General features: G+C 39.1%; 5 protein-coding genes, 1 long non-coding RNA gene and 1 pseudogene across 41 annotated transcripts; 3 read left to right on the forward strand and 4 right to left on the reverse strand.

Moving 5' to 3' along the window:
- Positions 1-9103: 9103 nt before the first annotated feature.
- LARP1B (La ribonucleoprotein 1B) lies at positions 9104-112445 on the reverse strand. 14 transcript variants are annotated; one of them, XM_036240568.1, is made up of 19 exons: positions 112344-112445; positions 102075-102133; positions 101339-101398; positions 98687-98861; positions 94031-94171; positions 90386-90529; positions 89979-90144; positions 88003-88147; positions 80726-80900; positions 75825-75997; positions 68051-68416; positions 32932-33055; positions 22790-22959; positions 22224-22330; positions 17607-17797; positions 16475-16619; positions 11523-11632; positions 10726-10853; positions 9104-9625 (listed from the first exon to the last, which is right to left on the reverse strand). In XM_036240568.1, the coding sequence occupies exons 3-19, from the start codon at positions 101378-101380 to the stop codon at positions 9380-9382; spliced, it is 2748 nt and encodes a 915-aa protein (XP_036096461.1). In that variant the 5' UTR covers positions 101381-101398; positions 102075-102133; positions 112344-112445; the 3' UTR covers positions 9104-9379. The 14 variants fall into 14 exon arrangements, 12 of the variants coding, with proteins under 12 accessions (XP_036096461.1, XP_036096465.1, XP_036096463.1 ...); XM_036240572.1 differs by having other exon boundaries at positions 9107-9625; positions 17607-17767; XM_036240570.1 differs by lacking the exon at positions 112344-112445 and having other exon boundaries at positions 9107-9625; positions 17607-17764.
- Positions 43120-43249, forward strand: LOC118616685 (annotated as a pseudogene).
- Positions 112446-122401: 9956 nt separating the features above from the next.
- On the forward strand, positions 122402-136414 carry LOC118615197. 2 transcript variants are annotated; one of them, XR_004956400.1, is made up of 3 exons: positions 122402-122597; positions 123488-123594; positions 136162-136414. It is a non-coding gene; the product is annotated as an uncharacterized LOC118615197 (long non-coding RNA). The 2 variants fall into 2 exon arrangements; XR_004956401.1 differs by having other exon boundaries at positions 122414-122497.
- Positions 132510-198671, reverse strand: ABHD18 (abhydrolase domain containing 18). 16 transcript variants are annotated; one of them, XM_036239858.1, is made up of 14 exons: positions 198524-198671; positions 197691-197773; positions 195018-195251; positions 156834-156942; positions 155858-155942; positions 152358-152458; positions 150119-150197; positions 147978-147995; positions 143832-143975; positions 141609-141698; positions 140873-140974; positions 137415-137793; positions 136818-136980; positions 132510-132698 (listed from the first exon to the last, which is right to left on the reverse strand). In XM_036239858.1, exons 4-14 carry the CDS (start codon positions 156923-156925, stop codon positions 132647-132649), a joined length of 1305 nt encoding a protein of 434 aa, XP_036095751.1. In that variant the 5' UTR covers positions 156926-156942; positions 195018-195251; positions 197691-197773; positions 198524-198671; the 3' UTR covers positions 132510-132646. The 16 variants fall into 16 exon arrangements, with proteins under 16 accessions (XP_036095751.1, XP_036095755.1, XP_036095752.1 ...); XM_036239859.1 differs by lacking the exons at positions 195018-195251; positions 197691-197773; positions 198524-198671 and adding exons at positions 149935-150019; positions 153579-153660 and having other exon boundaries at positions 132512-132698; positions 143832-143970; positions 147978-148005; positions 156834-156865; XM_036239856.1 differs by lacking the exons at positions 195018-195251; positions 197691-197773; positions 198524-198671 and adding exons at positions 149935-150019; positions 171581-171881 and having other exon boundaries at positions 132513-132698; positions 143832-143970; positions 147978-148005.
- MFSD8 (major facilitator superfamily domain containing 8) lies at positions 172021-196182 on the forward strand. Of its 3 annotated transcripts, XM_036239852.1 has the most exons (12): positions 172023-172119; positions 174207-174298; positions 175962-176005; positions 179929-180169; positions 180932-181045; positions 183782-183926; positions 184836-184891; positions 186419-186527; positions 190269-190403; positions 193990-194093; positions 194180-194427; positions 195778-196178. In XM_036239852.1, the coding sequence occupies exons 1-12, from the start codon at positions 172055-172057 to the stop codon at positions 195991-195993; spliced, it is 1569 nt and encodes a 522-aa protein (XP_036095745.1). In that variant the 5' UTR covers positions 172023-172054; the 3' UTR covers positions 195994-196178. The 3 variants fall into 3 exon arrangements, with proteins under 3 accessions (XP_036095746.1, XP_036095745.1, XP_036095747.1); XM_036239853.1 differs by lacking the exon at positions 180932-181045 and having other exon boundaries at positions 172021-172119; positions 195778-196182; XM_036239854.1 differs by lacking the exons at positions 172023-172119; positions 175962-176005 and having other exon boundaries at positions 174213-174298; positions 195778-196174.
- A 4678-nt stretch (positions 198672-203349) lies between the features above and the next one.
- On the reverse strand, positions 203350-221144 carry PLK4 (polo like kinase 4). 2 transcript variants are annotated; one of them, XM_036241573.1, is made up of 16 exons: positions 220946-221144; positions 220231-220326; positions 219222-219275; positions 218984-219098; positions 215522-216545; positions 214503-214603; positions 211985-212346; positions 211080-211184; positions 210598-210700; positions 209291-209440; positions 208301-208434; positions 208123-208214; positions 207849-207978; positions 206908-207048; positions 204968-205074; positions 203350-203488 (listed from the first exon to the last, which is right to left on the reverse strand). In XM_036241573.1, the coding sequence occupies exons 1-16, from the start codon at positions 220973-220975 to the stop codon at positions 203386-203388; spliced, it is 2847 nt and encodes a 948-aa protein (XP_036097466.1). In that variant the 5' UTR covers positions 220976-221144; the 3' UTR covers positions 203350-203385. The 2 variants fall into 2 exon arrangements, with proteins under 2 accessions (XP_036097466.1, XP_036097465.1); XM_036241572.1 differs by having other exon boundaries at positions 219180-219275.
- Positions 221145-239558: 18414 nt separating this feature from the next.
- Positions 239559-285631, reverse strand: HSPA4L (heat shock protein family A (Hsp70) member 4 like). 4 transcript variants are annotated; one of them, XM_036240530.1, is made up of 20 exons: positions 285303-285590; positions 279588-279645; positions 276958-277098; positions 274413-274535; positions 270119-270218; positions 269662-269795; positions 267447-267691; positions 267245-267321; positions 265947-266098; positions 265160-265266; positions 261886-262019; positions 258388-258587; positions 254827-254922; positions 252007-252144; positions 248733-248858; positions 248122-248229; positions 245209-245328; positions 243475-243636; positions 240808-240883; positions 239559-239807 (listed from the first exon to the last, which is right to left on the reverse strand). In XM_036240530.1, exons 1-20 carry the CDS (start codon positions 285407-285409, stop codon positions 239803-239805), a joined length of 2409 nt encoding a protein of 802 aa, XP_036096423.1. In that variant the 5' UTR covers positions 285410-285590; the 3' UTR covers positions 239559-239802. The 4 variants fall into 4 exon arrangements, with proteins under 4 accessions (XP_036096423.1, XP_036096422.1, XP_036096421.1 ...); XM_036240529.1 differs by having other exon boundaries at positions 239559-240024; XM_036240528.1 differs by having other exon boundaries at positions 239559-240883; positions 285303-285631.
- Positions 285632-288358: the final 2727 nt, after the last annotated feature.

Genomic DNA, 288358 nt, shown 5'->3' on the forward strand with positions numbered 1-288358 from the left:
TTCATTTAACATATCTTAGAGACTTTTCCTTGAAGAACATCCCATTATTCCATACCAACGGTTAAGTTGCCACACTTCATAGAATCCTATTTTATGGCCCTACTATCACAATCATTCTCTTACAGATGGACAGTCAAGTTGTTCCTAATCTTAGGCTATTAAAAATGCATTCATGACTGCATTTTTAATATGTGTGCAAAGATGTACATACTAGTAAAGACTATACTTGTAGGGGTAAATTCCTGGAAATGAAATTGCTAGGTTGAATGGTAAATGCACTTAAAATTTTGAAAGCTATTTCTAAATTTTCAATCACAGAACTTTTGTGCCAACTTATACTCCCAAGAGCAAAGGCCCACACTTCTCAAAATACGGTTCTCTTTTTACTTTCTGCGATCCCTTCCTAAATGCGAGACCTCTAGTAGTGAATCTGAACTTTAAGGTAGATAATGAAGTGATTAAAAGGCTGGGTGACCACGCACTGTTGTAACTGCGTTTGCTTCGCTACCAGGCGTGAACGCTGCAATTGCAGAGCCTCCCCGGCTTCTGCTCCGGGCCGACACCCCTCGTCTGCTGGCTCGGCAGGTCCACACCGTGGTCAGAGGTATCAAATGTGGTAAAGAAATTGCCATTTTTGTTGTTGTTAATCCTCACCAGAGGACTTTTTTCCAGATTTTCAGATAGAGGGAAAGGGAGGGAGGGAGGGGGAGAGAGAGAGAAACATCAGTAGGAGAGAGACGCATCAGCTGGTTGCCTCCCTCAAGAGCCGGACCAGGGCTGGGGCTCGAACCTGCAACCCAAGTACGTGCCTTTGACCAGGAATCAAACCTGCGACCCTTTGGTCCGAGGGCCCATGCTCTAACAGCTGAGCCAAACTGGCCAGGGCGGAGTTGCCAGTCGTAATGTCTTGAATTCTCTTAGATTTAAAAGAATTATAAAGGAAACAAATACACGTGGCAGCTGACCTAGTTAACTCTCTGGTATCAATGTGAGAGAGAAACATCGATGGGTTGCCTCCCATACGCGCCCCAACCTGGGACCAAAGCCACAACCTGGGTATGTCCTGACTGAGAATTGAACCCTTGACCTTTCGGTGCACAGGACGACGCTCCAACCAACCAAGCCACCTGGGCAAGGTCAGTTCTTAAGAGTTTTAATAGCAAAAACAGATTAGTGCCAGACGGTAAGTAATTAACATGTATTTTCATTTAAACACCGGAGTAGAGTAAGGACCCACAGGTGAACTTACTTTGCCCAGGGAGAGCAAGTTCACTCGAACCACATTCGCATGTAGAGCTACTTCAACGTCTGCACCTTCCTCCCTCCCACCAGTCTTCAAACTGTTTTGCTTGAAAAACCCCTAAAATGATTTTCATCCTTTTGTAGCCCTCATATATATGTATTTTTAATCCTCACCCAAGGATATTTTTCTATTTATCTTCAGATAGAGTGGGGGGGAGAGAGAGGGAGAGAAAGGGAGAGACAAACACTGATGTTAGAGGGACATATTGGCTGGTTGCCTCCCGCAGGACCCTGACCAGGGCCCGGGACAAACCGACACCGAGGTACGTGCCCTTGGCCGGAATCGAACCTGTGACCCATTGGTCCATGGGCCAACGCTCTACCGCTGAGCCAAACCGGCCAGGGCATGTATCCCTCATATTTTACGTTGACATTTAAAATGTTCATTTTAATAATTGCAAAGGTTATAATTTCCAGCAAATGATAAACACTGACACTTATAAATAAAATGATAAATATTAACATCCCTTTTTGAGCTCAGTAAAACCAATTATAATATTTAAATCCATATCTTAAAATGTATGAGCAAGCTCTTCTTTAACATTTAGAAAACTTATACCTTTCCCCTTTCTCCTGGACTCGTATTTCCGTTCCATTTTCTCCAGGTTTTTATCCTAATACTTTTTTAATGTTTCAAAGTCTTACTATCACCAGATATGTATCTGCAACAAAAATAAGTATATAACTTAAATTTTTATTTTCCTCTGACCATAAGTGGTTCTAATTGATAAAATGTTTCCCTCTGGATTGAGTTATTATAATTATTAAAATACGTAATTAAGACAACATATATACACACACTTTGATGATTATTAAATGCAGGTAGTAAATTTTATCTTCTTTTTGTTAATCCTCACCCAAAGATATTTTTCCATTGGTTTTTAGAAAGAACGGAAGGGAGAGAGAGAGACAGCGATGTGAGCGAGACACTTCTATTGGCTGCCTCCCACACGACTGGCCCAGGGATGTGCCCTTGACTGGAGGGGCACTTGTGACCCCCCCTGGCCTACAGGCTGATGCTCTAACCGTGGAGCCAAACCAGCCAGGGCCAGGCAGTAAATTCTTTTATTAGTTAAGGTAATACTTGCTACTATAACAAATAAACCTCAAATTCTGGTAGCTTAACACAATAAAAGACTATTTCCTGATAATCATAGAGTCCCAAAAGGAGCTTGGTGGTGATTCAGGGCCACAGGGTCCTCCCATCTTGGGGCTCTGCTGTCTTCCCATGTGGCTTCCACAGGAGCAGGGATGTGGCAGGTGGCAGGTCTGGAAGCAGTGTCCCTTACTTCCTCTGCCTTCCAGGACCCAGAGCAGCTGCCCTGGTGCACCTAGCGCAGCAGAGGTGGGTACGCACTGCCGCTGTGTGCACCGGGGAAGGGCTTTGGTTGGATGAACAGCCCGAGAATCTCCTCCACAAGTTTATTGGAGAAGCATGTCTTAAGAATCATGAATCTTTTAAAAGAAATCTAATAGAAGACCATTTTAGTTTCTGCTAAAAACATCTGTCTGGCAGCTATGTAAAAAAATAAGATCTCATAAATAGGAAAGAGAAAATAGAAAAATTTAAATATTCTATCAGATGAAATGAGACTCAGTGATTGTAATATATCTTTTTCTATGATTTAAGAAAAACATGTGCTAACTTTCTCATTGACTGCCAGCCAAAAATACCCAATGCCTTACCCTTAATAGAAATATTTATAAGGAAGAGCAATTCAGCAAGTCTTACAAGTTTACGAGAGCTCACGAATCATTAAAGAAGGTTTCACCTTTATGCAGAGTAACATTTGGGATGGGTAAGGACAATGCCTTTCTTTTACGAAGTGGGGAAAAGACTTTTAGGAACTCAAGCATATTAAGACAAATCAGCCTTAGGAAACAATCCTTATGGAAGTTGAGAATATGGAGATGAATTCCTTTAAAATGGCCCATGCCTACATGAACTCCGAAAGTATTTGTGTACTCTGGCATACCTCCAGCTTGAGGACCACTGCGCTGCACCGTAGTGACTCCACTACCCAAAGGAGTTTCCTAAAGTGTGTTTCTGACACTCGTGAGATATTTTGTTGCCTCCCTTGGTCCTTAGACTATAAACTGTTTTGTGCAAAAGGAAGAATGTGGCAGTGAGGAGTCACGGGAGTGCCCCTGAGTCAGAGAGGCCACAGGTCATGGAAAGGCAGATCGTCATGTCCTGCTTGAGAACTGGGTATTTATGATGTGGCAAAAGCAACAGACTGTGGTGACGCTGGCAAAACATGATGAACAAAACTGTTAACTGAATAAACAAAAGGAAAGACTCAAAGTGGGACAGTACGACAGTTCATCGTGTTAAGTGCTTTGCATAAGAGGTTTAGAACACTACAAGGTAAGTGCACTTTACAGACGAAGGAATGTAACTCAGTGAGGGGAGCCAGGATTCAGTTCATGTTTCTAACAAGTTAAGTTTGGGATCTTAAATCCTGGTAGGAATCTGATAAAAGCTAAGGATTATCTCCCCCAAAGAACCCACAAATATATAAAATTCTACATACTAAATTTTGGGGTCTCACAGACCCTTCTCCTCTTCAAAGTCCTTAAAAGTCAGCCTTACCTTAGATTGTGCTCAAGGGCATTTACCTGGAAAGCAGAAAAGTTTAACACTAAACATCACAGTACCGTAATTATGTTCATGTTGTAATGAAGATCTAATAATGCACCTTAAATAAGAATCCTGAGAAAGGGATTCAACTTTGTAGACCTGGAATATTAAAAAAACAAAATAAAAACAACAAACAGCACATTCTGCCTTTTTATACTGAAGCAAATATGTATAGAATATTGGTAGAAACCATTCTATTTAACCAAACCTCTTAACTGGCCTAGTTAAAAACAGACTCATTGTAAAGAATATAAAGCCAGAGATTCTTCCTGTTAATTAACCATGTGGCATATTTCCTTCAAGCTTTTTTTAAAGACCAGAATATCATTAGTTCTGAATAATACTATAGTATCTTCAGTTGACAACAATAACCCTAAAGTAATACAATATTTCTAAGCATGTTATGAATAAAATGTTCAGTTTAGTTTTCATTTTACCTTTACCCAAATGTGGGAAAACATTTATTTGTAAGACTAACATCTAGTATTACGTGTCTCATTTCAGGCAGGATCTATGCACTAACTTGCTATGTGATTTACCTACACAGCTTACGTTAGCCAGACATTTAATCAGATGTAGCTTACAATTTTCGTGTGTTTACATCCTGAAACATTCATCACAAATAATGTTAATGAATCATTTCAAATTCTTAAGTGAAAGGAAAAACAAAAACAAAAAAACCCAAAGCAATAGTATTTTTATCTTTAACCATACACAAATCTTAATGTTGTTGCTGTATTTATTTACTAATAACTAAGCACCATTTGGCATTGCTCTAACAAGGAAATAAGGACTTGTTAGGAATGCAAGAGTAATTGGTATAATTATGTACCACCACAAGATGGAGACAGAGGTCTCTAAAACACACACACACACACACACACACACACACACACTCTTCTGTCAAAATACTACATATCTGACTTATTCCATTCTGCCATCTAGTGGCAATATAATTAGGCATTATTCTATTGCAGAGATTTTCAACCTTTTTCATTTTGGCACACATAAATTACTAAAATTCCTGCAGCAACTAAAAGAATATTTTTTCTCCCATTCTGACAAAAAATAGGTATAATTATTTTTTTAAAATCCTCACCCAAGGATATTTCTCCATTGATTTTTTTTTTTTTTTAGAGTGGAAGGGAGGGAGGAGGGAAAGAGTGGGAGGGAGAGAGAGAGAGAAAGAGAAAGATCTATGAGAGAGACACATCAATCGGCTGCTTACTGCACGACCCCAACCGGGGATTAAACCCGCAACCAAGGTACGTGTTCTTGACCAGAATCGAACCTGCAACAATTTGGTCCGCGTGCCAATGCTCTAAGCGCTGAGCCAAACCAACCAGGGCAAAATAGGTGTAATTTCGATCCACTCATACCAGATGGCTATCAATAAAAAATAAAGAAGAAAAGTATGTCCTGGCTGGGTAGCTCAGTTGGTTAGAACATTGTCCCGATATGTTAAGGTTGTGGGTTCAATCTCCCAACAGGGCGCATACAAGAATCAACCAATGAATGCATAAATAAGTGAAACAACAAATCGATGTTTCTCTCTTGAAAAATCGTTTTTTTAATTAAAAATTCTTGCAGCACACTGGTTGAAAATTGTTGCTCTATTCAGTCTTCCTACGCAATAAGAAAATAAAGATAAGCAGTAAACAAGAGTTAAGAAATTAGCTGAAAGCCAAAATTAGGTACAGAAAGAAAAGTGGTAAATCATTTAGTATAATGGCGAGAAGCTAAGAGAACGTCAGAGTGGAATACCAAACTGGCAAAACCATAAATCTCTCTTTTCCCAGCGTCCAGTAAGAAGCTCGGTCCTTCCAAGCAGTTCAAGGCCACCCTGGGGGGAGGCCCTCAGCTCATCGGGGGACTGGCAGGGGACTGGCAGGGGACTGGCAGGGGACTGGCAGGAGCCTGGCCCGCCGGCCGCACTCGCCCACACCTGGCCTCCATCTGGGAGCTGCCGGCATGTACTCGGCCCCCATCCTGCAGGGCTGGAGGGTGAGATCCACGCCCTCACCGAAGCGGCTGGGGTAAGAGCCAACCCAGGAGCCTGTCCCGAAGGGCTGGTGGCCCCGCCCAGCAGCAGGTGTTCCAGCAGGAGGCCCTGCCCCACCCCCGACGGCTGCCCCAGCTGAGGAGAGAGCAGAAGCGAGGAAAGAAGAATCGGAGGAGTGGGATGAAGACATGGGCTTTGGTCTTTCTGATAAAACCTCTTTTGTAACACTTTCAATAAAAAGCTGAACTCTGCAAGAAAAATAAATAAAAAATAAAAACCTAATTTTAAAACAAATCTCTCTTCCTTAATTCCTCTTAGTATAAAGAATTCCAGCCCCGCCAGTGTGACTCAGCAGACGGAGCATCGTCCCATGGACTGAAAGGTCCTGGTTTGATTCCGGATCAGGGCACATGCCCAGGTCGCAGGCTCGATCCCCGGGGGGTGTACAGGAGGCAGCCGATTGATGTTTTTCTCCCACATGGATGTTTCGATCTCTCCCTAAAAAATCAATTTTAACTTATTAAAAAAAAAAAGGCCCTGGCCAGTTTGGCTCAGCAGTTAGAGCGTTGGCCTGTGGTCCAGAGAGACCCGGGTTCAGTTCCCGCTAAGGGCATGTACCTTGGTTGCAGTTTGTCCCCGGCCCTGGTTGGTCGTGCGGGTGGCAGCCACTCGATGTGTCCCTTTCACATCGATGTTTCCCTCTCTCTCTCTTCCTCTCTCTCCCTCCCACTCTGTCGGTACAAAAAAAAATGGGAAAAAAAAAAGAATTCCAAAGATGGTTCAACTATTCCTTCAAAAGAAAAGTTATTTGGATTTAAACATGTTCACATTGCTTTTTATATTTAATAAAATAAAAAACTGCAAAATTGTAAGGAAGGAAGCATCTAAGGTTTCTAGGGACTTACATAAATTTTGGGTACGACTCTTTAGATTTACAGCCAATAATGTTTTCTTTTTATTGAATAACAATGCTTTTATTTGCCTGATTTTTTACATTTGGGACTTCTGTAAGGGTTATACTTTTAAAAAATTTTTACCCCAAAAATGTACATACCAAGTCAAATATACACAAACAAAATTAGAAAGCAAAGGGTTAATATTCCTGATAAGTAAGACAAATAATCAATAATAAATATTATCAGTCAATAGTATCCTGATGAAAATGATGAGATTAATAATGACATTAAAATAATATTTCTTGCGGCTAAGTCTATCAAAGAGAAAGATTTATAATAAGCAGTGTTGGTGAGGATGTAGGAAAAGGAAAAAAATGGTGAAAGTATAAAGTGTGCCACCATCTTAGAGCATGTTAAATGAGAACCCATGCTCACTCAGAATGTCAGCTTCAAGGAATTCATGCTAGGCAATAACTCCAAGTTTACACACAAAGATTCATCTGAGGGGATGCTATTAAATTGCTAATTATAAGAGCCCAAGCCTGGCCACAAGCTACAGTTCAACAACAGACGATAACTGAATTAACTACGGTGCATCCATATGCTGGACTACTATGTAAATACTAAGAGTCACGGCGCAGAAATATGCATGGCACGAGCAAAGGCTCACCTCTGTCATGTGAGAAAGCAGGCTATTATGCCATACGTGTAGCTTGACAGCAATTTTGCTTTTTTCTGTATTTTCTTCTTTGTGCGTTTCTAAATTCCCCAATGGAGAGCCATTAATTTTATGATATGATATTAATAATATGATAAAATTACTAATTTATTACATATCACAAAACTCTTGATTACTGTATTTTCATATAAAATATACAATTTTCCAATTATATTTGTACTGCGAATTTAGGTGAGTACAAAGTCCTGGGTTATATGTATGTGTTCAACACAAAAGGGATACTGAGAAAAAAATTTTAGATAATTTCAAGAGATGACTTAAAGGTAATAAGCATGATTTTCAAATTTCTCACTGAAAAGCCAAAAGTACATATCCACTAAAGAAAACATTAAAAAAAGTAGTTTCTTAATCTATTAGTTGTTTTGCAATATCTATCCAAAATCTCTTTTTAAGTAAAATTTATTTTTTTAATATTTGAATTTGACCATTTATTAAAATTAAAACATCAAAATGACCCCCCAAATATTTATTAATATAAAACTGAAAATTATCATTTATGTATGGAAAAAAGTCTAATGAAAATCTCTTATCGAATAGCCCATGTATCCAAACAAGGTTACATGTATTTCAATGGCACCATTCTATAAGAACAAGACGCCAAAAAGAAAATAATAAATTAATTTAGTATATTAAACCAGCAGCTACTGCCAATACAAGAAAATATATGTGCTAAATAAAAATGGATATGTTTATAACTGAAATTTTATTCATAAAATATAAGGGTTTTCTATTAGCATATTTGAATATTAGAGTTTTTCAACTATATTCTAAACAAAAATAATTAAAAATCAATTCAAATAACTTAGAATAAGTGCTTTATTTTTTAATTCCCACAAAAACTGAAACTATCATTTACATCAGTTGCAATAGCAATAAAAATTAGAAATCAATTTTCTGTAACTCTTGAAAACACGAGCATAAAACAAAACTAAAAGAAACAAAAAGGAAAAATTAAGTACGAAGGTAACCTGTTTGGGACATTCCCACCTGCAGATCTACACACAGCAGGTGCATTCCAAACGGTGCAAGGTTTCATTAATTCGGGACAATATTCCAGGCCCAGTTTTCACTACTTTTCAATCACTCTTGTAGGTTTATATAGAGTCGCAAAAAGTAAATCACTCCTAATATGTAACCAACTAATGCCAATTCACAGCACTCCACACCAACGCAACAGTAACTATGGAAATTGTGAGGTTAAACTCGCAGGGGAAAAAGCAAAATCTAGCATCCGAAGTGCATATGCTTTAATATAGCTGCAGTATAGTTCTACTGTTGTTTAAAAAAAAGGGGGGGGGGGTCCTTTAAACTATACATCTAAAAGTAAATGTATCATTTCATATTCTTTTTCTGAATTAAAAAAATATATACGTCATCTTTTGTTTTTGATAAGTTCAAATATGAATTGATAGTGGGGTAACTGAATTCTTTAAGAAAGCTCTATAGAAGAGATGAATACAACATACTATATCTTCTTTAAGAAGTATGAGCTGAAATGTTAGGCATTCCTTGTGTTGTTTTTTAATATATTTCAGGAATGCTGTTCTTGTAAACAATGGCTTTGAAAAAGAACTTCTGAGACCTATTCATTACTAGAGGATCTCTGTAATAGATCACCAAAACTATCCTTGTTCACGAAGTCGGGGAAAACGTTTTCAGAAGTGATCTTGCTCTGAAAAAAAATTGCTACCACTTTTCTTCCTTTTTCTTTTTTCTGATTATCACAAACATCAGAAGGTTTTCCCAAATGAATATCGATGTAAATGTTGATTTCAAGGGCAAACAGCTTCCATGAGCGTCTACTTCTCAGACGTGTCACCGTCTGTGGAGACAGAGGCAGCGCTCGGGGGGTGCGAACTGCCACTGGGCTCCTGCGACACGTTCCTTCGGGGAGAGTTTCCTGGAGCCTGAAGCTGACTGGCAGGTGCAGGAGTAGCAGCATTGAGTGACTTTGTGGAGGAATTAGATGGAAGTCTATGGCGATTACTCTCTGAACCAGAAGTAGACGAATGTCTTTTTCTTCCAAATTCCTCACTAATAGGGGGCTGCAAATTATGAAAGAAAACACAGCGACGATTATACTATTTTTTCTCCCATTAAAATCTAAGGCCAGACTTTTTCCAACAAAGAGGAAACTGTTTGGCACTTCAGCAGATTTTATTAGTGTAACAAAGACTTAACAGCAATCTAAGGTATTAAACATTAATGTCTTCCCCAGCTAAATCCACCTGCTAGTATTTTTTCATTCTTTTCACTCACATGTTTATTAAGCTTCTCTCCTGATTTAGGGCTTGTACTACATAGTAGGGCATAAGCATACGCTGGGTTCCTTGCTTCAAGAAAATGTTTCACAGAGGCTATTTTCTGTCTTTATTCAATTTCTGTTCATTTCAAAGCATCTATAACTCTAGCCCCCTCCTCAGCTCTAACCTCCTATCCTGGGCTTGCTTAAATGGTAATGTTTAAAAACAGATAAATAGCCCTGGCCGGTTTGGCTCAGCAGTTAACAGCATCGGCCTGTGGTCCAGAGAGACCCGGGTTCGGTTCCCGCTAAGGGCACGTGCCTCGGTTGCAGTTTGTCCCCGACCCTGGTCGGTTGTGCGGGTGGCAGCCACTCGATGTGTCCCTTTCACATCGATGTTTCTCTCTCTCTCTGTTCCTCTCTCTCCCTCCCACTCTACCTGAACAAAAGGTGGGAGAATGTCCGTGGAAGAATGTCCTCGGGTGAGGATGATAAAAAAAAAAAAAAGGCCAAAATTCACGTCCCATCAGCATATGTCATGAAAACTGTAAGAGTGTATGAAAGTCCTCGAGCTGCTGGTGAAAACAGCACCACAGCCACATAAACGTCACTGAGTCTGCGGCATGTCGAACGACAGAGGCAGGTCGAAACTGCAGCGCCCTGCCTACCGCACTGTGGTCGGTGAGACGCTAGCATTTGGGAAGTGTGGGTGAAAGAGTATATGGGAATTCTCTGTGCTATGTTTGCACCTGTCTTAAAGTTTGATTTCAAAACTGGAAAGTTACATTTTCAAAATAAAAGTTAAAAAAACAAATAAAAGAACAATTAAAGTTGAGGAAGTCACTGATAACTCAAAATATAAGGATAATGAAAAGAATACAGAGGAAAGTACTTGAAACTTACATCAACGCGGAAGTCTTCTAACCTCTTAAAGCTACAGAGGTATTCCTGAAGTTTTGGGTCAACAGCCTGTGTCTTAACTTGAGAATATTTTAGATAAGCCCAAAACTTTTCTAATCCATACAGCTGACCTAGTAACAACAACAACAAAAAAAATAGACACAATAAATCACATAAAAAATTTTTTAAATGATTCATATCAAACATAATCCTACTAGCAATAAACCATTTATCTTCAATATATACATTATCTAGATCTTGAGAATTAGACATTTTAATGAATAAAGGCAGCTAACATTTACTTGCTATGTAACAACTATTATTTCAGTGGTTTATTATATATTAAACTAATTTGAAGCATATATACAACCCGGGAACAGAGTTGCTTTTGAATATATTACTGATGAGAAAATTGAAACTGACAAGGTTAGGTAACGGGCCCAAGGTCACACAGTTACTAAGTGGTGGGAATGGATTCAGACCTCGCCCAGAGCCTGTGCTGACCCCCTGTGGGCTCCACCACCCCAGGCACACCCACTGATGCTGCACAGAATGTTCATGTGAGAGAACATCAGTGAGTCATCATGTTGGTAAAGTCAATCATAACAAAATACAACCCCGCAGAGAAAACATTTGGGAGTAGTTATTTTCCACCACCTCGCAGGGAAGGTCTCCTTCATCAAACACCGCAACAGTGGCCTGAAGGTCTTTAAGAAAAAAGCGATGAATTCCCTATTTACTGACAGGCTCGGGTTTACAATTAACAAAAGGAATAAGATTTTGTTGTTGTTGTTGTTTACCAGATTCGTAGTCTTTTTTGGTTTCTTCTTGGAAATCCTTAAAAATTTCTTGTCTGAATTTTTTTTCCAGTCCATAACTATAAAACCTGAACAGACATTCTAATCCATACCTATGGAAAAGAAATAAAATGTTTATAATTAAGTTTTTGCTATGACAATGCCAACATCTCATGTTTAACAGCATTGATGTAAGCAAACATGGCATAAATAATCCCAAACAAAAAAAAGATGTTTAAATGTATGTATGTTTAAAAATACATGTTTACAGCTGTCTCCCCTTCAACAACAAAGATACATTTTTTTAAAAATACATGTCTAAATGTTTAGAACGCAGATGTTTAGTTGAAGCCGTGATCTGTCATCTTTATTTGGCTTTGCTATTTTTGTTGACTCAGCCATAGCACCTCCCGAGGTACACTGGGAACCCACAGAATGTGAGGGAGCCCTTGGACAACCAGAAGAGAACTTCTTTGGACAAAGGATCTCTCCCCAGTATTGCTGAAGAACTAGTCGAAAGATTTAATGACAAATTAGGAATGTTTTAGATTGTTCCCAAACCAAGGTTTACAATGGCATGTTTGTGCATAGTATTAAATACCCTTGAACATAATCTTTACTCTAGAGAGATAAAGACCATACTTTTTGTGCTCCAGACCCGAGGTGTGGTTGACTCATTCCACTACAAAGGGACAAACATAATTAAATGGCTCTTAAGAGATCCTCTCTGCTTTAGTGATAAAGTACATTTCACAAAACACATTTTGCTGAAAGAACTGTAATCACTACATAAATCAGAAAATAAATTCCTTTGTTCCCTCCTAAAACTACCCAGAGGATCTGAGACAAATCGTGGACAGTGGATCAGCAAACTACGTGGACTCAACCTCCCACTAATAGTGATGAGCCGAATCCAGGAGAACAGACAAGGTCAACAGCACAGCTCACTTAACTAAAATACGTCACAAAAGATTCCTCGGCTGTAAAACCCTTGTCATTCCAGGTGCCTCAGTGCAGCAGAGGTGATACTGTCTTCATCACAGTACTGGGAACAGAACATCACCTGGCTGTTACTCACCGGAAGAAGGGTGTGTGTGTCTTTTGTAACCAGTTTACTTACAAGGTAAAGAATGACAGCCGGTCCGTGCGTGTGTGCGTGTGTGCGTGTGTGTGTTGTAACTGGCTTATTTACAAAACAGCGACAGTCCAGAAGAACAGCAATCTGCCAAGAGAAAGGCAGGACCACCAACTACACACCCACACACAAACCAGAGCCCTGTGCTCTGACAGCCAGAAGTGATGCTATTCTTTGAGTTCGTTTATGACCGAAGGCTACGGGAACTAAGGACTAAAGGAACAGCAGCTCAGAGGGACAAATCTGCCTTGACCGTCCTCTTATGGGATGTTACATTGATACCAGTGGCTCTCAACCTTGGCTACATAGAAGAATCATCTGGGAGCTTTTAACACATACTGATGCCCAGGCTCTGCTGCAAACCCATGAAATCAGAATCTTTGGTGAAGCCAAGGCCCCTTTCTTTCTTTCTCTCTGAAAAGCAGAACTGAGAACTTTTGGTTTTTATCAAAGTAAAATTTTAGAGGAATGTTAGAATCCTTAGATTATTGGCAAAGGCCAATATACTAAAACAACATTTGACTTTTACTCTTATTTCTTAGCAAATGAATCCCAAAGACCGAAAGTATGACATTAACACAATCCAAATGTGTGGCATGACTGCTGGAGTAAAGAGCAGGGATGGCCCTGGCCAGTTTGGCTCAGCGGTTAGAGCGTCGGCCTGCGGTCCAGAGAGACCCGGGTTCGGTTCCCGCTAAGGGCACGTACCTCGGTTGCAGTTTGTCCCCGGCCCTGTTTGGGTTGTGCGGAAGGCAGCCACTCGATGTGTCCCTTTCACGTCGATGTTTCTCTCTCTCTGTCTTCCTCTTTCTCCCTCCCGCTCTGTCTGAACAAAAAATGAAAAAATGTCCCCAGGTGAGGATTGAAAAATAAAGAGAGCAGGGGCAAATGACCGGCCTCTTAGTTGTCATTGACTCACTTGCCCAGCCTCATTGCTTAAAGGCTATGAACCAGAAGGAACTACAGTTGAATTCTAGTCTTATAACTACATCCCTGTAAATAGGGTAATAATATCCTACCTTTCAAGAGTAGTTGAGATACTACCTGTAAAACACTTACGACCCCAGCTGAAGATATGTAATAAATGTTATTTCTCTCCCTCCTTGAAACCATCGTAATGCTACTTTTTGTTAATGAATATACAGTGATACCTCGGTTCTCGAACATAATTCGTTCCAGGAGGACGGTCGAGAACCGAAGCAATGAAACCAATAGGAAAGCGTGACTCCACAAAGCGTGACTCTCTCTCTGCACTCACACTGATGACGCGAGCAAGGCGCGCTGGGCCGAATGAACGCCATTCGGTTCAACTCGGCTCATCTCGGAAGTTCGAGTTCCAAATATTTGTTCGGATTCCGAGACAAAAGTTTCTCGAATCTCCATTTGGTCGAAAACCGAGGCGTTCGAGAACCGAGGTATCACTGTATTTAGTAATGACCTTCTTCCTAACAATAACCACGCGTTGAGCACTTGCTATGTATCAGGTAATACGTTAAGCCCTTTACATGTCATTTTGTTTAATCTTCTCAATAACCTTATGAGGGTACCTACTATAATTTCCCCCAATTTATAAAGAACCTAAAGCTTAGGGGGATTATAATTTGCCATAGTCACAGTAAATGAATGGGCCAGGTCTCATCTCAAAGCCTTCCCGTGCTGTGCTACACTTCCTAAGAAACAGCCAACCAGTCTAGTCATGAACACTGAAGAAACAGACCCAAAATTATAAAACAGTGTTAAAAACTATTACAGACATACACAGAAGAACAGAGAAGAGGGACTCCCAACCTAGACTTTGGTAGGAACTTAATCAGGAAAATATTAGAAAGTATTACAAATTGTTTGCTTAAACAGCAAAACATACTGAAATTATTGATAACAATGGCTTTCAAACTTTTCAGAGTTCAATAGTAAGAAAAATATTTTAATTTGTGATCAACTTAATACAACACTCACATACATTATGTGTGTACATAAAAGCACATGTCAGTTTTCCAGACTATTCTTAAATGTCTACGTATATATGAATTGTGAAACAATTTATCCTTACTATGTTCAGTGCAATTTTACTATATTTTTTACTGTATTTTTTTAAGCAAGTCAGAACCACTAAATTGATCTTGCAACTCTCCCTTGGGTTACAGACCACAGGGTGAATGAGAACCTCGCGATCAGAAATGGCAGACTTTGCCTTTGGTGTCAACTCTGGTAAACTGGCTAACAGTAGCTGTTGAAGTTGTGATCAGACTACAAGTCTGAATTCAAGAATGATATTGAAACTGCTGGGATTGATTAGAGAGGTCAGCAGTGTACCGAGGAGGGGAGAATAAGAGGTACACATACCATGTATCTGTCCTTCTTTATCAAGATATAGATTCTAGATGCAAATTAAATGGGCTTTATTTTTTACCAGTCAGTGCAAATGTAATTTTTTCCTCTTAAAGATCACAATATCTGATTAATAATATATTCTTTTTAAAAATTTATATGAGAAATCCACTTTTGGAACTTGAAGGATAAATTTAGAAAATACTGAGAAGAAAATTATCTTTTTTCCTCTTTGTCACTTCTTTCTCCCTATACCAAGGAATACATAGCTTGTAGGGGTCCACTTCGTGTTCCTTCTCCCTCTATTGGTCTGGTCTCCACAGTCCTATGGGCACCCTCAAAATCCCCCCTGGACACTTCTCAGAAAAGCAAGGTCTAACCTGGACAAAGAGAAAGAGTTAGCAAAGTGGAGGGAGGAAGGGGAACAAGCAGAGGTAAGAATATGTACAGACGTCTGGACGCTAGAGGGCTCGGCCGCCAGAGAACACGCAGCCCAGTACCAGTGCTGCCCGGAGGACTAGCAGTGGGAAGAAACAAGGCTGGACGGGTAAGTCTGGACACATCAGGAGAGGCCTTACTTTCTCTTGGCTCAAGCGTGTATTAATCTGGAGATGTATAAGCACATGCAAGGAAGTCTGTAATGGGGGGGCAAGAGAGAGGGAAGTCAGTCCAATTTCATTTGGCCTTTACGCCAGTCCCTGAAACGGTCCCAAAGGATCCTACCTCCTGGCAGTCACAACCTGTACAAGCCTTCTGCACTGCCCGCGGGCGGGCCTATGACCATCGCAATGTGGCAGGGGTGCGGGTACAGCCGCCTCCAAGTACAGGTTCTGAAGACACCGAAGCCTCCCTCCCCTCGAAGTTCATCCTCTGGTGCAGCTCCAGCTCTGAGTGCGGTCAGGCTGTGGGAGGCCCTGAGGCACGCAGAGGCCCGTGTGCTCAGGAACCAAAGCCTCCTGCCCAGAGCCATGGGAAGGAGCTGGAGGAGAGGCCTCCGGCCTGAGTCAAGTCTTTAGACCAGTGGTCCTCAGCCTTCCTATTGCCTGACCCTTCAATACAGTTCCTCAAGGTGTGGGGACCCCCAACCATAAAATTATTTTCGTTGCTACTTCACAACTGTCATTTTGCTACTGTTATGTCTTAGGCGACCCCTGTGAAAGGGTCGTTCGATCCCCAAAGGAGTCGCGACCCACAGGTTGGGAACCGCTGCTTTAGACACTGTAGCGCCAGCCAACACCTCGACCGCAATGTCATGCGGGGTCTGAGCAAGAACAGCCGGGCTGCGCTGCTCCTGGGCCTGAGCCACAGGAACTGGACTGTGTTTGTTGTTCTAAGCCTCTGAGTTGGGGGGCTGGTATGCAGCTATAGAAAACCAGGACAGCCCTCCCTCCGGTTATGTGATGATCCCGTCACAGTTCAAAACAGGGCTACTTCTCAATACTAGTTCTTATTTTTTAAAAACTCTCTCTCCAAGGGTAAAAAAATATTTGACCTGTAGTTTTCTTTTGCATCTTCCCAAGCAAGTTGTTTAAATTCCTCGTACATCTTTTTATTGAAGTGGTCTCTGAGGAAAAAGGACCAGAAGCGAAAGAGGGTATTCATTTCTTGGGACCGGCCAACTCCCAAGCGCTTTCTGTCTGGAAAAAGTTAAAATAATAAAACATTTTAAAATTAAAATGTTAAAAGTCAAAACAAGCAGATGTTTTACATAACTTAAAATAAAGAAAGCTGCAACATATTAATCCTCAAAACGTATTCGGGTTTCTTCTAAACAAGTTTAAGCATTTGTCAGTAGTAACAAAAATATAGTAAACTTTCTTTCTTCATGTGTCTAAACTGCAAAATTCATGAATAAGAATATATAAACACATTTACTTAAGTTAATTATTAGCATAACAAATAAAATAATATCTTGATATTAAATGGCACAATTTGAACTTTTTAGAATTACAGAGGAACCTCGTTTCCCAAACTTAATTCATTCTGGAAGTCTGTTCAAAACCCAGGTCATTTTTTCCCATTAGTAATAATGTCAATTGAATTAATCTGTTCCAGACCCCCAAATGATTTCCTATTTTAACCTTTCTTATATGTAGTACATAACTTATATCTAATAATATATCTAATAAATATCTTATATCTATATATATAATAGATAACATATATAAGATAATAATATATATAATATATCTATACATATCTAATAATATATCTTATATCTAACGTACTTTTTAATCTATAAACACTTTAAAACCAAAAAGAATATGAAATGTAAATGAAAATTTTAAAATGAAATAAAAAATTTAATAATAATAAGCAGCAACAAAAGCAAAAAAAAAAAAAACCACGACAATATTCACAGCACAATTTCCTGAGACGCCAACAACATGAGGTTTAGCTGTAAACTGACTCTAACTCTCCCACTCTCTCCTGTCGCCTGAGAGGCTTGACTGATCCTACAGGTGACTGATCCTACAGGTGTCAGCGTGACTATCTTGATATTAAATGTCGCAATCTGAATTTTTCAATACTCGTTGAGAAGTGAACTGTTTGAGACGGGAGACGTTTGAGAACCGAGATTTGACTATTTTAATTTTAAATAGAGCTGTGAAAAAGCATCTTACCACTCAGGCATCTTCGATGATACTTGTGGTACACTTGGTGGGTGAAGCCATTTTCCTTCAGAAGTTCGTGAGAAGGGTGCTGAAACTTCGGGAACGAATGAGGAGTCCATCCGTAACTTCCCACCAGCTGTGCGCCTTCCGAAGGTGAAGTATTTGAACTGCTGAGTGAGGAGGGGCAGAAAGCCTTCAAACTAAAATATCAAGAACCCAGTGTTTAAACCAATTTTCACTATTTGTTTATTACTGGGAATGCGAGCAATGGAAAAGACGTTAGTCCCCAAAACTCTCCTAAATTAATGACATATAGATCTACATGTGAATTGCCATTTGTGTACAGAAGTTTATTAACAAATGGTCATAAGCCCGGCCGGTGCGCTCAGTGGTTGAGCGTCGACCCATGCACCAACAGGTTGCTGGTTCGATTCCCGTTAGGGCTCATGCCCAGGTGGTGGGCCAAATCCCCAGTGGGTGGACATGCAGGAGGTCAATTGATGTTCTCTCTCATCAATGTTTCTATCTTCCTCTCCCTTCCTTTCTCTCTAAAATCAATTTTAAAAAATTTTGTTTAAATGGTCATAAATTCCCTTAAACAGTAACTAGTGCCCTGGCCAGTGTGGCTCAGATGGTTGCGTGTCTTCCCAGTTTGATTCTCAGTCAGGGCAATGCCTGGTATACAGACTCGATCCCTAGTAGAGGGTGTGCAGGAGGCAGCCAATTGATGTTTCTCTCTCATCAATGTTTCTCTCTCTCTCTCTCCCTTCCTCTCTCTAAAATCAATAAAAACATACTTTAAAAATTAATAATAAAAATAAAACAATAACAAGAAGCAGATGACTGAATAATCAGCTTATTCCTCTTCTAAACCCATTATTAGTTTAGTTTGGGTAAGTTAAATTTTCTTTTTATTATGGTACTGGAAAATTTTTCAATTTTCTTGAGTAATAATAGGTTAATAATATAAATTGAGTAAGTAGAAATAAGGAATAAATCTGGTACAAAGGCAATAATTTCATTATCACAAAGACATACCTGCAATTTTGTAAATTAATTCTACTTCTAAAATATCTCCTACATCTGTCTCATCCTCTCCTCTTGCATTCTATTACTCAAATTTAGGCTTTCCGACTCTTCGGTGGAACTAACTGGTCGTGTTTCTAGCTCCCTCCTCTATCTTGTCACCAAAGTGATCTTCCTAAGACACTTCTCTAGGTCGGTGGTTTTCAATGTGTGGTCTGTAGACGCTTAAAGGGGTTCCCAGGAACCTTTCAGAAAGTCTGTGAGGTCAAAACTACTTTCACAGCAATACTAAAAGAGTATTTTCTCTTTTTACCATGTTAACATTAGTACTGATACTACTAAAGCAATGGTGTACACAATTGCTGCTGCAAATTGAGACAGTAGCACCAAACTTTGCTTACTGGAGACAGTATTATTTACTTCTATGCACTTGCAATTAAAATTAAAAATGCCAGTTTCAGTTTAGGATGTTCTTGATGAAGAAAAAACCATTTACTTCATGAAATCTCAACCCTTGAGTATATATGCCTTATTGTGTGTGACAAAATGGGGCAGAAGCTTTAGTTTTGCAAAATGACAAACTTCTGGAGATGTTTCACAACAGTGTGAGTATACTTAACATTACTGAACGGTATACTTAAAAATAGTTAGGACAGTAACTTTTATGTGGGTTTTTTTTTTTTTATCACAACTAGAGAAATATGGGATGCAAGGAAGCATCAAGCACTTTTGCAGCACATCAAAGTCAATGGCTGTTGTTAAGGACTAGATAAATGCCTGTTGACTTCCTTGCTCCCGATGTGATGGTATTGAGAATTAAGTCATGAGGCGAGAGCTCTCCTGGTGGGATTAGTGCCCTTGGAAGAGGCAGGAGAGAGGCTGCCTCCTCTCTTGCTACTCTCCACCATGTAAACAGACAAGAAGATCTGCAAACTGTAGGTAGGCCCTCACCAGACACGTCTGCACCGTGTCGATCAGAGGCAGTCAGCAGTCAGAACCCAGCACTCCAGTACCTGGAGGACAAGGGCCTCGCTGCCCGTCCTGGCTCCAGCCAGCCACACTGTAAGTAAACGTGGGTAGCCGTCTTCCCAGTGTGTCACAGAGCTGGGAGTGGAAGACGGGCAGCTGCTACCACACCAAACACTGATGTTGACCAACATTAACCACAGTTTACCAGACCAGCTTTGCCCTGGAAACTTTAAATGTTAAAATAGACTCTGGAGTTCCAAAATGGTCAATGCAGAGTTTCTGCCAGTACAATTGCTGTCTAAGTGGACAGATTCCTGGTCCTTCTCTCTCTTCTATCTTTCCTGACGTTACTCTCTTTTGTGTTTTTTTTTTTTTAATTGATTCTTTAGAGAGAGAGGAAGGAAGGGAGAGAAACACTGATGTACAGAGATAAATCGATTGGCTGCCTACTGAACACCCCCTACTGGGGATCGAGCCCACAACCAGGCATTCAGTTTTACTTTTTAGTTCAGTAAATTATTTAACTCCAAAAAAGAAAGTTCTTTGAGATCCTCAATCATTTTTAAAAGTATGAAAAAGTCCTTAAACCAAAAGTTTGAAAATCATTTAACTAAATCATATCATTTTGCTGCTCAAAATCCATTACCTACAGAATGAGCCCAATTTTCGCAGCAGGATATTCAAAAGGGCCTGATCAAAGCCTGACATAATTTTTACAAGAATCAATTCCCATAAAATTCCACTATGGTATTCTCCTATCTTATTCTCCAAGTACATATAACTTATGTGCCTTGTGCTACACCACCATATATTTTTATATTCTGGTAACTTTGCTATTTTCTCCCTTATAGATCCTCTACCTCTCGTTTCCCACCTTAGTCTGTTAAAATTTTACTCATCCGTCAATATCAATATTACTGTCTATGCTCAGTGAAGTTTCTCATGACATCCCCGTTGGGATGAACCTTCTTGCCTTTCTCATAATAACTGGTTTGAAGATATATACACGATAATCATATCTCAATCAGAAATATCTCTCAAACTAGGCAGTAATCTCATTAAAGGCTTAACATACATCTCTTATGTCTTAATAAACCATTCCACAAGACACAAAATTTTCATATAGTAGGTATTCAAAAAATTTTGTGGAAGGATGAATAAAAGTTTAACCTGCCTATGATTGAACAGTGGTGCACTTAATCTCCAAATTGCAGGAAAAAAACCTTTTTCCTTAATGGTTAATTAATATTTTACATGTAAATTTCCAAAGCTAACATCACTTTCTAACCAAGCAAAATCAGTAAAAATTTAGGAGACTCTTGGTAAAGGATAAGCCTGCTTTGAAATGTCTCTTTAAGATGAGCAGCCATGTAAACCAAATAAACCAGGGAAAAATTAGACTTAAGTTGTATAAACCACTTCTATACTCAACAGCATTTTGTTCCCACAGGCTCATGACTGCCTTGACATGGGGAAGGTAGTTTATTCACCTGGTCATTTACTGAGTACGACCTATGCCAGGCACTGAGGTTCTGCCATCCATGAATTTACTGTCTGAAGAAGACATCTACAAAAATTTAAACAATGCCCATAAAACACTTAGCACAGTGCCCCGGGCATTACTGAAAAAATGTAGTAAGTGTTAGGCAGTATTAAATAATTTTACTACAATGACTATACCATTACTTACACTTATCACAAAGAGCCAGAAAGAAAGAACTTTCGAAAAAGGGGGCAGTGAGCCCTGGCTGGTGTGGCTCAGTTGGTTGAGTATCATCCCACGCACCGAGAGGTCACTGGTTTGATTCCCAGTCAGGGCACATGCGCTCGATCCCCAGTAGGGGGCGTGCAGGAGGCAGCCAATCGATGTTTCTCTCTTCCTTTCCCTCTCTCTAAAATCAATAAAAACTATCTTGGGGGGGGGGGGCAGTGGGAGACAAGGGAAAGCAGAGATAAAGAATTCCTGCAGTACAATGGAAGGCAAAGTCATCTTCTGAGAAGTATGAGGTACAGGTAGGCCCAGGAGCCCCTTCTCTGAGGAAGTCAATTAGAGTTTAGTGAAAAAACTATAGATGACACAGATATCAAAAATAAATAATTCCGCCCTGGCTTGTTTGGCTTAGTGGTTAGAGCATCGGCCTGTGATCGAGAGAGACCCGGGTTCAGTTCCCGCTAAGGGCATGTACCTCGGTTGCAGTTTGTCCCCGGCCCTGGTTGGTCGTGTATGTGGCAGCCATTCGATGTGTCCCTTTCACATCGATGTTTCTCTCTCTCTCTCTCCCCCTCCCACTCTATCTGAACAAAAAATGGAAAAGTGTCCTTGGGTGAGGTTAAAAAAAATAATAAAAATCCTTTGATGGGCTTATCAGCATACTGGATAGGTCAGAGCTGAGGAAAGAATTAGGAAACTTGAATACAGGTCAATCAAAATGATCAGAAAGAGACTACAAAAAAAGATCAGATCAGATCATCCAAGAGCATTTATTTCAACTTCTTTGGTTTCTTTTTTAGTATTTTCATTGTTCTATAATTTGTTAACATTAATTTTTAAATATTTCTAAATGTATAATTAGTAACTGTTTTCAACAGACTTAAAATCCAGCACAAAGCAATGTTCGACGAGCACAGTACCTGACAGAGGATGTTCTTGGCCCATGATCTCTGGAATCCATTACCCAACCAACATGACACTCCAGGGGCGGATTTGTACTATGTCTTGTTTTCCTCTTTCGTGGACTCTAAAGAAAAGTCAAACATTGCAATTACTTTCACTAGTGTGAACTTTACAAGTAAATGAAAACCCTCTGACTGTGAACCAACTCAAACATTTCCATACTGTGGAGGGCACATTATGAAATCATATGAAGTCACAAAACTCAAGCTATCACACACAAGTCACAAAACTTAACAAACAAGGCCCCGGACTAGGCTTCAACCCAAAATGAAAGGCAATACAACTTTGCCTATAACTCTTTATTACACCTTCTGATCATCTTTTATTACACTAACCCAACCGTAAAGAAGTTACTCCTTAACCCGAGAAAACATCGCTATGGTAAAATACCTTTTTTAAATTTTTAAACAGATTCTTACAATCTAAAATATACCTTTTTAAACGTGATAGAAACTAAGAAGTCTCGTTTTGTAATGTTCAAGGATATCGAATGCAGGCTTATATTCCTGGTTGTTTTGTGTACCTTTATATCAATGGCTTTTGGTTCTTTGACCACAGGATAAAATCTTGGTGTTTTGTTTGGATCTTGTAACCTGGGTGTTCGAGGTGTTCTGGGTGTCCTTGCAGGATAAAGTCTAGGAGATTCTGGAACTGCCGCTGGCAGCGAACATGCCATTGCTGCCGAAGATATTTCTGAAACAATAAGCAGCTTCTGAGCTAATTTATCAGTCAAATCAGCAAAATAAAAAAAGTATTTGAATGCTAGGAAAATATTTCACTTTGAGAAAAAGGATAAGTCTACAATTCTCTACTCTCAGAGAATTTCTTCATTAGAAACATTTCAAGAATATAAGAATAAAAAAAATGAAAATAAAAAACACTTGTCTACACATTACCTAGGTTTTCAAAATTTTAATTTTGCTATGTGTTGTTGTTGTTTTAATTAAAGAAAAATAGCCTGGAGCCCACTTTCTAACCTTCCCTAATCACATTTTTTTGTTTTTCCTCTTCAGAGAACCAGAGTCTTAAATTTTAGATTTTTATCTATTATTATACATATAATATTATTTTGCATAATTAACTTTATAAACTGACATCATACTATAGGTATCATTTTGAAAGCTTTTTCAGTTAATATTTTGTTTGTGAACTGAATATTCAAGTTCTGTTTGTATAGCTTTGATCATTCATATTACTGCAGAATACTATGCTGTTATACAAATAAATCAAAATGTATCCATTTTCCTGAAAATCCGCATTTATGTTATTTCCAATTTTTTGGTATAATCGACAGTTTTGCAGTGAAGACCGTTGAACATGTCTCCTGGTACAGGTGTGAGCATTTCTCCAGTGTTTACATCTGAAATGGAAATGCCGAGTCCAAGGGCATGTGCGTCTGCCCACTTCCTGAACACTGAGCGCAAGCTGCTTTGAACAGTGGCTGCACCACTTTATAATCCCACCAGCAGTAGGTCAAGGTCCCAGCAATTTCACATCCTGGTCTAGGCTGGGTTTTGTTCAGACTTTTTAACTAATTTTCCATCTCATGAGACTTAAATTGTATTTGTATTTCTTTGGTTACTAGTGAAATGGAGCACATTTTCATATGTATAGTCATCACTCAGATTTCCCCTTTCATGAGCTTTCCATTCAAATCCTTTGACTATTTTCTCCATTGGTTTCACTAATTCGTTTGTGAAAATCCTACGGTCATAATTAAGCAGCACGTGAATCAAGCAGTAGTATCAAAAATGTAAGCTCCAGCCCTGGCCTGTGTGGCTTATTCCCGTCCCCACTCTGTCACCTCGTCTCCCTGTCTTGCCATCTCCCCTCCCAATCCACTTTCCGTACTGTTACCAGGATGACTGTTCTGAGAAGCAAACTAGGCCGGTTTGTATTTATACCTAAAATCTTTCAGTGTGTCCATTTGCCTCTGGTGTATGTCTAGGCTCTTTATCAAGAAATACAAGACAGCCCTGATTTTGCCACTTCTGCATTTTATCCATTTATTGGTTGATGTATTCAATGTTACTGTCTCACGTATCATTCCATCAGATGCCCAGGCCAAGCCCCAGGCTTCCCGAAAGCAAGGGCCTCAGTCACAGTAGTACATTAGTGCCAACAACAGCTCCTAGGAGAAAGCGTATGCCCCCCCCAAAGCCTGATCAGCTTACCTGAACTATGTTCACGCTGTTTTCCTTGCACCAACTAAAATAATCTGAAGGATACAAATATAACCCTAAACTGAAATACATGTAAAATCCAATGCCTTTGTAAAAGATCTAAGAGCAACACAATCCAGAAACAGTAAGGTTCTAGCAACCAGACTATGGTCTCTAAATTCCATTCCCCACAGACTTGGTCTGCTAAAAGAAATGAAGTCTGGAGCCAAGTATAACATGAGCCTGGGAAATCTTGATTCAGCCAGCAGTGAGGTTAATAAAGAAAATACTAGCTTAGGTCATGAGGACACCAGAGAAAACTTTAGGGTACCTCCCTAGTAAAATGAAGTGACCTGACCACTAAAAATAATGACTGAAATGAATTAAACATATAAAATAAGCACCAACTCATTATTCTGAAAATTGATAAATTGAAGAAAAAGAAAGAAACATGTATTTACCCTTCCTTTCCTGTAAAAATTGAGTATCAGGATAACCCCCCAAAAAAGATAAAAGAATATTCTTTAAAGAACTGAAGGTAAGAAATAGAGAAGGAATGATTTTTTCAAACAAGTACTGTAAGTCTGCATTTAATGTCATGGATAGGTTCTGTGACTTGAATCAAAATGACATGTAACAAAACCAATTTTACCACAAGTTCATTGATACAAACAAGAGTTAAGTTCCTTTGGCATCTCATCAACATTGTAACAAAATGATGGTGAATGAAATGACATCATTCAGGGACCTGCTGTGTTGTGACTTTAAGGAAACAGAAGATCTAGGGAATATTCATCATGACTGCATAAAGCCACTTGGTAAAATGGTGAGGGGAAATTCAACACCAAAGACATGATCCATGAAAGAAATAATTGATAAGCTGAACTTCATTAAAATTTAAAATGCCTGCTCTGCAAATAACACTGTTAAGAGAATGAGAAGCAAGCCACAGATTAAAATATTTGCAGAAGATTCAGCTGATAAAGGACTGCTATCCTAAATAGACAAAGAATTCTTAAAACTCAACAACAAACATCACAATTTTAAAAAATGAGCCAAAGATCTGAACAGGTATCTTTTTTTTTTTTTTTTTTTAATCCTCTCCCAAGGAAATTTTTCCATTTTTGTTCAGATAGAGTGTGAGGGAGACAGAGAGACAAAGAGAAACATCGACATGAAAGAGACATATTGAGTGGCTGCCTCCCACACGACCCCACCAGAGCCGGGAAGAATCGCAACCGAGCTATGTGCCCTTGACCAGAATCGAACCTGCGACTCATTGGTCTGCGGGCCGACGCTCTAACCGCTGAGCCAAACCTGCCAGGGCATGGAGCATCTTTTTATTTGCTTATTTGCCATCTGTATATATCTTCTTTAAGATACCTGTTCAACCCTGGCCGGTTTGGCTCAGCGGTTAGAGCGTCGGCCCGTGAACCAGAGAGACCCGGGTTCAGTTCCCGCTAGAGGCATGTACCTCGGTTGCGGTTTGTCCCTGGCTCCAGTTGGGGTCATGTGGGTGGCAACCACTTGATGTGTCTCTCTCACATCAATGTTTCTCTCTCTCTTTCCCTCCCGCTCTATAAAAAAAATAAAACAGAAAATAAAAAAAGATGCTCCACATCATATGTCATCAGAGAAGTGTAAATTAATACAAGATACCATAACACACCTGTTAGAATGGCCAAAACCCAGAACACTGATACCACCAAATGCTGCTGAGGATCTGGAGCAATAGCAACTCCCTCTCATCATTGGTGGTGGGAATGCAAGCCAGGAAGGATGGCAGTTTGGCTATTTCTCATAAAACTACACATACTTTTACTGTACTATCGAGTAATCCCCCTCCTTAGTACTTATCCAAAGGAACTAAAAAATTAGGTCCACACAAAAACCTGCACATGGATGTTTATGGCGGTTCTATTCATAATTGCCCAAACTTGGAAGCAACCAAGATGTCCTTCAGTAGGTAACAGATAAATAAATTTTGGTACATCCAGATAGTGGAATATCATGCGGTGCTAAAAAGAAATGAGCTATCAAGCCGTGAAAAGACATGGGGGAACCTTGAATGCACATTACTAAGTGTAAGAATCCAACGTGAAAGGCTACATACCGTACGATCCAAGCATGCAAGACTCTAGAAATGAAGAACTATGGAGACAGTAAGGAGATCAGTGATTGCCAGGGGTGGGGGCGGGGAGGGAAGAGATGAACAGACAAAACAGAGAGAATTTTTAGGGTAGTGAAACTATTTTGCGTGCTAGTATGGTAGATACATGTCATTATATACCTATCAAAACCCTAAAGATATACAACACCAAGAATGAAACCTATGTAAACTATAGACTGAGTGGTTTTCAGAGCAGTGAAAACACTATGTATAATACTACAGTAATGGATACATGTCACTGTAAATTTGTCCAAACCCACAGAATGAACACCACCAAGACTAACCGGTAATGCAAATGGTGGACTTTGGGTGACTGGGCTGTGTCAATGCTGCTTGCTGTGGGGAAGCAGCCTCCTTCAACAGATGGGCGATGCTGTGCAAGCTGGGGGCTGGGAGTACATGGGAAATCTCTGTGCCTTCCTCCTTAATTTTGCTGTGAGCCTAAAACGGAACTAAAACCAAAAGTTGAAGGGAAACTTTATGATGAATGGATCAGGCTGATAACATCCAAACCTAATGATCAGATCCATCAAAACACCAGTAAAAGTGAGCCCGAAAGACATTATATGATGCAATAAGAAGTAAATAACTCCTCCTAGAGAAATAGTCTAGCCACCAGCAAAATATCCTGAATATACTAAATTCTCTATATCTCTATATCTAAATACCAGTTCACAAGAAACAGAGGAAATAAACATATTAAATGATATGAAGGTACAATCAAGGAAATCATAAGAAATCCTATGACAAATTATCCAGTTTCTTTGACAAATCATTGGCACAGAAAAATAAAAGAAGAATGATTATAGATTATGAGTGACTTAATGGTCCTGCCCATCAAATGCAATGTATGAACATTGTTTAGTCCTGATTCAAACAGCCAATTTGAGAAAGATATATTTCACACGATCAGGAACAACCAAACTAACTGGGCAGTAGAAAATGTTAAGGAATTGATGCTACTTTTATGTGAAAAATGGTATAAAAAATTTATATATAACAGTTTGCAATATACAATGAATATTTATAAAAGGAATGGTATGATGCTTGAGGTTCAATATGAAATACCAGAAACAGACAGGGAACAAGGCACAGATGAGAAAATAATATCAACCTGTTAACACTGGTTGAAATTAGGTGAGATAGGTACACAGGGTTCATCACACAGTTCTCCCTACTTTAATTTATATCTCATGTTTTCCTATTGAAGAGTTAAGGTTTATTTCAGTTTTACATTTATTTTTGTACCAGGTTTAATCCAGTATGAATTTTACCCATGGATGGAGTACTTTTGTTATCTCAAAATAAATATTTTACAGTATTTTTACAGCATATCATATACCAATTTATAATAATTTGACATATTATCAGAAAGTAGTTAAGACAATACAGGTACAAAAATATTTATAGTAGATACAATTTTACTACTATAAATATAAATAATTAAGGAACAAGAATGTATTAAAGTTATTTTTTAATCAACTCCAAGCCTCAAATGACATAAATATCGAGAAAGTGTAACTTCTTTTTTTGTTTGTTAATCCTTACCAAGGACATTTTTCCATTGATTTTTAGATAGAGTGGAAGGGAGGGAGGGAGGGAAGGAGGGAGGAAGAGAGAGAGAGCGAGAGAAACATCAATGTGAGACAGACACATCAATTGGTTGCCTCCCACACCACCCTGACCAGGGCCAGGGATCGAACTGCAACCGAGGTAAATGTCCTTGACCAGAATCGAACCCACAACTTTGGTCTGCAGGCTGATGCTCTAACCACTGAGCAACCAGCAGGGGCTATTGTAACTTCTTTTAAATTAAAATCACGGGCCATCTCCTGTACATAAATGTTCACAACAGCATTCTTCATAACAGCCAAAACTGGAGAAAATCTACTAGATAAACAAAATGTGTCTGTCCATACTACAGACTTAGCAACACAAAGAAGCAAAGTGCTGATAGAAGCCACAGCATGGATTAACCTCAAAAATATTACATTAATTGAAAGAAGCCAGATACCATTCCATTTCCACTGATACACAATTTCTAGGCTGTACCAATACAGACAGGCAGAAAACAAGTCGCCGGTTTCTTCAGACGGAAGCTGAGGCTGACTGAAAAGGATCACGAGGGAACTGGTTAGCATGCCGGACTTGTCCTAAAACTGAGCTGTGGTGCTGGTGTACAACTACACCAATTTACAGAAATGCAAACGATACGCTTCGTGTGGGTTAATTTTGTCGTACGTAAAATGATGCCTCGAAAAAGCTGTAAAAACACAAAAGAGTAGGCCATCTGCTCTTCAGGGAACCTCAACTGTGATCATTTGCCACACAGTTTCTGCTAAAAGTTTATCAGAAAAGACTGATATTTCAGAGGATTAGGCTAAAGCACTGACTTCCCAAGTGTATACCCAAGCAGTGGTATCAGTATGACCTGGGACCTTGTTAGAAATGCATATTCTTTGGTCCCACCTCAACTTATTAAAATAGAAACTCTGGCCCTGGCCGGTTTGGCTCAGCGGTTAGAGTGTCGACCTGTGGCCCAGAGAGACCTGGGTTCAGTTCCCGCTAAGGGCACGTACCTCGCTTGCAGTTTGTCCCCGGCCCTGGTTGGTCGTGTGGGTGGCAGCTATCAATGTGTCCCTTTCACATCGATGTTTCACTCTCTCTTTCCCTCCCACTCTATCTGAACAAAAAATGGAAAAATATCCTCAGGTGAGGATAAAAAATAAAAAATTTAGAGAAAAAATAAAAAATAAAATAGAAACTCTGGGTACAGAGCCCTTTAATTGTTTGAATAAGCTTTACAGGTGACTCTGATAACTTGCTAAAGTTTAAGAACTAGCGGACTAAGGGGTGTGCTGAGTATTCTACTGAAGATTTTCCAGTATTTATTGCTACCAAATCAAATCATTGCACAACTGCATACCTGGACAATATGAAGTTTGCCCACAGACCTCATTGTCTTTATAGACAGGAATTACCTTTATAAAAACAGAACATAATATTATGCTGTGTTCACTGAAGGCTGTTAATAAAAAATACTATATGACAACCAGCACTTAATCCTTTTCTTTAATAAACAAAATGCCACTGAAGCAGGACTCAGCAAATTTTTCTGTAAATGCCAAATATTAATATTTTTTGCTTTTTTGGTCATAAAGTCTAGGAGAAGAGAAAGAGTTGAGAGATTAAAAAAAAAAAAATTCTGAAGATACATTAGCCCAGACACATCACACTCTGACTCCTAAAAATTTAAGATGAGTGAAAATTCTTGAAAGTAGCCTGGCTGGTGTGGCTCAGTGGTTGAGCATAGACCCATGTACCAAGAGGTCACCAGTTTGATTCCCGGTCAGGGCACATGCCCACGTTGTGGGCCACATCCCCAGTAGGGGGGCATGCAGGAGGCAGCCAATTGATGTTCTCTCTCATCGATGTTCCTCTCTCTCCTTCCCTCCCATTCTAGCTGATGATAAATGGAAACATATTCTAGGGTAAGGATTAAAAAAAAAAACAAAAAAAACACCTCAACAGAGGAAGAAAAACTAACATAAATCATAGCATAATTATTCTTAAAAAATTGTGGAAATACTTCGGACACAAGGAAATGATACCAGATAACAATTTAGAACTTCACTAAACAGAGTGAGAACAAAAGAAATGGTAGGACATTTTCCAATCACCTGGAAATTAAACACATTCCTAAATAATCCATGGATAAAAGAGGAAGTTTCCAGAGAAAAGAGATTATTTTGAAAGAAAGGAAAATTAAAATATAACATATCAAAATTTGTGAAATGCTTACCTATACGAAACTGCATATATTTTAAAGTGTGCAGTTTGATAAGTTTTGACATAGGTGTGAACCTCCAAAACCATCATCGTAGTTCTGACAATGACAACTGTCACACTCTATCCACCTCATTTTCTATTGTAATCTCCTTGCCCCTCCCCCCCTCCAGGTGACCACTGATTTACCTCCCCTCACCATACCTTGCTTTGCAATTTCTTGAGTTTGTATGATTGAAATTCTGATTTCCTTTGTTTCATAATTGCCTAATTGAGATTCATCAATGATATTATATATTGATATTATATAGCAGCTCATTTTCCCCAGAGTAATATTCTTATTTTTTTATATACCATTTTTAGTTTATCCATTTTAAGGGCACTGAGGTTATTTCTAGGTTTTGACTACTAAAGTAAAGCAAACAAAAAACAAACAAACAAAAACCAAAGTTTATAAAATGCAGTTAAAGCAGAGCTTAAAGGAAAATATGTATGATTAAATGCCTATAAGAGAAAAAGTCTCAAATCAATCGTTTAAACTTCCCTCTTAAAAAAAGGTATCAGCCCTGGTCGGTGTGGCTCAGTCAGGGGAGTGTCATGCGGTGCACTGAGAGGTTGTCAGTTTGATTCCTGGTCAAGGTGCAGGCCAGGGCTGCTGGCCTGATCCCTGGGAGGGGGCGTGCAGGAGGCAGCTGACTGACGTCTCTCTCTCACATCGAAGTTTCTCTCCCTCTCCCTTCCTCTCTCCCTAAAATCAATAAAAACTTTTTAAAAAGTTTTTCTAAATAAGCTATCAGAAAAACATACACATATTTAATAATTTAACAAAAACCTTTCTAAACTGATGGATCAAAGAAAAAATTTTTAAAAATTAATTAGAGGGTATTTGGAATTGAATGAAAATGAAAACCTATCAAAATTTGTATGATGCACCTAAAACAATGCTTAAAATTTTTAATTGCTTATAATAGAAAAGAAGTTCTCAAATCAATTATCTAAGCTTCTGTCTTAGTAAACTAAAAAAAGAGTAACAAAATAAACCCAAACCAAGAAAGAAATATTAGCCCAGCTGGTGTGGCTCAGTGGTTGAGCATCAGCCCATGCACCAAGAGGTCGCCGGTTTGATTCCTGGTCAGGGCATATGATCAGATCGTAGGCACAATCCCACAGTGGGGGGTATGCAGGAGGCGGCCAACCAATGTTCTCTCTCATCGATGTTTCCATCTCTTTCTCCCTCTCCCTTCCTCTCTCTCTAAAACCAATAAAGGAAAATAAATAAAGTTTAAAAAAGTGAAATATTAAAAGAGCTGAAAAAATAATACAACTGGGAAAAATAAAGTATGGATCAAGAAAAATAAAAGCTTCCTTTAAAAATATATGTCAAATGCTATAGAAGCCTCAGTACGGTCAAGCCTTTGGAGCAAAATAATACTTACAGGACATTCAGGACCAGAAAACAAGTTGGATGAACCCATGAGGATGCAATCGGTAAATCCAGAATGTGAAAAATTCTACAGGGTAAACAGTCCCTTTTCTTCAATAAATTGCAAGGAAAAACAACAGTATGAACTTATAGGCTGAAAGAGCCATATCATCCTATTGCATTGTTGGAACTTATATGGATACTGATCATTTTTTTTAAAAAACATGATGAATGAGGAAATTAGTAAACTCTTTGGTATTAAGAAATCACTGTTAATTGTAGATGTGATAATGGTATTGTGTTACTTATGTTAAAGGGGACAGTCTTTATTGTTGTAAAGACATATACAGAAATACTAAGAAATGAAAAGGTATGAATAATATGATTGCGAGTTTGCTTCAGAAGAATCAAGTTCGAGGTCAAGAGAATGAGTGGAGTCAAGATGAAGCGACACTGGCGATGGGCTGATAAAGTAGCAATGAGTACATGGGGTTTCCTTATATAATGTGCTCTATTTCTGTACATGTTTGAAGTTTTCCAAATTAAAAGTTCTCCTTTAACCTGACTTCAGAAAAGACTATAACAAAATCACCTGCACTTGCCTGAACAGCAGGTTAATTTTATGATTATTCCAAATGTATTTACATTTTCAAACAATGCTAACACTTTAAAACAAAAGAATGAACTAGTGGTGTATTTTTAAAAATCAGCGAAAATTTTTCTTCATTTCGAGAAGAGAAACATTCCCACAATCTCAAAATCAAGAGAGACACATAAAGAAACAACTGATTCTGCCTACCTGAAAAAAGCAAGCATCCGGTTTGAGCATGATCTGGTGTTACAGCAGATGACTCCTCGGTCACCTCTGTCACTACCTGCCTATTCACCAAGAGTCAGGTGGGATTCAAACTGTCCATTTACCACATGGCTGTCTTACCAATTCTACAACCTGTATTTTATAGGTCTCTAGAATGTTTAGGAGTTCACCAAAAAATAAATAAAAAGTTGAATTTCAAAACTCTAGCCTTTTACCAGATACCTACATGTTTTCAAGCAAACTTAAAAAACAATTTAGAACTGCTTTAACAGTATTCAGACACTTACACGGAAGCAGATTTACATACCTGGCCTGGACTGTGAAGGTGCTACAGGAACTTCTTGGTTTGGCTCAAAAGGAAGTTCAGGTGTTAGGTTTTCAAACTGCTCTTTACTAATGAGATTTAGCTTCTTAAAGTTCTCAGCTTCTTGCTGAAGTAGAATGGAGGAATCTAATTACTAAACTGGCTAACAGCATAACCAACAGACAATAATTGATACCAACTTTGAAAAATGAGTTTTAAAATAGGGATTAATTGCAACAGAATTCAAAGGATGTTCTAATACAGAATCTAGCAATCTACTTAATAACAATTAATATTCAGAGTCTAAAGAGGCATAGAAAACCCTGAAATATAATGACTATTTTATAATTCGAATACATGATAAGAGCATACATTCTAGTCATTAATCATTTGCTGAGAATTTACACACAAGATAAGTGGGGTATTACAGAGATTACTAAGGCAATCTAATATGTGTTCTATACCCTTAAGAAATTTACAAGACAGATAGAAAGAAGTAAATTCACACATAAAAACTAGTATTAGGCAGTACATGAAAAATGGTACTGAGATCAGGGAGGTATCCCAGCAGGGATGGGACACAAGCAGCTCTTGAAGAGTGAGAATTTAGAGAAGGAGAAAAGCATTCAAATTAGGTGACATGAACAAAGATGAGAAGCTTGGACCAAACAATCATTTATTAGAAAGTAGTCCAGTGAATGACAACATTCATGTAAAACGTGGCAAAAGGCCTGACAACTTGGAGAGAGCCGCTAGACCTTTAGTACCAGGCCAAGAAGTTTTCACTTTATTTTCTACCAATGGGAAACATGCAATAAAAGATAAATCGAGCCCAGCCGGTGTGGCTCAGTGGACTGAGTGTCATTCCATGGACTGAGAGGTCCCGGTTTCGGGCTCAGTCCCCAGTGGGGTTTGTGCAGGAGGCAGCTAATCGATGTGACTCTCTCACATCGATGTTTCTGTCTCTCTCTCTCCCTTCCTCTTTCTCTAAAAATTCGATTAAAAAAAAACCCAACAACATAATAATGTAGTCCCACTTGTTTAAAAAAAAAAAAAAGGAATAAATAAATCTAGATGGCCTGTTCAGTTCGGAACAGGTTAAGAGCAAAGAGGCCCAGCAGGTCTGAGTAGTTGGCTCTACGGAAGAATCCCTGCCCCGGAAGCTTCCCCTTTCTAACTGCATACTGCCGCGGGTCACGTAGATGCTCCCTGCCCTGACCTACAGGTGTAGAGAGCAGCGATTTTCAACTGGTATGTCACAAGAATTTTTAAAACATGCAATACCTATTTAGTCAAGGACACTGATCTCTTTTCGCTTAGACTGTGAAATACAAAAAGCACCCTGGCCAGTTTGGCTCAGGGGTTAGAGCGTCAGCCTGCAGTCCAGAGAGACCTGGGTTCGGTTCCCGCTAAGGGCACGCACCTCGGTTGCAGTTTGTCCCCGGTCCCAGTTGGCGTCGTGTGGGTACCAACCACTCAATGTGTCCCTTTCATGTCAACGTTTCTCTCTCTCTCTCTTCCTCCCACTCTATCTGAACAAAAAATGAAAAAATGTTCTCACCAAGGATAAAAAAGAAAAAGAAAAGTGACAACAGCTGCCCTGGCTAGTGTGGCTCAGTTGGTTGGGCATAGTCCCCGTTCACTGAAGGGTCGCCAGTCCGATTCCTGGTCAGGGCACGTGCCCGGGTTGTGGGCTCAATCCCCTGTGGGGGCCTGTAGGAGGCAGCCAATCAATGTTCCGCTCTCGCATCAATGTTTATCTCTCTCTTTAAAAACCAATTTAAAACTATATTTTTAAAAATGACTACAGCCAGCCCTGGCCAGTTTGGCTCAGCGGTTAGAGCGTCGGCCTGCGGTCCGGAGAGACCCGGGTTCGGTTCCCGCTAAGGGCACGTACTTCGGTTGCAGTTTGTCCCCGGCCCTGGTCGGTCGTGCGGGTGGCAGCCACTCGATGTTTCTCACTCTCTCTCCCTTCCTCTCTCTCCCTCCCACTCTATCTGTACAAAAAATGGAAAAATATCCTCGGGTGAGGATTAAAAAAAAAAAAAAATGACTACAGCCAGCACAGCATCAGCCATCCCATGTGAATGAATAAAACTTATACTACCTCGTCTGTCAGACCAGCAAATGTATCTTCTTCAGTGCGCCCTGCAAGTGTAGCCGTGGGCTCGTGTGCCGGAGGACAGGGTGAAAACCCGGCGGCACTTGAGCGAGGCGGGGCCCTCCACGCGGGGCCCCCCACGCGTGTCCTAAGCCGCAGGACTGAAATAAAGAGGGGCCGCCTGCACTCCACTGCTGCGGGTCAGTGTCCCCCAAAACCCCATGTCCCATCCACACCACTCAGGGTCATGGGTCTCTGACCCTTCACAGAGCAACAACCAAAGAGGGTTTCAGCAAGTAAAAAGAGTAACAAAAGGAATTGTCAGATGAATCAAAGTAATTACCATCATTACAAAACAGTTGTGGCACCTGCTCTTGACAGCTAACCAAACAGTCTTCTCCTTCAGACTGGAGTGGTTGCGTGTCCTCTGTAGCTCCCACTGTCCACTGGACCCTGTCAGCCTTGACACGGGGAGCGATCTTCTCTTCATGAAAATGCCCTCAAAGATTCTTCCCCTCTTCCCCGGTTACCAAAATTGCTTTCCCAAAAGTATTCGGTAAGATCTTCAAGCTAATTCAGAGTCTTTGACTCCTCACTGTCCCTTAATCTTGCTACAGAGCTCATAGTAACAACTTCCACCTCAGTAACATTTATTTTGTGTTTATCATATGCCAGAGGTGTTCCCTGATGGGAACACAAACGGTATGTTTCTGTTTTGTTTTCAATGCTTAAAGCTTATTAGGATATAACACACACATACATACAAATACATACACACACCAGAGAAGGGCATACACCCTAAGTAGGCATCTCAATGAGCAGTCGAAAGTGAACAGACCTAGCGCCCTAGAAGTACACTTCACCCCTTTCCATCACTACCCACCCTCTCTCCCTAAAGAGAAGCAGTATGTTGACTTTAATACTATGCCTTCATTTTGCTTGTTTTTGAAATTTATGAAAATGGAATCATAATTCATGGCTTCTTCTATGTAAAAGTATCTTCATGAGGTTATCTATAGTTTGCAGCTCTATGGAACAGGTCCACAAACTACAGTCGAGAAAGTTGGCTTAAACGGACATAAGTGAAATGCTGCATCCAATATCTGCAGAATGCACCCTTTACTTTCATTTCATACCATACACAAAAATCAACTCTAGATGTATTGTAGTTCTCTCTGTGAAAAGGAAAATAATAAAACTTCTAGAAGATACTATCCCCATGATCTTTAAGTAGGAAAGATTATTAAACAAGAAAAACACAATGAAGGAAATGATTGATAAAAATGTACTACATTAAAAACAGAAACATTTTTTCACCAAGAGACACAAGAGATCGAAAAGGCAAGTTATACAGTGGAGGATCTTACAAATCCTTCTGTAGAGAAAGAAACTATAAAAATGAGCAGTAGAACTGAATAGTCACTTTCCAAAGAAGCTATCCGAATAAAATACATTACAGGTTTTCAGCGTTATTAGTAATCAGAGAGAAAAAAATTAAAACCACAATGAGATAACACATCTACTAGAGTGGATACAAATTAAAAATTTTGGATTTTTTACTGCAATAATTATAGTCATAGGAAATTAGAAAAACAGTACAGAGTACAGAGAGGTCTAGTGTACCTTTCACTCAGTTCCCTCCAAAGGCTATGCCTTACACAACTAAAGCACAACACTGAAACCAGTAAATTGACATTTCTTATCACAAATGTGTCTATATAGTTCTGTCATTTTATCCCATGTATAGATTCAGTAAATGATACTTTTATCAGAATATAAGTACACCTGTATTATACATTATAGAAACTACATAGATCACATTCTAATAGCTAACTGTAATACTAACTTTGAAGGAGATATTTTAGAAACTAATTTGTTTTTCATTTGACTTATAAATAGCTTTGATATTGAATTCCTGGTCACTGTTCAATCCACTTTCTTTGAAACACAGGATTTTCATCAGCCACTGTTCTTAGAAATAACCATAAGACTCTAACATTTGATTATCCACTCACTTATAGCAGCAGAACCTACACCTCTTTTTTCTCCATTTCCCCCTTCAACAATCAAGCCAACTGGCTACCTTCCTTAGCTAGACTACCTATTTCCTGTTTTGATTTTGTAGGTTTCCAAATATTTACTAAAAAAAAAAAACAAGATAAAGTTTTTGCATGCATCAAGGAGTAAAAAAACAATTGTTTAATTCTCATCCATGGATATGTTCATTGATTTTAGAGATAGGAAAAACTAGAGAGACAGAGACAGAGACAGAGACAGAGACAGATCATTTGGCTGCCTTTCCTACATGCCCCAACCAGGGAATGAACCCACAACCTAGGTATGTGACCTCACTGGGAATCGAACCCAAGATCTTTTTTTTTTTTATCCTCACCCGAGGATACTTTTCCATTTTTTGTACAGATAGAGTGGGAGGGAGAGAGAGGAAGGGAGAGAGAGAGAGAAACATCGACGTGAAGGGACACAATGAGTGGCTGCCACCTGCACGACCAACCAGGGCCGGGGACAAACTGCAACCGAAGTACGTGCCCTTAGCAGGAACCGAACCCGGGTGTCTCCGGACCACAGGCCGACGCTCTAACCGCTGAGCCAAACTGGCCAGGGCGAACCCAAGATCTTTTGATGTATGGGGGTAAGGAGTAAAAATTGTAATAGAAGTTAAAAGGTAAAAGAAAGAAACCTCTGCCACAGAAACTAAGCAAAAACAATCGGACGGAAAAGGGCTGGAAAGGAGCCAGTTTTCAGGGCTGACTGGCACATACCTTAAACCCACTGACAGGAGAGGTTCCTAGTCCTAGCTCAACAGACGGGGGCATGAGGGACGTTGGGCCAGAAACCCCCACGACAGCAGAAACTCTATATTTTCCTTAACACTGTACAAAAGTGCCTATCACTGTGCTTGGTACTTTACAGGTACTCAAACATGTTAAATAATGAATGAATGAATGAATGAATGAATGAACAGGATAGGAACTGAAGTCAAAAGGAGTATATTCCACCCTGGCTAGTGTGGCTCAGCGGTCAGAGCACCCACCTGCAGACCAAAGAGTTGTGGGGTCAAGGGCACACACCTGGGTTGCTAGCTCGGTCCTTAGCCCTGGTCAGGGTGCGTGCGAGACACAACCAATTGATGTGTCTCTCTCACATCGATGTTTCTCTGTCTCTCCCTCCCCCCACCCCTTCCACTCTCTAAAAATCAATGGGAAAAAACATCCTCAGGTGAGAGGATTAACAACAAAGAAGAAGAATGTACTCCAATGGGAGTTATTTTTTATGTTCTTAATTTTGGGGGCAGGAGTATTTAGCAGTATAGTGGGACCTAGATTTAATGTTTTGCTATCTGCAATATAGAATATTCATAATTTAGGGTTTAGTTCAAGCCCGACCCTTCTTTTAAGATGCCTCCCTTGATTATGCCAACCTGAAACTCTCAAAATTCTTCTTTCATCAGCTCTTTTTAAGTAATTTTGTTTTAGTGTAAACTACCTTGTATAAAAACATGTACAGTAGAAAACTTAATATAGTGAACACAACGTATTAACCCATCTAGGTTAACAGAAACTCTCAAAATTCTTCTTTCATTCAGCTCTTTTTAAGTAATTTTGTTTTAGTGTAAACTACCTTGTATAAAAACGTGTACAGTATAAAACTTAATATAGTGAACACAACCTATTAACCCATCTAGGTTAACAGAATACTGCAAATACCTTAGAAGCTCCTTGTTTACACCTGTCCATTCTCCTCCTTCTCCCCAGAGGTACCATTATACTGATGTCAGTGAAGATCTTTTCCTAACGCTTACATCATAAAATTATGAAGTCTGACTATACTGACTCTTTGTGAAGGATGGTGCAAAAGGTACTCACTCACTCAGTGGCAACAGGTAGGCCACTGTTAGTGGTAAATCAAGTTGTGTGTGTGTGCACACATACACATGTAGAAATGGAACCTAGGATGCACAGATGACCGGATTTAATAAGTAATATTAAACTGTTCTAAACGATGACTGTATCAATGTAAGCAGTGGGATCTGTGGAGCACAGCACTGTGAGGCCTTGGCTGGAGGCTGAGCCACATACACAGAGGACCAGACTCCCTGAGACATATCCAACAGTGGCTGCTATGGGGCTGAGCTGAAGAAATATACTAAAATCCCAACAGTGTTGCAAGGTGGTGAGCATACAGAACCAGAATACAACAGAAATCCCATCAACCATTCACTGACACCCAGCTACGACTTAAAAATTAGGCCATGCTATAGAATAAGGCTCTTACACCATAATAAGACCTATTCTATATTCCCAGCAGAGCTCAACACAGAACCTGACAAAACGTTGAGCGGGACTGACTTTGAAAGTTAAGCTCTGTCAAGTTAAAGAGGCTTTCCCCAGATTTGTCCAAACAAAGACTAAAACCAAGCACATACAATTCCAAATTGGCCAGCCAACAGAATAAAAAGTAGGCATTCAAGCCCGACTGGTGTGGCTCAGTGGATTGAGCATCGTCCCATGACTGAGAGGTCCCAGTTCAATTCCCAGTCAGGGCACGTGCCTGGGTTTTGAGCCTGATGCCCAGTAGGGGGCGTGCAGGAGATAGCCGATTGATGTTTCTCTCTCACATCTATGTTTCTATCTCTCTCTCCTTTTCCCTTTCTAAAATATTAATAAAAACATACTTTAGAAAAAGTAGACATTCTTGCTCTCTATCACATAAGGACAAGTCAGAAAACAGCTGTCTGAAGTTAGGAAGAGGTCATGTCCCACTAGGAAATAAATCTGCGAGTACCTTGATCTCGGACTTATCAGCCTCCAGAAATGTGAGAAGTAAATATCACTTTTCTAAGAACCCCTCAAGAGTAAACATTCTTCAGAGGAAGATAACAACCTATAATCTCTATAGTATAATAGCTACAATGTCCAATAAAATTTTAATTATTAGATGTGAAAACGAGAAAATACATCCCACAGTCAAGAAAAAAGGCAATAGCCCTGGCCGGTTTGGCTCAGCGGTTAGAGCGTCCGCCTGCGGTCCGGAGAGACCCGGGTTCGGTTCCCGCTAAGGGCATGTGCCTTGGTTGCAGTTTGTCCCCGGACCTGGTTGGTCGTGCGGGTGGCAGCCACTCGATGTGTCCCTTTCACATCGATGTTTCCCTCTCTGTCTCTCTCTTCCGTTCTCTCCCTCCTACTCTATCTGTGCAAAAAATGGAAAAATGTCCTCGGGTGAGGATTAAAAAAAAAAAAGAAAAAAGGCAATCAATAGAAACTATCTTTCAGATGTTTCAAATGTTGAAATTTAAACAAAAGGACTTTAAAATTGTTATATACATATTTATGTTTGACACGCTAAAAGGAAATATGGTCTTAATGAGTGAACAGAGAGGGAATCTCAGCAGAAAAAAGTAATCTACAGAAATTGTAGAACTAAAAATTTTATATTTGAATGAGCTTAAAAGTAAAGATGGTGAACAAAAGTTAGTAAAATTGATGACAGATCTTTAGACATAATCCAATCTATGGAAGAGAGAGAAAAAAAGATGTAAGATAACAGAAAACAACCTCAGGGGTCTGTGAAACTATGTAATGGTATAACTGAAGTCCTAAAATTTAAAAAAAAAAAAGTAAGAAAGAACTAAAAATTTCCCAATTTTGAAGAAAATCATCAAATTATTGGTCCACGGATTTCAGTTAACTATAAAATGGATAAATTCAAAGAAAATCACACTGAGACACAACATAGCTAAATTGCTGAAAATCAATGGTAAAGTGGAAAACCTGAAAGTGGTGTGGAGGGAGGGGACACATTACATACGAGGGAATAACAGTATAAATAACGGCTGACTTCTCATTAGAAACAGTAAAGGCCAGAATACAATGGAACATCATCTGTAAAATGCCAAAAGGAAAAAACGTTAATCCAGGTTCCCTATCTCGTGGAGATATTTAAAAATCAGAGTGAAATAAAAACATTATCGGGTAAACCAGGGCTGAGATGACTTGTTGTCAGCAGACCTGCAGTACAAGAAATCCTCAACAATGCTCTCCAGGGTGACAGGGAAATTATATCAGAAGGAAACTTAAGTTACAGATAAAGGAAAAAAGGTACATATACTAGACTGTTATTTTTTTTCTTTTCACAATTTCCTCAGAAAACAACTATTAGTTTAAAGCAAAATAATAACATTTATGATAGGATTTATAATATATGTAAAGGGATATGGAATTTACAAAAGTAATGGAATTATATTTTTGTAATTAAAAATTACATATGTAAGCAACAGATATTAAATACCAAGTGAGATGTGAAAAGTAATAGGTAGTACAATAATGGTTCTCAATAAATTTTGAAAAGGTAAAGAGGCATACCATTAGCCACAGAGTAACCATGAAAAAAAAATGTTTAAAGAGGCATAAATAAAAAGTCAAAGGAAGAAATGAAATGGAATATTAGAAAATGTTTGAATAACCCAAAGGTCATCAAAACATTAAAACTTAAGATCCAATTATACAATGTCTTAAAGTAACCCTCCTTTAAAATAAAGGCACCAGTAGACTGAAAGTAAAAAGATGAAAGAAAGCTGGAAAGTTGACTTTAAGACAGCATTATAAAAGATAAAGAGGTACATTTCATGATATGAGTCAATTCATCAAGAATACATAACTAGCCCGGCCGGTGTGGCTCAGTGGTTGAGTGTCGACCCATACACCAAGAGGTCGCCAGTTCAATTCCCAGTCAGGACACATGCCTAGGTTGTGGGCCAGTGGGAAGCATGCAGGAGGTAGCCAGTCGATGTTCTCTCTCATCAATGTTTCTCTCTCTCTTTCCCTCTACCCTCCCCTCTCTCTAAAATCAATAAAGAAAAAAACAAAAAAACACATAACTGTGTGTGTGTGTGTGTGTGTATGTTTATTGCATCTCATAACAGATGCATCTAATATATATATGCATCTAAGAACTGCAGTTTCATGGAGCAAAACTGACAGCTCTAAAAGAAGAAATACATTTCAACCACAATTAAAGATTTTTATCATTGCCTGGCCAGTGTGGCTCAGTGGACTGAGCATTGTCCCATGGACTGAGAGGTCCCAGATTGATTCCCAGTTGGGGCATATGCCAAGGTTGCAGGCTCAATCCCCAGTAGGGGGCGTGCAGGAAGCAGCCAATTGATGTCTCTCTCACATCGATGTTTCTCTCTCTCCTTTCTCTCTCTCTAAAAAAAAATCAATAAAAACACCTTTTTCTGATCCCACCAACACCCTGACTCCGTTCTGTCTCCCCTTCTCTCTGGTTCTCTGATCCTCTAGCTCTGTGTCTCTGTTGCCTTCTCTCTGGGCCTCTGTCCACAAAAAAAACAAAACAGAACAAATCAATAAAAACATATTTTAAGCCCTGGCTGGTTTGGCTCAGCAGTAAGAGAGTCGGCCCGCGGACCAGAGAGATCCAGGTTCGGTTCCCACTAAGGGCATGTACCTCGTTTGCAGTTTGTGCTTGGACCCGGTTAGGGTCGTGTAGGTGGCAACCAGTTGATGTATCTCTTTCACATTGATGTTTCTCTCTCTTCCCTCCTCTCTCTCTCTCTCACTCTATTTGACGATAAATGCAAAAATGTCCTTGGGTGAGGATAAAAGAAAAAAAAAACATATTTAAAAAAAGATTAATCTGGACTGACATTTGCAGAACATTACACCCAGCAAATGCAGATTACAAATTATTTCCAAGTGTACATAAAATCTTCCTCTACAATACACCACAGGCTGGGCCATAAAGCAAGTTTCTTCTTTTCTGTTTATGAAGAGATCCGTAACTAAATTCAAAGTCCAATAATGGTAGTTGCCTATTGTCTAGATGTTCTGGTCTGCCTCCATCCATCCACTTTACTGCCACCACCATCACCATGATGAATTACCTGGAGACTGCAGCTGCAACAATCATGTTCACTAACACATCCCCAGCTCCCAGCATCGTCTGGCACACAGCAGGCACGCAAATATACACTAATAAAGGAATCTCTGGCAAGCAGTTAGTTGATTATGTATCTACCGTACTTAAGTGTGTGTGTTCAAGTAAGGAGCCATGCATGGGTTTGGATTCATGGCAGGCCCGGCCCCCGGGCCTCTCATGCTGCCCCGTCCACAGCACACCAGGCCCTGAGCCGCTGCCGCGCCTCTGCCCCAGGCTGCAAGCACTGAGGTGGGCTACACAGTGCAAGAAACGAAAAAAGAAAATAAGGGACTGACTCACACAAAAGACTGTGGCTGGAATTTAAATAGTGAGGTAAGACCTGAAATCCGGTGTCCTGATTCACTCGTTAGTTCAGCAAGAAGTAGAATCAAAACCATTTGTAGCCCTGGCCAGTTTGGCTCGGCGGTTAGAGCGTCGGCCTGCGGTCCAGAGAGACCCGGGTTCGGTTCCCGCTAAGGGCGCATACCTCGGTTGCAGTTTGTCCCCGGCCCTGGTTGGTCGTGCGGGTGGCAGCCACTCGATGTGTCCCTTTCACGTCGATGTTTCTCTCTCTTTCTCCCCCTCCCACTCTATCTGAACAAAAAACGAAAAAATGTCCTCGGGTGAGGATAAAAAAATCCATTTGTAAAGACAGAGTGACGTGAAAGGAATCTGGGGGAGTCCTTCAGAGTAAGGCATAAGGAGAAAGAATGAAAAGTTTTGCATTTTAAAACACAAAAGGACTAATGATGGAAATGTCTGACCCTGTGGCACCAGGAAGGAATTCCATAGGCTGAAACTACTGCATTTTTTAAATTCCTGGGCTCCCCTCCATTTGTATCATTCATTTTTCCTGGTTCTGCGTAACCACATGGCCTTTGCTCTTCATCACACATGCCCAGTATTTAAGTGTTCGAAAGGCTTTTCCTACCCTGTGAGATAGAGAAGACAAAACGATCTCCACCTGAGGTTCAGAGAAGTTCCTCTTTGGTCCTGAATTACACTTAGTAGACTTGCACACAAATTGACTCCTGGTCAGGAATAGGCCTCAGCTTTGCCAAAAGGGTTCTTCTCTGGTGAGAACAGCTCAAGTGGTGGGGTCGGGGGAAATTCAGGGGACTCTCCTCTTGCCAAGTCAGTAGGATGCCACTGTCCCTGTCTGCTACGTGATGATGTACCATCTCCTGGTGCGTTTGTACACTATTTTCAGCTACACACCAAAGACTTCACCAAGATTTAAGTTCCTCTCACCATCTGCACCAAATACAGACAAGGACCCACCTGCATTTGGAGGGGGAATGCAGCAGGGGACGGTGGCATGGTCAGCAAGGTCAGAGTTGAGTGACAGTCATCAGGTCTCCCAAGGCTCAAAGGCCCCCACAAACTCCAAAACACAGTCTGGGCCGAAGAGAGCTCACCTCCAGTGCAGCCTCGTAACAATGTGCCCGCAGGTGGCCGGGACCATCCAGCAACCGGAAACGTCCTCTCATACGACACAAAGCCAGTAAGTCCTAGAACTCTGGAATCTGACACTTTGGACCACAGGTGATAACTTCACATAATACTCCCAGAAGTACTGGCCAAAAGCTGCACACTGCACAAGAGCAAATAAATGTCGAGTCTAAAGACGAGATGAGCGGACTGACCCATGTGATTCAGAAGCACCCGAGTTGAAGGGTTTGCTTCCTGAAATGCTGGGGAAGAAAAGCAGGAGTATATTTGGGTTTCCACACGAGCAACTTGGACAGAGGGGTACAATGACTAAGGAACCAGTTTTAATGGTTTCTCTCCTTGCTCTGCAGATTCAAACTGCAATTTCTACTTAGGGGAGGTATCAGGAGAGATCTGGCAACTCCGGAGCCGCAGGAGCGTAGAGGCCAGCCAGCAATATGAGTGCCAAGATGCAGAGGCCCACCACCTCTGGATGAAAGTCCTATCTGTATACCCTCTATTAAGAAAGCCTTCAACACGCCCTGGCTGGTTTGGCTCAGCGGTGGTGTCAATGAGTCTCAGGTTTGATTACGGTCAAGGGCAGGTACCTCGGTTGCAATTCGTCCCTGGCCCTGGTCCGGGTCTTGCGTGAGGCAACCAGTCAGTGTGCCCCTCTCACGTGGATGTTTCTCTCTCCCTTCCTCTCCCTCCCACTCTATCCGAAGATAAATAGAAAAGTATTAACAGGTAAGGATTTACAAAATTAAGCCTTCAACGCTGTTCAAGTTTACAATACCACCCCAAGCAGACCACTGGACAGGAAGACAAATAACTGGATGCAAAAAAATAAAGACAGGCTCACCCGGCTGGTGTGGCTCAGTGGCTGAACATCAACCCCTGCACCAAGAGGTCACCGGTTCAATTCCCAGTCAGGGCACATGCCCAGGTTGTGAGCCCAGTCCCCAGTGGGGACGTGCAGGAGGCGGCCAATCGATGTTCTTTCATCGATGTTTCTCTCTCCCTCTCCCTTCCTCTCTCTCATATCAATAAAGAAAAATAAATAAAATAAAGGCAGGCTCAACCTACCCTGACTTTAACCCAAGGAGCAACAACCCTGCAGCTGCAAGAAGTCAGCCAGCTCTGACTTGCTTATTCTTCTCCCACACATCTCCATTCATGCTGTTTTTAGTATTATTATAAAATATGTCATACAGCAGAATATATTAAACATACATGGACAACAACTACTAGAAACACAACACCATAAGCATATTAGAACCCCTGTGGATCCAACTCCTTCCCCACCAAAACAACCCCAAACCTGACTTGTGATAATTATTCCTGGCTTTTCTTTATATTACCTTCTATAGATGTATACATTTCTGAAAAATACATTGTTTGATTTGACATTTTCTTGAGCTTTATGGAATCACCCTCTGTATGTAACCTTATTTAACTTCTTGGACTCAGCATTGTTTTCTAGATTCACTAATAAAGATGTGTATAGCTGTCATTCATTTTAACTACTACACAATATTACATTGTTTACTATACTACAACATATCCAGTCAACTGCTGAATGACATTTTGGCTATTTCCAATTTGTGAATTAGTGAACAATTCTGTTACATTGTTATATATTATTCCTGATAAACACTTTTAAGTTGCTCTAAGGCAACACAAATATACACATAATGAAAAACACAATTTTAAATTTTCCAGTAGCTACACTAAAAAGTCTTAAAATGGTGAAATTTTAATACTTCATTCAACCAAATATATTATTTCCATATAGAATAATTATAAAAATCATTGAGATATTTTATACTTTTTTTTCTTACTAAATCTTCATAATCCAACAATGCACAAGAGAGTACACCTCATTTGGGACTAGCCACATTTTAGGACACAATAACCACATGTGGCTAACGGATACCAGATTTGAACAATGCAGCTCGCAAGCATATTCCTGAGCGGAGAGGGCGAGCACAGGGTATGGTTTTACATTTTTTTATTCCCACACAGATTAATAAAGTTCTTGTACCAAATACCCCCAAAAACTTCTGTCTGATGTTTTAACCTTGCTAATGTGGGTTTTATAAAGTATTTCACTGAAACTTTAATTTACTGCCCAGCCGGTGTGGCTCAGTGGACTGAGCATCGTCCCATAGACTAAGAGGTCCCAGTTTGATTCCCGGTCAGGACACATGACCTGGTTGCTGGCTGGATCCCCAGTAGGGGGCGAGCAGGAGGCAGCAGATCAACATTTCTCTCTCACATCGATGTTTCCATCTCTCTCTCTTCCTCTCTCTCTAAAACAATCAATAAACACATATTGGAAAAAGAAGAAACTTAAATTTACATCTTCTTGATTAATGTAACAATGTTAAACACATTTCTATAATTTCAATAAATTGAATTTCTGCTTATGTAAAATGTTTGTTCGTGCCCGACTCTCTTATTGATTTGTGCTTCTTTATACACATACTGGTTTTTACAATACCTATCCAATCATGAATGGGAACCATTCGTGATTGTGAACTATATATGCACCTTTTAACGTTTAATAAAAAATTCTTTGCAGTGAATTTATCTTGTGCTTTTTATGTCCACTTAAGAAAACAACTCTCGCAACTCGAAGATCATAAAGATCTTTAACTGTTACCCTTAACAGCTTTATGTTTTTGGAATATATCTGAATGACTCTGCAAGGTAGAGGTCATATTCTCTTTTCCCCACACAACTTTTCCAGCACAGTGTATTAAAAATCAGATCTTCTCTTCCTGGCCAGTTTGGCTCAGCAGTTAAGAGCATCGGCCCGCGGAACAAAGAGTCACAGGTTCGATTATGGTCAAGGGCATGCACCTTGGTTGTAGTTGGTCCTGGCCCTGGTAGGAGTCAAGAAGGAGGCAACCGGTCAATGTCTCTCTCTCACATTTATGTTTCCCTCTCTCTCTCTCTCTTTCCCCACCCCCCTCCCCAACTCTATCTGAAGATATATAAAAAAATGTCCTCGGGTGAGGATTAAAAAAGAAAATCAGATTTTCTCTTTGATTGGCAACCCCACCTTGTCATTTACCAAGTATGCACATATGCATACAGCTGTTACTAGATGTTTTGTCCCCTTCCTATGGTCTTTAATAGGCTAAAACAAGTTGTCACGACTTTAGGACTGTGATGAGTTTCTTGTCCCTTATATGTCCATATAAACTTTAAAAATCATTATCAAACTCCTAAAAAAAAAAACCTGTTGTAATCCTTATCGGAATCTGACTTTTCAATCAATTTGGGGATAATGATCCTCTTTACCACATAAATTTTGAAAATTTTCTCCCTATTTATGCCTTCACTAACACCGTTTAATTATTAGAATACTCTCTTTAAAAGTCTGCTACATTCCAAAATAGACACAGACTCAGACAGAGAGCAGGCTGATAGCTGTGGGGGGAGGTGGGGGGAGAGGAGGGATTGAGCAAAAAGAAAAAAAGAGAAAAAAACTCATGGATATGGACAACAGAGTAGTGATTGCTGGGGGAAGGAAGGGGGGCATAGAGAGATAAATGGTTGACGGATGAAGACTTGACTTGGGGTGGTGAACAGATGTACAGGGTACAGATGATGTGATGTAGAACTGTGCACTTCAAACCTGCATAATTTTGTTAGCCAGTGTCACCACAATAAATTCAATAAAAAGTAAAAAAATAAGTCTGCTATATCCTTTGAAGTGCTCCACAAATATGAACATATCCCACCCTGATTGGTGTGGCTCAGTGGTCAGAGCATTGGTCCTTTCAGAGAACAGTCGTGGGTTGGATTCCCGCTCAAAGGCACATTCCTGGGTTGCAGGTGTGATCTCCAGCCCCTGTTGGGGCGCATGCGGGAGGCAATCAATCGATGTATCTCTCTCACATTGGTGTTTCTCTCTCTTCCCCTCCCTCCTTTCCACTCTCTCTAAGAATCAATGGAAAACATATCTTCAGGTAAGGATTAACAAAAAATAAATATGTCCACATCCTAATCCCTGTAATTGTGATTTTGTTAAACACATGGCATAAAAAACTTTGCAGATGTAAATATGATTTTTAATAAGTGACCTTAAGGTAGGGATCTTACTGTGGATTATGCACAGAACTTGCTCCAACCACAGGTATTAAGAGATGAAGCAGAAGAAAATGTCAGCCAGACGCCAAGCAGGCTCTTCCACTAGCTGTTGCAGACTAAAAGACTGCAGTCGGCCCTGGACAGCTTGGCTCAGCAGTTAGAGCGCTGGCCCTCAGAACAAAGAGTTGCAGGTTCAATTCTGGTCAAGGGCACATATCTTGGTTGCGGTTTGGTCCCTGGCCCTGGTCCGGGTCGTGCAGGAGGCAACCAATCCATGTGTCTCTATCACATCAATGTTTCTCTCTCCCTCTCTCTCCCCACCTCCCACTCTATCTCAAGATAAATGGAAAATATCCTCAGGTGAGGATTTTAAAAACAAACAAAAACAAAACAATAAAACTACTAAAAATAAAAGACTGCAATTAGACAAAGAATACAGGTGGCCTACAGGAGCTGAGAGGCTGCAGACGAAAGTAAAGAAAACGAGGGATGAAAGATGGCGGCAGGCAGGACCGGAGGGAGGGTGAGTGTGTGAGAGTGTGACTGGTCGTGAAGGCGGACGACCAAACCCGAGCAGTGCAGAGCTGTGGAGCAGAAGGTTCCCGTGATGTGGACAGGAGCAGCGGCTACCACGGTGAGCGGCCCTTCAGGGCGCTTCTCCCTGCGCCATGGGGAGGGCCCAGCATTTTGGAAGATCCCAGGACTTTCCTGGGAAGAGACAATGGGAGCGGCCAGGGCCTAGCAACCTGAGCCACCAGTGCACCTGGCACCATCGGACCAGTGGAAACTCAGTGTCAACACAGACCGGTGCACAGTAGTGGAGCTCCCAAGGGGCTGGTCCTGGAAGCTGCGGACAGCCTGGAGCCCAGCACCATCCCCCATAGTTGCAGCCCGATCAGAGTGGAGATATACCCCCAGTAACAGAGGCTGGGGAGCAGACATCCATCCCCAGGCAACAGAAGCACAGACCAGCAGCTGAGACCCATCCGCAAAAACTACAGCAAAAGCTGAGCAGGAGGTGAGCCCTAAGGGGCACCAGCACTCCCCAGCCACCAGAGGTGGGACCTGGGGCTCCACAGAGTCCTTTGCGGTCTGGCAACTCACAAGTGCAGTGGGAAGCTAGAGCCCAAGAGAGACTGGTGCAATCCAGCTGCCCACCCGCAAGAACTGCAGGGTACAAGGGCACCAGAGAGGCCTGTGCGACTCAGCAGGGACTGTATGATCTAGTTACCCACAGGACCTGTGGGGTGCTGAAGCACCAGAGAGGCCTGTGCAACCCAGCAGGGACTGTGCCATCCAATTACCCATGGGACCTGCGGGGTGCTGAAGCACCAGAGAGGACTGTGTGACCCAGCAGGGACTGTGCAATCTAGTTGCCCACGAAGCCTACAGGGTGCTGAAGCACCAGAGAGGCCCGTGCGACTCAGCAGCCCATAACATAGGCAGAGAGCCGGGTCCCCAAAGGGAATGTGTGATCCATGTACCCGCGGGACCTGCAGGGTGCGGGGGCACCAGAAAGGCCTGTGCAACCGCGTTGTGTACAAGATAGGCATAGAGGATGTGAAAATGGAGGCGGAGTGAATAGAAGCTACACAGATGACCTCCCAGGACCAAATGGGAATTACAACTAAAATAAAGACAAATCTTCAGGAAAAAAAACAACAGAAAAGCAGCAGGACAGGAACATATAACCAGGGACACTGGTAGGATATGTGGAGGCTCAAGAGGGTGGTGGGCTAGGAGCCCACAAACAGCAGCAGCCTTAGCTGTGAGCAGTGCCCTTGGGAAATAAAGACCAAGCCCGCTCCACAGCTCAGAGAGCCAGGACAGAGCACTAAAATAGCCACAGCCACTCACCTGGGGGCTCCGGCAGAGGGAGGGCAGACTGGGCTGGAACTCTGTGGGGACACTCGGGATTTGGAGGGCACTCAGAGTTTTTGCTGAGTTGTAGCCACAAAGAATGGTGGCCAGTGTGCTCCTTCCCAGAGCTGTGGGGAAAAGCAGCAGCCGCCCCCACCTAGAAGATTCAGCCTTTCCCAGGTGAGGCAAAGAAATGCAAATTGAGGCTCATTAACAACAGCATCTATCCCACCCTCTGGAAATCCTCTTATGCAGAACACCAGGATTACATTCCAAGGCACTGAGTAACTGAGACTACTAGCTTCCAGAAAAAGCTAGAGGATAACTGAACTTTTCCTGGGCTTGCAAATCTACCCAGGAAAGTAACACTTGACAGTGGACCCACCAAGGCACATCCAAACCCAGTAGAGGGAGCCACAAACAGCAGAATACCAACACCCACAGGGAAAATTTGGCAGGCTCCAAAACCCACTGAGATAGCCAAAATGGTGAAACAAAGAAACAAATCCCAAATGAAAGAACAAGAGAACTCTATTAAAGATGAGATCAATGAAGTGCAGTTAAGCAAATTATGAGGTAGACTTCAGAGCCATGATCTTGAGGAAGCTCAACAGCATGTGGAAGGACATCAGCACCATGAGTAAAGATAAACAAACATTGAAAACCAACTAAGTGGAAATGAAGAATAGCAGAAATAAAGAACACATTGGAAGGAATAACCAGAAGAGTAGAGGAAGCTGAGGACCGGATCAGTGAATTAGAAGACAGGGTAGAAAAAACTCAACCAACCAGAAAACCAAAAGGAAAAAACAATTAGAAGACAGCTTAAGAGAACTGTGGGACAACTTGAAACGTAGTAACATTCGCATTATAGGAGTCCCCAAAGAGGAAGAAAATGAGCAAAGATTAGAGAATATATTTGAAAAAATAGTGAAAGAAAACTTTCCTAACTTGGTGAAGGAAGAAGGCATTCAAGTTCTAGAAGCACAGAGAGCCCCAAGTAAGAAGAACCCAAACAGGCCCACACCAAGACACATAGTAATTAAAATGCCAAAAATTAAAGACAGAGAGAATCCTAAAGGCAGCAAGAGATAAGAAACAGGTTACCTACAAAGGAACCCCCATAAGGCTCTCAGCTCACTTCTCATCAGAAACACTATAGGCCAGAAGGGAATGGCATGAAGTAATCAAGGTCATGAAAAACAAGGATCTGAATCCAAGACTACTCTCCCCAGCAAGGCTATCATTCAAAATAGAAGGTCAAATAAAGAGCTTCCCAGACAAAAAAAGGCTAAGGGAATATATTAGCACCAAACCAGCCCTGAAAGATATGCTAAAAGGACTGCTGTAATTAAAAGAAGAAATAGGGCCCTGGCCGGTTTGGCTCAGTGGTTAGAGCGTCGGCCTGCGGTCCTGAGAGACCCGGGTTCGGTTCCCGCTAAGGGCATGTACTTCGGTTGCAGTTTGTCCCCGGCCCCGGTCGGTTGTGCGGGTGGCAGCCACTCGATGTGTTCCTTTCACATCGACGTTTCTCTCTCTCTCTCTGTTCCTCTCTTTCCCTCCCAATCTACCTGAACAAAAAATGGAAAAATGTCCTCGGGTGAGGATAAAAAAAAAAAAAAAATTTTTTAAATAAAATATGTAAAAAAAAAAAAAAGAAAGAAATAGGAAGAAAAATATAACAACACTAATCAAAAATGGCAATAAATAACTACATATCAATTATCACCTTAAATGTGAATGATTTGAATGCTCCGATAAAAAGACACAGAGGAGCTGACTGGATAAGAAAGCATGACTCACATATATGTTGTTTGCAAGAGACCCACCTCACAACAAAAGACTCACATAGGTTGAAAGTGAAGGGATGGAAAAAAATCTTTCAAGCAAACAGAAAGGGAAAAAAAGCTGGGGTAGCAATATTCATATCTGATAAAGTAGATTTCAAAATGAAGACCATAACTAGAGACAAGGAAGGCCACTACATAATATTGAAAGGATCTATCCAACAGGAAGATATAACCTTGGTAAACATATAGGCACCCAATATGGGAGTACCAACATATATTAAAAATCTTCTGGAGGACTTCAAAGAAGAAATCAACAGCAATATAATCATAGCAGGGGACTTCCACATCCCACTGACATCACTGGATAGATCATCTAGACAAAAAAATTAACAATAAAACACAGACTAAATGAAGTGCTAGATCAAATGGATTTAATAGATATCTACAGAGAATAACACCCCAAAACTGCAGAACTCACATTCTTCTCAAGTGCACATGGGACATTCTCAAAGATAGACCACATGTTAGGGCACAAACTAAGTCTCTACAAGTTCAAGAAGATTGAAATCATATCAAGCACCTTCTCAGATTACAATGCCATGAAATTAGAAATCAATTGCAACAAGAACATGCAAAGACTTTTGAACACATAGAGGCTAAATAGCATGTTATTAAACAATGAATGGGTTACCATGGAGATCAAGGAAGAGATTAAAAACTTCATGGAGCCCTGGCCGGTTTGGCTCAGCGGTTGGAGCGTCGGCCTGCGGTACTGAGAGACCCGGGTTCGGTTCCCGCTAAGGGCACGTACCTCGGTTGCAGTTTGTCCCCGGCCCTGGTCGGTTGTGCGGGTGGCAGCCACTCGATGTGTCCCTTTCACATCGATGTTTCTCTCTCTCTCTCTTCCTCTCTCTCCCTCCCGCTCTGTCTGAACAAAAAATGCAAAAATGTCCTCGGGTGAGGAAAAGAAAAAAAACTTCATGGAAACCAATGAAAATGAACACACAACAACACAAAATCTATGGGATGCAGCAAAAGCAGTTCTGAGAGGGAAGTTCATAGCACTACAGGCCTACCTCAAGAAACAAGAAAAATTTCTACTAGACTATATAACCTCACAACTTAAAGAACTAGAAAGCAAACAAAAAGAAAACTCCAGAGCAAGTAGAGGGAAGGAAATAGTAAAGATCAGAGCAGAAATAAATGACATGGAGACCAAAAAAACAATTCAAAGGATCAATGAAACAAAGAACTGGTTCTTTGAAAAGATAAACAAGATTTATGGACCCTTAGCTAGACTCACCAAGAAACAAAGAGAGAGAACCCAAATACACAGAATCAGAAATGAAAGGGGAGAAATAATGACTGACACCACAGAAAGACAAAGGATTGTTAACAAATATTATGAACAATTATACAGCAACGAATTTGACAATCTAAGTGAAATGGACAAACTTCTAGAAACACATAGTCTCCCAAAACTGAACCGGGAAGAGAGAGAAAACTTGAACAGAGCAATAACAACAAAAGAAATTGAAGATGTAATGAAGACCCCCACAGCACACAAAAGCCCTGGCCCATCAGCTTCAAGGGAAATTTTACCGAACATTCAAAGAAGAACTAATACCTATTCTCCTCAAACTATTTCAAAAAATTCAAGAAGAAGGACGACTTCCAAACTCGTTTTATGAGGCCAGCATAATTCTAATTCTAAAACCAGAAAAAGACACTACAAAGAAAGAAAACTACAGACCAATATCCCTGATGAACATAGATGCCAAAATCCTGAACAAAATACTAGCAAATCGGATCCGGCAATATTTCAAAAAAATTATTCACCATGACCAAGTGGGATTCATCCCAGGAATGCAAGGCTGGTACAATATTCACAAATCAATAAATGTGATACACCACATAAAAAAAATGAAAGATAAAAATCATATGATCATATCAATAGACTCTGAAAAAGCATTCAACAAAATCCAGCACCCATTTCTGATAAAAACACTCAGCAATCTGGGAATAGAGGGATCATATCTGAAAGGCCATATATGAAAGACCTACAGCCAACATCATACTCAATGGGAAAAAATTAATAGCATTGCCCTTAAGCACAGGAACAAGACAGGGATGCCCACTGTCACCACTCTTATTTAACATAGTACTAGAAGTCTTACCCAAAGCATTTAGACAGGAATAAAAAATAAAGGGAATCTAAATTGGAAAGGATAAAGTGAAAATATCATTAGTCACAGATGACATGATACTATATGTAGAAAACTCCAAAGACTCCATCAAAAATTTACTAGACTTAATAAATGAATTTGGCAAAGTAGCAGGATACAAAATTAACATCAGAAAATCGATGGCATTCTTATACACCAACGATGAACTCACAGAAACTAAAAAAAAACTCCATTTACCATCCTGGCAAAAAAAGTAAGATACCTAGGAATAAACTTAACCAAAGAAGTAAAGGACCTATTCACAGAAAACTACAGGTCATTGAAAAAAGAAATAGAGGAAGATATAAAAAAGTGGAGGTACATACCTTGTTCATGGATTGAAAGAATTAAAATCATTAAAATGTCCATACTACCCAAAGCAATCTATAGATTCAATGCAATCCCCATCAAAATACCAAAGACATACTTCACAGAACTAGAACAAATACTTCAAAAGTTCATATGGAACCAAAAAAGACCTCAAATAGCCACAGCAATCTTGAAAAAGAAGAACAAAGTTGGAGAGATCACAATACCGAATATCAGGTTATACTACAAAGCCACTGTAATCAAAACAGCCTGGTACTGGCACAAGAACAGGCAGATAGACCAATGGAACAGAACAGAGAACCCAGAAATGGACCCAAGACAATATGCTCAATTAATATTTGACAAAGGTGGCAAGAGCATACAGTGGAGTAAAGACAGCCTCTTTAATAAATGGTGTTGGGAAAATTGGACAGCTACATGCAAAAAAAAAAAATATATATATATATATATATGAAACTAGACCATCAACTTACACCATACACAATAAACTCAAAATGGATAAAAGACTTAAATGTGACTCATGAATCCATAAAAATCCTAGAAGAAAATGTAGGCAACAAAATTTCAGACATCATACGCAGCAGAATTTTCACTGATACATCACCTAAGGCAATAGAAACAAAGGAGAAAATGAACACATGGGACTACATCAAACTAAAAAGCTTCTGCACAGCAAAAGATACAATCATCAAAATGAAAAGGCACCCCACTCTATGGGAGAGCATCATTGCCAATGATACATCAGATAAGGGGTTCATTTCCAATATATATAGAGAGTGCTCATACAGCTCAACAAAAGGAAGACAAAGAACCCAATTATAAAATGGGCAGAGGAACTAAATAGACACCTCTACAAACAGGACATACAAATGGCTGAGACATATGAAGAAATGCTCAACATCACTAATCATCAGAGAGATGCAAATTAAAACAACAATGAGGTATCACCTCACACCTGTCAGAATGCCTACCATCAACAAATCATCAAACAACAAGTGTTGGCGAGGGTGTGGAGAAAAGGGGACTCTAATACACTGCTGGTGGGAATGCAGTCTGCTGCAAACACGATGGAAAACAATATGGTGTTACCTCAAAAAATTAAAAACTGAACTGCCATTTGACGCAGTGATCCCACTTCTAGGAATATACCCTAAGAAGCCTGAAACACCAATCAGAAAGAATATATGTACCCCCATGTTCATAGCAGCACTACTTACAATAGCTAAGATCTGGAAACAGCCCAAGTGTCCATCAGTAGACGAATGGATAAAAAAGCAGTGGTACATATACACAATGGAGTACTATGCAGCTGTAAGAAAGATCTGTTATCCTTTAAGACGACATGGAGGGACCTGGAAAGTATCATCCTAAGCAAAACAAGACAAGAAGAGAAAGACAAGTATCATATGCTCTCACTTATTTGTGGAATATAATGAACATAACAGTCTGAGGAATGGGGTAGTCCCAGAGACGTGGAAGTGGGAAAGGACAGACAATCCCTAGAAGAGGGGGTGGTGGGAGAAAGATAAACCACAGAACTTATATGCATGTATGCATGAACAATGGACATAGACAACAAAGCTGGGGACAGGGCAGGGAGAGAGGAGAAGGGGGGAATCAGTGGGGGAAAAAGGAGAAACATCTGTAACAAAATTAATTAAAAAGAAAATGAGGGACATCAACTATACCCATAACCACAAAGACCTGAATTCTGCAAACAACATGAATGAACTTGGAAGTGATTCTCACATAAAACCTAGAGATAACAGCCCAGGCAGGAATACCTGATTTCAATCTTGTAAACCTGGAGTAGAAAAATCAGCTGAGCTTTCCTGGACTACAAGTCTACAAAATTTAATAATAAATCCATGTTGTTTTAAGCTGCCAAATTTGTGGCAATTTCTTACGGTAGCCATAAAAAATACATAAAATTTTAAAGATTGTTTCATACTATTAGAAAATAAAAACTTAAAAGTTTTATTTTCAACTAAATGCTTCTATGAAGTTCTCTGGATTTAAAAAAATTACCTAGAAAACTTACAAAGCCCTTACTAATTCTAATCACTCATCCTTTGACATATCGTAAGTTTTTACTTCTTGCTTTCTGGCTCCTATGCTTTTGTGTAACTGGTCTAACAAAGATGTCCAATATATTTGATGTGATGGTGAGCATCATTCTTATTCTGATTACAGATCAGTTTCAACATTTCACTATTTAGAATGTCTTGTTTGCTTTGTATGGGATTTTGTAGAAGCCCTTTATGAGGCTAAACATATTCTCTTGTATTCCTATATTGGTAAAAATCTCATGCATGCATGTTGAGTTTATCAAATGCATTTTCTGCATTTATTAAAGTGATCATGCCCCCTCCAGTGTGGCTGAGTTGGTTGGAGCATCATCCTGGTCAGGGCATTATGCAGGTTGCAGGTTTGATCCCTGGTTGGGACATATATTGATGCAACAGACTGATTTTTCTCTCTTCCCCCACTCCCTTGCTCTCTAAATCAATTAAAAAGAAAAACAAACAAACATATCCTCAGGCGAGGATTAAAAGCTGGGCAAAGGACTCTCTCTCTTCATGTTCATGATAATTACATTGACTGATGTTTCTACTGTACAAATTGTACTATTGAAATAAAACCTGGTTGCCTATTTTTTAGTAAAACAGTGCTGATCTGGTTTGCTATTATTTCACAGTATTTATACCTAAGATTACCTATAACGCTTGATTCTCATTTATAGTCTCATGAACTGCTCATTCATGTATTCACTTATTAGTATTCAGGTTTATATTTTTCCCACAACTCTTTTTATTCAAATTTAGTTTTGAGAGAGGAGGAGAAAGGGAGAGATAGAAACATCCATGTGAGAAAGCAGCACAGATTGGCTGCCTCCTACATGCCCCCTACTGGGGATTGAGCCCCAAACCCGGGCATGTGCCCTGACCAGGAATTGAAGGGAACCTCTCAGTCCATGGGACAATGCTGGGCTCTTCTCATAACTCACCACTCATTCAACAAACATATTTGAGTCTTTACTCTTCATTGGAAATATTTGTGCATGGCTGGAATTATTCTAATTTTTACAAGGAATTGATAATAAAGCCAAGTTATCTTCAAGTTCAAAGATTTAAAAGACAGTTCAGGGCAAATTTGTCTTCATTTTTTGTTATATATTTTTTGTCTAGAAAATTTTCCTATCTAAATGTTCAAATTATTGGTCTAAAATATCTTTTTAAATTTCATGATCAGTAATTATATCCTATTTTCATAAGCTATATGTTTACTTTATTTGTCCTAAATTTTAGGAGTTTCAAAGAATTCTCACCTTGGCCGGGTAGCTCAGTTGTTAGAGTGCCCTTCCACTATGTCAAGGTTGTGGGTTCCATCCCCAATCAGGGCACAGACAAGAATCAACCAATGAATGTATAAGTAAGTGGAACAACAAGTCAATGTTCCTCTCTCTCAAATTATTCAATAAAGATTTTATAAAAAGAATAACGTGTTAGTATGATTAGTACTCTATTTTGTTAGATCTAATTAAATTCTGCTTTTTATTATTTCCTTTCAAATACTTTTCCTTGATTGATTGTAGAAAGAAGAGGGAGGGAGATAGAACATCGATGAGAGATAACATTGTTTGGCCGCCTCCTGCATGCCCCCCACTGGGAACTGGACCCACAACCTGGGCATGTGCCTTGACTGGGAATCGAACTGGTGACCTCCTGGTGCATGGGTCGACGCTCAACCACTGACACACACCAGCCAGGCTCCTTTCAAATACTTTTATGGTAGGTTATTTGTCTACTTCTAACTTCTTGAGAAGTCTCTAACTTCTAGCTTCTTGAAAGCTGTAACAGATTCTATTATTGTTCATAGCCTGCATTCCCTAGATTATGGGATTATGCATGTCCACCCACTGTAATTACCTTTCATGCCTTTTGAAAATATACATTCCAGCCCACTGGCATATCCATGTGATTTCCTTTAGCCAATGAAATGTGATCAAATGTACCTTATATTTAAGCAGCCCCTCTGAATAGTTCTACACTTTAGCTCAGACTCTTATGCATCTCCTCTGCTATGTGAATGAACGAACAAGTGTTGTATGAAACCCCAAAGTGAGAAGACACTGAGAACAGAAACACGCACGCACACACACACTGCAGCAACAGCTGAACCCCTAGCCACTGTCAACCAATGTGAGAGACGTTTATTTTAAGCTTTTCAGGTTAAGGGAACATTTTTTATACAACAAGTGTAATACTGAGGACGGACTTATAAGTCCAAGCATTCTTTTTCATTGTTGAAAGTACTGTATTACAGATGTCCCTCTTTTATCTGTTCTTCCAAGCATCTTTCCTAATCTATTTATACTGAAGCCTCTCTCATTGGGTGCACCTCTTAAATTCAGTTACATTCCATTTTGATTTTCTGATCTCCACAAGGATTTTTTTATTTGGTAAATTATTTAACATATATCTTTGTTTTAAAACACACAGGGTTTTATTTTGCTTTTTAACTTTATTTGCACTGTTGACACTGTTACAGATGTCCTCTATCTTCTCCCCTTTGGTCCACCTCCAGCCAGCTGCTCCCCTCTGCCCCCCACTCCCTGGCCATCACCACACTGCCTTTTTAAAAAATTAAACTTAATTCCACTAATAAAGTATTTTATATGTAATATCAGTGCTTTGAAATTTACTTTATGAACCACTGTAGGTCAAAGTACTAGAGATATGCTCAAAAAGAACATGTACTCTGCTGTTGTTAGAGCCAATTTTCAATTATAAATATTTTATTGTTTACTTAGGAGCTAAATTAAATCATTCATTGTGACTTGATTTTTTCTATCAATTTTTGCTTCATATATTTCAATATTTGATATTACATACTTGAAATCTTAAGTTACACTTTTTCTGATGGATTTCTCCACTTTTAATCATTACAAAAGGACACTAGCACTACTAGTGCTGTCTTGAAGTCTGCTTTGTAAGTCTGCTATTAACATGTAACAGTGACTTTCTTGGTTACTTATTTGGTAAGTGGCTCAGTGTTTTTATAATTTTTACTTTTAATTGGGTAAAAAAGTGGCTCAGTGTTTTAATAATTTTTACTTTTTTTTTTTTTTTTTTTATCCTCACCCGAGGATATTTTTCCATTTTTTGTACAGATAGAGTGGGAGGGAGAGAGAGAGAGAGAAACATTGATGTGAAGGGACACATCGAGTGGCTGCCACCCGCACGACCAACCAGGGCCGGGGACAAACTGCAACCGAAGTACGTGCCCTTAGCGGGAACCGAACCCGGGTCTCTCCGGACCGCAGGCCGACGCTCTAACCGCTGAGCCAAACTGGCCAGGGCTAATTTTTACTTTTAATTGGGTAAAAACACACAATGTAAAATTTACCATCGTAACCATCTTTATGCATAGTTCTACAACGTTCAAGTTCACTGTTGTGCACCAGATATCCACAAGCTTTTCATTCAGCAAAACAAACTCTATGCCTATTAAACAACACTCATTTCCCCCTTACCATCAACCATTGTTTTCATGAATGACTACTTTAGTACCTCATGTAAGTGGATTCATACCATGACTTTGTGACTTACTTCATTTAGCATGTCCTCAGACAACAGATGTGTGTGGCATGTGAGATTTCTTTTTTAAGGCTGAATAATATTCCACTGTATGTACACATTTTATTTATCCATTCAACTGACAATGAACACTGGGGTTTTTTCCCACTTTTGGGCTGTTGCAAATAATATGCGCATGGGTTCACAAATAGCTCTTTAGTTTTCTGAGGAACTGCCACCTTGTTTTCCTTAGGCGGTATACCATTGTATGTCCCTAACAATGCACAAGGTATCAGTTTCTCTACATCCTCCTCAACACTGCTATTAGGAGGGTTTTGTATTATATTTTATTTTATTTATTTATTTTTTTATCCTCACCCGAGGACATTTTTCCACTTTTTGTTCAGGTAGAGTGGGAGGGAGAGAGAGGAACAGAGAGAGAGAGAGAAACATCGATGTGAAAGGGACACATCGAGTGGTTGCCACCCGCACAACCGACCAGGGCCGGGGACAAACTGCAACCGAGGTACATGCCCTTAGCGGGAACCGAACCCTGGTCTCTCGGGACCGCAGGCCAACGCTCTAACCGCTGAGCCAAACCGGCCAGGGCTTGTATTATATTTTAAAAGCAGTCATCCTAATGAGTGGGAGGTAATATGTCACTGTGACTTTGACTTACGTTTCTCTGAGTAGCGATGTTGACCATATTTTCATGTGCTTACTGGCCATGTATATGTCATCTTTGGAGAAATGTCTACTTGAGTCCTTTGCCCAGTTTTTTAAATGGTTATTTTGTTGAGTTGTTGGATTTCTCTATACACGCAAGAATATTAACCCCTTATCAGAGGATATGCAAATATTTTCTCCTATTCTGTAGGCTGCCATTTCATTCTGTTGATGGTGGCTGTTTTCGATTTTCGTGAGTTCTAATTTGTCCATTTTTGTTTTATTATATGTGATTTGGTGTCCTATCCTAGAAATCATTGCTAAATCCAATGTCTCAAAGCTTCATTCCTGTTTTCTTCTAGTAGTTTTATAGCTTTAGTTCTTAGGTTTAAACCTTTTTAAAAAAAAAAAAAAAATGCGGTCCAACTTCATTCTTTTACCTGTGGATAACCAGTTTCCCCAACATCATTTGTTGAGAAACTTGTCCTTTCCCACTAAGTGGTCTTGGTACTTATGTTGAAAATCATTTGACCATAAATAAATCAACTCAAGGGTTTATTTCCGGGTTCTCTATTCTACTCCCTACCCAGGAACAAACCCTGGTGTATGGGATAACACTCCAACCACCTGGCCAGGGCAGTGGCCCATTTTTAATCAAGTTGTTTTGATACTGCTGAGTTTTAAGGATTCTTTGTATATTTTGGATAATAATCTTACCAGATGTGTCTTTCTGCCATTCTGAGGCTTGTCTTCTCATTCCTGAGTGTCATTCACAGAACAGTTTTTAGTTTAATGAAACCAAGCATCAATTTCTTCTTTCATGGACTGCGTTTCCGATGTATCTAAAAAGTCATTGCCCAACCCAAGATCATCTAGATTTTCTCCGTTATCTTCTAAGAATTTTATAGTTTTGTGTTTTACATTTAGGTTTGTGATCCATGTTGAGTTACTTTTTGTAAAAAAAATATAAGGTTTGTGTTTAATTTTTTTCCCATAGGGATGTCCACTTTTTCCATTACCTTGCTGAAAATACTATTATTTTCTCCTTTGTATTGCTTTTGCTCCTTTGCCAAAGATCAGTTTACTATATTCCAGGCCCTCTATTTTGTTCCATTAACCTATTTGTCTATTCTTTCAACAATACTACACTGTCTTGATCACCATAGCTGTATAGTGACTCTTGAAGTTGGGTGGGTATTATTGGTCCTCTCACTGTCCTCCTTCAATACTGAATACGTTAGGTTGGGTCTTGTGCCTCTCCACATAAATTTTACAATCACCTGATCGATATTCACAAAATTAATTCCTGGGATCTTGATTGGGACTGCATTAAATCTATACACCAAGTTGGAGAGAACTGAAATATGGAGCATTCCTAAATGAAACAGTTCTCATTTAGTTCTCCTTTGAATTTACTTAATCAGATTTATAACATTCCTTGCATAAACTTTATACATATTTTCCTTAGACTTACACTTCAGTATTTCATTTTGGCGGGTGGTCATGTAAATGATACTGTGCTTTTATTGTCCTTTCATTGTCTTTGTGTTGTTCTTTAAAGTACAAAATTTAAAAGTTTTGATTATTCAACTTATGTATTTTTTCCTTTGTTGCGTATGTTATTGTTGTCATACAAGAAACCACTGCCAAATATGAAGTCATGAAGATTTTCTTCTGTTTTCAAGCAGAGTTCTATAGTTTTTGTTCTTATATTTAGGTGTTAATTTATTTTGAGTTAATTTTTGTACATGGTAAATTAGGGTGGCATCTAACTTATTCCTTTGTATATGGATATGTACTCGTCCAAAGATACTTTATCCCTACTGAATGGTTTAGGCACTTTTGCTAAAAGTCAGATGACCACAGAACAGACACGTGGATTTATTTCTAGACCCTCAATTCTTTTCCATTGATATGTATGTCTATACTTATAATAGTACTAGTATAAGTAAGCACTGTGTATAAATACTTCAACTTTGTTCTTTTTCAAGATAGTTTTGGCTATTCTGAGTCACTTCTTGAATTTCCAAATGAATTTCAGATCACCTTGTAATTTCTGCAACAATGCCAATTAGGATATTGACAGATTACACCGAATCTGTAGATTGGTTTTGGTTACTACTTTATGGTATGTATTTTTCCAATCTTTTCCTTTCAAAGTTTTTGCCCCCCCACCCTTTTAATGTGGCATATGTAAATAATATAACTTGGCTGTATTTACATACACTTTTTTTTTTTTTTTTTTTAATCCTCACCCGAGGATATTTTTTCCATTTTTTTGTACAGCTAGAGTGGGAGGGAGAGAGAGGAAGGGAGAGAGAGAGAGAAACATCGACGTGAAGGGACACATCGAGTGGCTGCCACCCGTACGACCAACCAGGGCCGGGGACAAACTGCAACCGAAGCACGTGCCCTTAGCGGGAACCGAACCCGGGTCTCTCCGGACCGCAGGCCAACGCTCTAACCGCTGAGCCAAACTGGCCAGGGCTGTATTTACATACACTTTGACAATATCTATTTTCTCCTACTTAAACATTTGAGTTTAAGCCGACCACATTATTTTTGTACTGAAGGCCCCCTTTCCCTTTATTGTCTTGTTCCATTTTCCTTTTCTCCTGGTGTCAAGGTTGTTCCCTCTAATTTTATTTTATTATTTTTTTAATCCTCACCCGAGGACATTTTTTCCATTAATTTTTACAGAGAGTGGGAGGGAGGGAGGGAGGGAGGGAGACACGGCGATTGGTTGCCTTCTGCATGACCCTGACTAAGGCCAGGGACTGAACCTGCAACCCAGGTATGGCCCTTGACCAGAATCAAACCTGTGATGCTTCGGTCCATGGGGTGACACTAACTGCTGAGCCAAACTGGCCAGCGCTTACCTTTCACTTTTTAAAGCTAAAAAGCTTTAAGTAAAAATCCACTAGATGTTAAATTATACAATTTGATTTAAATTGTAGCAAATAATAGCAAAGACTGTCCAGAATATCATTCCAGGCCCTTTCATATATTCTGTCTGCCACTCTGTGCGGGTTTCTGAACAGTTTCTTGTAAACTGTTTTGTGAGCTGCTCACTTCCCTTATAAAATAATTTGAGTAAATTCTTTGAAGTCTAGAATAAAGGTGAATGTCTTCAAAGGAACTACATTTGCTCCTGACAGGTTTCTGGGATACTGCAAGGCCAGAATCACTTTAAATTTACAACTAGTGGTTTCTTTAGTCACCCAGATAGTGTGAATTTGGTTTGCACGATTATAACTTCTAAGCCAATTTTTTTCATCTGTATTCGACTCGGCACAACTATGAAAATATTCTTTTTAGTCCCCAGAGGAATAGGTGACAGAGCAAGTTCTCCCTCACTGAGGTTATCTTTCTTTTGGGTACCAATTTAATGGGGAAAGGACTGATGTTTAATCCCCAGCTGTGGTTAGGTCCTATGTTTATGTCTTTTACCCCTATTTTAAGTGGCTTTTGCACAGCTGATCTCAAACTGCTCAAATTCCAAAACAGCTTCTAAGGCAAAACTGATTTTTGTGGTTGTTGTTGTTAATCCTTACCCAAGGATATTTTTTCCATTGATTTTGAGACAAAGTATGAGGGAGGGAAGGATGGATTGGGAGGGAGGGGGAGAGAGAGCAACATTGATGTGAGAGAGACATGTCGATCAGCTGCCTCCCACACCCCCTGACCAGGGCTGGGGATTGCACCCAAAACCCTTTGGTGCATGGGCTAATGCTCCAACCACTGATCCACACCAGCCAGGGTCAAAACTGGCTTTAATATTCCAGTTCTCTATGGTCTATGGTTTTATTCTGATAATAACATACCTTGCAGATCGTCAATAATTTTAAGAAGATGCTTTCTCATTTATTAACAGGCCATTTTAGTTGTCTTTAGCAGTAAGGACATGACAGAAACAGAAAACCTAAACTCATCCTTTGGTGCAGTTCAATACAGCCTCTGGACTAAGCAAAAGTTTTTTTGCAAAGTAAGAAATGATTGATTATCAAACTATTCTATCAAGTTGGCATTCTTTTCATTTATAATTCAATCAGTCCGTTACCTGACACATCTGATTATCTGTTTTTTTCTTTATTAATTAAAAAAAATTTTTTTTTTCCCTTTATTGATTTCAGAGAGAAAGAAAGGGAGAGGGAGAGATAGAAACATCGATGAGAGAGAATATCGACTGGCCGCCTCCTGGATGCCCCCCACTGGGGATTTGGCCCAAAACCTGGGCATGTGCCCTGACCCGGAAATGAACCGGCGATCTCTTGGTGCATGGGTTGATGCTCAACCACTGAGCCACACTGGCCGGGCTTTATTTATTGATTTTGAAGAGAGAGGAAGGAAGAGGGAGAGAAACAGAAACATCGATTGGCTGCCTCCTTCAAGTTCCCCGCTGGGGATCAGGCCCACAACCTGGGCATATGCCCTGACTGGGAACTGAACCAGCAACCTCTTGGTGCAGGGGTTGACGCTCAACCACTGAACCACACCAGCCGGGCATAAAGCTCTGAGTTTTGAATTAACTCATTACATGGCCTTTAATTATTATTATCTTCACTTTAAAGCAAATAATCACCTACAAATAGCCTGTGCTTCTCGTGGTGGCTTAAAAGTTCATTATTTGGAACTCTGAAAATATTTTCCCACAGAACCAAAATTACATGCAGTGGTTAAATTCCTTGGGTTAGTTCATGATGTTCAACCCATAATTCACTTATCCATTTTAACAAATATTATTTGAGCATTACTTTGTGCCAGGAGCCATTCTAGCGCTGGAGATACAGTAGTGTGCAAAACAAGACAACTCCCTCCCTATCCTCACAGATCTTACATCCATGTCATCGAAACAGAAGTGTAATATACAGAATGGTAGATGGTGACGAACAAGGCAGGGTAGAGGGATAAGGGATGGAGGAAGTGCAATTTTAACCTATTATTGGTTGAATTTATTTCTATCTCTTTCCGCTCCAAAAAGGATTTAAGTTAGATATTACTTGTACAACCTAAGTATCACAGATAAGGTAACAGTGATAGCACAAGGAAAGACTTTCAACCAAAATACTTGACAAAACAAACTTCCTCTCCCACTGCAGACCACAGGAAACAGCTCCGGCTCCAGGTTACTGATGAGCTACCACACCCTGAGGCTGGGTCTCCAGAAAACCAGTGGCGAGAGAAGAGGGTGAAAAGACTGATGGAAATTCCAGGAAGAAAAGAAATGAAGAAAAGGGCCCTGGCCAGTTTGGCTCAGCAGTTAGAGCATCAGCCCACGGACTGAAGAGTCCCGGGTTCGGTTCCCGCTAAGGGCGTGTACCTCGGTTGCAGTTTGTCCCCGGCCCCAGTTGGGGTTGTGTGGGTGGCAGCCACTCGATGTGCCTCTCTCACATTGATGTTTCTCTCTCTCTCCCTCCCAGTCTCCCTCCCGCTCTATCTAAAGATAAATGCAAAAAAATGTCCTCGAGTGAGGATTTAAAAAAAAAAAAAAGAAATGAAAAGGATAGCGCACTTCCTGCTGACGACATGAACCTCCACAGATAGCCGGTCCCTCTATTCAACCACTGCTGGCTGGCTTTTCTTTCTACAGCTCTATTTCTGAACAAGATCGCTTTCCTATTTGGCATATTATAGTTAAATAACTTTCCCCTCAATACTCTATCCTCAAAACAAATAATTAACTTTGGGGAGTTTTCTGACCAATTTAATGGCAGAAAAGACCCCCCCCACACACACACACTTTTCTTGTTAACCCTCACCTGATGATATTTTCCCACTAATTTTCAGATAAGAGTGGAAGGAAGGGGAGGTGGGGAGAGAGAGAAACATCAATGTAAGAGAGATACATCGATTGGTTGCCTTCTGCACAACCAGGGATCGAACCTGCAACTCAGGTACATGCCCTTGACTGGGGAATTGAACCAGAGACCCTTGGGTCTGACGCTCTAATGACTGAGCCAAAGCGGCCAGGGCCAGAAAAGACCTTTTAATCCTACCTGTCCCACTGAAATTCACGACAGAACAATGCAGACAGCCAGACGACGACCCTGGCGCTCTCATACCTTACCTGACAACTCGGATAGGTACCTAACAACTCGGACAGGTACCTGACAACTCGGACAGGTGCCTGACAGCTCGGATAGGTGCCTGACAGCTCGGATAGGTGCCTGACAGCTCGGATAGGTACCTGACAGCTCGGATAGGTACCTAACAACTTGGATAGGTACCGGGGTATGGGCTGAAAAGCAAGAAGATAAAAAATAAAAGGAACAAGGTTTCAAATGGCACCCCAGCACCCTAGTAATGATTGGACAAGGTGAGACAATCAGCCAGTTTAATCTTCTACATTGTCCACAACCAGTTCCACTACCACAGGGCTTGCACCACAGCGTAAGGTCGAAGGAGGCGACGACAGTAACCCTGAGCCACTCACATGGCTGTGGGGACTAAAGCCAGGTAAGCAATGAGCACTTAAACTAGGCCTGGCCACAACTTCAGTTTTTATTCCTTTTTTAATTTTTTTTTTTATCCTCACCCGAGGACATTTTTCCATTTCTTGTTCAGGTAGAGTGGGAGGGAGAGAGAGGAAGAGAGAGAGAGAGAAACATCGATGTGAAAGGGACACATCGAGTGGCTGCCACCTGCACGACCAACCAGGGCTGGGGACAAACTGCAACCGAGATACGTGCCCTTAGCGGGAACCGAACCCAGGTCTCTCGGGACCGCAGGCCGACGCTCTAATCGCCGAGCCAAACCAGCCAGGGCCAGTTTTTATTCCTTTTTAAGAGAAAGGGCCTTATTATTTTCACCTGAAAAAAGCAAGGATTTTAGTCAGAGTGTTAATATTATCTTTGTAATTGAAGTATTTATTTCACTGTCATTATAATAAAATGAAATTATTTCTCAATTTGTGACTATCAGATATATTTCTGAGATATTTTCAAGTTAAATACAATTTATTTATATTTAAAATTTTATAAAATAAAGCCCTGTAAAATAAAATAAGAAGTTTAGGAAAATATAAGCAACAACACACAGTCAAGCCATAGTATCGGCAGAAAGATGCTGGCCAGAGACAATTACCTTTATGGCTGTGTGTGTGTTTTCGTCTTCTTCCATCCACAGATCCTGTTCATAGTAATATAAGCCATCATTGATGACTTTAGCAAGTTCAGATGTAATTTGTGCCTGAGACATGTGGTTGCCTGTTCTATCTCCTCCAGGATGTTTTCTCATGTAAGGTGGTGTCTGAGTTACAATCAAAATCTTGTTTAAATCCTGGTCATCAATTTCATAGTCTGAATCATTATCAGACCAATTAGTAAATGTATTTTTTCGTCCTTCTATTTGTTCCATCTCTTCATCAAATAAAAAATCAAGTTCTTCTTGTTCTTGTTCATCTGGAGGATATAGTTGATTCGATGCCTCTTCAGGTAGAGATGCTGACTCCTAAAGGAAGAAATTGCCTTTTCTATAAAAACTTTTCTATCACTTTTAAGATGTCACATAACAATGTTACAAGTAATACCAAGCTTGTGTGCTCAGTGACTAGTTTAATAGCCAAATTGTAAAAAGAAAATCAGTCGGTATTATTCTGAAACAATCAATGTGAAGTACTTGATAAGCACTAAAGAAAAAAAGAGTTGAATAAAAGAATTTTATTTTAGAATTAAAATGGTCCTTATGCTACCAATTTTAAGATGAGCCATTATTTTTAAAAGAAATGTTTAAATGTGGAGATTTTAAACATGGAGAAAAAAATGTAGCTCTTGGAACAAAACATCGTACACATTTCTGACAAGCCCAGGACATTGTCCTCCTCCCTAGTGTTCTAGGTTTGCCAAGACAACTATAAAAATTAATCAGGACTTTAGAAAATCTTGTTTGGAAAAGCTTTGTTAGGCTGTTAAAATGCCCCAAAGGAAAAATAAAACAAACCCTTTGAACATTCAAGTATGCCACATTTAACTACCATTGCTAATTAAAAAGTTATCTTTGATCAAGATTTCTCAAATTAAGCACTGCTGACACGTTGGGCTTGGTAATTGCGTGTGTGTGTGTGTGTATATAAAGAAGCGTCCTGTGCACAGCAGGGTTTAGCAGCTTCTCTGGCCTCCACTCACAAGATGCAGTAGCATCTCTCCGAGTTGTAACCACCAAAAGTCTCCAGATAGTTGCCAAATACTCCTTCGTAAGGAAAAATATCAACATCTCCCAGTTTGTCAAGAGGAAAACTGGGAGATGCATACTTCCTTTCTTCATGCTTTGATCGTAGGTGTGAAAAGCCCTGTTCATAACCTTCAATATGATACCCTTCTTGATCCTTTTCCACATCTATGCCCAATTATTTTTAGTGAGATTTTCCTTACAGAGCTTATTTTCAATATTTGAATCATCTGAGTGACACTGTTTACAAGTTTATTTTTAGTGAACTTTTTACTTAAGCTAATTGTACATTCATATACAGTTATGAGAAACAGATCTCATGTATTCTTTAACCAGTTTCCCTCAATCTTGCAAAACTATAGTACAGTATCGCAAACAAGATACACACTGACATAATTCATCAATCTTACTCAGATTCCCCCAGTGTTACTTGTACTCTTTGGGTTTGTGGTTTAGATCAGAGCAATTTTTATCACTTTTGAGTATTTGTGCATCCAATCACCAAAAATACAGCAGCTCTACCACAGAGATCTCTCCTATTGTTTCCTAACCACACCCATCTCTCTCCCACCAAGAAATCAATTCTCCTTCCCTTTCCTATTGTACAAAACCAAAACATATATAAAACCTGATATTTATCTTTATTTCATTTTTGTTACAGATGTTTCTCCATTTTTACCCCATTGATACCCTCCTCCTGATACCTTCCACCCCATGCCCAGCTTTGTTGTCCATGTCCATTGGTTATGCGTACATGCATATAAGTTCTGTGGTTTATCTCTCCCCCCTCCCCACCACCCCCTCTTCTGAGGGTTGTCAGTCTTTACCCTACATCCATGTCTCTGAGTCTACCCTATTCATCAGACTGTTATGATCATTATATTTCACAACTGAGATCATGTGGTATTTATCTTTTTCTTCTTGACTTGTTTTGCTTAGGTTAATACTTTCCAGGTCCCTCCATGTCATCTTAAAGGATAAGAGATCTTTCTTTCTTACAGCTGCATAGTACTCCATTGTGTATATGTACCACTGCTTTTTTATCCATTCGTCTACTGATGGACACTTGGGCTGTTTCCAGATCTTAGCTATTGTAAATAGTGCTGCTATGAACATGGGGATACATATATTCTTTCTGATTGGTGTTTCAGGCTTCTTAGGGTGTATTCCTAGAAGTGGGATCACTGGGTTGAATGGTATTTCAATTTAAAATTTTTTGAGGTAACACCATATTGTTTTCCATAGTGGCTGTAGCAGTCTGCATTCCCACCAACAATGTACTAGAGTCCCCTTTTCTCCACACCCTCGCCAACACTTGTTGTTTGATGATTTGTTGATGGCGGCCATTCTGACAGGTGTGAGGTGATACCTCATAGTCATTTTAATTTGCATCTCTCTGATGATTAGATGTTGAGCATTTCTTCAAGTCTCTTGGCCATTTGTATGCCCTGTTTGAAGATGTGACTATTTAGTTCCTCTGCCCTTTTTTTTTTTTTTTTAAATCCTCACCCGAGGACATTTTTCCGTTTTTTTCCAGATAGAGTGGGAAGGAGAGAGAGGGAGAGAGAGAGAGAGAGAAAACATCGACATGAAAGGGACACATCAAGTGGCTGCCACCCGCACGACCAACCAGGGCCAGGGACAAACTGCAAGCAAGGTACACGCCCTTAGCGGGAACTGAACCTCGGTCTCTCTGGACCGCAGGCCGATGCTCTAACCGCTATGCAAACTGGCAGGGCCCTCTGCCCATTTTTTAATTGGGTTCTTTGTCTTCCTTTTGATGAGTTGTATGAGTACTCTATATATTTTGGAAATTAATCCCTTATCTGATGTATCATTGGCAATTATGCTCTCCCATACAGTGAGCTGCCTTTCCATTTTGGTGGTTGTTTCTTTTGCTGTCCAGCTTTTGAGCTTGATGTAGGCTCATGTGTTCATTTTCTCCTTTGTTTCTGTTGCCTTAGGTGATGTTTTAGTGAAAATTCTGCTGTGTATGATGTCTGAAATTTTGTTGCCTACATTTTCTTCCAGGATTTTTATGGATTCACAGGTCACATTTAAGTCTTTTATCCATTTTGAGTTTATTCTTGTGTATGGTGTAAGTTGATGGTCTAGTTTCTTTTCTTTTTTTTTTTGCATGTAGCTGTCCAATTTTCCCAACACCATTTATTAAAGAGGCTGTCTTTACTCCATTGTATACTATTGCCTCCTCTGTCAAATATTAATAGAGCATAATGTCTTGGGTCCATTTCTGGGTTCTCTGTTCTGTTCCATTGGTCTATATGCCTGTTCTTGTGCCAGTACCAGGCTGTTTTGATTACAGTGGCTTTGTAGTATAACCTGAAATCTGGTAATGTGATCCCTCTAACTTTGTTCTTCTTTTTCAAGATTGCTGTGGCTATTCAAGGTCATTTTTGGTTCCATATGAACTTTTGAAGTATTTTTTTCTAGATATGTGAAATATGTCATTGGTATTTTGATGGGGATTGCATTGAATCTATAGATTGCTTTGGGTAGTATGGACATTTTAATGATGTTAATTCTTCTAATCCATGAACAAGGTACGTGCTTCCACTTTTTTATATCTTCCTCTATTTTTTTTTTCCAATGACCTATAGTTTTCTGTGAATAGGTCCTTTATTTCTTTGGTTTAGTTTATACCTAGGTATCTTAATTTTTTTGCCGCGATGGTAAATGGGATTTTTTCAGTTTCTCTTTCTGTGATTTCATCATTGGTGTATAAGAATGCCATCGATTTCTTGACATTAATTTTGTATCCTGCTACTTTGCCAAATTCACTTATTAATTCTAGATTTGTGATGGAATCTTTAAAGTTTCCTATGTATAATATCATGTCATCTGCAAATAATTGCAGTTTCACTTCCTCCTTTCCAATTTAGATTCCTTTAATTTTTTTGTTTTTCATGTCTGATTGCTGTGGCTAAGAGTTCCAGTACTATGTTAAATAAGAGTGGCGAAATTGGGCATCCCTGTCTTGTTCCTGTTCTTAAGGGAATTACTTTCAGTTTCTGCTCAATGAGTATGTTGTCTGTAGGTCTTTCATAAATGGCCTTTATTTTGTTGGGATATGATGCCTCTATTCACACATTGCTGAGCATTTTTATCAGAAATAGATGCTGGATTTTGTCGAATGCTTTTTCCGCATCTATTGATATGATCATATGGCTTTCATTCTTCATTTTATTTATGTGGTGTATCACATTGATTTGTGAATATTATAAAAGCCTTGCATCCCTGGGATGAATCCCACTTGGTCATGGTGAATAATTTTTTTGATGTATCGCTGGATCCAATTTGCTAGTATTTTGTTCAAGATTTTGGCGTCTATGTTCATCAGGGATATTGACCTGTAATTTTCTTTCATTGTAGTCTCTTTTTTCTGGTATTAGATTTAGAATAATGCTAAAACTACCCCGTGAAGCCATCCGGGCCTGGGCTTTTGTTTGCTGGGAGAGTCTTGATTACTTCTTCAATTTCCTTAGTTGTTATTGGTCTGTTCAAGTTTTCTATCTCTTCTTGGTCTTGTTTTGGAAGACTATATGTTTCTAGAAATGTGTCCATTTTGCTTAGATTGTCGAATTTGTTGCCATATAATTGTTCATAGTTGTTAACGATCTTTTGTTATTTCCATGGTGTCAGTTGTTATTTCTCCTCTTTCATTTCTGATTTTGTGTATTTGGGTTCTTTCTCAAGGAAATAATAAAGATCAGAGCAGAAATAAATGACATGGAGACCAAAAAAAAAAAAAAACAACAATTCAAAGAATGAAACAGAGCTGTTTTTTCGAAAAGATAAACAAGATTGATGGACCCTTAGCTAGACTCCATGTGTTCAAATGTCTTTGCATTTCTTGTGGGAATTAATTTCTAGTTTCATGCCATTGTGATCTGAGAAGATGCTTGATATGATTTCAGTCTTCTTGAACTTGTAGAGATTTAGTTTGTGTCCTAACATGTGTTCTATCTTTGAGAATGTCCCATGTGCACTTGAGAAGAATGTGAATTCTCTAGTTTTGGGGTGTAATTCTCTGTAGATACCTATTAAATCCACTTGGTCTAGTACTTCATTTAGAGTCTCTGTTTCCTTGTTAATTTTTTGCTTAGAGGGATCTATCCAGTGATCTCAGCGGGGTGTTGAAGTCCCCTGCTAAGATTGTATTGCTGTCGATTTCTCCTTTGAAGTCCTCCAAAAGATTTTTAATATATGCTGGTGCTCCTATATTGGGTGCATATATGTTTACCAAGGTTATATCTTCCTGTTGGCTAGATCCTTTCAATATTATGTAGTGGCCTTCTTTGTCTGTAGTTGTGGCCTTCATTTTGAAATCTATTTGGTCAGATATGAGTATTGTAACCCAAGCTTTTTTTTTTTCCTTTTTGTTTGCTTGGAAGATTTTTTTCCATCCCTTCACTTTCAACCTATGTGAGTCTTTTGTTGTGAGGTGGGTCCCTTGCAAACAACATATATGTGAGTCATTCTTTCTTTTCCAGTAAGCTACTCTGTGTCTTTTTATCAGAGCATTCAATCCATTCACATTTAAAGTGGTAATTGATATGTACCTATTTGCCGTTTTTGTTTAGTGTGGTTCTCTTTTTCTTCCTATTTCTTCTACTAATTACAACAGTCCTTTTAGCATATCTTGCAGTGCTGGTTGGGTGCTAATGTATTCCCTTAGCCTTTTTTTTTTGTCTGGGAAGCTCTTTATTTGACCTTCTATTTTGAATGATAGCCTTGCTGGGTAGAGTAGTCTTGGATTCAGATCCTTGTTTTTCATGACCTTGATTACTTCGTGCCATTCCCTTCTGGCCTGAAATGTTTCTGTTGAGAAGTCAGCTGAGAGCCTTATGGGGGTTCCTTTGTAGGTAACCTGTTTCTTATCTCTTGCTGCTTTTAGGATTCTCTCTGTCTTTAACTTTTGGCATTTTAATTATTATGTGTCTTGGTGTGGGCCTGTTTGGGTTCTTCTTCCTTGGGGCTCTCTGTGCTTCTTGAACTTGAATGCCTTCTTCCTTCACCAAGTTAGAAAAGTTTTCTGTAACTATTTCTTCAAATATATTTTCTAACCGTTGCCCATTATCATCTTCTTCGGGGACTCCTATGATGCGAGTATTAATACGTTTCCAGTTGTCCCACAGTTCTCTTAAGATGTCTCTTCCTGTTTTTAAAGTTTTTCCTTTTGTTTTTCTAATTGGGTGATTTTTTTCTACCCTGTCTTCTAATTCACTGTTCCGGTCCTCAGCTTCCTCTACTCTGCTGTTTAGACCTTCTAATTTGTTCTTTATTTCTGATAAGTCATTCTTCATTTCTTTTTAGTGGTTTTTAATTTCCAATTGGTTGATTTTCAACATTTCTATGTCTTTACTTACTCATGGTGTTGAGCTTCCTCAAGATCATGGCTCTGAATTCTAGCTCTGTTAACTTGCTTAACTGCTCCTCATTTATCTAATCTTCAGTAGAGGTCTCTTGTTCTTTCATTTGGCATTTGTTTCTTTGTTTCACCATTTTGGCTATCACAGGGGGCTTTGGAGCCTGCTCAATTTTCCCTGTGGATGTTGGTGTTGTGCTGTTTGTGGCTCCCTCTCCTATGTTTGGATGAGCAAGGGAGGATCCATGTTAAACACCACTGTCAAGTCTTACTTTCCAGGTTAGAGTTGCTAGCCCAGGAATGGTTCAGTTATCCTCTGGCTTTTTGCCTGGAGGCTATCCGTAGCAGTTACTTGAAGAGCCTTTGGTTCTCAGTTGAATGAAACACTCCCTCAGGTGCTCAGTGTAAGGGGATTTCATGCTGGTTGTTAATGAGCCTCAATTTGCATTTCAATGGCCCACCCAGTGGGGTTGGATCTCTGGCGGAGGGGCTGCCGCCTCTCCCCAGGGCCCTGGGAAGGAGTAAGATGGCCACAGTCCTGTGTGGCTGCAACTCAGCAAAAGCTCTGAGCTCCCTCCAAATCCTGAGTGTCCCCACACAGTTCCTGTCCAGTCGCCTTCCCTCTGCCAGAGCCCAAGGTGAATGGCTGTGGCTATTTCAGCATCTGTCCCAGCTCTGCACTGTGGAGCTGCTTGCGAGTGTAACCCCGAGAGCGCTGCTCCCAGCTAAGGCCATTGCCGACCGTGGGCTCCCAGCCCCCTTTTCACGCCTCTGCCGTCCTACCAGGATCGAGTCAGTGTCCTTGGTTATATGGTTCTTGCAAGCTGCTTTTCAGTTGTTTTTTCCCAACAATTTGTCTTTATTTTAGTTGTAATTCCAGTTTGGTCCCGGGAGACGGTCTGTGTAGCTTCCATTCACTCCACTGCTGTTTTGGAATTCGGATGATATTTACCCTTTACAAATAGTTATTTGTAGGAATTGGACAAATAATTAACAAGGTTTCAAATAATATACAACAAGGTTATAAAATCAAATTTTAGATGGTCAGCTGTTTAAAAACTGAATTATTTAAATTTAAATTGGTCTCAAGTGAAAAAGCCAAATCTTATCCAGAAAAGAGAAATTTTAAAAGTTGACACCATATTTTAGCTACCATTTTTAGCTACTGAGTAAACCACAAGATTTTAGTGAAGGCCAATGGTTTCAATTTTTATAATTTCTAATAACTTTTCCCAATTTTATATATGTACCTGACAAACACTCCACTACAATGTATCATACTTCACTTGATTTATACCAACTTACCTTCAATTTCACTGGGGATGCACGATGTCTCTTTTTTACTCCTATCCAAGGTTCTGAGTCCAGGTCAGGCAAACTGGTAGATAGAACTCTAGACGTTGCTTGAAGATTACTTGTTTCAGTATTTTTCTTTGGGTTCAGTGGACTTCCAATTCTTGGAGAATTAGGGGCTGACTCTAAAAATTTTAAGTTAGTTCTATAGTTAAAATAATAGTTTTATTACTTATAAAACATTTCATTTTTTCCTTGGGCTTGACTTTTTTCACAACACATGATCAATCATATAACCTTTCCAACTATTTCAAACCTGAAGACCTTGTAAAATGTATTCAGGTGAAACCAATGAATAAACAAACAATATCACCAACCCTTTCAAAGACCACAGTCATTCAAAACTTCTGAAGAATATCAACAAAAGTCACTATCACAATAGATCTATTTGGGAGTAAATTCTCTGTAAAATCTCATATTAAAATCTATTAATTATAATGAAATTATGGAATTGTACAGCTATTAAGCCAGTAAGACTACCTGTTTTATTCTGGGCAAAAATTAGTCCTGCATTGCTCTGCTAGGAGTTATACTAAGATGGTCAATACTCCTATGTTTCACATTTCCTTTGCTTGACAAAGTTTACCTATGTGCAGTGTGCCCACTTAACTCATACTGAATAGAGAGCACAATGTCCTATCATTAAAACGCACTACCCTGGCAGTAACTTTTAAAACTCTGTTGGAATTTAAAATGCCTTTCTCTATACTTTTTAATCAAATTACACTCATTAGTAAAATCCAAACTGATTCCTTTATAAATTTCTTTTCCAAAAGTCAAAAATTATTGCCCTGGCCGGTCTGGCTCAGCAGTTAGAACACTGGCCTGTGGACCGAAGACTTGCTGGTTTGCTTCTGGTCAAGGGCTCATACCTTGGTTGCAGTTCATCCCAGGCCCTGGTCGGGGTCCTGCAGGAGGCAACCAATCGATGTGTGTCTCTCTCACATCTATGTTTCTCTTTCTCTGTCACTGTCTCTGTCTTGCTCTCATCCCCTCCCCCCCCATCTGAAGATAAAGACTTCAAAGACATGGTAAAAAAAAATATATATATATATATCCATAATTTTTATACTAATGTTATAGTAATATTTAGATCTCTTAAAATGTTTAAAATACTAAAATTAATTTCATTTGTTTTGTAGCTGTTAAGGCTATTAAAATTATTAGGATTACGTGTATGGTAAACATATTTCTATTGAACAGTGCTACTCTACAAGTTCCTTAATTAACAGTCTATATGTATCATCACTTGATCCACAAAAGTAGGACAAGTAAAATACTAGTTTTGGGATGTCAGTATTATTCAAGTTATAGAGAACCCTATTCCTAATACTATGAATCATTTATGTTCACACAGTGAACAAAGCTTTAAAAGTAGACTCAGGTCCAGCCAGTGTGGCTCAGTGGATCAAGCTTCGTCCCGTGGACTGAGAGGTCCCAGTTTGATTCTCCATCAGGGGACATGCCCAGGTTGCAGGCTCGATCCCCAGTAGGGGGCGTACAGGAGGCAGCCAATCAATGTTTCTCTCTCACATGCATGTTTCTGTCTCTCTCCCCCTTCCTCTCTCTAAAAAATAAAAGTAGACTCAGAACCACCATCCTAGAAAGTGTGTAAGAATTAAGTAAATTACCATTTTGCATAGTGCATTCATAATTAGAACACCTGACATGTGCTAGGGAAATCAGTTGCTACTATTTTTAACATAGATATTTAATCTTTAAACAATTACTTAAGTTTACTATACAATAATCTCTAATTGCTCTTTAAGCTTGAATGTTTCTACTATGAAGTGTTTTACTATATAAGTGCATGTGCTTATAAATTAAATGACATTAAAATATCAAAGAAATTGGGTAAGACAAGAAAATTTAGTTTTTAAAGGGGGTTCACCTTCTAAGCTATACATCTGCTTTGTGTGATTTTATCTGCTTATATAATGAAAAGATTTCAAACTATGTATGTGTGTAAATTGAAGCCCCAATCTTCCAAGGCCAAGTGAATTTGAATATGACTGGGATTATTCCACATTAAACTTATAGACAAAAAAATTAGACACACTGGACAGTTATGGCTTCTAGTTTGTATGAACTCAACAGGAAAAAAAAATATATTGTTGCTATTTTCATTAATTGAAAATTGTCCACATGACTCCCCAGAGATAAATCACCATATATTCAGGGTGGGGCAAAAGTAGGTTTACACTTGTGAGTATGTGAAACAGTTTTTCCTAGTATCATTGTTAAACCATTGTATTATTTTCCAAATTAACAACTGTAAATCTACTTTTGCCCCACCATATACATATTCCATGATATTTACCTGGCATGACTATTTTATCCACTCTGAATTACAGTTCTGGGTAATTACCGAGATTGCTTTAAAATGATTATATGCTTTATGTGTGGCACATTCAAGAATATTTCTGTAGATAAACATTTCAAAAAAAATCCCACAGTTTACTAATCACTAGGGAAAATCCTACACATGTTTTAAAGCCAAACAGAAGCAAACAAACAAGATTGTCAGATACCTGACCTCTCAATTTTGGTGAATGAAATCCTTTTACTATTGATAGTGCAATACTATATCCATAGAACTGCAAAACCTAAATTTCAAAACACCTTACCATTCCCATAATCAACCTTTTCTGGTGCATTAAGGTCCTCTGTTCAGCACAAAGGTCAATCCATGTTAGACAATTCAAGCTCCATAGAGGGAAAAATAGAAATTTTAATTTTTTTTTTATGAAAAGCACCAAAATTGTTAAATACTTTACCACACAAATCCCTTAGAAAGTATATTATCAAGGATTATATTTTTTTGAAATGCAAGGTTATATCATTTGAGTAAAAAGGATATAGATTAAAGTTTTACTACTTTTCTCTACACATGGGTACAGATAAACACAATCTAAATTTCTATCCCTTATTTCGATTTCAAATATTTGGTGACAGTACTCTACTGAATTTAGGAAACAAAGCCTTTCTTATGAGAGGAGAATTGTTAGGGTCAGAAATTTGGGTATTCACAGGCAAAGGCTAAATTTACATAATTATTCCTATGATGTAATGTGAATCAGCATAGCTCGAAGGCATTCCATCTTTCGATAACACCTTCATTATCCATCTGGCTTTTGATGCATAATCTAAAGAACCTAAACATTTTAACATTTTAAATATAGATAGACTTCTTTCAGGCGATGTGTATGTGCATGTAAATGAGTGTATATTAAAAAAACACAACATTTACGAGACATTGGGGTTTTATTCCTGTAATTTTATTAATAATGCATAAATGGCTAATGGACAGGCATCAACAACTTCACTGACCTATCTTACCTACTCTGTGGAAGAAATGTTTTCTATTTTATCTAACTCAACTAATGCCTGTTCATAAGCAGGTTAAAAATGTTATCTTGGACCCCATATTTACACAATAAATTAATCTAACTTATACAGACATCATATCTTTATTAAAAAACCTAAAAAATGTCACTATTCTTCAAGTTTTAAAACACTTGCCCAAGTTGCTTTTCAGGTGTAGAGGCACAGAGGGCTGACAATCAAAGAAACAATAAATAAAAATATCTGTGAGACTATCCATCAGTGCTTTTTGATGGCAGGTATCTCATACTAGTGTATCAAAAATAAATTTTAAAAAGCAAAAAAAAAAAAAAAATACTTTCGTTTAAATTTCTTATCCCTTAGTGTCCACATTAATAAATCTTAAAGTCCATGTGAAATATTATGACAACATGTGAGTTATACAATGTACACTATACTGAAGGGCAAATTAAATAGCAAAAGACCTAACAATCTGGAAAATGCCACTCAAGCCTCTCTATTTCTACTTTATTGATCTGGACACAAGTACATAAGTCTAAAAAGAAAAGACAGAATCTTGTAATATTTCCAGAATGAAAATTAACTTTCCCACCGTGAATAAAAAGTAGCACATGCAGCCCAGGCTAATTACACACAAATGGGCAGCTTCTATAAAAACAACAGCAGTCCTCTGGTCTGTCTCATCATCATCACAAAGGTGTGTTTATCTCCACTGTAGTGTTGGCCCAACCTCCTCCACAAGGAGTTGGAAGCAGACATTCTTGCACAGAAGTGACTCTGGTCGCTTTCATTTCTGCAGCACGATTTGTTCCAATATTTATAATGATATTTCAGTGAGTCACCTATTCCTCTGCATATTCCGATCAAATGACATCCAAGAGCATCAGTAGATCATCACCCTGACTGAAAAAAGTTTAAGCACACATATTTTTTCCCAAGAGGGAATGTCTTAAAAATGATCCAGGAAAAAAAAAAAAATCTTAACATTAAAGCAGTTTTTGGAAATTCTAAATACCACCAATTCTTTAAGCAATAATTATAATAACTTCATAAAATAACCCCAATTCTTCATTAGAATATAGGTAGGTCACCTATCTTTTCAAGACAAGGTTGAAGCACATCCGTAAGAAAATTAAAGGAAATCTACCCCACTCTTGAGTATAGGCTTTTAAGATAATTCCAATCCTACTGGACTATTCCAAGTTTACAAAGGGAAAACTGGCACAATATATCTATAATCATTTGGTAAAACTAAAAGAAGATAGGTACAACTTCCACACATGACAAAGTACACAAATAATTTAAGAACAGAGCAGAGCTTCACTCGTAATTCTTAAATCTCTAATTTATAGCTCTGTGTGGGAGGCAATATAAAACAAATTTAGAGCATCAAAAGTCATTTAGTTATCTTCATTCTCCTACTGAATCTAAATAAACTTTAAAAAGATAGTTAAATCGCACCAAAAAACCCACTGCCACGCTGTCCGTGCTAGAAGAAAAGCTGTTACCTGTGTGTGAGTAAAAGGCCTGGCCGGGCACAAACTCTGGGCAGTCAATCAGTTGAGAGAAGTCTGTCTGTGGCACCCTATGTGGAGGAGGGCCTGGAATTGGCCATTTTTCTGGTTCTATCTTTTTTCTCATTTTCTCATCCACAATTTCCACTTCTGTGCTATCTTTCAGTGCCTATAAACAGAAATTTTGAGCTATTAAACAACTTTAATTTGAAAATTTTATTTGCACACCCTTACTTCCAATGACCTAAATATTCTAAAAATTACTCCTATTTCATAGGTGAGGACACTAAGGCTCAAAGCAATAAAGTACAGCAGTCCCCCCTCTATCTGAGACTTCGCTTTCTGCCATTTTCACTACCTGTAGTCAACTGTGGTCCAAAAATATTAAATAAAAAATTCCAGGAATGAACAATTCATAAATTTTAAATTACATATAGTTCTGAGTAGCATGATGAGATCTCACACTAGATGTGAATTGTGCCTTTGTCCAGCATATGCACCCTATTAGTCACTTAGTAGCCATCTGCAATATCAGATCCACTATTACAGTGCTTGTTGCAAGTCATCCTTATTTGCTTAATAATGGAAACAAAGCACAAGAGTACTGCCTGGCTGGTGTGGCTTAGTGGACTGACCATAGTCCCATGGACTGAGAGGTCCCAGTTCAATTCCCAGTCAGGGCACATGCCTGGGTTGCTGGCTCAATCCCCAGTGGGGGTGGGGGGGGGCATACAGGAGGCAGCCAATCGACGTTTCTCTCTCACATCAATGTTTCTCTCCCTTCCTTTGTCTCTCTCAGCCCGACCAGTGTGGCTCAGTGGTTGAGCATTGACCCATGCACCAGGTGGTCACCGGTTCGATTCCCAGTCAGGGCACATGCACAGGTTGTGGGGCCAATCCCCAGTGGGGGGCATGCAGGAGGCGGCCAGTCAACGTTCTCTCTCATTGATGTATCTCTCTCTCCCTCTCTCTTCCTCCTCTCTAAAATCAATAAAGAAAACAACCAACCAAGAGTAGTGATGCTGGCAATTCAAAAATGCCAAAGAGAAACCATAAAGTAATTCCTTAAAGTGAAAAGGTATGCATGTATAAGAAAAAACACAGCAAATACAACATACATGGTATGGTACTAACTGCAGTTTCAGGCATCCACTGGGGATCCTGGACCATATCCCCAGAAAAAAGGGGGGACTATGCTAAGTTGATAAAGAACACAGATTTAGTATGACTTAATAACAGGACTCATATAATTTATCTGTCCACCAGTAAAAGTCTTAGCCACTAGACTAGGCTATGGGGTTTCTCAAAAATAAATGTGTCCTGGCCAGTGTTGCTCAGTGGTTAGAGGGTCATCCTGTGCATGAAAGGGTTGCAAGTTCGATACCCAGTCAAGGGCACATACCTGGGTTGCATGCTTGATCCGGGGCTTGTGCCGGAGGCAACCAAGCGATGTCTCTCTCTTTCATTGATGTTTCCCTCTCTCTTCCCCCCTCCCCCACTCTAATGAAAAGCAGAAAAATATCCTTGGGTAAGGATTAAAAATAATAAAAATAATAATAATAATAATAATAATGTTCACAACAGTAAATCACAGACTCACACTGAAAAGAACTCCAGCCCTGGCCGGTTTGGCTCAGTGGTTAGAGCATCGGCCTGCGGTCCAGAGAGACCCGGGTTCGGTTCCCACTAAGGGCACGTACTTCGGTTGCAGTTTGTCCCCGGCCCTGGTTGGTCGTGCGGTGGCAGCCACTCGATGTGTCCCTTCACGTCGATGTTTCTCTCTCTCTGTCTCTTCCTCTCTCTCCCTCCCACTCTATCTTGTACAAAAAATGGAAAAATGTCCTCGGGTGAGGATAAAAAAAAAAGAACTCCATATTTATCAACAGAAGTATGAAAAAATAAATTGAGCTGTGTTAATATAATGGAATACTACACAAAAATATAAACAATGGCTACACACCAACAGTGGATAAACCTAACAAATGATGAGCAAATGTCAGATGTAAAGAGTACAAATAATTGTTTATGTGAAGTTTCAAAAGCAGGTGAGGGAGAGCTTTGAAAAGCAATTCTCTTTGAGGACAACAGTGGTCCTGACTAGGAGGGGGCACGAGGGAGCTTTCTGGGATGTTGAAAATGTTCCATATCTTAATCGAGGTGGAAGTTACACAGGTATATACATAGCAAGAGTCATCTGTAATTTTAGATTTCTAACATATATACTGTATAAATTATGCCTCAATTTAAAGAAAAAAATACTTGGGGAGAAAAAGCTCCAAGTTCTTTATATATAGTTACTGAATGCTATTCCAAAACATGCTATGTTTAAAAAAGGAAGGGCAATATAACAGTGTATGCAATACAGTATAAACTACCTTCAGAGGGATACACAAAATAGAAGTAACACTGACTGTTACCAAGGAAGTTAGTTTAACTAGTTTACTACTGGTGAAAGATGGGACATTTTCACTACATACCCTTTTTAAAGAAAATTTATTCCCTATTGGAAAAAAATTAATAAGAAAATAAAAAGAACAGAAAGTAGAATAGTCATAATTCAGACCATGTAATAATCATGCACATATCACACACAAAATTAATAAAAGCAATGAGACAAAACAAGAATTAGACCTTTTTTATTAAAACCAAACCTTGGTTATCCTGAACTAAACAATGAGTTCTAGTCTACACTCAATATTTCTGAGTACTGAGGTTTTTTTACAGGTTAGCTATTATTTTGTTCCTTTTCTTAATTATACCTAGTATTATGCTTAACTACCACTGCTAGAATACATAGATGTTATATCCCCAGTTCCTGGTCCTATGGCTGGAATTAAGAGAAATTCTTACATATGCAAAGACCAACACATAAGAGAGCAGCACATTATCTAAGGAAACACAGGTCAGCTAATTTGGAAATTAAGGTTTCAGATGAGAGCAGCAGGCAGAGTTCTAAAGACTCAACAGATATTATATTTGTTACTCCTCTATGTCCTCATACTCTATGGTAGCTTAAGTATTACATGCCCTATTTTATTTTATTATCTTTCAATATGTTATTGACTTTAGACACAGAGGAAGGGAAGGGGAAGAGAGAGAAACATCAACTGGTTGTCTCCCTTACGTGCCAACTCAAAACCTGGGAATGTGCCCTGACTGGGAATCAAACCAGCGACCTTTGGATGCCTGGAACAACGCTCAACCGACTGAGCCACACCAGCCAGGGCTATGTGCTCCATTTTAACAATGAGAAAATTATAGCATAAAGAGGTTAAGTAACTTGAATGTTTATACAGTTGATTGCTACAGAGCTGGGATCAACTGGATGTAACAAAAAAAGAAAGACAGAAAATAGCTCTCAGTAGTGGAGCACGAATCAAGAATGCAGTAAACTGGAGCTACCATATGACCCAGCAATTCCACTTTTGGGTATATTCCCAAAGGAAATAGAAATAGGACCCGAGAGAGATATATGCACTTTTATTTTTATTGTAGCATTATTTATAGTAAAAAGGTATGGAAACAACCTCAGTGCTCACCAGCAGACGAATAAATTTTTAAAATGTGATATGCATACACAACAAAATATTATCTAGCCAAGAGAAAGAATATTCTGCTTTTTGTGACAACATGGACAGACCCTAAGTACATTAAGTGAGATAAGTCTGACAGAGATTAAGCACTACATGATGACCACTTATATGTGGAATCCCAAAAAGTCAAACTCAAAAAAAAGAGTAAATGGTGATTGCCAAAGTGTGGGAGAGACGAGACTGAAGTGGTTTCAGGGTACACACTTGCAACAGGTACTAAATAAGCCACAGAGAGCTAATGCGCAGTACAATGGCTATAAGTGACAACATCATACTATAATTACGTGATATAATAAATACCACTACAAGAGCAATCATTATCACAAAATATATATGTCAACGTAAAAAAAAAAAAAGAAAAAGGTAAAGATAATGTAGTAACTTAAACAGGAAAGGAGTAAACAGTTTTAATAAGTTTGTCTACGTAGACAAATTCAACCAGGACAAATATAGGTACCAGCTAAAGTATATTTTGCTTCTTTTGATAGTTTTTTTCAAGTAAGTAAACACTTGCCCTTGCCAGTTCAGCTCGGCAGTTAGAGTGTCCACCTGTGGACCAAAGGGTCTTGGGTTCGATTCCTGGTCAAGAGCACGTACCTGGGTTGCAGGTTTGATTCCTAACCCCAGTTGGGGTCGTGCAGGAGGCAAACAGTCAATGTGTCTCACACCGATGTTTCTCTCTCTCTCTCCTCTCCCCCCTCCCCCCGTCCCTTCCACTCTATCTAAAAATCAAAGGAAAAAATATATCCTTGGGTGAGGATTAACAAAACAACAAACAAAAAAGAAAGTAAACACTTAAGGATACTCAAATATATATAGGAACTAGCTGATAGAAATGAAATGGTAAAAAGAGTAATTACTAGGAAGACATCCTGGAATTAACAGTAATAAGACTAACAATAATAGCAAATACTTATTTAGAGCTTCCAGGGTCTACCAGATACTGTCATTACACATTGCATCCTCATGACAACACTATGAAGTATGTATTGTTACAATTTCCACTTTACAGAAGTCACACAACACTGACCAAGGTCAGAAAGCTACAAGTATATATATTCAGATTTCCAAGTCCATGCTCTTTATCAACGTGTATATATTGCAAAGCCTAATAAAGCCTTACCTTTGTAACAGAAAAAGGACCCCTTTCACACTGTAGCAAATGGAGGTGCATACAGAATGTTAAGTGAATGCAGGCCTATGCTGTTCTAACTCACTATGCTTATGTTTCTACATTTTAAAGTGGTATTATTTCTTTCTTTCTTTCTTTTTTTTTTTTTTGGTGATTTGTGCCCCTGGCGGGAACCGAACCCAGGACTTTCTGGTCCTCAGGCCGACACTCGACCGCTGAGCCAAACTGGCCAGGGCGTATTATTTCTTACTGTATCATCAGTTACTACGTAAAAAATGCTGAACAGAACAGTAACACAAAAGTTCTCTCTTTTTTTTTTTTATCCTCACCCGAGGACATTTTTCCATTTTTTGTACAGACAGAGTGGGAGGGAGAGAGAGGAAGAGAGAGAGAGGGAAACATTGATGTGAAAGGGACACATCGAGTGGCTGCCACCCGCACGACCAACCAGGGCCGGGGACAAACTGCAACCGAGGTACGTGCCCTTAGCGGGAACCGAACCCGGGTCTCTCCGGACTGCAGGCCGACGCTCCAACCGCTGAGCCAAACTGGCCAGGGCAAAAGTTCTCTTAAATATTCCTTCCCTACTGCTGTAAATTCGGAAAATTTTTTATCTGAAAATTGTGCGTGAGGACTTAATGGGAATAAGAACAGACCAAAAAAGTATACAATTATATTACAACCAGGTTCCTACAGAAGAGTGGGGGAAATTGTAACAACTTGAGAATGATGGCTGAGCAGGATCTTTGCTATAGCACTGACAATGGCAGTAGCTAATACACTCATTCTAGCCCCGGCCAATGGGGCTCAGCTGGTTGGAACATAGTCCTATATACCAAAAGGTCAGAGGTTCAATCCCCAGTCAGGGCACATACCTAGGCTGTAGGTCGGCCAGGGAGTGTATGAGAGGCAACCAATCGATGTTTCTCTCTCTCTCTTGCCCTGCCCTTCACCTTTCTAATATCAATAAATATATCCTCAGGTGAGGATTAAAAAACAAATTATACAGGAGAAAAAAAAAAAAAAACACTCATTCTACTCTGACCATATAATTATTTTGCTCCCAAACTAAACATTGTAGAAAAACACTAAATTTTCTTCAAATTACAGTATACAGAAACTATTCTGTAAACAAATGCAATAATGACATTGCTTAAAGTTTTTTTCATAAAACAAGAACTCATTATCTATCAACAAATAACAAGTCACTAGTTTATAGTGTTTTAAAAACCTGTACTTTCCTATAACCAGTTTTTAAAGCATAGAGCATGTGTGCTCAAAAACATTTGCTAAAGCCCTGGCCGGTTGCCTCAGCAGTTAGAGCGTCGGCCCGCGGACCAGAGAGTTCCAGGTTCGGTTCCCACTAAGGGCACATACCTCAGTTGCAGTTTGTCGCCAACCCTGACTAGGGTTGTGTGGGTGGCAACCAGTCGATGTGTCTCTCTCACATTGATATTTCTCTCTCTCACTTCCTCCTTCTCTCCCTCCCACTCTGTCTGAAGATGAATGCAAAAATATCCTCGAGTGAGGATAAAAAAAAAATTTGCTAAAGAAGTCTGTTAAGAAAATGAAAAGATAAATCAAACACTGGGAAAAAGTATCGGTAAAATACACATAAAAGATTTGTAGCCAGAATAAAAAACTATTTCAATTCTATTATTTAAAAACAAAAACAAAAAACCACTCCAATACAAATAGACAAAAGATTTGATGAGATATTTCAATAAATAAGGTACACCAATGGCAAATAAATACATAAAAAGATGCTCAAAATTATTAGTCATTAGGGAAATGCAAATTAAAACCATAGTGAGAAACCACTATTATTAAAAAAAAAACTGACCATACCTAGTGCTGATGAAGTCATGGAGCAAGTGAAACCCTCCTATGAAATGGGAGTGCAAAATGGTCAAATCCACTTTGGACAACAGGTTGACAATTTTTCTTTTTTTAATTTATTGATTTTAGAGAGACGGAGGGAGAAAAGAAGGGAGAGGGGGGTGAGAGAGAAGAGGGGAAGGAGGGAGAGAGAGAAGCACTGATTTTGTTGTTCCACTTATTTATGCCATAATTGGTTGCTTCTTGTATGTGTCTTTGATCAGAGATCAAACCCACAATCTTGGCTTATCAGGACAATGCTCTAACCAACTGAGCTACCTGGCCAGAGCAGGTTGGCAATTTCTTATAATACAGATACACTTAACCACACATTCAAGCAATCACAATCATCAATATTACCCACTAGAAATGAAAACATATGTCCACACAAAGACCTTTATGCTTTGCTCATAATCTCTAAAAACTGGTAACAATCTAAATGTCTATAAATAAGTGAATGGATAAACTGTGGTACTGTGGAATTAGTCAACAATAAGAAAGAACAAACTACTGACACATGCAACAACATGAGTCAAGCCTCAAGCAACTACTGATGTTTTCGCTTTTCCCTAAAAATTTTAATAGAATTTATTTTTTACAGCAGTTTTAGATTCAAGCATAAACAGAAAGTGCATTCTGTCTTATCTGTTTTGTAAATGTATAATTACCTCTAGAATGAGATTAAGGTTTGTAGTGAGAGCCTGAACACGGTGGAAACCAGCAATCAGGGAAATGGGCAAGAAACCTTGTTCATCCATCTTTCTCCTAAGAAAGAAGTCCCGTTCCAAATTTTCTATACTGAAGTAATATTCACTAAAAAGAGAAATAAGGAAATAAATATAAACTTCATCCATTTATTCAACAGAAAATAAAAATATCTCGTTTATAATATCAGCTGCTAAAACTATTTTAATAACATTATATAAATTTATACAACACAGGGCAAATAGAAGAAATAATAGAACTTATATGTGGAATCTAGAGAACAATATAAATGAACAAACAAATCAGAAACAGGCCGCCCAGTGTGGCTCAGTGGTTGAGTATCAACCCATGCATCAAGAGGTCACCGGTTCGATTCCCAGGCAGGTCACATATCTGGGTTGTGGGCCTGATCCCCACTTAGGAGCATGCAGGAGGCAGCCAATTGATGTTCTCTCTCATTGATGTTTCTATCTCTCCCTCCCTCTCTAAAATCAATAAAGAAAACAAAAACAAAAAAAGGAAAACACAGACTCAGAGATACAAAGAACAGATTGATGGTTCTCAGAGGGGAGGGTGATTGGGGGACTGTGTATAAAAGGTGAAGTGACTGAGAAGTACAGATTAATAGTTGCAAAACTGGAAGTCATGGGGATGTAAACTATAGAACAGGGAATAATATTGCAGTAACTGGGTTTGGTGCCAGGTGGGTAGTGGAAATATCAGGGGAACACTTTGTAACGTATATGACTGGTTAACTACTATAATGTACACCTGAAACTAATACAAAATAATACTGCATGTAAATTGTAATTGAAATAAATAACAGCAAAATCCTACTGAGTTAATAATTCCTCTTATACATAAGTAGAAATTTAGAATACTAATTATTTTCCAAAAAGCTAATAGTAACTTCTGTTTAGATCACATTTACCTAAGTATAAAACTAGCATTTTACTTTAAAAGTTCACTAATATTTTGTTTTTAGTCCTCACACGAGGACATTTTTCCATTGATATTTAAATAGAGTGGGAGGGAGGGAGGAAGGGAGACACATGGACTTGTTGCCTCCCACATGACCCAGACCAGGGATGGGGATGGAACCAAGGACCCTTCTGTTTAATGCTACTTTCCAACCACTGAACAAAACCACACTGATTTTTAAATGAGTCAATTTAGTAAAAATTTTCATTACAAAGCTACTATTACTTGCTTCATTTAAATACCAAATAACAAAAGCTAAACATATGTCAACAGACTGCCTTCCGATTTTTTCCCATCACTGAAAAGAATGGTATATTGGAAGCATTCTTTATCAAGTTTACAGAGTAGATTACAGTTTGTTCTGTTTTCTGAATTGACAGGGTCGGCACTGTTTAATACTTCTGAACCCTATAATCAGCACAATGCTTAGTAAAAACTTAGTAAATACATGGGCACAGGTGTACACACAATTATATATTTAAACGATACAAGATCTCCCCCTTTCTTTGATGGACAGATCTATAAATGACATTAAGAATGAACAGTAGCCCAGCCGGTGTGGCTCAGTGGTTGAGCATTGACCCATGCACCAAGAGGTCACTGGTTTGATTCCCAGTCAGGGCACTTGCCCAAGTTGTGAGCCAAATCCCCCGTGGAAGACATGCAGGAGGCGGCCAATCGATGTTCTCTTTCATCGATGTTTCTATTCCTCTCTCCCTCTCCCTTCCTCTATCTCTAAAATCAATAAAGAAAAAATATGTATATCCCTTAAAAAAAAAATGAACAGCAAATAGCTCTACAAAGAATATCTATGACATCATGAAGTACACAGGGGGAAAGTACAGAAAAAGGTTAGACAACATAGAAATGTGTTAGAACATATTTGCTATCAGTGATGTTCAAGTTTGCTATTGCAACAGATTTTATCATTCCATCTGCTTACATCTGATCAACTTACATTTGGCGCTTAATATACTCTTTAAGCAATGCTTCTTCCACAGGATATACCTGTACTCCTGTACCATCATCGTAGTAATACATCATACTGGTATTAAGTTCGGTCTGAAATGGCTGATCAGTCCTTTCACCGTGTTCTCGATAACCATATGAATAATCAAAGTTCACTTAATATGAATAAAGAAAAAGAAAGGTGGTCACAAATTATTTTAAAAACAAACAAAAAAATAGTTACTGTAAAGGAAAATCCAAAGTAGAGTATTTTGAGGGATAACAAATATAAAACAATCTGTATTACCAGACAGATAAATTAGTTAAATATGAGAGGGTGGGAAAAACTAAGGTTGAGGGCTTGCACACATTTTTCAAAGTTCATCTAATTTAAAAAACAAAAAGGTCACGTCATACATCGAGCATTTCCTCTGCCTCTTCCTCTTCCCCGCCCTCGGCCTCTTCCTCGGCCTCGAGAGGAACCTCGGATGTTACCACCTTCGCTTCTCACACTGGAGACTTCATCTTGGTCATCTCTCTTCTCTCTATCACGTCTCCAACCTTTTTAAAATAAAATATTTTTTATACATTCCAATTTTCAGCTATGAATAACATGATTATCTTTATGAAAACATGGTAACCACCCCTCCCAACTTGGTAACTAGTTATTAGTAACCAGGCAATCTTAAGATAGATACAAACTTAAAGAGATCCCACAGAAATTTATCAAAATGTCTCTGGCATAAAAGAGAGCCCATAAAATAGAAATTCTATCAAGTAAAAGTAACATGAAAAAGATGAAGTTCTTTGCTAAGATTGTACTGTCAAAGAATCAAGAAGTTCCAACACGACTGAGTTTACACTATATAAAACTCCTAAAAATACTTATTTTCACAAAATGTTTAAGGAAAGGGTGTTTCTATTTAAGTAAAAGGCATTTCTCTTAAAGCAAAAAGGAAATAGCCCTGACCAGTTGGTTTAGCAATTACACCAACAGCCTGTAGACCCAAGGGTCATGGGTTCCATTCCTGATCAAGGGCATGTACCTGGGTTGCAGATTCAATCTCTGGCCCCAGGGCTGTGCAGGAGGCAACCAAACGATGTGGACACCTCAATGTTTCTCTCTCTCTCTCTCTCTCCCCCTCCCTCCCTCCCTTCCTCCCTCCCTCCCTCCCACTCTATCTAAAAAGAAAAAGGAAATAGCCCTGGCTGGTTTGAGTGACAGCCCTCAGAACAAAGGGTCTCACGTTCCATTCCAGTCAAGGAAACATATCTGGGTCGCAGGTTCAATCCCTGGCCCCAGTCAGGGCTCTGCGGGAGGCAATCAATTCATGTGTTTCCCTCACATGGATGTTTCTCTCTTTCTAAAAACCAATGGAAAAATATCCTCAAGTAAGGATTAACAAAATAAACAAACAAATAGAAAGAAAAAAGGAAATGAAAATACAAAACATACTGGGAGAAGAATTCTGCAACACAATATACAAATTATATCCAGAATATACAGGCCTCATACAAAGCTCTTATGCACAAATGCACACACAATGTGTTTCTCTCATGGGAAAATGGCTAAAAGACAGGTGGGGCAAACTAGAAAATGTAAATAAACAAGAAATACAGAAAATAGTGCTCAGGCTCATTGACGATGAGAAATGCAAATACAGACAATGAAAGAGCATCTCATCTGTCCACTCTAACATTTTATGGTCCTGCAATATCAATTGTGGACCAAGATAGTATGACAGAACATTTGCATACTGCTAGTGAGATAAAAAATAGACACATCCTCTTTCAAAAAACATGTTGGAATAATTAGTAATCTGAAAGTACATATACCCTAGAGATCAGGGTTTTTCGACATTGGCAATACTGACATTTTGAGTCAGATAACTAGTGTGGGGGGGATGTCCTGAGACACGGTAGGATGTTCAGCATCATCCACGGCCTCCACCTACTAGATTCCAGTAGCACTCACTCACCTCAACACTCCCCCCTCCCACTGTCTGAAAACCAGTTACCTCCAGACAGTGCCTAATGTCCCCTTGGGAGTAAAAAATAAACTGCTCCCACTGAAGAATCACTGACCTAGATCCTGGAATTCCTCACAATAATACAGTGTTTTTCCCCAAATATTTCTGCCTGAACCACAATAAGACTTTTTTTTTTTAATTAACCCTTACCTGTGTATTGATCCTAGAGAGAGAGGAAGGGAGAGGGGAGAGGAATGGGGAGAGAAGGAGGGAGAGAGACAGAGAAAGACAAACGTCAACTGGTTGCGACGTGACTGGACATTGAACCCGCGACCTTTCTGGTGTACGGGACAATGACCCAGGCCACCGAGCACCCAGCCAGGGACATAGCAAGCCTATTTTTTATGTTACAACATAGTATGCAAGCAAAAAAAAAATTTTTTTATCTTCATCCGAGGACATTTTTCCATTTTTTGTTCAGACTGAGTGGGAGGGGGAGAGAGAGAGAAACATCGACGTGAAAGGGACACATCAAGTGCCTGCCACCTGCACGACCCAACCAGGGCCGGGGACAAACTGCAACCGAGGTACATGCCCTTAGCGGGAACCGAACCCAGGTGTCTCTGGACCGCAGGCCGACGCTCTAAGCGCTGAGCAAAACCGGCCAAGGTGCAAAATATTTTGTGATCTAAACACAATTGTCATAAAAAATATTTACTGGGTGAAGTACTCTAGTCTTTCAATTTTTTGACACACTTGATCATGACCCAAATCACCAATTTCATAAAGCATCGTATGGGTTGCGGTCTGAAGAAATTACCCTAGAGAACCTCTTGTACACGTTTACTAGACAATATGCATAAAAATGTCCATGGCAGAACTTTAATATCAAAAATTGGGTAACAGTCAAAATGTCCACATGCTCAGGTTATGGGCCCGATCCCCCGTGGGGGGCATGCAGGAGGTGGTCAATCAATTCTCTCTCTCATTGATGTCTTTATCTCTCTCCCTCTTCCTTCCTCTCTCTCTAAAATTAACAAAGAAAAATTATTTTTTTAAAAAAGAGTCCACGCCCTGGCCGATTTGGCTCAGTGGTTAGAGTGTGGGCCTGTGGTCCGGAGAGACCCAGGTTTGGTTCCTGCTAGGGGCATGTACCTTGGTTGCAGTTTGTCCCCGGCCCTGGTTGGGTCATGCAGGTGGGAACCACTCGATGTGTCCCTATCACATCGATGTTTCTCTCTCTCTCTCTCTCTCCCTCCCACTCTGAACAAAAAATGGAAAAGTATCCTCGGGTGAGAATGGATAAATAAATAAATAAATAGAGTCCACAAGTCCATTCTGATAATAATGGGGAGTTGTTTTTTATAGTGTAATACCAACTAATAAATATAGAAGGAATAATACAGTAAGAAAAAAAATCAGTATTTGCAACTATCCTGGTAACAACCGATGAAAACTAAAGCTCATGTGAAAAGTCTTAGATTCCCACATCTCAAAGTCTTGCCCCACTAATAACATTAATTACCAAGGAGAAAAGAGTACTCTTGTAATATAGGAGCCTGGAGTACATAAACTTAATCAAGTGCTCAAAGTCAGTATCACCAGTAAGATAATCCAAGATCATGTGCGGCTCCATACGGATGCTCTGAGAAGAAAACCATTTAACTTTCGCAGTATTCCTGTCCAAACTCATAAACCAACCCAACCACGAGGAAACACCTGAAAACCCAAAATGAGGTGTATCTGTCCTGCAGTCCTCAGAAAAAAAAAAATCAGTCATGAAAGACGAAAGCAAAGGAACTATTCCAGACTAATGGAAACTAAAGATAAAAGAAAACGAAAAGCAATGTGTAGTCCAGATCAGATCCCAGAAAAGAGCAGGAAGACTGTAATGGACTGTATTAGAAAAATCTGCCTGTGGATAGTCACACTGGATTACTGTTCTTACAATATAGACTCTGAAGGTATTCAGGGTTGAAGAGAAACAATGTCTGCAACTTACTCTAAAATAGTTTATACTATACATGGCTATTAAAATAATAAGCAGTAAGACAAAGTTCTTGAGTCATTTTTCTCTCAGAGTGTAACTTACTTCGTGTATCATTTCTCCTACTGTTATGTGATGATTTGTTTGTTTCAGGTTGACATCTTGAGCTGTTCCGGGATCCTGGTCTTTCTTGACTATCTGGTCTTACATCATTTAAGTGGAGTGGTACCCACTTGTGCTTATTAGCTTGAAGAAAACACAATAAAATCATTTAATGACACGGGGAGGGAGGAGGGGGAGACAGACCAAGAAACTTACATGCATGTATGTGTAACCAATGGACATAGACAACAATGCTGGGGGCGGGGGCAGAATAGGGAGGGAGGTGTCTAGGCGGAAAAAGGAGAAAAAATATAATTTAATGAAAACGCATAATTGCAAATAAAGTTTTGTAATTTTGAAAGGACTCTTGAGATATCACCTCACACCTGTCATAATAGCTATCATCAATAAGTCAACAAGTGCCGGTGAGGACGTGGAGAAAAAGGAAACCCTCGTGCACTGTTGGTGGAATGCAGACTGGTGCAGCCACTGTGGAAAGCAGTATGGCGTTACCACAAAAAATTTAAAATGGAACTAAATGCCTTATGACTCAGCAATTCCAATTCTGGGAATTTATCCAAGGAAACCCAAAACACTAATTCAAAAGAATATATATACCCCATGTTCACTGCAGCATTTTTTACAATAGCCAAGATTTGGAAGCAGCCCAAGTGTCCATCAGTAGATGAGAGGATAAAAAAGCTATGGTACATATACACAGTGGAGTACTACGCAGCTGTAAGAAAGATCTCTTATCCTTTGAGACTACATGGAGGGACCTGGAAAGTATCATCCAAAAAATTAAAAATTGAACTTCCATTTGACCCAGTGATTCCACTTCCAGCAATATACCCTAAGAAGCCTGAAACACCAATCAGAAAGAATATATGTACCCCCATGTTCATAGCAGCACTATTTACAATAGCTAAGATCTGGAAACAGCCCAAGTGTCCATCAGTAGATGAATGGATAAAAAAGCAGTGGTACATATACACAATGGCGTACTGCACAGCTGTAAGAAAGAAAGATCTCTTATCCTTTGAGACTACATGGAGGGACCTGGAAAGTATCATCCTAAGTGAAACAAGCAAAACAGAGAAAAACAAGTTTCACATGATCTCACTTATTTGCGGAATATAATGAACATAACAGTCTGAGGAATGGAGTAGTCCCAGAGACGTGGAAGTGGGGTACAGACTGACAGTCCCCAGAAGGGGTGGGGGGTGGGGGAGAGATAAACCACAGAACTTATATGCATGTGTGCATGAACAGTGGACATGGACAACAAACTGGGGACAGGGCAGGGAGGGCGGGAAAGGGGGGAATCAGTGGGGGAAAAAGGAGAAACATCTGTAACAAAAATTAATTAATAAAAATAAATAAATAAAATGCAAAAAAAAAAAAAGCTGTGGTACATTTTACACAATGGAATATTACTCTGCTGTAAATAGAAAGAAAATTTTACCCATTGCGACAGCACGGATGGACCTGGAGAACATTGTTAGTGAAATAAGCCAGTAAGAGAAAGGCAAGTACCATAAAATTTCACTCATGTGGAACTCAATGAACAAACTAAACTAAAATAGTAAAATAGAGACAGACTCATAGATAGAGAGCAGGCAGACAGCTCTGGTGGTGGTGATAAGGAAGTGTTGGGGGTGGTGTTGGAGGGATTGAGCAAAAAAAAAAAAGACAGCATACATGGACAAAAGCATGATGTCTGCGGGGGGTGGGTGGAGGAGGGCATAGAGGGGATAGATGGTGATGAAAAAATAAAATAAAAAATTTTAAAAATAACTCTAAATTTTAATTAAATGAAACTTAATTTGTCCTTAAAGGGATTATCTGTAGAGCACCAAAATAATTTTCTTCTTACACGGTTCCTTAATAAAGTATTTTGTGCAAATAGTATTTCTAAAAATTAAGTGAAAAGCCAGTGATGAAGTATCATTGGAATTATTTTGCTTTTAAGTAAAATGCTCATTCTTCTGTTTAAGTCTGATGGATAAAGTATTAAAAAATAATATGTGTGCACACTACTCCCATCTAGTACTTGATTCTTAGGCTTGAGAATGGGGTATTCCTGATAAAACATTATAAGGTACACACTGGAAAGCCTGGCTAGTGATTCAAAAAAGTTTAGTTTCAAATCACTATCTAAAATACTGACTTATCTAGCATTGCTACTAATAAAACAGTTTCAGTATAAAATGTGTCTAACTGTATTTGATAAATCTTTTTAAAGTTACTACGCACATTTTCCTAACTTCTTAAGAGATACAAGCAATCTAACTTGTCTTCTTGACTAAAAGACTGTGTGATTGTTATGATGTAATTCTCAAGATTACCTATTCGTGGATTTCAGAGTTAGGGTTCCAAAGTGTTCAGTCTTCTGCCCAATACATTTTTTTTTCTTTTTACTAAACAAAAGGACTCATGAGCAAAGGAAACACTGCTAAGGTAATCAAGGGAAAGAAAGTATTAGTGGGCAACTACATTTGCCATAAAAATATTAGAGAGCAACTTTCTTTGCCCTCTCTGATTTCCTTTAAATCCTGCAACATATGGACAGATGAGAAAAAGAGAATATGAAATAATCTAAAGTACTTTAAAGACTATAAATTATATCAAGAAATTCTTTGGCGTAAACAAGACTTTCGTTTGAAGATAAAAATATGTGCACTAAGGAGAGTCAATTCATAACTTGAGTATATAAATCACTCTAACTATAAACACCTGGATTTTAGTGTTGGCTGATAATTTTAATTGAAGCAATTAACAAGGAAGACTAATCTTAGGGCAGGATGACAGATCTGCCATCTGTATGAATTCTAGACAGGCAAAAAAGACCATTATGGCCGTGGCTAGTTTGGCTCAGTGGTTAGAGTGTCGGCCTGTGGTCCAGAGAGACCCGGGTTCGGTTCCCGCTAAGGGCATGTACTTCGGTTGCAGTTTGTCCCCAGCCCTGGTTGGTTGTGCAGGTGGCAGCCACTCGATGTGTCCCTTTCACGTCGATGTTTCTCTTTCTCTCTTCCTCTCTCTCCCTCCCGCTCTGTCTGAACAAAAAAATGGAAAAATGTCCTCGGATTAGGATAAAAACAAAAAAAAGCCCATTATGTGTCTAAGAAGCATGAAAAATGTTTAAACTGGGGAAATTTTTTTCTAGTAACCACATGGTTGTCCTGTTGGTACCACTTTTGAGCAATAAGCCTTGGCTCATTGTTCCAAGTGAGCCTAATGCTCACCCTGCAGCTAATGATTAGATAATCATTAAAATAAAAATCAAAGAAGTGCTCAATACATGATAGATTGCTGCTTCCATTACTAAAGAAGTTGGCTAGCTCCTACATTATGAAATGTCCCCTCTCATGCCTTACAATCTCCACGAATTAAAATGGTGCCGCATTTCCCCATGGAAATCAAAATGCCAATTCTAACTTTGAACCCTGCATAATGTGGACTGTGCCTACCTCTCCAGGAGCATCTCCTGCCACTCTCTCCAATGTTCGCCTCGCCTCAGCTACTAACCTTCTGACAGCTGAACATTTTTTTCTGCCTGCCCAGCGGTGTGAAGTGAGCATCCTCCCATGGACTGGAAGGTCCAGGTTCAATTCCCATGCAGGGCGTAAGCCAGGGTTGTGGGCCCGACCCCAGTGGGAGGCATGCAGGAGGCAGCTTGATCAATGTTTTTCTCTCAGATCAATGTTTCTATTTCTCTCTCCCTTCCTCTCTCTCTAAAAAAAATACATTTATATGCCCTGGCCAGTTTGGCTCAGTGGCTGAGCGTCGGCCTGCGGACCAGAGAGTCCAGGGTTCGGTTCCCGCTAGGGGCACGTACCACCAAAACAAACAAACAAACAAACAACATTTACACACACACACCCACAGATATAGATATATAATTTATTTCTGCCAAAAGGCCCCTGCAGACACTTTTCCCTAGGCTCAGAACACTGATGAGTATATGGTTTCACAAAGCAGTTAAATCATACTGTGACACATGAAATATTTTGAAAAGAATATGGAAAAGGATGTAAAGAGTATTTCTTTTTTTCAAACTGTAATTTAATGAAGGCATGCTATGAGTAAAGAAAGCTGGCCAAAGTTGTTCCCACTTTTCTCTTAGAAAAACACTTTCTCAGAACTCACTGAAAGACAAGCAACTGTTCCGATGCAGATTTTAACAGTTATCACTCCCTGGCCAGAGTGGCTCAGTTGGCTGGAGCGTCATCTGTGGTGGCAGGTTCAGTTCCCAGTCAGGGCACACATGAGTTCTATCCCAGTCTGGGTGCGTGTGAGAGGCAGCCAATCATGTTTCTCATTAATTTCTTTTCCCCTCTCTCTCTCTCCCCCTTCCTCTCTCCAAACCCAATAATGAATAAACGAATAATAGTTATTATACAACTTTCCAGTCATATATCCACACTCATCTCTATAAGTGGAGCTTCATTTCATTCTTACATAAATAACAAGTCAAAAAAAGGAAAGCCTAATAGTTCAGAAATGAATGTTACAAAAACCACTGCAGACGGCATACTGAAGAAACCCAAAAATACCCACTGGACCCCTGGTGATTACCTGGAATCAATTAAGTACAATTATTCCTTACTACAACTTTCTTCCAGAAAATAAAACTAAAACGAACATATTTGAACTAACCTTTCTTTCGTTGATTACTTGACTGAGCTTCATCCTCACTGACATTTTCACCAGGACCATCTAATTTTGTTTCCCGGCTTTCTTTGCTCTCACTGTTACTTCTCTTTTCAAATTTGTCTTCTCTTTCTTTTTTATTTTGTAGCTTCTTATTTCCTTGGTTGATGACACTCTGACACTGCAAAAAGAATTTCTGAATGAAATAATTTTTACTAATATATCCAAAAATCTGTGGTAATATACCTTACCTATATATTGCAAAACAAATACCAACTTCTAAAAAATAAAAAATTATTTTTCACAAGATACTGTTAAGATACAATAACTAAGATCTGGAAACAGCCCAAGTGTCCATCAGTAGATGAATGGATAAAAAAGCTGTGGTACATATACACAATGGAGTAGTACGCAGCTGTAAGAAAGAAAGATCTCTTATCCTTTGAGACTACATGGAGGGACCTGGAAAGTATCATCCTAAGTGAAACAAGCCAAACAGAGAAAGACAAGTTTCATATGATCTCACTTATTTGTGGATAATGAACATAACAGTCTGAGGAATGGAGTAGTCCCAGAGACGTGGAAGTGGGGTACAGAATGACAATCCCCAGAAGAGGGGTGGTGTTGGGGGAGAGATAAACCACAGAACTTATATGCACGTATGCATGAACAGTGGACATGGACAACAAACTGGGGAAAGGGCAGGGAGGGAGGGGGAGGGGGGAATCAGTGGGGGGAAAAAGGAGAAACATCTGTAACAAAAATTAATTAATAAAAAAAAAAGATACTGTTAAGAGAAAAGTCAAGCCACAGCCTGGGAGAAAATATTTTCTAAGTATTTGATAAAGAACTTGTATCTTGCCCAGCCGGTGTGGCTCAGTGGACTAAGCATCGCCCCATGGACTGAGAGGTCCAGGTTCAATTCCTGGTCAGGGCACATGCCCAGGGGGTTGCAGGCTCCATCCCCAGTAGGGGGCGCCGCTAGACGTTTCTCTCTCACATCGATGTTGTCCATCTCTCTCCCCTCCTTCCTCTATCTCTAGAAAAAAAACAAGAATAAACTGTTTCGTGTACTCACAACTGTAAATCTACTTTTGCCCCACCCTGTATAATGAACTCTCAAAATACAATAATGAGAAAACACTTCAATTTCTAAGAAATGAACTAGAGTTGAACAACTGCTTCATTAAAAAATACTCTGATGGTGAATGCACATGAAAAGGTGCTTGACATCATGTCAGAGAAATGCAAATTGAAACTACAATGTGATACGACCACAAACCTACCATGATGACTAAAATTAAAAGTGACCAGAGTCTTAGTTGGTATGTGGAATAACTAGAATTCTCATACACTGACAGTAGGAATAAAAAGTTTGGTAGTTTCTTGAAAAGCTAAACAAATAGCTACCATACAATGTGGCCATTCCACTCCTAGGTATTTACCCAAGAAAAATGAATGTATATATCCTTGCCAAATTTCACACACAAATGTTAATATAACAGCTTTATTTTTACAAGCCAAAAAATAAGTAGAATCAACATAAATGTCCATCAATAGGTGAATGGACAAACAGCGTTACGGCTATACAATACTCCTACTCAGCAGTAAGAAATGAACTACAGATACACATAACACAAATAAATCTTAAAGTAATTAAGCTGAATAAGCCCCCCCCCCCCGCCCCCGAAAAAAAACCAAGCATACTGTATGACTCCACTTCCAGGCATGCCTGGGACGATGGAAGGATGACAGGGAGAATGACAAAGGTGCGGGAGAAAACTTTTAGGGTAATGGTCAAGTCCATTATCTTGATTGCAGTGATGGTTCCACAGGTTTATATAGGTCAAAACTTATCAAATAGTCCACTTTGTAGTTCATTATATGCTACTTACATACCACTTAAGCTGTTTAATATATATTATCTACAACTACATACTGCACAAGTTACAAATAGCAATGTGAACAGTATCAGATGAAAACATGTATAATCACATATGCTATTACTCTAAAAATCCCCTTGATAAAATATCTCAGAAACATCTTTTGGAGCTTCTTCCATCGTTAAAATTAAATTAAAATTCTATTCATTGAACACTTCTTGATGTGATAGATATGTGTGTGTGTGTGTGTATATATATATCATATGCGTGTATATATAGTGTATATATACACACATAGCACTTCAACATATATTGGAAATATTATAAATCAGAAAAAAACAAACAGCATAAATTCTGAAACAAAATTGGCTTTAATTAGACACATTATATTAAAGTGGGCAAAACTGTCTGGCCGGTTTAGCTCAGCAGTTAGAGCATCAGCCCATGGACAGAAGAGTCCCAAGTTCAATTCTAGTCAAGGGCACGAAGCTCGGTTGTGGCTTGGTCCCTGGCCCTGGTCTGGGTCATGCAGGAAGCAACCAATCGATGTCTCTCTTACATCGATGTTTCTCTCTCTCCCCAACCCCAACCCATGCTATCTGAAGATAAATAGAAAAAAAGCATCCTCAGGTGAGGATTTAAAATAAATAAAATAAAATGCAGGCACTTTTTTATGTGATTCTTTAAATTTGCAGTAAAATAAATTCTGCATGTTGAAATAAGAATCTTTTCCCTATATATAGATATATAAAGAAAGCCTTAAAACAATACTCACTTCAGTGTTCACTAATTCACTTGGTGTTGGCCAATTTGCCATATCGCTGAAATCACTAGCCTAAGAAGTAATAAATAAGAGTTATGTCTGCAAATTAGAAATTTTAAATATAAAAAATAGTTTCTAAAAGTGGAATCAATTGTAAAAATCACCTACATTCAACTCTGCCCAGTTTAGTTCAGGTTAGAGCATTGGCCCTCGGACCAAAGGGTCACAGGTTCGATTTCCAGTCAAGGGTATGTACCTGGCTTGCAAGTTTGATCCCCGGCCCCAGTCAGGGTTGTGCAGGAGGCTACCAATAGATGCGTGTCTCTCTCACATCGATGTTTGTTTCTCTCTCTCCCACCCTCCCTCCCTCCCCTTCCACTTTCTGTAAAAATCAATGGGAAAATATCCTCAGGTGAGGATTAACAACAATAAAAAAAATTGCTATATATCATATATATACACGCAGGCTGTTTGCCAAGTTAATCCAAAGGTATGTCCAAAACAAGAGAACGCTGAAACAAGAATGGCTTGGTCTTATTATGTAACTTCTAGTACTGTTTCATGGCACGGACCCAATTGATATCAACAGGATAACAGAGGCATATGGGAGTCTGCATAAATGCTGGTATATTAACTTTAAATCACCACCAATAATACAACTAGAAGAAAAATACACAATAATCTAAGAACACAATGCTTTTCAAAATTAATATAGAATAGTTAAGAACTACTTCATGTAAAGACATACCTTGTTGGATTTCTTTGTCTTGAGTTTTCCTGCTTTTATAATTTTTGGGGAACTGAGCTCTAAAAAAAAAAATACATAGAATTGTTTTTACAACCACTTCATTAAATATATTTAACAAAGTAACTCTCTTGTATCTCAGCCACCAACATGCCATGCAGACAGAGAGACCCAGAAGCTTCTAGGCCACGTGAGCCATGGCCAGGGCTCCCGACCGGCTCTGTAATCCTGCAGGCAAGCACCAGCAGCACCTGGGAGGCCGTGGTAATGCTGGTAGCTTGCATCATCACAGGATCAACTTCAAAAAATATCACTCAGGCTCCTTTGGGAAAGTTGATGTGAGGCATAACCAGAGCTTCTGCCCAACTGTCAACCTTGATAAACTGGACCTTGGTCAGTGAGCAGACACAGGTAAATGCTGCCAAAAACAAGACTGGAGCAGCTCCTATCACTGACGTGGTGCGATCGGGCTACTGCAAAGTTCTGGGGAAGGGAGAGCTCCCAACGAGCCTGTCACTGTGAAGGCCAAACTGTTCAGCACAAGAGCTGAGGAGAACATTAAGGGTGTTAGGTGGAGGCCTGTGTCCTGGCAGCTTGAAGCCACTTGGAGGGAGGTTCATTCAATGCTCAGAAGTGCTTTTGAAGAAAAAACAAAGTAACTATTACAACACAGACTTCAGTAAGTCAGTGTAGTCATTTTTTCCAACAAAATCCAAAGAAAGTTCTGAGACTCAAATTTCTAACAAGAAATCAACTACATTTCAAAGGTAAGTTCAAACTGATCTTCAATGTTCAAAGCGAGAAGTGAAAATATTAACCGTTTAAAAATTATAACATGTTCCAATTTAGTAAGTTAGTAGCTCAATTCCCAATTTGATACATTTTTTCTATAAGATTAATACACGTCCATTAAAGAGCATCCACAAGATAAGTCAGAAGACTTCGAACTATATGTCCCTGAAAACATACAGGTTTGGACAGGGTGGAGGGCATGGGGAAGAGGATGTCAATGGGGAAAAAAAGGAGAAACATCTGTAACAAAATTAAATTAATAAAAAAAAAAAGAAAACAGCCCTGGCCAGTTTGGCTCAGCGGTTAGAGCATCGGCCTGCGGTCCAGAGAGACCCGGGTTTGGTTCCTGCTAAGGGCACGTACTTCGGTTGCAGTTTGTCCCCGGCCCTGGTTGGTTGTGCGGGTGGCAGCCACTCGATGTGTCCCTTCACGTCGATGTTTCTCTCTCTCTCTCCCTTCCTCTCTCTCCCTCCCACTCTATCTGTACAAAAAATGGAAAAATATCCTCGGGTGAGGATAAAAAACAACAACATACAAGTTTGGCAACTATAATAAATTAATCCACAGAAAATAGGCCTCTGTAAAAGTTTGTATAAGACTATCATAGAATCACCATTTATCCTTAACTTGAATAACAGTGATTGACAATAATATATATATTATACTGTGTCTCCAAATGAAGTTTTAGTTTTACACTGTCTTTTAGATTGCTTCATTGCTTAGCAAGATAACCAGATGGCAATGTCATCTAGCTAAATATGATAAAAGTAAACATTAAACAATGGAATAAACTTGGGATCTGCATCTACAGTAAATACAATAATTCAGCAAAATATGAATCTCCCAAATCATAGCAATGACCAATTCACAGAACAAAACAGTATTTGAGTTCAAAGCCAGAAGCAAATTTAAGATACAAATGGTGCCTGGCCAGTGTGGCTCAGTGGCTGAGCATTGACCCATGTACCAAGAGGTCGCCAGTTCGATTTTTAGTCAGGGCATATGCCCAAGTTGTGGGCCAAATCCCCAGGGGAGAGCATGCAGGAGGCGGCCAACTGATGTTCTCTCTCATCTATGTTTCTCTCTCTCCCCCTCTCCCTTCCTCTCTAAAATCAATAAAGAAAAAAGATACAAATGGTCCCTAACTTGTAATAGTTCGACTATTTTTCTACTTTTTCTTGGTGCAAAAGCGATAAAAATTTAGTAGAATCGTACTTCCAATTTTGAATATTGATATTTTCCCAGGTTAGTGATATACCATACAATACTTACAATGCCAGGCAGTGAATTGCAGCTCCTAGCCCACCACTCAATTACAATACTCTACAGTGCAATATTAAATGCACTTTTTTTTTTAAATCTGCCACCTTTTTTTGTTAATCTGTACCTCAGAATATTTTTTCCATTGTTTTTTCTTTTTGAGAGAAATTGGGAGGGAGGGAGGGAGGGAGAAACATTGATGTGGGAGACACATCGATTGGTTGCCTCCCATACGCCCCCACCAGGCTGGAGATCGAACCTGCATCCTAGGAATTTGCCCTTAACTGGGAATTGAACCCCAGACTATTTGGTGCTTGAGCCGATATCTATCCACTGAGCCACATCAGCCAATGATTAAATGCATTTTCAACTTAGCTATATTTTCAACTTACAATTGGTATTTGTACATACGACCATCTGACTTATCAAATAAAGAGGAATGAAGGACAAAGGATAAAGATGTTACCAGAAATGAGCATTGAATATTGTAATAATTCTATTTTTAAAGTAGACTAGTGAATATACAGGTATTGGTTTTATTCTTCTTTATACTTTAGGTACACATATATATGTGCATGTGTGGACAGTGTAAATGTGCGTAAGCATAAAATATTTCATTAAGAGCCCTGGCCGGTTTGGCTCAGCAGTTGAAGCGTTGGCCTGAGGTCCAGAGAGACCCGGGTTCGGTTCCCGCTAGGGGCACGTGCATCGGTTGCAGTTTGTCCCTGGCCCTGTTTGGGGTCATGCGGGTGGCAACCACTTGATGTGTCTCTCTCATGCTGATGTTTCTCTCTCCCTCTCGCTCTAATTGAAGATGATTGCAAAAGTGTCCTCAGGTAAGGATAAAAAAAAAATATTTCAATAAGAAAAATTAGATATGCCCTAGCCAATCTTGCTCAGTGGTTAGCGCATCGGCCAGGAGACCAATGAGTCTCAGGTTCCATTCCAGTCAAGAGCATGTACCTTGGCTGCAGTTCATCCCTGGCTCTAGGAGGCAACCAGTCAGTGAGTCTCTATCTCACATCGATGTTTCTCTCTCTCTCCATCGCTCTCTATCTGAAGATGAAGAAAAAAATATCATTGGTTAAGAATAAAAAAAAGAAAAAGAAAGAAAGAAAAGAAAAATTAGATACAGTACTAAAAAAAAAAAAATTGAACAAGTAGGACAAAAAAGGGGATAGGAAAAAAATCTCATTTAATAAAGAATATTTATCTGAACATTATCTAGAATTTCACTGAAGCATGTTTATTTTAAGAAAGTTATATAGTACAGAACATTTGAAGAACTTTTCCCAGTAAAATGAAAATATGTCCCAAAATATGGCTAAGTAAATTAAGTGCCTGGTAGTTAACAAAATACATCCTATACAAACTATTTGATATAATGAAAAGTAATAAGGAACAGGCCACACAAATTTATATGCCTTTATTACAAATAAATTCGACATTAGATAATCACCAAATTAAAGTCACACATTAAACATAAAAATTATTCTGGCCCCATAAAAACGAAAGTAATCTTTTAAATTTTAATACTAAATGATACAATTAAGTTAAGAAACTGGAGAAAAAAATATTTGAATGTGACAGAGTTAATCTTTCTATTGATTTAAAAATCAATATGGCCCAGCTAGAGTGGCTCAGTTGGCTGAGTGGAGTCCTGTGCACAGACAGGGTGCTGGTTAGATTTCCGGTCAGGGCACAGACAGAAGGCAACCAATTGATGTTTCTCTCTCACATCGATGTGTCTCTCTCTGTCTCTCGCTCGCTCGCTCCACTCTATCTCTCTCAGCATGCCCTCGGGTGAGGATTTTTTTAAAAAATCAGTAAGATTCCATACTCTAGACACCGATTATAACCTCTAGCTAAAAGTATGTAAAGAAGCTATGGAGGAAGGATCTTGACCTTAACTTCTTCACATTTTTAGAAATAAAAGGAAACAAGATTTTTATTTCAGTCAATTCTTTTGGACTCAAAAAGTTAGGATTTTGTTTAAATTTTAATTTCTCAACTTTAATTCTTCAGCAAATCTTAATGGGGAAATTTTTACATTTAACTCTGTGATGTCTCTAATGCTGCATTTTATTTTATATTTATTTATTTATTTATATCCTCACCCGAGGACATCCTTGCATTTGTCTTCAGATAGAGCGGGAGGGAGAGAGGGGGGAAGAGAGAGAAACATCGATGTGAGAGAGACACATGGAGTGGTCGCCAACCACATGACCCCAACCAGCGCCAGGGGCAAACTGCAACAGTTCCCTAGTGGGAACCGAACTCGAGACTCTCTGGTCCGCGTGCCAACGCTCTAACTGCTGAGCCAAATTGGCCAGGACTAATGCTGCATTTTATTGATGGAATATCTTTATGTATACATTGTAATTGGAATGTTTATGTATATTTTTTCTTTACCAAAATTTAATCTCACCACAAAGGATGTGATAAATTATGTTGGCCAATGTGGTTGGATACTCTGGGATAGGAAATAGAGTGATTTAGTAACATTGGTTACTAAATAGCCCTTTGAGTTAATTTACTTTTCCAAGAGAAAGATTTTCCTAAAACATTCCCGTTTCAAAGTCCCAATTTCTCCCATGGAAACAATAAATTTTCTAATTTATAAGTCTAGAAAAAGAATTGAACTTGCAAAGCCAGCATTTCCCCCCCCTTTTTGGGAAGCTAACTGTCCACAAAAAAAACAAGTGCACTGATAATAAATGCAAACTAAAACAAAACAGCTCTGCCAGTTGGGCTCAGCAGTTAGAGTCGTCAGCCCGTGCACCGAAGGGTCTCGGGTTTGATTCCTGGTCAATGGTACATACCCGCGTTGCAGGTTCGATCCCTGGCTCCAGTGGGGGTTGTGCGGGAGGAAACCAACCAATGTGTCTGTCTCACATGGATGTTCTCTCTCTCTCCCATTCTAAAAATCAATGGAAAAATATCCTTGGGGCAGAGCTGGTGTGGATTGAGCATTGTCCCATATACTCAGATGTCCTGGTTTGATTCCTGGTTGGGGCACATGCCCGGGTTGTGGGCTCAATCCCCAGTAGTTCACATCAATGTTTCTATTTCTCCCTTTCCCTCCCTCCCTCCCTCTCACAAAAAAAAAAAAAAAAAAAAAAAATCAATAAAAACATTTTTAAAAACTTATAAAAACAGGAAAATATCCTCAGGTGAGGCTTAACCAAAAAAAAAAAAAACTAAGATATTGGCAAGAGTGTATGGTAATATAATCTTTCAAGGATAGTGTCACTTAAAATATATACACCATTTTTTAAAATATGTTTTTATTGATTTTTTTTTTTTAAATATTGATGTGAGAGAGAAACATCAATTGGCTGCCTTCTGCACGTCCCTCAATAGGGATCAAGCCCACAACCTAGGCATGTGCCCTGACTGGGAATAAACTGAGACCTCTCAATTCACTGAGCCACAGCAGCCGGGCTCCAATATCTTTCAAGTATTATTCTTTAACCTTGAAAATCTATAAGGAAATAATTCTAAATTGATAAGGAAAGAAATTTCATTTTAGGAGCTTGGATACAGAAAACAAAAACTGTAACATAACTGACAATTTTACTCACTTTCATTTTCATGACCAGCAAAGCTTTATTTTAAAAAATGCATTGGCAGCCCTGGCCATTGTGGCTCAGATGGTTGGAGCAGTGTCCTGTACACCAAAAGGTTCGATTCCAGTTCAGGGCACATACCCAGGTTTCTGATTGGATCCCCAGTTGGGATGTGTGTGGGAGGCAATCAATTGATGTTTCTCCTTCACACTGATGTTCTCTCTCTCCCTCTTTCCCTTCCTCTCTAAAGTAAAAAAAAAAAAATTAAATGCATTGGCAATTAGCAACATTTCACATGATTTTATTATACATATTTAAGACAGAAATCTAGCAAAATGTTATTCTGCTATAATAAGTGCTTTAAAAAAACTTTTTAAAAAAATCTTAATTCTCATACTCTAAAATGGGAGTATCTATCTGTACAGTCACTTTATTTCTTTTTCTTTTTTCCTTTTTTTTTATTTTTTATTTATTTATTTATTTATTTATTTATTTATTTATTTTTTTATCATCCTCACCCGAGGACATTTTTCCATTTTTTGTTCTGGTAGAGTGGGAGGAAGAGAGAGGAAGAGAGAGAGAGAGAGAAACCTCGATGTGAAAGGGACACATCGAGTGGTCGCCACCCGCACAACCAACCAGGGCCGGGGACAAACTGCAACCGAGGTACGTGCCCTTAGCGGGAACCGAACCCGGGTCTCTCCGGACCGCAGGCCGACGCTCTAACCGCTGAGCCAAACCGGCCAGGGCAACTTTTTTCCTTTTTTTTTAAACACCTCCATAAGGAGACCAGAACTTGTGTACAGTCACTTGAGAGAGTAACTTGCCAACTGACTGACACCCTGTGACCTAAGAACTCCACTTATCCTAGAAAAAGTCAGACATAAAAGAGGTATATATAAAAATCTTATTTGAAACCACCAAGATGCTGTGATGCGTATCGACCAATTAATGGCTAAATTAACTATGTCAGTTACATTTATGGGCCACTTCTCAGCAGTTTTTAAAGGGGTTTAGGTTAAAAAGGACCAATATCATGACAAGAAAAAAAAAGTATAATTATGTATGTATAGGGACAGGTAACTAGGCTTACTGTGGTGATCATTTTGCAATACATTTGAAAACTGAATCATTATGTTGTACATCTAAAACTAGTATGTTGTATGTCAATTATACCTCAATAAAAATAATTTTAAAAACCTCACTAATGGTAACAAGAAAAAAGGATCAATCAACACTCTAAATGAAAAAAGGAGAATGAAATTATGTTCTAAATATAGATACAAAACACTATATTTGGAAATAATGGCACAGGTCTAAAAGGATATTCTATAAACTGGCAACACAATTATCTCTTTTTTGATAAGGACATCAAAAGTTCAGTATTTAAGGCTCCAGGGCCCCACTTTGGAGGGTGGGGGGTAGGGATGGCAGGACTGTGTTGGCTGAAAGCTCACTGCCTCCCCCACCCCCCAAAAAAGCAGGAAAAAAAAGTTCAGTATTTAGCTGGGCAGTGGATTGAGCATCTTCCCATGGACTGAGAGGTTCCGGTTTGATTCCCAGTCAGGGCACATGCCGGGGTTATGGGCTCAATTCCCAGTGAGGAGCGTGCAGGAGGCAGTTAATCAATGTATCTCTTTCACATGAATGTTTTTCTCTCTCTAAAAAAATCAATAAAAACATTTTTTTTTTAAAAAAAAGTCCTTTATATACAAGGAGAATGTACTTATGTATCATTTATATAACTTACTTAAAATGTTCCTAGGGTAATAACAGCTGGGGAGCAGATGTAGGAAGAAAGAGGGTTGATAGGGTCAGAGAAAACTAGATGGAAAAAAATCAGTATTTTTGTATACCATGTTTTTGTGAGTAAAACAATTAAAATGATATTAGAAAGCTGATTTTTGCCCTGGCAGGTTTGGTTCAGTGGTTAGAGCATCAGCCAGAGGACCAAAAGGTCCAGGGTTCAATTCCCAGCCAAAGGCATGTACCTAGGTTGAAGGTTTGATCCCTGGCCCTGGGCATGGTTATGTGGGAGGCAACCAATTCATGTCTCTCTCACATCAGGTTTCTCTCCCTCCCTCCCTCCCCCCCTTCTCTATCTAAAAATCAATGGGAAAATACCCTCAGGTGAGGATTAACAACAACAAAAAGAAAGCTGATTTTTAACATATAAAATGTAACCATGGCTACAGGTCAGTGATCAATAAACCCCATACTGTGATTTTAATAAAGATCTCCAAAATAAGTAAAACTACTTTTAACAAGGTTAGGGCAGATTGAGGAAAAATTCTTTTTGGTTTCCTGACTGAATTCAAAATTGCAGTGACACTATTTTAGATCACTTGGGTGGGCTAGACTTTGGTTGAAAAGAGGGACTTATCTGGATTACCAGAAACAGCAATACACAGGCCAGAACCATCCCAAAAGTAGAAGAAAGTGTTTCACCAGGACTGAAGGAGGAATGATGCCTCACCTGCAGTTTGTAACAGAGAAAATTCATGATTAACAATCCTGAAATACTCCCCTATATTTCCTATAATGTTTCTATCTCGGGTACTCAACTTTCTGGCAACCCTTGTGGATGGAATCCTTGTACTTCATTAGGAGAGTGACGGTAAATGCAGGTTTGGCCAGGATAAACATGGATTAAGTCTGTTATCCCAGCATAATTAATATACTTCTCTTTCCCTTTCAATGATATTCTGGTCTGTAGGATAAATTATACAGGCCTACTAATAAATTATGGTACTAATGTAACACTCCCTAGTTTTCACCTACCCTGGACACTAAAGTTTTTCTGATCCTATTTCACTCTTCTTGTAGTGCAAATTTGCTTAGGAAAATAGGAGGGCAACACACCCAGTTATATAGATGGCACTCTGGTCTTAGGAACTGGAAGAGATGAATACATTCACTTGCTTATAACGCCCAGAAATCTTGCCAAAAGTCTACTCGTTAGTAACACTATCCCTAAGTCTTTCAGACAGTGCATTTCTACACCAGTCTCTTATTTAAATTACTTAAGTATCAACTACAAATAAAAGTTGTAGTAAAACAGTGTAGAGACAGGATTGGAGAGACCAAGTTACAATGTTACTCCAAATCTGAAGGATAGTATTTCTATGGATTCCAAGAACAGAGAGTTACCTACAGAGAGACATCAGCAAAATTAAAATTCCTGTGAACCACACCATACATCAAGCATCAGCTTGTTCTTAATCTCCAACAAAGATTAAGATACCCAATGAAAGCACCTGTAGGTTAATCTTTTAAACTATTTTTCACAAGGTCATTTTCAATTAAAACTCCTGAGTCTTACCTTAATGATTTAAAAACCCATCACAGTGATTTTATAGTCAACAAAGACTTTTTTCTGGTAGTTCACTGAATACAATGTATAACTGTGTAAGTCTAGAAACAGAGGTTAGACAGCCATTCAGATTCATTAGGGCTTACTTCCTAATGAAATAGCAAAATTTTATGGAGATTTTGCTTTAAGATTTTTATTTTCTTCAGTTAGTAATAGTAGTTGACAAACAGATATTTGCAGCTAGAAGAGAATGATGGCAATACTAAATTTAGAAAAACATTTTAAGTAGCTTTTTTTGTACCAGTGTAAAAATGTATCAATAATGATAAGTATTACTGTGCAAAAGCTAAATAAATCAATTAACACTTATCTCACTCCAAAAGTTCCTCTGAAGAAACGTTATATATCTGCAATAATATAGTGCATGTCTTCAAAAATCACCTTACATTTACACCACACCCTTCATCTCAACTGATCTTCACACATCTATAAACGCGCTCATATTTTCCCTATCCCACTGTTAATCTTTAATTTTAAGAAAAACTGAAGATCTGCTAGTAAACAGCTGTCATTTCTATGTTAAAGTTCAATTGATTTCATATAACTTAATTTAGAAAGCAAAACTAGGACATACTGCTTTTTATCTTGGTTGTTTTTACTCTTTCCATTTAAACTTTTTTTAAAAAATGCAATTGCTACAACTAAAATAAAGTACCCAGAGGCCACTGGTCAGCATTCAAAGGCAGTGACATAATCTAATCTCTTCCAAAAGGAGATCTGAAAGTTAGAAGACTACCATTCCCCACCTTGCCTCCGCTCTCGTGTCAACGACCCTGCTCCAGTTATTCCCACCACACTCGCCACTCAAAGCAGCGTGGCAGCGAGTCCACAGCCTCGCTTTTAACCCGACTACCTCGCGTTCTGAAAACCCTGAAACTTCCAGCTTTACCAATTATTTCGCAACAAAAAAGAAAACACAACGGGTGCTTCCACACACACACCAATCCCCTTGTTCTAAAACGTCCGCGGAAACTTTTCTGTAGGGTGGACGGCAGCAGCTCCCCACCCGCAGCCTCCCCAAGTCCCCACGCACGTGGGGGCGACCGAGCGAGGCCGCCGGGCCGCCGCGCCCCCGCCAAGGAGCAGCCGAGGTCCCACCTCTCCCCGCCGCCGCGTCCAGATGTCCATTTATGTAAATGGGCAGAGTGAATGACACCTTGGAACAGAAGTGCCCTGACTGACAGGGAAAGGAGGCCTGCCCCTCCCCCGCCAGCCCGCGTCCCCACGCGAGCCGCCCCCACGCACACACCCCGGTGCCCACCCAGCGGAGCCACCGACCTGCTTCCAGGGAATCCAGAGGGGACGGCGGCTCCGACCCGGCCGGTGACAGGTGCGGAGGCGGCTTCTTGGTCCAAGGGTTCTCCTTCGGCGGCAGGGACGACTGCGCCTTTCCTTCTGGGCCGGCCGCCGCCACCTCCTCCTGCCGGGCGTCCTCGGGCGGCGGGTCCCGCGGCGGCGGCGGCGGGGGGGGCGGCTCCCCGCCGAAGGGGCCCCCCGGCCCGCGCGCCCGGTGCGCCAGGTGCAGCGCCAGAGGCCTCACGGGCACGGCCGCCTGGGGCACGCTGTGTCCCAGCACCAGCGCCGGCGACGGCTCTCCCCGCGCCCCCGCGCAGGTGGCGGGCGCGGCCCTCTCCTCGCCGGCCGCCTGCGTGCCCTCCTGTGCGGGCGCGGGCAGCGGCTCGGCCTGCCGGCTCACCTCGGGCGACGGCGACGCCTTCTCGGCAGCTGCCGCGGGCGGCTCCTCCCGGGAGTGGGCGCCGGGCGCCGGGGCGCGGGCAGACATCGTCCCCTTGCCCCAGCCGCCCCAGCCGCGGGGGGCCCGGGGCCAGGGAGCCCGGGGCCAGGGAGTCCGGCTGCCCGTCTCTGCGCCGGGGCAACCACCGGCTCCGGCCTGGGGCACAGAGCCCGAGAGCCCGGCCGCCGTCGCCGCCGCCACCGCCGCCCGCGTCGGCCGAGGCCGTGCAGCGCCCGGCGTGCCGCCCCTCCCCGCGTCGAACGGAGCGCTAACCGCCCGTCGGCTCGGCCCGCCTCAGCGACGCACGGCCCGAGCCCGCCGGCCGCGCGGGCGCCGCAGCCGCAGCCGTCCCCGGGCGCGGGCAGCGAGGGCGCAAGAGCCGCCGCGGGGCCTCCAGCGGAGTGGGCGGCGCGCGCCCCGAGCCGGTAACTGCTCGCGGGGCGTGCGGGGGCGGGCCGCGGGGGCGGGGCGGGGCCTCCGGGAGGAGCGTGACGTGGCCGCTCGCCGGCCGCGGCCCCGGCCTGGCCGCCGCCCGCGGGCTGACTGGCGAGCCCGCCCCGAGCGCCGGTCCCGCCCCAGCGGCCCGCCGAGGGGGAGGAGGGCGAACTGGGCGATTCCGGGCTCGCGGCGGCGGCGGCCCGAGCTGCGGGCGCCTGGGCGGGGCGCGCGCCGGCCTCTGTGACTCGGGCGAACTCGCGCGGCGCTCGGACGCCGGTGGCAGAGGGCGGGGCGGCTACGCACGTGGCGCCGGTGTCGCTCCGCCCGGGAGTCGGCCCGAGGCGAGGCAGGTGGTCTCGGCCGCCCACCGCGGGCCGCTCGGGACCGAGCTGGGCCCGCGACCCGGCCGCTCTGCCCCGACGTTTGTCGCCTCTCCTGGTCAAAAAGTCCCCCCTGGCGCCCTGGGGCACCGCGGTCACCTGCAGTCTTGAGCCTCGTCCCAAATGAAAACAGTGATCTGTAGGTAACGGTTTAGGAAACCTTTGCGGGCAGTGAGGTTAGTGCGCTTCCCCGCCCCTCGACCCACCCGTGGAGTGAAATCTTTTTAAAGGGCTTTTGAGGGAAACAAAAGTTAATGTTTCTCTGGCTGTTAAAAAAAAAAAAAAAATTTACCTGTCTCCTTTCATTTGTAAAAAAACAACAAAACACTTGTTTGCAAACTATCCATGCTCCAGTTAATTTTTTCCAGGAATGGATATATGTTAAAAAGGATATATGTTAAAATATGTTTTGATGATTAAAATGTGGTACGAGCTTTCTAATTGGCACTCACATCAGCGAGTGATGACATTGGTTTCAGCTGCGTGTATTTGTGAGTTAATAACGTTTATGTTCGGGGTGCAAGGTTGCTGAAAATGGGTTCAGCTTTAGGGCTGCCAAACTAGACAGCTTGTCAAGGCCCCCCTCCTCCCATGAGTCTCACTTCAGCCGCGTTCAAATCGAGATTAATATTTTATTTACTCAAAAGCTGTACCAGGCACAAATTATTTAATTTCATAAAGCTAATAAACTATGCAAACATTACAACAGCTATAAACAATAAGGCCTTTCTTGTTTTCCACACTAGTGCCCAATTTATCTGACCTAAGCAACCTCCTGAATTCATTTCTCGTTAAATAGGGATTTTATTTCCGCCCATAGTCCCAGAACAGTGCCATCTTTACTGGCCCCTTTATTGGCGAAGCCTTGTGTTTTTAACTACCAACCAGCTGCTCTTCCTTGTAATCAGCCTTTGGGCGATGCCTGACTCTTAGAAAAGCCTATCAACAAATTCACACTTGATGAGACTCAGAACACATTCGATTTTACCTATAGCAATTTAACTATAGCTGCTTAATGATGGGGCTATGTTCTGAGAAACGTGTCATTAGGCAATTTCATCATTGTATGAATATCATAGAATGTACTTACACACCTAGGCTGTATGGTATAGTGTATTGCTAAGAGTACACTCTAAAATAATAATTAAAAAGTGTAGTATATTAAATACATAAGCTAGTAACATAGTCATTATCAAGTATTATGTTTTGTGCATAATTGTATGTGCTATACTTTTATAGGATTTGGCAACATAGTAGGTTTGTTTACACCAGCATGGCCACAAACACATGACTAACATGTTGCACTATGGCCAGGTCACTGGGTGATAGGAATGTTTCAGTTCCATTATAATCTTATGGAACTACCTTCATATATGTGGTCAGTCATTGACAGAAATATTGCTATGCAGTACATGACTGTACATGTGATTCAGTTGAGAAAAAGGCTATGTGGAATGGTTCTACAAAGTTACATTTATATAGGCTATCTAACTAGTGGTGTTAAAAAACAAAATACGATCAAGTAAATATAAAGATCTAATTAGCTTTTTTTTTTTTTAAATCCTCACCCGAGGACATTTTTGCATTTATCTTCAGATAGAGCAGGAGGGAGATAGGGAGGGAGAGAGGGAGGAAGAGAGAAAGACAGACATCAACGTGAGAGACACATCGAGTGGCTGCCACCCACATGACCCCAACCAAGGCCAGGGACAAAATGCAACCGAGGTACATGCCCTTAGCGGGAACCGAACCCGGGATTCTCCAGTCCACAGGCCGGCGCTCTAACCGCTGAGCCAAACCAGCCAGGGCAAGATCTAATTAGCTTTATTAAACAATTCATGAATCAGGCAGCAGCCCATCTAGCCACTAGAAGGGCACTCAGATGGGCTTGTACAAAATGAAAGACTTTTTTTTTATCCTCAACCGAGGACATCCTTCAATATTCTGTTTAGATAGAGTGGGAGGGGGAGAGAGAGAGAGAGAGAGAAAAACATCGACGTGAAAGCGACACATTGAGTGGCTGCCACCCACACAACCCAACCAGGGCTGGGGACAAACTGCAACCAAGGTACGTGCCCTTAGCGGGAACCGAACCCGGGACTCTCCAGTCCACAGGCCGGCGCTCTAACCGCTGAGCCAAACCGGCCAGGGCAAGATCTAATTAGCTTTATTAAACAATTCATGAATCAGGCAGTAGCCCATCTAGCCACTAGAAGGACACTTGGATGAGTTTGTACAAAATGAAAGACTTGCCTGGCCAGTGTGGCTCAGTGGTTGAGTGTCAACCCATGCACCAAGAGGTTGCCAGGTCAGTTCCTGGATGGGGCAAGCCCAGGTTGTGGGCCAAATCCCCAGTGGGGAGTATGCAGGCAGGAGGTGGCCAATGGATGTTCTCACTCATCGATGTTTCTATCTCTGTCTCCCTCTCCCTCCTTCTCTCTCTAAAATCAATAAAGAAACAAAATTGAAATGGAAGGCTTTTATAGGTAGAAAGGTGGGGCAAGAAATGGATTAACAAAAGAAAATGGGTCTGGACATCTGTTTTGGAGAAGGGTTTTTATCATGCAGGTTGCCTCTTCATTCTATGGAGATTACCTCATTGATACTTACCAGAAATTCCAGACAGGTTGATTAAGGTTATGTTTCTAGGAGAGTTTGAAACTGCAAGTAGATCAGGTATTTTAATCTAGGCTTGGTATCATGGGATTTTAGCACAAGTGATGCCATTTGGGGCCTGTGGTTTTCTTTTTAATAGTGGTTTTGTTCGTTGCTTTTTTTAAATGAAAAATCATAAAGGTACTTTATTGAAGAAACAAAGGAGGACTTTCTTGGAAATAGGTTGTACTTCCAGAGCAAGAACTGGAGAGTAAATGTGTTCTTAAAGGGTCTCTAAAGAACTCAGCAGGAGATGTTTGGAATCTTCACTGTAGTGCCTGTAATGTCAGTGAAGGAAGTTAGCTGCTTGTCTGTCTTTTAAACACATACTAACAATTCTACTTTCACATAGCCGCCTCTTGGAAACAACTTCACCTGGCAACACAATGATCTCTTTTTTTTTTTTTTTTTTTAAGGTAGAGTGGGAGGGAGAGAGAGGACCAGAGAGAGAGAGAGAAACATCGATGTGAAAGGACCACATCGAGTGGCTGCCACCCGCACGACTGACCAGAGCCGGGGACAAACTGCAACCCAGGTACATGCCCTTAGCGGGAACCGAACCCGGGTCTCTCAGGACCGCAGGCCGACGCTTTAACCGCTGAGCCAAACCGGCCAGGGCGATGATCTCTTTTTTGATAAGAACATCCAAAGTTCTGTATTTAGCCCTGCTGGTGTGGTTCAGTGGATTGAGCATCATCCCATGGACTGACAGGTCCCACCTCAATTCCCAGATAGGGCACGTGCCTGGATTGTGGGCTCGATCCCCAGTGGGGGGCATGCAGGAGGCAGTTTCTGGGGGCGTGCAGTTTCCCGTGGCCGGTTTGGCTCAGGCATTGGAGCGTTGGCCCATGGACCAAAGGGTCGTGAGTTCGATTTCGGTCAAGGGCACATACCTTGGTTTTGGTTCAGTCTCCAGCCCTGGTCAGGGTCCTTTGGGAGGCAGACAATCAATGTGTCTCTCACATGAATGCTTTTCTCTCTCTCCCTCTCCCTCCCTCCCACTCTATCTGAAGATAAATAGAAAAGTATACCCCGGTGAGGATATAAAAAAATAACTTTCCAGTTTGTACACTTCTTGGAGCACCTTTCTGCTGCCCAATTCATAAATCTTTCAATCCAGTTAGATCCTTAAATTTGCTTGGTTGAATTTTTGTTCTTTAACAGATTTGGTGACAACAATGATGGGATTTGAAGGGAAGTTCTAATGACATTTGGGGACAATGAGAAACAGGTGTGGTACCCTAGAACTTTGCAAACATTACAACTTTTTTGAGTTCTCCTTCTTGCTGTTTTGGAGGGCCATTGGTGTTCTGAACTCCTGATCTAATTGGCTATCCAAGCCACAGATGAGCAGGTCAACTTAAACTGGCAGATGGTTTCACTCAGAATACAAATCCTTACAGCCTTTGGTTCAGTCCACAATTCCCCAGTTATTTGGAATCCCTTCCTCCAGTTCGAATCTGCAGTCCCCATTCACTGGGGGTTGCTGGTTTAGTTCTTTCCCACAGTTCCTGTCTGTAGTCCCCATTCACCAGGGTTTGCTGGTTTAGTCCTTTGCCCAGTTCCAGTCTGCAGTCCCCATTCATTGGAGTCTGCGGGTTTAGTGCACACTAACTGCTGGTAGTGTGCACAGCCTTCTATTGGCCAGTCCATAGTAACATTTCTTTGTTTACTGCTGATTTGTTAATGTGCACATTTGTTCGTTTTGTTTAGTGTAGATAAAGGCTAGTACAGAATCTTCTATTTGAGAATTGTTGGTGGTTACCAGCTGTAGTTGGATTGGGTCCAACTTGTAATTGGACTGGTTTCAGGATCATATGTGGTCCAGTAGGAGGCCTCAGGGGAATAAAATTTTCGTTTAAATGGTTAGTTGCTAATGGGAATCTTGGGAATAAAAAAAAGCTGCAGACCCTTGGTGAACACAGGTCAAGCGTGTGAAGGTTGTTAGAGCCCTCTTCACCTCAAGAAGACTCCCATGGTAATAGGCCTTCTTATTATTAGTTTGGCTCCAGGAAACCCAAAGGCCTAGCTAAAGAAATGAGACACATTGATTGGTTGCCTCCCACACAACCCTGACCAGGGCCAGGGATCGGAAGTACAACTGAGGTATGTGCCCTTGACCAGAAAGGAACCTATGACTCTGGTCCGTGGGCCGATGCTCTAACTACTGAGCAACTGGCCACGGCAAGAAATGAGATATTTTTATATCCAAAGAGTTGAGCACGCCACCTTCCAGCACCACCTGCTTGTTTTATCTTTAAAACATAGTGCCAGAAGTGTATATATCTGAAAATATATATTAAAATTTTACTAAAAACCTAGAATTATGATGGTCATTATGGGAAGATTCCAATGAAACAAAATGGCTCATTGAAGAAGTACACTTGAGCAAGGGACCCCGAGTTGAACAGAGATGCCTACTTTAATTGGTGTGCAAAAGGCCTCAGGATTGCAAAACAGCTTTATGAAAAAACTCATTACAAAAGGCTAAGGAAAAATTTTAAATATGCCCGGCCAGTGTGTGTGGCTCAGTGGTTGAGCATTGACTCACCACCAAGAGGTCACTGGCTCAATTCCTGGTCAGGACACGTGCCCAGATTGTGGGCCCATCTCCCGTGGGGGTCATGCAGGAAGTGGCCAGTTGATGTTCTCCCTCATTGCTGTTTCTCTCTCTCTCCCTCTCTCCCTTGCTCTCGCTCTAAAATCAATAAAGAAAAAAAATTTTTAATTAAAAATATCAGGTGCCTAAAACAAAATACGATAGGATAAACATGACTTCTACTGCTCCCCCATTTATTTTCACCTGAGTACTCACGTTTTACTAATTCTTCTGATCTGCTTTCTGCTCTGAACAGATTATTAGGCAGTTACCTTTTAAAATAAAACTCCCGAGGTTGCAGACAAATCTCCCCAGGTATACCTTCACCCCTTGGTCAAAGGTCAAACTTAGATTCCTAGTTAAGGCCCTGGCCATTTGATCTTGCTCAGGGCACACACAAGAATCAAACTAATGAAGGCATAAATAAGTGGAACAACAAATCAATGTCTCTCCCTCTCTTCCTCTCCCTTTCTCTCCCTCACCCCTTCTCTCCCTTACCCCCTTCCTCTCTTTATAAAATCAATTTAAAAAAGACTGCCCTTGAGCCTGGTACTGGCACCAGAACAGGCAGATAGATCAATGGAACAGAACAGAGAACCCAGAGCTTGACCCAAGACAATATGCTCAATTAATATTTGACAAAGGTGACAAGAGCATACGATGGAGTAAAGACACTCTTCAATAAATGGTGTTGGGAAAATTGGACAGCTACATGCAAAAAAAATGAAGCTAGACCACCAGCTTACACCATACACAAGAATAAACTCAAAATGGATAAAAGAGTTAAATGTAACTCGTGAATCCGTAAAAATTCTAGAAGAAAATGTAGGCAACAAAATTTCAGACATCATACGCAGCAGAATTTTCACTGATACAACACCTAAGGCAAGAGAAACAAAGGAAAAAATGAACACATGGGACTACATCGAACTTAAAAGCTTCTGCACAGCAAAAGAAACAATCATCAAAATGGAAAGGGAACCCACTATATGGGAGACCATAATTGCCAATGATGCATCAGATAAGGGATTAATTTCCAAAATATATAAAGTACTCATACAACTCAACAAAAGGAAGACAACCCAATTAAAAAATGGGCAGAGGACCTAAATAGACACCTCTCCAAACAGGACATACAAATAGCCAAGAGACATATGAAAAAATGCTCAACGTCACTAATCATCAGAGAGATGCAAATTAAAGCAACTATGAGGTATCACCTCACACCCGTCAGAATGGCCACCATCAACAAATCCTTAAACAACAAGTGCTGGCGAGGGTGTGGCGAAAAGGAGACTCTAGTACACTGCTGGTGGGAATGCAGACTGGTGCAGCCACTATGGAAAACAATATGGTGTTACCTCAGAAAGTTAAAAATTGAACTTCCATTTGACCCAGTGATCCCACCTCTAGGAATATACCCTAAGAAGCCTGAAATACCAATCAGAAAGAATATATGTACCCCTGTGTTCATAGCAGCACTATTTACAATAGCTAAGATCTGAAAACAACCCAAGTGCCCATCAGTAGATGAGTGGATTAAAAAGCTGTGGTACATATACACAATGGAATACAATGCAGCTCTAAGATGCATTTGAGATGACATGGAGGGACCTGGAGAGTATTATGCTAAGCGAAACAAGCCAAGCAGAGAAAGACAAATATCACATGATCTCACTTATTTGTGGAATATAATGAACTAAACAAACTGATGAACAAAACTGATCCAGAGACATAGAAGTAGCGTACAAACTGACAAACCCCAGAAGAGGTGTTGGGGGGGGGGGATAAAACACAGAACTTATATGCATGTATGCATGACCAATGGACATAGACAACAAAGCTGGGGATAGGGCAGGGGGGGATGGGGAGGAGGGTGTCAATGGAGGAAAAAGGAGAAACATCTGTAACACAAATTAATAAAAAATAATTAAAAAAAAAAAAAAGACTGCCCTTGAGTCTCCTTGAAGAGACTATACCAGGTCCTCCTCATTCCCCAGATGGCAGCCAAATTTCAGGGCTTTGAACTTTGTATGCATGTTCACAACTGAAGACTTCCCTGACATCTGATTCTGTGCAGATGCTGGGCACCTTCAAATCAAATTGACAAGGAAGAAAGTAGCTGCCATTGATGTAGACAACTTCCACATGAGATGCTGGCTCAGGACTTCCTACTTTAGCTAAACATGAAGCTCTTTACTCTGGCATTGGCCTAGAAAGATAACACTATCACCAGTATTTCCAGGCCATTACTAAGGGGGTAACCTCTAGAATTTAGAACATTTTATTTCAGACTAGGAGACTTAGCAAATATGCTAAAAATATGACCTCTGGCTTAAATGGGCAAATGTAACAGTCCCTATAAATGAGTCCAATAACAGTGCCACCTTGGTGGAAGTGTTTTGTGCCCCAACAGGATTTACCATCGTCTGTGGTGATTATTAGACTCCTTGGGCCTATCAATACCTAGATGGGCCCTGGCTGGTTTGGCTCAATGGTTAGAGCATCAGCCTGCGGTCCAGAGAGACCCGAGTTCGGTTCCCGCTAAGGGCGCGTACCTCGGTTGCAGTTTGTTCCCAGCCCGGTTGATCGTGCCGGTGGCAGCCACTCGATGTGTCCCTTTCACATCGATGTTTTTCTCTCTCTCTCTTCCTCCTTCTCTCTCCCACTCTATCTGAGCAAAAAATGGAAAAGAATGTCCTCGGGTGAGGATTAAAAAAAAACCGAAAAACCTAGATGGTTGGCCCATGATGCTTCTTAGGTTCTCTAACTGTGCCCCTAACTTTTCACAAAGGAACTAGGGCACCACATAAGTCAGCTCTTCTGGATTTGCATCTTGAGTTAGAAATGACCTACCATGAGGCATTCATGATTCAGAATTGGCTTCCTTTGGCAGGGCCTTACTTCCCTAGTTAGGAATACATGTAAATGAGACTATGATCAGGAACCTCTCCTTAACTACTGAAGATATTGATCCTTAGACTCTTTGGTCAAAGTTGTTCTTGATAATAGGGTAGACTTTGATTATCTTTTAGCTGAGCAAGGAGATGTCTGAGCTGTGGCCAATACATTCTGCTGCACTTGGATTAACACTTCTGGGGAAACTGAAACTCCTGATTACTGAGCAAGCCACTTGGCTTAAAAAGGTGACTCCTTTGCTGGGTCCTTTGACTTCTTTGATTTTGATTGGTTTGGGTCTTGACTATGGCTCTGAAGTACATTCTGAACATTGGGAATTATGCTGCTTATAGTTATAATAATCTCCCTGATGTATTGTATCCTTTCAAAAGCTTTAAATGTACTCGGCCGGTGTGGCTCAGTGGTTGAGGATCAACCCATGCACCCAGAGGTCATCAGTTCGGTTCCTGGTCAGGGCACATGCCCAGGTTGTGGGCCCGATCCCCAGTGAGGGGCATGCAGGAGGCAGCCAGTCGATGTTCTCTCTCATCAATGTTTCTATTTCTCTCTCCCTCTCCATTCCTCTCTCTCTCAAGATCAATAAAGAAAAAAAAAATTGAAGACAATTACTGGGAAGAGGATCAGCCCAGCAAGTCAGGCAGCTCCCGCCTGCTTCTCTGCCCCAGGGCACGGGCAACCCAAACAGTCCTCTCTCCAGCCCGGTGATGTGAGTAGACAGGTCACTGACCGACCAGTTCTCATAATCTGGTACTTACTTCCGAGAGCGCACTGGCCCTGAGGACTGCGGAGGAAGCTGGACATGTCAGGTACCGACTCTCTGCACTAACGACAGGGTGACTGCCCAGAGCAAGCGATGGACCCTCGTCCCCGGAACGTGCCAGGGGCTGCGTGGCCCCAGGGAACCAGGGCTGAGCTGCGTGCCCCTCGCCGGAACACAGCGTCAGCGGTTTCTACGAGCACCATGTGCCTCTAGGACAGTGACCGTCGACCTTCCCACCTCACGGCACAGGAACTGAGGGCTGCCGGCCGTGTGGCTGAGCATCGTCCAAGCACCGAAATGTCACCAGTTCGACTCCCGTTCAGGGCAAACGCCAGGGTGGTGGGTTTGGTTCCCAGTCGGGGTGCATGAAAAATAAAAAAAAAATAAAAGAAAAAAAATTTTTTTTTAAAGCTTTAAATGCATGTTCACAGCCCCCGACCACCAGGCAAATGATCTCCTTAAGACTGAAACATCAAAGCCCTGGCCGGGTAACTCAGTTGGAGCACCATCCTGAGACACCTGTGGGTTTGATCACCGGTCAGAGCACATAGAGGAATCAACCAATAAATGTATGAATAAGTGGAACAACAAATAGGTCTCTCTCTCTCTCTCTCCCTTCTCTCTCTAAAAAAAAAAAAAAATTAATAAATAAAATTTAATTTTGTTTTTTAATCCTCACCTGAGGACTTTTTTCAATATTTTGTTCAGATAGAGTGGGAGGGAGAGAGAGAGAGACATCGACGTGAAGGGACACATCGAGTGGCTGCCACCCACACAACCCAACCAGGGCCGGGGACAAACTGCGACACCGAGATACGTGCCCTTAGCGGGAACCGAACCCGGGTCTCTCGGGACCGCAGGCCGACACTCTAACAGCTGAGCCAAACCGGCCAGGGCTTAATAAATAAAATTTAAAAATCTGTTTCTTCTTATTAGAAAAGACTGGAATGTCGAGAACAAAGAGAATGATCAACTGAAGATCGTGAACCTGAAGCCGTGACCTGTTTCTTCTTTGTGATGGAAAACTGGAACCTGGAACACAGGTACACTAAGGGCTGTGGGTTCGAGTCCTGGTCAGGGCACATACCCAGGTTGCAGGCTTGATTCCCAGTTGGGGCATATACTGGAAGCAACCGATCCGTGTTCCTCTCACATTGATGTTTGTCTCTCTCCCTCTCTCAAATTAATTTAAAAAATGAAGAAGCAGCTGCACGACCAGTGTGGCTCAGTGGTTGAGTCGACCCTGCACCAAGAGGTCGTCAGTTCGATTTTCAGTCAGGACACATGCCCAGGTTGTGGGCTTGGTCCCCAGTGGGGGCCGTGCAGAAGGCAGCCCATCGATGTTCTCTCTCATCAATGTTTCTCTCTCTCTAAAATCAATCAAGGAAAAAAAATAATAATAAAAAAGGGAGATAGTTCTCTAAGCCCTCAGAAGTTATGAAATACCTAGTCACCTTATACAAACTTGATATTCAAATGGTTATTCAGATGAGCCTTTAAAAGATAAATCTTGTTTTTCCTGTTTAGAGTATGCTAATATTTCATCCAGTGATTGAACCCATTGCTTTTTCCCCTCCCCCTGGAGTCTCAGGGAAGTCCCACAAGAACATGAAGATCTTTGTTTTTATTAGCAGTACAATTTAGGTTCAGACTGGCAAAAACCCAATGTGCAAATAGGTGTACTTTATGCTGGAGATTTCAGAGAATGCATTAAATATAGTCTGCTCCCAAGTCCCACAGTCCAAGGAAAAGATAAAACTGAACCCAGAGATAATTTTATTAACTTCCTATAAGATGATGACTTTAAAAGAGACCAATGTTTTTGCCTGGCTGGTGTGGCTCAGTGGATTGAGCGTTGTCCCATGGACTGAGAGGTCCCGGTTCGATGCCTGGTCACACCACATGCCCAGCTTTTGGGCTCCATCCCCAGAAGGGGACATGCAGGAGGCAGCTAATTGATGTCTCTATCTCTCTAAAAAAAATCATTGAAAACATATTTTAAAAAACATTTAGTCCAGCCGGTGTGGCTCAGCGGTTGAGCATTGACCCATGTACCAAAAGATCGCAGTTCAATTCCCAGTCAGGGCACATGCTCAGGTTGTGGGCCCGATCCCCAGTGAGGGGCATGCATGAGGTGGCCAGTCGATATTCTCTCTCATTGATGCTTTTATCTTCCTCTCTCTCTCCCTTCTTCTCTAAAATCAATAAAGGGGAAAAAAAAACAAACACAAAAAAACATTAGAGCCCTGGCCGGTTTGGCTCAGCAGTTAGAGCATCAGCCCATGGACCAGAGAGTCCTGGGTTCGGTTCCCACTAAAGGCATGTACCTCGGTTGCAGTTCGTCCCTGGCCCCAGTTGGGGTTGTGTGGGTGGCAACCACTTGATGTATCTTTCTCACATCGATGTTTCTCTTTTTCTCCCTCTCTTCCTCCCTCCCTTCCTCCCTCCCGCTCTATCTGAGGATAAATGCAAAAATGTCCTCGGGTGAGGATGAAAAATAAAAATAAAAGAGACCAATTTTTCAATAGGATATATTGAACTATCATTACCTCCAAGTCAAAGAGCCGTGGGCCCTGTTTATCACAAAAAACATGAGGCAAATGCTTGGATAGGACTAAATACTTTAATTATCTCTACCATTCTCGGCAGGGTCAGTGCTAATGCGTATTTGAAAAGCTTTATCGGTACTTTCTCTTCAGTAAATACAGTGACATATTCAATCTTAGATAAAGTAAGAGTAAAAGCACCTTCAGGAAACTTCATTCTTTTTCCACTTATCTGTATTATACAAATAAAGCAAAAAAAGACAAAACAAAACAACAAAAACCCCACTGTGCTTGCCATGCAAACAGTTTCAAAACGATCTAGGTTACCTTTCCACCAGGTTGCTGTTCCGAGGTAGGTTGGTTTTAATGAGTCAGTTTCACAGAAGTAGGAACTCTCTTTTTTAAAAAATTTACCTTTGTTGTTGAAAGTGTTACAGATGTCCCTTCTTTCCCCCCCTATTGACACCCTCCTTCCTGCTCCCAAGAAGTAGGAATTCTCTCAAATGTTTCAGGTGTCTTGCCTAAGAACTCTCCACCTTGATGCTCAAAACTCGGCCTTTCCTGGCTCACTATTTAGACTTTTGTTTGTTTTTTTAAATAATTTTTCTTTAGTGATTTTTTAACATTCCTTTTTCTTTACTGATTTTTGGAGAGAGAGGAAGGAAGAGGAAGAGAGAGAGAAACATCGATGAGCAAGAACATCGATTGGTCACCTCCTGCATGTCTCCCTATTAGGGATCAGGCCCACACCTGGGCATGTGCCTTGACCAGGAATCAAACCGGTGACCTCTCAACCACTGAACCACACCAGCTGGGCCACTATTTAGACTTTTATTTTACAATGTGGACAGGAAAAAAAGGGGTTCAGTGGAAAGTGATACCTTTCAGGGCGATCTGACCATAAGTTCCTAACTGGGCAGGTAAGTCATGGTGGGCAGTTCAGCCCCAGGAGGCCTATAACTTTTCTGTTGTTGTTAATCCTCACCCAAGGATGTACATTTTTTTCCATTGATTTCAGAGACACTGAAAGGGAGGGAAGGAAGGAGAAAGAAACATCGATGTGAGAGAGACACACTGATTGGTTGCCTCCTGCATGCCCCTAACCTGAGCTGGGGATCAAACCTGCAACCCAGGTGCACACCCCTGACTGGAATCCAACCCTCGACCTTTCTGTCCTTGTACCAACTTTCTAACTTCTGAGCCAAACCAGCCGGGGCTATAACTTCTTTAGTAAAAGATTTTAAGCCAACCCAGTCCATTGTTCTTGTGCATGTAGGTTAACACACCTTTGTAACAACATTAATACCCCTGGAAAGGGGTATTAACCCTCAGAAGAGCACATAATCTTGTTAACTAGCCTGTAATCCAATCCCTGCCTGGCTTTTGCCCTCCACCAGGCAGTTTTCCTTACGTCCTTCCTTAGTTTCAAATGTATAAAAGAAGGCTGCAAAATTGTTATTCCAGGAGCATTTGAAATCTTACTCCTATGCATATGTTGCCAGTTTGGCTCAAATAAACTCATAAAAATTCTCTACAAGTTTGGACGTCTCTTACATTGACAAATTCTATTGTTTGAAAATCCTTGTTCTTTGACAACTAGAAGAAAAAAAGTTATGCTTCTTTGAACTTAGTTTATTTTTAGGGCATTTTGAAAAATGATTAAATATTACTGTTACTAGTGTTATATTAAGTTCTGTCTGTTGACACTGCCAACATACTGATCACACGTTGAGAAGCAAAGTGCTAGGGTATGACTTCTTTTTAAAAAATATTTTTTCTCCCTTTATTGATTTTAGAGACAAAGAAAGGGAGAGGGAGAGACAGAAACATCGATGAGAGAGAATATCGCTGGGCCGCCTCCTGCATGACCCCTGCTGGGGATTTGGCCCATAACCTGGGCATGTGCCCTGACCGGGAATCAAACCGGTGACCTCTTGGTCAGGGCACATGCCCAGGTCGTGAGCCAAGTCCCCCATGAGAGGCATGCAGGAGGCGGCTAATGGATGTTCTCTCTCATCGATGTTTCTGTCTCTCTTCCCCTTTCCTTTCCTCTTTCTCTAAAAAAAAAAAAAAAAAAAACTGTTTCAAAATCCTTCCTACAACCTTTGGTTTCCTAAGATTCTGCCTATATGACTTTTTTGGTTTTTTTAATCCTCACCTGAGGATATTTTTCCATTTATCTTCAGATAGAGCAGGAGGGAGGGAGGAAAAGAGAAAGAAACATCCATGTGAGACACATCAATTGGTTGCCTCCCACAGGACCTCAACCGGGGCCAGGGACAAACCACAACCGAGGTACATGTCCTTGGCCGGAATCAAACCTGGGACTCTTTGGTTCAAGGGCTGACACTCTAACCGCTGAGCCAAACTGGCCACAGCTGCCTATATGACTATTCCTAGAAGTAGGTTATCTACTCCTGCAAAATGTACCTCTTTTCCCTTTGTCTCATCTGCCATCATCTTTCCTTTTATATCCAAACCCAGTTTCTATAGCAGCCTCTACCCAGGATTCCCGTTGCCGGTCCAGCTGCATCCTATAGTTAAGTTCTTATTTCCAGATTTTAACTGTTTGCAGTATATTTACTAGTATAAATGTAATCATATCCAACAGTGAGTGAGTTTATACAACATTCAGACAACAATGGTCTCTCAGAAAGCTGGTTTCCCTGGGATCACAAATATTTTGGGAGAAATTTTGGCTTTTGCTGTAGATACTGAATATGATTCTGCTAGAGCTTCCCCGGATTATTTTTATTGATTGATTTTAAAGGAAGAGAAAGGGGGTGAGAGCATCAATTTATTGTTCCACTTATTATTTTTTAAATCTTTATTGTTGGATGTAAAATGTATTACAGATGTTCCACATTTTTCCCCCATTGACCCCCTCCTCCACACTCCCTCCCCCCTCCCGCCTTTTCCCACACTATTGTCTGTGTCCATTGGTTATGCATATAAGTTCTTTGGTTTATTCCCCTCCCCCACCCCTTTCCCTTTGAGGTTTGTCAGTCTAGCAATAAATTTGTACTTCTTAATCCCTTCACCTTTTTCACCCATTGCCCCAACCCCCCTCCCAACTGGCAACCAACAAAATGTTCTCTGTATCTATGAGAATGTTTCTGTTCTACCTGTTCATTTTGTTTGTAGATTCCATTGTTGATAGATATGTATTCATTGTCATTTTGTTTGTTCATGTTTTTTATCTTTTTCTTCAAAAAGACCCTTCATCATTTCATGTAATAACGGTTTGGTGGTGATGAACTCCTTTAACTTTTTCTTGTCTGGGAAAGTCTTTATATGGCCATCGATTCTAAATGACAGCTTTGCAGGATAGAGTAATCTTGGTTGTAGGTTCTTGCTTTTCATCACTCTGAATATTTCTTGCCACTCCCTTCTGGCCTGCAAAGTTTCTTTTGAGAAATCAGCTGACAGCCTAATGGGAACTCCCTTGTAGGTAACTAGCTGCGTTTCTCTTGCTGCTTTAAAGAGTCTCTCTGTCTTGAACCTTTTGCATTTTGATGATGATGTGTCTTGGTGTGGGCCTCTTGGGGTTCATCTTGTTTGGGACTCTCTGTGCTTCCTGGACTTGTATGTCTGTGTCCTTCACCAAGTTAGGAAAGTTTTCTGCCATTATTGTTTCAAACAGGTTTTTGATTTCTTGTTCTCTCTCTTCTCCTTCTGGCACCCCCAAGATGCGAATGTTGGCACGCTTGAAGTTGTCCCAGAGGCTCCTTACACTATCCTCATTTTTTTTTTGATTCTTTTTTCTTTTTGCTGTTCTGATTGGGCATTTTTTGCTTCCTTATATTCCAAATCGATGGTTTGCTCCTTGGATTTACGTACTCTATTATTGAAGCTGTGTGAATTGTTCTTTATTTCAGTTAATGCCTCCTTCAATTCTAACTGTGCATCCATGATTTCTGACTGGTCCTTTTTTATGCTCTTGAGGCCCTCACTAAGTTCACTGAGGTTCTCACTAAGTTCATTGAGCATCCTTATAAGCAGTATTTTGAACTCAGTATCTGTTAGGTTGCTTATCTCCATTTCGCTTAGTTCTTTTCCTAGGGTTTTGTTCTGTTCTTTCATTTGGGACCTGTTTCTTGGTCTCCTCATTTTGGCTGCCTCCCTGTGTTTGTTTCAGTGTATTACTTAATGAGAGGTAAGGGGGTCGCTGAGACCAGATGCTGCTCGTTTGAAAGAATTTAGGAAAAACCTGAAGCAGGATCCAAGACAGGCCAATCCTATGGTTAAGCAAGTGGCAACAGCTTGGGTGGGCCTCAAAGTTGGGTGGGGCGGGGCCTCAGGGAGTCACCAGGGCGGGGCTACCAGTGTGAGCCAGGTTGCTGGGGTCTCAGATATGGGGGCTGTCTGCTGCCCCCGGGAAGGGCTCACCAAAGGAGCAAAGGCCTCTGACAGCACGTCTGTCCTGGAGAAAGCCCCTTCTCCAGCCCTCGCTCCAGTGCCAAACAGCTCAGTTCTTCCCTGTGTGTCTCTGGCGCCCCTCGAGCTGCCTCCCCTCCGAGCTCAGAGGGAGAGAGTCCGCTAAGTCTGTGCGCGGGCCCTTTAAGGAGCTGCCTGGGGCTCCAGCCGCCTCAGCCTCCCTGAGCCTCAGTTCCTGCTGGTTTTCCAGCCAGAAGTGATGGGGATTCTCTTCCTGGCACTGGGACCCTGAGCAGGGCGCCTGGTGTGGGACGGGGACCCCTCAGTCCTCAGGGAGGACCTTCCCAGCCGAGGTGTCCCCCTGATTTTTATCCCCACACTTGGGTGTGGGCCCAGCCCGTCCCCTCCGCCCTCCTACCAGTCTCCATGTGGCTGCTGCTTTAATTCCGTAGTTGTAGGACTGCATTCAGCTTGATTTCAGGTGGTTTTGAATGATGGTTGTTCTGTAGTTTAGTTGTAACTTTGATGTGGTTGTGGGAGGACACGATACCGCGTTTACCTACCCGCCGTCTTGACCGGAAGTCTATTGTTCCAGTTATTTATGCATTCAGTGGTTGATTCTTATATATGCCCTTACTGGGGATTAAACCTGCAACCTTAGCTACCTGGCCACGGTCCTTCCCTAGCTTATTTATGCGTTACCTTATTTGGGTCATAAACAGACAAGGATTTAGAATAATACCTCTTGAACACAAGTAACTTTTTAAATAAACTTTTATTGTGAAGTATAAAATATTTGGACATGATTTTAAAATTTTCAGTTACAGTGTTAACAATTCAATATTCTTTACAAGAGAAAGCACCACATTAAAAAATTACATTCATAGGAAACCATCTAAAATGCATATGCTCAATTATTTCATAGTAATTACAACATTAGGAACTCATGAAATTCAGAAGCTTTTTCTAACCACAGATCTAAATCAGGGTTGTCAAACTCTAGGGCTGAGTAGGAAACACACAGTAGTGACATAGTCTAATAAGAGGGAGTCCAGCAGACTGTGGCAAACTGGAATGCGTGCCATTCCGAACACATCTCGGATTCTGAAATATTATGCACGCTGCATAGAGCAACTGTGGGTTAAGCAGGCCTGAATCAACGGCCAGTCTGCAACTCTGGCCTCAGTAATTTCTAGCAGTGTATGTGTCCAGTCCTCAAAATGGCAGACAGCACTGCTGTGTGTGTGAGTATATATATGAAGCTTAAGTTACTATTTTGGGGGGGAGTAGATAAAAACTTTAAGAAAAGGTAGTTTGACTTAGAATTAATCAGTTTAGTTAACTGCACAGGTATAATCTTTTTTTTTTTTTTCAGAATTCCTGTAAAAGTTTATTTGAGCCAAATTGATGACAAAGCTGGGAAGCAAGACCTCGAGTGCTCCCCCAGCAACATATTCTTACAACGCTGGTTAACAGAGGAAATTCTTAAATACGTTCTTCCACATCTATTTGAGAAAAATTAGTTATGCCCAAGAGTTAATTAAAGTGAAATAAATTGCTCAGTAAGAAATACTTATGTGAGAATAAAGTATTGGTTTTGCTAAAGCCCACTATTCAGAAAGCATTCAATCCTATTACCTCACATTACACAAAAGAAAATAAATGTGATTCAATTGATAACAACTTTTACTTTAAAGGGTATATTATTGAAGAACTTTAGATTTTTATACTTTCAGTTAAAAGTAAAGGTTCTATCTGAACATGTAAAATTGCTACAGCTTAAATGGCTGTAACCATGTTGGTTTGTTATGTCAAAGTAGTTTCACAAATTTTATAACTCTGTATGCCATCAATGACTTCACATTAATAATTTAAAAATAGTATTTAAAAATTGAAATGATGGAGACGTTAGCATGACAAAATCTCCTTAAAAAGGCTACAATCATAATTCAAATATCCTTACTAGATTAGGAATACATTTTTAAATATAATCTATAGACAGCACGGATTTTAAATAAATAAAACTCAAATACATTTATTCTAAGCCTTGACACAATACTCAAAAATATTTTCTACTGCCTGGCTCTGTGTGTGTGTGTGTGTGTGTGTGTGTGTGTGTGTGTATGTATGTATATGTATATATATATATATATATATATTTTTTTTTTTTCCCCCTCTATTTTTTGAGAGTATCTTAGCTCTCAGCTTGAGAACTTTATCATAAAAACAAAGCACCGTATCTATCCATGTAATCTTCCAATTTAAAAAAGTTACTAGTTAAAATCTTTTCTGTAAGTTAAGTTTATTTGGGACAGAACAATTTCACTATGGCTATTAATTTTTGAAATAAAGAAGTCAAAGCTGTTATGTACTTGGCCTAAAGTAAAGTTAGATGTTTTGTAGACCCAGACTAGATATACATGTAAGAAAATGTTAAGACACAATGTGTACCAATTAATGCAACAGGTATTTCCACTTTTCATGAATTGAAAGTTGTTAAGTAGGGGAAATATATTTGGCATTTTTTTTCTAACCTAACATTAGGCAGTTTTAAAATCTAGCCAAGTCTTATGCATTATGTCTGCATTCTCATATTCGTTTTAATTATTAAAAGCACTTACATACAAAACAATCAGGATTTTTTAGAACTCAAAGTTTACGGTGATTTCACACATCATATATATTTTCATGGCAGAAAATTAAAGGTGAAAATAAGATTATAAATTCACTATGGATCCATAAAGGAAATAAACATGTTTCTCAGAGCAAATCAGTAGTAAAAATATAAGGGTATATAATAGAAGCTGATGTATCACAAACTTTGATTTAGCAGTTCTGTAAAAACCAATATAATTTCTATGAATAAATTTATTTTAAATCAATAAATTATTCATAATTAAAAATTTAAAGTTTTCATAAGTTGAAATAATAGACTATATATTGAGTATATGGGATTCCCACAAACAAAATACTTTAACATCACTTCATCCAAATACTGGTTTAAAGTTATTCAAATGCATTTAAAGATTATAGTTGACTGACTTGTAACACTGAATTCCAGAATAACTCGATGGCAGTTAGATATACAGTACTGTCTGCTTGTTTTTCACACCATCAAAGGATGAAACTCCTGTGAGAAATAGGGCCACACTGGCTATATACAGTGATCCAGTTAGTTAGCATATTTATGCAGGAAGCGTTCAAATGCATCATAGATGGCTCGTCTAAAATTAAAAACGAAAAACTACAAATAATTAGCAAAAAAGAGGAACATGCAGTGTTTTACTATAAGTTGTTTCAAAGATTACCTTTGGCCACAACCTCCTCTCCGGTCCCGGTGGAAGAGGCAGGTACCGGGGGTGGGTCTGGGCTCGGAGCCTCAGCACTGCCGCGACCTCCGACGCATTCCCGCCTGACGGTGTCACACGTGCAGAACCACCACTGTTTTCTGTGGAGCACTTTTTGTGCCTTAGATTTATATAATATATATGTACACATATATGTATAATACATGAAATGATAAAAGAAAAAGGAACTGGTTTCTTTTTATTTTATCACTTGTTAAATATTAACTGGATACATAATTTTTCAGAATATAGTATTAAATTTATTTCATAGATTATGATATACGTTTTATTATTAAAAAAACATGTTCCTGCCCTAGCCGGTTGCTCAGTGGTTAGAGCACTGGCCCTCGGGCGGAAGAGTCACAGGTTCGATTCCCGGTCAAGGGCACGGACCTGGGTTGCAGGTTTGATCCTGGCTCCAGCAGAGGTAGTGCAGGAGTCAACCAATTGATGTGTCTCTCACATCGATGTCTCGCTCTCTCTCTCTTCCTCCCTCCCTTCCAATTAAACAGAAAAGTTCCTAGCAGTTGAACTTAAAAGCAAACGCTGTAGTTTCCTACATTAATTTTACTAGGTATTTAAATTATTTTTTTATCCTTACCTAAGGACATTTTTGCATTTATCTTCAGACAGAGCGGGAAGGGGAGAGGGGGAAAGAGACAGGGAAACATCGATGTGAAAGGGACACATCGCCTGGCTGCCACCCACACAACCCCAAGGGGCCGGGGACAAACTGCAACGGTGCTACGTGCCCTTAGCGGGAACCGAACCCGGGTCTCTCTGGTCTGCCGGCCAACACTCTAACCACTGAGCATACCGGCCAGGGCAGTATTTTAATATTTAATTGGGAAGGAAGAATCAAAATTATCTGGCACAGATTTAAAGGATATTATTATTATTTTATCCTCACCTGAGGACGTTTTTCCATATTTTGTTCAGATAGAGTGGGAGGGAGAGAGAGAGAGAGAGAAACATCGACGTGAAAGGGACACATCGACTGGCTGCCACCCGCACGACCCAACCAGGGCCGGGGACAAACTGCAACCGAGGTACGTGCCCTTAGCGGGAACCGAAGCCGGGTCTCTTGGGACCATAGGCCAACACTCTAACCGCTGAGCCAAACCGGCCAGGGCTAAAGGATATTATTTTTAAAGCTTATTTTGTTTTTTCCATATTGTGAGAGTCTACATTTCTATTGTAGAATGTTTTCTTCAGAAAACCCAAGAACATAGGGAAAAGAGTCATAATCCCATCACTCTGAGGTATCTGCTGTAACGTTATATATTTCCTACAGGCTTTTTGTTGTTGTTAATCCTCACCCAGGGATATTTTCCCATTGATTTTTAGGTAGAGTGGGAGGGAGGAAGAGAGAGAGAAAAACATTGATGTGACACAGATTGGTTGCCTCCCGCAGGACCCAGCCTGGGGCTGGGCATCGAATCTGCAACCCAGGTAGGTGCCCTTGACCGGAAAATCAAACCCCAGACCCTCTGGTCCGTGGACTGGCGCTCTAACCGCTGAGCCAAACCAGCCAGGGCCCTACGGGCTTTTTTTTATTTGAAATCCATACATCTATATGTTCACCCAGTTTAAAGAATAACGAAATCATATCCATTCTGTATCCTACTTGTCGGACAAAGCATTTCCCCACATTCTTGAAAAGATATTAAGGTTATCTTTAAAACTGGCAGCCTAATAGATTATGACTTCCATCACACTTTTATTTGTTTGTCTCAGAAATGTGTCCCTTGTAAAATGTAACAAATAAGAAGGTAAACAAACTAAAGATGAACATTTGCATGTTGGTGTCAACATACAAAGAGCTTTTGCTATAGGGCAGGTGACAGAGCAGTAATTGATTGCAGGTGAGAGAGGGGGACCCTGCATGTTTTGTCCACTGAACAAAATTTCCCCCTGAGTTAGTCCTGGATATTTGCTCTGCTAGAATGAATTTCTTTTACTTCCTGATGCCTAAGGTTGCAACCTGGGCTTGTTTACATGGTATGAGGAGGGTTAGGAAAGGTATACATATGCCTTTTTAATCTTTTGAATAGTCTCTTATTCACCTGTATTATCAATCGATTCTAAATAATAACACAACATATAAAAGCACAGAAAAGAGTGGCTTTTGTTACATCTGGTGAGTGAAAAGAATGAATTTTTAAAATTCTAAACTGTTAGGTTTTGAAGTGATTGGGGTGGGGGGGAGGTTCAGGGAGGCCAAATAGTGATTCCAGAGCAGGTTACTCTTCTTTGCCCCTGTATGTCTGTGTAGAGATTAGTAACATATGCAGCAACTGCTCTAGTACTTGGCACACGGTAACAGCTAACATTGATCTCTTTCTCAAATGAAGCCTTTAAATGAGCACTTTCAAGTTTTTACAGCTATGATTATATCTATACTTCCTAATGCCTTTCAGACAAACTCCCACTTAGATACATGAAAGAGAAAAAGAAATTTGACACTGATTTACTAAAGCAAGCATGTGGGTTCTCTGATTCAAAAATGTAACAGACCTTTAGACTCTACTTGAGCAACCTTAGCAACCCAAAGCACTCACAATGTTTGTTTTGTTTTTTGCTGTTTTACTGTGTCAGAAAGTTGCATTGGGGAGGTAGTCTGCTCACTTACCAACAGGGATTCAAATGCTGAAGAAATATTTTTTAAAAGATCATACAATAAAAAGAAAGATTTATTATATGCTTCAGGACATTACAGACTTAAAGAGCCCTGGCTGGTTTGGCTTAGCAGTTAGAACGGACCAGAGAGGGGCCCGGCTTCGGTTCCTGCTAAGGGCACATATCTCGGTTGCAGTTTGTCCCTGGCTCTGGTTGGGATCGTGTGGGTGGCAAACACTCGATGTGTCTCTCTCACATCGATGTTTCTCTCTCTCCTCCTCCCTCTCTCCCTCCCGCTCTATCTGAAGATGAATGCAAAAGTGTCCTCGGGTGAGGATAAAAAAAATAATAAATTAGTCTGTACCTCAAAAAGGTGACATCTATATGTGGAAGTAATAATACACAAAGAATTATTTTTTAGATTAAAAAGAATTAAAGATGTCAAACATATAGCACACTCAACTTTTCTATAGCTACCCAGGTGTAAATTTTGGAACACTTATTTCACCCAGGGCACTGACCTACCACTTTATGTGAACTAATTTAACCATTAATGATAAATATTCCAACGATACCTTTTACCATCAAATTTGAATAAAAGTAGTAATAATGCAGGATACGAAAAAACGAGTTATAGTATACAAGTTTTATAAGTTTTAACAAATACTGGAGTCATAAAAGTTACTAATATCAAAACCAATATTTCTCTTCTCTTTCTAAGGTTCAATATTCACTTGCTACTGAAAACCAGTGCTAGACTATTCCACAGATGCTCAGGCCAATCTGAGAAAGAACATCATGCGGAGTGAGAAACCTGAGCAAGTTCCACAGAGCGTGACATTCTTCCCCATCCCTACAACACCTGCCTTTGACATCAGAAGAGGGTAAAACCACGTGCAAAGCGTGCCTATCATAGGCTACTTCCTAGTTCTCTAGAAGAAAAAGTCAATAAGAGGACAAGAAGGAAAGAGTACCACAATGTGAGAACTGAGGGAAACCAGGGAGGAAACAAGAGGACTAAAACATACATTGAAATTACTTAGTCTTGCCCTGGCCAATTTGGTTCGGTGGTTAGAGTGTCAGCCTTCGGACAAAGGGTCTCAGGTTTGATTCCGGCCAGGAGCATGTGCCTGGATTTCAGGTTTGATCAACAGCCCCAGCTGAGGTCGTGAGGGAGGACACCAATCGATGTGTCTCTCTCACATCGATGTTTCTCTCACTCTCCCTCCCTCCCTTCCACTCTATTTAAAAATCAATGGAAAAATATTCTCAGGTGAGGATAAAAAAAACAACAAAACACCAATTTTTGTATTTGTTCAGTCAAAAAAATAAATCCAAAATCAAACAATAGACACCTTTTCAGACCAATCATCTTACCTGAAGAGTCCTTGTTTAAAAAGATAAGCACTAATATGACCCCCTTCTAGATATCGGATTTCACAACCAGGCCATATTTCTTGTAGACTTCGAACTCCTGTTCGTGGAATATAGGCATCTTCTTTGGCTTGAACCACTATAATGAGGCTTGGGTCAACTGGAACTAGGTACAGGATTTTAAAAAAATGCAACATACATACTTTTTAAAAATCTCTAAGATTTTATATGTCCTATTAATTGTATTATTAGATAAAATGCATCATACAGTTCAGTCAGTGAAACGTGTCAAACTAGAAATCTTTTTAATAAGTTAAAAATCAACTATAATATACCATACTGTAATATTCAACTCTAATATAATGAGATGACTATTCTAAAGAAGGTACAAAATCCAGTGTTTTTAATGAATAAGATGGTCTTAGATTTTCATGGATAAAATGATACATTTAAATAATCAGGTTATCTTGCTAAACACATTCTGAAGCCAACAGTAAATATACTCTGGAAAATACAAAATTAACTTATAAAGCATCCTTAAAAATATTTCACTAATTTATACATCATCAAATATTCTCAATTTCATATAAAAATTCATACCTGAGAAATTTGCTACATGAGTACATTCATCCATGACTCCTTTCATAAACAGTAACGATTCTTTCTGAAGATTTTTTCTTCTTTGTTCTTTACTGAGTAGGTGGTATGACTGAGGATTACAACTTGTATAACTACTTTTGTTGTTTGAAAGTGTCTGATTGAAGCACTCCATCTGAGAAGTATCTTTCAATAAGAGTTCTTCTGATGTGGCCCTAAAAGATGCTTTACTAGATTTATGGCACTCAGCAGGTTTTGAGGACACAACTTGGTCAGTCACATCGAAATTTAAAGTTCTGGAAACCAGATTAAGGTTAGTGAGCTTGTCTGCACTGCTAGGGAAGCATTTCACGAAATCTTGTCCCATTTTGAAAGAATCTGTCTGAAGATATGAAAGAAAAGAAAACATCATTAATATAAAATAGAATTTTATTTAACAACCTTGTTAAAACAGAAAGGAGTCACAAATGTCCATCAACAAATAAATGGAAAAACAGAATGTGGTATATATACAATGGATTATTAATGAAATTCTGAAACATGCTAAAACATGGGTGAACTTTGAAGACATTATGCTGAATGAATAAACCAGGCACATAAGGACAAATGCTGTATGATTCCACCATTATGAAGAACCTACGTAGTCAAGTTCATAAAGAGAGGAAGCAGAATGGTGGTCGCCAGGGCAGGGAGGAGGCCGGAATGGAGACCTATTGTTTACAGGTTCAGAATCTTAGTTTAGGAAGATGGCAAATTCTGCAGTTGGATATCGGTGCTGGAGGAGGCGATGGTGGCAAAACAATGTGAACATACATACTACCACTGAACTGTACACTCAGAAATGCTTAAAATGGTACATTTTATTACCACAATTAAAAAAAAGAGATGTCAAAATTTAACTTAGGACTAAGACATTTATATTTTATTATTAAATGTTTCCTACTGAACAGTAAATGTAAAGGGCATAATTTAGTCTGTCTCATGTTTTTATCACCAAAGTTTAGAAATCCATGATCTAGAACTTCCAAAAGTTTTATGAATGTATCCTGTCAGCAATACAATAGCCATTCCAAATCTCTTGCCCAGGTTAAACTGACAAGAATTAAAAATTATTAAGGAATAAATATTGTCTATTAAAATCTCAAAAATAGCCCTGGCTGGTTTGGCTCAGCGGTTGGAGCGTCAGCCTGCGGACCAGAGAGAGTCCTGGGTTCGGTTCCCACTAGGGACACGTACCCCCAAAAAAAAAAAAAATCTCAAAAGTATTAACTTAAGTTTAAGGACCTATAAATAGTACATAATTTAAATAAAAATAAACTTTGTCGAATACTAAAACCAAAGTTAAGTAAAAAATATGATAGCCTGAGAATATATATCTACAACCGATATGACAAAGAGCTAATTGCTTTAATTTATTAAGAGCTAGAGTGAAGAGAAAGCCCAAAATCACAACAGAAAAAGGTCACAGAAAATAAAATAGAAATTACTCTTAAACTTATAAACATGTTCAATTTCACAAAAAAATTAAGTAAATTAAACAAAAACTAAACCAATTTTCACCATCAGTTTGACAGATACCTCTGTAAGTTTGATAACACACTGAATTTGTGAACTTATGGGGGAAAAGACACATGTTTCTGCTGGTAGCATAAACTGACACAACTAGAGTTAGACAAAATCTAACCACATTTCAACTCAGCAACAATATATCTAGGAATTTACACTTGCGAAATGATTTATGTACAAAGTTTCTCTTGAAGTATTGTTTTTCAATAGTGAAAGATGAAGAAGGACATAAAATGCCCACCAACAAGGATTCAGTTAATAAATCACGGCACATCCATCCCTATAACAAGCTATTATGCAGCAGTAAAAAAGAAAAAGGATTCATTTGTGTATGGTCCATAAACAATGAGAAGAGAAAAAGATTTCATTTTTTTTTTAAACATATTTTTATCTTTTTGTTACACTGAAGGGAACGGGTTTTTTTTTTTTTTTATCCTCACCCGAGGACATTTTTTCTTTTTTTTTAATCCTTACCTGAGGACATTTTTCGATATTTTGTTCAGATAGAGTGGGAGGGAGAGAGAGAAACATCGAAGTGAAAGGGACACATTGAGTGGTTACCACCTAAACAACTCAACAAGGGCTGGGGACAAATGGCAATCGAGGTACGTGCCCTTAGAGGGAACTGAACCCGAAACTCGGACGGCAGCCTGATGCTCTAACTGCTGAGCCAAACTGGCCAGGGCCAGTTTTCCATTTTTTGTTCACATAGAGTGGGAGGGAGAAACACTGATGTGAAAGGGACACATCAAGTGGCTGCCTCCTGCACGACCCAACCAGGGCCGGGGACAAACTGCAACCGAGGTACATGCCCTTAGCGGGAACCGAACCCGGGTCTCTCTGGACCGCAGGCTGACAATCTAACCGCTGAGCCAAACCGGCCAGGGCTATATTTCTATTGGTCTGAAAAATTCCTTCAAATGTTAAACAATAATACAGTGAATTATTTGTTCAGGGAGATAGAATCTAGGCAAATTGGGAACATGGGTAGTATCTGTTTCACTACATATCTTTTTATATGCTTGAACTATATAGCCATACAATCTACTTTAAAAATTAAAGAATGAAAAATTGGTTGAAGAACAGAAAAAGCACCCAATAAGCCAATTAACAGAACAAATCATTAAAGCCATCCAGACCACAGAGATATAAAAGGGGAGATGAAGCCCGGCCAGTGTGGCTCAGTGGTTGAGCGTTGACCCATGCACCAAGAGGTCTCCAGTTCAATTCCCGGGCAGGGCACATGCCCAGGTTGTGGGCCAAATGCCTGGGGGGGGGGGGGGGGCATGCAGGCGGCGGCCAATCGATGTTCTCTCTCATTGATGTTTCTATCTCTCTCTCCCTCTCACTTCCTCTCTCTAAAATCAATAAAGAAAAAAATTGCAGTCCTTTTTAAAAATTGATTTGAGAGAGGAAGAAAGAAAGGGAGAGGGAGGGGAGGGTGAGAGAGAGAGCACCAGTGTGCGTAGGGGGGACATCAATTAGTTCCACTTATTTATGCATTCACTGTTTGCTTCTTCTATGTGCCCTGACTGGGGATCAAACCTGCCACCTTGGCTTACTGGGAGATGCTTTAACCAACTGAGCTATAGGGACAGGCCCTAAAATTACCAATTAAAAAAAAAAAAAAAAGGATTTTTCAAGAGGGAGAGATAGAAACGTCGATGTGAAAGAGATGTATCCATTGGCTGCCTCCTGCATGCCCCCTACTGAAAATTAAACCCAAAACCTGGGCATGTGCCCTGACGGGGAACAGAACCGGGACCTCTGAGTCCATGGGACGACGCTCAGTCCACTGAGCCACATTGGCTGGGATGCAGTTCTTTTTAAAATTTTGATTCATTAAACACAACCAACACTTTCCCTGAGGTTACACAGAAATTAAAAATACTTACTCCACAATATTCAAGCATGTGAATAATTTCTTCCTCATAAACTGTCTGTGTATAATACTGCTTTTCCAGCTCCCTCCAATTAATCGATTTACTCAACACACCCTGAAAAAACAAACTACATTAAGATCAAATCGCACTATAAACCAGTTTGTCCAAAAATTTTATTAGTTTGTGCAAAAAAGAGTGAATATAGTAGGCTTGAGATTTCCTATCTTTAGAAAGGCCTGCTTATAATTGGCCCTTGACTAAAGTCTGGAAGCTTGACTGGTAAACAGCTCTTTACCCTGATACAAAACTTCCTAAATGACAAAGTGTTCTCTCTGCCTAAACTGTACAATGTAGTTTCTGCTGAACACCTGCTTTCCTTCTGGTGTTTCGGTACATGCTACACAAAAGGCGCCTCAATGACGACCCCTGATAAAAACCCTGGAATTCTGGGCTCAAGCTGCACTAATGGACAACACTTTGCAGATATTGTCACACTGCTGAAGGAATCAATCATATCCTGTGAATTTCACTGAAAACTTGTGCCCGGTGTCCCCTAGACTTGGCCCCATGTATCTTTTCCCTTCGCTGATTCTGTACTGTACCCTTTTGATGTAACGAGTCTTAGTCATGAGTATGACCACATGCTGAGTCCTCTGATTCCTTCTCGTGAATCACCAAACCTGGGGGTGGTCTTGGGAGTTCCTGTAAGCATATATAGCTACCTAAATATTAATTGCAATTAAATTACCGTGGTGAAGACCCCAGAGGCTGTGGACCAAGACAAACATGGAATCAATGGCATGGGCTTAGGCCAGCTGGACACCGCTAAGGAAGCCATCTGTAACACGTTAACAGAGTCGTTAGAATATTTAAACTTTCTACTCATTAAAATAAAAAATATTTAATATTAAGAAGCACTTTGTATAGTAGTTGATAGGAACACAAAGTCTCTAAACACTCATGAGACTGTCTAGCAACCTTTTCAAATTCCAAAGTCATAAACTCAACAACATATAACTTTACCCTTTGAAAGCAAAGTATATTAGAACATTTTAAGTAACCTCAGAGCTTTCGTAGAGGGCTGCTTTCTGCTGGTGAAGATACAGCATCTGCATCTCAGAAGATGCAGGCTGAGCACATTTACTACCTACGTGACTCGTTCAACTACAGCCAAGTCCCATCTATGAGACTCAGATCCCTCAAGCTGACTGAAAGATGCCAAGAATCTGGTAGACTGCAAAACAATATATAACTGACATAAAATAATGTAATGTATATGTTTAGAGAGAAGAGTTAGTTTTGGCTAGAGGAATTGGAGGCGGCTTCATGAAATGGCTGCCTGTTAGGGAAAATGAAAGATGGGGTCTTACCTTCTATATAAAGAAGACAGTAGGATCAAAGGCAAGATAGCAGAAAGCACAGAGTCTGTGTGGTAGGGTAAGAGCCAATATACAGGGTGGGCAAAAGTAGGTTCACAGGTGTTTGTACGGAAAGTAATTCAAGAATAAATTGTGTCGAGTCTCATAACTGTAAACCTACTTGTGCCCCTCCCTGTACCTCAGCTCAGCTGGTCAACAGTGCACACGTGGCCACTGGGGTCCCGGAGACAGGCAGGGCTGGAAAGACTGATCAAGATCAGATGAGAGGTTCCTCTGTTCTGCAGGTAACAGGGAATTAATGAAGGGGCCGAGCAAAGGAGGGGCCCCGTCAAGGGAGCGACTCAAGGAAGCTAAACTGATGGTAGTTCACATGCCTGATTCGAGAGGACGAGGTCTGAGACAGGAAGACCATGTGCAATTATGAGGCCCAACCTAAGTCCTGATGATGGAAACACTACCAGGTAGAAAGTAAATCCTTTTCCACCCTTCAGTCTGAATTTGATGAAGTTCCTGAAGTAATTTTATCAACTTCACTCTTTGGTAACTGCTTTGAATTTAGGTTTTTGAACTTAATCTTTCTTGTAAGTCAAATGACAGATAGCTTTAAAAAATATTTTTTCTTTATTGATTTTAGAGGGAGAGGGAGAGAGAGACAGAAACACTGGCCACCTCCTACACGCCCCCCCACTGGGGATCTGGCCCACACCTGGGCATGTGCCCTGGCCGGGAATTGAACTGGCGACCTCTTGGTGCAGGGGTGGATGCTCAACCACTGAGGCACACGGACCAGGCCAGAGATAGTTTTTTACTGTAATGAGTGACTGATATGTCCAGGGAATGAGCCAGAGCGTATCCTGGTGCTCACTGAATCTACTGCTTGATGGGGCAGACTGCCACATAAGTACAGTGAAATAAGGGTTAATGGGAGACGAAGTATAGTCTGCGACAGGTTGGGAGTCAGGAAGAGCTTCTCCTGGGAGGTAAGCTCTACACTGAAACCAGAAGAGCCAGGTGTCACTCAGCTGCATGGAGGGGCACCTGGCGGGGGCATGGAGGGGGGCATGGAGGGGCACCCGGAGGGGGCATGGAGGGGGGCATGGAGGGGCACCAGGAAGGTGCCAGCACCTGGCACAGTCACAGCAGTGCAACAGCAAGTCGGTGGCAGGCATCGGGCACAGTTCAGATGAGGAAGATCACTAGGGTGTGGAGAAACTGTTATGAAAAGATTAAGGGGAAGAATACAGACAAGCGAAACCAATCGGAAGACAAAGGTAGATAGGTTGGTGGTACCACATATAGAGATAAGAGATAAATGAAAAGTATTTTCCAAATTAGCTCTTTTCACCAATGTAAGACACTTATACTTGAAACTTGAATTAAGTTCCATAACCAACTTTAAATAAAATATCAAATCCAAAACCTGAGATATAACTGTGGAGTAAGTACAGTCAGTGTGTACACAAATCATACAAAAAAAAAATAACATCAGTACTTATGAATTCTGTACATAAAGTGAATTTTTAAAATAACTAGATTCCCTAGATCTTGTCAACACAATCACAAGCAAACATCAGTTAAAATAAAAGGCTTACGTGTCCTCCCATGGATATGCCCGTCATTCCCAGAGGTCCATAACCCTCCCTTTCCAGCCAGTGCAGGAGAGCTGCCGACTCCAAAACAAGAGCTCCTCCCATCACAAATAGGTCAGACACGTTTTTCAAGCTGGACCTTCTAGCCTCCCAAAACAGAAAAGAAAATTATTTATTTTATGTATTTACATTTTAATATGTGCAAATTTACAATAGGCAGCCAAGAGTTCATGTTTTTCTTTTAAAGGACCAGGTAAGCAAAGTAAAACAATGGACTGAGTCAATGAAATTAGAGTGCTGCTAATATAGTTCCAAATATTAATCACCTAAAACTTATTTTAAAAAGTTTTATAATCTTTATTGAATTTCAACTATTTTACTATTTTGAAGTTCAAAAGGGGATATCTTATTTATTTGATGGCTTAAAAACTTAAAATATTTATGGGAAAATATTTCTATACTGCCAACTTTTAGTTAAATTACCATGACTGATATAAGAAAAAATAAATTTATAGTTGTCCCTCCCTAGAAAGAACTTAGTACAATAGAACTTAAAAGCATAACACTTTAAAAAAAAGTAATGTAAAAGAATTTAACCTAGTATTACCAAAATCTTAAGTATGTTATACTTGTTCCTACAAAATATGCAATTTATAAATACAATAAAATACTGGAAATATAAATATTTATTTATTTTTTATTAAAAATACATGTTTTGATTAATTAAAGTCCAACTGGAATTTTTGTTTTTAGAAACTGATTTTACATAAAAGTACATCTCCTTATAAGAAGTACTTAAATACATCTTTTTAGATTTCTGACCCACTCTTACATAGTGATGAAAAGAAATATTATTATTGCCCTTGTCGGTTTGGTGTCGGCCCTCCGACCAGTAAGTCGCGGGTCTGATTCTGGTCAAGGGCATGTATGTGCCTCCGCTGTGGCAGCTGGTCCCCAGCCCTGGTCAGGGTTGTGTGGGAAGCAGCCAGTTTATGTGTCCCTCTCACATCGATGTTTCTCCCTCCCTCCCTCCCACTCTACCTGAAGATAAATAGAAAAATATTCTCGGGTGAGAATCAAAAAAACAGTATTATTACTTAAGTGACCAGGTTAGAAGCTATTTTTCAAAACTTAATTCATATAAAGACATATGCACATAATTGGCTACTAGATGAAACCTTGTCAAAGTGCACAAAATGTTATCAGTGCTGTTATTCACTACATCTTCTTAGTGCTCCAAGTCCATAGGCAGGAATTCTCTTGACGGAAACTATGCTATATCCCCGTCAAAAGAGATCATACTCATGCTTCATCATAAAATGAACGATTTATCCTTATATTTGTTTCCTGTCCTCATTCTAACTTTCTATTTGTGATTATAGAATTCCGCTGGTTGATTATCTTTGCCTGGCATGGACTCTCAGGTCCACCTCAGTTCGTTCTTTTACACAGAAGTGACTGGTGGGAGATTCTGGGACAATGGTTATCTATAACTATAAACCCAGTCTCAAATTATTTAACTACTTTTGATGAAAATAGGGTTAAGATATTTTAAAAGAGAGAGAATCGTTTATTATTATTTAAATTAAAAACAATTTTTTTTTTGTACATGCCCCTAGCGGGAACCAAACCTGGGACTCTCTGGTCCACAGGCCAACATTCCAACCGCTGAGCCTAACCGGCCAGGGCTAAAAACAATTTTTTTCTTTATTGATTTTAGAAAGAAAGGAAAAGAGAGAGAAATAGAAACATCGATGAGAGAACATAAATTGCCACCTCCTGCACGCCCCTGAGTGAGGATCAGGCCCACAATCCAGGTATGTGCCCTGACCAGGAATCGAACCAGCGATCTCTTGGTGCATGGGTCGATGCTCAACCACTGAGCCACACCGGCTTATTATTTAAATTGCAAGCCATTTCTTTCTTATGATGAATTACTTGAGAAAAATCAAATACATTGAAGCATTATTATATTACCTGGGAACATAATACATGACAATATATTTTATAAACATTATAATTCTCACAACAATTCTGCACTGGAGAAGTTATATCATTTTCCCACTTTATAAATGAAGCGACTGATACTTAGGCCAAGGTTATACAATTAGTAAATGGCAAGTTACAATTCCAAACTATATATGTATGAAGCCAAAGTTAAGAGTGTTTTACTAACCAGTGTTTCTGCCTCAGTTCAATTCAAACTATTTTTGGTTATTAAACACCTACAGACAGGGTGAAAATGACACACCTAGTTCTAGTTCCAGAGTAAGAATCCTTGAACTAGTTGGCCTGGACTTAGTTTTTCACAAGGTTTCACAAGGTTTATTCTGAATCTAACGATCTAATCACAGGATACAGGTTTGCTTCCACCACACCCACTTTCATGACCTCTTTTAGTGCCAGGCCCGCACAGACGTGTGATGTCCAAACCTTTCCAACACCTTCCAACTCCCTGACTGACTTCTCTACTTGCAGGTCCAACAGACATCACAGCTATGTCCAAGAACTTCTGATTTCCTACCCACAATCTCCAGTTTATCAACAAGTCTTGCTGTTTCAACTTCTAAATTGTATCTCAGATCCACCAGAACTGTTTGCATTTCCACGCCCACCACCTTAGAGCTGCTTTCCCTTCTTTTCACAGCACGTTGTAACAAAACTTCGATTTCTCCGCTGCAGCTCTTGCCGGAGTAGGCTAAAATAAGCCTTCAAAAACATAAACAACATCATTCTGGTGCTTAAAATACTCCAGAAGTTTCCCACTGCACTTACACTAATTCCAATCATGGCTCTTCCTAACCTGGTCCTTGCCCACCTTTCTGATGGCACCTGGCACCCCTCTCCCACGTGGCGCTGACCCTGGCTTTCATCTGCTCTTCCTCTTCTGAGACTGACCTTCCTCCAGTCTTCACCCTGGTGGCTTCTTCTCCTTACATCACGTCCTCACACCCAGTACTGCTCCAACCCTGCACCCACGCTCTATTACTCCTCATCCCTTTGCCCTGCTTTACTTTCTTCCTGATACTGACGTGTCTGAAATCATCTTACTTATTTTTATCTGTCTCCCATACTAGAATATAAGCTCTATGAAAGTAAGGGCCTTGTCTTTTTGTTGCTGTCTTCCCAGTGTCTAGAGTCAAATATTTCATGAATGCATCAAAACTAAACACACTATACAGATTATGAAAATTTTTTTTTTCTTTTTTATCCTCACCCGAGGACATTTTTCTATTTTTTTTGTTCAGATAGAGTAGGAGGGAGAGAGAGGAAGAGAGAGAGAGAAACATCGACGTGAAAGGGACACATCGAGTGGCTGCCTCCCGCATGACCCAACCAGGGCCGGGGACAAACTGCAACCACGGTTCGCGCCCTTAGTGGGAACCGAACCCGGATCTCTCTGGACTGCAGGCTGACGCTCTAACTGCTGAGCCAAACCAGCCAGGGCTATGAAAATATTTTTTAAAAATTGCCTTCAAAATTCATCATTTTAAAAGACTAGGACTAGGAAGAGAACATTTATCTTCAGATCACTTATATTACACATTGCAAGAATAAAAGGAATAGTGTTTAATTTAACAAAGTAAATATACTTTTCCTTTTAAAAAGAAAAATGTTTTTACCCTGGCTGGTTTGGCTCAGCGGTTAGAGCGTCCGCCTGCGGTCCGGAGAGACCCGGGTTCGGTTCCCGCTAAGGGCATGTACCTCGGTTGCAGTTTGTCCCTGGCCCTGGTTGGTCGTGCGGGTGGCAGCCACTCGATGTGTCCCTTCACATCGATGTTTCCCTCTCTCTCTCTTCCTCTCTCTCCCTCCCACTCTATCTGTACAAAAAAAAAAAAAGGAAAAATGTCCTCGGGTGAGGATTAAAAAAAAAGAAAAATGTTTTATCATTTCTTCAGTTAAAATTTTACAAATAAAATATATCTTCAGTCAGCCTATTAAAATATTCATCTCTTTATCAGACATTTAAAATGCAAAACACTTAAAGTAAAAATTTAGGTTGACATTCTTACTATAGTTTTACAACTGGATTTCCCAATAACATTTGGAAATTAAACTTAGAAATGGTTAACTGAAGACTACCAAAAACTTTAATATTGCTTAAAATTCAATATAAAGATTGAAAAAATGAAGATGACATATACTTACATTTGGTCCTTGGGTTTCCTGCAGCCATTTAAGAATGTGGGTCAAAGAGAAAGTTTTAAAATAATTAAATATACTCTGTATCAAAACGCATTAACTTAAAATAGTTAAAGTTGAAGATAATTTAATAGTGAAATAACTATTTTCAAGTTATCTCAAATATACTGTTTAGAGGTTCTCAGGTTTTTCAAATTAATAATTTTCTTTTTTTAAAAGAGCTTCGTTTTATTTTTTAAATAATTTTTTAAAAGAACTTTTATTGATTTTAGAGAAGGAAGAAGGGAGAAGGAGAAACATCTATGTGAGAGAAATACAGTGACCAGTTGCCTCCATACCTGCCCCAGGGATTAAACCTGAAACCTAGGTATGTGCCCTGATTGGAATCGAACCTGTGACCTTCAGGTGCATGGAAGACGCTCCACTGAGCCACACCAGCCAGGGCAAAACAATTTATTCATTTGAAGTGTACAAGTCAGTGTTTTTAGTATATTCATTGGGTTGTGCAATCTCAACTTAAGTTTATTGTTTTGTTTTGTCTTTTTCATTTATATATTTATTATAGAAAACCTAAAAACCTGGCTGGGCAGCTTACTTGGTTGGAGCACTGTCCCAGTACACAAAGGTTGAGGGTTGTATCTCCAGTAAGGGTACATACAAGAAGCAACCAATGGATGCATAAATAAGTGGAACAACAAATCGACGTGTGCGTGTGTATGTGTGTGTCTCCCCTTTCCTCTCTCTAAAATTAATAAACATAATTTAGAAAATACAGTAAAGCTTATTAGAGAAAAATTACTTTACCTACAGACAACTATATTAATATTTTGGTATATTTCTCTAAGTATTTTTTCTTTTGCAATTTTTTAAGTGGGTTCTCTGTTTTTAGGTTTTTTTTCTCTACCTATATCATATCAGTTTTATATCCTATTTCTACATAAAAACTTACAATACATTGCTGTGAACTTTTTAATAATAACTGTTGAAATTTACTGAACACATTATTTACCAGGCAATGTTCTAGACAGTATTAACTATTTAATACTCTGAATAACCTAAGAGATTATTCCCCATTACCTTTTAGTATTAATGTACTAAAAGGTTAAGTAACAGGTCCAAGGTCCTACAGGTAGTAAATGGTAGAGCAATAAACATTACACAACCAATTGCATAATATCCTAATATTATGAACCACAGTTTTCTCAACCATGTTGCTACTATTGGACATTAAAGCTATTTCTTGTGTTCTACTATATAGAAATAAAAAGCTATATAGATATCTTTTTTCTATCATTGTCTCTTTTCTTAATATTTTATCCTCAAACTAAATTTCCAAGAATGAAAATCACTGTAAAGAGATGTGAAGTTTTTTAAGGTTCTTGATGCCTTTAAATTATAAAAATGCCTCCCCAAGGGGTTGAACTGATGTTCAGTTATGAGTAATGAGAGAGCCCATTTCACAATAGCCTCATGAGTACTGTGTGTGATTTTTTAAAATCTTTGTTAATTGTAGCTTTAACTTGACATTTCTCTTATTACCAGCAACGTCGAGCATTTCTTTATATCTGTGCATCAGTTTCGTTTCTTCTTCTGGGCACAGTCTGACAGTCATCTTGAAGATTAAGTTAAGAACTGTTCTAAACCTCAACTGACACTTAAATGTAAGGCATTTTAAACATGAGGGTTCCCTAACAGCAAACATTTGACTTATCAACATTAAAAAGCAGCATAAAAGAAGTCTCACGGGAAAAAGAAGAACAATTTATCTTTATTATACAATAGAAGCACATCCTTACTTTGGTTTCTAAAAGGCATGAAATAATTTTTTACTTCTTAAGTATTTTTTTAACTGATGACTAAACTTAACTGATTTAGAAAACTTGGCTACTATCTATCATTCCTTTTGATGACTAAAGCTATAAATAAATAAGAGAAAAGATTTCTAGGTATCACAAAAGGATATAATAAGGGTTTTCTAACAACAAAGAAGCCATGCGGGCTTCCTTGATCATAGGCCGAGCCATCAGTGTTCGCCGCCTCCAGTAATGCTAGAGAGAGAAGAGATGACACACTTAAAGACTACAGTAACCACGGCTGTTGAGAGTATGCTGACAAATCAGGGATTAGATGTTACAGTAAAGTCTTACGTGATCTCCTGTTCCAGCAAGATGAATGCATACGGGTCTGTATTTGCTGTTCCATTCTTTAGGCACAATAAATTGGAACCTATTTAAAATAAAACACATCAGTCAATGATCTTTTAAAGGCTTTTAATAAAAACTTCCAATTCTTAAAAGTTTCATAATTAAATTATTTGGAAGAAAAGATCTTCAGAATTTTGACACTGAAATTGTAATTGAGGCCCTGGTTGTTTTGGCTCAGCAGTTAGAGTGTCGGCTCGTGGACCAAAGACTCTTGGGTTCGATTCTGGTCAAGGGCACATACCTCGGTTGCAGTTCGATCCCCGGCTCTGATTGGGGTTGTGCAGGAGGCAACCAATCGATGTTTCTCTCTCTCTCTCTCCCCTCCACCTTCCCTCACTCCCTATCTGAAAATCAATGGAAAAATATCCTTGAGGATTAAAATAAATAAATCATATATTTGCCCTGGCCAGTTTGGCTCAGCGGTTAGAGCATTGGCCTATGGACCCAAGAGCCCAGGTTCGATTCCAGTCAAGGGCATGTATCTGGGCTACAGCTTGGCTGGGATTGTGTGGGAGGAAACCAGGCGATGTGTCTCTCTCATGTTAATGTTCCCCCAACCCCACTCTATCTGAAGATAAATGAAAAAATATCCTTGGGTGAGGATTAAAAAAAATTACATCCCCATTACTTATTTTATACCTTAAAGTTTGTACATTTTGACCACCTTCACTCATTTTGTCTTCCCCGCCCTCTGACCGTTCCCCACTTCTGGCAAATATCAGTCTGTTCCATCTATGAGTTTGGGGGAGGGGGTTGTATGTTTATATTCCACATATAAGTGAGATCATACGCTATTTCTCTTTTTTTCTAGGTGAATCTAGCTAAAAGTTTGTCTCCTTTGTTTATCTTTTCTAAAAACCAGCTCTTAGTTTCACTGATCTTTTCTATTACATTTATAGTCTATTTATTCACTTCTGCTGTGATCTATGCTGTTTCCTTCTACTAGTTTTGGGGTTAGTTTTGTGGCCTAATATATGACGTATCCTGGAGAATTATCCTTGTGTATTCTGTTGCTGTTGGATACAATATTCTCTCTAGTCTATTAAGTACATCTGATCTAAAACGTAGTTTGAGTCCAGCATTTCCTTATTGATTTTTCTGTATGGATGATTTATCCATCCTTGAAAGTGGAGTACTGCAATTCCCTACTATTATTGTATTGCTGTCTATGTCTTCCTTCAGGTCTGTTAATATTTGCTTTATATATTTCACTCCTATGTTGGGTGCATATATATTTATAAATGTTATATCCTCTTATTGAACTGGCCCCATTATCATTATATAATGACCTCCTTTGTCTCTTATTTCAATCTTTATCTTAAAGTCTATTTTGTATGATATAAGTGTAGCTGTTGCTGCTTTCTTTGTTTCCAATGCATGGAATTTCTTTTTCCATCCCTTCACTTTCACTTTGTTTATATTCTTACATCTGAAGTAAGTCTCTCATAGGCAGCATATAACTGGGTTTTGTTTTTTATCCATCCAACCATTCCATGTCTTTTGATTGGAGAATTTAGTCCATTTACATTCAAAGTGATTACAAATAGGTGTAGACTTACTATAGCTATTTTGTTCATTGTTTTCAGGCTGTTTTATAAGTGTTTAGTTTCTTTTCTTTTTTCTCTTCCTTAATGATTTGATGATTTTCTTTAGTGATATAATTTTATTTCTTTATCTCTTTGTTCATATATATTTTATTTACTTATTTTTGTTAATCCTCACCCGAGGATATTTTTCCTTTGATTTTCAGAGAGTGGGAGGGAGGGAGGATGAGAGAGAGAGAAGCATCGACATGAAAGAGATACATCAGTTGCTTCCCACAAAACCCCGACCAGGGCCAGGGATTGAACCTGCAACCCAGGTACGTGCCCTTGACTAGAATCAAATCCGCAACCAATGAGCCAAACTGGCCAAAGCTCATATATTATAGATTTTAGTTTTGTGGTTACCATGACACTTACACAAAACATCTTATATTTATAAGAGTATATTTTCAGGAGATAACAATTTAAGTTCCAATGCATAAAAAAGTTCTCTAATTTTACTCTCCCCCTAATCCATGATTAATGGGAATTAATGTAATTAATGCTAAGTAATTTCAAATAAAATGGCATTGATATCATTATACTTGAAACAAACATAAACAATTCAGTACTTTAACTTTCTGAATAAAAATTCTTACCTTGCGATAACAGATTCAATTGGCATAATATCAGGCACATAGTGGGCCATAGGGGAAACAAAGTGTCCATCTAGGATCTTACAGTCTGACTGCTCTTCAATCTAAAAGAAAAACAAAACTAAGATGTATGCATGTAAACTAAGATATCTTGGACTATTACAGATAGATGGTTTTCTGTAAAAATTTTCCATTCAACTAGAAACTTTTTTCCAGTGCCTACTATATATCCTTTTTGCCATACACGGCTTTCTAAGGACATGCATGGCTTGATTCACACCCATTCCTTTTCCTTCTATATCCTTTACTACAGTCTAGTTAGAAAAGTAAATTATAAATACACCTTATTTATACAATGACATGCAATAACTCCAAATAAAATACTAGTTGGAAGAATTCAACAATATAAAAGTAAACACAGTCCTGCTGGTGTGGCTCAGTGGTTGAGCACTGACCCATGTACCAGGAGGTCGCTGGTTCGATTCCTGGTCAGGGCACATGCTCAGTTGTGGGACCGATCCCCAATGAGGGGCATGCAGGAGGCAGCCAATTGATGTTCTCTCTTATTGATGTTTCTCTCTCTCTCTCTACCTCTCCTCTCCCTTCTTCTCTCTAAATTCAATAAAGGAAAAAAAAATTTAAGTAAACATAAGGACAATTTATAAATTGTAAAACTAATTTACTACAGTCAAATAAGGATTGATATAAATATTCAGAATGGCTCATTTTCCAGCAAACTATTGATCTAATAAGTCATGTCAACACATTAAATAAGGAGAAATGTGACATTTACCTATATATCAAAGGCATATGCTAATATTTAATATCTAAACCTTTTCTCCCTCAAATAGATTTTTTAAAACTAAATTTTAAAAAATCAAGCCAATAGTCAAAATTAAATTAGCAGTAAAGCACCATATATTTTCACTAAAATCAGAAACAAACAGAAAACTGTGTCTGTTGATGCTAAATACGTCCAGCTTTATTTAAAACACAAATTCTAGCCAGTTGTGTCAACTCCATTTGTTAATACACATTTTTTTGCAAGTGATGTAAAATGCTACTTTACAGAAAAGTAAATTGTCATAAATTTTGACATATTATTTTCAACTTTTTATTAGGTCTTATGAGCCTATCTTTTATTTCTGAACCAACGGCACACTGTTTTGATCGCTGCAGCTTTATAATACCCATTGATACATGTCTGAATCAGTTTTCACTTACCACTCTTCCTTCTCAGGTATTCCTGATCTGATTGAACTCTCATGGTTCTTCCAAAAATTATTTTGGGATGCTTTTTACAGACCTAAGTTGTTTTTTTTTTTTAGTGTTTATATTGATTTTTTAGAGAGAGAGGAAGGGAGAGAGAGACAGAAACATCAATGTCAGAGAGAAATATCAATCAGCTGCCTCCTACACGCCCCCTACTGGGGATCGAGCCCGCACCCGGGCATGTTCCCTGATGGGGAATCAAACTGGGACCTCATAGTCCATGGGACTACACTCAATCCACTGAGCCACACTAGCCAGGAATTTTTTTATTGTATTTTTTAGAGAGAGATAGAAACATCAATTGGCTGCCTCCTGTACACTCCCTACTGGAGATCGAGCCCGAAAACCCAGACATGTGCCCTGACCAGGAATCGAATGGGGACCTCTCAGTCCTTGGGACTATCCTCAATCCACTGAGCGACACCAGCCTGGCGTATAGAGCTAAGTTCTAAATTGAATGTTTCAATTGGAATTGTGTTGCATTTTTTTTGAAAATGGTAAGAAAATTTAACCTGTGTATAATATGAAATTTTTAATCCAAGAAGTCTTTACATTTTAGTCATCTTTTTGTATGCAACTATAGATATTTTTCTTTTTAAAAACATTTTTTATTATTGATTTTTCAGAGAGAGGAAGGGGGAAAGAGAAAAAGCGATGCGGGGGAGGCAGAGATGTGAGAGAGAAACACTGATTGGTTGGTTGCCTCCCGTACGTACACCGACTGAGGATGGAACCCACCACCTCTGGTGTACAGGACAACACTCCAACCAACTGAGCCACACTGGCCAGGGCAGCAAGTATAGTTTTAAAGTGTTCTTCTTACGTATTTTAGGAAAACAAACTATTTAATAAAAGAGGTATTACAAACTAATGTGACAGGAATAATAATTCAACAAACAGTGTTGAGATAATTGGGAATTTGGTAAGAAAAAAAGCAATTTTAGAGCCAATCATAATACAGATTTAAAAATTAAGCAAGTTACAACTCAACAATAAAAAGACAAATAACCCTTGCCCTGGCTAGTTTGACTTAGCAGTTAGAGAGTTGGCCCGTGGACCAAAGAGTCGCGGGTTTGATTCTGGGCAAGGGCCCCATGACATAGTCAGTCATCAGGTTAGTGACATGCAAAAACAAACAAACAAAACCAGGCAAGTATTTCATAAATATTTCTCCAAAGAAGATACTCAAATGGCCAATAAGCACATAAAAATACTCAACATCATAGTCATTAGGAAAAGGCATATCAAAATCACAATATAATATACTTTATACACACTATGATGGCTAGAAGTACAAATATTAATGAGAATGTGGAGAAACTGGAACTATTACACATTGCCAGTAGGCATATAAAATGGTGCACTTTGGAAGAACAGTTGCAGTTTGTTTAAAAGTTAAAGATAGAGTTACCATATCAGCCAACAATTCCACTCCTCAATATATATCCAAAGAATTAAAAACATATATCCACAAAAACATTTGTACATGAATGTTCATAGCATTATATTCATAATAGTAAAAAAGCAGAAATAACTCAAATATACATCAACTGATAAATAAATAAATGTCATGCATCTATATGATTCAGCCATAAAAAACAATTAAGTGCCCTGGCTGGTTCGGCTCAGCGGTTGGAGCATCGGCCCGCGGACCAGAGAGTCCCTGATTCGGTTCCCGCTAAGGGCACGTACCTCGGTCGTGTGGGTGGCAACCAGTTGATGTGTCTCTCATATCAATGTTTTTTTTTCTCTCTCTCTCCCTCCCGCTCTATCTGAAGATAAGTGCAAAAATGTTCTCGGGGGAGGGGGGAAAGGAGGGAGGAAGGAAGGAAGGAAGAAATTGTACTCATGTTCTAGTGTTTACTGCCATTATATTCCTTTATTTTTAATCCTCACTCAAGGATATTTTTCTATTCATCTTCAGATAGAGTGGGAGGAAGTGGGAGGGAGAAAGAGGGAGAGAAAGGGAGAGAGAAAGAAACATCAACGCGAGAGGGACACATTGACTGGTCGCCTCCCACACGACCCGGACCAGGGCCAGGGATGAACTGCAACCGAAGCACGCACCCTTGACCAGAATCGAACTCACAACTCATTGGTGCAGGGCCGACGCTCTACCGCTGAGCCAAACCGGTCAGGGCTGCTATTATGTTCTTAACATTCAACATATTCTTGTCACATATTTATGTTAAACTGGAATTTCTATAACTGCATTTATTTCATTTGAATACCTTATCGATGTATACTGGGTAATCACTCGAAACCAGATTCTGACATCTTTCTCGATTTCCAATTATCTTTCTGAATTCAAAGAGTCTGTTATGGTAAGGGAGAAAAAAAGGAAAAAATTTAGTATAGCCATATGTTGAGGTTGATGAATAGTGAGTAAAAATTAGAAAGTCCAGTTCATAAAACATGTTAAGATGTAATTTTAATCATCAGAGAAAAAGATGAGGTTGTTGGTCTTTTACAAACTGAATATGTTATTTCAGGAAAAAAATGTGAGAAATATCATTGTTCAGAAAGTAATTAACATATATGAGACTCAAAATTAAATGCACAAATCTTAAAAATTTATTTTCTTTGGTTACTCCTCACCCAAGGATATTTTTTCCACTGATTTCTAGATAGAACGGAAGGGAGGGAGGGGCGGAGAGAGAGACATGTATAGAGGGAAACCAATGTGAGAGACACTTTGATTGGCCGCCTCCCACACAACCTCAACTGGGGCCGCGGACCAAACCCGAAACCCAGGTACATGCCCTTGACTGGGAATTGAACCAAGAACCCCTTGGTTCTTGAGCCGACGCTCTAACTGCTGAGCCAAACCAGGCAGGGCAAAAATTTATTTTCTTAAGCCCAGATATTCCTATGAGCTACAGTATATCCCAGCTTTGTAGTCATTACAAATTCAGTTTACCCAAGAATACTCAGTCCCTGGATAATTAATTCAAAAATTATTCAAGTTAAAATCTAGTTTGTATTTCTGAGAGCTCTTTATTTTTACAACTAAATTACCTTTAAAATAGTTCAATTTATGATTATATAGGGTAAAATAAGAAAAATTGAGAAAAAAATAATTCCATTTTTTATATTGTTTAATGCTTAATTTCCCAAACACTTTATAGTAAAGGACTTTAAAAGTAAAATAAAATATTAAATGTTACTAAAACAAAGTCAGAACAAGCATTCAGAAAAAGTGCTTACCTTTTAAGATCCTCTGGCCTTCCCCATCCTCTGATAAAAAGTTTTGTAAGGAGAAGTCTCCGGTATAGAACATCTAACTTGCTCACACCCATCAGCAGTAAACAAACATCTATGAAACAAAATTTTATATGACTTTAAAATATTTTATTTTAGGCAGCAGGTCAGTTTTCTGACCACCTCTTTAAACATCAGGTAAAAATTAATGATTGATCACCTCTCCTAGCAACTTTCGAATACATAATACAGTACTGTTAGCTAAAGTTATCATGCTGTATATTACATCCCTGGCAGTTATTAATCTTGTAGATCCTAAAAGCACTCATCACAATAAAAAGTTACAAGTTTAGTTAACTAAACTTATCATTTCACAATATATACATATGTGTTTATAAACTTTAAACTAAGACAGTGTTATATATCAATCATATCTTAATGAAACTGGGGAGAAAAATAAAGATACAGAAAAAAAGAACTGGGAGGAAAGTAGAGAAGATGAAACAGAACCCTGAGCTTCACTAAACTATGAATTCCTCTAGGGTAGGACCTTCCTATCCTAGCACAGTGATGCACAGAAAAAATCAGTAGTGGATAACAATAGTAGTGGCTAAAAGAAAACAACACATAAAAATAATAGTGGCTAGTACTTATACAGTGCTGTATTATTTGCCAGGAGCCATTCAGAAAACTACACACATGTGCACACATTCTCATTTAACCCTCCCAACAACTTTGTAAGAAGGATGGATTACCCCAAGATGAGGAGACCGAGGCAGAGAGAGGGTAGGGGTTCACCGCAGGTCACACCGCAGGTGGAAGGCAGAACTAAGACTGAATCCCAGGCATACAGCTCAGGATCTATTACAAACACCGCCTACTACACTCCAATGCATAGAAAGTAACGACTAGTCATTGCTACTGCGTGTGTGCCGCTTATCTACCTCTCCCAAACATTTCCAAAGTTTGTTTTTAAATATTTACCTGTCTTTTCAAATTGGATGGTATAGTTTTGATTTTGGGGTAAAAACTTAATTCAGGTTCAGGGATTATTCTAATAAAAGTGGGAAATGAACACTTGCATTTCCATCAATAAGCTTTTTTTTTTTTAATCCTCACCCGAGGACATTTTTGCATTTATCTTCAGATAGAGCGGGAGGGAGAGAGGGGGGAAGAGAGAGAGAGAAACACTGATGTGAGAGAGACAGATCTAGTGGATGCTACCCACACAACCCCAGCCGGGGCTGGAGCCAACGTACGTGCCCTTAGTGGGAACCAAACCCGGGACTCTTTGGTCCACGGCCGACGCTCTAACCACTGAGCAAACCGGCCAGGGCCATCAATAAGCTTTAATAATACTTACCTGTTACTTTGAATCTTTTTTTGTGGGGAACCACCACTTATGTCCTATATATTTGCTCTTTGATTTGTAACAAACTACAAGTTTAACTTTATTCTTTGTTTTCATAGGTGTGCAATCTAACCCACCATCAATTGGACTGGCACTTTATGGTTCTTATGACTGGACCAACGAAACCAAATCATTCACACTACCTCTCATGATGCTCAGGATCAGGCCCAAACATTTACTAGATAATGTACTTGTTAGGATATGTACTCTATAGCCAGAGTGTGATATTTAGTGTTTTTTTTTAATACCCCCCACCACACCTTTTCCCTATTTTCATATGTTATTACATTTTTACTCTTTATAAAAAACTGGTTTTGGTACAACAGTATTAGTGAAAAAAACCATACGCATATCCAGCTCATTATACTATTTATATCTACCGCTATAAGTAAACTGGTATTCTGCTTAATAGACTCCTATGAATTATCATTAATTAGCTCATCATAGCTAAAGCATTCTTAGATGGCCTAATAAAAACGTAAATTTCTGAACTTTTAGGAATGAGTATTAACTTTTTCATTCATGCAACAAGTATTTATTCAGTGCTACTATATGCCCAGCATCATTTTAGGCCTCTTGCTACAAAATGAACAAGGACATTCCTGCTCTCGTGGACTTTAGTAGAGGAAAACAAATTATTTTTAAAAAAACAAGAGTAAGAATAGATGGTGACAACGCTATAAGGATAATGTATCAAGACAATATAATAAAGATCAGAAGGCCCCTATAACAGTAAAAAGATGCCCCACTTAACCAAAGAGGTAACATTTAAACAAAGACCTACCTGACAAGAGCAGCCAAGTATTTAAACGGAAAATCTCATTAAATTCACATACCTCCTGAAGTCTACTCATGTACAATGTTCCAATGATATTTGTTAAAAACTATATAGTCAGTGGATATAGCACAGGGACTTTATTGTTATTTTTTTAAATCCTCACCTGAGGATATTTTTCTATTTATCTTCAGATAAAGTGGGAGGGAGGGAAGGAGAGAGAGAGAGAGAGAGAGAAACATCGACAGGAGAGGGACACATTGACAGCTGCCTCCCTCATGACCCTGACCAGGGCCAGGGACGAACCACAACCGAGGTACATGACCTTGACCAGAATCAAACCCACGACTCATTGGTCCGTGGGCTGATGCTCTAACTGCTGAGCCAAACCGGCCAGGGCAAGCACAGATACTTTATAAGAGGAAAGACAAAAGCAAATGCTCATATACTCTCTATTTTGTCACTAGAATATTTTCAAATTCAAGCAATACAGAATTATATACTGGGTGGGACAAAAGTAGGTTTACAATAGTTTGTATGGAAAATAATACAATAATTAAGAAATAATAATGCGCCCTGGCCGGCTTGGCTCAGCAGTGAGAGCGTTGGCCTGTGGACGAGAGTCCTGGGTTCGGTTCCCGCTAAGGGCACGTACCTCGCTTGCAGTTTGTCCCCGGCCCCGGCTACGGTCCTGTGGATGGCAACCAGTCAATGTGTCTCTCTCACGTCAATGTTTCTCTCTCTCTCTTCCCCCCTCTCCCTCCCACTCTATCTGAAAATAAATGCAAAAAGCGAAAATGTCCTCGAGGATAAAAAAACAAAACAAACAAAAAAAGAAATAATAATGCAAGAATAAATTATATGTTCTGCATACTCACAACTGTAAACTTACTTTTGTCCCACCCTGTATAGTAAAATATAATTCTACTTTTTCAGAGACATTTAGTGGTAACAGTTTGGATTATGTTCTTCCTGACCTTTTTCTTGTTGACTTTTTTTTCTTAATCCTCACCCGGGGATATTTTTACATTTATCTTCAGACAGAGTGGGAGGGAGAGAGAGAGAGAAACATCTGTGTGAGAGAGATACATTGATTGGTTGCCACACACACGACCCCACCAGGGGCCAGGGACGAACCGCAGTGTGCCCTTGGCCGGAATCGAACCCGGGACTCTTTGGTCCGTGGGCTGACGCTCTACCACTGAGACGAACCGGGCAGGGCTTAAAATATTTTTGTTTGTTTGTTAATCCTCACCCAAGGATATTTTCCATTAATTTTTAGATAGAATGGAAGGGAGGGAGGAAGAGACAGAGAGAAACATCGATGTGAGCGAGAAACATTTATTATTTGCCTCCCACACAACTCCAACCTGAGCTGGGGATTGAACCTGAAAACCAGGTACGTGCCCTTTACCAGGAATGGAACCAGACACACTTCAGTCCACAGGCAGACACTTAACTGATGAGCCAAAATGGCCAGGGCAAAATTTTGATTCTTTAGTTTTTATTTAATTTTTTTACATTTGAGTGCATGTAATTTGAAAGACATATATTGAAGGTGTGATATATCATAATGGCTAAGAACATACATTCTAGGGGCAAACTGCTTGGGTTGAATACTTTACTATATGACTTTGAGCAAGTGACTTATTCTTTCTGTAACTCATCTGTAAAATGGGGATAATGACAGTACTTGCCTATTAGGATTATTATGAGAATTAAATGAGTTACTATATATGAAGCATTTAAACAGCACTTTGGAAATTTAAATGCTAAAAATAGCAACAATTCTATTGATTATCCCTATAATTTTATTTAATACCCAATCCTATATTTATTATATTCTACACAGAATTTATTAACTCCTGCTGATAAATAATGATAGATATATTTGTTCCCTTTTCCCCATCACCCAATTTTAGTTGATATTTTTTTTTTTTTTTTTTTATCCTCACCCGAGGATATTTTTCCATTTTTTTGTACAGATAGAGTGGGAGGGAGAGAGAGGAAGGAGAGAGAGAGAAACATTGACGTGAAGGGACACATCGAGTGGCTGCCACCCGCATGACCAACCAGGGCCGGGGACAAACTGCAACCGAGGTACGTGCCCTTAGCGGGAACCGAACCCGAGTCTCTCAGGACCGCAGGCCGACGCTCTAACCACTGAGCCAAACTGGCCAGGGCTTAGTTGATATTTTTATGGCTTATCTTTATAACTTTAAAAATACCTATATATGTAGTCTTTAATTTTATTTACTTATTTTTAATTTTTTCTTCTTTATTAATGTTAGAGAGAGAAGAAGGGAAAGGGAGATAGAAACATCAACGAGAGAGAACATTGATTGGCTGCCTCCTGCATGCCCACCACTGGGAATCAGGCCCACAACCTGGGCATGTGCTCTGACTGGGAGTCAAACCAGTGACCTCTTGGTGCATGGATCTTAGCTCAACCATTCAGCCACACTAGCCGGGCTATAGTCTTTGATTTTAAATTATTTCTCTGACACTGACTATGAAAGTTGAGGAAATCTGTGTACTTCACTACTTTCTACCTTCTCTCTTCTTTATGCTTCTAACTCTTGTAAATTTTATCAATCTGTGTTGTCAGAGTTTATATTCATACTCTTAGTCTGAGAGATGGCTGTATTCAGTGATCATTACTAATTCTTTTGCAGCAAATTAATAAAATAGAAAATAAATATATAAGCCCCCCCAAATCAATGAGAACCTCTCTCAAAATTATGTAAAAACACTAATAGATACTTCAGAGGGGTTTATGGTAAGAATATGTTAGAGCAGCAATTTTCAACCTTTTTCACCTCATGGCACACAAACTAATTACTATAATTCTGTGGCACGCCAAAAAATATATTACTTGCCGATCTGACCAAAAAAAAAAAGGTATAATTTTGATTCATTCAGAATGGATAGCTATTGTTGTGTTGGTTGTTGTCATTTTTTTATTTGACAGTCTAAGGGAAAAGAGGTCAGTGCCTCTGACTAAATAGTCAGGTATTGCACATTATAAAAATTCTTGCAGCATACCAGTGTGGCAGGGAACACCAAATGAAAATCACTGTTTTAGAGTAACTTACTATATTTACTAACTAGACAAAAAAGATATCTTAAACATATAAATAAAACAAACAAAAACTCCTAGCACTTGATAAAATTCAGGATTCAGAAATAATTATAAAATCCAAGAGAATCAATAATGTATTAGAACTTAATTCTTATACACTAAAAGGTGCCAGGGTAATTGATTTTCACATGGAAAAAAATTAAATTAAGTCTCTACACCTCATACTTAGTACACAAAAAAATTCCAGTGGATTGGGATTAGAGAGCTAAGTGTAAAAAGTGAAACTATTAACACTCAGAATTCATGCAATATAATCAGAGATAATACTTACAGCTAATATTCTAAGACTTTAAAGAAATTGGTTCATTCAATGAACATTTAAAAATAAGCTCCATTAAGAAATGAAAAGAGCCTGGCCTGTGTTCCTCAGTGGTTGATCCAGGCACCAAGAAGTCACGGGGTTCGATTCCCGGTCAGGGCACATGCCCAGGTTGTGGGCCTGATTCCCAGTAGGGGGCGTGCAGGAGGTGGCCAACTGATGCTCTCTCTCATCGATGTTTCTATCTCTCGCTCCCTCTCCCTTCCTCTCGCTCTAAAATCAATAATAATAATAAAAAAGAAATGGAAAGACAAGCCAAAGACTGTGAGGAAATATATGCAAAACACCTATCAGATTAAAGACTTGTATCCAAAATATACAGGAAACTCTTAAAACTCAACAATAAGAAAAGGAAAACCCCATTTAAAAAATTAGGCATGGCCCTGGCCAGTTTGGCTCAGCGGTTAGAGCATCGGCCTGTGGTCCGGAGAGACCGGGGTTCAGTTCCCGCTAAGGGCATGTACCTTGGTTGCAGTTTGTCCCAGGCCCTGGTTGGTCGTGTGGGTTGTAGCCGCTCGATGTGTCCCTTTCACGTCAATGTTTCTCTCTCTCTCTCTTCCTCTCTCTCCCTCCCACTCTACCTGAACAAAAGATGGAAAAGTGTCCTCAGGTGAAGATAAAAAAATAAAAAAATAAAAAAAATAAAATAAAAAATTAGGCATGCCCTGCCTGGTTTCGCTCAGCAGTTAGAGCATGGGCCTGCTGACCTAAGAGAGCCAGGTTCGATTCCAGAAGGGCACGTACCTCCATTGCGGTTTAGTCCCGGGCCCTGGTCAGGGTCTTGCTGGAGGCAACCAATGGATATGTCTCTCTCATATGTCTCTCTCTCTGTCTCTCTGTCTCTCTTTCTCTCTCTCTCTCCCTCCCTCCCACTCTACCTGAAGATAAATGGAAAAAATATCCTCAGGTGAGGATTAAAAAAAAAAATTGCCCTGGCCAGTTTGGCTCAGCAGTTGGAGCATCGGCCTGCAGACTAGAGTCCCGGGTTCGGTTCTCTCTAGGGGCACGTACCAAAAACAAAAAACAAACAAATAAACAAAAAAATTGGGCAAAAGAACTGAATAGACTCTACACCAAAAATGTAAAGATGACAAATACGGGGGGGGGCAAAAGTAGGTTAACACTTGTGAGTAAACAAAACAGAGTTTATTCTTGTATTATTTATTAATTATTGCATTATTTTCCATACAAACAACTGTGACCAACTTTTGCCCCACTCTGTAAGCATATGAAAAAATGTCCTACATTACTTGTCATCATTAAAACAATAAGATACTACTACTCAACCATTAGAATGGTCAAAAATCTAAAAAAATTACAATATCAAATGCTGTCAAGGACTTGGATAAACAAGAAATCTCATTTGTTACTAGTAGGAATGCAAAATGATACAGCCACTTTGGAAAACAGTTGGCAGTTTCTTACAAAACTAAATATAGACTTATGATACAATCTAGCAATCATGCCCTTAAATATTTACCCAAATGAGTTGAAAACATATCCACACAAAACCTATATATGAAAGTTTACAGCAACTTTATTTATAATTGCCAAAACCTAGAAGCAAATTAGATGTCCTTCAATAGCTAAACGGATAAACTGTGGCGGCATATCCATACAATGGAACATCATTCAGTGACAAAAAAAAACACTGAGCTATGAAGCCATGGAAAGACATGGAGGAAACTTGAATGCATATTGCTAAGTGAAAGATGTCAGTCTTAAAATGTATCATTCCAATTATATGACATTCTGGAAAAGGCAGAACTATGGAGAAAATACAAAGATCAGTAGATGCCAGGAATTCAGGAAGAGAGAAAGAGGAATAGATGTAGCACAGAGGAGTTTTAGGGTAGTATAACTACTCTACACGGTACTGTAATGGTAGGTACATATTATGTATTTATCAAAACCCACAGAACTGTACAACAGAAGGAATATATCCTAATGTAAACTATGGACTGTAGTTAATAATAATGTATCAATATTGGGTTCATGAAGTCTAACAAGTGTGTCATACTTTAACTCAACTGTAAGGTAGGGGAGAAAGACTGTATGGGAACTCTGTAATACCTGCTCAAGTTTTCTGTAAACCTAAAAATGTTATAAATAATGAAGTCTATGAATTTAAATTAAAAAGTCCAAAAGATGATTTCCCTTAGGATTTTAAGACTAGTTCTAAAGTGCCTTTAAATGGGAAGAAATTCCATTAGGATTACATACACAGCTTCTATCACCGTTATTGTATCACTGTGGCAGTTTTAGTATATCAATTGTGTTGAATGAACCAACCTATCAAATATCAACCACAGGATTTCTGAAAACTTTATTTCAATTTATTATAGTTTATACTTTTTTTTTTGTGGTGGTACGTGCCCCTAGGGGGAACCAAACCTGGGACTCTCTGGTCTGCAGGACAACGCTCTACTGCTAAACCAAACCGGTCAGGGCTCAATACCATTTTAAAAAAGGAAAAAAGCAAAAGTCAATTTGAAAAGTCTGTATGTAGTCCTGGCTGGTTTGGCTCAGCGGTTAGAGCGTGGGCCCACAAACCACTTACCTTGGTTGCGGTTCCTCCCTGGCCCTGGTTGGGGTCACGTGGGAGGCAACCAATTGGTGTTTCTCTCTCTCTCTCTCTCTCTCTCTCTCTCTCTCTCTCTCTCTCTCTCTCTCTCCCTCCCTCCCTCCCTTCCTCTCTCCCGCTCTATCTAAAGATAAATGGAAAAATGTCCTCAGGTGAGGATTTAAAAAAAACCCAAAAAACTATGTGTACTCATTTATTTGCTACTTCAAACAACAAATATTTTTAAAATTCTCTTAAAATATTCTGAAATTTTCAACAGATTTCAAAACTAAAGGCACTTTAAAAGTTAATCCAGAAATTAGAATAACATAAGCTTCCAAGTAGCTTACACTTGATAAAATATGTTTTTTGGTTTATTTTAACCACTTTACAAGAGTACAGTCAATTTTTAATTATAAAAATAGTCCAAATTTAACGTTAACAAAGGAGAGATATAGATAATCTTTAAAAATTGATTTCCATAATTTTTCTACTCAGTTGATTTTCAATGCTAATTATAGAGAGGAAATTGTGTTCTTAGTTTTTATTGCAATGATCAAAGTCTATTTACTCTTTCTTAAACCTCTGAACTCTCATTTTTAGTTTAATCATATGGGGGAAAAAATTAAGAATCCCTTTACCTTAATGCACCAACTTCAAATGACCTCTCCCTCACTGAACAATTTTTTTTACAGGTTTGTAATAAAATTATATAGTCTTTTCAAAGTATTCCTCCATTACACATTTCTCCACATTTTGCAACTATGTGATATTCTAACATATTAACACAGTTTGCTGAACAGTGTTTGGCTGCTGCCTAGTGAAGTCCAAGCCCAAGTACCATAAGCATTACCTATGAAGGATGAACATCCACACCTGGACTACCAGGAAAGTGCCCTGATGAAAGCCACATCACCCGGACACTGGGAGAGGGTTAAAGATGTGCAGAACAGTAAAGCTTGGGAACATCTTGCCAAATAGAGTCAGGAGTGCACTACAGTTTGCTGCTGGTTAAGTAAAATAAGTTAGTTACAAAAAGACAAATACTGTATGATTCTACTTATATGAGATACCCAGAGCAGTCAGATTCACAAACAGAGAGCAGAATGGCGGTTACCAGGACTGAGGGGACGGGGAAATAATGGGTACAGCATTTTGTTTTTGCAAGATGAAAAGGGTTCGGTAGTTGAGTGACAGTGATGGTTGCACAACAGTATGATTCAACTTAACACCACTGAACTGTATACGTAAAACTGGTTACTCAAGATGGTAAATTTTATGTGATGTATATTTTGCCACAATTAAAAAAAAAAATTTGAGCCCTGCCCAGTTTGGCTCAGTAGTTGAGAGCGTTGGCCTGTGGACCAAAGGGTCTTGGGTTCGATTCCAGTCAAGGGCACATACCTGGGTTGCAGATTCAATCCCCAGCCCCAGTCAGGGTTGTTCAGGAGTCAACCAATCGATGTGTCTCTCTCACATCAATGTTCCTCCTTCCCTCCCTCCTTCCTTTCTACTCTCTCTAAAAAAAAAAAAAAAAAAAAAAAAAAAAAATGGAAAAATATCCTTGGGTGAGGATTAACAAAAATTTAGAAATTGGAGTTGTTTTTTTTTTAATCCTCACTCAAAGACATTTTTCCATTTCTTGTTCAGACAGAGTAGGAGGAAGAGAGAGAGAGAAACATCGATGTGAAAAGGGCCGGGGACAAACTGCAACCGAGGTACATGCCCTTAGCGGGAACCGAACCCGGGTCTCTCTGAACTGCAGGCCGATGCTCTAACCTCTGAGCCAAACCGGCCAGGGCAGATATTGGATTTAATTTGATAGTGTTTCTCTCCAAAAATTTTAAGAGGCACTAAACTGATACTTTCCCTCTTCGTAATTTTCTCTATTCATCTTAGAACTCAAAGCTCCTAGTATTACTCTCTTCAAGAAAGACACTGCTGCATAATTTATCTAAAGGGCTCACGAAGGCCTTTAAATAAAAAATGTGAAGAACAAATCTCTTAAAAGCAATCTTCTTCTCCTTCATGAGGATTCATTTCCAAGAGCCCAGGGTCTCATCTGGCTTCATTCAAGGTGTCAGGTGGGTTTTGCTCTCATCTGGAAGCTTGAATGGAGAAGTACCTGCCTCCAAGTTCACTCAGGTTGTCAGCCAGAGGCTGGCCTCGGCTCCTCGGCGCTGCGTGGCTCCCTACCACATGGCTCTCTCCACTGGAAGTTCACAACATGGCAGCTTGCTTCTTCAAGGTCAACACGAGAATGAGGGTTACTGTGCTAGCCAGACGGCCTTACATAACTTAATGTAACCATTGGAGTGTCATCTCATCAACTTTGCCATATAACATACAATCAGGGAGTGACATCCAATCACTGCTGCCATATCCTGTTGTTGGAAGGCAAAGCACAGGAGCGCCCGCCCTCGAGGGAGGGAAGTACACAGAGGCTTGACTCCCAGGGACGGGGCATGAGGACCACCTGGGAGAAAGGTCCTCCACACTGAGAGAAACCAATTGTACTTTTTAGCACTTGAGTAGAATATCTGGGCTGACCCCCTGTGGGCTTTCAACACCAGAAGTGACAATTACCTTCTTCCCTTTTACTACTAACAGAAACACAAACAAAATAAATTCCATAGACTTGAATACCTTTGCCCATAAACAAGTGAGCTCTTGAAAATGTGTCTAAATCCATGTATATATTTTCATTCACTTAAAACACATAAACAGCCCTGGCCAGTTTGGCTCAGCGGTTAGAGCGTCGGCCTGCGGTCCCGAGACGCCCGGGTTCGGTTCCTGCTAAGGGCGTGTACCTCGGTTGCAGTTTGTCCCCGGCCCTGGTTGGGTTGTGCGGGTGGCAGCCACTTGATGTGTCCCTTTCACGTCGATGTTTCTCTCTCTCTCTCTCTCTCTCTCGCTCCCTCCCACTCTATCTGAACAAAATATCCAAAAATGTCCTTGGGTGAGGATTAAAAAACAAAAAAAAAACAAAAACAAAAAAACCCCCACATAAACAAACAAAAAAATCCCCCAAACAAAATAGAAACCCTTATCTCCTAGTATTTTATTTCTTATTCATTAAACAAATGGTAAAAGGCAAACTGGCTTCTGAAATACTGTCCTCATTATACATATTTGTTCTTTAGGGCAATCATTAAAATCATGGAATTATATGTAGCATATGTTTAAATTGCTTGACTAGGTTTTTCTTGAAGGGTAAATGTCAGTGTTGTATAATAAAGAATGCATCTTGTCTTTAATCCTAGTTCCTAAAACCCTTGCAATTTCCCAATCGGAGTGCTTTTTTATGCTAATGAGGCGACACTTCATAGGGTCATTCTGGAATTGTTAAAAAAAAAAAATAGCACGGATACATTTTTGTGTACATTTATTAAACTGCAATTGAACAGTCACACGTCATTATAACACAGAACTTCATTATCTTTTGGAAGTATTTATAGTCCACTTATTTTCTTTACAGTGGCAGGAAAAGGATGAGGGATCAATGTCTTCCTTTGCAACATCTATGGCATCAACGCCAATATGCAAATTCCATGTTAGTGTGAAAACAAAACAAAACAAAACAAAACAAATCCCAAACCTCATATTTGACTAAATTGGTCATGGGGCATCCCACCATGTCTCCAGCTACTATTCTTCTAGGTCGGTAATAGATAAAAAACAACACAAACATATAAAAGTAGAAAATCGCAAGAGAAACAGGAGAGAACCTGAAAACAATGAACTCTTCAAATAGCCTCCCAAATCACTTTAATTCCATGTAATATAGGCCATGAGAGTCAGCACTTCAAATGTAGAGCTGGTATATCACTTGCTGTAAACACCTGGTCAATGAGTGACAGTAAATAAATCAAACATATATAACTTACTATAGTTGGTTCTGGAGTTTGGGGTTACACAGATATTCTTAAATCCCATTTCAGTCCCAAGAACAATGTAAAAACACCAGATTTTCTGGGACACTCTAAACATGTAGATCTTTCGAGGCAGAGCTAACTGCTATCCAGTGCCACCACGAAGAGATATTAATCCAAGCCCAAGGTAAAGATAACTCCAATGTACCAAAAGGAGCCACCATCTGGAGCCATACCAGATACTTAAAGCCCCCACATCGGGCTAGTCTGATAGCAGTGAGCTTCTGCAGAAACAGGAGCTACTTCTGAAGTATGTATCAAGCCAAACTGGCATAATTGTTGCCTATACTTTTATATAGCCAATGAGACAGGGAAAAACAAAATGAAACAAAAATAGAAATTCTTGTACAGTGCCAAGGAATGTTAAGCCTTTCCTAAAAATGAGCTCTATTGCTAAAGTGGCACTCAACATCTCTTATGCCATCTAGTACTTTTATCTCCTGTCACTCTGGTACTTGAGCATTTAAACAATGCAACCCTATTTTTTTCTGGACTTTTATCAATATATATATACATATATACACATACATACATATATATATATACACACAGATACATACACACACACACACACACATATATATATTCACACTTATCTCAAAGGCATAAATTAATTTTAAAAAATACCACCATGTACTTTGCCCCACAAAAATGCAGATCTAATTTTTATCTTATAATTTTACTTTTAAATCACTCATTTTCAATACAAGTTTAAGGAACAAAAAATGTGTCTAGATAACCCGATACACATTATTAAAAGCTATTAGCCTACCTCAACAAATTCAATTCTTTTTAATCTTATACAGGAGAAGAGTAGGAAAACTAGAAGCGTATTTGTTCATTTGTTTTCAGGGGTGAATATCTACTTTAAGCAGTTGTCTAAGGACACTAACGCATCAGGTGGATTGTCTCATATCCTATGTGAAACATTAAACAAATAATCTAATCTCTTTTCAAACCTAGCTCCTCTTTTCCAAGGGCTTTTAAAAATACAATTTTTCAAAGGTTTAAAAAAAAATGTTTACTTTGGGTGCTATATGTATTCCCAAGAAATAATTTTTTGTTTTTTCTTTGTTTACATTGGTACAATACAGAGAGCTTATTTAGATTTCACGAGGTTTACGTGCTCTTCGTTCCATGTACTTCTGTGGTCTAAAGTCATCACTTGGAGGCAGCAATGGAAAATAGCAGTCAGAAGACCTGGGTTCTTCCACTAGCTATGTGACCTTGAGTAAGACACCTTAACCTATAAAAGGGGAATAATACTTGGCCTAATACATAATAGCAAATTATTTCACTTATATAAAAATTGATGACCTGTTCTGATACATTTTAAGAGATATTGGAAAAGATTCTTCTTTACATTCTTTTCACAGGAAGGCTGGTGGTGAAAAGCACAGGCTTTATAGTCAGGGGTCCTGTATTTCTTGGACTCTAGCTGCTTATTAGCTGTGTGACCCCAGGCAAATTACTTAATCTCCATGCTTTCAATTTCCTTGAATGCTTGAGATAATCCCACCTCAAAGGATTATTGTAGGGGTGAAATGAAGTAATTCTACTAGCAACCATTCTGCTTGGTTCAGTGGTTAAAAAATTCCCTTGTCACGTGCGCATGTGCGCACACACATCATACATTGTACTAGTGTACTAGACTCCAGGGATTAAAAAAGAAGCTGATGATACAGTAAAGTAACATGGCAAAACAAAACAACCTAATTATTTTACCTATGGACTTTCTTAGCGCCAGTCATAGGGACCTGATATGTTTTTCTGAGCTGTTAACAAATTTGCAAGCCTGAATCCAGGTACAAAATGTCAGTTCTGGATTCAGAAGATAATTCTGAACTTAGAGAAAACATTTCAAGTTTCACTGTTCACCAGTGGAGTGCATTTGACAGGATACACCAAAGGTCACAGACAAGACAAAGATCAGAACTGATGGCATATACTACGCAACCTATAACTAGCACAGGGCCTGCCATATGCTAAGTGCTCATAAATACTGTTTGAAAAGAAATGAATTTGGGTCCAATGCTGCCACTACCACACCAAGTGACTCTGGGTAAGTTATTAACTTCTCTGGACCTTAGTTCTATGGAAAATAAAAATGTCACAGGACATGAAAAATGCCCTAGTATTAATAAAACAGTAATTACGACACACATGACTACAGCTACCAATTTGCTTACAAGCCTACGTGCAGGGGTCAGATGTTAATATGTAAGCACCAGGAAAGAAAGAGCATCAAGATCTAAGATGCTGCAGTGCCTTTTCTAACCCCCAGGTTACAGCAGTAGGCTCTGCTGAGGACCCCAGGAGGCGCTGGGGTGCAGATCTGGGGATCAGGAGGTTAGCAGAGGCTGGACCCCATCATCCGGGCCCTAACTAGGCAGTGCCTTTGTAAGGGACCCGAGCAAGAAAAAGAGGGCGCAGCCACTTACACCTTCCACGGGAGTAAAGGGGCCGCGCGCGAGCCCACCTCGCCCGGGACAGCCAGAGCGCGCCCGGACCCCGGGTCCCCAGCCAAGCCCTGCGCCCCCAGTCCCTGACTCCTGGCACGTACGCCGCGCGTCGAGAGGCTCGGGGACCGCGGCGCGGACCGGCGACTTACTGGTCGCTAGGCGGGAGCCTGCTGTCCAGTCGGCCGAGTCTCCCAGCACCGCCGCTGCCTTGTCTCCCGGGACTCGCCCTGCGTCCGCGCGCCAACCGCAGCGGCAGCAGCCTTTCCAGGAAAGCAGGAGCTCGGGCTTCGGACCAGAGCCCGGGGAAACCCAAGAACTTGGGGCGGTGTGGCCGTTTGGACACGCCCCGACCTCTCTTCAGCTGTCCTCCGTGTCCGAGAGGCGCGGAGCCAAGGAGGACAAGGACACAGAGCCCCGTCCGGGACTCACGCCCAGCCCCGCGCTCCGCGTGATCCCAGAGCAGCTCTTCGGGCGCCCCGCCCACCTCTCGGCGCCCCGCCCACTCTGGCCGCCGGGCGCGCACGCGCACTTACTGGACTGCTGTGACAGCTTTGGCCCTGCAGGATGGGAAGGAGCACGAGGTGTCGCGAGAGTTAGCCTCTCCTCTTCGCGGTGCAGTCACTATGGCGGGCCGGGGGATCCCGGCTGAGCAGGAGCCGCTGTTAGGAGACCGCCCACCCGGAAGCAGGTGAGCGGATGTGGGGGAAGGCCCCCTAACCTTCCTGCGCCAGTGGGACCGGCGTTAGCCAGGCGGGGCGGAAGAAGGGGTGCCAGGGCGGCGGGAGCCGGCCGCCGGTGGCGCGAGACCGGAAGTTGGTCTCCCACGGCTGAGAAAGAAGGAGGCGGTCGGTGAGCCTGCGGGTTCCGGTGAAGGCGTCTGGGAAAGTCAGACCGCCCCCCGGAGCCTTCTGCAGCGGGCCTCGCGCGGAGCCGAACACCGCACGTTCCGCACAAACTGCTAGATGATGGTGGTGGTGCTTGGAAAGAACGCTCTCACCATCGCTCTCATTGCCCGAGTCTGCGTTAGCAAGTGAACCCGCCTGAAGTGGGTTCACCTTTGTCCTGTGCCAAATATATAAATACAGACTGGTTTATTTAATTTTTTTTTTTTTTTTTTTTTAGCCTTGGAGAGATGAAGTGTATTTTGACCCTTGTAATTCTGATTCTTTTGCTCCTACTTTGTGGACAGTCATTCAGAATTGTTAGTTTGTCTCTTACTGTGCAATGATGTATTTTTGCCTTTAGGAAAACGGAGTTAAGTACCATTTTATTTGACACATAGAATATCGAGTAAATTAATACAGTGAAAGCTGTCTACCGCAACTTTTGCTTCTTTGGCTCTTTTAAGCGCCACACCTTATTTGAACCACTTTGTTTGAAACTCTTTGGAAAATGTATTTCTCTAGTCCCTGATTTACTAGACAATATATGTAAGGCATTTTTACCATGAGATTACAGTTAATATCAATGCTGAAATAATGTTTTAATGGAGGGATGTTCTCAGCCTGTTGAGACATTTTGGACTATTTGCTTCTATACTAATTTGTTATATACTGCTATACTTTTAAAGTTTTATGTCTGAGTCTTTAGTTTTTGCTTATTCTGTTCTTGGCAGACTGTCCCTCATCGTGTTTTTTGTTATCTGTTTGTTATTTGTTGCTCTCAGCAATGGTCTCCCATTTATTTTGGTACTTCTACTTTGGTGCCAGTTGGAAAACCATATATAAGCTCGATAGAATCGTGTGTATTTACAACATGGGAGTTTGATTAAGGCCTAAAGATCTCTTCATTTTTATGTAACGCATATATAGTGTGAAGCACTTCATGTGTACGTTGTATCAGGAACTGACTTAATATACCTGGCACATAGTAGATCTTACCTTTCTCTTCTTCCTTCCCTCTACCACTTCCAGTCGCATCACATTTGAAAAATAAAGTTTCTTTTTTTGAAGACTAATTTGAGTCTAAAGTATATTTTAGAAAATAATCTTGGAACATCAGAAAATATTTTGTCTGTTTTGCTTGTCTAATTATTTGGAAACATAATTCTCATATTAAGGTAAATTTGTTAATTCCTTATGCATATGTGAAAATGTAATGAATACACATACTGATGTACATCACCCGACAGAGGGAAGATGTCTGGTTAATATTCTTGCCCTTTAGTCCAGATCACAGGCGTATATGAAAAGCGTATATGAGGGCGTATCTGGAGGGGTCTTGGTCTCTCTGTGGCCCATTATTAGAATCTTTGTTAGAGCAAAGGCAAGTGAAGTGTTCCAGATCTCAGGCTAAGAACGTCTTAGGTCATATCAAACCTTCCTGGTGTCACTTCTACATGAATTTTGCCAAAATTACCCAGCCAAAATAGCTTCCTGCAGCAAAGTTAATTTGCTATCATCAAGTAGAGCACGTCATAATGATGACACTAACGATCTTTAAATAGTAGGTATATATCCCACCTATGGGAGATCTAATCAATGTAGCTACTTTATTTGATTTATTTTGATAAACTTTAATCATTTTGTCAGTTTAACAAATTTGAACACTATTAAATAATACATTTTTACAATGATGGATAAATACAACCCATGGAAATTCAAAGAACTAATGCTTATAAATAAATGGATCAGCACAGCAAAAACCAATATTAGCAGATTGTACCTCTGTCATATAATTTTTATGACTTTAGGACAGAGAAAGTAAAAGTGTGGAACAGAAAGATTTGCCTATAATGAGATAACTTTGTACTACTTCTTTCTTCTTTACACCTAGAGAATGGAATATTATAGAGACTCAGGAGCATTATAAGAGCCGATGGAGATCTATTAGGATTCTGTATCTTACTATGTTTCTCAGCAGTGTAGGTAAGTATTAGAAGTTACGTAATTTTAGAAATTCACTTTTATTGTGGTAAAACCACATAACTTAAAATTTACCATCTTGATCAGAGGTGTTAATTATATGTACATGGTTGTGTAACCCATATCCAGAGTTTTTTCATCTTGCGAAACTGAAACTCTTTACCCTATTAACAACAACTCATTTCCACATCCTCCCAGCCCCTAGCAACTACTATTCTACTTTCGGTGTCTATGAGTTTGACTGTTCTAGAGGGTGGCAGGATAGGCTAAAGGACCCAGGGTTTCTTTTTGAGCTCACTAAAATATTTTAAAGTGGACTTTGGTGATGGTTTCACATATTTGTGGTTATGCTAAAAACCATTGAATTGTATATTTTAAATGTGTAAATTGTATGGTATGTAAATTATATCTTAATAAAGCTTTAAAAAAAACAAAACTTTATGCCCTGGCTGGTTTGGCTCAGCGGTTAGAGCGTTGGCCTGCGGTCCCGAGAGACCCGGGTTCCGTTCCCGCTAAGGGCGCGTACCTCGGTTGCAGTTTGTACCTGGCCCTGGATGGGTCGTGCGGGTGGCAGCCACTCTATGTGTCCCTTTCACATCGATGTTTCTCTCTCTCTCTCTCTCTCTCTCTCTCTCTCTCTCTCTCCCTCCCTCCCTCCCACTCTATCTGAACAAAAAAATGGAAAAATGTCCTCAGGTAGGGATAAAAAAAAAAAAAAGACTTTATAAAATATTGATTGTATGTGCCTAACATTTAAAATTGACAAATAGCACTGGAGTTTATTATCATTACAGTTCTCAATCAATAAAGCCTACACAGAAATAATGAATTTTCTTTTAAGGTATGGCCATCTTTGAAGCATCCTGGTTCTTTTTTTTTTTTTTCCTTTTAAGGTTTTTAAAATGGCCCTGGCCAGTTTGGCTCAGCGGTTAGAGCGTTGGCCTGCGGTCTGGAGAGACCCGGGTTTGGTCCCCACTAAGGGCACGTACCTCCTTTGCAGTTTGTCCCTGGCCCTGGTTGGGTCATGTGGGTGGCAGCCACTGGATGTGTCCCTTTCACGTTGATGTTTCTCTCCCTCTGTCTCCTTCCCACTCTGTCTGAACAAAATATCAAAAAATGTCTTCAGGTGAGGATAAAAAAAAAAAAAAAAGATTTTTTAAATTAATTTCTAGAGAGAGACGACAATGTGAGAGCAGAACATTGAGATCGGCTGCCTCATGCACGCCCCCTACTGGGAATCGAACCGGCAACCTTTTGGTGCATAGATGATGCCAAACCAACTGCCACACTGGCCAGGGCAGTATCCTGGTTGTTTATAACCACTGCCCCCTTTATATAATCATTTTATTTCTTCCTAGTCTTCCCTACAATTAATTATCTCTCCCACACAACACAGATTAGAAGTCTAGCACTTCCTCTATAACAAAATGGTCTTTCCTCCATTCATTTCTGCTATAAAAACTTAAAGTTTTCAATAATTTCCATTGATAAAAGGCTTGTGAGTAAGGAAAAATAGGTACTTGGCTTTTATTATATTAATATTTGTGGGCATAAAGTTGTAAATTAAGAATTATATTTTAAAATCGATGCTGTAGTTTAAAAAATGTATTTATAAATAGTAATGGAATTACTGTAAGTATACATAACAGAGTTTACCTCTTTACAGGATTTTCTATTGTGGTAATGTCAATATGGCCCTATCTCCAAAAGGTTTGTACACTTTATTCTTCTCTGAAGTAGCTTTAGTAGTATTAACTCTTATGTGGTTAAAACTTTTCTAGTCTCTTTGATATTCTATGATTTAATTTTTACCAGAATAACTCGAGATAATCATTGCTCAATAGAAGCTTCTGCGTAAAGCAGTCATGTGCTTTATTGTACACACCGGAACACCAGGACTGAAAGCGCTGTACCAGGAAAACGTGATCGTACCTGGGCATTCCCAGGCACGTGCACTTTTGCATCCTATCAGTACCCCCTCCCTAAAAAACAAAACAAAACCTGGCCAAGTGGCTTGGTTGGTTAGAGCGTCATCCCAATACACCAAGGTTGAGTGTTCAATCCCTGGTCAGGACACACGTGTGAGAATCAACCAGGAAGTGCATAAATAAGTGAAACAACAAATCGATGTCTCTCTCTCCCTCCTTCCTCTCTTTCTAAAATCAACCAGTAAATAAAATTTTTTAAAAATTATTGCCCATGATACTAAAAACTATTTACCTGCAGAGTTAAAACAATGTTTAACAATTCTGCAGCAGCATCTTTACTAAAAATTGATTTCCATGTGTCACAGCTCTTGATCTGTATGGTCCCTGTATCTAGTGTAATTTAACCTCAAACTTCTCAAAAGAAGATATTTTGCAACAATTAGGTCTACTCAGCCCAGTATGTTGAATTTTGAAAAGGTTCACTCATATCTCTAGATATTTGAAAGCTCTTCAAAGATAAATGTATTGATTACATGAACTTATAACTAGACCTTTAGCAATACAGATATAACATTTTCACCAAAAAAAATTTAATTTTATCAAATTATTTCATAATAAAATTAGGAGGTCGCTGTGTGCCAGGCACAGTACTAAACTTTTACTACCTAAATCATCTTTTGATCTTCATAACAGCCCTGTGAAGTGGCTCTCATCATTCTGTTTGACAGTTGAAGAAACTTAGCCCCAGAGAAGTTAGGTAGCTTGCCCAGGGTCATACAGCTAAAAATGGCAGAGCCAACCCTATCTGAAACCAAAACGTGACTCTTAACCACAGTACTATAAATTGAATACGCAATCATCTATAAGTAAATTATTGAGGAGGCTTAGAACACCTCTATTCATATCTCAGTTCCCATAGCAGAACATTGAGATTTCTAGAACTTTGGCTTTGTTGATTTATTAATATGTTTAGAGAACAATGTCTTGAAATACAATACTATGCACTTTGTATTTTGTTTTTTTTAGAGGAGCCATAGATCCAGCTTTCACTGAAGTGCAAAACCACACATGTTCACAGATGATAACCAGACATTATAAGTGGTTACATGTTTAAAAGTAAATGTGTGGGTGTGGGGGAGAGAGAGAGAAAGAAGAGACGACCCATGGACATACATACACACAGACACAGATAGACAGACATGCACGATAGGGGGATGTTGCCACTCCAAACTGAAGAGATCCTGGAAGACACGTTTTAAAGGCCTGCAGAAGTCAGTCATCTGAAGGCAAAGGGGGGCCAAGGGGTAGGAGATTGGGAAGGGATTGCTGGCAATAGAGGACCATGTGCCGAGGCTGGGAGGCGAAAGAGGTGGCTCATTTTGGAAACTTCAAACAGTTCTACTTGGCTAGAAGGTAGAAAAGGGGGAAGAGAGTTGCTGAGAGATGAAGTTAGAGAGGGAGACAGTGGCCAGCTTGTGAGTTAGGTTTTATCCTGAAAATATGATAGAGATCATCAGAGGTGACCAAAAATGAGATGCTGTTATTATTGTAACAGAGAAAAACACATGAGTGCAGGTAACAGGTCAGTTACTGAAGTAACACCTTCTGTTGTTACTTTCCTGTTAGGATTCTAGCAAATTCCAGTTTTCCAGTCAATGTGAAGAATAGTACCCAACTGAAATAAAAATTTCCAGTGGTCTCCAGAAAATGTTAGTGCCATCCACAAGAGTCAGCTCAGTTCTGTCCATGAAATGGAAACTCGATTATGATCCATCGACATACTGAGAGGACACTTTTATCCTTTTGCTTTCAAGTCACTACATATTTAACATTAAAATCGAGTTTTCATTGCTGTTTGGAAAATTAACTTTAAAATTTATACGACATAAAATTATTTTATATTTTAAGAGAGAGAAGAAAAGGAGCTAAAGGTAATACAGATAGAAAATAAAAATCAGAGTACCTAAAATAAGAGATTTTTATGGTTGCCACAGGGGAGGGGAGCTGGGTGGTTGGGTAAAAAAAAAGTAAAGGGATTAAGAAATTCAGATTGGTAGTTACAAAACAGTCATGGGGATGTAAAGTACAGTATAGGGAATATAGTCAATAATATTGTAATAACTATGTATGGTGCCAGGTGGGTACTTGAAATATTGGAGAGATCACTTTGCAAAGTATGTAATTTTCTAGCCACTATGCCGTACACCTGAAACCAATACAACATAATATTGAATATAAACTGCAATTGATCGGGTAAAAAAGGAAAAACATCTGTGACAAAAAAAAAACCAAAACATTAAATGCCTAGTGAGCTGAGAAAAATATTTTTAAGGCTAGAACTTCAAATATTATGTATCATTATCCTTACTCTTGTTTCTAACCCCCCACCCCCAAATTATACCTAAATATTTCCATTTTAAGCTGTTTAAAAATATCTTTAGAAAAAGCCATGGTTTTTCTTTTGTTCTGCCACTTAACCAATATATGTTAAAACATATTTCCTAAAGTTTAGTGGTTCTTATTTTTCCAAATTACTATATAGCCTACCATATTTTTAAAAACTATTCCATAGTCCCTTTCATAAGTTAATTTTTTAATTGTCTGAAGGTACTGCATTTTGTGAATGTTAGTCCCTTTGTTCTCCCCTCAACGCTCATCATGATATATAAACCCCTCTTTTTTTTTTTTTTAATCCTCACCCGAGGACATTTTTCCATTTTTTGTTCAGATAGAGCGGGAGGGAGAGAGAGGGAGCGAGAGAGAGAGAGAAACATCGATGTGAAGGGACACATCGAATGGCTGCCACCCGCAAGACCAACCAGGGCCGGGGACAAACTGCAACTGAGGTACGTGCCCTTAGCGGGAACCGAACCCGGGTCCCTCCGGACTGCAGGCCGATGCTCCAACCGCTGAGCCAAACCGGCCAGGGCATATAAGCCCCTCATGAAGAAGTCAAATCCTGAATTGTCTGTTGAAAGGGAGAATTAGTAATAGGGTTAGTGAGAGAACTACCTTTCAGCCTTTGTGTTTTTATTGTCTTCTTTAAGCATTTGACTATTTTGCCCAGTATGAAAACAATGATTTACAGTGCTAATGGTTGTTTAGCTTATAGAATAACATAATCCTACTTATAAGAATCAAAGAATGGCCCTGTCCGGTTTGGCTCAGCGGTTAGAGCATCGGTCCGCGGTCTAGAGAGACCCGGGTTCGGTTCCTGCTAAGGGCACATGCTTTGGTTGCAGTTTGTCCCGGGCCCTGGTTGGGGTTGTGCAGGAGGTAGCCACTCGATGTGTCCCTTTCACGTGGATGTTTTCTCTCTCTCTCTCCCTCCTACTCTATCTGAATAAAAAGAGAAAAATATCCTCGGGTGAGGAAAAAAAACAAAATGAATTAAAGAATGGCATATTTTTATGATGTTAATGTGATTATCTCTTTAACAAGATTTTTATGAACCAGATATTTCCATAATCATTCCAAAACATGAAGTTTCCCAAGCATTTGTCCTTGTGTATAATGAATTGTTAGCACATTTAAATGCAATGTCAGAAATCTGAATCACTATAAATAATAGTGCTACAAAACTTATATTAGTTCAAATTGTTTTTATTTTTCTAAATAAATATTACATGGTCAGAAAAATGCATTTATATTTTACATTTGACTTTTGAATAATAATTCTTAAGTCATTGTACTTTTTTTTTGCAGATTGATAAGACAGCTGATACAAGTTTTTTGGGATGGGTTATTGCTTCGTTTAGCCTTGGCCAAATGGTAGCTTCACCTGTATTTGGCTTCTGGTCTAATTATAGACCGAGAAAAGAACCTCTCATTGTCTCCATCTTCATTTCGGTGGCAGCCAACTGCCTCTATGCATATGTGCACGTCCCAGCTTCTCACAATAAATACTACATGTTGGTTGCTCGTGGATTGGTGGGATTTGGAGCAGGTAATATGCATGTATGTGTGTATGTGTGGTTGTGTCAAATTCACATTCATCCTGACATTTATGGCCTAATCTCACCTGGTGTTGCCCCTTCTTGGTTTCGTATCCTACGGTTCAACATACAGGTGTGTGATTGCAAACAGAGATACCTTCCTATCATTTTGCCTCCTCTCATGATGTTCCTATTACTTATAATTTCTCTTCTGTTCCTGGCATTCTTCATCCTTCAAGATTTAGTTCAAGTTTCCTATCTTCCGTGAACTTTCTTAGGCTACCCTGCCCCTTATTATATGCTGTTTTTATCTTGTATCACCAGCCAGACAGTACATTTTTTATAATTAGAGACAATTTGATTTTTTAAAAATATTCCGTGGCCCCTAGCAAAGTCTCCTATACATAATAAGTGCTCAGTAAATTTTTGAGTTCAATCATTAGTGGATTTCTTTCTCAATATCTTATATTGTAGGTCTAAGCATGCAGTTTGTGACATCTTTTAAAAACAGTTGTAGCAACTGTTGCATGCCATTCACCCAGTGCTTTCTCAGTATTTACCATTTCTATAATGCCATTTTTATTCATTTACATTTAACTTTTCATATTGCTGAAAGTAATATTTTCTATTAATTGATGCATTTGCTCAATACACATGCTTTGTATGATCATTAATAAGGAGTGACTATACTATAGATTACTCTTTCCTCTGTATAAACTTAATCAGAATTCTATGAACTGGAGGGTATTTTCTCTCACTGTGTCTCTTCTCAGGGAATGTGGCAGTTGTCAGGTCATACATTGCTGGCGCCACTACCCTCCAGGAGAGGACGAGCTCCATGGCAGACACCAGTGCGTGCCAAGCGTTAGGGTTTATTCTAGGCCCAGGTAGGTGTTTGTCTTTCACTTATAATTACTTGAATTTGAATTGGGAAAACTTTTGAGGTTCAAATGTTAAATTAGCCCTGGCCAGTTTGCTCAGTGGTTAGAGCGTTGGCCTGCAGTCCAGAGAGACCCGGGTTCGGTTCCCACTAAGGGCACGTACCTCGGTTGCAGTTTGTCCCCGGCCCTGGTTGGGTGGTGCGGGAGGCAGCCACTCAATGTGTCCCTTCACGTCAGTGTTTCTTTCTCTCTCTCTCTCTTCCTCTCTTTCCCTCCCACTCTATCTGAACAAAAAATGGAAAAATGTCCTCGGGTGAAGATAAAAAAACAAAACAAAAAACAAATGTTAAATGAAATCTAAGTATTCACCTTCATAGCTGAAGGGAAAGGGAGGGAAACTAATATTTTTGGATCCACCAATCAGACCAGGCTCTTTACAGGGTGGGGCAAACGTAGGTGTACATTTGTGAGTACTCGAATCAGAGTTTATTCTTGTATTGTTACTTATTATTGTTTTATTTTCCATATGAACAACTGTAAACCTACTTTTGCTCCACCCTGTATATATGTTAACTTCTATCCTCTGAGTTAAGTGATATTAGTTTCTTTTTATAGATTAGGGCACCAAAGCATAAAGAATCTAATTATCCAAGGTCAGCCAGATAATAAATAGGAAATCTGAGGTTCACACCAAACTCTCTCTGACTCCAAAGTATATGTTCTGTGAAATATTTATTTAGCTTGACCTTGCTACAAGAGTTTTCTTTTTTCTCCTATTTATTAGAAAGAATAAGTTTTGACTTGAAGGATTTAAGGAAAGTCATAGGAGGTTCTTTTCCCTTTTGCCCTTTACCCATATCTTTAAGACTTTTCTAAGGTTGAAGAAAATGAATTTTATTTTATTCATTTTTATTTTTTTGTTAATCCTTCCCTGAGCTTATTTTTCCAATGTTTTTTTAGATAGAGTAGAAGGGAGGGAAGGAGAGAGAGGAAACATCAATTCGAAAGAGACACATCGATTGGTTGCCTCCTGCACGACCCTGATTGGGGTCAGGGATTGAACCTGTAACCCAGGCACTTGCTCTTGACTGGGAATTGAACCCGAGACCCTTCAGTTCGAGGATTGACACTTTAACTGCTGAGCCAAACCGGTCAGGGCAAGAAAATGAATTTTAAAAAGACTTAGTATTTTCTTCCTCTTCCAAAGCTTCCATCCTTTAGCCAAGTATAAAAAAAACTGTAACGGCCCTGGTCAGTTTGGCCCAGCAGTTAGAGCGCTGGCCTGTAGACCGATGAGTTGCGGGTTTGATTCAGGTCAAGGGCATGTACCTCGATTGCAGTTCGATCCCTGGTGAGGCTTGTGCATGTTTCTCTTTCGCATCGATGTTTCTCTGTCTCTCTCCTTTCCACTCTATCTGATGATCAATGGAAAAAAATATATCTTCAGGTGAGGATTGATAAAAAAAGAAATTGTAATATTTAATACCCCCCCAAGGCCAATTAATTTTTACTGAATTGAGAAATTAGTAATTTTTATGCCTAGAATAACACTGAAACAATATAATTGGCTCATGCATTGAAAATTGAAACTGCAAATGTAATTAGTTTGAATCCCACCCAGTTTACTTCATCAACAGGCCACACTCACCCCAGTTTCCATTACTTCTATTTAACCATGAACAAGCTCAACAGATCAGAATCTAATTCAGCATCCACCAATGTCTGATATTTTATTTTAGCATTAAGTAAAATACAGAATATTTTATTTATATTTATAGAATATTCTACAAAGGTAGAAGTTGGATGTACTGCCATAAAATACATAAGGGCATAGTCCAGGTCTTCTTAATTTACTACTCTACCCTCATTATCTAGCACAGTACCTAGTATACACGTAGGTTCTTAGTCAGTACTTTGACCACCTAAAGCATATTTTAAAGCATATTTTAAAGATGGTCTCATCTAAACATTTTGTATTATAGATGAGTAAATGCAGGCCTGAAAAGATTAGATGACTCTCCTGATAATAACCACTTCGACAAGCACTAACAGTTAGTGAGTACGTGCTAGACACTGTTCTAAGTGCTCCAGGTGGAGTATCTTACTTAGTCCTCACCATAAAATTACATGTACATTTTTGGAAAAGCCAGATACAGAATCTAAATCAAGAGAGCAAATCAGTATTCTTCCAATCTGATTTTTGCCTCAAAGCAAGATTTCAAATATTAAATACATATAATTTAAATACCACATACACAGTAATATTTTAAAATATTTACTTAAAATGCGACACTGTCTCTCTTATAATGAAACTTACAAATGGTTTATGTAAGAAACTGTATAGTTTATATTTTTTATGGAGATGTTTTTTAAAAAATGAAGTTACTGACAAGTTGCTTTAGATATAATCCTTTGTGAATTATTGTACATCAGTGTTTCTCAAACTTTTTTTCATTATTGACCCTCTTAAGAACCTTTTTAGATATTTTTTCCTAATCACTTCACCCCATGAAATTCTAACACCACAGCTATACTGTATATTGTTTATGTACCGTTGCTGTATATAGAAAGAGTAGATGTTTTGCCTCCTCATCCAGAACCAGTTTTCCTCCCTCTCTTGAGATGCGTGATGCAGATGAATGATTCCATGTTACTTCCGATTTTGTGGTAAATGTCTTTCACATTTTTTTAGTTTGTTTCTCCCATATAATGATTCATCTGTGTACATTTTATTTTAATAAGTTTTTCAGACCTGTTTTGCACTCATTGGAGAAAAGGGCGTGACATGGGAGACAATACAGCTTCAGATAAACATGTATACAGCACCCGTTCTCCTTGGCGCCTTCCTGGGAGTTTTAAATATTATTCTGATCCTTATTATATTAAGGTAATTAGATAGAAATGATAAAACTGCTTTTGTAGATTGTGAAATTAAATAAGCATTATCATTGTTGGAGGATAATTATTCCTGTAAAGCCTTTATTTGGTATTTGATGTCTATAATTGCGTTCTTATTTTTTGATTACCTAATGCACGTACATGTAACTAAAAAAATAGACAATCTGATAAATGAGAACACATTTAAGGTCTCTGAAGAGTCAAGGTTTGGTCTTGATTGACTAATTGTAGGTATGTTGATTAATGATTAGTATCAACTTTAAATGCAAAAGTTACTTCAGATATATCTCTTATCTTTTATATATTAGAAGAAATTTTATAAAACTACAGAAATTTGGTTACTTTATATTTCTTTAGAGTACTTTAACCAACAGTCCAAAAACATTTATAACTACTGTTTAAAATAACTGCAGATGCCCAGCCCGTGTGACTCAGTGGATTGAGCATCGTCCCATGGATTGAGAGGTCCCGGTTCAATTCCTGGTCAGGGCACATGAGTGGGTTGTGGGCTCGATCCCCAGTAGGGGGCGTGCTGGAGGCAGCCCATCTGTCTCACATTGATGTTTCTGTCTCCTTTTTTCTCTCTCTAAAAACTCAATAAAGACATATTAAAAAATAATAATAAATTTTTAAAAATCACAGAACTTCAAATACTGATCACATATGCTTTTGGATGAATTTGTGTCCCCCCCCCCATTTTATATGATGATAAGAATCATGACTAGTATCTTTAACAATTTTTTTTATTGTATCTCATTGCTAATAGTTTTATAACTCATAAGCCAGTAAAAGAAAATGTATCAGAATGTGAAAGATATAAGGCCAGTAATAAATTTAAATGACTTGTCTATTATACTAAGCCTTTCATGGATACAGTATTTATATTTTTCTTTTTAAGAGAACATCGTGTGGATGACTCAGGACGACAGTGTAAAAGTGTTAATTTTGAAGAAGGTACTATTAACCTGTTTGATAAATTACTATAACATTATCAAAGTGTTTCTAATGATTCCGTTGGTATTTACTTGGATTTTGCTTCTGAGGACAATACAAGGGGTGACTGAGAGAAGACCTTCGAAGTTGAAAGTTACCCAAATTGATTTTTAAAAAAAAAGGCATACCAACATCAGTTATTAGGTTCATGATTGCCAGGGTTAAGACCATTGCGAAAAATCACTTGTCTTGTTTTCAAAGAGTGAATATTTTATAGTTTTCTTTGTGTGATTAGAAAGGGAGGTCACTACCCTATGTTGAGTATTCGAGGTGCTTGCTTAATTTCCCCAAGTATAGCAGACTATTTCAAAATCTCATATATAATCAGAGAAGGAACTCTTTCTCAGAAATGCTGAGAAATAAAGGCAGGTACCATTATGAAAAAATTGTAGAAACTACTGTGTTTTAGGAAAGTCCCTGCCTGCCCCCGGCGCTGCTGCACATGCATTAGACAGCACAAATGAAGTCATCCTCGTATTACTTACCTGGTTCACCCAGAGTACAACAGCATGACAGATGTATCTAAGATCTGTGTGGCTTCACACTTCTCAGTTATATCAGGCATATTTAGTTTGTACTAAGTGTGTAGCTTAACTACTCTCACTTTGTCCTCCTAATTTAGAAAAACCATCTTAACTTGGTAGTTCTCTGCAAAATATATTTCTTTGCAAAAATATAACATAAGGACTGGTAATAACATAAGGATATTTACTAATACTGATTTCACATACCATTGAATTTCAAAATAAAATACATATTCATTGCCCTGGCTGGTGTGGCTCCATGGTTAGTGTCAGCCCTTGTACTGAAGGGTCTCAGGTTCCATTCACGGTCAAGGGCATGTATCTGGGTTGCAGGTTTGATCTCGACCCTGGTCTGCGCATACGCAGGAGGCAACCAATAGATGTGTTTCTCTCATATCGACGTTTCTGTTTCTCGCTCTCTCCCCCTCTAAAAATCAATGGGAAAAAAATATCCTTGGGTGAGGATTAACCAAAAAAAAAAATATATATATATATATATATATATATATATATTTTTTTTTTTTCATTGAAGTGCATCATAGAACTGAGAATGATTTAATAAAATATTTTAGGTCTTCATGAAATCCTCATAAATTTAAGATTTGGGTAAGATAGAAAAAAAACCCTGCAACTGAAATTTAAAGCAGATGTATTTAGTATGAGATCATTTTATAGAATTCTGTATAATACATTCCTCTTTTGGATTGAGACACCAACTAGACAATCAGAGTATCTCTTGTAGATGACAGAACTGAAGTGTATTTCCTGGGAAGAAAAGTTACTTTACTTTTAAATGCCATGTAAAAGTTATTTCTATTACATAAATTGTTCCTTTTAAATTGCTTTGAAGCCTAAAAATGATTTTAAATGTTAAGTCATGAAATTTGCTACATATAATGTCCACTTTGTGTGATGATAAAAATAACACATGTAGGTAATATAATTTTTCTCCTGTTCACTACAGCAAATACAGATGAAGTTCAGGTTCCCCAGGGAAGTATCGATCAAGTTGCTGTTGTGACTACCAATGTTCTGTTTTTCGTGGTCCTATTTATCTTTGCCCTTTTTGAAACGTAAGTTTTATTCTGTTTTCATCTACATCAGATTATGTAAACAAGTTGTATTTCTTAATGCATTATTAATCAAGCACATAGATGTTCTCAACAACTTTATGTAAGACACATTTTTCTTTTCTTTTTTATTTTTTTGTTATCCTCACCTGAGGACATTTTTTTATTTTTGTTCAGATACAGTGGGAGGGAGAGAGAGAAACATTGACGTGAAAGGGACACATCAAGTGGCTGCCTCCTGCATGACCCCAACTGGGGCCGGGGACAAACTGCAACCGAGGTACGTGCCCCTAGCGGGAACCGAACCCAGGTCTCTCTGGACCATGGGCTGATGCTCTAACTGCTGAGCCAAACTGGCCAGGGCCATTTTTCTTGTCATGATGAAAATGTTTTGTTTATAAATTTAAATATAGTTAATTTGGTCTGCAATCATACCACCATGTCTTACTTCCTTTTAAAGAAATGTTTCAATAGCGTTTCTCCCTTTCTTCTGAGTTTTATGATAAATACAATTATAAAACTTTCTCATCATTACACTTTAAGCTACATAACTCCCTGCATATGTAGATGGGTTTCAGCCTGGTAATTTCAACTCTTTTAAAGCCCTGATCCCAATAAAAAGCCTAGTAAGATACATGACAAAATCTCTTCCTTGTGTAGGCTTCGTGACCTTATCAAATGGCTTTAAAAAAAATGCCTTTCCATTGTAAAAATAGTGTGTGTGTGTGTGTGTGTGTGTGTGTGTGTATATATATGTGTGTATATGTATTTTTTTTCCTCACCCGAGGACATTTTTTTGCATTTATCTTGAGATAGAGCAGGAGGGAGAGAGGGAGGAAGAGAGAGAGAAACATCGATGTGAGAGAGACACGTGCCCTTAGTGGGAACTGAACCTGGGACTCTCTGGTTGGCGGGCTGACGCTCTAACTGCTGAGCCAAACCGGCCAAGGCAAAATAGTATATTCTTGTAAATATTCCAAACACTACAATTGTATTTCCACACTTACTCCTTTACTTGGAGGTAATCACTGCTAATAGTTCAGTGTGTTTTTTCAAACAATTTTTTCTAGAAAATTAAAAGTATGGGAGAGGGGGTGTGTATATATTAAACTAACAGAATATGTGATATCATTTGCTTAGTCCATTATCAGTACAGTGTAACATTTTTATGCCAGTCCATGTGGATTTTCTTAATTAAAAAAATTTTTAAATTATTGAGATATGAAAGTTTCAGCTCATCTGATTTTTTGAACATTTTAAAAATTATAAAATACACATAACACAATTTACCATCTTAACTGATTTCAACTGTACAGTTAGTTCAGTGACATTAAGTACATTCAGTGTTGTGCAGCCATCACCACTATCCACTTCCAAACCCTTTTCATGATTACAAACAGAAGCTCTGCACCCATTAAACAGTAAGGCTCCACTTCCACTCACGTGGCCCTTGGAACCTCTGTTCTACTTGCTATGAATTTGCCTATTCCAGGTACCTCATATAAGTGGAATGATACAACATTTGTCCTTTAGTGTCTTGCTTGTTCACTTAGCATGATGTTTTCAGGGTTCATCCATGTTGTAGCATGTGTCAGAATTTCGTTCTGAACAATATTCCATTGTATGAATATACCAGTGTTGTTTATCCATTCATCTGTCAGTGTACATTTGGGTTATTCCCACCTTTTGGCTATTGTGGATACGCCGCGAGGAACACTGGTGTCCTGGTGTCTGTCTGAGCCCCTGCTTTCAGTTGCTTTGGGTTTTATCCAGAAGTGGAACTGCCGGGTCATATGGTAATTCTGTGTTTAACTTATTGAGAAACCACCAAAGTATACTCCACATCAGCTCATCTGATTTTAAATTTTAAAAACGGTAATATAGCCCTGGCCGGTTTGGCTCAGCGGTTAGAGCGTCGGCCTGCGGTCCATAGAGATCCGGGTTCAGTTCCCGCTAAGGGCATGTACCTCGGTTGCAGTTTGTCCCCGGCCCTGGTTGGTCGTGCGGGTGGCAGCCACTCGATGTCTCCCTTTCACATCGATGTTTCTCTCTCTCTCTCTCTTCCTCTCTCTCCCTCCCACTCTATCTAAATTAAAAATGGAAAAATGTCCTCGGGTGAGGATAAAAAAAATGGTAATATGGCCCTGACCGGTATGGCTCAGTTGGTTGAGCATCATCCCATGCACTGAGAGGTCACTGGTTCTATTTCCAGGAGCAGGGCATGTACACGGGTTTTGGGCTCAGTCCTCAGTCAGGGGTGTGCAGGAGGCAGCCAGATAGATGTCTCTCTCTCATAGATGTTTCATTCTCTCTTTCCCTCTCTTTCTAAAAAAAAAGAAATCAATGAAAATATTTTTTAAAAGGGTAATATGCTCTTTTCTCTAAAAAAGGAATGAATAGTTTAAATATATTTCAATTCCATTTTGTAGCTAGTTAACAGAAGGAGATAGAAAGTAGGAAAAGAAGACTGCAAGGAAGAAGACAGTCATGTAAAGGAAGAGACACGTAGAGAGGGACAGGGTGAAAAGTACAGGGTGTCCCAAAAAATGTATATACAAAAAACATGTAATTATAAAATTACTTTTATAATTTGTTAAAACACATTTCATTTTCAAAATGTAATAGAACCTACAGAGACCCTATATACATTTTTGGGGGACACCCTGTATATACATTCAAAGTTAGGGATGAAAGAGACTGAGGAAGAACAAAGAAATCCCAGAAGATTCTAATAAACTAATAATAGTAACATTATATCATTGAAAAAAGACCAATTTATACCATGATTATTGAGTTATGTTAGAATGGTGAGTTTTGTTTTTTTTATTTTCCTGTTTTTCTAATTTTTTGCAATGTGGATATATTACTTTAGACTTAAATGTTAAAAAATAAAAACAACCCTAGCCGGTTTAGCTCAGCAGTTGGAGCGTTGGCCCACAGACCAATGAGTTGCGGGTTCGATTCTGGTCAAGGGCATATACCTCAGTTGCGGTTCATCCCTGGCCCTAGTCAGGTCTTGTGGGAGGCAGCCATTCGATGTGTCTCTCTCACATTGATGTTTCTCCAGCCACCTTCCTCTCTCCCTCCCTCCTGCTCTATCTGATGATTAATGGAAAAATATCCTCGAGTTAGGATTAAAAAAATAAAATTAAAAAGTAAAAACACAGCCCTGGCTGTGTCGCTCAGTTAGTTGGAGTGTTGTCCTGTACATAGAAGACTGTAGGTTTGATCCCTGGGCATGTACAGGAGGCAGCCAGTTGATGTTTCTCTCTCACATCTCTCTCTCCCCTCGAATAATCAATTTAAAAAAAAATCATACCCTCAGGTGATTAAAAAATAATAATAAAATAAAATATAAAAACAAAAACACCTAAACTTAGCTTGTACACGTAAGATCAAAATGTGCTAAAAGTGCCCTGGCTGGGTAGTTCAGTGGGTTAGAGCATCATCATGATAGGCCAAGGTTGCAGGTTTGATCTTCAGTCAGGGCACATAAAAGAATCAACCATTGAATGTGTGAGTAAGTGGAATAACAAATCAATATTTCTGTCTCTCTCAAATCAATTTTTAAAAAGTGCTAAAAATGTGTTAAAATTTTTGTTTGTATAGATCTGATGTTATTGTTAAAAGGGATACAAATTCTTCAATGTCGATAGCATTATTAAAGCTTTTATATCAACTTTAATGGTAACAATGACAATGACCTTAAATAAAATAAGAATAATTTTTTGTTTGTTTTCTCAGCATCCTCACTCCGTTAACAATGGATATGTATGCCTGGACTCGAGAACAAGCTGTATTATATGATGGAATAATACTTGCTGCTCTTGGAGTTGAGGCCGTTATTATTTTTATGGGAGTTAAATTACTTTCCAAAAAGTAAGTTATATGTCTTTGGTTTTGTTCCAAGGCTGTATTTTAAAAGTGAAACATGAAACAGTTAACAATGTAAATGAATGTGGAAGTAAAATAATTTAAAGCTTTGCTCTCTTGCCCTGGCCAGCTGCCCAGTGGTTAGAGCATTGGCCCACAGACTGAGGGGTCAAGGATTTGATTCCCAGTCAAGGGCACGTACCTGTGTTGCAGGTTTGATCCCCAGCTCCGGTCTGGGTCGTGCAAGAGGTAACCCATTGATGTGTCTCTCGCACATAGATGTTTCTTTCTCTCTTTCCCTCCCTCCCTCCCAGCCATTCTATCTAAAAATCAATGGGAAAATATCCTCAAGTGAGGATTAACAACAGCAAACAAACAAACAAAAAAAGCTTTTCTCTCTTTATGTATTAATTTTAGTCCTTGAACTTTTGAAAACAGATTTAAAGTGTATTAAAGGAGCATGATATTTTTATACTATATAGCATACTCTTTAGTAAAGCAAGATATTTACAAGGTGAATAATTGCCTTCTAATGTAGTGTTTGTGTATTATGTTTTACATACAGTATTTCTCAAAGTGTGTTTCTTTTTTTTTTTAAACATTCTTTTTTGTGACACAAGTATTATTTATTTTATTTTATTTTATTTTAAATCCTCACCCGAGGTTGTTTTTCCATTTATCTTCAATTAAAGTTGGAGGGAGGGAGAGAGAGAGAAACCTAGATGTGAGAGAGACCCATTGATTGGTTGCCTTCCACATGGACGAACTGCAACAGAGGTATGTGCCCTTGACTGGAATCGAACCCGAGACTCTTTGGTCTGCAAGCCGCTGAGCCAAACCGGATAGGGCTCTAAAAGTGTATCTCATAAAACATCATTCTGCTGCATGGTAACATATGCTATACAATGAAAGTGATTCAATGGTTCATTCTGAAATTCTGGTTAAAATTACCGAACTTCTTTACTCTAAAACTTCTAAATCTTCAACATATACACATCACCATTGTGACAAATATAGCGTGTTCTAAAAGTCATTTGTCACTTTGATCACAGAACACTTAAAAAAGGATTTTGTAAAGGACAACTGTAAAGAACAGAGTTTAGGGGAAATGCTTGTATAAAATTAAGTTCATTCCTATAGTCTGGGGTGGGACATTAGTAGATGAATTTAGACAATTCTAATAATTTAATTATTCCTATAATACATTAATACTTTAGAACTTAATAGTTCTAAAATCAGTGAACAAATATTGAGTCACTGTGTAGGGTTAGGTGCTGTGGGGTTACTACGAAGATTCCGTTTGTTTGTTTGTTTATTTATTTAATCCTCACCCGAGGACATTTTTCCATTTTTTGTTCAGATAGAGTGGGAGGGAGAGAGAGAGAGAAACATCGATGTGAAGGGACACATTGAGTGGCTGCCACCCGCACAACCAACCAGGGCCGGGGACAAACCGCAACCGAGGTACATGCCCTTAGCGGGAACCGAACCCAGGTCTCTCCGGACCGCAGGCCAACGCTCCAACAGCTGAGCCAAACTGGCCAGGACAGATTCCTTTAAAAAATATATATATATGTTTCTATTGATATTTTAGGGAGAAGAGGAAGGGAGAGATGGAAACATCGATGTGAGAGAGTAACATCAATCAGCTGCCTCCTGCATGACCCCTACTGGGGATTGAGCCTGCAACCCAAGCATGTGCCCTGACCAGAAATCAAACTGAGGCCTCTCAGTTCATGGGATGACGCTCAGTCCACTGAACCCCACTGGCTGGGCCCATGAAGATTCTTGTAGAGCCAAGTAGAGGGTCAGGATACAGATCTACACATAGACACAGATTAATATTCAAAGTTAAATAACAGTAAGTGCATTACATCTTGCTACAGAAGTAGATCAGTCCTGCTAATCAATTGTCCAATTCCAAGCGTTCAGAGAGCTAGTATTTTACTGCGGAAAAGCCAATACAAAGGTGAAGGCAGGTAGTGATAAGTATGTGAAGAGAAGAGGCAGGTGGGGCTGGGAGGGAAGGGAAGGGAAGGGAAGGGACGGAGTGCCTGAGGAAGCGTGCTCGAGGTCACAGAGCAGCCTGCCGCAGCCTGGTCTCCTTCCCCAGAAGACTGACCTTCGTGTGTGTAAGGAACAGGTAGGAAGGCAGTTTGGCCTGAGCAGAACGAGGGAAATATGGTAGATAGGGTTGGGAAGATGTGAGGCCTTGGAGGTACTCTGAGAGTGATGGGAAGGGTTTGGGTTTGTTTCAAGAAGCCTTTGCCCTTGTTTGTATATTTCACTTTTTATTATGGAGAATTTCTAACATAGACAAAGGTGTGGAGAGCATCATGTGTTGAATCTGTAACATCCATTACCCAGCTTCAACAATGATAAACAGCTGGGTAATCTTGATTCGTCTGTACTTCCACCTACTCCACATTCCCTATCCCCTTCACCTGGATTCTTTTGAAGTCGATCCCAGACATTATATCATGTCTGACATAAATATTTCAGTATGTATCTCTAAAAGTTAATAATGACATTATTACATCTAAAAAAATTAAGTGAGCCTGGCCGGTGTGGCTCAGTGCTTGAGCGTTGACCCATGGCATCAAGAGGTCGCCAGTTCGATTCCCAGTCAGGGCACATCCCCAGGTTGTGGGCCCAGTCCTCAGGGGGGGCATGCAGGAGGCAGTCAATTGATGTTCTCTATTCCCTAGATCCATTAATCCATTAGTAGATCATTGCAAAATGCTGATATTTTAATTCTATCATTCCTTTATTTATTTGCTGGAGTATTTTCTATAAAGAGAAACTTCCTGTCACCAACTATTTGGTTAGTCTGAAGTACAGGCTGTGTAGGGAAAACAGGGTGATTCTTTTATTTTATTAGCTGACTTTTTTTTTTAAATCCTCACCTGAGGATGTTTTTCCATTTATCTTCAGATAGAGAGGGAAGAGGAGAGAAAGGGAGAGAGAGAGGAACATTGATATGAGAGAGATATATCGACTGGTTGCCTCCCACACAACCTCGACCAGGGCCAGGGATGAACCGCAACCAAGGTATATGCCCTTGACCAGAAGGGAACCCGCAACTCTTTGGTCTGCGGGGTGACGCTCTAACCACTGAGCAACACCAGCCAGGGCATGATTATCTGACTTTTAAAATAAAGAATTGGTTCCCGAATATCCTCTAAAAGTGACCAAGAATATTTTATTTTAATAGAGTATGAATTCATAGATGATAACATTTGAATGTGTTTCAGTCCACTGTCATTTCTTTTTGGTGTTCACACTGTCATGTATTGGGCCAGCTTCTTCCAATTGGCTCTGAGTCCTTTTATCATGACCTAGAAGTCACTGGTAGCTTTTGTGCTCTCTGCCATGACCAGATGTCCAGGCCCAGTGTACACATTTTCTGTCCCAGACCTGAAATAAGCCAGTTTTTAGAGGAGTCCTGGTTCCTCTTAGTGGGAAATTATATTTAGCATTCATATTAATTGGTATATCAATAAAAGTATAAAAATATTATTTTATTTATAGTTTTTGAAATTATAAAAGCAGTGAAATTATGTTACAATACCATGTTTCTGTTCCCTAACAGGATTGGCGAGCGTGCTATTCTGCTGGGAGGACTCGTCATTGTATGGGCTGGCTTCTTTATCTTGTTACCTTGGGGAAATCAATATCCCAAGATACAGTGGGAAGGTATAGCCACACATAATTCTATAGTGATAGTCTGTTATTCATCTAATATTAATAAGTAATGCACTGTAGTCATTTTGTTTTTACAGATTTACATAACAATTCAATCCCTAATACCACATTTGGGGAAATTATTACTACTCTTTGGAGGTCTCCAAGAGAAAATCACAGCGAAGAACCAACTGGCTGCCCAGTTGGACAAGCCTGGTGCCTCTACACCCCTGTGGTCCACCTGGCCCAGTTCCTCACGTCAGCTGTGCTCATTGGAATCGGCTACCCATCCTGCAATGTTATGTCCTATACAATATATTCAAAAATTCTGGGACCGAAACCCCAGGTGAGTCAGTCACCCCGGCACTGCAGCTGTGTGGTGTGCTTGTCAGCACTGACGCTCTGTGCTACCGTTCTCAGTTTTCACGTAAGCCGATGGGGGAGATTTTATCATATTCAGCATTTTGAATAAAAAAAAAATCCCACAACTTTTTAAAAGTACTTATTAGACTTGTATGTTGAAACTGAACAAAAAGCACTCTAAAAACTCAAATATCTCTTGAATTCAGCGATTATGAGCTCAAAATTATTTTCATAGAAAAAATATCTGAAGCATAAAGTTCTGAAACTCATTCTTAAACTAGGCAGCAGTTGGGAAACCAAAATTGATAGGCAGATGTCAATCTAGGCTTCATTTCATTTGGCCCTACGGACAGCTACTAAAGGATGAAAACACCATAGTCCTAAAAGTGTGCAGCAGCTATGTACATTTTAAAATTAGTTTTTATATAAGAATTTCCATCTTCATTATATAAAAATTTAAAAAATATAGAAGCAAAATGGAGAAAAATATCAGGGATAATTACATTTTTTTTTTTTTTTTTAGCAGCTGCTTACCATTTCATTAGGTAAATATCCCGTAGTGAATTCACTTACCCCACCACTGACTGACAGCTGGGAGTTCCCAGGGCGGGGCTGTGCGCGCGGCGCTGCCCCGCCTCCCAGGGCGGACTGCCTGGACCACACACAGTAGCTGCAGGGCGATGCGGTGCGGTGGTTAGTGGCACAGCGATTCCCGCAGACCTGGCCTCAGACTCTCCTTAGAGTGACTTGAATTTTCTGAGCTTCAGCTTCCACATTTGTTAAATGGAGACAATTCCAGTCCTGGGCCTGTGTGAACATTGGAAACATCTGTAAAGAGCCCAACAAGTGTGTGGAAGATAGCAAGTAAAAAATACGTTAGCCTTAAAAGGTAGTTAATACTTTCTACTGTTCTAGGGCTTCACCAGATATCAAATTTGTTCCTTTCTACTGCTTTTACTTTTCCTAACCTGACTCAAATAATTCTATTGTTCATTATTTGCTTTATTTATAGAGAGGCATTTTATATTTTATTTACACATCAAAGATGGGGAAGTGAGCCCTGTGAGTTTCGCACAGTTTGGTTAGTAGCATCACTCATTTTTTTTTTTTAACTGATTTTTAGAGGGAGAGGGAGCGACAGAAACATCGATTGGCTGTCTCCTGCACGCCCACACTGGGCATCAAGCCTGTAACCTGGGCATGTGCCCCGACCAGGAATAGAACGTGCAACCTCTTGGTGCAGGGGATGAAACTCAACCAGCTGGGTAGCACTCTTGTTTTTAAAATAACTAAACCTGATATCAATCTGCTTCTCCCCCTCCCCACCTCACAGGGCGTGTACATGGGCTGGTTAACAGCTTCTGGAAGTGCAGCGCGGATTCTTGGACCCGTGTTCATCAGCCAGGTGTATACTTCCTGGGGCCCACGATGGGCATTCAGCCTTGTGTGTGGAACAGTGGTGCTCACCGTCACACTCCTGGGAGTGACTTACAGAAGACTGGTTGCTTTCTCTGTGAGGCATGGAGGGATTCAGGAGTCACCTGGCTAGCTGCCTCTGGGGTGCAGAGGACCTGCCGTGTGGGACTTCTTTACTAATGCTCTGCCAGGCGATTGCTGTGAGTCCGTTTCCAAAAGCCAGGCTTTGGGTGTTGTGTATTTTGAATAGCAAGAACATAGATTGAGTTAACACAGGGAATTCTGTAACTGAATAGTAAGAAAATACAAAAAATCATTCTGGATCATAATTTCTTTATCTGAAAAGAGAAATATTCCTTTTTTTTTTTTTGGTGCGGGAACCGAACCCAGGACTCTGGTCCGCAGGCCGACACGCTAACTGCTGAGCCAAACCGGCCAGGGCTGAAAAGAGAAATATTCTTCATGCAACACCTTTTTTGGATTGATAAATTCACGAGTGAATGAACAATGGTCTATAAATGTGAAATTGTATTTTTATTTAAACTGCAGAGAATATTTATGCAGTGAAACCATAGTAGAGTTTTGTAAGAATTACCTATAACAGAATGAAACGATATAAATAGTTTACTGGGGGATAAAGGAGAAATATCTGCAACAAAAATAAATTAATAAAAAAATAAACACTGAAGAAAGAAAAAAAAAGAAATAGTTCACCAAAGTAGTAGGTATCTTTACCTAATCAAAGATACCTACTTTTTATTTATTTAAAAATACATTTTCTATTATTATCAAGTTTCATTATGAAATAAATATTGACTCTTAATTTTTCCATTTACCACACCTGCCATCCTACCTTACCTTTTTTTACCTTACCAGAGGATATTTTTCTATTTATCATCAGATAGAGTGGGAGGGAGGGAGAGGAAGAGAGAAACATTCATGTGAGAGAGAGACACTGACTGGCTGCCTCCCGCACAACCTGACCAGTGCTGGGGACAAACTGCAACCGAGGTATGTGCCCTTGACCGGAACTGAAACCGCGACTCATTGATCCGCCGGCCTACGCTCTAATAACCTCGGAGCCAAACCGGCCAGAGCCTACCTTACCTTCTTTAAGTTATTTTTAATACGCATTCTGTCTAATCTCACTGAGTAACCCTAAATTAATAGATAAGTATGAATAATGCTAATATTTAAGCAATAAAGAGGATTAAGAGATCAAGATGGATTTCACTACTTGAAGTAGGGGTAACTACTTTTTTCTTTCAAGTGCTAATAAGTAATTCACTTTAGAAACATAAGCCAAGTATGTGTTATTGTATACATATACTGAAGCGGATTGTTTATTATAATTATTGGCATTTTCAACTCCCTTAAATTCTGGAGGAAAACGACCACTTTATTTCCCAGCACTCGGTGGTGGCAGGGTAGACACAACTGTTTCCAGTCTCGTCTGCAGAGCTATTCGGATCCGCACAATGTTACATTCGGACGGGCCACGACAGCCCCAGGCTAATCAGGCTAACATTTGAGGCAGATGGCGTTAATCTAAGTTTATTAAGTCTACGTGAGAATATGGTTTCTATGTGTACATTTCTACCTCTGTCTAAGTTGAATGTTGATAAAAGGAACTAGTACAAAAATATGTATATAGATAATCAATATTACCAAAAAAAGTAAAGATATTTTGAAATACTTTCCAAATGTTTTCTCCTCTAAATTATAAATATTTTCAAAACTGAGAGAGTAGAGACTATAAACTGCACTTTATACTAAGTTTGTGTTTTTTGTTTGTTTTTTTTGCTTGAACAATAGAAATTTATCTCTCACAATTCTGGAGGGTCGATGTCCAAGATTCGGGTGTTGGCAGGGCTGGTTCTCCTGACGGGCTTGCAGGTGGATGTATTCTCCGTCTTTCGTTTCCAGCGTTATTGAGATACAATAACAGAGAGCACTGTGTAAGCTGACGGTGCACATGTCGATTTTATACACTTATATATTGTAAAATGATTGCCACCATAGCATTAACTAATACCATCACATAATTATCATTTCCTTTTTGTGCTGAAAGCATTTAAGATTGACTCTCTCAGCAACTTTTAAGTATATTATACAGTATTATTAGCTTTAATCACCATGCTGAACCTTAGATCCCCAGAAATGATTAATTTTGTAACAGCAAATTGGTACTCTGACCAACATCTCCACATTTCCTCCATCCCCCAGACTCTGGCAACTGTCATAACACTCTCTGCTTCCAGTAGTTCACCTCTTTTAGATTCCTCATCAGTGATATACCTAGCAGTGCCCTTGGGGTCCATCCCTGTCAGCACAAATGGCAGGATCTCCTTTCTTGTGGCTGAATAATATTCCATTACGTATGTATGTACACACACACACACACACACACACACACAGAAACAGGTGTGAGGTGGTATTTCACTGCTTTCGGTTTGCAAGTCCATGAGGATTATTGATGTGGAGCACCTTTTAACATACTCGTTGGTATTTGTATGTCTTCTTTGGACCAATGTCTATTCAGGTCCTCTACCCATTTTTTAATCGGATTGTTTTGGGTTGTGACTTGAGGTTTGCTGTACTTATATCCAGTTTCTTCAGCTGTAATAGAAAGCTTAATCTGACAAAAGTAATCCTGTGCTTACGTCTATTTGTTTTCAGTCCTCTCCACCTCCCGTAGCAAGACTGCTTCAGTTAGATTTATCAGAACCACAGCGAATTTTCTGGCTGTTTGCCACATCCCGGAACCCTTCCCTGATGTTCCACAGCTCCCCCTTCTGTCTTACATTGGGGGGGGCACTCTAATCCCGAAGAGTAAACGTCACCCTTGGTTTAGGGACTGTGAATGATAGAACTAACAACAGTAGTGGTAATCATGAGCATGATAACAGTGAACATTTATCAAATTCACATCCAGGTGCTGTGTGATGTTCAGTTTAATCTTAGTTGACAGAGTGAAGTTACTATTATGATTCCCGTTTTACAGGTGAATGAGAGGCACCAAGAAGTGTAGGTACTTTTTCTAAGTAGCAGTCTGACATCAGAGTCTACACTCTTAACCACTATATTTTTCATAGTATATAGCCCAGGTTGCAGTAGCAGGTGATTAATTGCTAATTGTATAATAAATTGCTACCTATATCAGTGACTCCTATTAGCAGAAATATTTGATAAATATAACTTGACACCCATTGATAGGCTTTTACCTTAATGGTTAGCCTGTTTCCATGCCAGAATATTGACATAGACAAATTTTCCAACTCCTAAAGATTTATAACATTGAATAAAATTGATAAACTATAACCTTGCAAAAATGACTGCCACATTTTTATTGAGAGCACTTTCTTCTCTGGAGTATTATACCAGTGACACCTTGGCACAAGGATGAGGAGGTGACATGGGGTTGAGGAGAGAGCAGGGAGGTAAAGTTTGAAGAAAGAAATCACCTAATTGAGGTTTTGAGTGGAACAAGCTGAGTATTAATTGAAAAGGATGGCAGGAGATGGTAAGGGATGAAAAACTACTAAAAGTAGTATATATTTAAGAGATGTTTTGAAAACCTAAACTTGTTAAGAGTGAGAGTCCTGTTTTGTAGGGATTTATAGCTTCACAAAACTTCATGCTACCTTCCTAAGCTTGGCTACATTGAAAACAAACTCCAGTTCATAAGTAAAACAGATCTCTCTTGCTTAAGTAAAACAAGTCTGTATGTAATTTGTTTTGAAGAGGACAGACTACTTAGCTGCATCTGTTCAAGACTAGATTAAGTTATTTTGAGAGGATATTTTGGGGTACCATTTTGGACTATAGCAGACTTACCTCAGTTTTTGAACTTAAAATTCGTTTCAGAGGCTGTTTGAAAACGGAAGCATTTTCTCCCATTAGAAACAATGTATGCAAATTGAATGAATGTTCCAGACCCCCAAATGATTCCATTTTAACCTTTCATATACTACATGTCTAATGTACTGTTTAATCTATAACACTCTGAAAACAAAAAGGACATGAAATGTAAATGAAAATTTAACCAAAAGGAAATGAAATATACAGTAAAAAGGTGAAAATTTAATAATAAGCAGCAGCAACAAAAGCACAAAAACATGGAAAATATTCACAGCACAATTTCCTGCGAAGCTGACAGGGAACTGACTCACACGCTCGCATTCTCCCCTTGTCGCCCGAGAGATGCCTGACATCGTACACGGTGTCAGCATGGAAGGGCTGTCGGGTTGAGTAGTTTGAGATGGGAGATGTTGGAGAACCAAGGTTTGACTGTATTCGTAATTTAATGTATTTTATGATGTTAATTTACATTTCCTAATAAAAGATTATACATGTACCTTAAGCCTTAAAACATTACTTATTTATACTTTGAATACGTATTTAAGCACCGTGGCACTGTGGAGAAGAGAGCAGTGAGCGAAGAACAGGCCCCTAGTAGGGAAAGTCAGATGTTATTCAGGTGACGCACAGAGGATTATGCTTGAGGAAGGACGGTGAAGGAGAAGTGCAGGGAGCTGTAAGGGTGGGTAACGGGGTACCTGACCTAACAGGAAAGTCAGGGCATGTGACTCTGTAGCTCACAATTTCAGAAGAAAATGGCTCGGGAAGAAGGGTCAGAAAAGGCTCCAAGTAGCCAAGGTTAGCTTACAGGCCCTGAACTGACCAGATGGCAGGTGGTAGAAGAAACCCTCGGACCCAGCGCTGCAGTTTTCTGGGGGGGAGAGAAGGGAGGAACTCTGAGAGGCCCATCTCAATTACATGGACCAAACATTTATAACTGAAGGAGAGGTTCCCCAAAAGAAAGGTTTACTGAGCTGACAAATACACATCCCTGTGCACTCACCGCACCGCTCACCCGTTCTCATATGCAGCCCTAGAAAGTACATGCGCCAGCGAGGAAAGCAGACGAGGCTGCTGGTACCATTCTTCAGCCAACACAGGCCCCACTAACAACTGAGCACTCAAAGGGTCCGTCTTCTACTTGGAACGATAATCCATTCGTGATATGTCAGTATTAGGAAACATGTTTAGGTACTCTGGACTTGAAGAGAAATGGGAAGCCATTTAAGGCAACAAGGTCTCTAAGAAACCTGGGCTCCTTGTAGAAATGGCTGATGCCAGGTGTGAGGCAAGATGAGCCTGAGGCGGCACGTGCCAGCAGGCAGGAGCTAGCCAAGCCTGGAGGCTCGCCAAAGGACCGGCAAACGGAGGGACTCCTCCAGCCAAAAACAGGGCAGTTAAAGCTCTGAAAATAATATCTGCTATTTATTTAAACATCAAATGTGAAAATCTGAGTTCATAATGATACTAAAAATAAACTCACTGGTCACCTTTGGAGGTTGCTAGGGCTTTAGTTCTTTATTCTGAAAACTAGAAAATAAAGACTCAACACTGCCTTTCCTGTACCTGCACTTCAGCAGGTAGTGAAATATTGCTGAGGGAAAGTTCTAGTCTGCGGAATAATCCAAGCTAATACAAATGGAGTAAGAGAATTAGACAAATCCCCATTTAGCAACCGCTAGTGAAATAACAGATTTGGGCAACAATCAAGGAATGAATGCTACAACTTATAGGTGAAAAATTAATGAGGAACTTTCTAAAGGGTGGATGAGACTGACAACATTTGAACCTTCTGAGCATCCTCCACATCACAAGGGGGTAAGCTCTGTGCCTCCTGGTCGGATGCAGCATTGAGTACACAGAAGTATTCAGTGGTGAAGACTTAGTCATACTCTTGTAAACACTGCATATTGATAAACTACCATACCGTTCTGATGAAAATATTCTGTAGAGAGAATCAAAGGGATTAAAGGAAACTCAACCTGAAAGAAGGCAGGAAAGGAAAAAAGAAAAATGAGGAACAAAGCACAAAATAAATTGGTCGACATCAATGTAATAGAATTGTAATGACAAACAGTGAAATAAATCAGAAATGACAATAAAGGCAAACAAACTAGAGGTTATTAGATTGGATTAAAAAACAAAATTCAACTATATGTTACGTGTAAGAGAAATACCTGAAACATAAAGACACATTAAGTTATTGAGATTATAAAAAAAACTTAAATTTTGTCAAAGCAAAATATTTTTTTTAGCCTTCGACATTTAGCTAGGAATTCTTTTGATAATTTCCATTTCGAAAGAGAAACTCTTATTTCCGGTATTTTTTCCCCTAAGAGATAGACTTACATAATTTTCTTCCCCACAGTTGGAATACCAATGTATTAAAATGTGTTAATTCTGACACTGCCAGATTTCTATTAGATTATCATTTACTCTAATCAATACCCAAGAATGCCTTGCTCTGTTACTATTTTTTACCAATCTCTGATAAAAGGAACTAATTTTGCATTTCTCTAACTGTACAGGTGGTTGAGCATATAGCCTTTGGAATCACCACTATATGGGTTTCCTTTATGAATCATCTGTTCATATCTTTTGTACAGTTTTCTATTGGGTTGTTTGTCTTTTCTTATTAATACTAACTTTGCAGTTTATGTTGTAAATTGTTTTTTCCTCATTGCCTTAAGCAAAAACCTCCAAAACAACGTTGAATAATTGTGAGATTGGGTATTCATGTCTACTTAATGGAATTGGTTCCAATATTTCTTTCATTATAAAAATCAGCAGGAAACATTAGGTTAAACAATCTATATCATATTTAGGTAATTACATTCTATTCCCATTTTACTTTGAGTATTTCATTAGGAATGACTGTCATACTATCAAGTATTCCTTTTCATCATGTTAATTAACTGTATTGGCTTTTTCAGTGTTAAAATGTTTATCATTAAAATATATACATACTTTCAGGTAAGGGTAGAGAAACAATGTATTTACCATTTGCAAAATTAATTTTTAATTGGCTCCTCCTAAACAAACAGGCACCAAAACTAAATACAAGTTTACTAGTAACTTATTTTAATAAGTATTTAATTAAATAAGTCAAAAGATAAAGCCACTTATCACTGTATTTATTTATTTTTTTAATATAAAATGCATCGGTTTAAATGCTTCATCAGAAACCAGTGCTACAAAAATAAATATAAAACAAATATACATTTTTACATGTTTCTTATAACATAAATACATATTATTTACACGTTCAATTATTAAAAAACTCCTCCATGTTTGGTCCATGATTCAACCAGCCCGAGAAGTAGGGAAAACAACAAAAGCACAAATATACCACACACACACCATTTATATTTTTGCTTTAAAAAGACTGTTCAATACAAATATAGGAACACAGAAAGTTTGGGGGTATATAATTTTAAGAGCAAAGTTAGATGTCCTATTTTAATCTATGACCACTACATTCTATACGTGATTTAAGTTTCACTCTGTTTTGTTCTCTCATTAGAATATACCCACTATGGTATAGATTAAAATTCTCTTCTATAAAAAGGCTTTCTGAAGAAGTTATTTAAATAAGAAAAAGTCACTTTCTTTGAAAGCCAACAAAAACATTATTTATTAAACATATATCTAAAAGGAACTTTAATCACAGAAAACCAGAAGTTGGATTAGAAAACATCAGAAGGATGGAAGAAAGACACTGTAATTTCTGTTTGATGTATTCTGGTAATTTTTCATTTTCTCCATATCTAAGTGAAGCAAAAGAAAAAAGATAAAAACATTACTTAATTACTTAGTTCGTGTGAAAGTACCAAAAGGCACATTATATTTTTCAGTAATTTTTCAATGGCAGAGGCATCTCAGAAAAATTACACAAAATATTTACTAGAGTAGACGCCTAAATCAAGTTAAGCATACCCAATTTGTTTCCTTTCAAAACAGACCGATCTCTTAATGTATTTAAATAATAGAAATAAAATTAGATCTAATAACTTAAACTGGCTTTATAATTTCTAAAGTAACCTGAAGATCTGGATTCCTCATTAAATTGTAGGTCCTAATCTAAGGAAAACACTAAGCTAAACATGTATGAATACATTTCTATATAAATGTTAACACTTTCCAAATGACTATATCAAGTAAATCTGAACTTTTATCATCTGAACATCGGTTCTACCCATTTTATATCTGTAGCCTTCCACTTTCTGGAGCATTTCAAAGAGTTTATTTAACAAAGCATCTAACTTCATGAGTAGTTCTTTAAATAATGGCACTGCATATGTACACATTTAACAAAAAAAGCAATTGGTGGATATCCACAAATTATATTTGCCTCTAGTAATTCCTTTACAATAATCACTTCTCATAGAGTACCATGTGGGCACTGGCATCATCACTAACCAACCCTACCTCTTTTTAGTTAGTTATGATTTGTGTTGTGGAAGCCAAACTACTGCTTACTCTTGCCACTGGCAGATCCCTGCTTTTTTGCATGGTTCCTGACACATTTCATACAGAATGAATATATATATTCAAAACTGTGCTTCAAACATTAATTACTTTACATTAGATAAGAGGATACAGCCTTCCATTTAAGATAAAAAAAATCTCTCTTTAAAAAAGATTTCTAGCTTCTATGTTTTTTGACATAAATTGTTTAGGTGTATTATTTTGAACTTAGAAGTTTATTATTTCTTTGTTTTTTTTTAATCCTCACCCAAGAATGCTTTTTCCCTTGATTTTCAGAAAAAGAGAGAGTGGAAGGGAGGCGGGAGGGGCGATAGAGAGAGAGAAACATCAATGTGAAAGAGACACATTGATTGGTTGCCTCTCTCAGCTCGCCCCAAACAGGGTTGGGAATAGAACCTGCAAACCAGGTACATGCCCTTAACCAGGAATAGAACCTGAGACCTTCGGTGGACAGGCCAATGCTCTAACCACTGAACCATGCCAGCCAGAGTAGAGGTCTGTTATTCCTGAAAAAAGCCAACCTAGTTAGGCTGTGGAATAAGGCTACAAGGAACCTAGCCACTTGCAGTCCTGCATTCATGTCGTTAATTCTAAAACATGCATTAAAAAGGCTATATGAACTCCTAAGAATAATTAACAGTTTAAATAACATAAACATTGCCAAAATGAAAATAGTAACTTTACTACATAACTTATTTCACTGTATAGGGAAAACTTATAGCAAAGGAATGACTCTCAACCAGTGTTTCAGAACTCACCTAGTCGTCTGACCACCTGGTGATGTGTAACTGACGGAAGACACACCTGCCTGCACCACCAGCTGGGACCCGTCATTAAACTGAACCCACACAGCTCCACTAGTTAACTAGAAAAATAGAAGTGTCAGAAATTACTATAGAGGGCCTCATGTTTAACAGGTTTTACACATAGTTAAAAAAACAACAACAACCCTTTCAGTAGCTGTGATAATAGTAGCACTGAGAAAATGCATGTCTTACTCAGACTATTCCTTTAATAGTTAGGGTATTCGTATATTAAAATTATTTCAGCCCTGGCCGGTTTGGCTCAGCGGTTGGAGCGTCGGCCTGCGGTACAGAGAGACCCGGGTTCGGTTTCCGCTAAGGGTACGTACCTCAGTTGCAGTTTGTCCCCGGCCCTGGTTGGTCGTGCGGGTGGCAGCCACTCGATGTGTCCCTTCACGTCAATGTTTCTCTCTCTCTCTCTCTCTCTCTTCCTCTCTCTCCCTCCCACTCTACCTGAACAAAAAATGGAAAAATATCGGAGGGTGAGGATAAAAAAAAAAAAAAAAAAAATTTATTCCAAGTGAATCTTGTTTCCCATTTGTTTCCATTAGGACATTGGAGTAGTTTTTTTTTCCTTACGTGCCCTTAGCGGAAACCGAACCCGGGTCTCTCTGGACCGCAGGTCGACGCTCTAACCACTGAACCAAACCGGCCAGGGCTGGAGTAGTTTTTCATTGTTGTTTTCCAACAGAATTTTTAAAAATAGTATTTCTAAACAAGAATTGATACAGAAAAATAACAAAAGCAACACTTTTTTTTTTTTATCCTCACCCGAGGACATTTTTCCATATTTTGGTACAGATAGAGTGGGAGGGAGAGAGAGGAAGAGAGAGAGAGAGAGAGAAACATCGATGTGGAAGGGACACATCGAATGGCTGCCACCCGCACGACTGACCAGGGCCGGGGACAAACTGCAACCGAGGTACATGCCCTTAGCGGGAACCGAACCCGGGTCTCTCCGGACCGCAGGCCGACACTCTAACCGCTGACCCAAACCGGCCAGGGCACAAAAGCAACACTTTTAAAATGAGAATTTCCCTCTATTCTTTGTCCTTAGGCCACAAAAATCTCTCTTCTGCACGAGAACCTCATATCTTAAATTTGAAACCTATTCCTTTAATCACTACTATTTATGATGTGCCACTCCAGAGTACAGAGAGGATGACATGGACTCTGGGATCAGAGACCTGGGTTTAAATCCAGACTCTGCCAACTAAGTAGGACACTGCAAGTCAATCAACCATATGAGCCATACTTAAGGAGAAAACATCGTTAGGTTTCACTTGGAGAAATAACAAGACAATAAATGTGAAAAACATGGTACTATAATGCAGGTGCTCAACAAATGCTGGGTCCCCTTCCCTTTATTTCCTACCCCCATAAAGGCCTAGGCTGTATTTTATTTCATTGGTAAGTAAAACCTGTGTGTGCTACGTTCAAGTCTCCAGGCTTCCAGATAATACACACATCCTTTCACACCTATATAAAATTCTATAACAAAAGCTTGAAACTCAATGTGGATTTAACTTTCAAATGCAAAAATCCTTTTTGGCCAAATAAAAGTTACTGTAGTAATATAGGTTACAAGGCTTCTAATGGACATCATTCTAAACTCCTAACTAGCCATAATATCATGACCCGCGCTTTAAAAAACAAGGGCAAAAACAGGCCACCCAGGCCCTGGCAGGCAATTTCTTATCAACAATATATAGAGTTTTCCAACTGTATACAAATTTTAAAAATGTTTAACTTTTTAATGATACAACCACTGCATAAAAGGTGTAAAAACTTTCTTGCAAAGAGAAATCTTTAAAATAATTTCTATTTTGGGGTAATTGTCTAATTACTGTGGAAACAAAACAATCTGAGAAAATTCACTTCCTAAAACTTCTCACCTGTGTAGCCCAACCAACGTTTTTCACAAAAACAGATTTCAGAAGTTGTGCTGACTTAGGAAGACAATCTTTTAGACTATTAGAAGGGATGTTTGTTCCAGAAGCTGCAGCAGTACGGTCAAGTCCTTCATTTGTAACCATCTACAAAAGTAAAAGACAGATATTATGCCTTCGCATTTTTATAAGCCAAGTTCAGCAAAAGTAGAAAACGATTGTTTTTTTATTAGCTTAAAGTAAGTTTTCTAAAAAACAAAATTTAATAGTTAAAGCATGACCACATGATGGAAATTAAAAAAATACAGAATAGAAAAAAAAAAATATATCACACAATTGCTGTTTTCATTTTGATAGATATCTTTTCCTTTTTTCCCAAGGTATAATTTTTCACAGCTGCAATTATGGCAAGTATGTATGTGTGTGAGTACACACATGTATACACACACACCCTTATTCCTTCATTGCTGCTTTTTATACTACATTGCTGTATAGTCTTCACTGGCATTGTAGTTCACTGAGTAAAAATATAATAAGTTTATTTAACCACGAGCCTATCATTGGATATAAAGGTAGTTAATGGAACTTTACAAGTAAAAATGAAACAAAAATCTAATTTAATCTATTTAGCTTTTTCACAGAGAGGCCAGCTTAGGCTTGTTTTGAGGCAACATTTAAACTGACACCAGAAGGATAAGCATGAGCCACTGAGGGGTCGGGGAACAGCTTCTGGGCACGGGAACAGCATGTGAAAAGGCCCTGAGAATCTGACTTGTTCCAAGAAGTAAAGGAAGGCTTCTGAGGTTCAGGCACATCCAGTGCGGGGTAAAGCAGCTCAGTGTGAGGCTTCAGAAGTAGGGAGGTGATCATAAGGAGTTTTCACTGTACACCAAGGGCATCAGGCAGTCGCCGAAGGGTCTGGGTACAGGAGTGACACGTGTGCTTACAGGAGGGCTAGGCGCTGGGGCCTGACCCGGAGCAGCCGCGCTGCTGACGCACAGTCTCCTCATCCGGCAGTTCAGATCCATGGCAGGCGGCGCGGACAGGGCCTGAGGCGAGCTAGTGCTACTAGGTTTTCTGAAGGAGAAAGAAATATCTAAGCAGGTTTCCTTAAAGCTTACAACTTACAGAAAGGCAAAGAATGTTTATAATGTAAACACCTGTTTTTAAAAACATTTCCTATACATTTTAGCCATATTTTTACAGTTTTTAAACATTTACCTTCCTATGATTATTGGGAAAAGGGGAGCGCTTCCATTTGTCTTTTCCTCTTCCGAAATCACGGATTCCAGCGCTAAGCAAGTCCGACGGCCCTATTTCAAAGGAAGAGAGCTTCCGTCATCACGGGAGCTGGCGTTTGTCATCCATCATCGGCACGAAAACCATAAGGAGTACATACCTCATTAGCATGGTCCAGATACATTTTTATTTCCTCTTTCAAGCTATTAACTTCACTTTCACCTTTTAAGGTGTAAGATATCCCAGTCTTTTCAATCACATGAATTAAAGCTTCTGTTATGTGTATCTTTGCTCCTTAAAAAATAAGAAACTATTTTTAAATCATTTCTTTAAATATCTAGATTTATATCCATTATTATACCAGTACATAATAGCTTCTAGATCACAGTATCTTTTACATTCACTTACTGACCATAAATAAAATGAAGCTCTCAAGGTATTCAGTAAATATAGGTCATCCATTTTTCTTTTCTGCATGTATCTGGCTTAAGTCTAAAACACTTATAATCTGCCCTGGCCGGTTTGGCTCAGCGGTTAGAGCGTCGGCGTGTGGTCCAGAGAGACCCGGGTTTGGTTCCCACTAAGTGCATGTACCTCGGTCACAGTTTGTCCCCGGCCCTGGTTGGGTCATGCGGGTAGCAACCACTCGATGTATCTCTTTCATGGCGATGCCTCTCTCTCTCTCTCTCTCTCTCTCTCCCCCTCTTTCTCGCTCTCCCTCCTACTCTATCTGAACAAAATATGGAAAAATATCCTCGGGTGAGGATTTAAAATAAATAAATAAATAAATAAATAAAACACTTAAAATTTTTTAAAAAATCACCTCTCATATAAAAATAACAACTGAAGGACAGCTATAATTATACATGTATGGTGTTTGTGCTCAGTGTCCCTTAAAGTAGGAAGCTTTTTACAGATTAAACAGTAAATCATATTTATAGAACAGATTTAGAAAATAAGATTCTCTGATTCAGTCCTATCCTTTTATACACTTATAATTCTAATAATTTTGTGTGTGTCCATTTGAATTTCTCACCTCAATATATATATATATATATATATATATAGAAAAACTTGCTGTTTCATTAAAAAACACAACTATTAAATTACAAACTAAAGGGAAAAAGTACCATTTTAAAGTGGTACTTACCATCATAAAACCAAACCTCAAAATCAGCACCAGGGGAATTCTCCATCAAGACACATTTAGCATATTTTGTAAAATAAGTGATTTTGGGAGATTTAGATCTTACAAGCTGTACAAATCTGGAAGCATACTGATATTTTCGCCAGTACTTTTCTAGGGAGGAAAAGAAAAAAAATGGCCTATTACAAAAGAATAATGTTGAGTTGACATAAATTACACAAAAATTTAGCCCTGGCCAGTTTTGCTCAGTGGTTAGAGTGTTGTTAGCCCTGGCCAGTTTTGCTCAGTGGTTAGAGTGTCGGCTCGCGCAACAGAGAGACCCGGGTTCGGTTCCCACTGAGGGCATGAGCCTTGGTTGCAGCTTGTCCCTGGCCCCGGTTGGGGTTGTGTGGGTGGCAGCCGGTCAATGTGTCTCTCTCACGTCGATGTCTCTCTCTCTCTCTCTCTTCCTCCCGCTCTATCTCAAGATAAATGCAAAAAAAGTGTCCTAGCGTGAGGGAAAAAAAAAATTATTTATTTCTACTCTGGCTCAAAAATTCAAGTTGATAGGTTAGTAATCCCAGAACCAAAATAAAAATACTTTAGAGACATAAAGTCTATTATTTCAAGAAAAATGAAAGATAGTATAACATTTGCAAGAAATGTATAGCAAAATCTGATGAATGGTGTTATGATTACTTAAAAAATAATTTTAATAATTCCAGGAAAGTTTTATAAGTAAAATGAAAAGACTTCCACCTGAGATATCAGAACCAAACGCCTTTCAGAAAAAGAAACACAGCTCTTTTTATGTTAGAAAAGCATAGTTTTATGGCCCTACCTTATACAAGTAAAGTTTCCTGTAACTATGGTGATTTATAGTATTTAACTATGGTCATTTACAGTATTCAGGTCTTATCTACCTGTTTGATTTCAAATAGAGTTAAGTTATATAGGTTTTCTTGTTTCTAATTGTCACTTCAGTGAAGTCTTACTATTCAGTACTTAATTCCCCAATCCATAATGTCTAGGAGCTGAACTGAGAGTCAAATTTGCTAAACCACAGTTATAAATGATCATTTATGTAGCATAGTCATGATTTCAAAAGCCAAAAACTAGATACTTCATGTTGTAACTTTAACACGATTCAACACAAATATTCCAGAGTTACTTTTTACCATTATAACAGAACAGGAATAAACATTGTAAGAGTAAGGTACATCCAACCTCACTAGATATTTATAACCTATGCTAACCACATATACACATGTATAGAGTTTAGACATATATAAGTCCATTCTCTAAATTTGTTCCTTAATAACTTTACATACCTGGTAAACTGTCAAAGCTGTACCTACTGATGTTATCAGTAGGCGAAGGCGGTCTATCAGCAAGAGGAAAACCTCTTCTGTCATTTGGATAATAAATAGTGATCTGTCAAAAAAATTTAAAAATTCTAATTATATGCCATTAAGTTACAGCACTATATTCTGCTACTAAAATTATGAAGAGCTCACATGTAATATTAAATATTATTTTATTGAAAATGCTAAGTATGTTCTAAAAGGTTTATTTTGCTTTTTAACCTTAAGCCTAAACTTGAGATTTTGTTACTAGTTATAATTATTTTAAAATTCATACTAATTTATTTAAATATATATAGTATACTACTCCAATTTTTGGATTCCAAAGAAACTATCACTATCAGAAAAAATGATTTAAAAAGTTTTTTAAAGATATAATTATAAAATGAATTAGAAAGCCAAATGCTTAAGTGATAAAGTTGCAAGATAATAAAGGAGATCCACCTTACCGTATTTCCATCACTAGATATATGAAGAACTTCTTTCACGTATTCTTGAGATGAATGCTCCTTCAGAAGCTCCACACATACCTCCTCTGAATCCAGTATGCTCACCTAAAAACAAACCGGAATCAGTAAGAATGCTCTTGTTTACTAGAACGGCTCTGACATCTATGATACTGAAAAGTACTTAACCATAGCAGAAATACAAATCAAAAGAGTTGCTTCACTGCAACAGCCGGGACCAGGAGTGTACTTGAGCACAACTAGGAAACATAAGGAAGCTAAGAAGGTATAATGAAGTGTGAAATGATAACCAGTGATCAGAAAGCAAGCAGAAGGGAGGGTGGAGAATAAGGACGTTGTAAAGACAATAGTATGCCAAACAAAGGCAAGACTGGGTGAATGGGAAAACAGGATGAAGATGGAATTAAAAAATAAAAATCACCATTCCTAAATCAAACTTTTTAAAACTCTAAACTTAATTTTGGGTATACTCCTTTTCTTTTAAATAGTTTCAGATGTTAAAAAAAGGTTATACTTTCTAGTTTACCTTTTTGAATCTGGATTATATGTAAAAACAATAAAAATAAAAGCAAAAGATAATTAAATATTTAGTGATTGAAATTGTGAATATTTAACACAGTAACTAGTCAGTATTAATTTGAAATGTTCTTCAAAATCAATAATTTAAAATTCAAAACGTATCAGTATCAATTCACCATTTTTAGTAGCCACTAGGAAATAAGAGCCATTTTTCCATAAACACCCAGCCCCTTTTCTTTTAAATGAGCTTATAGTTCACTTACCAAAAGCAGAGACATTGTGGGGAACTAAAAATAACATTATATTTGATACTAGAAACCAATTTACCAAGAAAATATCACATAATAATTTTGAAAAAGAAGACATACCACAGCTTTTTTGGTTTTCTGTCTGATTGGTTTTAACCTGTAAGCTGTCAAAGGAGATGTAATGCTTCGTAATGTACGTTTCTGATAACCCAACGGTGGCTCCATACCCCTCGTCTTGCTTTGTTCAGAAACAGGTTCTAAGCCAAAAATAGATTCTTGTGGAATTATCTCAGGTTTATTAGGAAATGCAGTCATATGTTTCATGGTATTCAGCTGTTTTGCAGAATGCACGTTATCAGAAGTATCAGAGCTCTTTTTGGCTCTTGTGTCAGTCCAGGCATTTCTTGAGGTGTCCTGCAAATCTGGACGGCCCTGGAAATCTCTGTTTTGGCTATTGTGCTCAGTAGTTTCTCTTAAATGACCTATAAAATACACAGAATAAAGCAACTGAATGCAGTAATTAAAAGCCAAGCCTACACAACATGATTTCATACTACTTATAGATTTTTTTGAGGAACAAAAGAAATCAAGCAACAAAAATGCTCATAATTTTTCTAACAAATAAGCAGTTTAAGACATGACATAATAAACTAGCAACTTTAAAGAACATTTTAAGCCATATTACAAACAAATACCTTTAGTATTCTTAACACTAAGAAAAAAAGATATTAATATGAAATTAATTTTTCAAAGTAAAAACTAGTCGCCTTTTAAATCTAAAATAAGCAATTGCCAATGCTGCAACAAATACAGAAACAAAAGAATTTCCCAGTAATCATTCTATATAATATGCAAATTTATTCTCTTTAAGCTAAGGTCTCTATTCCACCCTCACTTACAAAACACACAACTAAAAGCAAAAAAAACACAAGATATGAAATAGCTTTAATATTATTAATATTTAATGTCACAAATGTATTGGCTCCACATTTTAAGAAAGGTTCTTATTGAACTTTACCCATTTATATTTTAGGTTTTAACATTCACATGAGAACATTATTATTATTTTTTATCCTCACCCGAGGACATTTTTCGATATTTTGTTCATATGGAGTAGGAGGGAGAGAGAGAAACATCGATGTGAAAGGGACACATCGAGTGGTTGCCACCCACACGACCCAACCAGGGCCAGGGACAAACTGAAACCGAGGTACGGGAACCGAACCTGGGTCTCTCCAGACCGCAGGCCGACGCTCTAACTGCTGAGCCAAACTGGCCAGGGCGAGAAAGTTATTTTTTAAAGCCCTGATATAAAACTCAGGAAGACAGTTTTTCAAATGCTAAACTCTAAAAATGTGTATCACAATTTTTCCCTTAAATTATGTTTCAGTGATTTTTCTCCTCTACTCCCATTATGACAAATCTGTTATATCAAATACTGTATTTTAAAATTGCAGCAGCAGTAATGGATTATTATAAATCTAGTCATCATCTCAGGTATGTCCACGTTACCAAATAAGTTTCTACAACTGCAACAGAAGGTTTACTTCAAGATTAAGTACACAGCACTTTTATAGTGTAAAAACAAACTTGAATTATCATCTTCAGCAAGTACTCATGAAAAAGTTTATTCTCTTCAGCTCTTGAAAATAACATTTAAAAAGAAAAACACAGACTCTTAAGGTGACACAACTCTCTGCTGAAATTACAGCCATATAATGCACTCTTTGTGTGAGGTAATATAATACTTGGTAAAAAACAATCCCCTCCTCTCCATATGTTTCTTTTTTATTCTCTCTTATGTGCATCATCGTTTTCCAATCCACCATCTGTGAATCTGTCAAGTTCATTAAAAAGAAATGTTTAACTTTAGACTCTCTGCATATAAATAATGACTTAAATGACAGCTGTTTAAAAACGTTTAGGTTTTTAGCAGCTGTGTAATTTAGTGTATGTGAGGTCCCACTGGTACACCATGATGTCTACATCAGCTTCTACTTAAAAATAAGGTTGCCCTGGCCAGTTTGGCTCAGCAGTTGGAGCGTTGGCCTTCAGACCAAAGGGTTGAGGGTTCGATTCCTGGTCAATAGCATGTACCTGGTTTGCAGGTTTGATTTCTGGCCCTGGCTGGGGTCATTCAGGAGGCAACCAATCAATGTGTCTCACATTAATGTTTCTCTCTCTTGTTCTCCCTCCCTTCCACTCTATCTAAAAATCAATGCAAAGGTGTCCTTGGGAGAGGATTAACAACAACAACAAAATAGTAAGATCAACCCTCTTGATTATTTTATAGGCACTGATAGTAGGTGCTAATTACAGAGAGGCTGCAAGAACAGAGGGGTTTAGAATCAAGTCTCTGAGCCAGACTTGGGTGGGAATCCTGGTCTTCTCATCTTTCCTAAGACAAGGCTAATAGTACGTCTTTATAAGTGTTTTGTGAAAAGTTAATGACATATGCAAAGCACTAAGAACAGTGGCTGACATAGTAAATACTCAAAATCCATAGTTAATAATTATTACTATTATAACAGTTTGTTGAAAATGCATTATTTTTAAAGAAAACCCAAATAGAAATGTAAAATGTTTGCTAAGTGTCCGCGTGATTAATTTTTTATTAAACAGTCAATTAAAAACTCACCAATTTTTTGCAGATTTCCAAACCATTGTTGTACCATTTCAAGCTGAGATGTCTGGTCTGAAAACGAAAAAGGAGTTTTTCCTGGATAAAGATGATTGGAGCTAAAAAGACAAAGAAAAAATATTCACATAAACTAATACAAAATGACCAAGTAATAACTTTTTAAGATACTTAATAAAATGAGATCTCTTATTTGACTTTCTGAAAATTTTAGAAACCAGTATTTGCATAACTAAATTGTTTCTAAAAAGCCAAACTCCCATGTCAAAATTCTCATGGCACTAACTATGTTTCTATATGGTTATTGCTCTCTTGTAATTTAAGCATAAAAATCAAAGATCAGGGGAAAAAAAAACACGAAACAATAGTATCTAAAAAACTAGTCTTCATGTGAGAAGCAGTCAATAATACAATTACTCATCATTTAGGTTCAGCTTCTCTCTTTCTTTACATGTGTGTGTGTTTCTAGTTACCATTTAGAGTACTTTAGAAACCAAACACGTTTAATATATGAAACTTTGCACTGGAGAATTGCTTCATTTAAAAAAAAAAGAAAAGAAACAAAAAATTCCCAAGTGTTAAATACACTCTACAAACACATTCATGATCACATACACTCACGTTAAAAGAGATTCTTAACCACAATTCAAAATCATCATTCTGATTCTCTTCCTAATAAGAAATAGAAATCAGCCCAGCCGGTGTGGCTCACTGGATTGAGCGTCGTCCCATGGACTGAGAGGTCCCGGTTTGATTCCTGGCCGGGGCACATGCCTGGGATGTGGGCTCAATCCCCATTAAAGGGAATGCTGGAGGCAGCCAACTGATATTTCTCTCTCTCTAAAAAATCAGTAAAAACATATTTAAAAAAAGAAACAGAAATCATAGTTAAGAAGTGCCCCAGGAATGTCTGACAATGTTAGAAAAAAGTAAACCCCCTTAGTTAGAGTCAGCTTCATTATTGTACTAACACAATGTTTACTAAAAAAGTAAAGTCCTTTTGATAGGGTTTTTCTTACACTGATTGATTGTTATCAGGTCTTTCCAAAGATCCAGAACTATTAGAAGTCTTTTCTTTAAAGAAGTGAAAAATATTGACATTGCTGTTTGTGGGTGAGTATCTTTCTTCATTTTCATCTCCTCCTGATCTTTTGGATTTTGAAAGCATTTCTGCTGAGTGACATCGTTCCATTGTACACGTGTTTGCTTGGGATTGACTATTAGAAGTGCCAGACCTATCAGAGGAATGGGCTCTACGAAGGTATCGAGAACGTGGCCTTTCTTCAGCATCATGGATTACTCTTCCCCTTCCACCATTACCAGTTTCTTGTTCTTGATTTCCCCAATGAGTATAAAAAGTGCTTCCTTCTCCTGAAGAAAAATCACTTGAATTTTTATTTTTTGGAAATATGGTCATTTTATTTGGGAGTGGCTGACCAATCAAAAGTCTTCTTTTGTCAAATAAACTACCACTTATACTGGTACTGGAGGAAGTCGTCATTGCAGTAGAAATTGTGGCATGTCCACTATCAATTGAATCTTCTACAGTTCCTAAATCCTTACTTTTCGTTGAAGAATTTCGGGACATAAAAGGATGGTCTAATACTGAAGATAGACTTAAACGATCTGCTGGATTTCTACGAAGTAACTGGTGAATAAGGTCCTTGGCTTCTCTTGACAAAAAAGTTGGCATTTCATAATCTGCCAATACTACTTTATTTAATGTGTTCTTGACTGTGTCAGTATCAAAAGGTGGTCTCCCAATAAGTAATGTATAAAACATACAGCCCAAGGACCAAATGTCAGATTCAAGTCCATGTGCACTTCGAGTTGCAATTTCTGGTGAAATGTAATTAGGAGTTCCACATAACGTATAGTGCTTTTCATGTGGCATTTTCAATTGAGTTGCCAGCCCAAAATCGGCAATCTTGATGTTCATATTACGCGTAAGTAAGAGGTTAGAAAGTGTGAGGTCCCGGTGTAATATACCATGAGAATGGAGATACAGCATTCCTGTGATGATCTGGTGCATAAAGTGTCGAGCTGTTAGAATACAAAACATAAAATCTATGATTTAGAAAATCTGGAACATACAGTATTTAGAATACATAACAACCCAGGTACACATGCCAGAGTATTAAAATTAGGACACTGCAGCTTAGTTTTACCATCCCAAATAACACTGATAATTTCATGATATACATTAATTCCCTTTAAGACAACTAAGCACTCCTTTTATTTAACCTCTGTCCTTTCTGATGAGTTTTCTATATTTAGTTAAGGGAAGCTTAATTTTATTAGCACACGGCAGTAAATAGAGTAACTCTAGGTTAACCAGAATTCTCTAGCAATTAAAAGAAAATATTTATAACTGAACCAACAATTCACAAATACATTCTAATTTTTTTCTTTAAAAAGCAAGTGAAAGTTTTTCTGATGTCCCCCCAAACAAACCCTCCCAAAAAACAATCACTATTAACAGTTTGTACATCTTTTTATACTCTTTCTTGTGTGCTTACATCTATAAAAATTTTTAAACCTACAAAAATGTGTTATAACTGGTTTTTAAATATAAAAATGGTATAAAAATATAGTTTTGTTACTTTCTCTTCCACTTTACAATGTTTCTTGGAGATATTTCTGGCAATACACATAGATCTTCATTTTATTTAATTGCTATTGATGAAAATGTGGGTCATTTCTGGTATTTCAAGATTACAAAATATAGACCAATAGACATTCTTGTATATACTTGTTTTCTTGTGCATTTTTTTTTTTTAAAGTTTTTGTTGATTTCAGAAAGAAGGAAAAGGAGAAACATCAATGTGAGAGAGAAACACTGATCGACTACCTCTTGCACACGCTCCACTGGGAATGGAGCAGCAACTGGGGTACATGCCCTGACGGGAATCAAACTGGGGACCCTTTGTTGCATGGGATGATACTCAGCCAACTGAGCCACACTGGCCAGGGCTTTCTTGTGCATATCATGGGATGTTTTTCTAGGGTAAATTCAAGAAATAAAATCACTGGGTTAAAGGATTAAAACTTCATATTGTAATACCTTCCCAAATTCTAAAAGGCTGTATTTTCATGCACATCCCTGTTAATCTCAGGCAGTCTCAAGCCAGTAAGTAAAAAAATGGTGCTTTTTATTTTAGTTGGCATTCTTATGATTCCTATTGAGTTTGAGCATTTTTTCATGTTTATAGGCCATCTGTACTTTCTCTTCTGTGAACAGTCTGCTTATATCCCCTGTCCATTTTCCTATTCAATTATCTTTTTTTAGGCAGGCTTTATATTTTTAATATTAATTTGCCAGCCATATAGTTTACAGATATTTTCGTCATTTAAATTTGTTAGCTGTCTCTTTTGTCAGTCTTAATTTTAAGTAAATTAACAATTTTTTCCTTTATTGCTTTTGCAGGTTTGTCTTATTTAAAGAGGCCTTATTTTACAGTATTAGAAAAAATACAGTAATCATTGTTAATATTTGTATGGAATTATTTACAATTTGAATTATGTCCTTATTTTAAGTCAAAGGATATGAACATTTCCATAACTCCTAATACATAAGACCAAATTGTTTTCTAAACAGCTTACATAGATTTGAATGTACACAATAATCTATCAGCAACCACCTTAGCTTACCTGTAATCTGTTAGCAAGGCAAGATAACATGAAAAAAGTTTTGTGAGGTGATGCATAGACCTTACAACTGAGCCTGAACTGAACTGTAAAAAGTTATTTATATGAAACTGGGGAAGTTGAAACTGACTTATGTATTTGATAGTAAGAAATATAATAAGTGTGATAATAAATTTGTGGTTATTTTTTTTAAGTCTTTATTTTTTAAAGATAAAGAGTCAAAATATCTATAAAGTCTATGATTTGCTTCAAAATACTCTGGGAAACTGGGGGAATAAGGATACAAATGAAACAATTTGACCATGAGTTGACAGTTTTGAAAGCTGAGTGATTTAACTTCATGGGGGTTCATTATACTACTTTCCCTATTTATGTTTTCTCTTTTCTATTATAAGTCATTTCAATAGTAAGGATACAGCCTGGCTGGTGTGGCTCAGTGGACTGAGAAGTGTCCCATGGACTGAGGGGTCCCGGTTTGATTCTAGGTCAGGGCACATGCCTGGGTTGTGGGCTCCATCCCCAGTAGGGGGCGTGCAGAAGGCAGCCAATCAGTGGATCTCTCTCATTGATATTTCTCTCTCTCCCTTCCTCAGTCTAAAAAATTCAATAAAAATGTATTTTTAAAAAAGTAAGAATACATACTAAATTGCTACCAATTTAAAATGTAGTTTTGAAAAAAGATAATAAATTTCTCCTTTTACTTTACTTCTGTAATGCTTGCATTAAAAAGTTTTATTAAATATTACAAAACAGCACATTCTTCAAAACTACAAAAAGTAAAATTTGTATCTACCAAAAGAAAAAAAAAGTGAAAGAAAGAAGCAGCAGCCCACCTTCGTTTTCTGAGAATGGTTTCCTTCTGTTCTTTAGATACCTGTTCATTTCTCCATTATGGCACATTTCTAATACTAGGTAAACATAATTGCTATCTTCAAAATAGTTATACAGCTGAAATATAAAAGAGCATAATAAATTATAACATACAAAAATTCCGTATCCTTGGCGATTTTTATAAAATTTGTATTTTACCTCCAAGATAGAAGGATGTTTCAATTGGCAATGTATTTTCACCTCATTTTGGACTCTCTGTACCATTCCAGCTTTGTACATGGCTTTCTTATCTATCTAAAAATAAGACGAGAGTTTTAAATGTTGATGATACAAATGTGAAGTTGTCAAAGGTTAACTTTGAAAAGAGAAGATACACTTTAAAATATTCTGAAGTCCTTTTATCTACTTCTTTATGAGATCAATTTACCGTTGTCTATTTTCCCCTTGCACCCAGCAGATTGCAGAGTGGACATTCAGAAGTTTGCCCAATGCATCCTCATACCCTCTCCCAACTTAAAGAACTTAATAGCACGACTATCATATCTATAACAACAACAACAATTTAGCCAAGCTTTAAAACAAAATTTCCCTTCCCCGATCCCAGTGGTTTAGATAAGAAATTCTTTTTTTTCAAATCCTCACCAGAGGACATTTTTCCTTTTTTTTGTTCAGATAGAATGGCAGAGAGAGACATCGACGTGAAAGGGACACATTGAGTGGTTGCCACCGGCATGCCCCAACCAGGGCCGGGGACAAACTGCAACTGAGGTACGTGCCCTTAGCGGGAACTGAACCCGGGTCTCTCTGGACCGCAGGCGGACGCTCTAACCGCTGAGCCAAACCGGCCAGGGCTAGATAAGAAATTCTTAATTGCTTATGTTACTCTTAACAATCAAGAATAGTTCTTTAGATTGTTAGTGTAATATAGAACTATGCACAAGTGTAGTCTTATTAAAACAAATCATTATTTATTTGATTTCTACCAAATGATTCCAAGTATGTAAAATTAGAACAGATACCAGGTCTACTGAACATTAATGAGGATAAAATACTTATTTAATCACGATCAAGGATCTCCTAAGATACCCCTAATTTAAATTGCTGGATGTGGAACTATTTTATTTTGCCTAAGCAAAAAGTTCTTTACACCATAATCAAAGAAAAGGCTGGTAGGCAAGGAGTTTCTGACATCTCACTCAAGCAGTACACTTCTCTAGGAGAGGTGAGAAGTTGATAAATGTCTTCTTACCATTTTGATTGCAACTTCCAAACCAGTGTGAATGGACTCAGCTCTGTAGACACCAGCAAATGATCCTTTACCAAGCAGATTTCCAACTTTAAAATCCTTAAAAGTTAAAGAATATGTGTGATGACTCACAGGAGTAGAAAGGAAGAAAGACAGGAAGGGGCTGGAAAGAGAAGATAAAAGGGATCGAGAGGGGCATTTGCATTCAAAATTCACGCAAGTCTGACACCTTGATACAGCCGGTGTCTGGACCGGAAAGCATGTTGACGCCTCGCGGGGCTCCCTGAGCTTCCAGGCTGGGCTCCAGGGAGAGTTCCCTAATATCTGGTTCCTCAGCCTCAGCGCAGCCTCAGCACCCTCCTCCCACCTCCAGCCAATCCCAGGGAGCCAGGGGCCTGGCCGGGATCCCGCCGCAGCTCCCGCCGCGGGTAACCGCCATCCCCTTGGAGATGCCCGGCCCCAGCGCGGCAGCTCTGGCGGGACCGCAGACAAGCAGCCTGGGGTCTAGGGACAGAAAGGCGGGGCCGCGAGCGACTCACCTGGGCCGCCACCCCGAGGCTCGGTGGGGCGGGTCGCTCCGCCCCCAAACATCTGGGCTCCCGGCGGCTGGGCCCCTCCCAGAGCACCTCGGCGCCCACCCGCAGGCGTCAGCCTCTCCGGGTACCCTGCCGGCGGAGGTCGCGGGTCCCGCCCCGCTGAGGACCGCGCGTCCGCTCACCTCGATCTTCTCCCCGATGCAGGTCGCCATATTTCCAGGCCCCGGCCCGGGCTCCCGGGCTCGGCTCCCTTCACGCAGTCCCTTCGAGGCAACGCTCCCAGCAGCCGGCAGTTCTTGGCGCCCATCAGGCTCTGCTCTCTAGGCCGCCACTCCTGGCGACGACAGCACTGCCACCGAAGGGTCTCCCGGGCACCTTCCGAGGCCTGGGCGGCGCCTCCGCGCTCCCATTTTGAAAAACTCCCGCCCGTTGACGTCCCAGCCAGGCTGGCGGTGACGCAATGATGCGGCGGCTGCGGAGAGGCTGCGCCTGGGCGCGCAGGCGCGGTGTGCTCCTCTTGGCCGCCCGCCCGGGTTTCCGGGGCTCGAGCCGGAAGTGCTTGGCTGCGGCCGCCGGGACAGGAAGTGTCGGCGCTGCTGCTCCGGGAGGAGCCGGCGCCGCACGGGGAAGGGCTGGCCTGACGTGGGGGCGTCTCTGCCCGTCTGTTCCTCACCCGAGGGTCTGACTCTCTACTTCCAATTCTGGAAGGGGTTTAGAACGACTTTAAAATTCAAATGTTTAAACTTGACAGGACAGCCCTTGCGGGGGAGAACATTACCTGGCTTAACCGCCCTTTACACCCCTGCGTTTACGCCATAGTTTTTATAACTAGTTAGTATGTTCTGTGACTCAAGAAAGTGAACCGCATTCTTCATTTCGGTAAGTTCCTCGTGAGTACAGGGTCACCCGTGTAACGACCGGAGCTGTCACACGTGATCAGGCCTCCGCCGGGTGGGCCGAGCCGCTTTGCAGAGGACAGTGTGCTGCTCAGGACGTGTGACGGAGAACCACTCCACCAACCTGGGTCTCGTTTCTAAACTGTTTACTTAACATCGCCTACAAGCTGTACAAGAAAAAAGTCTGTTCAGAGAAAAGTCAACGTTTCCTCTTCATTTCTGAAATAATGTCTTAGAGGTTGTATGTTACAATGCTTGAGCACTTGGTCCCAGAGTCCAGTCTGGAACTCAGATTTGCTTTTGCAATTGACTTTTCAGAAATACCTGTAATTCACTGTCATTGTGGGGTGGGGGGGTGTTTATCCTTTATTTCATTAATATCCAGGTATGCAGGTGCTTGGTCATAGAGTCCACTAGTACTGCGTCTGTGTAACCTTACCCAACGTGAAGAGAAATGGCCGGAGGGGGAGAACTTGCCAGACTAGTGTTACTGCCTGTGGTCTAGACCACAGTGGCTGAATCTCTCTTCCAAAGGTGGAAACGTTTGAAGAGAAGGGAATGGACACCTGGGTTATATAATTGGGAAATGTAGTATTAACACCTCGAAAGAGGCTCAGAGCAAGAGGTAATACTGTCTCTTAGCTCATTTATACTAGATGCCTGAAAAGGCAAAGCCATATATTGCTGAGACCACTCTTGCTTTTGGAACCTAACAAGATCACATGGAAGCCTGGGAGAAATTTTTATAAGATGGACTGGATAGTTATTAAAGACAGAACGAGATTCCACTAATGTGCCAGTATGTTTTGACTCATGTGATTGTCTTGCTGTAAGGGATCTGTTTGAAGCCACTGTCAGTTGACAATGGCTAATGCATTAATCAATCATACTTATGTAATGAAGTCTCCATAAAAACCGAGAAGGATGGGGTTCAGGGAGCTTCTGGGTTGGTGAACACATGGACATTTGGGGAGAGTGGAACCCTGGAGAGGGCACTGAAGCTGCACACCCTTTCCTCATATCTTGCCATATGCATCTCTTCCGTCTGGCTGTTCCTGAGTTATATATTTTATAATAAACCAGTAATCTAGGAAAATCTAGTGCTTTGAGCTGCTCTAGCAAATTAATGAAGCCAAAAGAAGGAGTTGTGGGAGCCACTGATTTATAGTCAGTCAGTAAGAAATGCAGGTAACAACCTGAACGTTCTAAAACCCAATGTGGGGGTCGTTGGCACCTCCAATTTCTGGCCAGTGAGTCAGAAGCACAGGTTACAACCCGAGTTTGCAACTGGTGTCTGAAGCGGGACTGAGCTCTCATGTGTAGAATCTGAAGCTATCTCCAGGCAGACAGTGTTAGAATTGAGTTAAATTGTAGGACATCCAGCTGGTGGTATCAGACCATTGCTTGAATGTGTAAAGCTGCATCTCCCCCTACTCCCCCAAATTGTGCTTTGGAACACAAAATACTTGCATATCTGGGATAAATCTGTTTTTAAAAAATACATTGTTTGATTTGCTAATTTGTTGCAGATATTTTGTATCTATGTCCATGAGTGATCCTGATCTGGTTTTCGTGTAATGTCTGTCTGGTTTTGGTATTAGGGTAATGCTGACCTAATTGAGTTAGGAAGTATTCCCTCTGCTTCTTTTTTTCTGAACGAGACTGTAGAGGATTGGTGTAATTTCTTTAATGTTTGGTAGAATTCATCAGTGAACCCATCTGGTCCCAGTGCTTTCTGTTTTGGAAGGTAACTCACTATGGATTCAGTTTCTTTTTTTAAATCCTCACTCAAGGATATGTTTGAATTGAACTGGTGACTCTTGGTGCTTGGGTCGATGCTTAACCACTGAGCCACACTGGTGGGGCTCAAGGATATGTTTTTATTGATTGTGAGAGAGGAAAGGAGAGGAGAGAAACATCAATGTGAGAGACAAACATTGATTGGTTGCCTCCCGTACACACCCCAATTGGGTATGAAAGCCAAAACCCAGGTATGTGCCCTGACTGGGAATCGAACCTGCAACCTCTTGAGTATGGGAGGACACTCCAGCCAAGTGAGCTACCCAGCCATGGCTGATTCAATTTTTTAAATAAATAATGGCCTATTCTATTTCATTTTGGCCATGGTTGGAGCTTTGTGATCAAGGGAGAACATAGTAAAACATTAGGTAAAAGATTTAATGGTACAGATCATATAGGACCTTGTAGAGTATGGTGAGGATTTTGGGTTTTACTCTGAGTGCTCTGGAGATCCATGGAGTGTTCTAATCATAAAAGTGATGTACAATCTAATGCAACTTTTTTTTTTTTTATCCTCACCCGAGGACATTTTTTCCATTTTTTGTACTGATAGAGTGGGAGGGAGAAAGAGGAAGAGAGAGAGAGAGAGAAACATCGACGTGAAAGAGACACATCGAGTGGCTGCCATACACATGACCAACCAGGGCCGGGGACAAACTGCAACCGAGGTACGTGCCCTTAGTGGGAACCGAACCCGGGTCTCTCCAGACTGCAGGCCGACATTCCAACCGCTGAGCCAAACCGGCCAGGGCTCTGATGCAACTTTTAAAAGGACCAATTTGAGTCCTGTGCTGGGGACAGATGTCAGGCAAACCAGTTAGTACATACACTGATGCAATAATGTAGGTGAGAGATAGATGATGGTGGCTTGGACTGGGAAGTAGAATAAAAATTTTTTTAATCTAAAATGAGAAGTTTTTCAGCATCTGTTAAAATCATCATGTCTTTTTTTTTCTTCCTTAATCTGTTAATGTGGGGAATGAGGTTTTCTAACATTAAATCACTCTTGCATCTTTGGGATAAAACTAATTTGATAGCATATTTTTAAGATACTTAAGAATTCAGTTCTTTAGTACTTATAAAATTTGTAATTTGTTGCATTTATGTTCATGAGTGAGTTTGAAAAAGTAATTATAGCCGTAGACAGTTTGGCTCAGCGGTTAGAGCGTCAGCCAGCAGTTCAGAGAGACCCGGATTCGGTTCCCGTTAAGGGCATGTACCTCGGTTGCAGTTTGTCCCCGGCCCTGGTTGGGTTGTGCGGGTGGCAGCCACTCGATGTGTCCCTTTCATGTCGATGTTTCTCTGTCTCTCTCCCTTCCACTCTATCTGAACAAAAAATAGAAAAATGTCTTCAGGTGAGGATAAAAAAAAAGAAAAAGTAATTATGTACCTCCTAACATTCTTTCCTAGTATGGTATCGAGAGTATACTGTGAAATTGGCTTTATAAGAGGCATTAGGAACTGCTTTTTTCCTAATTTCTGAAACATTATAATTAGGACTTACTTATCCATAGAATATTTGTAAATTATTTGGATTTGATGTATTTTTATGGATATTCTTGAACTCAAAGTCAGTTTGTTTAGTGCTTATGTATTTGTTTCCTTTGATCAACTTTACTAGAGGCGTCTGTTATTTTATTTTTATTTTTGTTAATCCTCACCCAAGGATTATTTTTCCATTGATTTTTAGAGTGGAAGGGAGGGATGGAGGGAGGGAGGGTGGGAGGAACGGAGAGAGAGAAAAAGAAATATCCTGTGAGACAGATACATTGATTACTTGTCTCTCACACGCATCCCAACCTGGGCAGGGGATAGAACCTGCAACCCAGGTACATGCCCTTGACTGGGAATTGAACCCGAGACCTTTAGGTGCAAGAGCCAGTGTTCTAACCACTGTGCACACCGGCCAGGGCATAGAGGATATTTTTTTATTTTTAAAAAACTTATCTTTATTGTTGAATGTGTTACAGATGTTCCTTTTTCCCCTATTGACCCCCTCCTCCCGCCCCACTCCTATCTTTCCTCACACTGTTGTCTGTGTCCATTGGTTATGCATATATGCATAGAAGTTCTTTGGTTTATTTCTTCCCACCCTTCCGACCCCCTTCCCTTTGAGGTTTGTTAGTCTAACAATCAATTTTACTTCTTAATCTCTTCACCTTTTTCACCCGTCCCCCTTTCTCCCCTTCCCATCTGGCAACCAACAAAATGTTCTCTGTATCTATGAGGATGTTTTTGTTCTGCTTATTTTGTTAGTAGATTCAATTGTCGATAGATATTTATTACATTTTTGTTCATTTTTTTTATTCTTCTTTTTCTTCAAGAAGACCCTTCAACATTTCATATAATGGTTTGGTGGCGACTAACTCCTTTAGCTTTTTCTTGTCTGGGAAACACTTTATACTATGTTCATCGATTCTAAATGATAGCTTTGCAGGATAGAGTAATCTTCCTTGTAGTCCTTGCTTTTCATCACTTTAAATATTTCTTGACACTCCCTTCTGGCCTGCAAAGTTTCTGTTGAGAAATCAGCTCACAGTCTTATGGGAACTCCCTTGTAGGTAACTGACTGCTTTTCTGGCCTATTGGGGTTCATCTTGTTTGGGACTCTCAGTGCTTCCTGGACTTGTATGTCTGTTTTCCTTCACCTGGTTAGGGAAGTTTTCTGCCATTATTGTTTCAAATAGGTGTTCAATTTCTTGTTCTCTCTTCTTCTGGCACCCCCATGATGCGAATGTTGGTATGCTTGAAGTTGTCTCAGAGGCTCCTTACACTAGCCTCTTTTTTGAGGATTCTTTTTTTTTTTTTTCTGTTCTGATTGGGTGTTTTTTGTTTCCTTATATTCTAAATCGATGGTTTGCTTCTTGGCTTTACCTACTCTACTATTGAATCTCTATAAATTCTTTTTTTTTTTTTCCTCACCCGAGGACATTTTTGTATTCATCTTCAGACAGAATGGGAGAGAGAGAGGGAAGGAGAGAGAGAGAGAAACATGTGAGAGAGACACATTGAGTGGTTGCCACCCACACAACCCCAGCCAAGGCTAGGGACAAACTGCAACCGAGGTACGTGCCCTTAGGGCAGAGGTTCTCAACCTTCCTAATGCCGCGACCCTTTAACACAGTTCCTCATGTTGTATGTGGGCGAATCTGCATGTGGGCGGACCCGCCTGGAGACAAATAGAGGAGCGGTGTCTCGGTTCCTAAGGCCATCAGAAATATGTGTTTTCCGATGGTCTTAGGCGACCCCTGTGAAAGGGTCATTCAGCCCCCAAAGGGGTCACGGACCCACAGGTTGAGAACTGCTGCCTTAGTGGGAACTGAACCCGGGACTCTCTGGTCCCTGGGCTGACGCTCTAACCACTGTGCCAAACCGGCCGGGGATGAATCTCTGTAAATTATTATTTCAGTTAGTGCCTCCTTCATTTCTGACTTATCCTTTTTTATGCTCTTGAGGCCCTCACTAAATTCACTGAAGTTCTAAGTTCACTGAGCATCCTTATAAGCAGTGTTTTGAACTCTGCATCTGTCAGATTGCTTATCTCCATTTCGTTTAGTTCTTTTCCTGGAATTTTGTTCTGTTCTTTCATTTGGGACGTGTTTCTTTGTCTCCTCATTTTGGCTGCCTCCCTGTGTTTGTTTCTATGTGTGAGGTAGAGTTGTTATGTCTCCTGGGCTTCTTAGGGTGGTGTATTGTAGTAGGTGTCCTATAGGGTCCAGTGGCAGAGCCTCCGTGGTCTCCCAGCTGGGCCCTTGAGGTGCATCCCTGGTGTGGACTTTACACCCTTCTGTTGTAATTGAGTCTTGATTGCTGTTGGCACATCAATGAGAGTTTTACTCAGGCTGATCAGCTGCAAGGACTGGCTGTGCCCACTATCCACCAACCTCTGAGTACCTTGGATGATCAGCTGTGCAGGGCCCACCACACAAGGCTCTGGTACTGAGTCCATTCCTTGAGCATGTCACTTGTGGAGGTGGTTGGGTGGTGGGGCTTTGCAGTGTTCTGAAGCTGTCCACTGGGTGTGCTGGCTCTGGGGCCAGGTCAGCTACTGCCTGTGTTCTACCCAGGGCCACCCAGTATAAGCTACAAAGTGATCTGTTGGTGGCTGCTTCTTGTGCTGGGCTTGGAGGTGCCCAGGCAAAGCCAAGCTATGAACCAAGGCTGGCTGCTTCTAGTGCCGGGCCTGGGGCCACTTAATGAGAAGTGTGGGGCTCGCTGAGACAAGATGCTGCTTATTTGAGAGAATTTAGGAAAATATGAAGCGGGATCCAAGACAGGCCGTTCCTCTCATAAAGCAGCTGGCAACAGCTTGGGTGGGCCTGAAAGTTGGGTGAGGCGGGGCCTCAGGGAGTCAGCAGGGCGGGGCTACCAGTGTGAGCCAGGTTGCTGGGGTCCCAGATATGGCGGCTGTCTGCGCCCCAGGGAAGGGCTCACCAAAGGAACAAAGGCTTCTGACAGCACGTCTATCCAGGAGAATGCTGCCTCCCCAACCCTCGCCCCAATGCCAAACAGCTCAGTTCTTCCCCGTATGTCTCTGGTGCCTTTCGAGCTGCCTCCCCAACACCGGAGCCCAGAGGGAGCAAGTCTGAGTAAGTCCGTGTGCGGGCCCTTTAAGTAGCTGCCTGGGGCTCCAGCCACCTCAGCCTCCCTGAACCTCAGTTCCCACTGGTTTTCCAGTCAGAAGTGATGGGGATTCTCTTCCTGGCACTGGGACCCTGAGCGGGGCGCCTGGTGTGGGACAGGGACCCCTCAGTCCTCAGGGAGGACCTTCCCAGCCGAGGTGTCCCCCTGATTTTTATCCACCACACGTGGGTGTGGGCCCAGCTAGTCCTCACCCCCACCCCTCCTACCAGTCTCGGTGTGGCTGCTTCTTTAATTCCGTGGTTGTAGGACTTCCATTCAGCTTGATTTCAAGAGGTTTTTGAGTGATGGTTGTTCGGTAGTTTTGTTGTAATTTTGATGTGGTTGTGGGAGGACGCGATACCGTGTTTACCTACCCGCCATCTTGACCAGAAGTCCATAGAGGCTCGTTTTGAAAAATACTTTCAGATAGGGATTTTGATTTTGTTGATCCTTTATTCCATTTGCTATTAATCTCTGCTCTTTTTCTTCTCCCAATTTCTTTAGTTTGCTATTGTCTTTCTCTTTACTGGAATGATTATGTCATCAAATCTCTAACCTTTAAGTATATGTATTAAAGCATATAAACTTTTAAAATAATGCTTAAGTTGCACATTACCAAGTCTTATTTTCAGCTTTTATTTAAATATTGTTGAGCACTTATGTGCATTCTTGTGAACTGTAACGAGAAAAATAGAGATCTAAAAGGGATTGAGATTTAGGATGTGCAGCTGCAATTTAAAATGTTTGTATTATTCAGTTAGTAGTTATATTCTCTAGTTTTTAACATGATTTGACATTTCTGGAAGTTTTTGTCAATTCAATTATATGGGCATAAGGAATTTCTTTGGGGTTACTTTCAGAGGTGATGTCTAAAGAATCTGTTTGCAATCTGGTATTTGAGATTTGCTTTGTGTTCTATGATATATCAATTTTTAAAAATATTCCATGTATACTTAAAAAAAGTTTAACGTAGCAGTTGACTGACAGTTTAAATCTATTATATCTAGCTTTTAAAATTGTATTGTTTTTATATATTTATTGCCTACTAGCAAGTATCACTGTTATGTGGACCTAAACTTCTCTTTGTAACTGTTAATAGCTTTATATATTCAGATACTGTTGTCTCATAGTTGTTATTTTCTGGTGAGTTGCTCTATTATCATTATTAAAGCTCACTTTTTATTCCAATATTCCCTTATTTTTTTTTTACCTTCAAGTGATCGTTTCACAATTTCTCTTTTGATTGGCATTTTCCTTGTATATTTTCTTAAATACACAAGGAAAAATAATTTAAACTATTACATTATGTTTAAGATGTGTCTTTGTAGAAACCACATAGTTTGTAAACTGGCAAGTTTATGTTCCTTACATTTACTATAACTACTGATATTTGGATTTCTTTTGTGTGATTTGTTTGTTCTTTGCTTTTCTTTGCCTTCAAACAGGGTTCATTTTCCTTATTACAAATTGTTTCTTTCCTATTTTAATTTAACATGATCCTTGCTATCTCTAAAACCAATACACAAATCCTTTCAGGTTTATGCGTTATCACCACAGTGAGGTTAAACATGAGACCACGTGTAATTGCGCAAGAAAGTGAGGCAGTGTCGCTGGACACAAAAGGTTCAATTCGCCTTCTGGCATTTTCAAGCTACGTGAACAAACCTGCTTGAACCATTTTTACCTTTAAAAAGGGGGGATTTTTAGGTTAAAGTATTGGAAGGTACTTACAATCAACAGAGAGTCTTTCTTCACCTCTGAAAGGTTACCATCTCTTTCCTACTTAATTATTAGGGACTAAAGTTATTAAAAAAAAATGCAAAATCCTCTCCAATTTTCCCAATCTCAGGATAAGATAAAGAGGAATAAATTGCCAGTTGTTCAGCCTTCTAGACTTAATTTTTTTTTTAGTTGATTGATTTTAGAGAGAGGGGGAGGGAGGGAGGGAGGGAGAGGAGAAACATCGATTTATTGTTCCACTTATTCATTGGTTGATTCTTGTATGTGTCCTGACTGGGAAGCGAACCTACAACCTTGGCATATCAGGTTGATACTCTGAGATACCTGGCCAGGGTCAGCCTTGTAGACTTTAGATGTATTTAATTGCATTTCATTGGAAAGTTTAAAATGCATGGGAGAAAATCCTTCAAGTTTTCACAAATTGTTTAGCCTTTAGAAGATTAAGCACCAAATGCTCTAATCTAGACTAGGGGGTCCTCTACTATTTTCTTACCCCAACATGCTAAGCTGTTGGACACACAGAGGAGCTGTTATGAGACTGGGGAAGGGAGCTCCTCTTTACCTATTCAAAATTTCTATTTTTATTTTTATTTTTTTTGGTACGTGCCCCTAGCGGGAACTGAACCTGGAACTCTCTGGTCCACAGGCCAACGCTCCAACCGCTGAGCAAACTGGCCAGGGCCCTATTCAAAATTTCTAAAGTCTTCAAATTCATTTATTCCTAGGTCTCTCTTCTTCCAATATAAAGCTAAGTTATTCTCTGACAACACTTCCAAAACGAGCTAACTACTACAGTCGACCCTTGAATAACATGGATTTTTTTTTTTTTTTTTCAGTAAATGTACAGTAGGCCCTCTGTCCCAGGGTTTTGCATCCTCAGATTCAACCAACTGGGGATCAGAAACAGTATTTTACATCTGCAGTTGGGAATCCTCAGATATGGAGAGCCAATAGGACGTGTTATTCTACGCCATTTCATTTATTTTACTTTTTATTATATTTTTTTAATCCTAACCTGAGGACATTTTTCTACTGACGTTCAGTTAGAGTGGGAGGGAGGGAGGAATACTGATGTTAGAGGGACACGTCAACTGGCTGCCTCCCACACGACCAGGGCCGGGGGATCGAACCACAACTGAGGTACGTGCCCTTGACCAGAATCCAACCCAAGACTCCTGGTCTGCAGGCCAGTGCTCCAACCTCTGAGCCAAGCCAGCCAGGGCTATTTTTTTTTTTTTGGAGAAAGGAAGGGAGAGATAGAAACATCAATGTGAGAAACAATGATTGGATGCCTCCTGCATGCCCTGTCTTAGGGATCGAGCTTGCAACCCGGGCATGTGCCTGACTGGGAATCAAATGGGGACCTCTCAGTCCATGGGATGGGCTCAGTCCACTGAACCACACCACTGGGCTCTATACCATTTTATATAAGGGACTTGAGCATCCACGGACTTTGGTATTTGCAGGGGGTCCTGAAACCAATCCCCTGCAGATACTGAGGAACGACTGTGGTTAAGTTGGGTGAGTCAAGGTATATGTGGATTTTCAAGTACACCAGAAGGCCGATGCCCCTAACTCCTGCGTTGTTTAAGAGTCAACTATATTTTAGTTTTCAGAATTAGTAAATCTGAGGGTTTGAAAATTTGCCAGTTTACTCAGAAACCATCATTGCCAAGCAAATTTCTGTAAGCGACTCTGATGGCCTGTTCTCAAACTACCGAGTCAATGAAATTCCATGTTTAAATTAAACCTCAGATGTGCAAAACCCATGGTTAAAGAAGTAGATATATATATTATAAATCCATAACTTCTTGACAATGTGCACTAACATCAAAATGAATTGCATTTATTATTGCCATTTGTTTGCTCACTAGTATGAAGATGCCAATTTACATACACAGAAAATGTTTTATAAACTTTGATACTACCATATGTAAGCATTTTTATGGATGTTTGTGAACTAAAATTGTGTGCCAAATATATATATGTGTGTATATATATGTTCCTAGCATATTACCAATGTAACATCACAAACCATCCAAATGTCCGCTCATTAAAGCTAGTGTCTGTTATATTCAAAACTCAGTTAATCATTTTCATTGACACATTTGATTATGATTTTCTGCATTGCACTGGTCACTCTGTATTGGGAAAAAAAAAAAACCAGGGAAATTGAGAAATCAAATGTGGTAGTTTTCTTTTAAAAAAGTTATTATAAGTTAGTAGCAACTAAACTGCCTGAAGTTATTTTACATTAATGACTGGAGTCAGAGTCACTGTGTACATAAATTATTTTAATAATGGTTGGAGAAAAGAAAATATAACTTGGATGCCATATTGTTAGTACTAAACAATTTGGTAACTGCATGAAATACTGCTTCTATAAACTGTGGTATTGAATAACAATGGCTTCATCCTACCAAATATAAAAAGTAATCACTTTTAATTTGAGCCTCCTTCTAAGACTAAGCCATAAAAGCTTATTTCAGGGAAGAAAACACATGTAACACTTTAAAGCTTCCATTACTTAGATTTCCACCTCTAATCACATTTTTAACACCTACATTTTGGGTGGATCTATATGATTTCAAGATCATTTCATTTTAACTCAAGTTCCTGGAAGCAAGAAATTTAGGAAATTCAAAAACAAGGAAGATGCACAACACATGTATGTAACCAGAAAGCAGCAGAGAGTTGAAGAAGTCTAATCTTTCACAAGCATTTTAAATTTCTGACCCTTGTTATTTTGTCACACTGATCTTTGGATTAAAATGAAGGGATATTGCTTGCTTCATACTCACAAAATAGACCTCTTTTGGTTCAGAACTGCTTAAAAGTATTCTAAGGTCAGATGTGAAAAATCTACTTAACCAAGCTACTATTACATTTTAAAGATATTATATATGTAAATTCATAACAAGGTTTCTCAAGAATGAATTTAAGATAAAAGGATTTGGTATTAAAATAAAAAGGAGACAAAGATAATCAAACTAACTATCAAAGTGATACAACAGCAGTGAAACTCCTATTAAAAATCCATGAGACTTTCAGTCAAGATAGTGGCATAGGTAAATGCAGTACTCGCATCTTCCCACAACCACAACAAAATTACAACTACAGATCCACCATCATTCAGAGCTGCCTGAAATCTAGCTGAAAAGAAGTCCTACAATTCATGATCTAAAGCAGTGGCGCCCTGGCCGGTTTGGCTCAGCGGTTAGAGCGTTGGCCTGCGGTACAGAGAGACCCGGGTTCGGTTCCCGCTAAGGGCACGTACCTCGGTTGCAGTTTGTCCCCGGCCCTGGTTGGTCGTGCGGGTGGCAACCACTCGATGTGTCCCTTCACATCGATGTTTCTCTCTCTCTCTCTCTCTTCCTCTCTCTCCCTCCCACTCTATCTGAACAAAAAATGGAAAAATGTCCTCGGGTGAGGATAAAAAATAAATAAAAATAAAGCAGTGGCCACATCGAGATTGGTAGGAGGGGCGGAGATGCAGAATAGGCTAGTCCGACACCCATGTGTGGCAGATAAAAACTGGGATATCTCCACTGCAGATGTCCCACGTGAGGAGGGAGGGGATCCCAGCCCCCACACCAGGCCCCCAAGCCTAGGATTCCACTGCTGGGAGAGAAGTTCCCGTAACTTCTAGCTGTAAAAACTAGCAGGGATTGTGGCTGAGGGAGACAAAGAGCTTCTGGAGTCCCAGGCAGTTCCTCTTAAAGGGCCGGTACATGGAATTATTCTGACACTCATCTGAGCTCCAGCACTGGAAGAGCAGCTTGAAAGGCGCCAGGGGCATAGGGGGAGGAGCTGAATTGTCTGGCATCAGGGTGGGAGATAGGGGTGGGGAGTAGTTTTCTCCCAGAAAAAGATGCTGGCAGAGGTTGTTGTTGCTTTGATGAGCCTTCCCCTACAAAGCTGGCAGGTGGGTGCCAGATCTGAGTCTTTATGAACCCTGCTCACACTGTTTCCCCACCAAACTTTCAGGCCCGGCCAAGCTGTTTCTAGTGACTTTTCCTGTCTTGGCTCATGCTTCACTTTCCTAAAATCTCTCAAACAAGCAGCACCTGGCTTCAGCACGTCCCCGCCTCTCACTGGCCCCAGGACCAGCACTAGCAGCAGCTAGCCGTGGTTCACAGCTTGGCCTCTCCTTGGCACCTCCAAGCCCAGCACAAGTAGCAACCATCTATAGATCACTTTGTTTCATTTCTTTTTTTGTTAATCCTCACCCGAAGGTATTTGTCCATTGATATTCAGATAGAGTGGAAGGAGGGAGGGAGGGAGAGAGAGAAACATCAGTGTGAGACACACTGGTTGCTTCAGCATGACTCCAACTGGGGCTGGGTATTCAATCTGCAGGTAACCCATGACTGGGAATTGAACCTGCAACACTTTGGTCCACAGGTGACGTTCTAACCACTGAGAAAAACCATCCAGGGCTACAGATCACTTTGTAGCTCAAGCCAGATGGCCCTGGGCAGAACAAAGGCGACAGGTGACCTTGGCCTGTACCTCCCAAGAGACCACAGAGCAAACACACCTGATGGACAGCTTCAGACTACACCCAACTACCTTCACAGTGGACACTCTCAGTGGGAGGACTCAGTGGGCACCAGAGCCCTGCTGAAGTGCTGCTCTGTGAGGTGGGTCCCTGCACAGCTGATCCTCCACGGTATTTGGTGGTTGCAGCCAGTCTTTGCAGCTGATCAGTTTGGGGGTAAATCCTACTAACATGTCAACAATCAAGGTTCAACGACAATAGGAAGGTTGAACAGTCCACACAGGTAGGGAAGAGTATCTGGAGTGCCCTGCTGAGGTGACTGGGGAGGCTGTGCCACTAGACCCTATGGGATATCTACTACATTAGGCCACTCTACCGAGCCTATGAGATGTAGCAGCTCTACCTAATACATAGAAATAAACACAGGGAGACTGCCAAAATGAGGGGACAAAAATACACATTCAAAATGTAAGAACTGGACAAATCTCCAGAAAAAGAACTAAATAAAATGAAAACAAGTAATCTACTGGATGCAGAGTTCAAATCACTGGTTATAAGGATGTTTAATGAACTTAGAGAAAGAGTAGTTGAGCCCTGGCCAGTCTGGCTCAGTGGTTAGAGTGTCGGACTGCGCTCCAGAGAGACCCGGGGGTTCAGTTCCTGCTAAGGGCGTGTACCTCGGTTGCAGTTTGTCCCTGGCCCTGGTTGGGTTGTATGGGTGGCAGCCACTCGACGTGTACCTTTCACGTCGATGTTTCTCTCTCTCTCTTCCTCTCTCCCCCTCCCACTCTATCTGAACAAAATATGGGAAAATGTCCTTGGGTGAGGATAAAAGAAAAAAAAAAGAGTAGTTGAACTTAGAATTTCAACAGCATAAAAATGGACATGGAAACCATAAAAAAGAACCAGTGAGAAATAAAGGATACACTAACTGAAGTGAAGAATAAATTACAGGGACTCAACAATAGAGTAGATAAAGCTGAGAATCAAATCAGTGATTTGGAAATAAGGAAGCAAAAAACACCTAATCAGAGCAGCAAAAAAAAAAAGAATTTTAAAAAATGAAGATAGTGTAAGGAGCCTCTGGGACAACTTCAAGCATACCAATATTGCATCATGGGGGTGCCGGAAGAAGAGAGAGAGCAAGAAACTGAAGATCTATTTGAAAAAATAGTGATAGAAAACTTCCTTAACCTGGAGAAGGAAACAGACATATAAGTCCAGGAAGCACAGAGAGTCCCAAACAAGATGAACCCAAAGAAGCCCACACCAAGACACATAATTAAAATACAAAAGGTTAAAGACAAAGAAAGAATTTTAAAAGCACCAAAAGCAGTTAGTTACCTACAAAGGAGCTCCTATAAAACTGTTAGCTATTTCTCAATAGAAACTCTGTAGGCCAAAAGGGACTGGGCAAGAAATATTCAAAGTGATGAAAAGCAAGGACCTGTAACCAATATTCCTCTACCCAGAAAAGCTGTCACTGAGAATCGAAGGACAGATAAAGAGCTTCCCAGACAAGGGGAAGCTAAAGGAGCTCACCACCACCAAGCCAGTATTGTATGAAATGTTAATTGGGGGAGGGGGGGGATAAAAAATGTAAATAAAAATGGCAATAAATACATATTTATCAACAAATGAATCTTAAAACACAACAAAATAAATGAAGCAGAGTAGAAACAGACTCATAGATACAGAGAACATTTCAATAGTTGCTAGATGGGGGGGGGGACCTAGGTGAAAAAGGTGAAGGGATGAAGAAGAAGATATTGGTTATTAAAGAATATTCATGGGGATATAAGTACAGCACAGGGAATACAGTCAATAATGTTCTAATAAGTATGCATGGTGTCGGATGGGAACTTAATTTGCTAGGATGATCACTTAATAAGTTATATAAATATAAAATCACTGGGGTGCACACCTAAAAGTAGTAGTATATTGTATTGTCAACTGTAGTTGAAAAATAAAAAATGATTTAAATTTTAAAAATCCATGAAATAAAATATCTAAAGAATAATCCAAAATAAAAAAAGCAAAATAGACTTGAAAAATATAATGATTATTTAAGAGTCTAGAACCAGATGAGAAGATAACAAAAACAAGATAACAGAAAAGACTAAAGACTATTTCCATTTGTAATTTACATACTATAATGCAATTAAACTGTCTTAAACATGTTGAATTTCACTCATCTCTTTATAGGATGAGTCATTTTTTGGTATCAATACATTTCCCTAATAATTATCCTGTGATTTGGAACATGAAACTAAATTAGAGGTTCCAAAGCAAAGATCATACTATTAAGTTCTGTTGTTATGGATGGTGACCTATTTGAAAGACTGAATCAAATGTTCACGATTCAATTATTTTTCTTTGATTTGAAAGCTCCAAGTCATTTAATAATGTATTTTAACACACAGGCTTTTTCTTTGAATACTCTAACAATGCTAGAGGTTTCCTCAGGGATTGGGAAGATGCAAAGAACCATAATCACCTGTAGATACTGACCACTGCCATACATATTTAGGTTTTTTTCTTTTCTTCTACGCAGTTTGTTATTCTAAAAATTCCAGGTGCCACTTTATTATATGAAACAGTTATCCTTGACACCTTGCTGTAATGTAAACCCAAAGCTGCTTGGCTGGGAAACACATGAGTACATGGAAGAATATTAATTTCAGTGAATTTTAAATTATAGATGTAAAAGTAAAAGAGCTGAGAAGTTTCTTTTTGGTTTGTTTTGGTTAAAAGCATTGGTCTTTGATCTGCATTAAACTTTTGATACTTTTTATCAAAAGAAGAGATTATGTGCTTCTTGGAAATTATTTAAAAATGATACTTTAGACTTTGATAAAAAAAGGAAATTTAAAATGTTTTTTTTAATCAAAAAGTCTGTATCTTCTGAAATTGACTGACTGCTTTAAGAAGACTTAGTTTGATAAATCACTCATAGTTAGAAAACACGTTAAGAGAATATTAGAAACCAACTTTGTAAGTGTCCCTACCTATGTCATTTGAAAAGTTAGCAGTGGCTATCCAATATATGCTATCAGATTTTAAATACTGATATACCAATACAATTAATTATATGCCTCTGATTAAGTTTTACAGAATCAAATATCAACAAAACCAAATTCTACTTAAAATTCAAAACTTCCAAAGCTTAAACACAAAATAACATTTACTTTAGAATTGAAGTGTTTTTGTTGTAAAGTTCTAAAAGGTGAGAAAGATGAAGCTTTATTTTTCTAGTAACTTAAGACTTGTAAATCTGGTATGTAAAATTAATGCTAAAGCTTTAATTTTTGTGGACTACCAAATATCAACTATTAAAAAAAAATCTTAACGGGAATGTGTATAGGTTTATTACAATTAAAATTTATGAAAATGGAGGGATGGCTATATCTATTTTGGGTCAAACTGAAGTCAACTAATTTGATTACTATATTCAAATATCTATTGTCTTTTTGTTGTTGTTGTTAATCCTCACCAGAGAGACTATTTTTCCGTTGTCTTTAAACATGAATATTTTTCAAAATAGTTAAAGATGTGCTAATTCGGATGAATTGAATCCTAAATTTCACTTTAAATAGAGTTCTATCAAGGAAGTAATCGTGAACATACTAAAAACTGACACCCCCAAAAGTCTAAGAAATCTTTTTTTTTTCTTAATAAGAGACTATTTACCCTTTTAAAACTGAGATTATCTGTCATTCCAATAGCCTAATTCTTTGGTGTACTGTTTCTAATTGTTTTTAAAACTTAAGAATTCTGTATATTGCTAAGGAATGAAAATTTGTTATATTATTTAGCAGTTTTTGTTTTTATAATCACGGTATAATAGGTTATCAAGAGTTGGTTTTTCAAACAAAAAAATGTACACTTTTCCAAAGAGTCAAAGTATACTCGTATTTATTAATCATCCTAGATATTTCCTACACGTAATTTATATTTGCTTACTATAGGAAAACAATCTATTTTGCTATGTACCTTATAAAATCTAAAATAATGGCTCTTTATTTTGAAAAAAATTTTAATTTTTTGCTAGCACTGTATATTCTAGGGATTAAGACGAAACTAACCATACTGCCTACCAAGACTGCGTTAAGGAGAACATTCTCTTTCATGAATGTAGTCAGTAAGTAACTACTAGGTTAAAGAGCTTCTGAAAATATCATTTAGGTTGAATAAATAGGTAAAAAGTATGCATATTATCATTGGATGTATTTAACATATTAAGTGTTACCTAACTGCAAGACTTTGAATGTTATATAGCTTACCAAAACACAGAATGACATAAACTGATTTAAGAGAAGGAATGGAAAATGTCAGGATATACCAAACAATTCAGATGAAGAAAGGTGGTGTTCCCACATTTATTGCCAAGAAGTTTTTGAATTATATCTCCTAAAATAATGGGTAGAGGTCTTCAAGAAGAAGCTATAAACTCCTTACTTGTACTGTTATAAATTCCCTTTAATAACGTTGTTTTTCCCAAAATAAACCTATATATTCAACATACAAATGAAAAGTAACTGATACATGCTTTTTAAAATAATGTACTTCATCCCTTTCATTTTAAGTGTACTAAAACAAGGACAGTTTAAAGAGTAGAAGACATTTAAAGTATGTTGGGGATATATGAATTTTTTTAATACAAAAAAAGGACATCTCCCTCCAAAAGAATGAATAAAAACTCAGGAAAATGTACTCCTCCTCTACACTCCCCTCTCAGTGCAGACTACATTGTAGAAACAAAATCTCTCTTAGAGAACCAGTTGTGAGACTATCCCTAAAGATATTAAACTCTCAATTTTTACTACTTAAAAAAAGTCAATATTAATTCTTTTTTTTTTGGTGCGTGCCCTAGCTGCTAGGGCCTAGCGGGAACGGAACCCGGGACACTCTCTGGTCCGCAGGCTGACGCTCCAACTGCTGAGCCAAACTGGCCAGGGCTCAATATTCATTCTTAATGGAAAGATTTAGCCTTGGGAAAAAGTGAGCCTTTGAACATTTAGAACTAGGTCAATCTAGTTGATTGGTGTTAAGCACAGGAGCCCATGTACTGTCTGTGCTTCTTTTTCTTATCTGCTCCCAGTTAGTTTCAAGCCTGTGGACAGAACTGAACAATAGGAACAAGGATGATGATGAAGCACAGGTTAAGTCCTTAAAATATCTTATTTTCACAGTCCCTTGTCCCATATATAAAAAGCACCAAAACTGGAGCCAAGGTCTGAACAGGTAATTTAACAGCAGGAACTATAATTTAATCACATCATATCATATTACACTATGTAACATTCTATATTTTTCCTGTTGATATGTAACATAGTTAAGTTTATTACAAGCATTATTTCCTAAGACTTAGGGTATAAGTGCTTTTCAAGTATTACCACTTATTTAATAGTGTTTATATCTTACCATTAAGAACTTCAGTGATAAATGTACATAATGCAATCCATTGTGCCATTTCCCCCTACCCTGTGTTAAGATTAATAGAATCAATTAATAAAACCAAAACAACAATTAAAACTGAAACAAGGCTATCAACATCACAGATGCATTTCTGAGTAGGTCCACAGCATTTCCACTTAACATGAAGGTACTTTCTTTTTCTTTAGGCTAGTATTACTTTAGCAGCAGCAGATCTTCAGGACAAGTAGATCAGAAGTTCAAGTGAAAATGACACTGAATTACTCTAAGAAAAAAACATCAATCCACATTACTAATAAAAGAAGAAAACTGCTGGTGTCACCTTAACATAAAATTGTGCATTTTCCCTTTCAAGGTGTAATTTGGTTCATTTATGTGATGGAAGCAAAGCTTTGGAATTCTCATGGCACACCAATGAGATGGACTAATTTGTCGAGGAACCTCTTATTTGTTTTAATATTTAAGTTAAACAATACAATAACTAGAAAAAGGTCAGTGCCTCAGTGACTTTAAACCACATCAATTTCAATACTGTTTTTCAAAATAATGATCAGTTATATCTATGCTTCTGCGACATTAGTGCAATACAGTAGTATCCTTTCCTGAATAAGGAGCTGAAGTTTATCCAAGTAGAAGCTTTAAATAAGGTAGATTGTTGCCAACTACATATCAATATTGCATGTGATATAAAATATATTAGGAAAGCTTAAACTGACTTGTAAATCTATATTCAGCTAAAGCTTCACATAAGCAGCAATGGAAATAAACAGATGTGTACTCAATATAAAACACTTTTCAAAACTACTCCAAAAAACAAATGACAAAATGTGGTTAAGAACAACTGAACATCTGTTGTGTGTACCAGATGTAAAAGAAGAATGGACCCCATGGTTACTTGCACTGTTTGAATTACGTGAAGGTAAAGTTAAGACTTAGTCCACTTCCATCTCTCCAGAAGACTTAGTATGCTGTGAGCTGTCTTTTGTTGTATCTGATTTAGTTTCAGTCCCACTCTGTCCATCCATCTGTCCATTGTGTTCACTATTACCTTTTGCATTGTCTTCTGCAATCTCTACTTTTGGTTTGGGTTTGTAAATGATGGGGTTACAGAAATTATCCAGTTCCTAAAGACATAAAGAATATTGAATACATTGAAAATAGCACTGTTAAATTACACATTAACTTTCTAAATTTCCGTGTAAAATATTTCACATTCCTTAATTTATGTTAGCTCAGTTAGATAACCGACTGTTCCTTCAAGGAGCTCGGTAAGGGGTTTACCTCTGGCCAGTGCCTGCCTGGGGCGACAGGAAACCACCCAGCCTTTACCAGAGCTTTTTATGTCTCATCTTCCTGAACACTGGCTCCTCATGATTTAAAGTATAGTTTACTTCAGCAGAAATAATTCTTTTTTTAAACACTTAAAAAATGTTTACTTTTTATTATAGCTGACATACAATATTATGTTGGTTCCAGATGTACAACATATTGATTCGACATTTACATACCTTATTGATATAGACTACAATAAGCCTACTAACTGTTACCATGCACAGTTATTGAGGTAGCATTAACTATTTTCTCTCTGCTGTACATTACATTCCTGTGACTTCTTTATTTTATAACTGGAAATTTGTACCCCTTATCCCCTCCCCTCCTCCTCCTTCACCTTTTACACCTACCCCCCCATCCTCCTCCCCTTTGACAACCATCAGTTTTGCTCTCTGTATCCACGAGTCTATTTCTATTTTGTCTGGTTTGTTCTTTTTTTTTTTTTAGATTGTACACATAAGTGAAATCATGTGGTATTTGTCTTTCTCTGTCCAACTTATTGCACTTAGCATAATACCTTCTATGTCCATCCATGCTGCTGCAATTGCAATTTTCATTCTTTTTTATGGCTGAATACTATAGTCCATTGTGTATATAAACCACATCTTCTTTATCCATTCTACTATCAATAGACACCTAGGTTTCTTCTCTATCATAGCTATTATAAAAATACTGCCATGAACATAGGGATGCACATATCTTTTAAAATTACTATTGGAAATAACTTTTAATTCATTCATTAAATTATGCCTAATGCTCTGTTATGAGAATTATATCAAATAACACCTATTTCATGACTTGAAATTTCTGAACATTTACATGAAAACATACATACTAACTTTACATTTTGAAAACAGCTGAGTAGCCTTGTCTGTTGAAGGAGAGAACAAGCCATGAAAGTAAATGCAACTTAATAATTTAGAAGAAATACAATGTATTTCCAAATTGTTGCTTTATTTTTTTTACACAGAAAAAAAGACCATTAAGATCATTTCAACACCTATGTCACAGAGATCAGGATAGGGATGGAAAGATAGGGAGCGTCATCCTGGGGGAATGTTTTAATGGCAGATGCTCTCATCACACATTACACTTCCTTTGATTAGAAGTAAATTACCACAGCTTCTTTGCAAAGCTTTCTCAAAAGGAAAATGCTTCCAGTGCTCTATTTGATTAAAAAAAAATATATGCCTGTTTCTGTTTTTAAAAAAAGTAAAAATAGATACTAAAAACATACTGAACTAGATGAAAAAAATCACCTGAAATTCCAAATCCTATAATATTCACATTTTGGTGACGATCCTTAAATGTCCAGGCATACACATATATACAAGTATACAAATCTATTAACACACTAATTTAAACAGTGAGATAACCTTTATATTCTGTAACCTTTCATTTTTCACTCAATATGTTGTACACATCTAAAAAGATACATGGATGTATCAATTTGTTCATCCAGTTGCTTACTGATATTTTAGGTGTTTCCAATTTTTTTGCTTAAAACAAAGATATTTGATCTGCATATACCTGTGTAATGATCAATTTAGGATGAATTCCTAGAAATGTGATTTCTGGGTTAAAGGGCCTACTCACTTTAAATTTCCATACAGTGTCCCAGAAAAGTAACAAATTTAACCAAGTTGTGCAGGGGGGGCATCCATTTCTTTACACCCTTGACAATTATAAAAGTAACAAATTTAACCAAGTTGTGCAGGGAGGGCATCCATTTCTTTACACCCTTGACAATTATGGCAAGATTATAAATGTAAACACACAAATCAGATGGATTAAAAAAAAAAAGACTTGCATTTTGTAGATTAGCGATGAGGATGAACAATAATTTTTGTATTTTCCATATATTTATTGAACATGTATGTTTTCTTCTGTCAACTGCTTATCTAATGTCTTTATTCATATTCCTACTTTGATTCTGATCTTTATTAAAAAGTTTGTCCCCTAGTTTTTCATGTTTTCTATGATGAACTGATATTTTCATTAGTAATGTTTTTAGACTGGAAACTTTATCTCAGAAATAAGATTTTACCATAGAATTAAACACATTTTGAATTATATCAAAGACAGACCTATACTGCCAAGTTTTACAATGGAGACTTAGAAGTCTTGCCCAATCCAGAAAAGTCTGGCATATGTGACAGTCAAAAATTGTCAACTGCTTTATTTCATTCTGTATCACCCTTAAAATAAAAATGAAAAAAACAAAAACAAAAAAACACAAGCTTGCATATGTGACTAATGAAATCAAGGAACAAAGATGTCCCACCTAAAATCATTTTTTTTTTTCCAAAATAAAAAATCATGGCTCCTATTAAAAAGTTTTGGTGCTTAAACCCCTTAAAAGGAGAATTTTATAGTTTCTTACCTTTGACTTTGCAACTATTTCTGAAACTTTCACCACAGGATCTTGAGTGAGACTTAGTTTATTTTGTGCATTCATCTTACTGTTCAGCCAATTCATGGCTTCACTGATGTATTTTTCAACTTTTTCCATTTCAGCAGGATCCAAATGATCATATCTTTCATCCTATTGAAAAAAACTTTACTTAATGAAACAGATTTTTTAATAAGTAAATTTTATTAATAATTTCTACTTAAAAGATTCAGACTCTTATTGAATGTATACCTTGCACAAACCCATGTGAAGAAGCCACATATGTCACACAGAACTGAAGGGCCCTGGCCAGTTTGGCTCAGCGGTTAGAGGGCGGCTCGCAGACCAGAGAGACCTGGGTTTGGCCCTGCTGAGAGAGCACGCACCTCGGCTGCAGTTTGTCCCTGGTCTCGTTGGGGTTGTGGGTGGCAACCAGTCGATGTGAATCTCTCACACTGATGTTTCTCTCTTTCTCTTCCTCCCTCTGTCTCTCCTGCTCTGTCTGAAGATAAATGCAAAAACGTCTGCGAGTGAGGATTGAAAAAAAAGAACTGAAGGGACTGGGAGAAAGAAAAAAAATCAGTGTGGGTTTTTAAAAGGAAAGGTTTTCTGAAGGAATCAGGTTTGGAAAAAAATGACTAGTGGTAAATATTCAAAGAAAGGTACTTTGCCAAGAAAGAAGCTGCATGGAATTGAATTTGTTAGAGACTAAAGAGAAGTAAGGGAAGCAGGCATACAGTTAACTGAAGCAAAAATTCTGGATATACAACAAAACAATATGGTGAGTTGTTGATAAGGGGGTTATGTAATAAAATGCTGTCTGAAAAAGAGAACTACAGTTGCCACACATGAAAGACAATATAAGAAGCCACAAAACAAAATAATGGCTAGCAGAGGCCAGTCTCAAAAAGGCTGGTAATAAAAAAAAGGTCCAAGAAAACCTCTCTTACTATATCAATAATGATCAATAATGGATTTGGTCACTGGATTAATTTATAATGTGGTTTTAGGGAATTCGAAAAAATTAAAGTCACATACCTACACTGTATTTTAAATGTAGTAGTATCATTTACTGATAATTCTCATATAAAATATTAATTTCAAGTTTAGTGCACAATGTATCTAAAATTTGGTAGCAACAACTGCTACAGCTTTGAGAAAAAAATTTTGTTTTTTTTTGTTTTTTTATCCTCACCCGAGGACATTTTTCCATTTTTTCCACAGATAGAGTGGGAGGGAGAGAGAGGAAGAGAGAGAGAGAGGGAAACATCGATGTCAAAGGGACACATCGAGTGGCTGCCACCCGCACGACCAACCAGGGCCGGGGACAAACTGCAACCGAGGTACGTGCCCTTAGCGGGAACCGAACCCGGGTCTCTCCGGACCGCAGGTGGATGCTCTAACCACTGAGCCAAACCGGCCAGGGCAAATTTTGTTTTCTTTACTGAATTTTGGGAGAGGGAGAGAGAGGGAGAGACAGACAGAAACATCAATGAGAGAGAACACCAACTGGCCGTCCCCTGCATGCCCCGCACTGGGGATCAGGCCCACAACCTGGGCATGTGTCCTGACCGAGAATCGAACCTGCGGCCTCTTTATGCATGGGTCGACACTCAGCCACTGAGCCACACTGGCTGGACTACAGCTGAGAACTTTTAGATTTGCCCCACGCTCACCACGTACTACACATGCCATCATTCTCATTTGGCTTTATGAGTTCAATACCTTGTTTCTGTAGGCTTCTATCACTTTCATGACAAGCTGGATCTTTCTTCCCAAGTCTGTTAAAGCTTTTGGTCTCTCTTCATGTTCCACGTATCTCATTTGAATAGGCTGACCATATTTCTGTTAAAAAAATTGTTTTTTAAAGAAAAAGTTACTAACAGAAAAAGCTTTATAGCACAAGACATTGAATATTATGTACATTATATTTATTCATTAGATTAAAAATGTGTACTGTATTATAAATGTAGTGCTTTAACAATAAACCTTTGGGCCCTGGAATGAGGAGTTTCTAAATGTTTTTTGTCTTTTTTTTATCCTCACCCGAGGACATTTTTTCATTTTTTGTTCAGATAGAGTGGGAGAGAGAGAGAGGAAGAGAGAGAGAGAGAAACATCGATGTGAAAGGGACACAACGAGTGGCTGCCACCCGCACGACCAACCAGGGCCAGGGACAAACTGCAACCGAGGTACATGCCCTTAGCGGGAACCGAACCCGGGTCTCTCTGGACCGCAGGCCGATGCTCTAACCGCTGAGCCAAACCGGCCAGGGCAGGAGTTTCTAAATGTTAAAACAGCCTCTAGAGCCCTGGTGGTTTGGCTCAGCAGTTAGAGCACTGGCCCACTGACGAATGGGTCACGGGTTCAATTCCTAGTCAAGGGCATGTACCTGGGTTGCAGGTTCAATCCCCAGCTCCAGTGGGGGTTGTGCGGGAGGCAACCAATCAATGTCTCTCTCTCTCTCCCCACCCCACTCTATCTAAAAATCGATAGAAATATATCCACAGGTGAGGATTAAAAATAATAAATGGCCCTGGCTGGTTTGGCTCAGCGGTTAGGGCATCAGCCTGCGGTCCAGAGAGACCCGGGTTCGGTTCCTGTTAAGGGCACGTACCTCAGTTGCAGTTTGTCCCCGGCCCTAGTTGGTCATGTGGGTGGCAGCCACTCAATGTGTCCCTTTCACGTTGATGTTTCTCTCTCTCACTTCCTCTCACTCCCTCCCATCCTATCTGAACAAAATTGGAAAAATGTCCTCAGGTGAGGATAATAATAATAATAATAAAACAATAAATAAATAAAACAGACTATATAACTTTGAGGAAGGGGCTGCATTAGAAGAATATTTTCTTTCAAATTCTTTATATACTTAAATAAAAATCAACTCATTTTAGATGTTCAGAAAAGTTACAAAGGGAATAAAAGAGCCAAGCATCTCTCATCGCTTGTCTCTAATGTTAAAATCTTGTACCAGTACGGCACATTTGTCAAAACTAAGAAACCAACCCTGGTGCATTACTATGAACTGAACTCCAGACTTTATTTGGACTTCTTTTTCTGTTCCAGGATACCATATTGTATTTAGTCTATTTACATCATACTTTTTATTATAAATGTTTCTGAAAGAGAAGTAGTACATTTTTAATTTCTAAAAGCCATCTCAAAACAATAGTAAAGCCTATAAAAACTTTTGTAACATTCATTTTTATGGTTATTTATACATTAGACAAAATATCCATTTGGGGTGCTTCTGGGCTTTGCCAGTTATTTCTATTGGCTTTAGCTGTCTGGCTATTCCTGTGGCCCAAAAGACATGCATTTTCTTAGGGAGTCAGGGAATTAAAACCACCATGAAGATAAAATATGGTAAAGCCTAGTATTGCTATCATAAGCTTAGGTTTTCTACTTGCTTTCTAATCATTCCCTTTGGAAATAATTTATTGGCATGAAAGTAGTTGTTGCATGATATTAACTTATTTTGCATGCCCCTCCTTCCCCAGCTAACAGGGTGCTTTTTTCCATATTCTAGAAATCCTTATTTATGCCATCATTTAGCATCTATGTATTCCCTTGCTACTCAAAGAATGGTTCAGGGACTAGCTCTATCAGAATCTCTTAGAAGCTTGTTAAAACTGCAGAATAATGGGCTCACCTCAATATACTGAATCATAATCTGCATTTCTGTAAGAGCCCCAGGTAATTCATGTGCACACTGAAGCACTGCTATGATCCACACTGAGAGGCAAAGACTACAATTCCCTGTCATCCTTCCAGTCTGAATTTGTAATCTGTTTTTTCCAGGGTAGGGGGAGGAGGTTTGGGTAGTAAGCAGGAGGAAAGGATTAATAGTGGTCTTTTCTTAAAGTCATACCACTGATCTGCAAAAAAGTGAACCCGGTGAGGTCTCCTTATTTCTTTGCAAAAGGACATTCAAGAGCAGAGATGCTATTTTTGAAGTTCTTCGCTGACCAGGTGTCCCCATCAGTTGCAATGTGAAAATACAAAAGGGTAGGAGGTGTATTACCCCTCAAAATCAGAGCAGTGACTGGGGAAAGAAGCTAAGGAAGTGTGACTCCTCTGATAAGAAGGGGTCAGTTTGACAAATCACTTCTTAAATGACATCTCAAAAATACATGTCTTGTTAAAGTAATACTAACAATCTGGCCATCTAAATATTTATATTTATATCTGAGTATCATGATAGACAAATATGATTATCATTATTTGATTTTAATTACATGTAGCACTGCTCACCTCTCAAAATGCTTTTACAGTGAGAACGAATATTTCCACTTACGAATATCTGCCTTAGTTAATTCCTTTTTAAAAAAATATATATTATTGATTTTTTAGAGAGGGGGGGAACGTAGAGAGAGGGAGAAACATCGATGAGAAAAACAATGATTGGGTGCCTCCTACATGCTCCCTACAGGGATCAAGCCACAACCCAAGCATGTGCCCTGACTGGGAATCGAACCAGGACCTCTCAGTCCATGGGAAGTTGCTCAAACCACTGAGCCACACCAGTCGGGCCTTAATTTCTTACATATTTATAAAAAAATACACTGTGCTCTCACAAACAATTTTTGGAAAACTTAATGCTCTATTTAACATTAACATGGACTTTAAAAAATTTACCTTTAGTTCTTGAAGCTTATCCACGTAAATTTGTTTAGGTTGGTCCTCTCCTTCTTCATAAAGCCAATTTTCTGTGTCTCCCAATACTGCAGACAGTTTATTCAAGTCCTGGATATACGTTTAAGAGACCAATTAAAAAATGCTCTCCTTAGAAATACAAGTACAGTGAAGGACACAATATTTTCAAGTATAAAAACTTAAATTTCATATTTTTCTTTTATTTATAAACCTGTTCTTCACCATACTTCTGCAAATTGGAAAAATAGCTAAGAACTATTTTTAAATTTGCTCAAGAAGATTGACAATAACGCATTTAATACATTTATTTACATAGTCTGTATTAGCAGTCTCAAGCAAATACTTTAGTTCTAATAAAAGACTATAAAATTTAGATTTACTTTTTTAAAATTCTCACCTGAGGATATGTTTATATTGATTTTTAGACAGAGAGGAAGGGAGAGGGAGAGGGCGGGAGGCAGAGAGGGAGAGAGTAACATTAATGTGAGAGAAACATCCATCGATTGCCTCCAACTGGGGATCAAACCCAAAACCTTCTGGTGTATGGGATGATGTTCCAACCAACTGAGCCAGCTGGCCAGGGCTAGACTTACTTCTTGAGTGATGAATTTTTCATAGACAGTGCCCAGCTTGTCTCTAAAATCATATACATATTCTTCAACAGCATTCTTAGCATCATTTCTTTCTTTCTCCAATTTATCTTGCATTATCATTTTCCCCTATTCAAAAAGTTTCAGATTAGTTCACATTAATAACATTAGGGAGTTAGGGATATGCAAACCAAAACCACAATGAAAATACACTTCATACTTAATAAGATGACTAAACAAAAATAATTCTTGATGAGGATATGCAGAATTTGAAACACTTTTACATTTCTGTTCGGAATGTGAAATGCTGCTGCTATGAGAGAAAACTGTTTGGTGGTTCCTCAAAAAGCTAACAAATAATTACAATATGGCCCAACAATTTCACTACTTGGTATATATCCAAAGGAACTGAAAGCAGAAACTCAAACAGATATTTGTATGCCAATGTTCACTGCAGCATTATTCGTATTAACCAAAAGGTGGAAATAACTCAATTGTCCATTTGAATGGATACATAAAATGTACATATACACAATAAAATATTACTCTACTACAGAAGTCTGATACATGTTACAACATAATCTTGAAAACATTTGCGAAGTGCAGTAAGTCTGACACAAAAGGACAAATATTGTACATTTTTACAATTAATATTGTATGATTAACCTACAATAGGCCAATTCACAGGAACTGAAAGTGAATTATAAAAAAGACGAACCCACACAGACCATCATTGTATATATTCAGATTCAAATTCTAGGCTCCCCGTTTATTAGCACTGAGATCTCAGAACTAAGTCACCTAACCTCTGAGCCTCAGTTTTCTTATCTTACAATAGAGAGCATATTTTTATCTAGTTCACAGGGTTACTAAAATTGACACAGTCCATGGGAAATATTTAGTCCAGTGCCTGGCACTCAAATAGTGCTGAAAAAATGTTAGCCCTGGAAGGGAATATAATATAGTGGTTGTGACCTTGAGCTTTGGAGATAGACTACTTGCATTCAAATTAAAGGTTACACTCTTGACCTTGGGTCTACCTGTTTCTGTTTCCTCATCTGTAAAATGTAGCTCCTCTAGCAGTATCTACATGTCATAGGGTTGTTTGGAAGATTAAATAAGACATTAAAGTGTTTAAGATGTTAGCAAAAATTATTGTTGTAATCAAAAGCAAAAATGCCCTGGCCGCTTTTGCTCAGCGGTTAGAGCATCGGCCTGCGGTCTGGAGAGACCCGGGTTCGGTTCCTGCTAAGGGCATGTACCTCGGTTGCAGTTTGTCCCCGGCCCTGGTTGGTCGTGCGGGTGGCAGCCACTCGATGTGTCCCTTTCACGTCGATGTTTCTCTCTCGCTCTCTCTCTCCCTCCCTCCCACTCTATCTGTGCCAAAAATGGAAAAATGTCCTCAGGTGAGGATAAAAAAAGCAGAAAAATAACCTGGGGATTAAAATACTTAATAAAATTTTCACTTTAACAAAAACACTTTTTTTTTTAATCCTCACCCAAGGATATTTTTCCATTTATCTCCAGATAGAGTGGGAGAGAGAGAAACACACACACACCCCGACTGGTTGCCTCCTACATGACCCCGACCAGGGCCAAGGACAGAACCTCAACCAAGGTACATGCCCTTGACTGGAATCAAACCCATGACTCTTTGCGCCAACGCTCTAATTGAAAGCCAAACTGGCCAGGGCTACAAAAACACTATTTTAAACACACTACTGCAGTATCAGACATTTGTGAATTTAAAATAGTAAACATGCCTGGCCAATATGGCTTAGTGGACTGAGCTCGTCCCATGGACTGAGAGGTCCTGGTTTGATTCCCAGTCAGGGCACATGCCCTGGTTGCAGGCTCGATCCCCAGTAGGAGGCAGACGATTGGTGTTTCTCTGTCACAATAAAAACATTCAAAACTTAAGCCCTGGCCGGTTTGTCTCAGCAGTTACAGTGTCGGCCTGTGGTCCAGAGAGACCCGGGTTCGGTTCCCGCTAAGGACACGTCCCTCGGTTGCAGTTTGTCCCCGGCCCTGGTTGGGTTGTGCAGGTGGCAACCACTCAATGTGTCCCTTTCACATCAATGCCCCCCGCCCCCCCATCTGAACAAAAAAATGGGAAAATGTCCTCGGGTGAGAATAAAAAAAAAAATTTAAAACTTAAGAAATAATTGTATACCCAAATTTTTCCATAATTGTGCTTCCCCATAATCATTCCTTTGGGAGAATTAGTCTCAAAACACACAAATTCTGAATTATTCAGAGTCTGCAGGAATGCTTGCTTCACATAAAATACAGCCTTCAATAATTAATGAATAGTGATAAAGGTAGGTACTATAAAGAGCAAGCACTGTCAAGTCAAAATCTCTTGAAGAAATTCCTAGAATAATATGCAGCAGATGGAATAATATTGGGGGACCTCAAAGAAAACTGACCTTTAATGCCTGCCAAGTCTGTAGAAACTAGGAATCACTACTTAAATGTAAATTTTATAAATAAAAATAAATTACTTCCTGTACAACTACTGGTAAAGAAATAAAACACTTCTCTTCAAGAGACTAAAATTAAACATTTAGACATATAAGGAAAATTTCAAGAATGGCAACAGATTTTATGAAGTATTAAATGGAAGTTAGAAAGTGTTTTGAATTGAGCCTTATTCTTTTTTTTTTTTTTTTATTTTTTTTTTTATCCTCACCCAAGGACATTTTTCCATTTTTTGTTCAGGTAGAGTGGGAGGGAGAGAGGGACAGAGAGAGAGAAACATCGACGTGAAAGGGACACATCGAGTGGCTGCCACCCGCACGACCAACCAGGGCCGGGGACAAACTGCAACCGAGGTACGTGCCCTTAGCGGGAACCGAACCCGGGTCTCTCCAGACCGCAGACCGACGCTCTAACCGCTGAGCCAAACCGGCCAGGGCGAGCCTTATTCTTTTTAGGACAACACATTAGAAAAGGGAGCTGCAAATACTTCCCCTCAAGATGTCTGCTGAGTGTTACTGTTAACAGCAGAGTAAGAAGGGGTAAGATCATGACTGTTGGGCTGGTGCTCCTCCATAGTGGAGGTAACCATGTTTTTCATGTAACTAAGATGCAAACTACACTGTACATGACATTAATACAGCTCAATATTTTGTCCAAAATAAAGTAGTCCAATGATCTGCTTAATAATTCCTTAGGAATTATAACTAGTTTCCTCATTTGGGGGGCAATCATTGACTTCTACAAAAATCTCAGAATATGCTACCACCTATTTCAACATCAACTCAAATTTATATACCTCATTTTCAATGTAGCTATTGAGAAGATCTTGGCCCAACTGTCTACACAGGCTACTCTGGATAGGTAGATCAATACTCTTGACTTTTCCTCTTTTAGTGGTCTGGTTTAATCGGTCTTGTTTTTCCGAGGGGGTTGACTGCAAAGGAAATACAAGAGGATAATAATATAAAATTCTAAAAATAGATTTAAAAGTAATTTCAGATGAAATAAAAAAGTAAAATCAAACAAAACTTATCATCTATACTTTATTTAAAAATACTATTTTAAGGCTGATAGTGCTGTGTACTCTGTGTACACTAAGTCTTTTTACATAAAAAAAATGGGGCTGGAAACGCAAATTAAAACCATAATGAGATGCTACTTCAGACCCACTAGGATGGCTATAATATAAAAAATGGATAATGACAAGAGTTGGCGAAGATGTGGAGAAACTGGAGCCCTCATTCATTGCTGGCAACTTTGTAAAATAATTAGAGTCATTTTGGGAAACAGGCAGTTCCTCAAAGTTAAAAATATACATCTACACAAAAACTTGTACATGATTGTTCCTAATAGCATTATTCATAAACAGTCAAAAAGTGGAAACAATCTATATGTCCATTAGCTGATGAACATATAAAATGTGGAATGCATTCATACAACGCATTGTTCAGCCATAAAAAGTAATGAAGTACTGATATATCCAACAACCTAGATGAACCTTGAAAACATTAGTGAAAGAAGCCATCCAGAATAGGCAAATCTGTAGAGCTAGAAAGATTAGTGGTTGCCTAGGGCTGGCAGGATGAGAGTTACTGTTAATGGGTACAGGGCTTCTCTCTAGGGTGATGAAAATGTAAAATTGATTATGAAAATGGTTGCAAAAAATCTGAGTATATTAAAAAAAAAATCACTGAATTGTACACTTAAATGGGTGAATTGTATGATATGTAAACTGTATCTTAATAAAGCTGTTAAACAAAGACAGAAAAGTCAAGCAAAATTTAAAATTTAGAAAAATAGGTCTCAGGTTTTAAGTTACGTAAGGGCCTAAGAGTTAAACTGAATCTTTAGGAATATACTCCAAGAAACCTGAAGCACCAATCAGAAAGAATATATATACCCCTATGTTCATAGCACTATTTACAATCGCTAAGATCTGGAAAAGTCCAAGTGTCCATCATTAGATGAGTGGATAAAAAAGCTGTGGCACATATCTGTAACAAAAATAAACAAACAAACTAAAAAAAAAAAAAAAAAGCTGTGGCACATATACACAATGGAATACTATGGTGCTATAAGAAAGAAAGATCTCTTATCCTTTGACAGGACATGAGGGATCTGGAGAGTATTATTCTAAGCAAAACAAGCCTATCAGAGAAAGACAAATATCATATGATCTCACTTATTTGTGGAATATAATGAACTAAACAGACCCAGAGTCATGGAAGTGGGGTGCACACTGACAAACCTCCGAAGAGGTAGATGGCGCGGGGGAGGGGAGGAGAAGAGATAAACCACAGAACATATACACATGTATGTGTAAACAAGGACATAGACAATAATGCTGGGGAGGGGGCAGGATTGGGAGAAGGGTGTCAATGGGGGAAAAAAGGAGAAACATCTAAATCTATCTAGCTAACCAACACAGATTAAATTCCGTTCAGGTTAGAAAATACGTTAAATGATAGTTTAGAGCTGTAGCTACATTTATCTGGGTGATGGGGTAGGGTCTCCCCCTTCTTTTATCAGCAATGATGTCATTTTTAAAAATTAAATTTATTGGGGTGACATTGGTTAATAAGATTATTTAAGCTTCAAGTGTAGATTTCTATGACATATCATCTGTATATTGCATTATGCGCCCACCACCCAAAGTCACATCTTCTGTCACCATATATTTGACTTCCTTTACCTTTCTTTTTTTTTTTTTTATTTTTTTTTATTTTTTTTTTTTATCATCCTCACCCGAGGACATTTTTCCATTTTTTGTTCAGATAGAGTGGGAGGGAGAGAGAGGAAGAGAGAGAGAGAGAGAAACATCGATGTGAAAGGGACACATCGAGCGGTTGCCACCCGCACAACCAACCAGGGCCGGGGACAAACTGCAACCGAGGTACGTGCCCTTAGCGGGAACCGAACCCGGGTCCCTCCGGACCGCAGGCCGACGCTCTAACCGCTGAGCCAAACCGGCCAGGGCCCTTTACCTTTCAATACCCGCACCCTCCTCCCTCTGATAGCCACGATACTGTTTTGTCAGTTTTTGTTTGTTTTGTCTAGTTTGTTCAGTTTTATATTTCACATATAAGTGAAATCACATGGTTCTTGATTTTTTCTGTTTGACTTATCTTGCTTAGCATGAGAAAGGAATGAAGTCATAGTAAAACAATGACACTGGTTTATCCTTTATATTTTTATTTTAACAAATATTTGTTTTTCCACAAAGAAAAATGTTTTCTAATATGCAGCCAAATGCTTACAGTAGTTAACTTTGAGATGTGGGGTTACTGCTAATTTAAGTTTTGTTCATTTGGTTATTCCATTTTCTATTTTCTCTGATATTGCATGATTTTTAATGAGAAAAGAAGTTACTAAAAACATATTTTATCCTACCAAAAAGTTAATTTTACTTATAATATTATCAGAGTTCATTCTTCAAAACATCTTCTAGAATATAAATCTTTGAAATGTATGTATTCTGGTTATGTGCTTTTTACACGCTTCCATAGTAGTAAGATGAAAAATATCAAGTGTATTAAAACCATGCACTATAAAGTAAATACACTGACTTGAATTATCAATCCCAAAAGGACACAACCACAGAAATAGTGAAACAAACCTTTGTTTTGGTTCCTGTATGATCAATTTCTTCTTCTGGGGTGTGCTCAGCATGGCATTTTTGATGACCATCTTCTTGGTCAACCTGCATCTTATCCTGAAAAGAAAGTAAGTAATTAATAGTATTTGTAGTGTCTTTTATTTTTTTAATAAACATCACCTTAGTGTTCAAGCCTGTTTTGAACTGTGTAAACATAGTAAAATAGAAGCTTGTTTTCATATGAAAATAATTACAAATAATAGATAATTAAAATGAAAAGATCTATTTGATGCTGCTAATAAATGTTATTTCATTTACTTGTGGCTCCCCCCCCAAAACAGATGCAAAATAAGGAGAACATTTTCAAGTCAAATTTATAAAAACAAGCTTACCAAAAAAAAAAAAAAAACCTTATTAAACTTGATATGAAAAGTGTTAATAAGAACTTAATATGGGAAAATGAAATGAAAAAGATATACAATTTATGTGTTACATAAATTATATTTTAAAAATATAATAAAATGTTGAAGGAAATATATCAAAATTGTCAAAGTAGATATCTCAGAATTATAACAACATAAAGTTAAAAAAATTTTTAATGTCTAAAAGATAAACTTTCAACCAGTTAAGACTGCCAAAATAGACTCTCCACTTGGTAAACAATCCTAAGTATTAGATTTTTGTTTTTTAAAATCTTATCCTTGATCATCACCCCAAAGAGAAGAAAACTTGGAATTCAGAAATCAATATAATTTAGGTCTTCTAATAAATATATCTGGATTAAGCACATATAGAATATTCAGAAGGCTATCTTTAATAAATGCTTATTTGTGCCAAAGAGAAAAACAAGCTGGAAGTGTTCATTGTTAAAAGGTCAATTATTTCTGATATTTCAACTACCCTCATTTCTTCCAACTGTAGTTTCTCCAACCCTGTGATTGAGAAGAGGTGAAAAAAGTGACAGAGGTGAGTTGAAGTAATGTAGGAAGACACAATTACATTAACTCCAGTTCATATAATACTAAGAAAAAATGCTACCAATTAAATGCCTCAAATGCTTTATCACTTAGCATTTCTATTTTATATTCAAAGAGCTCTTCTAGTGTGTATGTATTTATATATCTAAAGGCAAGTTAACTAAATGAAGTGGTTAAGGTAGTTCTAAAACTTCTTCACATTCAGAATCTAATGCCTCTAAATCACTCTAAATCACTAACTGAACTGTAGTTCACTATAATTTTTCTATATTATAATGTTCTTTGTGCCATCAAAACCATTAGTGAGTGACTGATCATTTATTTAAAAGTTGCTCCAGTAAGGTTCTCTAATATTTTCTTATAAGCCACTAGACACCTATTCTGAAAGTGTTATGATGGTATTTTCTTTATCTTACCAGGAGTCAGTGGATGCTTTCAGACAACCAGAACTTGTATTCCTTCCTTGAATGATCCTTATACAATTTGTTGACTGAAACATCAAGGGTAGCAATTGCCTACTCCTGCCATTAGGAATAACAACTAAATTCACGCTGTACAGGTGATGACAACTGTCATCATTACTGCCATCAGCAATATTAAATATCAAGTATCATCATTTGCAAGACCCATCCCAATTTCAGGTACATTAAAAAGCAGCAGCAAATTAGAAACGCTAGGGAGGTAGAAAATGGGTGCCATACTATTTTTGTTTTTAGTGCCCAGGATTCACTAACATTACACAGAAAAAAACTGAAGTCTCAGCAGAAACTTTTAAGAAAAAGAAGTGAAGAAAGTGAAATGGTTACAAAGAACTCATCCTACAAGGCATAGAGTGCTCTCAATTTTAATCTTAATGGATTAAATTTACATGTCTGCCAAAAATTGTGAGCTACAAGAAAATTAACTTCTCACCTAATATTCTTACATTAATTCATGAAAATTTGACTGTATCTTCATAACACATTAGAATATTTCCTTCTCAATTCAGGTAAGGAAGTACGTTAACAGCAAAATAATACGTGAGAAGAAAGAAAGAAAATGCCACGGTCCTTAAATAAAGTACTTTAAAGAGTAGTGGTAGAATTCTGATCTAATCTGGAAGATTTTGCAGTAATTACTAATAAAAACACAAAAACCAACCTTCACAAGAAGAAACTGTCTTGAAATTTTAAGAAAGCATTTTTTTTTACAGTTGACATACCATATTATATTAGCTTCAGGTGTACAGCATAGTGATTAGACATTTATATAACTTACAAAAGTGATCCCCCTGATAAGTCTAGTACCCTGCTAACATCAAATAGCCATTCTTTATATGTACAAATAAATGAAAATTCTAGATATCACCAATTGTGACTGGAAAACAAAATCTCCTAAGTGCCAGTGGCTCAATGGATTGAGTGTTATCCCACAGACAGAGAGGTCCGGGTTCAATTCCCAGTTAGGGTGCATGCCAGGGTTGCCAGCTCGATCCCCAGTAGGGGGTGTGCAGGAGGCAGCCGATCAATGTTTCTCTCTCACATTGATGTTTCTCTCTCTTCCTTCCTCTCTAAGAAATCAATAAAAACATTAAAATAGTATCCATAAAAAAGATAAAAACTTTGTGTAATTGAATATAATCATGTTCTTCTAAGGTTCTGTCATCTATAGCAGTCCTGTGGATCGAAGGGTCACAGGTTCGATTTCTAGTCAAGGTTGCACATTCAATCCACAGCCTGGTTGGAGTTGTGCAGGAGACAACTAATGGATGTGTCTCTCTCACATCAATGTTTCTCTCCCTCTATCCTTCTTTCTCCCTCCCTTGCACTCTATCTAAAAAAATCAATGAAAAAATATCCTCAGGTGAGGATTAAAAAAATAAATTAAAAAAAGAGAAAGAAATAAACTGTCAAAAATAATGTATTTTAGCATTACTGAATGTACAGCACATTCTTCTGCTCAAATGCCACAAACATCCCCTGAGCTCTGAAAACTCATGTATTTTCAATCTTAAAAATATGTGTGTACAGCCCTGGCCGGTTTGGCTCAGCGGTTAGAGCGTCGGCCTGCGGTCCAGAGAGACCTGGGTTCGGTTCCCGCTAGGGGCACGTACTTCGGTTGCAGTTTGTCCCTGGCCCTGGTTGGTCGCGCGGGTGGCAGCCACTCGATGTGTCCCTTCACGTCGATGTTTCTCTCTCTCCTTCCTGTCTCCCACTCTATCTGTACAAAAAAATGGAAAAATATCCTTGGGTGAGGATAAAAAAAAAAAAAAAAATGTGTGTACAGTTCAAAACTTATCAACCTGAACTGGTTTTATTTGTAAACTGAGAAAGATAGCCACAGGTGGTACATGGTTTTAAAGGAAATAAAGGATTTAGGAAAGATGACTCCGAACACACAAATGCACATGTTCCATACAGAGCTGTGAAATCTGTTATAATGTGAAAGAGTACAGCTTTTCAAATAGAATTATTCTTTGGTGCTTTTATTTAAAAAGTTTATACTGATTCGTACAACAGAACTTCAGAGCAAAATCTGAGAGATTGTTTTCAACTACTAAAGTACCAGTTATGATTAAAATATTTTATATTTTACTAGAGGAACTTGATACAGACTTTCTACATACCACATCATCTTTGCTTTCGTCCTTAAATGAAGTCTCTGTCTCCATAGAAGCATCGCTGTGATCCCCTTCGATATTCTGCTTCTCAATTACTGATGCACTAGCCACACTGAAGATTCCATGGATATTAATGCGAACTTTAACCTTCACTTTGGAACTATCGCCATCAGACTGTGGAAAAACATTCTGAATAGTGAAGTTCCCTTAAAGAAAAAAGAGCTTTGATCAGTACATGGGCTTCATATTAATCCATTCATTAGATTCAATAATTTAAATATCATCTTTCCAATGCTGGCACATAACTGTAAAATTATTACCACATCCAGATTAATTACTGTGGGACAGGTATTTTCCCCAGATCACCAAACATACTTAAATAAACTTGGTACTTAAGACTCGAAAAGTTAGAATCTAAAAAAGTCAAACTCATGCCCGGCCAGTGTGGCTCAGTGGTTGAGCGTTGACCCATGCACCAAGAGTTCGCCAGTTTGATTCCCCATCAGAGCACATGCCCAGGTTGTGGGCTCAATCCCCAGTGGGGGGCTTGTAGGAGGCAGCAATCAATGTTCTGGCTCATTGATGTTTCTGTCTCTCCCTCTCCCTTCCTCTCTCTCTAAAATCAATAAAGAAAAAAAATAAATAAAAAGAAATTAATAATAAAAAGCCAAACTCATAGAAACAGAGTAGAGTGGTGGTTACAAGGGGCTGGGAGAGTCGGGGGGAGATGAGGAGATATTGGTCAAAGAATACAAACTTCCAGATAGAAGAATCAATTCTGGGGATTTAATGCACAGCTTTATTATAGTTAACAATACTGTATTATATACTTAAAAGTTGCTAAGAGAAGATCTTAAATGTTCTCACCACAAAAAAAAAAAAAGGTAATTATGTAAAGTGATGGAGGTGTTAGCTAACACTGTGGTGGTATCATTTTGTGATATATGTAAGAGTATCAAATCAAGGCATCATACACCTTAAACTTAAACAATGCTGCATGTCAATTATATCTCAAAAAAGCTGGAAAAAATATGTAACTCAGACTACTAAAATAAAGGTACCAGTTGTCCTCAAAAAAAAAAAAGACTCGAAAAGTTAAGCAACCTGCCCAAAATCATCAATGCTAGAAAAAAGTAGAGTTGGGATTTTAACCAAGGACAGTCTGACTCAAAGTAATATAACTTTTAAAGATGTTTCATAATATTGGTCTAAAACAAAAATAAAATTTAATTTCTGAGTTTGAAAATCAAATATAAAATTACCCCATTTTGCTACAAGCTTTGCAAATTATAATCATCTTGGCAATTCGTAAATAAAAAGATTTAAAATTTTTCTGGATTTTTCTATAGTAAAATTGCTATTATCCAGTTACTAATACCTACAGAGATCATATTAATTTTTCACTTTAAGAAACCTACTAATGTTGCCCTGGCTGGGTGACTCAATTGGTTGGAACATCATCCTGCACACCAAAAAGCTGTGGGTTTGATTCCCAGGCAGGGCATATACCTGCGTTGCAAGTTCAATCCCCAGTTGAGGAGGCAACCGATCAATGTTTCTGTTTCTCTCTCTCTCTCTCACTCCAAAATTAATGAAAACATATCCTTGGGTGAGGATTAAAAAAAAACCCTACAATATATGCTGAAAAACTAAGTAGTAAATCTGATTAACCTGTGTTGTGGGTCGAATTGTGCTCCTCTCCTCAATTGATATATTGAAGTCCCACTGTCCAATACCTCAGAAGGTGACCTGATTTAAAGATATGGTCTTTACAGAGGTTAATCAAGATAAAACGAGGCTATCAGGCTGGGCTCTAATCAAAACCAGTTATCAGACTGGTGTGTTTATCTGGAGACAGCCACACATAGAGAGACTGTCACGTGAACATGAAGACGGTCGCCTACAAGCCAAGGAGAGAAGCCTGTAGCGGACCCTCTCACAGCCCTCAGAGGGAAGCAATCCTTGCTTTCAGACTTTTAGCAGCCAGAACTGAGACAAATTTCTACTGTTTAAGCTACCCAGTCTGTGGTACTTCGACACAGAAATCCTAGCAAACTAATACCACCCCCAATAATTTATATCTACTGATTTAAATAACATCCTTGAAATAGTTATATCAGCCCCCTACTAGTCTATCAATAAAAGCAACAGAGAATTCTAAAACTTAAAAATCATTCCTTCTCTTTTAAATGATATAAAATCATGGTTGTTTTGTATCTTCTAAGAAGATTACTTATTCAACTAAAATGGATACTACAGTATCCTATTCTCATTTTCATATTAATATAATGATACTCATTCTACTTATTGCCAGTGAGCATAAGTTTTTTGTTTTTTAATTTATTTATTATTCATCCTCACCCGAGGATATTTTTTCCATTGACTTTTACAGAGAGTGGAAGGGAGAGGCAGAGACACTGACTGGCCGCCTCCCGCACGTGCTGCACCAGTGCTGGAGGTCGAACCTGCAACCCGGTGAGCGTAAGTTTAAAATCAGAATATATAGTAAGTCTGGCAGCACAATTTCAATTTACTGATTAGAGTTTTTCCATAAAAAATGTTTACCCAAACCTTTCAGGCCAATTATAGAACATTCTAAATATAGATGTCAAAATGAATTAAAAATACTCAAACTGCCTGGCCAGTGTGGTTCAGTGGTTAAGCATTGACCCATTCACGGAGGGGGTCACCAGTTCGATTCCCAGTCAGGGCACATGCCCAGGTTATGGGCCAAATCCCCAGGGGGCATGCAGCCAATCAATGTTCTCTCTCATTGATGTTTCTTTCTCTCCTCTCCTTTCTTTTCTAAAGTCAATAAAGGAAAACAAAAAACAAAAAAAACCCCTCAAACTTGCTGTTATTTCAGAAATAAGCTCTGAGCACTAATAAGTACACATTTAGAAAAAGGTATGGAATATCTTTCTTTTAAAATTGACTTAGCTTAAATATCAATTTATTTGTTTCCTTACTTCATATATTAACATATTATTATTTTTTTGTTAATCCTTACCTGAGAATATATTTTTCCACTAAATTTCATATACAGTGGAAGGAAAGGAGAAAGGGAGAGAGATACCACTGATATGAGAGAATCAGTGATTGGTTGCCTCCCACACAACCACGACCAAGGCCAGGGATCAAACCTGTAACCCAGGTACGTGCTCTTTGGTCTGCAGGCAGTTTGGTCTGCAGGCCAACCTGGCTAGGGCAACATATTATTTACAAAAGTAGCCCTGGCTGGCTTGGCTCCACAGCTAGAGCATCGGCCTGCAGATCAGAGAGACCCGGGTTCGGTTCCTGCTAAGGGCATGTACCTCAGTTGCAGTTTGTCCCAGGCCCCGGTTGGGGTCGTGTGGGTGGCAACCACTCAGTGTCTCTCTCTCATGTAAATGTTTCTCTCTCTCTTTCTCCATCTCAAGATAAAAATGCAAAAATGCCCTCGGGTGAGGATAAGAAAAATAATAGTAAAAAAGTTATGAAAAGTCTTTTCTTGAGTTCTCTTACCAATTCTTGCATCAGGATAAGGCACTTCATGTAAATTAGTATAAAATGCTTCTAGCTCAAACGGTTCCTTCTTGTGGAAAGTAATGACTTTTGAGAATGGGGCTGGGTGGTTCTTACAGAATACTTCGCATTCCCTAAAAGGGAGAAAACACTCAGTTCAAAACAAATTGCCTATAAAAGTAACTACAGAATCCATCTAATTTTTATTTCATAAGCAGCAATTATAAAGACCTCTATGCACAAATGTAGAGAAAAAGAAACTGTACTATAAACTGCATTTTGACAGGTTTATGCCTCATAATTTTTAGCACGTTTGTCATCATAATAAGCAATTCAACTACAAAAAGAAAAATTACCTGAGAATAGGTATATCTTAAGGCCAATACAGAGAGATTATTTTTTATTTTTTTGCTCATATCTGAGGACAAAATCCTATCCCCATTACTTTCCAAAATACGTGTCATATGTAACCCTTTTTATTCTAGTTTCCTTAGAAAGGAACTTTTATTTGGAAATAATTTCAAATTTACAGAATGGTGTAAAAATAAATATAGGACAAGTAACACCTGTATATTACTTAGATTTGCTACTGTTAACATCGTACCCTATTTGTTTAATCATCTGAGTGTACACACACTGTGTATGTGTACATTTTTTTCTGAAACAATTGAGGGTGTTACATACATTTATGGCCATTTACCCCTAAATACTTCAATGTGTATTTGCTAATAGGAATATTCTCTAATATAACCACAGAATAATTGTCAACTTTATACATTTATATTGATACTTTAATGTATAATCCATATTTCAATTTTTTAAGTTTAATAATGCCATTTGTAGTATTTTCTTCTCTCCAGTACAGGTAATTCTAAAACCTACAAAACAATTCCTATTCCTTAAATGGTTTATTTAACAGGTTTATAACTATTGTGTTTTGTTTTGTTTTGTTTTTAAAAGGAAGATTTTTTAAAAACAATTTTTCTTTATCGATTTTAGAGAGAAAGTAAGGGAGAGGAAGCGAGATAGAGCCATCGATGAGAGAGAATATCAATTGGCTGCCTCCTGCATGCCCCCCACTGGGGATCAGGCCCACAACCTGGACATGTTCCCTGACCAGGAATTGAACCGGCAACCTCCTGGTGCATGGGTCAATGCTCAACCACTGAGCCACACCCGCAAGGCTATGATTATTGTTTACAGTGTCCCAGAAACTCATTCTTTAGTACATAGCATTACCTTATTAATTATAAAAGGTTTGAAAATTTCACATTCATGGGCCTTTTCTCTATCCTGGTATTCAAGAACCTACCACCACTACCTTCTATTTTCTTATTCTTGTTCACTGCGAAATATTTACTTTTGAATTTAACTCCCCATATGTTTTCTCATATTTTTTTCTGGATCACTTATACCTTTAACTGAACTTAACTGAAAAGAATAATATTTCTGCCCTGGCGGGTTTGGCTCAGCGGTTAGAGCGTTGGGCCCACAGACCATTAAGTCCAGGGTTCGATTCTGGTCAAGGGCACGTGCATACCTTGTTTGTGGTTCACCCCCAGCCCAGGTCAGGTCACGTGGGAGGTAACCAGTAAATGTGGCTCTATTACGTCGATGTTTCTCTTGGTCTCTCTCTTCTTCCCTCCCTCCCTCCCACTCTATCTGATGATAAATAGAAAAGTATCCTCAGGTGAGAAGTAAAAACTACTACTACTACTACCATTTCTTGCCTCAAAATTGACATAAAACACATGCCATTTAAATGCTCTGCAAAACATTCAGATTAGATTGATAATCCGTATTTTTGTTTTTTTTAAAACTGAGTTTTTAGTTTTACTTTTTTAAAGAGAGAGAAAGAGGGAGAGAAATATTGATGTGAGAGAAAAACATGCATTCCGTTCACTCTTGCACACACCCTGTATAGGGACCAAACCTGAAACCTGGGCATGTGCCCTGACTGGGAACTGAGCTGGCAACCTTTTAGGGCATGGATGACGCTCTACCAACTGAGCCACACCAGCCAGGGCGATAATCCGTATTTTTGATATTTCTGCAAACATTTCAATTTCTTGGAAGTGTGAATGTATAGTATAGTACACAGAACAATATTTTAGAAGTAACTTCAAAACCTAAATACAGGTTTACTTTATTGTATAAGCTATACTTCTGAAAAATAGTCAAATATAATACTAAATTATTTTTGTAAAGAAACAATCTATTTAAATCCTGGGTAGTTCATGGAAAAGAAAACGTATTTGTCAATAAAAGTATGAAAAGACTGTAGCTCACAATAGTTAGAAATGCAAATTTAATGACAAAGTATTATATTTTCCCTATTAGAATGTTAAATTTAAAGGCATAAGAGAAAATGATCTAATGCACTAATAGGAATATAAATTGAGAAGTCTTTTTAGTGACTAATTTGGCAATATTAGTTAAAATAATGTCTTACTACTTGGCTCATTTCACTCCTACAGAGTTATTTTACAGATATACCAAACATAACTAAAGAAGGATATTCTTAAAAGCACTGCTCAAATCAGAAAGAATATGACTTTAAAGTATATTGCTTAAATTAATTATGGCACATATAACTATTGAAAAAACAGTTATTGTCTATTGGCATGGAAAGATAATATAGAATATATTTTAAAAAGCAAGTTGCACTAAAAATATACAGATGATCAATATATGCATTTAAAAAATGCTTGCTTGCCCTGGCCAGTGTGGCTCAGTTGGTTGGGCGTTGATCCGTGCACCAAGGTTGCCAGTTGGATTCCCAGTCAGAGCACATGCCCAGGGTTTCAGGTTTGACTCCTGGTAGGGGCCTGTAGGAGGTAGTCCATAAATGTTTCTCTCTCTCTCCCTTCCTCTCTCTCTCAAAATCGATAAAAAAAATCTTTAAAAAAAAAGTGCATGCTTTTATTCTTGGTATTTAGAAAAACTGCTAGATAGATAGACTATATTGAGTGGATTTAGCTGTTAATAATGGTTAGCTCTATGAAAGGGGCTAAGGAGAAGATCGGGTGTGGCAAGTTTTTAAGTTTTTATATTTCTATTCTGTTATTTTTATTAGAAAATAAGAATGTTTTACTATTATAATAAAAAAACATTTAAAAACCATGACCTATACATTATAATTTAAAAATTTTTTTTCTACCATTCTATTAAATGTTTGGGAATTTTAAGAAGTGTAAATTCCTTTAATTTATGAACATAGGTTCAACTGGTTATTTATGACAAGCTCTAAACAAAGCATTAAAAAGTAGCTTACCCAGTTCCATCTTCAAAAGAGGTCTTCCATCTTAATGTGATTGAATAGGGAACAGTGTCTGTTATGGAAAACTCACGCACTTTAAATGCGGGCGAGAGAATCGCACACTGCAAATAAGATGTAAACAATATTTAAATCAACAAACACAATACATAACCTAGTTACTCCTGATTAAGCTGCTTAATAAAGTACTTGCAATAAAAATGTTACATTGAAAAAATTACTATTTAATGGTAAAACTAGTTAAAATTAAAAAGTGTCAGAGCACTCTTTCTGTGACCTTACAAAAATTAATATAAAATATTTTAAAATCTCAAAAAAGATTGTTAAATTATACAGATTCATAAAATATTCTTTTTTCAGTAGAGCTATAGACATATTGTCCTATGATAGTTTAAAAATATAAATAGGGCCCTGGCCAGTGCAGTTCAGTGGTTAGAGGTCAGCTCAAGCACCTAAAGATTTCAGATTTGATCCCTGGCTCTGGTTAGGCACATTTGATAGGCATCCAATCGATGTGTTTCTCTCACATTGATGTCTCTCTGTCCCTCTTTCTCCTCTCCCTCCCTTCCACTCTCTATAAAAATCAATGGAAGAAATATCCTCGGGTGAGGATTAATAAAAATAAATAAAAATATAAATAGGAAAGACATAAGACTTACTGTTCAGGAATAATTTCAATTTACTTTTAGCATATTGACAAGTGGTTAGAACAGATAACATTTAAACTTCTTTTAGACCTATCACCATATTTTCTGGGAAAAAGTATGTTCTAAAATAATCATACCTGTAATGCACATCCTCTTGCGACAGCTTCATCAGCATTTAATGTGGTACTTATGTCTTTAAGAAAGAATTTAGTGATTTGTTCCTTCACTGCAGGAATTCGCGTTGCTCCTCCTACAATTTCTATACTACTTACATCTTCACGTTGTAAGTCTGAAAAGTAAAATATTTTTAATTGAGAAAAATAAGGTAATCTTTATAACAATGTGAAAAGTAGACCTTGGAAAGTGTTAAAATATGGATTATTTTCATTTGCTCAAAACAAGATAAAAGAAGACAGGTGAATAAAAGGCGAAATTTAATAAATACCAATTATGTGTCAGGCATTGCACTTCGTGATGGAATGAGTGACAATAAGAACATGCATTTCATGGGCTTTAAGGGGACTGTCCAGTTTAATGTTTGAACTTTCACCACCCAAATCCCTATAGAAAGTAATGTAAATAAAAAAATACACTTCTTTCCTTGAAATCAGTTTTCAATTGTAACTTTTTTTTTTCCACAGAAGGTACATTTATTATCAAAAACTTTAACAAAAAGCAAGCATGTCCCCATTTCTACTTTACTTTCATCTTACTATTCTCTGAACACCTACATTTTTACTAGCATTAGTTTTATGATATAAACAATAAAATGAACCAGGAGAAATTCTCAAAAACCCAGATCTCTACTGCCCTCGTTTTATGAATGAAGAATTAATTATTATCTACTCCTATAAAATGAGAAATACAAATCTTAAAAAAAAACTCGAAGTTTTATAGTTTTACCATTTCCTACACGTGATTTTCAACTTTTTCATCTCACGGCACACATAAACTAATCACTAAAATTCTGTAGCAAACCAAAAAATGTATTCAATTTTTTGCCACTCTGACAAAAAAATAGGTATACTTTTGATTCATTCACACTGGATGGCTATTGTTGTGGTGGCTGTTATTTCTTAATTTTTTATTTGACAATCTAAGGCAGGGGTGGGGAACCTTTATTCTGCCAAGGGCCGTTTGGATATTTATAATATCATTTGCAGGCCACACAAAATTATCAACTTAAAAAAATTAGACTGTTATATTTGGGTCGGGCTAACTTGGTAAGGCATGTGATGTTAGCTGGTATTGATTTGCAGGGCCTTATACGGCCCAAGGGCCGGGTGTTCCCCACCCCTGAAAGAGAAAAAAAGTCGGGAATTGCATGTTTTAAAAATTCTTGCAGCACACCAGTAGAAAATTGCTGTCCTATACTACTCAAGGGAGTTAACACCATGATACAGTTTTGATGGTTAGTCCAAGAATCTCTACTTACTAGCTTGTTCCATCACTGCTTTTAATGGTGGTTCAACTCTGGCAAAGAGGGAAACACATAATTGTTCAAACTGAGCCCTGTGGGAAAATGAAATGAAATTCACTATTTTGAAACCTAAAAATCTAGCATATTCTCTAAAACAACACAATATGAACATTATAAAATAACCAAACACTTCCCCAATTGAAAAAATACATGGTACCTGTTCATTTTACTAGAAACATCAAGGTCATTCATGAAACACTCGATGTTCAGTGGAAGATCTGACGCATTTGCACTCATTAGTTTCTTTAGTTTTTCACATTCCTGATATAAACGTAATAAGGCCCGAGAGTTTTCTTTCACATTTATCTTATATTTGGTCTTGAACTCATCACAGAAGTAGTCTACTAAAGCCTCGTCAAAGTTCCTGCCACCCAAATATGGATCGAAGGTAGTAGCCAAGACCTGTTTAATGGAAAAACCAGAACTGAATTTTCAGAAATATAGATGCTTTCAAATAAAAAAACCCAAAAACCTTTTAACTCAAAGCCAAAAAACTTGTCAAAAATCACAAGAGTGCCAAATTTGAAATCACTATATTAATTATAATTTATATTTAGCCAACATATTTACTCATTCTGAATTATCTGCTTTAGGTTACAGGTCAACATATCATAATTTAAGAATAATTCTAATTCTGAAATAATTGAGTTACAACAACTAAAACTTGACCATTTTACATCCTTTAATTCTACAACAGCACTGAAAAGGCAGGCCAAAAACCAGGTTTAACAGAACAAAGAAAGAGTCCAATGCATATAACTGAAAACAAAGTAGCAAAGAAAAGCTGATCCAAAGATTAAATCTAAAATACAATAACAGGTCAATTTACAGGCCTTCAATTATTTAAAAAACAAAAACTAGGCTATTTTTCTACCCTGGCCAGTTTGGCTCAGCAGTTAAGAGCGTCAACCCACAGACCAAAGAGTCGCAGGTTCAATTCTGGTCAAGGGCACGTACCTCGGTTACGGTTCGGTCCCAGCTCTGGTTGGGTCTTGCGGGAAGCAACCAATCGATGTGTCTCTTTCACATCAATGTTTCTCTCTCTTTCTCTCATTCCCACCCTCCCACTCTATCTGAAGATAAATGGAAAAAAATATATCCTCGGGTGAGGAGTGAAAAAACAAAAACAAAAAAACTAGGTTATTTTTATGAAAATACAGAAGAAACAAAAGAATACATGAGAGACCAAAAAAGAAAACAGAAAAGTGTGGAGAGACAAGACTTTGACCTGGTAAGCTTTCTGAGCAATAAGCCCCAGTTAGCTATCGGGTAGAACAGGAATAGAGAGAACTTCAACACTAGAGCTCTTGAAGTCATAGGACCAAGACATCTGTTTTCTCTTCCGAGAGTAGAGGGCAGAAATGACTACTTACAAAGTGTCTACTGAAAAACAGAATTCCCCTATGTTTTTCGTCAGCTTTTTTTCACAAGGATGGGTACTGGAATAGTGGTAAACATGGCAGTAGGATATGACTGTAATCTGACTGGGATGTCACCCTACGGGCTAGCATTGTGTGAATGAGCATCCTTCTGGAGAGAAGGCAATACTTTTATCAAACTTTCAAAGGGGTCTATGATCTAAAATTATAGATCACTAATCTAAGGTACCCACTAAAAAGGAAGGAAAATGTTCTAATTTCCTTAAGTTAAAATTCAAGACAAACTACCAAGGATTAAACCAATTTACAGAAAACTACCCTACATTCAGTGTGAAGTATCTCCATTTAATTTTCTGACTACAAGGATGATGTTATAGTAATACAAACTGTAAGACAAAAGGTTCTAAGAGGTGTTGCATAACCCAAAGTATTTCATCTTCTATGTCAATTCTACACATGTGCGTAGAATAAGAAATAAAGATAGAGAATGTGCAAGTCTGGAAAAGATAATCATTGTAATAATAAATATAAAACCAAACACAGAGGATCAAGAAGATAAGCATATAGAAATAAATAATGCCACACTGCAGAAAATTTTGATTAGGACTCCCGGATATAAAAGTTTCTAAAAACAATGGAATCATTTTAGAAAATATTTCCAAAGTATATTTATAGATTAATATGTAAATTTATGTTCCCTGATAGCTGATGTAACACTTCAACAATACAAATAGCTAACGCATATTATATAATCTATTATATGTCATTCCAAGCATTTTATAAACGTTAACTCACTTTGTCCTCAAAAATTCTGAGTTACTGATATTATTCTCAGGTGAGAAATCTGAGATTTAAGGGAGGTTAAGTAACTTGGTCAAGGTCAGTTTTTATATGGCAGAGGCAAAATTTAAACCCAGACATTAAGGTTCTCTATATAGTCTTATGTACTCTGAATCACTAAAGTAAAATATTACAAATCACTTATTTACTTACTTTAAGTTTTCCTTTGTTAAAAGCACAAACTGAGACTTGGTAGGCAGAATGTCCCATGTCAATAAATACTACATTTCTTGGTTTTTCATCTAACGGTGGAAGATCCTGTTTATAAATTCCATATGCTAGTGCAACTGTGTAAGAACAAAGAATTAGGTTACTTCCAGCATAGCAATCATGTGGAAAATAGATAAATCACTTTGATACTGCACAGTTTAATACACAGTAGAGTAATACAAATTATTAATTTCAAACTAAACTAACTTTTCATAGTTTGCTTAATGTTATTTTTTTACCCATCTATAATTCTATAATAGTAATGATTCTTATAGCCAATGTAAAACATGCAGAAATGTTGTATTACAAAATGACAAGCTTACAAGAACCAGCACATAACAATAAAAAAAAAAAAAAAAGGTGTTTTTCGGACTGTGATTTCAAATTGCAAAGTGCTCACCTGCAGTAGTTTCATTCATCAATCTTAGACAATTTAAACCTGCAACCTGGGCCGCGGCCATCACAGACCTTCTCTCAGCATCAGTGAAAAAGCTAGGAATCTGGTATTTAAAAACAATAATTAAGTGTATTAATTTAATGTAATATATTTTACTTAAACATTTCATCAACCAACAAATGTAAAATAATTGCACTAAAATTTATTTAAAGCTTAGGGCAAAGAATGGTGTTCTAATTAAATAAATGAGAAAATATGCTCTTTAAGTTTGGCTATTCAATACCATAAAATGTTGACCTAAAGTTCAAACACAAATTTAAAGTAATTAATAAGATGGAATAACAGTGCAAGATTTCCAAAATATATTAGTCTAAATCCTTCTTACGTTGGTCTGGCCTATGAAAAAATATAGTTGTTCATCTTTCATATGAAAAACTAAAAATGAAAAAGTCTGTTAAAATGAGATGAAATATATTATGGTATATTCACATAATGAAATCCTATGTAGCTGTTAGAATCAGGTAGATCTGAATTGCTACAGAATAGCATCTGTAATACTTTTGGGAAAAAGGCATGTATAACATGATTTTCTTTTTATGTATGTGCTACCAGAAGAATATAATTCCAAATGTTATATTTGAAGGGGGTATTAGATTGCAGGAGACTTATGATGATAATGTTTCTTTTAAGATCACCAAGAAATATTAAATATATTTCTATTAAAAACTAAAACTCAGGCTTAAATTTATAATTAAGATTTATATATACTTGGTTCTATCAAACTAAGAAGCACTGTGATTTGGTCCACAAAGAGATTTCTAAAAAACTAATTAAGTATATTCATGTACAATATGATTTAGGACTCTTCCAAATTTAGGTTTTAGGTAACTGGACTACTCCAATTTTATTGCTTTTTGAATTTAGAAATTTCATTTAACAGATATTAAAAAGAACTGAAAAGAACTTGAATTTTGAAAAGCTTGTTTATCCTGATTTTGGTATCATCCTTCTGACAAAAACTAAATTATATGTAGGTCATTTAATATTCACTGAGCACTTATGTATCAGGTACTTTTGTAGCTACTAGGAATGTAGTAGTGTGTAAAACAGAGAAAATACCCTTGTATAGCTCACAATGCATCTATTGGACTAACTACAAAGTTAATACTGGCCAAGAAGTTCATAATGCTCTACTCTGGCACTAATTTCTGACATGAGAGTAAAATCAATATAAACAAACAGGGATTGCCCTGGCTGGTTTGGCTCAGTGGTAGAGCATCAGCTTGTGGACCAATGAGTAGCAGGTTCAGTTCTGGCCAAGGGCACACATACCTTGGTTGCGGTTCATCCCTGGCCCTGGTCAGGGTTGTGCGGGAGGCAACCAGTCGATGTGTCCCTCTCACATCAATGTTTCTCTCTCTCCCTCCCTCCCACTCTGAAAATAAATGGAAAAATATCCTCGGGTGAGGATTAAAAAATAATAATAAAATAAATCAATAAATAGGTATAGATGTGAATTTGAGAAGAATTTTTAAAATTTGCACCACTCTGACATATATTTTCAAGTCAGTATGATGGATGAGTTATGAGCATAGACCTGGGAATTCATATCAGGATTTGATTTCTGGCTTTACTACTTATTAACTGTGTTGATTTTGGACAAGTTATTTAGCTTTTCCACGCCTCAGTTTTTTAATCTGTAAAATTAGATTTATACCACCCTAGCCGATTTGGCTCAGCGGTTGGAGCGTCGGCCTGCGGTACAGAGAGACCCGGGTTCGGTTCCCGCTAAGGGCATGTACCTCGGTTGCAGTTTGTCCCCGGCCCTGGTTGGCCGTGCGGGTGGCAACCACTCGATGTGTCCCTTCACATCGATGTTTCTCTCTCTCTCTCTTCCTCTCTCTCCCTCCCGCTCTGTCTGAACAAAAAATGCAAAAATGTCCTCGGGTGAGGATAAAAAAAAAATTAGATTTATACCTCATAGAGTGGTTTGTAGGATCAAATGGGTAAATATATATTAGTGCCTGGTTAATGGTAAACTCTTATGTACTCTTACTAAATGGTTGAAAAACAAAATATCAAGCTTCAATGTTTCTCTCATTTAAAAATTCCAAATACCTATTGAAAAACCTAATTACCAAATTCACTGAAGAGTTCATAATCTGCTATTTCTCTGATGACACAGACTCTTGAACTCACGTAGTAAAGTTTAATAGCATCAGAAATAAATTCACATTTAGGTGACAACATGTAACTTAAAAACTAGTTATCAATATATAATTGAATCTCAAGAGATAAGATAAATAATTGTTTTGTTAAGAATCCTTAAAGAACTATCTTTTCTTTCTAAAAAATACTGCATGAGATCACTTACATGTAGAATCTACGAAAGCTGACTTCATAGAAGCAGAGTGGAATGATGGTTACCAGGGGCAGGGAGGTGGGGCAATGGGGAGATATTGGCCAAAGGGTACAAAGTTTCAGCTTTATAGGATGAGTAAGTTCTAGAAATCCGATGTACAGCACGAGGTCTATCATTAATGATATTGTAATCTGAAAATTGTGTGAGAAAGTAGGTATCAGGTGCTCTCATCACAAAAAATAAATAAATAAAAAGGTAACTATATGAGATGGATATGTTGATTAACTTGACTGCTCTAATTTCACTAATGTATGTGTATCAAAGCATCATGTAGCACTTTTGGGTGGTGGTGAATATGTATATTATATTGATAGTGATGATGGTTTCATGGGTCTATGTATATGTCAAAACTTCTGAAAGAATGTGCCCTGGCCGGTTTGGCTCAGCGGTTAGAGCGTCGGCCTGCGGTCCAGAGAGACCCGGGTTCGGTTCCCGCTAAGGGCACGTACGTCGGTTGCAGTTTGTCCCCGGCCCTGGTCGGTCGTGCGGGTGGCAGCCACTCGATGTGTCCCTTTCACATCGATGTTTCTCTCTCTCTCTCTTCCTCTCTCTCTCTCCCACTCTATCTGAACAAAAAATGGAAAAATGTCCTCGGGTGAGGATAAAAAAAAAAAAAAACTTCTGAAAGAAGGTATTTTAAATATGTCCAGCCCTGACTGGTTTGGCTCAGCATTTAGAGCGTCGGCCTGCGGTCCAGAGAGACCCAGGTTCGATTCCAGCAAAGGGCATGTATCTCGGTTGTAGTTTGTCCCCGGCCCTGGTTGGGTCGTGCAGGTGGCAGCCACTCGATGTGTCCCTTTCACGTCAATGTTTCTCTCTCTCTCTCTCTTCCTCTCTCCCTCATGCTATCTGAATAAAAAGGTGGAAAAATGTCCTTGGGTGAGGATAAAAAAAAACAAAAACAAATAAATATGTCCAATTTATCATTTAAAAAAAAAGATCTTTTCTTTCTGATACAGAATAAACACAATCTAAAAGTTCCATGTGAGTATTTTCGGCCTTCATCATAACATGCTAGAATCCCTAGAGGTGGGAAGTTCAGTGCTCCCTGGAAAGATTCTTAGGGGTAAGTGGCAGTTACAGCAATCACTAATCACATCAGTTTTATTTTATTTATTTATTTTTTTATTTCATTGATTATCACAATTAACTTTTGGGAAACTCAACCCTAAACTTTACCAAATAAGGTAATTTCTTTTTCATGTAAGAGTGAAAATGGATTTAGGTAATTTACTAGATAAGGGCAGAAAAAGTAAAGAAAGGAAAGAAAAACATCGTTAAGATTAATACAGTAGGTTTCCCTTAAACCATGGTTTTGCTTTCTATGGTTTTAGTTACCCATGGTCAACCAAGGTCTAGTATTTAGTATTTCCAAAATACTAAATGGAAAACTCCAGAAATAATTCATAAGTTTTAAATTGTATGCTGTTCTGAGTAGTGTGATGAAATCTAGCACTATTTTGTGCTCTGTCCTGCCTGGGTGAATCATCACTTTGTCCCGAGTATCCATCCATGCTGCATACACTATCCACCCAAGGGACACCTGGTGGCCATCTTAGTTATCATATTGACTACTGTGGCATAGCAGTGCTTGTGTTCAAGTCACCCTTATTTTACTTAATAATGGCCCCAAGGTGCAAGAGTATTGATGCTGGCAATTCGAATATGCCCAAGAGAAACTATAAAGTGCTTCCTTTCTTTAAGTGAAAAGGTATGTATGTATATGAAAAAGAACAGTATAGATAGAGGGTTTGGTACTATCATGGTTTCAGGCATCCACTTGGGGTCTTGGAACTTAACCCCTGTGAATAAGGGAGGACTAGAGAACACTGGAAAATATGATTCAAGATTATTCATTACTGAAGTGAAACTTACTGAAATCACACAGTCAGCCACTGGTTTCTTCAAAGCATTTTCTGAAGTCTCCTTAAGCTTAGCCAACAGCATTCCAGTAACTTGCTCAATAGCAAAAGGTCTCTCTTCTTCTAGGTACCGCACCTAAAAGCAAAAGTTGAGATTTTTATTGAGTTATTTATTTAACCAACAAATATTCTGTGAAAATCTACTATACATGATGGATATAGAACCATGAAAGAGGCAATGTCCTTACTGAAGGAAGTTCTATTCCAAAAACATTGTTTTAGTGTTACAACCTTAGTTCTGAAGTTTCAGTGCCTAACACAGTGTTACAACCAAATTATTTTCAAAAGTGTCTTTACCTGCTCCAGAGCCTCACCTCCCACAAAAGCAATTTTTATCAATTTCCTAGCTAACAAAAAAGAAGAAAAAGATGAAATAATCTTTCTTTTGAAAGTTATACTTCTTGCTGAGTTTAAAATAAAAGCTTTACTCATACGGTTTTGGGAAAAGGAAGTGAGAACATCAAAGGGAAACATTTTTTTTTTCTTACTTAAAAAAAGTGTTATTACTCCAAGGTTTCTGGAGATAATTACAAATTAAACATTAGCGATTGTATATATATTGAACTTAAATATTACTTTTTGACCCAATAACTACCGTATTTCATACACGGGTAAGGCTAGGCTGCCGTCAAGCACATGTAATGAAATGTTACTGAGCTTCCGGACCAAGAAATAGTGGAGGGTCTGTGCTCACTCAAGTAATCAAAACCTTTTATAATTACAATCACAAAGTTATTAGTGACAGAAAGTTACTTCAGAATCTACATAATGACTACATTTAACATACTGAGGAAAACGCAATGTCTTTTACCTCTCCATCTCCAATAGAGTAAGTTTATTTCTACAACACTAAACTCTGGAAGAGCTTTAAAAATCTTCTCCCTCAAACAGCACAATGTATGTATGTTCATAAGTGCGTATAAATGTGTGTACATAATGATACAAAATTTACTCTGAAACAGAGCTGAGATTGATATTGATTTAATCAATTTAAAAGCAAGTTCAGCCCTGGCTGGTTTGGCTCATAAAATTATATCACTCAAAAATTCAGTTTGGTCTTCTTTAAAAAAAAATTATTTTGTTTTTCTCAAACTACTTACAAAGCATGATTAAAAATTTTTTTAAATAAATACAAATGAATAAAGTCATTTCAAATAAAACTTCTTCACACCGTCATTAACCAGAAATATCTGATTATTATTCTTTATCTCATTTATTGCTATCATAATCCATCTAGCTTCCTAGTTAGCAACCCTTGACTCTCAAATTTCACTTGAAGTATGGCTTCCCTATTTGTCTCCTTGTCTTTAACCTCTCATGTCTTTGAATTATTTTAACAGCTTCATGTCTTATTATAATTCACCGTCCATTCTGTACTTACAGCCCTCTTCTAAAAATGAAAGTATGTGCATAGCCTCAAAACATATTTAGTTTAAATTATTAAAATGAGATATAATTCATATAGCATAAAGCTCATACTTGTTGTATAGAGCAGTTTTTAGTATATTCACAAAGTTGTACACTGATCCCCACTAACTGTAGTACATTTTCATCATCCTAAAAAAAGTCCTGTACACCCATTCCCAATTACTCCCCATTTCCCCTTCTTCTTTACCCCTAGAAACCGCTTATCCACTTTCTATGTCTATTGATTTGCCTGATTATGGACATCCATATAAATGGAATCATACGATATGTGTTCCATCTGGTTTCTTTCATATAGCATGTTTTTAAGGTTCATCCATGTTGTAGTACATATTGGTACTTCACTTCTTTTTATGGCTAATTAATATTCCATTGTATAGGTTTAAAACATTTTTTTTATCCACTCATCAGTTGATGACTTGGGTTGTTTCTACTTTTTAGTTATTATGAATTATGCTACTATGAACATTTGTGTACAAGTGTGTACAAGTTTTTCTGTGCACATATGGTTCAAATCTTTAATGTATATACCTAAGAGTGGAACTGCTGGGTTATATGTTTTGAGGTACAGTATTCTGTTAGTTTTTGAAAAATCAACAAAAACATGTTTTTGTTAACCAGTAGATAACTTACTGTCTCAGGATGTAGAATTAAATATCCAAACTCCATCTCTTTCCTGGAAGCGGAGTTTGCTTTAAAATATTTCTAATAAGTTACAAGATTCTTCAAAATTAGAGAAAACTCATTATGGCAATTAACATACTTTTAGGGCCTATTTTTCTAAATCACATATGCTGCCTCTGTCTTTATTCTTCAAAAACAGTTCACCTCTAAAAAGTTCTCCCAATATTAATCATCGTTCCTTTATAATAAAAGTACTGTTTGGATTAAAAGGATTATCTAAATTATAATAATTTTTCTGCACTCACTAAAGCTTACTAAAAAACTGCCTGTATCTTGCCACATATGTACTACTTTCAGAGGAAAAAGGTTAAATTACAAGTAGTCAGTATTATGGTGTTTTGTTTCTTTAATTTAAGTATCTGTTTGCACCCTGGGAATATAAAGCTTACCTTCACTCCTGCACTTCCGTTCGGCATCTTCTGCAGCTCGTAAGGAAGCCTGATCCTTTCAGTTTGCACAATGGGATCATCGAACGATCGGCCATGAAGCTTTTTGAAGCCATGGAGTGTATTTCTTACATTCGTGACTATCTGTTGGCAGTAAACATTTTATCAATTACCAAATTGATGCAAAATAAACACTATGCTAATACTTGTGAAACACAAAGTCTCTTTATCCTACACCTCTCAAGGTTAAGAATTACATACATTCATTCCTTTTTCTGATTTCCAACTAATAGTAAACTTATACAATGAGCCCTAGCTGGTATAGCTCAGTGGACAGTGTGTCAGCCTAGGCACTAAGGGGTCTTGCGTTTAATTCCTAGTCAAGGGCACATACCCAGGTTGCAGGTGTGAGCCCTCGCCCCTTTTGGTGCATGCGGAGGCAACCAATCGTTGTCTCTCTCTTTCTCCTTCTCACCCCCCCCCCCTTCTCTGTCTAAAAAGTGGAAAAAATATCCTCGGGTTAACAACAACAAAATTATACAATGAGAATGTATGCATCTTAACCATCGCTCCCACCTTCACCCAAATTCTCCTCCTTTCCTATTAGTTTTAGATGTAAAACTAATGTCTTCAAAAAAGAAAGGATAGAACTTAAAAAATATATATATTTTTTTATCCTCACCCGAGGACATTTTTCCATTTTTTGTTCAGATAGAGTGGGAGGGAGAGAGAGGAACAGAGAGAGAGAGAGAAACATCGATGTGAAAGGGTCACATCGAGTGGCTGCCACCCTTACCACCAACCAGGGCCGGGGACAAACTGCAACCGAGGTACATGCCCTTAGCGGAAACCAAACCCGGGTCTCTCTGGACGCTCTAACTGCTGAGCTAAACTGGCCAGGGCTAAAACTTAAAATATTTCAAATAATAAAAATCTATCTACAACCATGTCTTTGGTTTTCCTAAACCCTTTTGCTCTACTACAGCAATTTTCAGTGTGCCACAGAATTTTTAAAACATGCAATACCTGACTAGTCAGGGGCACTGACCTCTTTCTAGATTGTCAAATAAAAAAATGACAACAGCCAACCCAACCATAGCCATCCAGTGTGAATGCCCTTTCCTGACCATAAGTCATATAATAAATAGACTTGCATCTTATTAGTTATGTCACGTAGTAAGGTTACATCTGATTGGTTAATTCTTGGTACCCGAAATCCTTATATACAAGTACAGGCACCTGATTTTTTAAAAAAAATCACTTTGGAGCAAGAAGGGTAGGTAATTATTATTTCATTATATATTTTGTAAATCAATCAAAATTATACCTATTCTTTTGTCAGATCAGCAAAAAAAATATGTTTGGTGTGCCATAGAATATTAGTAATTACTTTATGTGTGCCATGAGATGAAAAAGATTGAAAATCACTGCTCTAGTAAATTAGCATCTTTGATTTATTTCCTTCACTTTTATTTCTATATTTTCAAAATGTTTTTTATTGTCCCATTTTTCTTTTCCTCCACATATTTAATTCTTTGTGAAATTCCTCATGTACTGCTGTGCTGCTTCCATTGCTAAGAACTGCTCCTGGGCTAGTACATTAAAACTCCTTTCATGTAGCATGGTGCTAAGTTAAAGTGTCCATTTGTAAATGGCTGTATTTTGGCAAAGTAGTTTTTTCTTTAACTAGAACAAGTAGTTCTAACTATGAAATATTAATGAGATCCATTTGTTGCCCTCTTAGTGACCTTTAAAAGCCAAATAGATGTTGATCGTCATTTATGAGATGAAAACTGCAGGAATGGCTGAATTACCATGTTGGTCTTTTGCTCTTCAGGAGAAATAACTTTACAGTTTGCTTTCTTCAGAGACTCTGATATCTATGATACACTTAGAAGATCAGCCAGAATATAAAGTGTAAACTTCAGTGAAGGGTTATTTTAGCACCAACTCAACATTTGTTTATATACAAATGAAAGTAAAAGATATGAACATACTCATATATAGACCAACTATAAAACAACCTTGACAAACATTGTAAGCAAAAATTCCTAGATATATGAGCCAATTATTCCTACAAAGTCATGACAAAGAAAAGACCAGGGTATATATTAAAATTTAAAAAGTAATTAAGAACTTTTGGTTCAGGGCAATAAACAAAGTCCACAAACAATGAACCTATAGCTCAGAACATTAAAAGTAAATGTGCTACCATTGTATTTCAGAAGCCTAGAAATATGAATACTTAAATTCCATGTAAAGCACTGGTAGCCACATTGGTTTACTCTGGAAAATTAGTTCCTCCATTTCCCTATCTTCTGTTACCAAGACATTGTTCACCTGTTGTTGAAGTGTATAGTCTAGATAGGCTATCCCAGAGAAAGTGACCATTCAGTGAAAACCTGATGCCACATGATAGCACATCCTAACTTTGCAATTAAGAATTTTTAATAAGTAAAATTTTAAAATATTTTACAAATCAAAGCAAAATTTATCTAATAAAATACAGAGATTCACAATCTGTCTTATTGTCCCTACTCTGTTTTCACTCTTAATTACATAAAATGGGAGATTAGTTACCAAGATTCAGTTAATTCTTCCTATAAATCAAAATATCTACATTAACAATTTACCTGGCTCTTAGCAGCATTTCCAATGGCTCGAGTTCTCGATCCCAAAGATATACAGGCCCTAAAACAGGAAAAACACAAAATTTTTTCCCATGTTATTTTTATATCAGTGCTATTATTCTGCTTCACCTTACATAAAAATAAATTAAAAGGATTAATATAATCATATACTATTTTATTTTATTATTATTTTTTAAATCCTCACCCGAGGACATTTTTCCATTTTTTGTTCAGATAGAGTGGGAGCGAGAGAGAGAGAGAAACATCAAGTGGCTGCCACTCGCACAACCCAACCAGGGCCGGGGACAAACTGCAACCGAGGTATATGCCCTTAGCAGGAACCGAACCCGGGTGTCTCTGGACCTCAGGCAACCAGTGGATATGTCTCTTTCTTTCCCTCTCTCTCTCCCTCTCCCTCCCTCTCCCCACTGTGTAAAATTCAATGGGAAAAAAAAAAAAAAAATCCTCAGGTGAGGATTAACAAAAAAAAAAAAAAAGAGGGTAACTAAAATCAGAATTTTACATATTTTTAAACTTTCATAAGAAATGGAATTGTGGTTAGAGTAAATGTTATAGTTTTTACTTTTAAATCCTCACCCAAGGATACTTTTCCATTTATCATTAGATACTGTGGAAGGGAGACAGAGAGAGACAAACATCTATGTGAGAGAGACACATCGACTGGTTGCCTCCCACACAACCCTGACCAGGGCTGGGGACAAACTGCAACCGAGGTATGTGCCCTTAGCGGAACCAAACCCGGGACTCTCTGGTCTGCGGGCCGATGCTCTAACCGCTGAGCCAAACCGGCCAGGGCATGTTATAATTTTTTAAAAGTGCTTGGTAGCAATACTATGTTGGTCCTAAATTGTTTTTCAAATTCTACTGGTCTATGACCTACTAATAAAATTAACTGTATTCAGTAAGGACAGGCTGCTTGGATCTAAATCCTGGCTCTGCCATGTAACAGCTAAAGAACCTTGTGGAAATTATCTAATCACTATTTCCTCTGTTTCCCATCTGGAAGATTAAAGATAACCTACTCCTAGGGTTATAAGGATTAAATAAGTAAATATAGGTAAATATTTTGAACATGTGATTCATGTTTTTATTTCAGCATTTATGTGTAATTCCGCTTATAAAAGCAAGTCTAGAGTAACATTATTATTAAAATACTCTCTCATGTAATGGATTCAAGAAAGTATTTCCATGATTTCCATTGTAACAACAGATAACTATTCATTTAATCAACAAACAGTTGATTAAATGTTATAGACACTGTGTGTATACTAGCTATAATCACTCGGGAGAATTTATGGTCTCCTGAAAAAAATCAAAATAGGATTAGGAATGATAGTAGCAAAAAAGAGACCAATCACATCTAGATAATAGGGTTTAAGAAAAGCAAATAGTAGAGGTGATTTCTGAATTAAGACTTGAAAGAAGAGAAAGCATTTTAAAGTGTTTTGTTGAGAAGGACTTTTCCAATATGTTGGTATGTGTCTATTTTCAATATGATACCCAGAGTAATCCTCTTAAAGACTAACTCCTCTGCTTAAAACCCTCCAATGGTGTCCTGTCTCACAAAATAAAAGCTTACATCCCCCAACAGGAAAATAAAGCCCTTTAGGATATAGTCCTTGGCTGTCTACCCTTTAACTTCAACCTAGGAACACTGATCTCTTTACTATTTCTAGAACACTTCTGCCTCAGGGCCTTTGTACCTGCTATTCTCCCTTTCTGGAACACTTCTAAATATATCCTTATGGTTTCTGCTCTCACTTCTTTCATGTCTCTGCTCAAATGTCAGCTTATCAGAGAACCTTTCCTGTCTTACATAAGTAACATTCCTACTCCTCCTCAACACATACATTTCCTGTTTACCCAATTTTGTTTTTCTTCATATTGTATCACCATCTGATACAAATATTTTTTTAGTGACTGTATCACCATACTGGGGTGTGAACTTCATGAGGGTAGCTAATGTATGCCCACTGCCTTGATCTGTACTGTCCAATATGGTAGCCACATGTGGCTAGTAAAATTTAAATTAGTTAAAATAGAAATTTTAGTTCCTCAACATTAGTCACATTTCAAGTGCTCAATAGCCAACTTTCAAGTGCTTAACAGCCATATTTGGCCAGTGAGTACACGAAGAACTGAATATACATAGAACAGAAAAGAAATACATTAGAACACAAAGTTCTATTGGATAGAACTGGTCTAGATCATTACCTGGTATATAGTAAAGATATTTACTGAATAAAGATGGTTTCTAAGGGTAATACTTATTGCGGGACTAGTAAAAATAACTTGGTTAGTTTCACATGACATTCTGATAAATAGTACCAGGGCTGGATTATACAGGGTCTCATATGACAGATTATAAATTTGAAGTTTATTTTAATAGCTAATGGGAATTCATTAAAGGCTTCTGAATAATGAAGAGAAGACCATGTTTATATATAATACAAAATGAGGAGAAAAGATCCCAAAACAGTACTTTTCAAGGACTGAACAAGATATTGTTGTATTGAGGACCAATGGATTTTCATGGAAGTCAAGCAGGTAAATTTATTTAGATAATTCAACTGATGTTTACTGAGTACCTACTATGTGTCCAGCACTCTGTTTAGTTACTAGAGATATAACAGTGAGGGGAAAAAAAGACATGGTTTTTGTTCTCTTGGAACTTACAATGCCACAGTCTCACACAAATGAAATAAACTAGGTGCTACAACAGAGGGTACAAATAGTACTATGAGAATAGGAAATGGCAGGAATTAACAGAGAGGCGGAGCATCAGGAAAGGTTTATCCGAGGAATTGATGAGATTTGAGGGAAGACTCAATGATAATGAGAAGGAAGTAGGGGAGAGTTTGAAGATCATTTTGACTACAGTGTGAACTGATGGGAGGAGGACTAGCAGTTATCAGTAATCGAGGAACTGAATATTAAGTCCGATCAAACAGAATTTTGATGATAAAACAATACACCTAACAAAAATATCTTGAAATAGTAGTTTCATTCAGAAAATCAATTTTCCTTATTGTAAAATATATTCATAAGAATTTAAAACATTCAGACTATGCATTAAAAACACACCCTCCCTAATTCTATCTCCAAGAAACATCTATTGTTAATAGTTTATAATCTTCCACACTGCTTTCTTTTGTTTCCACTAACATATTTTGTGTTAGTATATATGATTTTTATACAAAATAAATTTTTATATTATTAAAATAACTTAAAAGCTTATTAAAGCAAGGTAATATTGCTTAGAAACTATCCCAAAATAGATAAATGTGTTGATATTAGAGCAAAGATGCTTCTCTCTACAGTAACTGCCCAGGTAATTTATCCCTTTGATCGTTACATCCCTGTTAACCTAGTCTGTATATACCGTCCTTATGTCAGTAGATAATGGAAGGACACTGGGGTTCTGGAATATAAGCAGGCTGAAACTGTTTTATTGTTTACTAGTTCTTGGCCAAGATACTTAATTTTCTTTACATTTCTTATGAGAAAAGATAGCTAGCAGTACCAAAGTAACAGAATTAGTGATATATATATGACAGTGCAGGTACTATTATTAACACAAGCAACATGTTTTACTTGACCACGTTTTAATCTGACATTGAATGAGGATCCTTGGCTGTAGTTTCTTTTTATATGCGTGAAATTAATCACTTTGATATAAATTAAGCCTGGAATGGAAATTCCAATCCCCACATCTATACTTAATTGAACAATACAAACATATCTAAAGCCTTTCAAGTGTGCACGCATTAATTCTCCTTCTAGAAATTTATCTGAAGGAATTAAAGATAAAAAATTTAGTCACAAAGATAAAGTTATTGCCACAGTGTTTATAAAAAGAAAATATAAACCACCTGACTATTCAATATAAAATTAGTGTAAAATATATGTTTTAGATAGAAAGAGGTACCAAGCAGAATAAAGTCCACTCTTGAACCACACACAGGGAAAATCATCCAAGTTTTATTTCTGGGTGGAAAAATTATACTTTTTAATTTCCTCTTTTAATGTGCCTGTGTTTCTACAATGATCATGTACTATTTCTGTAATAATTTTTAAGAAACTGTTAAAATATTAAGCTAATTTTTTTTCAATTTATGCAAGATATGAGACTAGTACAAGCACTCCAACTTCATATAGGTGATATCTGAAGAATTAATTGGTTAAATTACCTGGCTTAATTGTAGGCCAAAATTAAGCAGTTATTTGTTTCCTTCAACTGTCCTCGGTTTATACAAAGTATCCTCCCAAGCACATAATCAGGTATGTTCAGGAATGAAACAAATGTGAAAATGTATGGATGCCGAAACCAAGTAAATTGAGCATTTCTTTCCCTTTTCCACAGAATCCTTTTATAATATATTTGCATCTTAGAAAATACCTGTGTCATATTACCTTGACGTCAGCAACTGGAATATGAAAAACATTTTTTAAAGTAAAGGAAGAGTTCTAACAGTTCTATAAGATTAACTCACCTATGCTCATATTTGAGTCTATAAAGATCCAAAATTTCAATAGAAATATAAAGCCTGTCTGGAAAAGGTAATATAAAACCTTCTAGAATATTCTTCAAAGAAACCAGTTTCAAGCAAGCTAACCTCCGACATCTTGACATACTTAAAAAGTATTCATAGAACTGTAGTAATTTAATCATTTAGTCTTATATTTATTATATTTTGGGCCATTCCGAAGGGTCAAATTAATATGTTTAATTACTTTTCCATAGAAGACAAGGGAACTTGGTTTCCACATAAAATGACCGGTAACAGCAGCCTACAATAAGAAGTCAATTTTTCATATCCCTGTCTTAATTACATTCTTTGGCAACAAACTTCCCAGACCAGAGAAACAATGGAACGTGTTGGAACATGTTTCCATGACATAATGCCACTCCTTTTTTTAAGTCTTTCATCAAGTGTTCGCAACAAAATCACTCCTCAATCCTGTTTATACAGGACAGCCGCCTCCGACTCTCCAACAACTCATTCTGCAGAAATAAGCTTTGGATAGGTTCTGACTTCACTTCCCATTAAAGGCTGTACATTACCCATACAAGAGCCTAGGGGCTCCCTTCCCAGCTTCTCTCTGTTAATGCACCATCAACACGCCCCTGGAAACCGGGCCATTACCCGAAATTCTCAAGGACACTGGGGTAAAACCCTGTACACCTCAACTGCTGCTCAAACAGAAAAAAAAGAGCTTCCTGGGCCGGATGATCCTATAACTCATCCTCTGATGTGTGCAGGCTAAGCTTTCATGTCTTACTTTTCTGCGGGAAAGCTGTCGTGCAGAGAGAAGGGCGGGCAGAAGGCACGCACAATTCTTTACCCCGCTGCGGGGGCGGGGGGCGCGCCCACCGCCGAGAATTTCCCGCAAGCCCCCTGCAAGTAACCGGGACCTCTCTCCACTGCGTCGGAAGGATCCCAGCCCAGCCCTTGCCGGCAACTAAGCCAGGGCGGCTGGGGAACGAGGCGGGGTGCGAGCAGACAGGGGAGATGCACAAACTGTTCGAGCTCAGTCCCCGGTGCCTCGCGGAGCAGGCAGCGCGACGCGCACCTGCGCCCGCCCGGCAGCGGGCTCCCGAGACGAGACGGCAGCTGGTGGGCTGCACCTGTCATCCCGGGCCATCAGGCGGGACCTGACGTTAGGGCCGTGGCTGGGGCCGGACAAGGCACTTACGGGGTACACCTGTCGCTGTACTCATTGGCGATGGTCTCGATGCCGCCGCTCCGCGCTACCGCGATGTAGCAGTTGAGAAAGCCGAGGTCAATGCCCACCACAGACATCCCGCCGCCGACTGGTCGGGGTGCGGGAGCGGGAGCCTCCTGTGCGCCGACCGCGTCTTCTGAGCTGTTGCTCCTGGGAACGCGACTCCTGCGAGAAGCAAAGGAGAGGTGACCCGCAGTCGCTACGTGTCCAATGTAGGGCAGCGCCGGGCAACCGCGGAGAGGTGGAGGCCGCCGCGCCGCAGCCGCCCGGGTCTCTCCACTGCGGTTCGGCCGCCTCCAACCGGCAGTTACTGAGCTCTGCGCCTGCGCGCTCGGCCGCCCGGGAGGCGCGCGAGCTGCTGCGCCGCGCCCGAGGCTGCGCCGGACCTCGGCTTCGGCCGCTTCCGTCAGCGCTCGGGCAACGGCTGCCGAAGAGCTGCGGGTTCGAGAAAGATCTGGAAGATGGAGGCGGCTGAGCCCGCGGGGGAGGGGAGCACGGGGAAGGCGGGGCGGGGCGGGAGGATCAGGGAGGTGGGAGGAGCACCCGGCGCGGCCCGCTCGCCTGCCCTCGTGCGGCGGCCCGGAGCACTGCGGCCGGCGGGGTGGGAGGCGGTGCCCGGCCCGCGCTCGGCCCGCGGCTGCAGGGCGCCCTGGGCTGGTGTTGGCAACCGGGGCCACGCCGGGCACAGCGGCGGGCTGCCGCGGAGGCCCGCCCCCGCCGGGCGCGCAGGCCAGCGCCGCTTTCCAGGAGCCAACCGCGACCGCGCACCCACCCTCCGGCCTCGCCGCCCCGAGGGGCCCACGTGCCGCCCGCAGGCGCCGCTGTGTGGCCGCGGCCCGGCCCCGCGACCGCGCCCGGCTCTGTGAGGTGGCGCCCATTGTGCGGCGCGGCCCTCGGCTCCGGGGCGCGGTGGGCGCCGGCGGCACTTGCTTCGGCTGTGCTCTCCTTGCCAGGGCTCGACGCACCTCAGCCCATCTGGCAGGGAACTGCGGTCCCCTCCGCGCACCGTCCTCAGTGCGGGGCCCTCCACTGCGCCGCCTCGGAACCCGCGTGTCACATGACACCGGCGGCCGGGCTCGCTCCCGCGTCCGTCCGTCCAGTGGGCAGGACGGGCCAGCGCGGCCCGGCCGCCCGCTCTCCATCCGCAGGTGCGCCTGCGCGCCCGACGTCAGCCAAGCCCCGGGTGACACTTACGGAGGGGGGCTGTCCCGTGCCTTCGCGCCCAGGCCTTCATGTGGTTGCTGGTCCCTGCCCCCCAGTTCCTCGGAGGTCTCCTGCGCCTCCTCACCCACTCCTGGGGGTGTTTTCTGTTCCTCCTCCACCGATTCTTCATCCCGTGGCCCACGTGTTGCCGTATCGCCATTGTCGCCACTTGTCCACTTCTTAAAACTGTGCTTGCTTCCCACTACCATCACTGCTGCAAGGGCAGTAGCAGTCAGTGCGAACAGCGCTCCTGCGGCTACCAAGGGGGCCGTGAAGTCCATCCTCAAGGGCAACACCGAGAGGCTGGAAGGCGCAGCACGGCTGCCACTCTGGCTGCCCGCATCGGGCACACCTCTCCGTCTAGAGGGCACCAAGCGGCTGCTCCGTCGAGGCCGTCGCCAGGGGCCTCTGTCAGGCAGTGCGCAAGCACGACGGGGATTGGCTGCTGTCCCCGCGAACCCCGCCCCCAGCCCCCGTTGGTTGGTGCGTAGCTTAGAGCCTCCCCTTCGGTTGCCTCTGCAGCCATCATCCTCTTGGGCCCACCACCTAGATTCATTCCAGAGGGTCCTGAACCTCTCCCAGGGCCATTCATTTATCCATGCTTTCTGTCTGTAAAACTTGAGGGTGTAAGAATGATTTTTCTATTAAAATACACTTAAAACGCAGGAGTAAAAATAAACAGCTGCGGTCAGGAGCAAGAGATTGTTGCCACATTCTTTACAATTACTGGGAGGAAAAGAGTGTACCTAGTGGTTGCAAGAATGACAGGCTTCAGGTTCACAGAGACTTGGCACGTTCCTTAACTCTACAAAAAAAAAAAAAGATACAGAAAACCAGGTGTAACAGCACAGAAGCATCAAAGAGCATTTGAGGAATCGGAAATTACTGATTTGCCCATGGTGCCTGGGACAGATACGATGTACAGCTGAAGTCAATAGAGCATGAAGGCTATTGTATGCCATGCTAGGAATAAGAAGTCTTTATCCTATAGGAAGTTTACCTTTTCAAGAATCAGGATTCCTTTTTAAAAGTAAAAAAATTATGCCTCCCATTTATTAAAATAATGTCCACATATACTTCAATATATATATACCTGTGTTTTATTAATCCCCAAAGTTTGCTACATATTAAAATCTCATTTTAAAACCCAATTTTCAATGTTAGTAGAGATTTGATTTACACACACACACACACACACACACCCCCCAAATCCTCACCCAAGGTCATGTTTTTATTGATTCTAGAGATAAAGGGAAGGAGGGAGAGAGAGACAGACAGACAGACACACCAACTGGCTGTCTCCCATATGTTCCTGGACTACTACCTGGGTATGTGCCCTGACCAGGAATTGAACCTGCCACTTTACTGGGCATATTTACTCATAGATTATTTGCAAAGACTGTCCCCCCAACATCCCTCAATCCAGATGACCTACAAATCAGGATGTACTGCTGTAAGATATTTAGAGACACTGAAATAGATGAAAACTGACACAGATTGAATTTTAAAAAATATTTTGTTAGCAGTATTGAGAATGGATTAGAGCCCTGGCCGGTTTGGCTCAGCAGTTAGTGTCGGCCTGTGGTCCAGAGAGGCCAGGGTTCAGTTCACACTAGGGGCGCATACCTCGGTTGGGTCATGAGGGAGGCAGCCACTCGATGTGTCCCTTTCACATCGATGATTCATTCTCTCTCTCTCTCTCTCTCTCTCTTCCTCTCTCTCCCTCCCACTCTGTCTGAACAAAAAATGGAAAAATGTCCTCGGGTGAGGATAAAAGAAAAAAAAAAAGAATAGATTAGAGCAAGGTGAGACTGGATACACAA

This window comes from Molossus molossus, unplaced genomic scaffold, assembly GCF_014108415.1.
Source record: "Molossus molossus isolate mMolMol1 unplaced genomic scaffold, mMolMol1.p scaffold_m16_p_4, whole genome shotgun sequence".
Taxonomy (NCBI): Eukaryota; Metazoa; Chordata; class Mammalia; order Chiroptera; family Molossidae; genus Molossus; species Molossus molossus.

Bases quoted from the DNA above. Each gene is read 5' to 3' on its own strand.
- HSPA4L (XM_036240528.1), bottom strand. From the start codon at position 285,409: ATGTCTGTGGTGGGCATTGACCTCGGCTTTCTCAACTGCTACATCGCG. The intron at 279,646-285,302 runs GTAAGTGCCTTG...TTCCTGTTTTAG, and splicing joins TACAGCGACAGGTGTACCCC to GGCCTGTATATCTTTGGGAT. The intron at 254,923-258,387 runs GTATGTAGAAAG...CTTTCTTTTCAG, and splicing joins ACGAAAGCAAAGATGATGTG to GATAAGATGCAGGTTGACCA.
- LARP1B (XM_036240568.1), bottom strand. From the start codon at position 101,380: ATGGCAAATTGGCCAACACCAAGTGAATTAGTGAACACTGAA. The intron at 88,148-89,978 runs GTAAGTTGATCA...TTCTCTTTTTAG, and splicing joins GAGTATATTAAGCGCCAAAT to TGAATATTACTTCAGTATAG. The intron at 22,960-32,931 runs GTATGTAAATCT...TTATTGTTTCAG, and splicing joins ACCTTCACAGTCCAGGCCAG to AAATATCTTCGGCAGCAATG.
- MFSD8 (XM_036239852.1), top strand. From the start codon at position 172,055: ATGGCGGGCCGGGGGATCCCGGCTGAGCAGGAGCCGCTGTTAGGAGAC. The intron at 190,404-193,989 runs GTAAGTTATATG...GTTCCCTAACAG, and splicing joins GTTAAATTACTTTCCAAAAA to GATTGGCGAGCGTGCTATTC. The intron at 194,094-194,179 runs GTATAGCCACAC...TTGTTTTTACAG, and splicing joins TCCCAAGATACAGTGGGAAG to ATTTACATAACAATTCAATC.
- PLK4 (XM_036241572.1), bottom strand. From the start codon at position 220,975: ATGGCGACCTGCATCGGGGAGAAGATCGAG. The intron at 220,327-220,945 runs GTGAGCGGACGC...TTAACTTTTAAG, and splicing joins GCATCGGGGAGAAGATCGAG to GATTTTAAAGTTGGAAATCT. The intron at 208,215-208,300 runs GTATGTACTCCT...CCTTTGAAATAG, and splicing joins ATCTGGACCATGCTAATGAG to GGCCGTCGGACTTGCTTAGC.
- ABHD18 (XM_036239856.1), bottom strand. From the start codon at position 156,925: ATGGGTGTGAGCAAGTTAGATGTTCTATACCGGAGACTTCTCCTTACA. The intron at 150,020-150,118 runs GTAAGACTTTAC...TTCTCTCTCTAG, and splicing joins TTGCTGGAACAGGAGATCAC to CATTACTGGAGGCGGCGAAC. The intron at 136,981-137,414 runs GTATGAATTTTT...TCCTGTACCTAG, and splicing joins TCATGTAGCAAATTTCTCAG to TTCCAGTTGACCCAAGCCTC.